At 42.3% G+C, this 246,613-nt stretch overlaps 3 protein-coding genes across 32 annotated transcripts; 2 read left to right on the plus strand and 1 right to left on the minus strand.

The window, feature by feature from the left end:
- Positions 1–10,049: 10,049 nt before the first annotated feature.
- On the minus strand, positions 10,050–19,095 carry LOC106612792 (E3 SUMO-protein ligase ZNF451). 2 transcript variants are annotated; one of them, XM_014214305.2, is made up of 14 exons: positions 19,006–19,091; positions 18,405–18,464; positions 18,038–18,121; positions 17,781–17,894; positions 17,536–17,644; positions 17,186–17,336; positions 16,966–17,092; positions 14,158–14,314; positions 13,630–13,777; positions 11,204–12,750; positions 11,024–11,101; positions 10,780–10,857; positions 10,564–10,591; positions 10,050–10,343 (listed from the first exon to the last, which is right to left on the minus strand). In XM_014214305.2, exons 2-13 carry the CDS (start codon positions 18,453–18,455, stop codon positions 10,578–10,580), a joined length of 2,658 nt encoding a protein of 885 aa, XP_014069780.2. In that variant the 5' UTR covers positions 18,456–18,464; positions 19,006–19,091; the 3' UTR covers positions 10,050–10,343; positions 10,564–10,577. The 2 variants fall into 2 exon arrangements, with proteins under 2 accessions (XP_014069780.2, XP_014069773.2); XM_014214298.2 differs by lacking the exon at positions 10,564–10,591 and having other exon boundaries at positions 19,006–19,095.
- Positions 19,096–19,568: 473 nt separating this feature from the next.
- Positions 19,569–209,557, plus strand: LOC106612695 (dystonin). 29 transcript variants are annotated; one of them, XM_014214117.2, is made up of 103 exons: positions 19,570–19,960; positions 20,406–20,437; positions 22,428–22,616; positions 26,685–26,898; positions 67,826–67,887; positions 71,196–71,285; positions 72,827–72,862; positions 75,787–75,864; positions 77,262–77,354; positions 88,257–88,423; positions 92,555–92,667; positions 93,284–93,390; positions 96,038–96,157; positions 96,689–96,784; positions 96,898–97,025; positions 100,316–100,409; positions 100,667–100,821; positions 100,965–101,418; positions 101,529–101,657; positions 101,827–101,904; positions 102,020–102,181; positions 103,170–103,274; positions 103,569–103,664; positions 103,753–103,878; positions 104,117–104,269; positions 104,757–105,038; positions 105,306–105,489; positions 107,947–108,104; positions 109,627–109,805; positions 111,633–111,771; positions 111,960–112,153; positions 112,326–112,572; positions 112,666–112,773; positions 112,859–112,957; positions 126,983–127,111; positions 128,166–128,254; positions 128,423–128,531; positions 129,264–135,617; positions 135,739–135,885; positions 136,068–136,283; positions 136,391–136,540; positions 136,773–137,006; positions 137,662–137,814; positions 138,076–138,309; positions 138,567–138,863; positions 142,755–143,303; positions 143,802–143,978; positions 144,845–144,968; positions 146,254–146,462; positions 146,688–147,005; positions 147,106–147,272; positions 147,463–147,619; positions 149,433–149,559; positions 149,850–149,900; positions 150,330–150,565; positions 150,827–150,956; positions 151,208–151,407; positions 151,669–152,170; positions 152,385–153,853; positions 162,764–162,925; positions 163,157–163,327; positions 163,662–163,831; positions 165,706–165,865; positions 166,103–166,429; positions 166,644–166,728; positions 166,823–167,064; positions 167,378–167,584; positions 168,274–168,393; positions 168,566–168,673; positions 168,921–169,139; positions 169,356–169,559; positions 170,218–170,449; positions 171,051–171,277; positions 171,608–171,730; positions 171,983–172,084; positions 173,040–173,141; positions 174,761–174,934; positions 175,674–175,829; positions 176,602–176,799; positions 178,129–178,257; positions 179,053–179,223; positions 181,904–182,059; positions 182,413–182,619; positions 183,210–183,329; positions 188,209–188,378; positions 188,665–188,824; positions 192,007–192,201; positions 192,533–192,661; positions 193,365–193,508; positions 193,943–194,131; positions 194,417–194,552; positions 194,769–194,932; positions 195,071–195,233; positions 197,552–197,706; positions 199,629–199,703; positions 199,812–199,829; positions 200,990–201,094; positions 202,578–202,695; positions 203,110–203,226; positions 204,365–204,558; positions 204,958–205,068; positions 208,240–208,372; positions 208,506–209,557. In XM_014214117.2, exons 1-103 carry the CDS (start codon positions 19,780–19,782, stop codon positions 208,757–208,759), a joined length of 24,378 nt encoding a protein of 8,125 aa, XP_014069592.2. In that variant the 5' UTR covers positions 19,570–19,779; the 3' UTR covers positions 208,760–209,557. The 29 variants fall into 29 exon arrangements, with proteins under 29 accessions (XP_014069697.2, XP_014069592.2, XP_014069608.2 ...); XM_014214133.2 differs by having other exon boundaries at positions 203,110–203,175; XM_014214222.2 differs by lacking the exon at positions 166,103–166,429 and having other exon boundaries at positions 19,569–19,960.
- A 983-nt stretch (positions 209,558–210,540) lies between these two features.
- On the plus strand, positions 210,541–237,192 carry LOC106612678 (collagen alpha-1(IX) chain). The gene is made up of 24 exons (XM_045722930.1): positions 210,541–211,012; positions 211,991–212,103; positions 212,953–213,074; positions 214,694–215,087; positions 215,234–215,311; positions 215,541–215,636; positions 215,849–215,902; positions 220,547–220,600; positions 220,697–220,750; positions 220,834–220,887; positions 221,148–221,201; positions 221,288–221,341; positions 221,432–221,485; positions 223,876–223,929; positions 224,130–224,174; positions 224,268–224,321; positions 224,505–224,558; positions 224,652–224,705; positions 227,610–227,681; positions 227,768–227,803; positions 231,069–231,113; positions 231,243–231,265; positions 236,149–236,295; positions 237,071–237,192. Exons 3-24 carry the CDS (start codon positions 213,070–213,072, stop codon positions 237,096–237,098), a joined length of 1,563 nt encoding a protein of 520 aa, XP_045578886.1. The 5' UTR covers positions 210,541–211,012; positions 211,991–212,103; positions 212,953–213,069; the 3' UTR covers positions 237,099–237,192.
- The last annotated feature ends 9,421 nt before the right edge of the window (positions 237,193–246,613 follow it).

Raw genomic sequence — 246,613 nt, forward strand, 5'->3', positions numbered from 1 at the left:
GTCTTAATGACCGTTCCACAGGTGTATGTTCATTAATTGTTTGAGGTTCATTGAACAAGCATGGGGAAACAGTGTTTAAACCCTTTACAATGAAGATCTGTGAAGTTATTTGATTTTTTACGAAATATCTTTGAAAGACAGGATCCTGAAAAGGGGATGTTTATTTTTTGCTGAGTTTAGTTAGCTAGGTAGTCTTGTTAGCCAGTTAGCTAGCTTGTTATCTATGGTGGTTGTTAGCTTGCATAACTGATATACATACACAGTTGAAGTCTGAAGTTTACATACACTTAGGTTGGAGTCATTAAAACTCGTTTCTACTCCACAAATTTCTTGTTAACAAACTATTGTTTTGGCAAGTCGGTTAGGACATCTACTTTGTGTATGACACAAGTAATGTTTCCCACAGTTGTTTGCATAAAAATGATTTCACTTATAAATCACTGTATCACAATTCTAGTGGGTCTGAAGTTTACATACACCAAGTTGACTGTGCCTTTAAACAGCTTGTAAAATTCCAGAAAATGATTTCATGGCATTAGAAGCTTCTGATAGGCTAATTGACATCATTTGAGTCAATTGGAGGTGTACCTGTGGATGTATTTCAAGGCCTACCTTGCATTTCAAGGCCTATCCCAAACGTGAAGCACGGGGGTGGGAGCATCATGTTGTGGGGGTGCTTTGCTGCAGGAGGGACTGGTGCATTTCACAAAATAGATGACATCATGAGGCAGGAAAATTATGTTATTCTGGTTATTCTTTAAAAGTGCCTTCCTCACCATCTTAAATAAGCATGCTCCATTCCAAAAATTTAGAACCAGGAATAGATATAGCCCTTGGTTCACTCCAGACCTGTCTGACCTTGACCAGCACACAAACATCCTGTGGCGTTCTGCATTAGCATTGAATAGCCTCCGTGATATGCAACTTTTGAGGGAAGTTAGGAACCAATATACACAGCAGTTAGGAATGCTAAGGCTAGCTTTTTCAAACTGAAATTTGCATCCTGTAGTACAAACTCAAAAAAGTTCTGGGACACTGTAAAGTCCATGGAGAATAAGAGCACCTCCTCCCAGCTGCCCACTGCACTGAGGCTAGGAAACACTGTCACTGCCGATAAATCCACTATAATTGAGAATTTCAATAAGCATTTCTCTACGTCTGGCCATGCTTTCCACCTGGCTACCCCTACCCCGGTCAACTGCCCAGCACCCTCCACAGCAACCCGCCCAAGCCCCCACCATTTCTCCTTCACCCAAATCCAGATAGCTGGTGTTCTGAAAGAGCTGCAAATTCTGGACCCCTACAAATCAGCCGGACTAGACAATCTGAACCCTCTCTTTCTAAAATGATCTGCCGAAATTGTTGCAACCCCTATTACTAGCCTGTTCAACCTCTTTTTCGTATCGTCTGAGATTCCCAAAGATTGGAAAGCTGCTGCGGTCATCCCCCTCTTCAAAGGGGGAGACACTCTAGACCCAAACTGCTACAGACCTATATCTATCCTACCCTGCCTTTCTAAGGTCTTCAAAAGCCAAGTTAACAAACAGATTACCGACCATTTCGAATCCCACCGTACCTTCTCCGCTATGCAATCTGATTTCAGTGCTGGTCATGGGTGCACCTCAGCCATGTTAAAGGTCCTAAACGATATAATAACTGCCATCGATAAGAGACATTACTGTGCAGCCGTATTCATCGACCTGGCCAAGGCTTTCGACTCTGTCAATCACCACATTCTTATCAGCAGACTAAACAGCCTTGGTTTCTCAAATGACTGCCTCGCCTGGTTCACCAACTACTTCTCTGACAGAGTTCAGTGTGTCAAATCGGAGGGCCTGTTGTCCGGACCTCTGGCAGTCTCTATGGGGGTGCCACAGGGTTCAATTCTCGGGCCGACTCTCTTCTCTGTATACATCAATGATGTCGCTCTTGCTGCTGGTGATTGTCTGATCTACCTCTACGCAGACGACACCATTCTGTATACTTCTGGCCCTTTATTGGACACTGTGTTAACTAACCTCCAGATGAGCTTCAATGCCATACAACTCTCCTTCTGTAGCCTCCAACTGCTCTTAAATGCAAGTAAAACTAAATGCATGCTCTTCAACCGATCGCTGCCCACACCTGCCCGCCCGCCCAGCATCACTACTCTGGCTGGTTCTGACTTAGAATATGTGGACAACTACGAATACCTAGGTGTCTGGTTAGACTGTAAACTCTCCTTCCAGACTCACATTAAGCATCTCTAATCCAAAATTAAATCTTGAATCGGCTTCCTATTTCGCAACAAAGCATCCTTCACTCATGCTGCCAAACATACCCTCGTAAAACTGACCATCCTACCGATCCTCGACTTCGGCAATGTCATTTACAAAACAGCCCCCAACACTCTACTCAACAAATTGAATGCAGTCTATCACAGTGCCATCCGTTTTGTCACCAAAGCCCCATATACTACCCACCACTGCGACCTGTACGCTCTCATTGGCTGGCCCTCGCTTCATACTCATCGCCAAACCCACTGGCTTCAGGTCATCTACAAGTCTCTGATAGGTAAGGCCCCGCCTTATCTCAGCTTACTGGTCACCATAGCAGCACCCACCCATAGCACATGCTCCAGCAGGTATATCTCTCTAGTCACCCCCAAAGCCAATTCCTCCTTTGGCCGCCTTTCCTTCCAGTTCTCTGCTGCCAATGACTGGAATGAATTGCAAAAATCACTGAAGCTGGAGACTCTTACCTCCCTCACAAGCTTTAAGCACCAGCTGTCTGAGCAGCTCACAGATCACTGCACCTGTACATAGCCCATCCAACTACCTCATCCCCATACTGTATTTATTGTATCTATTTATTTATCTTGCTCCTTTGCACCCCTGTATCTCTACTTGCACATTCATCTTCAGCACATCAATCACTCTAGTGTCTAATTGGTATATTGTAATTACTTCGCCACCATGGCCTATTTATTGCCTTACCTCCCTTTCTTACCTCATTTGCACACACTGTATATAGATTTTCTTCAACTGTATTATTGACTGTATGTTTTGTTTATTCCATGTGTAACTCTGTGTTGTTGTATGTGTCGAACTGTTTTGCTTTATTCTTGGCCAGGTCGCAGTTTTAAATGAGAACTTGTTCTCTACTTGCCTACCTGACTAAATAAAGGTGAAATAAATAAAATGTGGATATATTGAAGCAACATCTCAAGACATCAGTCAGGAAGTTAAAGCTTGGTCGCAAATGGGTCTTCCAAATGGACAATGACCCCAAGTATACTTCCAAAGTTGTGGCAAAATGGCCTAAGGGCAACAAAGTCAAGGTATTGGAGTGGCCATCACAAAGCCCTGACCTCAATCTTATAGAAAAGTTGTGGGCAGAACTGAAAAAGCGTGTGCGAGCAAGGAGGCCTACAAACCTGACTCAGTTACACCAGCTCTGTCAGGAGGAATCGGCCAAAATTTGCCCAACTTCTTGTGGGAAGCTTGTGTAAGGCTACCCAAAACGTTTGACCCAAGTTAAACAATTTAAAGGCAATGCTACCAAATACTAATTGAGTGTATGTAAACTTCTGACCCACTGGGAATGTGATGAAAGAAATAAAAGCTGAAATAAATCATTCTCTCTGCTATTATTCTGACATTTCACATTCTTAAAATAAAGTGGTGATCCTAACTGACCTGAGACAGGGAATTTTTACAAGGATTAAATGTCAGGAATTGTGAAAAACTGAGTTTAAATGTATTTTCCATGGCATTAATCGTAAGAGTAGGGGTGTTAACCCCGGTTATCTGTATCAATTTCCAATCTGGCCCTCATACCATCATGGCCACCTTGTCATCCCCAGCTTCCAATTGGCTCATTCATCCCCCCTCCTCTCCCCTGTAACTATTCCTCAGGTCATTGTTGTAAATGAGAATGTGTTCTCAGTCAACTTACCTGGTAAAATAAGGCATCGTTCAGGGCTTAAATGCCCCGCATTTTGAACAACACAGTTGCAGGGCTCCTTGATGAACTGGTTGTTGTGCATCTGAGCAAATGTATGGATGATCTGTGGTACTTTTGATTATCTCATGATCTCGACAATAAAAATATTGTTATGTAGTGTTCATGAGATAAATAAGTTATGATCTCGACATAAGGAACAATTTTCTTATTTATATGTCCTCTCTAGACTTCCATACAAAATAGAGGAGGGTTGTCTTACTTTTGTTTTGCTTTGGGGAGGGTTGGAGATGGAGGTCTTCACAGGTCCAACAGATCCAAAATTTTGAAGAGGGTCCAGGTACTATATTCAGACATTTGTCTCGGATCTGGGTGGGTCTGATATAATTGCCATAGTCTCGGGTATGTGCAATTAAAATTAATTTACTGACTGGACACGATTGGACCCGTCATTTGTTTTATCATTATTATTAATATTATCATATATCATTATTATAGGCCTATTTAAGAATCTAAACGTGTTCTTTAAATATGTATAAATATTTTTCTTTCATTTTGTTGAGACATTTTCAGTGGCAAAATTAAGTTCGTACTGTCTTTTTAATTTTGTGCTCCGTATTTAGTCTAGTTTAAGATATGTCTATAGGGACCTCCCGAGTGGCGCAGCGGTCTGGGGTTCGACACGGGTTCTATCCCAGGCTGTGTCGTAGCCGGCCGTGACTGGGAGACCGGTGAAGTGGCGCACAATTGTCCCAGCGTTGTCCGGTTTAGGGGAGGGTTTGGCCAGCCGGGATGTCCATGTCCCATCACACTCTAGCGACTCCATGTGGCGGGCAGTGCGGCTTGGCAGGGCCGTGTTTCTGAGGATGCATGGCTCTTGACCTTCAGCTCTGCCGAGTCCAGAGTTGCAGCGATGGAACAAGACTGTAACTACCAATTGGAAATCACGAAAAAGGGATTAAAAAAACAACTAAGATAGGTCTATAGGCGTCTTCCTTTATATTTATTTTTAAGGCCTACAGTGCCTTCGGAAAGTATTCAGACCACTTCACTTTTTCCACATTGTTACGTTACAGCATTATACTAAAATTGATTAAATTGTTTCCCCCCCCCCCCCCCCCATCAATCTACACATCAATGACAAGGCAAAAACAGATGTTGAAGTTTTTGCTAATAAAAAACGGAAATATCACATTTACATAAGTATTCAGACCCTTTACTCAGTACTTTGTTGAAGCACCTTTGGCAGTAATTACAGCATTGGGTCTTCTTGGGTATGACGCTTGGCACACCTGCATTTAGGGAGTTTCTCCCCTTATTTTCTGCAGATCCTCTCAAGCTCTGTCAGGTTGGATGGGGAGCGTTGCTGCACAGCTATTTTCAGGTCTCTTCAGAGATGTTCGATCGGGTTCAAGTACGGGCTCTGGCTGGGCCACTCAAGGATATTCAGAGACTTGTGCCGAAGCCACTCCTGCTTTGTCTTGGCTGTGTGCTTAAGGTCGTTGTCCTGTTGGAAGGTAAACCTTCGCCCCAGTCTGAGGTCCTGAGCGCTCTTGAGCAGGTTTTCATCAAGGATCTCTCTGTACTCAGTAGTGTAATGTACTTAAGTAAAAATACTTTAAAGTACTATTTAAGTAGTTTTATGGGGTATCTGCACTTTACTACTTATATTGTTGGTTACCTTTACTTCACTACATTCCTAAAGAAAATAAAGTACTTTTTACTCCATACATTTTCCCTGACACCCAAAAGTACTCATTACACTTTGACAGGAAAATGGTCCAATTCACACATTTATCAAGAGAACATCCCTGGTCATCCCTACTGCCTCTGATCTGGCGGACTCACTAAACATAAATGCTTAGTTTGTAAATGATGTCTAAGTGTTGGAGTGTGCCCCTGGCTCACCGTCAATAAAAATAAACAAGAAAATTGTGCTGTCTGGTTTGCTTAATATAAGGAATTTGAAATGATTTATACTTTCACAATTGATACGTCAGTACATTTTAACAATTCCATTTATTTTTGATACTTAAGTATATTTAAAACCAAATACTTTTAGACTTTTATTCAAGTAGTATTTTACTGGGTGACTTTCACTTTGAGTAATTTTCTATTAAGGTATCTTTACTCAAGTATGATAATTGAGTTCTTTTCCCTCCACTGTCTGTACTTTGCTCCGTTCATCTTTCCCTCGATCCTGACTAGTCTCCCTGCCGCTGAAAAACATCCCCACAGTATGCTGCCACCACCATGCTTCACCCTAGGGATGGTACCAGGTTTTCTCCAGACGTGACGCTTGGCATTCAGGCCAAAGAGATCAATCTTGGTTTCATCAGACCAGAGAATCTTATTTCTCATGGTCTGAGCCTTTAGGTGCCTTTTGGCAAACTCCAAGCGGGCTGTCGTGCCTTTTACTGAGGAGTTGCTTCCATCTGGCCACTCTACCATAAATGCCTGATTGGCGGAGTGCTGCAGAGATGGTCATCTTTCTGTAAGTTTCCCCAGTTTCCACAGAGGAACTCTAGAGCTCTGCCAGAGTGACCATTGGGTTCTTGGTCACCTCCCTGACCAAGGCCCTTCTCCCCCGATTGCTCAGTTTGGAAGAACGGCCAGCTCTAGGAAGAGTCTTGGTGGTTCCAAACTTCTTCCATTTAAGAATGATGGAGGACACAGTGTTCTTGGGGACCTTTAATGCTGCAGAGATTTTTTGGTACCCTTCCCCAGATCTGTGCCTTGACACAATCATGTCTTGGAGCTTATACAGACAATTATTTTGACCTCATAGCTTGGTTTTTGCTCTGACATGTACCGTCAACTGTGGGACCTTATATAGACAGGTGTGTGCCTTTCCAAATCATGTCCAATCAATTGAATTGACCACAGGTTGACTCCAATCAAATTGTTGAAAAATCTCAAAGATGATCAATGGAAACAGGATGCACCTGAGCTCAATTTCGAGTCTCGTAGCAAAGGGTCTGAATACTTATTTATATAAAGTATTTGTTTTTATTTGAATAAATTTGCACAAAAAAAAATGTTTTGCTTTGTCATTATGGGGTATTGTGTGTAGATTGTAAAAATGTGGAAAAGTCAAAGGGTCTGAATACTTTCTGAAGGCACACTATATGCATGCAGTGCCCTGATGCATTTTGTGCTCAAATCAATGACAGCTGAACTTTTAGGTGGACATTTCTTGTTTTAGGAAAGTAAAAACCAATAAAACAATAGGCTAGTGTTGTCATGATACCAACATTTTACTAACGATACGAGACCAGGCCAAGTATCACTATACAGAGAGAAGAAAAAAAATAAAATCAGGTTGGCGGTTCGCCCAGTCCCCCGACACTTGTTCCCGTTTTCTAAATGTTATGCACTTAAAAAATGGTATAAATAAATGTTATGCGCTTCACATAAAACATGTCACTGATACACTTCCACTCAATACAACACATATTGTATAATATATATCACTGTATAATATACTGCTCAAAAAAATAAAGGGAACACTTAAACAACACATCCTAGATCTGAATGAAAGAAATAATCTTATTAAATACTTTTTTCTTTACATAGTTGAATGTGCTGACAACAAAATCACAAAAATAATCAATGGAAATCCAATTTATCAACCCATGGAGGTCTGGATTTGGAGTCACACTCAAAATTAAAGTGGAAAACCACACTACAGGCTGATCCAACTTTGATGTAATGTCCTTAAAACAAGTCAAAATGAGGCTCAGTAGTGTGTGTGGCCTCCACGTGCCTGTATGACCTCCCTACAACGCCTGGGCATGCTCCTGATGAGGTGGCGGATGGTCTCCTGAGGGATCTCCTCCCAGACCTGGACTAAAGCATCCGCCAACTCCTGGACAGTCTGTGGTGGAACGTGGCGTTGGTGGATGGAGCGAGACATGATGTCCCAGATGTGCTCAATTGGATTCAGGTCTGGGGAACGGGCAGGCCAGTCCATAGCATCAATGCCTTCCTCTTGCAGGAACTGCTGACACACTCCAGCCACATGAGGTCTAGCATTGTCTTGCATTAGGAGGAACCCAGGGCCAACCGCACCAGCATATGGTCTCACAAGGGGTCTGAGGATCTCATCTCGGTACCTAATGGCAGTCAGGCTACCTCTGGCGAGCACATGGAGGGCTGTGCGGCCCCCCAAAGAAATGCCACCCCACACCATGACTGACCCACCGCCAAACCGGTCATGCTGGAGGATGTTACAGGCAGCAGAACGTTCTCCACAGCATCTCCAGACTCTGTCACGTCTGTCACGTGCTCAGTGTGAACCTGCTTTCATCTGTGAAGAGCACAGGGCGCCAGTGGCGAATTTGCCAATCTTGGTGTTCTCTGGCAAATGCCAAACGTCCTGCACGGTGTTGGACTGTAAGCACAACCCCCACCTGTGGACGTCGGGCCCTCATACCACCCTCATGGAGTCTGTTTCTGACCGTTTGAGCAGACACATGCACATTTGTGGCCTGCTGGAGGTCATTTTGCAGGGCTCTGGCAGTGCTTCTCCTGCTCCTCCTTGCACAAAGGCGGAGGTAGCGGTCCTGCTGCTGGGTTGTTGCCCTCCTACGGCCTCCTCCACGTCTCCTGATGTACTGGCCTGTCTCCTGGTAGCGCCTCCATGCTCTGGACACTACGCTGACAGACACAGCAAACCTTCTTGCCACAGCTCGCATTGATGTGCCATCCTGGATGAGCTGCACTACCTGAGCCACTTGTGTGGGTTGTAGACTCCGTCTCATGCTACCACTAGAGTGAAAGCACCGCCAGCATTCAAAAGTGACCAAAACATCAGCCAGGAAGCATAGGAACTGAGAAGTGGTCTGTGGTCCCCACCTGCAGAACCACTCCTTTATTGGGGGTGTCTTGCTAATTGCCTATAATTTCCACCTGTTGTCTATTCCATTTGCACAACAGCATGTGAAATTAATTGTCAATCAGTGTTGCTTCCTAAGTGGACAGTTTGATTTCACAGAAGTGTGATTAACTTGGAGTTACATTGTGTTGTTTAAGTGTTCCCTTTATTTTTTTGAGCAGTGTATAATCCTGCATAGAATGGCTGATTTGCTCATATTTGCCAAGGTTTACCTGTGATTTGGCTGGAGGAGTGGGAGGAAAGAATATATAATGAACAAAAATATAAACGCAACATGTAAAGTGTTGGTTACATGAGCTGAAATAAAAGATTCCAGAAATGTTCCATACGCACAAAAAAGCTTATTTCTCTAAAAGGTTGTGCACAAATTTGTTTACATTCCTGTTAAGTAGAATTTCGCCTTTGACAAGAATAATCGCAGTTTTCTTTCAAGTGAATACACAATTCTACTCAGAACAATAGCCCTGTGATTTAAATGTTTCATTCCATTTGGGTCAGTTGTGGGTCTACTTTCCAGTTTATAAGGTCTAGAAAGCCACAGTAGCAGGCATGCTTTATGTGTGGCATAAATACAACCAGTCACAATGTTTGGCTCTGATTAGGCTACTTCCAGTCTCCAGTAAGCTATCTACGCACGTTTGTCCAAAATATAATTTCAGCATCCGAACTGTGCAGAGGCTATTTGATCGAGAAACATCTGTTACAAAATACAGAAAAGTGTGATGACATTCAGAGATTGTCAAGCCAAGCCTTCGATGCTGAGTTGACCTACAAGGTAAGGAGGATTGTTGGCCCATTTTCTGTTTGTTGAGATTGACAGTCTATTTTATTGTGGTGTTGAAAATGCAAACCCTGATATTAAAGCGACAAAGTCAGATTGCTTCGCCTTTTGGTTGTGTGGTGCATTGGCACAGAAACCTATCAGTGGAAAATTTGTTGCATATATTGTATTTCGAAAAATACCATCAAAATGTTGAACATCTGATTTCTACCTAGCTGATCATTGTCTATAGACGGCTTTGATCTGTAATGTAATAGCCAGGGAGAGTTAGCTCGTCCGTGGTGGTCAGCGAACCCTCAACCTTCTGGCCTGTAGCCATGCGCGGCATCGACTGTGCCACAAAAGTATGCTACATTTTTTGGAGGGAACCATCGCTAATTTATTTGACAATATCCAGACATCCAATGATTGAAACTTTAACATCAAAGAGAAAGAAAATAATTAAACATCTTTATTAAATAAAATAAAAAGCTCTGAACATGTGATAAAGATGCCTACATGGTATGCCTCAATCTTTATAGTTCGCAAATAATGTTGTTACTACAGTTATTACTGTGTAATCACATCGGTACAACCCTGTCTTGAAGTGTTGAAAGTAACTGATATGTTACACATAAAACAAAAATCATAAAATGCCATAAGCCAAATTAATGACAGGTTCCCAGAAAATAACATTCGCTGATCAGTATTCCAGAAGGCTTCTTTTGAGCGCTTCCTCCATCTCTGTGAAGATACGTTGGGGAGGAAGGGGAAACGATAACAATAATGTCAACTTCAATAAGACATGCTGCAGCACATAACTTGGTCAGTGTCTAGTGTTGTGACAATCTCAAAACCATCCAAAAAGTGTTCACACAGTTCTCTACAGCAACTACAAACCGCCCACTATCTGAATGTCCCAGTGTGCATTTAATGTTACTATGATTTGATTAGGCATACTCACACTGAGGTTATTCTTCAAGCATGTAATGCTGGTAAAAAAGAGAAGTATCATCTTGTTTTTATTTTGCTACACCTACGTGGCCTGGGCAACAGCTTCAAAGCTGACAGACAGAACCTTTCTGGCCATTCAAACAAGGCATCGTGCAAACGGTTAAAGCAAATGTAACTAATGAAAAGGTCCTCAAATAAACAAAGGTAAATAAAAGGTGTTACACACCAATATCAAGGTCAGTTGGCTCTCTTGCTTCTTCCACACTTAAAGCCAAGGCCCGCTTCATCTCCTCATCAGATTCATCTGAAACAAGGAAAATTGACAAAAAACAAGATTCTCTGTTTAAATTTTTTTTAAAAACTAAACAAAAAAAAAAGTCCAAGAAACCTTCTATAGCTATATAATGGCTACGACAGATGTCATTCACCAAATCACTGAACAGATGGGAAGACAAGAAAATAATCATCACCTCCATGAGCTTCAGCGCCATCTCTGACCTCATCCAAGTTCATAGCAATGGCATGTTTCACATCTTCAAACTCCTCCTCTATAAAATAAAAATACAGTAATAAATCAAATCAGTTTTCTAAGAGCAGAAAGGTCAGTGCAGTGGAAATTAATCATGGAAGATAGTCCAAAGCAGACTTGCCATTCACTTCTGGTTTGATCTCCACAGCAACCAGAGTCTTGACAGCGGAAGAAGCTGCTGCCTTCCCCGTATGACTCTCACCCCCATCCCTGGAGCTCAAGCAAGGCTCCAGAGGGCAGTGCTGGGAGTGGTAGTGGTTATGGAAACTGGGAACGTCCTTATGACTCTCCTGACAGGATCCACACACCACGTCAAAGGTATTCTCTAGCCCCAAGGCTTTGTGTTGAGAGTGGACATGAGTCTTTATCTGGGCAAAGGAGGACACCTGGACGTCGCATGGTGCACACACGTAGCTGCATTCGTCTTCACTGGATAGCCGCTTCATGCATCGTGTGAAGGTAGCCTTCCTTTCATCTTTGTCCTTTTCTGATGACATGCATGGACACAGACATTCATGCCTTTCACCGGCTGTTGCCAATGGACTGGAGTTTTCGGCCTCAGTGGGTCTATCAACCTCAGGCTCATCCATGCGGTAGTAGTCCTTACTGTGAAGGCCCCTATAGTGCTCTTGGAACTCCCCCTCAGTGTCATACTCCATGCTGTCACAGAGCCCGCAGAAGTACCGCGTCACTATTTGGTTGCTGTGCTCGTTCACACAGTGCCTGCGTACTGTGGCCTCCTTGAAGTACTTCTGTGGGCAGTGGCCACAGGCAAACCTCTGGAAACTGTGGTTGCTCACGTCTCTGCAGTGCTTGTGCACAGCTTGCTCCGAGTTAAAGATGTCCTCACACATCCTGCAAATCCACCTCTCGTCCTGTTTGGGAAGAGGTGTGGGAGTTGTAGTTCTAGTCCTGATATCAGTGAGGGCGCTGGGTCTGCCACTGGTGGAGGGTTTGGCATAGGGAATGGGAGCAGGCTCCTCGTCCGATACCTCTCTCTCCCTGAAGTAAGTGTGTCCACTGTGGGCCTCTGACACATGCAACAGGATGTCCTCGTGACGCGGCATGTCAACCTTGCACAGCCGGCAGTGGAAGAGGAAGTTTGAGAGGTGGGCACCGCCGTGAAAACGGCTCATGTGCAGGCGAGTGATGGATGACTCGCCCATATGCTTTCCACACACGCCACATTGATGGAAGATCCGATTGGCAGCAAAAAGGTGCTTGCTGGCCATGGCCTCCTCTGAAAAGCGCTGACCACACTCACAAAACCACGCCACTATCAAGCAACTCCTTGAGGTCCCAGCGCTGCCATTCAAAGCTCCCTCGCGTCTCTGGCGCTTGGCTGGGGATCCAACAGAATCACCTCTCTCCTTGTCCCTTTTCCAAGAGGGGGTTACAGGACCTTTTGACTGTTTGGGCCGTGACGTCGCTGCAGCCCTCTTGGCGTGTTGGATTTCATAGAAATTGCTGTAGTGCAGAATTGCCTTTTCCATGGTGCAGTTGACCTCAGTATTGTGCTGACTCAATTCTTTATGCCTTTCAACATCACCTTGGTTGAGGAACAGTTTGCAACACACAGCGCACTGGCCCAGCACTTGTAGTTGTTTCATGACCTGCACCACTGTTTTCTCTGCCTCAGCCCTGGCAGCGCCCTGTCTGCATTGCACACTGAGGCAGAAGGGAACAAACAACAAGCAGAGATAGCATTAACGAAATTACAAATGAGATCATCGATCCATTAGGGCCGGAACGATACCAATATTGCGATACTCGTTAGTATCGTGGCAAGGAAACAAAACTTCTTTAGGAAAACAGCCTGAATGTTGGAAACAAGACATTATGTTGTGATCCAGTCACATTTATTTATTTTCCAAGCTACAGCACACAATATATTACATATTACATAGAATATTGCAATACTGGTATCGTCAAAGCCCTATTATCCATATGATGGAAGTGAGGGTTACAATCAAGGCCGAGGCTGCGGTGCCAAAGGATCTTGCAGACATTGATTCAGCTTTGATCGAACTTTATTAAACGAGCACCATTCATCACTGAAATTCACCAGAGTAGCCTGTTCTCTGGGCAGCCGAACAAATAGAGCAGAGACTGTGTAAAGTAGGGAATCCCGTACATGCACAGAAGCTTCGGATCTTTAGCTATTGGAAAGAGGGTGCCACTCTGTAAAATCAATGATGTGTTAAATATGTATGTCCATGGTTCTTTTTGTTTGTCTGTGTATAAGACGATAAATGTAATTACACTTTACCTGCCTATTTAACAACCATGTAATTGCATGTACACTAACACCATACTGACTTTAAAAGTATACTAATGCCTTCCCCGTAGCTCAGTTGGTAGAGCATGGTGTTTGCAACGCCAGGGTTGTGGGTTCGATTCCCACGGGGGGCCAAGTACGAAGAAGAAAAAAAATTGTATGAAATGAAATGTATGCATTCACTACTGTAAGTCGCTCTGGATAAGAGCGTCTGCTAAATGACTAAAATGTAAAAATGTCTAATAACACATACCGGTATATAAACTTACTTGAAGTGGGCCTGTGCTTCCATGTGTGAGTTAAGCCCCTTCTGGCATGTCGTACATCTCACGCTGAATGAAACTTCCTTACACAAAGCAATGAGACGATTCTTTGCATATCGTGGGAAGGGAACTGGCAATGCTGTCCCTTTAGTTTCTTTTATCCAGAAAGAGAACAAAATATCTGGTTACACGTTTTAATGGATGATACAAAGAAATAACTATTTCTTGAGCTGCATTGTTGGTTAAGTAAGCATTTCACGGTAAGGTCTACACCTGTTGTAATTGGTGCATGTGACAAATAAAATGGTATTTTATTTATTTAATAGCAGTGTATTGGCCGTTATCCTGTCCAAGCACTATTCATTCACACAAAATATTTGCTCTATAGAAATGCCACAAACTGCATAATTTATTTTTAAAAAGAGTCCATATGCCCCAAATATTTGCTCTCCCTGTCTAAATACAATTACCCGGGGCGTAATATCTAGCTTTGACGCTGATATATATATATATATATATATATATGAGGCTTACCACTCATGATGATGGACTGAGAGAAGTGGTTTTTGGCCGACATATGCTGGAGGCACTCGTCCCTGATGTAAAAGAGGAGATAGCAGGCAGGGCAGGCGAAGCACACGATCGGCTGGCAGGTCTGAGTGTGGTCATGGTCTTCATCAGGGGAGGACAACTTAAGAAAATTAGAATAGAGAATTGTTACACACAGTGCAAGTTTAAGACTTTGTCCGGATTGAAATCTGTATCCAATATCTGTGGTTGAAAATAAATTAATACTTTAATATCGTTATTTTAGTTTAAGAGACAAAATAGTATGGCAATCACTGAAGAACAAACTAGTTCGAGACTATCCCATCACAGTACCTGAAACTGTAATATCTTGTTTCTTATAGTCGTGGCTGAACGAGGTCATGGATATACATCTTGCTGGTTTTTCTATGCATCGTCAAGATCGGAAGGCAGACTCGGGTAAGACAAAGGGAGGAGGGGTGTGTCTCCCTGGTGCGCGATCAGTTGGTGCGCAATCTCTAATGTTAAGGAAGTCTGGAGTTTTTACTCGCCTGAGTTAGAATACCTCATGATAAACTGCAGACCATACTATTTACCAAGAGAGTTTATCAATATTTTTCATAGCTGTCTTTTTAGCACCATAAACCGATGCTGGCACTAAGACCTCACTCAATGACGAAGCGGACGGGAAGCTACCACATATGTTCGGGGATTCATCCGATAACATTGAGGAGTTTACCACATCAGTCACCAGCTTCATTAATAAGTGCATCGATGACGACGTCCTCACAGTGACATACATACACTGAATAAAAATATAAAACGCAACATGTAAAGTGTTGGTCCCATGTTTCATGAGCTGAAATAAAAAAATCCCAGAAATGTTCCATACACAAAAACATCTCTCAAATTGTGCACGAATTTGTTTACAACCCCGTTAGTGAGCATTTCTGCTTTGCCAAGATAATCCATCCACCTGTATGGTGTGGCATATCAAGAAGCTAATTAAATAGTATAATCAAAACACAGGGCACCTAGTGCAGGGGACAATAAAAAGCCACTTTAAAATGTGCAATTGTGTCACACAACACCACAAGTATGTATCAAGTTGAGGGAGCGTGAAATTGGCATGCTGACTGAAGGAATGTCCACCAGAGCTGTTGCCAGAGAATTGAATGTTCATCTCTCTACCATAAGCTGCCTCCAATGTCGTTTTAAAGAATTTGGCAGTACGTCCAACGAGCCTCACCACCGCAGACCATGTGAACCACGCCAGCCCAGAACCTCAACATCCAGCTTCTTCATCTGCGGGATTGTCTGAGACCAGCCACCCAGACAGCTGATGAAACTGAGGAGTATTTCTGTCTGTAATAAAGCCCTTTTGTGGGGAAAAACTCATTCTGACTGGCTTGGCCTGGCTGCCAAGTGGGTTGGCCTGGCTGCCAAGTGGGTTGGCCTGGCTGCCAAGTGGGTTGGCCTGGCTGCCAAGTGGGTTGGCCTGGCTGCCAAGTGGGTTGGCCTATGCCCTCCAAGGCCCACCCATGGCTGCACCCCTGCCCAGTCATGTGAAATCCATAGAATAGGGCATAATTTCATTATTTCAAATGACTGATTTCCTTATATGAACTGTAACACAGTTAAATCTTTGAAATTGTTGCTTTTATATTTTTGTCACAATGTATGAAATCAACATTTGAAGCATAGTTATTGGACAATTGCTCTTTTGGATGGCAATTCATGAAAATTCAGTGTGGGAAAAATGACTGTTTTTCAGTTCCTCGCTGTAAAACAGTACATCGGCAGATATATCAGTAAGTTGTCCACCCCAAAAATCGGATTCAGAACCCCCCCAAAGGAAGTCCCAAAAAATTTACAATGGACTGTTCTCTCTGCTACCGCATGGCAAGCAAGACCAGTGCACAGAGTCTGGAACCAACAAAACCCTGAACAGCTTCTACCCCCAAGCCATAAGACTGCTAAACAAGGCTGCTAAATAGCTAATCAAATGGCTACCCGGACTACCTTTTTTGCACCAACTCTCTTGTACTGACTATATGCACACACACTGTACTCTACCCACACACATACATACACCAACACTACATACACACACACACAAAATCTACACTGTCGCCACACACTCACTACATACACTGCTGCTACAGCAAAGTCTATTATCTATCCTGTTGCCTAGTCAGTTTACCCCTTCCAATGTGTACATGGCTACCCCAAATCGACTTGTTACTGGTACTCCCTGTATATAGCCATGTTTGTTATTTGTAATTGTTATTCACGGTGTATTTATTCCTCGTCACCATTTATATTTGATATTTTTCTCTCCATTGCTGGAAAAGGACCCGTAAGTAAGTATTTTCACTGTTAGTCTACACCCGTTTACAAAGCATGTGACAAATAAAATAAGATTCCATTTTTTATTTGGGTAACAGCTAAATGCTGCTCTCTACTGCTTTGGTAGTGATAGATGTCAACACTATTTTCTTAGTGATCATTTTGATGTCCTCCATCCAATAACAAAATATGTTGCAGGAATGTGAAGTATTGTTATACTGTTTATGTTTTCAACCTCCTACTGAGAACCAAACAGGAAGGCACTACTGTGTGAAGGTGGTTGACCGGACTGCCAAAACGGCATTCAAAAATTCCATTTTTCCCTAATGGTATTTGATTCCTTTACTTTAGGGCTATTGGTAGGTATAATTATTGCATAGAGCACATTTGAATGACAGCGGTAACTGAACACAATTGAATGTGCAGCCATTTCTAACAGTACTTGATTTTACAGGCATAACCAACCTTTGACTGCTGATGCACCTTCCAAGCTTCTTTGGTTTCAAAATGAAGACCACAAGCAACGCAAGCAAACAGCTCGGTTGGGCTTCCTTTCAGGTAGATGGTCGGGTCACAAGGAGAGTGGTCAAACCTGCAGACAGAAAAAAAGGTTTTCAGGGCTAAATTAAAAGTAGGTTGTTTATTATGTATAATGGTTATAGAAATATAAATCTCATCATTTAACCTTTTCAAGTGACCTTCTAGGAGAGGTACGTTGTCATAAACCCGACCACAGTTGATCACTGGACAGGTATGTGTGGATGAGCTGCTGGTGGGAAAGGGGACCTGTCTGCGTCTCCAGCTAGCTCCAGTATTGATGACCCCAGGTTTCACACCTAAGAACAGACAATGGTAAGACTGAGATCCTGCTTTTCTACCAAATTAAATGACATTTCATGTGTGCCTGTAGCGCTGACTCCTGGGCCGTGTTCAAAGCATCACATTGTAAGAGTGCTGATCTAGGATCAGTTTTGAACATGGGCCCAGATCTGAAGTTAAAAAAAAAGCCTTCCGAGGCTAACTAGACTACATTACCTGGCATCTTTAACCACATATCCACACAGCGCTTGGAGTCATATGCGTTACCATTGGGACTAAATGCCAGCTCCTGCCGTCCATGAGCCTTTTGTGAGATTTGCTTCTCCTGAAATAAGGCAAGCATTGGCATGACCAATATGAAGAACTGTGAAAAGAGACAATAGCACCCACAAAAGACAAATACACAACAAGCTGCAATGGCTAATATGATGATCATACCAGTTTGAACTTTTCGTCCTTACCTTGAAGGCTTTACACTTCTCTGCTCTTTCCTTTTTCGCCACAGCCACTTGGCGAGCTAGTCTGTCCAAAGTTGAGGTGACCTGAGCTTTCTGTCGGTCAATCTCATCTTCAATCTTAACAATAATACAAAAAAGGTACACAAAACATATTACATACATAACAATAACATGTAACTTTTTTGAACTGGTCTTCCAAACACCTTTCCATGTCATTACAGTTTGTATTAAATGTATTATCTTTCACTTGACACACTCACTGTCTCGGCTGTGGGTAAACTTCCATCGTCTTCCCCATCACTCAGTAAATCAATACATTCCAGTACAGGTCTAAGTGGAGCCTCCTAAAACGACATAGTTAAATGGATGAGACACTGTCTGATACTGTGTCATTCAAACACTTGACTCTTTTGGACACTGTCTTAAAAGGTCTGTTTTTTCTTGACAGTTGTATAAAAATATACTGACTCACACTAACCAAGTTATGGTCAATTTCATTTAAACTAATGCATTGGATGAAAATGTTTAATGTTAATGATTACCCCTAACTTTCCTGGAAAGGTGAATGGCAACATAGGTAGTAGAGAAACCTTTGAACCTTGTTCCTACAAATGACAAATCACTTACTGACACAAACTCCACCTCATCTTCATAATTTGCTCCAATTGGGGAGGACATTGATTTTATCTGGAGGAAATAATTACATAAAAAAAACAGACAACTCAACCAAATCGCACAGATAATCAACAACGTTGTCAAAATTATTATCAATCAACGTCTTCAGTATTATGTCTGGCTGGGCGGGCGGATGACAAATGGCTACATTGTTACAATGTTAACTTTCGCTATCTAGCTACAATTTAACAATTGTTTGTTTTCATGCAAGCCTACTCCAATCTGCCATCACGTGTGGGTTCAAGACTAGTTAGCTATAATCCCTTCTAGTACTAGTGTGAATGACTGCTCCAACACTTATGCTGACTAGCTAGTTAGCTAGCTAGTTGAAACTTAGAAGAAAACACGTTAGACAGCTTGCTTACTGTACTTAGCTAGTTAGCTAACGATAGTTGGCGGGTTAGTGCACAACAAGCAGTTCGGTAGCTATATCTCTAAATTAATCCAAATATTCGGTAAACAATGTAACTAGCAAACTAGTTTGAGAGATAACTAGCTAGTTAATTATCGTTAAGGTAAATTATGAAAATAATAAGCACGAGCAGACACTCACAAAATTGCGTTTTCGCGCAAAAGGGACTGTTGATCTTCTGCGGGTGTTCCTGGGATGTGGAGTTCCAATGAAAGGCTCACGGCGGGGCTGCAGCCGTGTGGGGAAAAGAGAAACAATTATTCGTCCTCGTCATTAATTCATTAATTATGAAGGCAATTATTTTTCTTGGAAAAAAATTACACGTTTGATCTTTTAGTAAAAATAAAATATAAATTATTGAACATAATTTTAAATTCATGTCAAATACTCAATGTCAAAAACGTCCTCTGTGCTTTTTCTTAGCCAGCTGGCCTACTAGCAATTTTCTATTTAGCAGAGTAATTTCATGACAAATGGGCCTATACTAGGCCTATGTGTTATTACAGCCTAGCCTTATAGCCTAAATGGCCTTTTTTTCATCCTACAGTAATCTAATCATGTATCAGAGACTATACATTTAAGCAGGTTAATGATAGAGACTGATCATGATTCCCGGGCTGACACCTTCCATCTGCAACATCTTTGCTGTGCTGAGCTCAGAGATGCATGATGCTTACTCCCCCTGCTTGAGTTGTAAAAAAGCTCTTCGGCTGAGTCATGGATTGATGCTTTAAAATACGTTATTGAAATCAATAGAACTGTAGAATAGTCTGTAGCCTAGCCCATGTTTCAGGCTGCGATGAGACATTCACTATATCCTGTGTCAATATATTGGTTCGCTTTCAGCATTTAGGGCAGCATACGTGGAGCCGGATATCTGTGTGGAGGAGGCGCTGCCCTACATCACGTTTTATAATGATTGCTGCGGCGTTTTTGGTTTTATTGAGACCGTATAGTATTCAAGTTGTTTTGTTATTATTGCTGCTATTGGTGGGAACTATTGCAACAATTCTCTTTTTCTGTTGCTGGCATCGGAGGCTTCGTAACGGGAAACATCCGATTAAATCCGTGCTTTCAGGGCGCTCAAGGAGTCGCGGTGAGTAGAGGCTTCAGCATCTCCAAGCAGTGCGGCTAGTCCACCAAACCAAATGCGTGGCATGTCTGTAATATGTTCAAGCATTTTCACACGATAACCTGTTAAATAGCTTATAACCTAAACTGTACCATGTGCTATTTTTAGCGACTTGACACACTTGAATTGCCATTATTTTCATCAGATAAACATAGCAGTCTAAACTGTAGCCTATAAGCTATGTGCATAGCCTTGAGGATGAAATCATCTATTAGGCTACTGTCAGCGTCCAAATATATCTTGTCCACCTTATTCACAGGTGTACTGTAACATACACAGTATTAATTTGTCTAATGGTATCCTATGATATCATTATGATATCCTAAATGTAGCCATAGACAACAGGCCTCATATGTGGTGTGTTTGAAGGTATCCGAGTGTTAGAACATATTTTCATTTGTCCTAGAAGCTGGTCTCCGGACGCATCATTTTCGATCTGAGGTAATCAATCATTGGTTAGGCTATTACTTCTGTCAAGGTCAGTAAGTAGCCATTTTTTATTTATCCAAATACAAGATTGTGAAGGAAGTATAATGGTGCTCTGTGTTACTTTTATTATACTTTACCGGTATACTTTTTGGAGTTGTTGGTGTGCTATTAGTGTTATGCGCATTGCGCATGTGTGATCAATAAATAAAGTGACTGATTCTGCACTTTCTGCAGTTTGACTGTAATTATGAAAAAAATATTCCACGTTGTAATGAAAAATTACAAAATATGCCTATATAGGCTAAAATAAATTGTACATTAAAAACCAACTACACTGAACAAAAATATAAACACAACATGCAACAATTTCAAAGATTTTACTGAGTTGCAGTTAATATAAGGAAATCAGTCAATTGAAATAAATGCATTAGGCCCTAATTTATGGATTTCACATGACTGGGAATACAGATATGCATCTGTTGGTCACAGATACTGTACCTTAAAAAAGGTAGGGGCATGGATCAGAATACCAGTCAGTGTCTGGTGTGACTGCTATTTGCCTCATGCAGCATGACACATCTCCTTCTCATAGAGTTGATCAGGCTGTTAATTATGGCCTGTGGAATGTTGTCCCACTCCTCTTCAATGGCTGTTCGATGTTGCTAGATATTGGCGGGAACTGGAACATGCTGTCATACACATTGATCCAGAGCATCCCAAACATGGTCAATGGGTGACATGTCTGGTCAGTATGCAGGCAATGGAAGAACTGTGAAATGTGCAGCTTACAGGAGTTGTATACAGATCCTTGCGACATGGAGCAGTGCATTATCATGCAGAAACATGACAAAATGGCACCGAATGAATGGCACGACAATGGGCCTCGGGATCTCGTTACAGTATCTCTGGGCATTGAAATTGCGATTGATAAATTGCAATTGTGTTCATTGTCCGTAGCTTATGCCTGCCCATACCATAACCCCACCGCCACTATGGGGCACTCTGTTCACAATGTTGACATCAGTAAACCACTCACCCACACAACGCCATACACTCTGTCTGCCATCTGCCCGGTACAGTTGAAACTGGGATTCATCCGTGGTTTCAACATCGAAGGTGAGCATTTGCCCACTGAAGTCGGTTACGGCGCCGGACTGCAGTCAGGTCAAGAACCTGGTGATGATGACAAGCACACAGATGAGCTTCCCTGAGACTGTTTCTGACAGTTTGTGCAGAAATTCTTCAGTTGTGCAAACCCACAGTTTCATCAGCTGTCTGGGTGGCTGGTCTCAGACGATCCCGCAGGTGAAGAAGCCGGATGTGGAGGTCCTGGGCTGGCTTGGTTACACATGGTCTGCGGTTGTGAGGCCGGTTGGATGTACTGCCAAATTCTCTAAAACAATGTTTCTGGTAGAGAAATTAACATTAAATGCTCTGGCAACCGTTCTGGTGGACATTCCTGCAGTCAGCATGCCAATTGCACACTCCCTCAACTTGAGACATCTGTGGCATTGTGTTGTGTGACAAAACTGCACATTTTAGGGTGGCCTTTTATTGTCCCCAGCACAAGGTGCACCTGTGTAATGATTATGCAGCTTAATCAGCTTCTTGATATGCCACACCTGTCAGGTGGATGTATTGTCTTGGCAAAGGATAAATTATCACAAACAGAGATGTAAACAAATGTGTGCACAAAATTTAAGAGAAATAAGCATTTTGTACAAATGGAACATTTCTGGAATATTTTATTTCAGCTCACGAAACATGGGACCAACACTTTACATGTTGCATTTATATTTTTGTTTAGTGTACTTAATTACACGACTATACTATTAGATCCTGTAGCTATACAAAACCCCAGTTTCATCCATTAATTGCAATATGTGTCAATGTGATTCATAATAATATATTGATCATCCAAATAGTTATGTCTCAAGCATATTAAACGATTTCAACATATTTTTCTCTCTCCTTTTGGACATGATGTGCCATGTTTTTACAGGGCTTCAGGCACAGCCCGCGCCATGCCAGGAGGGCGCGCGCTCGAGTTGCAGAGGAAAAGGCTCTGGTCGAAATTCCCGAGAGTGAGCATCAAAGTGACTCATCCACAACTGTGAGAAAACGAAAAGTGAAGAAGAGAGTCCTTCCAGACTTCTATCACTCAGTACAAGTCACCCCAACACGCAAACCCGTAGGTATATTATTGGGTAATATAGCCTAAATCCAGCAGCCATAGTCATTTATGCTATCTATTCTAAATTAAATCTGCATGGTCAATTAACACTAGGCCGATTTATTTTATATTTTTCAATTGACAAGTATAGGCTACATCGATGATATGTTTCCTTAAACGAATTACCAATTAAGTAACCAATTTAAAATGCGCGCGTAATCCCCATTGACATCGATGCAATGGATGGTTTTTAAGCGCCAGTTTTCCTTCAATAGTTTGGCCTTCTGTACCACATCATGCCTTGGTACGCTGTTATTCGAAAAGCTATTGCAGCTTGACATTTTATGAACACTGACAAATGTTAAAGTTGAAGCCTTAAAATGTATTCAATTTCTTGATGTTGCCCATGTTGTCATTTTGCATGTTGACACACGCACCAAACAAACATTTGACATATACCATGGCATAATGTTGCTGCAACTGGATTATTCTCGATTGTTTATATTAACAATCATCTCAGTTGTAGGCTACAACCCTTAAACCTCACCATATGCCAAACTCATTAGGCTACTGGGGGGGGGACAGGATGTAGTGCTAGAAAATGAAGGTTGGTGCATATGTGCTTTTGGGTGTCTACATTGTCTTAGTTTACTCTGGATAAATCTAGCTCAGTATGGACTTTCAAGTTACAACTGAGTATCATGAAGTTACTGAAACAATGTATAGACCTCTTTGTGTTATGATTACATTGTTTCAAATGGCCAATATTACAATTACCTCTAGAATAAATAAAACAATTGTGTAGGCCTATTTGCAATAGATCATCAATGTCAATTTGAATGTTTCTTTTCCCAAATGTATAATGTTTGGTTTTTGTAAACATAGACATTTACTGATGGATCATTTTCCCTTGTATCCTCAAGTTCTCAAGAAATATATTGATTCTTCATTTATTATTCAATGTATGGTAATAGCAATAGACTACCATTGAATTTAAAAAAAATTATTATTCCAAATTGCTATGGGACTTCTTCAATTCACACATAAGAAAGTATGAAAGCAAACCTATCACATCAATGCAATTTTTATTGTCTTGTTCCTGACATAATTCTGGGTGTTGTAGTCTTGTAGGAAGGTATATGGAAAACGTTATTACCAATATTCAACGCTACTGACTTGTATCCGAGAAAAAAGTAAGTTGAGTAAGAGTGGTGACTCACCAAGTATGTGGCGGGCGGGCTTGGCAATCTCCTAAAACAAGTGTTTAGTTATGCTTTGTTTGAGGTGGTGTGTTTCTCCTAACACTATGGTCAAAATAAAGATAATATGGGCCGAAGCGTTGTAGCGACCTTTAAGTAACTGTCCAGTCTTTCCAGATTTCTATGAAATATGGCCTATTATTAATTAAAATATGAGTGAAATAGTTTCCCTTCCAATAAATGCTAATTAAGTATGTTAAAAAGCAGCTTTTCTGTGTTGGAATGGTGTGGGCGTATCCCAACAATAGTGGTGTGGCCTTATAGTGGTCATTAAAAATATATGGAGTGGCTGCTGATCCCACTTTTCCCGGACCTTTTTTCCCTGACCTTTTTTCCCGGACTAAAGGCCCGAAGCTACTGCGCATGTGCGGATCACGTTCTACGCATCTGTTTCTTTACCTCTACTTAACACACATGGTTGTGGTCTTCCCTTCACATTTCCCGCTGTCAATCTTGAATGATAATTCTTCAAGTTTTACCAGTAAAACTTTCCTGCAGCATCTGCATACCAACCATTTGATCTCAATCAGTTTCATGGGGATATGCATTTTGATCTTCTTGTTATAGAGTGTTGTTTCGAAGTAGCCTACAGTGTTGTTTTGAATGATGTACACTGAGCGAATTTTAGAGCAGATGATGTTAACCAATTGTAGCATAGTCAAGTATTTTGCCTTGTATTTCGCTGTTGTGTATTGGCCCCATGAGAGAAAAATGCAGTGGTGTTTTTGTCTTACAGTAATGTTATACTATGCTATTATATTCGGTTCAGTTATGTAGAATACTATCATTATGTGATCATGCAGTCATAGATTCAGCTTTGATCTAACTTTATTAAATTGGTAAGTCTACCATTTGTAAGAGTTGCCTTTTCTCTATAGCTAGATCAGTGACTCTGTGTAAAGTAGAGAACGAGATTTGCACATGCACATAAGCTTTAGTCTGGGAAAAGTCGGGATCTGCAGCCACAGCCTTAAAAATATTAATGTCAGTAGACTGCTGATTGGCCAGCTCATCCTCCTCAGGATGATGACATCATCCTCCATGAGGAAATAGCAAGTATTTTTTATAAACAATCTGTTTGAGATGTCAGGTTTTTGAAGTGTTTTTTTCTCCAAATTATGCTTTGGCCACATATGAATATAGGATGAGTCAACTACATTGTTTGGGTATGAGTTAACGGAATATGATATTTTAAAAGTGAGATTTTCACTGGACAGTTACTTTAACCTAACACCTAGAACCCATTAATGGTTAAGGTGTTGGCTTGAAAGTCGCTGGACCTGGGTTCAAATCCTGGTCAGGGCAACCCCCTGATTTCATTACAATATGATATGACTATGACTCAGTAGTCTAAAACCATGAAGTGATTTTGGTCCTGAGATTATTTTACTATTGATATTTGGAGGGTATAACAAAGATTGATGATCACTCAAATGCAATAAATGCACAGCCAAAGTTCATGGATCATTATATTTAAGTCATATAATGCATTGTTTGCATCATTTCAAGCGCGTTTGTGCTCACCATTGAGCAAGAGAATGCTTTGTTGATAGACCCTCAGGACACAGTAAATGGTCACAATCCATGGTTGGAACAGGTTGGTGATTGTGAAATCACCCAAAGGTAATTGTCAATGTCCTACTCTTGTTCAGATTGCAAACCGCAATGCTGTTCTATAATTTTTCAATCGAAGTCCACATGTGACTGGTATGCCCTATTGCTTTTTGACCAGCCACACCCTGTCTGGATGTGTCAACACATGCTGTGGCTAAGTATTTGTTATGCATCTGCCCCCTTACTCTATCACAGGGCCCAGGCAGACAGACAGAGCCAGGCAGACACAGACACAGGCCGATAGAGAAAGGTTGTAATGAATAAGCCTGCAGAACCCAGCTATTTTTTTCATTTATATTGATGATAAGGATAGTGCTCTAAAATTGCACATTCATTGTCAACTAGCAACAATTCTAGTCAATGGCACACTGTGCAGGCACATGCGCATCAGGCAGCAAAACAACAACGCGGCTGTGCATGGCTGATGGACCAGGTTAATGACAAAGGGATGTTCATGGACCAGTCTGGATTTCTGATTGGTTTTCGACTGTAAACGTGGAGGCTACGCAGTCACCACTAGACATGCACGTACCCACCCAGGATGGCGCTGTAAGACAGCGACATTGGCAACAGTTTCCCGATTGAATAATCAGAACTATAGCGCTGGGATGCTCTCTGGTCTCCATCAGTCTTCTTCTGTATCCTAGGATGGTGACGCGTTGACATGCTACAGCTCTACCATCGCATTCTACTCGCCCTGGCCCAATCTATTCGCACTCTCTGCTCTGGGGACTTGACATAATTTCATCTCAAAGGAGAGACTTCACTAATTTAATGGGCAGAGTGCATCGCTAGAAGGGTGTGGTTCTGATAAAAAATGACATAGCCTGCCGCTGTATGAGCTTGCAGCAAATTGATAAAGGATTTCGATATTATTCAACCGACACCATGTATACAGCGGTAAGTCTTATTTCTGGCCTGGCGGGGGAGCCAGATACAATCGATTTTCTTTCTTGATGCCTGCTTGTGCCTTTTCTTTTTATTGTTGAATCAGAGATCATTGCTAGGCGAGCTGGTGGCTCACGCTACGGTGCCTCCCTTGAGCTATCAATGTGCATTTACATTAGGTTACGCGCATCAATTTAGGCAAACGTAGGAGCAGCGATGGTGAGAAATTTTTCATTGTGTCTGTCTGTGCTGTATGTGTGTTGTCATATGTGTGTTGCGAGGGAGCGAGCAACACATTGATCATTTATTTCTATTGTTTTAACAGAGCTCCGGTTCGGGCAACGCTTCCCTTCACTGTTCCATGTCTTCATCGGCCGATTTCTCGGACGAAGATGATTATAGTTTTAAATCTGGATCGGTCTCACCAGCACCAGGGGACACGTTACCCTGGAACCTACCCAGGCACGAGCGACATAAGCGAAAAATTCAGGGAGGATCCGTTTTGGATCCAGCAGAGAGAGCCGTGCTCAGGATTGCAGGTGAGTGTCAATATTTCATTGTTTGTGCTGCTGCTGATAATATAACATAAAATAGACCTATTGATTCTGCAAATCTATCAGATATGGCAAATTTAGCCACTGTGCTGTGATGCATTGTAGATTTTTTTTACAAGTATAAGTAGGCTACAGGCTTTTTATTTATTCTGCATAATTACAGTAGACTGACGCTGCTGATGGACAGTGGACACTCCCATATGTCAGCCGCTGTCACTTCTGATGCATGTCCAATTTAGACAAAGACACATGTTTGTACTATAGGCTTCTGTAGCCAATAATTAGGCCCAACTAATCTTTTGTCTCATAAGTTAATAAAGAAATGAGATAATTAGGCTACTGTAAAAACCTGTATAGCTGAGGTGTGTTATTTGCTGTCTGGGAATGCTCACATTACATCCTCTATTCTATTGTCCATCCAATAAAAGTTTATTGGTCACCTACACAGATTTGCAGATGTTATCGCAGATGCACTGAAATGCTTATGGTTCTAGCTCCAACAGTGCAGTAATATCTAACAATACAATAAGAATACACAAATAATCCAAAAAGTAAAAAAATATCAGAAATATCACAATGAGCAAGGTCAGAGTCCGGAACACACTGAGTATACAAAACATTAGGAACACCTGCTCTTTCATAGACTGACCAGGTGAATCCAGGTGAATCCAGGTGAAAGCTATGATCCCTTAGTGATTGTCAGTTGTAAAATCCACTTCAATCAGTGAAGGGGATAAGACAGATGAAATGATTTTTAAGCCTTGAGACAATTGAGACATAGATTGTGTATGTGTGCCATTCAAAGGGTGAATGGGCAAGACAAAATATTTTAAGTGCCTTTGAACTGGGTATGGTAGTAGGTGCCAAGCTCACCAGTTTGAGTGTATCAATAACTTCAATGCTGCTGGGTTTTTCATGCTCAACAGTTTCCCGTGTGTATCAAGAATGCTCCACCCTCCTAGGACATCCAGCCAACTTGACACAACTATGGGAAGTATTGGAGTCAACATGGACCAGCATCCCTGTGGAATGCTTGACACTTTGTAGAGTCCATGCCCTGACAAATTGAGGCAGATCTGAGGGCAAAAAGGGGGTGCAACGCAATATTAACAAGGTGTTCCTAAAGTTTTGTACACTCAGTGTATTGTCGTGGAAATTCACCACTAAGGACTCAAATTCAATGTAAATCATATCAATCTTTATTATCACGGCCGGAGAGGTTCACAAACTCAGTGCAAGCTTGATGAAAACTCAGAGGGCGTTCCCTTTCAGTCCTTATATGCGGCTACACAAACAAGTCATATAAGCATAATTTACATTATTCTTTATTAACGTTGGCTCCTGCATGTGACTGACAAGAATTCTTCTCTCAAAGCTGGGACCTTGAAACTGAGATACTTTTTTTGGATCCCAGAGCAATGTTCTGGGTGTACTGCCTATTGTTCTGAGGAGGAGTTCACAGTCACCTGCACAAACCAAGATGGAGTGAGAGGAGATGCTGTGTACAATTCAAGGCTTATCTCTTGAGACAATAACATTTTCTTTCGCAGTATATATAAATGGTGTGTATAGACAGTATGGACACTATGAATAGAAATGGTGTGCAGCAGTTATATAGGTTGAGCCACGACTAGAATACAGTATCTACATATAAAGTGGGTAAAACAGGATGTAAACATTGCTAAAGTGACCAGTGTTCAATGACTCTATATACATGGGGCAGCAGTCTCTAAGGTGAAGGGCAGAGCACTGGGCGGTAGCCGGCTAGTGACAGTGTCTAAGGTGCTAGGCAGAGTACTGGGTGGTGGCCAGCAGGTGATGGGTGATGGCTGTTCAACAGTCTGATGCACCTGTACTGACCTCGTCTTCTGGATGATAGCGGGGTGAACAGGCAGTGGCTCGGGTGGTTGTTGTCCTTGATGATTTTTTTGGCCTCACAGGAAGGCCAAAAAGATCATCAAAGACAACAACCACCCGAGCCACTGCCTGTTCACCCCGCTATCATCCAGAAGGCAGGTCAGTACAGGTGCATCAAAGCTAAGACCGAGAGACTGAAAAACAGCTTTTATCTCAAGGCCATCAGACTGTTAAACTGCCATCACTAACATTGAGTGGCTGCTGCCAACATACTGACTCATCTCTAGCCACTTTAATAATGGAAAAATTGATGTAATAAATGTATCACTAGCCACTTTAAACAATGCCACTTTATATAATGTTTACATACCCTACATTACTCATCTCATATGTGTGTATATACTGTACTCCATACCATCTACTGCAGCTTGCCTATGCCGTTCGGCCATCATTCATTCATATATTTGTATGTACATATTCTTATTCATTCCTTTACACTTGTGTGTATAAGGTAGTTGTTGTGAAATTGTTAGGTTAGATTACTTGTTAGATATTACTGCATGGTCGGAACTAGAAGCACAAGCATTTCGCAACACTCGCATTAACATCTGCTAACCATGTGTATGTGACAAATAACATTTGATTTGATGGTCTGGAGATAGAAGCTGTTTTTCATTCTCTCGGTCCTGGCTTTGATACACCTGTACTGTACCATCTACCTGATGGTAGCAGGGTGAACAGGCCGTGGCTCGAGTGGCTGAGGTCCTTGATGATCTTCTTGGCCTTCCTATGACACTGGGTGCTGTAGATGTCCTGAAGGGCAGGCAGTGTGCCCCTGGTGATGTGTTGGGCTGACCGCACCACCCTCTGGAGAGCCATGCAGTGCAGTTGCCAGGCGGTGATGCAGCCCAACAGAATGCTCTCGATGGTGCATCTGTAGAAGTTTGTGAGGGTCTTAGGGGCCATGTCAAATTTATTCAGCCTCCTGAGGTTGAAGATGCACTGCTGCGCCTTCTTCACCACGGTGTCGGTGTGGTGGGACCATTTCAGGTCCTTGGTGATGTGCACACCATGGTACTTGAAGCTTTTGACCCTCTCTACAGCGACCCCGTAGATGTGGATGGGGGCGTGCTCTCTCTGCTATCTCCTGTAGTCCACGATCAGCTCCACTCTGCCAGGGCACTAACCTCCTCCCTGTAGGCTGTCTCATCATTGTTGGTGATCAGGCCTACCACTGTCGTCAGCAAACTTGTTTATAGAGTTGGAGTTCATGGGTTAACATGGAGTACAGAACAGGGCTGAACACACACCCCTGGGGGGCCCCCGTGTTGAGGATCAGCATGGCGGAGGTATTGTTGCCTACCCTCACCACCTGGGGGCAATCCAAGATTGGCTGTTGAGATTGAGTTCTTTAGGTGAAAGTGCAACGAGCGGTCATCATGGCCTGTGCATATGCTGTGCATTAGGCTACTAGAATCGGAATTTGATCATTCATTGTAATCCTCTAATACATGGGTTTATTAATCATGTATTACATGGGCTGACAGCAGCTGCAGGGCCTTTGTGATTGCAACTTTTATGTTGGTCTGATGCTGTTTATTTGATTACAGAATGTTTTTAATAATTTAAATGCGATTGGAATTATTTGACAAACTTCTGTGCCATAAACTAAGAATTTCACAGGAGAGCAAGCTATTGTAGTAGTTGAACTGTGTGATTTACTGTAAATGTAGTCTGTGAAACAAATGAGAGTAGTAATGATACATTCTAGGGGCGACCTTGCTAAATGCATTTTATTTTCTTTATTTTTTGCAAAAAGAATGTTCTTGGACCATAGTTTCAGTTCAGTAGCATAGACAGGGCTATAATTGGCCCATGCACTTTTCAATTCAGGAATTAATCCTTAGTCATATGCTCAGGACCATAAAAGGTGAATATTTGGTTGGGAATGGTATGGACTCACTTGGCACATCTGCAGGGTGTGCTGTCTCGCTCACCTCTCAGAATCTTGCTGTTGACATATATCAACAGAATATTTTGGCTTTGATTAAAAAAATGGAAACAGTAAACTATCATATTGTAATCCAATGTGATATAATCGTAGAACAAACATTGTGTTATTACACGTAATAGGCTACATGCTATTACCTATCACATGTACAACCTTTAGCGTGTTGCTTGGTTTGAAAATGCTATTTTGATGTTTCTAACAGGGGTCCTATTGTTTTGCTCACGATGTGAGTAGGCCTAAAATCCATATTTTCTGTTAGCTGAATCTCAGGATCCATAGATTACTAGCTAGTTTGAAAAAATTATCTCTTCAATTCGCAAGTCCTGAATCTGCCTGATGGCAGGATGTGATCATTGTTCAGGTGGATGCATCTGTCCCTTTCCAAGTGATGCCGGATATTGTAGAATATTTGCCCTCTGATTTCACCCATTTTGTTAATTTTATTCATATCTCTGTGACAGTCGTCCCAGGGCTGGGCGATGTATTGAATTTATTTGATTAATTCAAATGTATGTTTTTGCGTGATATTCCAAATGCCTGTATCACAAGAATCTAGTTTTATTTTCATTTGTTACGTGCGTTTATGTTCGCTTGTTCTCATGTTTATTTTTTTGATTGCAGTTAGAGTACAGTATAACTGCAGTATGCTGCAAATACTGCGTCCAAAGTAACACCATTTTTTTTTATTGCAGTGTTTTTGCAGTGTAACTGCAGTTACTGCACCTTTACTGCAGTTTCAAAATGGCAATCTTTTATTATAAGGGTTGCTCCTTCTGCTGTGACTGTGCGCCTTCCCATTTACACACACACAAACACAAACACAAACACACCAAGCCCCTGCCACTCACAACAACAAAGATGAGAGATCACTTCTTCCTCTCTGACACTATTTGCATTTGAGGTTTGGTCCAATAGAATGGGTCATATGGACACCAAAACACATTGAGACATTTCTTTACTGTAATAGAGGACAAGTTAACCTTTCTAACCATATCATTTTTATGTCTTAACTCCTCAAATTGTGTGCAGGGCAGATACTACTAAAATGAGAGTATAAATTAACATTGATTCTGGAAAATTAATGCTCAGGTTGTCACGCACAGCTTTGCAGTACCACGTACCGCAAGCAGCATTTTAGCCAAAGACTGTTATACTAGCTGTCTAGTCTGAGTTTTATAAATGTGCAATAAGGATAAAGCACACTTATATAAGGAATTGGCAACTCATTCTCATTCTGAGAAATAAGGTAGGTTCAGGGCCGGTCCTGGCAAGACCAAAAAATTGTTCCCCTACAAGAATAGTCCTAGTAAGCAAAATGACGTTGAAAAGACATCTAAAATCCATATTCTTTCTGACGTTAGGTTCAATTTAGGTTCTGAATGAAAGGTGAAAATACGTATTTTACGGGCGTTGAAATCAGGTACATTTTTGGTTCTGAATGAAAGTTGAAAATATGTCATTTATAAATGTCTATGTTTTGGCCAAATCAAGGCTGGTCCAGACCGGACAAAATCTGAACCAAACATAGACGTCTAGTCCGGACAGCACCAAAAAAAGATGTCCAAAAGGCTTCAGCGTCGGCCCTTTCTTACTGAGGTATAGTCTACAGTAGGGTTCGGCAACTCCAGCCCTTGGGGCCGGAGTGGTGTGACACTTTTTCCCCATCCCTAGTCAACACAGCTGATGAAACTAATTTCATTCTAAACTGAAGATCATGATTAGTTGATTGTTGGTGTCAGATGTGTTAGCTGGGACTGGGTCAAAAGTAGGACACCAACAGGCCACAGAGGACTGGAGTTGTCCATCCCTGGCTTACAGTGTCACATGAAATTACATCTTAGGAAAGCCCATCTATGTGCTAGGCTTACCGTTTGTATAACACCAAAAAAAGACGACCAAAAGGTGCCGGTATCAGTCCATGCTTACTAGGGTGTAGCCAACCATGTCTACCCACAATGGAATTTTATGAATGCCCATCGATGTGGTAGGCCCGCCGTTTGTAAAACAGTCCATTGCATTGGCTTTATTAGTCCTGATTCATATGACTAATCAATTTGGCTATTTAATTAAGCTCTGAATATCAGCTACCCAACTTTATCAGGAGGAGTTATCCTAAGCCTATTTGCAATGTGTTTACACAGCAGGAAATGCAGAAGTATTTTCTTTTTCACTATAATCAGCTCATAAAAAAATGGATGGATACAAACTTGAAACCACTGCTCATGAAACTTTTTCCCACGGAATGAAACTCCTGGACAGCCTGATTGTCCATTCCATATTGTCCATTTTAGTTTGAACTGTCCTGTTTTTAGGATATGTTGTTTGTTAACATGTCATTTTTTATTTGATTGGAAGACATTTAGGTTAGGCTATTTGATCGGAGAAACGTGCATGATGTAAAAAGTGTCCATCTCATTACATTGTCATACATTTTATCTTCAGCCTGTAGGAAAGGCAACATACTCTTTCTACCATATGCTATATCTGCTACATGATTTATGTTAGATAATTGTTTTGACGGAATGTTGGTGGAGCACCGCAGCGATGCGTCTCTCCAACAGAACCCTGGAGAGGCACGCTGGGAATGGACAAGATACATATTTTGGGTCCCTGCCTTTGACAAAGTGGGATCTGCTTATCAAAGGGTGGCATCAGTTCTCACCTAAAAAGCCAATATGCCATTGGTTGAGAGAAATTGTTATTGTTTTTGGGCAAAATGATGTATTGTTTTATGGGTTATTGGAGGTGCGTCTAGGTCAGTTTAGTTCAGAAAATGCCGCCCTTGTCAATCTGCCACCATAGGCGGCCGCATAATCCTGCCTAATGAGTGGGCCGGCCCTGAGTAGATTACTTGATTTCAACATCTGAACAAAGTGGACAGGCTAGCATGCTGTTCAAGCATTTGGAGACAGATAAAAGAGTGTGTTAGAAACAATTCAACTGTTCTTCCTTGTTAGCTAGAAAATTGATCCAAGTTGGCTAAACTTTAAATATAAGATGGCTAATCTACTCTACATGGGCTTGTGCTTGAGAAATTGTTCATGAGACCTGTGTTAATAATTTTCTATAATGCCTGCTACAATAAGTTAGTCATAATTAGTGAATGTGCATTATGCATGGTTCTGGTTAAATGTGCAACAAAATGAGCATTTTCATAGACAGAATTGAAAGCCATATCAGTGATTATTTCAAAAAAGCAGGTTAAACTACTTTGATAATATAATACAGTTATTAGTGAGTCCTATGGTTGTGGAAGGCTTATATCTTAGGTATAATTTATATCTTAGGTATAATTTCACAAGCCCTGAATTCATTAGATTATTGCTGACTGTTTGAAATGCAGTGTACTTGACCTTTAATTGTACAACAAAGCTTATTTTGAGAAAACATTTAGAAAATGTAGATATATCGTGAATCACCCAGAAATTAGAACAAATTGAGGTATGATCTTTAGGCCACATCGCCCAGCCCTAAATTGTCCATACCAGTCTTGATCACTTCTCCTTAGAAAGTAAGCTATTTTCCTATTGATTCTCTATATTTTATGGAAATAATCTGGTTGAATGGAACCTAGACTGTGTTGAAATGCATCAGCACCATCTGTTTATTCTAGACTGCATTTCTTCTGGAATTAAACCCTTTTAGTATTAGGACCTGTGAGGTCATCTCCTCTGCCTGCTGTAGCACCGGGACTTCAGCAGACTCAATGCAACAGACAGACAAATATACAATCTTCCAGCTCAGTGTGTCATATGTATAACGCAAATAATAGTTTTATTTTTTTATCAGTGTGACATTATTTTGAAGCATCTCTATGTTATAACGAATGCACAATGTAGGCCGTGATTTATGAATTATGCCAGTTGTCATCCTTTTCATGCCTCTATTGAGTGAGGTATGTTGGATTGGAAATAGACCTACCTAATAAGGCAAGGCCAACCAAGTGAAACAATTGGATAGCGAGTATCCTATTCCTATGCTTAAATTATCTAGCTATAGGCAAATTTTCATGGAACGGAAACGTTGTGGACTGTCTTTAAATCACTGGCATCAGTGCTTATTAAGGATTATTTTGCACAGCAGTTGATGCTGAGTGATTCTGTTATCGTCGCGTTAGTGTGCTGGTATTACTGGAATTGGAGTCATGGTGGACTCCGCAGAGAGAGAGAGAGCAGGGAGGGGAGACGCGTGCATTAGTATTGCTCAGGCGCGCCCGCTTGATATGGGATGGCATTTATTATGTCCAGCAGCCCTCTCTCCCCTCAATTCCTCCCAGACTGTCACAGAACACACCCGAGATCTTCTCATGAAACCGGAGAAGAAGTCTCGCCTAGTGGTGGTTTGACCTACCGGGAAGGGGTATAGGGGCGTTTCCCTCCATGTAACAACGGCGCTGGTCACTCCTCTGTCCGGATCCCTGTCCCGCAACTAGAACTAGGTTACACACTCGCCACAGCGGCTGGTGAATGTCCAGCCTATAGAGAGCCCTATGGTGGAGTTCGGGTAATGGCTCACTACAACGCGACGCCGGCAGGTTATATGCTCGCCGACGAAAAGGAATACCTTCAAGCGTATGAGGATGTCCTCGAAAAATACAAAGGTATGCTAATTACTTTGGCCGCCTATACCGATTGGTAGGTCTACAATGATTCGACATGAAACAATGAGGGAATAGCCCTGTATGGGACAATTGCACCGTGGTAGGCTAAAGCCCTAAACAAGTGTGTCAGCAAGCCACTGAGCTTTGATTACTGGAGGACAGCGGGTCGGAATGAATGGAAACATGACAGTCTAGGCTATTTGATTGTAGTCTACAGTCTTGTCAGTTTATATTAGAATTCGAAAGTTTGTGTTTAGCACTTGTAAAAAGCCAAATTGACTTGGATTTGTGCGACATTATACTAGAATGATGTAGAATTTGCATTGATGCATCGATTGGAGGAGGGGTGTTCCTCAATGTAAAGAAAGAATGCTGTCTCAACGTTTTACTGTCACTTTTGTCACATGAGAAATGCAATCTCAAAATGACTATAGGCTATATTTTGGTAGGAGATGATTATGGAGATGATTATTTATTTCAATGAAATATTAGGCTATGCAGGAGATGTTATTTAAATGAACATTTCTATGACGAATTGAATATCTTTGGGTTGATGAGCCCTCTTTTGTTGTAACTGTTGTCTGACCAATTGACCAAGCTGTTATTAATGTAGGCTGACACAAAGAGAGGACCACGGTCCATCAGCCAAAGATGCAGCAGGCCTATTATCTTGCATTAGTCCATCAAGCATTACATTCAGGCTGACAGGGCTTGAGGCCAAGTCAATTATTACTGGAAACCTGCAGAAGACATTACATTTTCAATATCCTGTCTACAGCAAAGCATTCTCTGCTAGCTGGATGACATCACCCCCCTACACATACAGATGTTGGATCTTAATTTGATCACCCTGTTGTTGCATGCAAGTTTTAAAAAGGCTTCTAAAATTTGTGATTTCCACTTTAATATTTCAGATTTGATTTACCCTAACTAAAAATGTATCAACCCCTACACAAATGTCCATTAATTATAATCCACACAATAATTAACATTTCCTATTTCCCTTCTGTGAGAAACTGGTCAAATTAAACATCTGTAGTCCCTTGCCAGGCCTATAGTGTGAAACTCAAATAGACTCCGTCTCCTACAGTGATTGATTTCCCCCTTTTATATTTTCGATCTCTCCAATGTTATCTGCAGCATTTGAATGAGCAGTGAATGAGAAAAGGTAATCCGTGTGAATGGGTTATTTGTGTTTGATACTGTGATTCCTTGTTAACCAGTGGTCAGACACTAACAATGGATATTTACGTGGTCAGTCACTAACAATGGATATTTACGTGGTCTCTCTCTCAGCTGTTGCGTATCACAGCAACAGACAGTCAACTGTGGCCTGCTTAACGGCCCTTGACTAGAGCATAATGGAATCATATGATGTAGCATCATTTGGAATCTGTGTCTGACTTTTGTCTCCAGTCACTAGGTCAGACAATGAGGTGTTTTATCATTGGTGCTCCGTACGGCTACATACAGTTGAAGTCGGAAGTTTACATACACTTACGTTGGAGTCATTAAAACTCGTTTTTCAATCACTCCACAATTTTCTTGTTAACAAACTATAGTTTTGGCGAGTCGGTTAGGACATCTACTTTGTCCATGACAAAAGTAATTTTTCCAATTGTTTACAGACAGATTATTTCACTTATAATTCACTGTATCACAATTCCAGTGGGTCAGAAGTTTACATACACTAAGCTGACTGTGCCTTTAAACATCTTGGAAAATTCCAGAAAATTATGTCATGGCTTTAGAAGCTTCTGATAGGCTAATTGACATCCTTTGAGTCAATTGGAGGTGTACCTGTGGATGTACCTTCAAATTCAGTGCCTCTTTGCTTGACATCATGGGAAAATCAAAAGAAATCAGCCAAAACCTCAGCCAAATGAGACTTATATCGACATAACCTGAAAGGATGCTCAGAAAGGAAGAAGCCCCTGCTCCAAAACCGGCATAAAAAATCCAGACTACGGTTTGCAATTGCACATGGGGACAAAGATTGTACTTTTTGGAGAAATGTCCTCTGGTCTGATGAAACAAAAATAGAACTGTTTGGCAATAATGACCATCGTTATGTTTGGAGGAAAAATGGGGAGGCTTGCAAGCCGAAGAACACCATCCCAACCATGAAGCACGGGGGTGGCAGCATCATGTTGTGGGGGTGCTTTGCTGCAGGAGAGACTGGTGAACTTCACAAAATAGATGGCATCATGTGGGAGGAAAATTATGTGGATATATTGATGCAACATCTCAATTGGGTCTTCCAAATGGACAATGACCCCAAGCATGCTTCCAAAGTTGTGGCAAATGGCTTAAGGACAACAAAGTCAAGGTATTGGAGTGGCCATCACAAAGCCCTGACCTCAATCCCATAGAAAATTTGTGGGCAGAACTGAAAAAGCGTGTTCGAGCAAGAAGGCCTACAAACCTGACTCAGTTACACCAGCTCTGTCAGGAGGAATGGGCCAAAATTCACCCAACTTATTGTGGGACGCTTGTGGAAGGCTACCCAAAACGTTTGACCCAAGTTAAACAGTTTAAAGGCAAAGCTACCAAATACTAATTGAGTGTATGTAAACTTCTGACCCACTGGGAATGTGATGAAAGAAATAAAAACTGAAATCAATCATTCTCTCTACTATTATTCTGACATTTCAAATTCTTCAAATAAAGTGGTGATCCTAACTGGCCTAAGACAGGGAATTTTTAAAGTTTAAATGTATTTGGCTAAGGTATATGTAAACGTCCAACTTCAACTGTACATGCATCTACTTCAAATGTTACAAAAAAACATTTTTTTCTTTCTAAAAATGTCTTTGGTCCACACTTATTATGTTTATCATAATGTTATGAATCGCAACCAAGCTAAACCGATATCATATCAATGTTGTTTCTTTACTTTGATAGATTGAGTAGGTAGCCTACTGATATCCCAATCTTCATCCAATTATGTTTTATGCCAGCTCTTACACTGGTTAGACAGGTTTCAGTACTGAACTAACAGTTCACCTGCGGAAGTGCAATGTTACATGCATTTGTTGGTGATAATAATTATAAATGCTTATACAGTAAATACTTCTCAAAACGTATAAATCATTATAAATGTTTGTAATGTTTATTGATACAGGAATACTAATTTAGTATGTACACTTCTTATCAATAGTTTATTAAATTAAGTTATTGTTAAGTGTTTCCAGTGATTTGAGCCCAACATTGATTTTACCCCAGACTTTGAATACTAGGATATGCCTTGTGATAATTTCAAACAGGGATTTCCCTTAAGTTGCTGGCTATGTATTGCAAGGCCATTGGTCTCATTTAAAACTCCAGCACAGCTCCATGGCTGCATGTGACAATGACATTCGTCACATAAAAATCTGAGTTATGTTTGATGTGACACATAGCTGGAAATCACCTTCTTTGAGGACTCAGTACAAAGTTATAATGGGACTAAGGAGGAAGTTCAATACTGAATCATACACTATTAGCAAAAAGGGTTCCAAAAGGGTTCTTCTGCTGTCCCCATAGGAGAACCCTTCTTGGTTCCAGGTATAACCCTTTTGGGTTCCATGTATAAAGGGTTCTACATGGAATCCAAAAGGTTTTTACCAGCAACCCAAAAGGGTTCTTCAAAGGGTTCTCTTATGGGGACAGCCGAATGATCTATAAAGGTTCTAGATAGCACCTTTTTTCTAAGAGTGTAATGAATGTTTTGGTAATAAGAAGTTCAGAAAGTCACCAAAACCCCTGCTTTAATTCAATTTAAATGTCATAACCCATTATGCTTATATGTGTACCCTTCACCACGCTTAGCATGTCATTTTTTTATTGTTATTTCGGATTACTTTTGTACTACAAAATGAATGAAAAAAAAAAGAATGCTGACCCCTTCTAAAATATATTTTTCCCCTCCAGAAATGAGCCTAACAACATATTGGTGTATATTATCAGACTGGTTTGTTATGTAGCAATAAGCATTATCACCTGAAGCTCAAGTGATACAGCATAGTGGCTATAAATAAATAGGCTGAGTCATGAGCTTGCCAATATTTATTTGTGCATATTTCTGCTTATCATTAGCTAGATCAGTGCCCTTTCATCATGGGGGAACATCCAGTTAAGAACAAATTCTTATTTACAATGACGGCATACCCAGGCCAAACCCAGACGACACTGGGCCAATTGTGCGCAGCCCTATGGGACTCCCAATCACGGCCGGATGTGATACAGCCTGGATTCGAACCAGGAACTCTAGTGATTCCTCTTGCACTGAGATGCAGTGCCTTAGACCTCTGCGCCATTCGGGAGCCCTATCAATGACGACTAGGGTGGCCCTGTTTCTATTGTACATTGTCAAATTGAAAGAAAAAATACAATTGGTTCATAAACATGATTTAGAGTTTGGGAGACAGGCAGGCTGCCTCTGACTGGGGAGAGAAACAGGCTTGCTTGAGCCTACTGCCTGAGGATCATAGAAACAGCCCTTCTCTAATGCTGTAGCCTACTAGAAACGAGATATGTTAAGGTTTCTAATACTACCAATGTTTTATATATAGATATATAACCGTTACCAATTGTCACTAGTTTTGAGAAATAGCACTCACACACGAGATGTGCATTTTCATCATTTCGCAATCGAAAATGGTTTTCTTTCATTCTTATTCGTGCTTATGAATTTACCATGGTATGGTATGGTTTTCCCCTCTCACAAACCACAGTGTCTAAGGAACGGGCTAAACCAAAAGCATAATTGGTGGCGGGGGGATCCAATAATAAAATTAGGAATTGAGTAGCACTGTGTTGTGTAATGAAAAAGAATGCCAGTAATTGCCTGGTGCTTTACGATGGGAAAATAATTTCCTATCAATCAAATTCATCATGGTATATTTTTGATGGGTCAAATTGACCTGTCTCTGTTGGCGGGGTTCATGACCTCCCCCGGTCTGAAAAGTACAACCCCTCAAATATACAGCCTTTGTCTGTTGTACATCTATCTATAAAGCACAGAGAGACTCATGTCTCCCCAAAGCTTCTCTTTGTGTAAGATTGGTGTTGTGCACCAGTTAAACACTTATTTACAGTACCTTCAGAAAGTATTCACACCCCTTGAATTTTTCCACGTTTTGTTGTGTTACTGCCTGAACCTTAAATGGATTAAATAGAGATTTTTAGTCACTGGTGGAATTATGTTTTTCATTTTTTTTTAATCAAATATGAAAAGCTTAAATGTCTTGAATCAATAACTATTCAACCCCTTTGTTATGGCAAGCCTAAATAAGTTCAGGAGTAAAAATGTGCCTAACATGTCACATAAGTTGCATGGACTCACACTGTGTGCAATAAAAGTGTTTAACATGATTTTTGAATGACTGCCTCATCTCTGTAGCCCACACATACACTTATCTGTAAGGTCCCTCAGTCGAGCAGTACATTTCAAACACTGATTCAACCACAAACACGAGGGAGGTTTTCCAATGCCTCACAAAGAAGGACACCTATTGGTAAATGGGTAAAAAATAATTAAGCAGACATTTAATATCCCTTTGAGTATGGTGGAGTTATTAATTACACTTTGGATGGTGTATCAATACACCCAGTCGCTACAAAGATACAGGCGTCCTTCCTAACTCAGTTGCCGGAGATGAACGAAACTGCTCAGGGATTTCACCATGAGGCCAATGGTGACTTTAAAACAATTACAGAGTTAGTACAATGTATTGACTCAGGAGTATGAATACTTATGTAAATTATATATTTCTGCATTTCATTTTCAGTACATTTGTAAACATTTCTAGAAACATGTTTTCACTTTGTGGGGTATTGTGTTTAGATGTGTGAGAAAATCAATTTAATTAATTTTGAATTCAGGCTGTAACACAAAAAAATATGGAATCAAGGGGTATGAATACTTTGTGAGGGCACTATAGGTATATCTTATTCAATCTTATTCAAACAAAACAAAACAAACATTGAGTAAGCAAAACAAACTAGCAACATGTCCTCATTCATATCCTTGTCCATAGGAAATAAACTTTGTGCCAGCATTGAAGTAGTTTTCCCCATAAAAGAAAAGTACTGATCATTAGGATGGTTTATACTAAGGTGTGGCTTATATGTTTCCTCTCCCGACTAATAGTGAAATATGGAAATATGAAGTTAAAGTAGAAATTATACAATGGAACAGTCAACAGCCAAGTTGGGAGGATGTATTTTCACAAGTTCACATCCTGCATGTGTCACCTTCATCTGTCCCTGTCATTAGTATGAATAGAAACACCAGGTGTGGTCAAACCTGCGTAGCATGCTAAATATGTAGATCTTCTCAGGGTGCACTTGGTCCCCTTGTCATTCATTGTTTAGATTTTGGCAAACAATCAAACATTAAAGTAAAATATTTTTCTATGTTGGTTGCTGAAATTCATGCAATACTTGTCTGCATGTACTGTAGCTGTGTAATGGACAAAGTCAGCAAATTATTTAATATTGTGCGGCTGAAACATTCCTGAAGTTGATTGGCAGCTCGTTGGAAATGGATATTACTGTTTCCGACCAAAACCATGGAGAAAAATAACCATAGCTTATTGCAGATACTGTGACTGCTTGTCCATTGTGCAGACAGTTAGGCTACACCTCAATGCACTGTTAGGTTTTCACAATGCACCTGTTACAGTATGCCAGTTATATGCATCTCACCTAAATATTGAAGTGTGGTGTCATCCATCTGCTGTGCGGATGTTGACATTGCTAGTGATATCAGATACTGTACATTGTATTTCTCAATTCCCTTAGATATCACATGCTGAGCATGCTTTGGTGACAGCCTCTGTGTGGAGGGATACATGCTTTGGTGACAGCCTCTGTGTGGAGGGATACATGCTTTGGTGACAGCCTCTGTGTGGAGGGATACATGCTTTGGTGACAGCCTCTGTGTGGAGGGATACATGCTTTGGTGACAGCCTCTGTGTGGAGGGATACATGCTGTGGTTTTAATGAGGCCGGTGTTACGGCCTTTGGTGCAGTGGCACTGTGACCTGCCATTGGAAAGTCAGCTGTCCATAGCAACCCTTAATGGGAAACTCAATTACTCACTAACCTTAAACAATGATTCTATGAATGTGTTTGAAAGGAAATAATTTGGATGTTTGCACGTTGGTTATGCACCTCAGATGTGCAGTCTAATAGGCACCACTCATTATTTACTATTCAAGCCTTGTAAGAATGTCTGTCCACATACCTCAGTAATTTGATTTAATAACACACTAGAAACTGGTTTCTTTGGATTGATCACTAATCCACCGCTGTTTTATCAAAGATGTAAGGATTAGACCTTGTTCTTTTAAAATGTAGTAATCCCATAGTTTTCACCTGGAATCAAATACAGCCCCCAACAAAAGATCTGTACATTTGAGAACAGTTTAGAGTTCAACCCACGGTTTCTTGGATATATACAATGGCTGTTGCTTAAGACGGTGAGTGGATGAATGGGAGCACAGTGTTCTAGTAAAGCCTCTAGATGGGAGGTGGGGATGAATTTTGGGAGCCATTGTGGTCTTTTCAAACAGTTGATCGCCTACCGTAGTTAAGAATACGGAAGATTTATTGGGAGTGGGCCTAATTTTTTTTCTGTTGTGGATTGACTGTCTCTCCTAACATGTCACTGGGTTCTTTCATTCAATTCAAAGATGTGGCAAAACATCAAGCCAGTGTCCATTGAATGGCTGTGTTAGAGTTTGGACTGGGGGCTTGTAGGGATTGAATGTGTGTGTGTGTGGACAGGAATGCACTTTTTCAGTTTAGGTACATCATGCACAGGGATGTCTTTACTCATTTACTGGTCTTGCTTTTTGAAATGTTGAATGAAATCACATAGCAAATCGCATTACAATGAAAAAGATACCTTCAAAGAAAAATAAGTTAGTTGAGTTAGTATATTGAGGAATGGCATTAGTGTAGTGTTGTTTTATGCGCCTGCAGTTAGTTATCCGTTACAGTAACAAACTGCTAAGGCAAATTGATAAAAATGCTACCAGCACAGATATCTAGTGGAGTAGGCCTACTTTTCACTTGGTTTACCGGCTGATTGACATGGCTATGTAACAAGTTAGCAACACAAATATGTAGCATCACAACCACAGGAGGAGAACCTTGTCTTCTCCCCTCCCCTCCCAGGTTTTCTCTCTGACACCATGTACAGTAGCTACGCAGGAAGTGCTGTAAAGCCTTTCAGTGACTCAGCAATAACCTCATGTGCTCTATTACAGATACTGTCTTGGAGACAGGTTTCTGAAAGCGCAACATGGTGTAGTATGATGCAATTTTATTAGCACAGGAACTGTACTGTGTAACAAGGTCTTATAAACAAAGTGATTTCTATTCTTAACAAGAAATCTGTAAAGATGGCACCTCATCCTCACCCAAGCTTTTCCTACCCTCAAGAAAAGCCTCACAAGGTCAGCTCTGCATTATATAATATGTTCGTCTGTTCAACTCCAGATGTTGTTGATGTATGTCTTTGACTCTGAATATATAAAAAAAACTGTTTACATACAGTAGTTTGGAATGTGGCAGCATTGTCAGATTGATCCTGGATCATTGTAATATATCAATCAGCAAGCAATGAAGCTAAATTAAAGCTTCAAGATGAATATAGTCCCCTACCCCAACACATTAATGTAGGCTACAGTATATGGTATCCTGTGTGGAGAGCCTGAAGACCCCTCCCATTTATAGAACACCTCTGTAAATGTCTTACTGTTCCTCATGACACAGAGATGCAGAGGCATAACAAGTACACTAGACTGCAATATCTGATCCTGCTACTCTAAAGTCTGCACTTTTCTAGCTTTTCATACTGCCAAGTAAAAGGTGCACATCACACATACTATACAATATTTCTTCAAACTATATGCATTATTGCTATGTAATTATAACTGTTATACAGAGGGCATTCACAATTTCAAGGATTTGCAAATAGAAAATTAGCTATGCAATCTAATGCAAGAATTATCAGGGGAGGGGTGGTTTGAGTTTGTTTATATATATATATATATGCCTATAGAAAGTTAGGTAATAGGCCAGATGAATCCACAGATATTTTGGACTACCCTAACACTCCTGCAGTGAATATTATGTTTCTACATTATGTAAAAGCACTATTTTCCTACTAAGATGCATTACATAAAAAATTGTACAATGTCTCTTTAATAAAAACGTCAGGTTTGTGATGATGACAAGCAGGAGATCTTTCATTCATTGCTACCATCATCGATCTCCTGAAGAAGCTATCCCTTTTCCTTTCTTTCTGTGCCCCCAAATATTTGGATATAGTGGTAAAATTACCAGGTTGTTAGCTAGCTAGCCAATGAGGTAAAAGGACTGAACAAAGTGTAGTTTTAAAACGGCCCATGACATGGTTTATGAATAAATGTAATACATGTATAATACGGTCCCGGCGATCCGCTATAGGAAGATAAAAATGTTGTGCTTGGTCAGATCTTTTCACCTGGTTTGGCTAAAAGCAAGCCGTTATCACTTGTTGCTCTAGGGCACTCGGAAACAACAGTACCGCGAAGCCTTACCATTACAACAATTATTATCTGGGAGATTGTTTTCATAGTCGTACAGTGCTCCCAAAATTAAACTCATGGCCGCACAGCAACATATTTTGTTGCATATGCAACCAAATTGGTTGCACTTTCTGCTTAGGTTCCGTGCTGATCTTTGTAATGAGTCATGTTCAAGGCGGAAACACCAATGACATAAAACTAAGAGACACATTATATTTGTAATAAAATAGGTATACACATCACTTCTGGGACAAGCCAATTTGCTTAACCTACGTACTTTAAACAATGCACCGCTTTTTTTTTACAACGACCACTGTTGTTTGTAAGATATCTGCAATTTAGCGTGGCGAGAGCTGTTTATGGGACAGAAAGTATCACCCGTGACATACAGTGGCAAGAAAAAGTATGTGAACCCTTTGAAAATACCTGGATTTCTGCATAAATTGGTCATAAACTTTGATCTGATCTTCATCTAGGTCACAACAATAGACAAACACAGTCTGCATAAACTAATAACACACAAACAATTATACATTTTCATGTCTTTATTGAACACACCGTGTAAACATTCACAGTGCAGGGTGGGAAAAGTATGTGAACCCTTGGATTTAATAACTGGTTGACCCTCCTTTGGGGGGTAACCTCAACCAAACGTTTTCTTTATTTGCTGATCAGACCTATGCAACGGTCAGGAGGAATTTTGGACCATCCCTCTTTACAAAACTGTTTCAGTTCAGAAATATTCTTGGGATGTCTGGTGTGAACTGCTCTCTTGAGGTCATGCTACAGCATCTCAATCGGAGTGAGGTCAGGATTCTGACTGGGCCACTCCAGAAAGCACATTTTCTTCTGTTGAAGCCATTCTGTTGTTTATTTACTTCTGTGTTTTGGGTCGTTGTCCTGTTGCATCACCCAACTTCTGTTGAGCTTCAATTGGCGGATAGATAGCCTAACATTCTCCTGCAAAATGTCTTGATAAACTTGGGCCTGGATAGCAAGTTGTCCAGGCCCCGAGGCAGCAAAGCAGCCCCAAACAATGATGCTCCCTCCACCATACTTTACAGTTGGGATGAGGTTTTGATGTTGCTGTGCTGTTCCGTTTTTTTCTCCACACATAGTGTTGTGTGTTCCTTCCAAACAACTCAACTGTAGTTTCATCTGTCCACAGAATATTTTGCCAGTAGCGTTGTGGAACATCCAGGTGCACTTTTGCAAACTTCAGACGTGCAGCAATGTTTTTTTTGGACAGCAGTGGCTTCTTCCATGGTGTCCTCCCATGAACACATTTCTTGTTTAGTGTTTTACGTATCGTAGACTCGTCAACAGAGATGTTAGCACGTTCCAGAGATTTCTGTACGTTTTTAGCTGATTCTTCTTAACCTCATTGAGCATTCTGCGCTGTGCTCTTGCAGTCATCTTTGCAGGACGGCCACTCCTAGGGAGAGTAGCAACAGTGCTGAACTTTCTCCATTTATAGACAATTTGTCTTACTGTGGACTGATGAACATCAAGGCTTTTAGAGATACTTTTGTAACCCTTTCCAGCTTTATGCAAGTCAACAATTCTTAATCTTAGGTCTTCTGAGATCTCTTTTGTTCGAGGCATGGTTCACATCAGGCGACGCTTCTTGTGAATAGCAAACTCAAATTTTGTGAGTGTTTTTTATAGGGTTAGGCAGCTCTAACCAACATCTCATCTCATCGATTGGACTCCAGGTTAGCTGACTTCTGACTCCAATTAGCTTTTGGAGAAGTCATTAGCCTACGGTTTCACATACTTTTTCCAACCTACACTGTGAATGTTTAAATGATGTATTCAATATAGACAAGAAAAATACAATAATTTGTGTGTTGTTAGTTTAAGCACACTATGTTTGTCTATTGTTGGGACTTAGATGAAGATCAGATCAAATTTGATGACCAATTTATGCAGAAATCCAGGTAATTCCAAAGGGTTCACATACTTTTTGTCACGCTGAATATCGTTGCCTCTAATTGGGGATCATACTTAGTGTGTCCCTTTTCCCACCTGCGTTGTGGGATATTGTTTAGAGTTAGTGTCTATGTGCGCTACGTATTGGCACGTTCGTTAAATCTTTTGTTGTTTTGTAAGTTTCACTTTAATAAATATGTGGAACTCTACTCACGCTGTGCCTTGGTCTAGTTATTTAAACGACGGTCGTGACACTTTTTCTTGCCGCTGTACGTGATTATGGACAACCATTATCAATACCTTGTTAAACTGCATGATACCGGCTCTATCTATCTAAGTAGAAACTGATAATGCCACTGTTTTATCTTTACTATCTCATAGTTTACAAAAGTGCAGGATACTGTCAAAGAAAAAAGCTTGGTATCTTTACTGTCTTAGAAATTGGTAGTGGTGACATTCCTTAGCACCTCTGTTTATTTTTTCATCACAGACGAACATGCGTATCTTTATTCGCAATCTGCATTTTACAGTTCTCCTCACCCTCTTCAAAACCCATGCATTTTACAGTTCTCACCCTCTTCAAAACCCATGCATTTTACAGTTCTCCTCACCCTCTTCAAAACCCATGCATTTTACAGTTCTCTTCACCCTCTTCAAAACCCATGCATTTTACAGTTCTCCTCACCCTCTTCAAAACCCATGCATTTTACAGTTCTCCTCACCCTCTTAAAAACCCAAGCAACATTTCCATGCTATTTCTAACCCCTGCCCTTATTATCAGCTTGAGCCATGTCTATGAGCTTGAGCCATGTCTGAGCTTGAGCCATGTCTATGAGCTTGAGCCATGTCTATGAGCTTGAGCCATGTGATGGCAAGTTTCCAATGTTTCTTTCATTTGCCAACAGATCTGCATCTGCCTTTGGTATTTACAGCCTCATCCCTGATGTTTTATCTGTGTTCTTCAGTGGGATTGTGATATTGTTACAACCTTAGCCTATGTAAGCCCATTATACAGTCTCCTCCAATAGGGATATCCCATTTGGCTAGGGCTAGGGTTGTTACAATATGATAGGAAATTCAGTTTTCATGCCTGACTGCTCTCAGAGCACATATTCCTCCCCAGCCTGAATGACATTCGGATAATGACATTTAAGTCTCAATACCACACTTCTTCTCTGTCTGATGTTGGGCCTTTGTTTTCTCCTTTTTGTTCTAGGGTGTGGTCTGGCTATTGCAGATCACCATTCCCTTATGGTTCTCAGATTAATGCACTTAATAATGTTTTCCTGCAAGTGTGCTGCAGGATCTCAAACCACAATCTTTATAGGTAGCTCTTCCACTGGTACAAATACTGACTGACTGAAAAAAGTCAATGAGGAGTTAAAACACAGCTGTTTTCTGCACAGTCACTGTCTTTGTTCCTGGTCCCCTGTGCCGAGCCTAACCTCCCACTCTCCTCCGAGTCTGACAGCCCACTCATCACATTCAAATATCCAGGCCAATCCCACACATACAACGGAGCAGGCTCCCTCTATGGAGAATGTCTGTTACTGTACAAAAGACACATTGTGTCCAGACAGAATCCAAATCCTAGTCAGAGACTTGTCTGTGCGCCATGCTCCCGATGTGATTGTGGTTAGGATCCTTTGTCTGGGCCGTACTGTGATGGTGTGAGATGTGGGACTACTGAAGTGTGCTGGAGGCTGGAATAGGCTCCGGGGTTAACATTGCAGTGCAGTCCCAGAGGAAACCCAAGCCAGGTGCATACTCAGCACTAGGCCATAACATTCCTAATCATGTCAGACCCGCGAGGACGCCCCAACCCTCCGCTCCACTCACTCGCTCCCCAACCATGTGACTGTGGCGCTGAGACAAATGAAAACAGTGCATGCGTACTCTAGACGAGGCACGGCTAGGCTAACTCTGACAGATTAGGTTGAGTGTGTCTGGCTGTTGAAAACCTCTCTTAACCCAACTCTCCAAAGGTCAATTTCATAGGACTGTTGAAATGATGTCATGACATCAGTTTAGGGGCGCTTCATGTGGTTTTAAAAGAATTGAAAAGGCATTATAGATTGTTTAATAGCACCAATAAGGCTAAGATAATATGTTGGTGCTAGATACTCTTTAGCCTCCTGAAGTAAGCCATTATCGTTCTAGGACTTGTTCCTTTGAAGGTAACGTATTTGCTTGACAGGAGTATTTGCTATTTTAGTGCTTAGTCACAAGTGAGCCACCCTCAGCGGGTCAGACACAACCAGATGCATCCTGTTCTCAAGCGAACACTGGTCAGCTGACTGGGCAGGCAGTGTTCTGTTCTCATTTATGTATAATGTATGGTGCGTTCAGTTGTCAGTAAGTATAGTATAATGTAAAGGTACTGTAAGTATTACCCAAGGTTGTGCAATGAAAAGCATTTGGATTCATGTTGAATGTACGTTAGCTGTTATTCAAGGGTCATTTGAGAACTGCTTCAGTTGAAAGTCTTGAGTGGTAACAGCTATTTCAGTCCATCAAATTCCTGGATTGGTTCCCACCAATAATGTGTCAGCTTGGTGCCCCATGGTCTGCAGTGAAATCTAGGCTAACAGAGCCGCCTCTTTGAATCTGTTAACATGTCTTTCCTCATGTGTACAGTCAGTGACACGAGTATTCAGTAGGCTAATGGATGGTAGTTTTCTATTAAATGTTTTGTTTATTCTTTTTAAAACATGCTTGGGCTTGACACCATCATGGTTGTACCAAATAGTGAACAACTTTCACATTATAGGCCTTCTAACCAAGGTGACTTGGTAATTCAGACTTGAGACTTCTCTCTCTGCCCAAACATATTAGGTTTGGGCAGAGAGAGGACGTTCAAGTCTGCATTACCAAGCCATTGAAGCCACGTTGGTTAGTACACAATGATAGAACAGAACACTTCGTCCTGATCACGTTTCTCTGTTTATCTTATAAATACAGTAGGTCTATAATGTGAAAGTTGTTCACTATTTGGCGGATGTTTGCTTTGACATTTGTGTCAGTGCACAACCCTGTTCCATTAGACCTACTTTCCAGCCCTGTATTGATCTGGAGGAACCTATTACAACAACTAAATCTAGTGTGGTAGGAATGAGTCAGACTCTGAGCTCTTAGTTAGGATATCTTACAGTATACTGCTTTAGACATCAATAGCTTCCAAGAAGAAAGATGAGTAAAGCAATTATTGTTTTGGTTCTATCAATGATAACTGACATTATCGCTAAGGGCAACCTGTGGTTGTTTATCTATCTTGTCTTGATATAATTGCTCAGGGCTTAAATAATTTACCATTTGAATAATATGTTTGTCATTCACAGTGAACACATGGAGCTGATCTCGTTATGAATGTCTCTGAAAGTGAAGAGTTATGGCATTGTATGGCTGTCCCCGGCTACAAAAAATCTTGGTCGACCGAGAGTCGTCCTTTTCTTTCGACCAATCGATAGGTTGAAATGTTTAAACTGATCCCCCCCCCCCATATATAGACAGACACACCCCAAGTGTTTTGAATAAAATCAACTACATATGCACTGAGCTTGTCTGGTGCTTTAAGCACACTGCTTGATTAAATAATTAAGAAACACAAATGACTCAAGAAAGTGCCCTATGGTCACACTGTGTTAAAAACAAATGACAGCGAGTGCTTGTGTGTGTGACGCACGTGGTCTCGCTCACCTCCCTACAGCAGCAAAAAGGCACCACAGCACAGCTGCAAGCTGCAATCATTTCCATTTAGTTTATTACTTGTTTCTGGCTAAAAAGTTCAGTTACCGAAATCCCTAATTTGTTTAGGAAAAACATTCCCTATTCCCTCAACCCTTGCTCTCTTTATGTGAAACATGTAAGCATCACATGCATGTGACCAATAGGGTCTGACCTAAAGCCTATCATAATCACATCAATAAATATAACAAACTCCGAACACAGTAACATGTGACAGCAAAATGGATGCTGAGAACGTGAAAAAGAAACCCGAAACGGGCTAATGTTTACTGGTTGCTCAGGAGAGAAAGGGGGAGTCAAATCTATAGAAGACATTTGACCTAGTTGTGGAAACTACTGGAGAGCAAGAAAAAGAGGGTATAGGAGCAAGCGTTGCATGAGTATTATGTCTATTATGTGTGCCAAACAGTTGCTACAAATAAGCTAGGCTAGACAATCTGGACCCTCTCTTTCTAAAATTATCTGCCGAAATTGTTGCAACCCCTATTACTAGCCTCTCTTTCGTATCGTCTGAGATCCCCAAAGATTGGAAAGCTGCCGCGGTCATCCCCCTCTTCAAAGGGGGAGACACTCTAGACCCAAATAGACCTATATCCATTCTGCCCTGCCTTTCTAAAATCTTCGAAAGCTAAGTTAACAAACAGATCACCGACCATTTAGAATCCCACCGTACCTTCTCCACTATGCAATCTGGTTTCGAACTGGTCATGGGTGCACCTCAGCCAAGCTCAAGGTCCTAAACGATATCATAACCGCCATCGATGATAAACAGTACTGTGCAGCCGTCTTCATCGACCTGGCCAAGGCTTTCGACTCTGTCAATCACCGTGTTCTTATCTGCAGACTCAATAGCCTTGGCTTCTCAAATGACTGCCTCGCCTGGTTCACCAACTACTTCTCTGATAGAGTTCAGTCTGTCAAATCGGAGGGCCTGTTGTCCGGACCTCTCTGGGGGTGCCACAGGGTTCAATTCTCAGGCCGACTCTTTTCTCTGTATATATCAATGATGTCGCTCTTGCTGCTGGTGATTCTCTGATCCACCTCTACGCAGACGACACCATTCTGTATACATCCGGCCCTTCTTTGGAGACTGTGCTAACAAACCTCCAAACGAGCTTCAATGCCATACAACCCTCCTTCCGAGGCCTCCAACTCCTTTTAAATGCAAGTAAAACTAAGTGCCAGCTCTTCAACCGATTGCTGACTGCACCCTCCCGCCTGACTAGCATCACTACTCTGGACGGTTCTGACTTGTGGACAACTACAAATACTTAGGTGTCTGGTTAGACTGTAAATTCTCCTTCCAGACTCATATTAAGCATCTCCAATCCAAATTGAAATCTACAATCAACTTCCTATTACGCAATAAAGCCTCCTTCACTCATGCTGCCAAACATACCCTCATAAAACTGACTATCCTACCGATCCTTGACTACGGCGATGTCATTTACAAAATAGCCTCCAACACTCTACTCAGCAAATTGGATGCAGTCTATCACAGTGCCATCCGTTTTGTCACCAAAGCCCCAAATACTACCCACCACTGCAACCTGTATGCTCTCGTTGGCTGGCCCCCACTACATATTCGTCGCCAAACCCACTGGCTCCAAATCATCTATAAGTCTATTCTAGGTAAAGCCCCGCCTTATCTCAGCTCACTGGTCACCATAGCAACACCCACCCGTAGCACGCGCTCCAGCAGGTATATCTCACTGGTCATCCCCAAAGCCAACACTTACTTTGGCCGCCTTTCCTTCCAATTCTCTGCTGCCAATGACTGGAACGAATTGCAAAAATCACTGAAGCTGGAGTCTTATATCTCCCTCTCTAACTTTAAGCATCAGCTGTCAGAGCAGCTTACCAATCACTGTACCTGTACACAGCCAATCTGTAAATAGCACACCCAACTACCTCATCCCCATATTGTTACTTATCCTCTTGCTCTTTTGCACTCCAGTATCTCTACTTGCACATCATCATCTGCACATCTATCACTCCAGTGTTAATGCTAAATTGTAATTATTTCGCCTCCATGGCCTATTTATTGCCTTACCTCCCTAATCTTCTACATTTGCACACACTGTACATGGATTTTTCTATTGTGTTATTCACTGTACGTTTGTTTATGTGTAACTCTGTGTTGTTGTTTTTTCGCACTGCTTTGCTTAATCTTGGCCAGGTCGCAGTTGTAAATGAGAACTTGTTCTCAACTGGCCTACCTGGTTAAATAAAGGTGAAATAAAAATAAATAAAAAGATAACAATATTATTACTTTTTATGACCATTTTTGAATAGTGTAGACAACAGTAAATAAATAAAGTGTACCAGAGAGTCTGTTCTAAGGAGGGAAAAAATATATAAAGCCTTTATTACAGCAGACTAAACAAATGCATGTGTTCGTGAATTGCGGTTTATTTATTGTTTAGGCTAATTATTCAAAGCTCTCTCTGTTTTTTAATTTTAAAACGAAAATGCTTGATTTGATTTCATAGCATGAATGTCTCGTATGCGATGTGATGGCATGAATGAATGAATGATTGAAACAGTAGCCTAAATATTCAAATATAGGCCTAAAGAAGTTACGGTATTAAGTCTAAACAGGACGATGGTGGTTATACAAGGCTACTATACAAAGCCTACTACTGATAACGACATTACTTATTAGTATAATGATCATAATACTAATAATTGTAATAATAACAATAAAAAGGAGATCAAGAAAAAGGAGGGTGTAGGAGCGAGAGCTGCGTGGATATTGTGTGTGACAAACAGGTGCTGTTAGATTGCAATATTATTTGTCTGCCTGTTTGGAACAGTGTAACAACACTAAATACATTTAAAGTAATACCAGAGAGGCTGGTCTAACGAAAACAGCCGAATCTGTGAAATTGCTTTATCCGATATTTTGCCATTGCATGAGGTTTGGTGCTCACGCAATAAGTAGGATATTAAACAAACACTCAAACAGGCAACAGAAGCAGGATCTGTCTTATTTCTGAAGATATATGTGGATGTTTTATAAAGCTAGGCACATTTAACAGTTAGACTATTGATTTTAGATCTAATTAAGTTGGGGTTTCCTCTCTCCTCAATTTTCTTAGACAATTAGGCTAAGGCAAGGGCTGTTTCCCTGTCTCTGCTGCTGCCTCCGCCGCATTTTTCTCAATTCTAATATGCTGGTTAACTTTTCTATTATGCACATAGCAACATAGGGAAGGCGCCAATTCTACGGTGCACTGAAGACTATTTTTCAGAACCGCGGACAGCGACCGTATCCAACGCGGGACAAAACGCATTTGTTATAAAATAATATTAGGTTTATTAGTGTTTCACCATTATTTTTACATAATATAACCATATACAATTTGAGTATCACATGTCTTACAGTGATGGACTGTGGCATCCCGTGGCCTCCACAATGGATTAGACCACTGAGACAGACGTGAATCAGACAGGTGTCTTATGAGCCATGAAAAAAAAAGATTTTTTTGCGACTGCTCGACTAAAGAAATCTCGGTCGACCAAACAATCAACCAGTCGACTAAATGGGGTCAGCCCTGTGGCATTGTAATGTATTGTGAGGTGATTACAATGTTTTGCTACAACCAAGCTCTCTTTAGTTGAATAGAAATCCATTCTATTGATTACATTCTGTTAATTGAGAAGATATTGTTGAAAGTGAATGCAGATTTCATTAATGAGAAGAGTGAAAATTCAGTAGATAGTCTGAAAGTAAGGGAAATCAGCTGTAGTTTTTCAGTTTAGTTTGGGTCACAGTGGTGAATGGACACACCACACTCTTAGAACAAAGGTGCTATCTAGAACTTAAAAGTGCGCTTTGGCTGTCCCCATAGGAGAACCCTTTGTAGAACCTTTTTTTTGTTCCAGGTAGAACCCTTTTGGGTACCAATGTAGAATCCTTTTCACAGAGCGTTCCACATGGAACTCAAAAGGGTTCACCTATGCTATGGGGACAGCCGAAGAACGCTTTTGCAGCCCTTTTTTCTAAGAGTGCACAGATAACATTTCAGTTTGTAGAATATAACCTTTAATTGTCTATTTGGACATGCAGTGAGAGGAGTGGGATTTGATTAGGCCAGTGTCTTTTTAGGTACATATTTGCTAATGTGGACAAATGCGTGTTTATGAGTTGTCATGGTAGCCTGACGGCACCTCCCTCTTTGGCCTTGGCTGGCTCACAGTGTCAGTTCTGTCTGTGTGAGGTCATATGGTGAGTCACTGTCCCTCCCCTCTGGGCTAATGCCTTACGCCCTGCTCTTCACACATCTGAGGATGCTGGGAAGGAAACACTCCCATCCCAGCTGTGGAAAATACATTTTCTACGTCCTCAGTTTCTGGTCTGTCTGGCACTTGGGAACAAATAATAATTGCTGGAAATGATTTAATCACCTTTGTTATTTTCTCTGTTTGGAAGAGGCAGTGAGTGAATACAGAACAATATTGGAGATGCTACTTCTTTTACTCGTTATAAAATGCTTGTAATTATTTTCTGTTTTGGTTATTTGGCCCGTAGTATCAGTGTGGTATCAGCAGTGATGTTTTTTTTGCTTTCATGAATAAGAAAATTCAGAATTGCATGAGATGCATGTTTAAAATGTAGTGCTTTAAAATGTGTTTCCGGCACTGTCATTTCACTGGTCTGAACAATTGCTTACATAAGAAAAAGGGAACCTGGGGATAGCAATTCAAGTCTACCCAGCTCCTACAAGACTCTGAAGCAATTATGTTTTCTTTAGTCAGGGACAGCAGTGACCACGTGCCATATGTATTTTCCTACCTAACGTTGTCTGTCAAAACAAACCACTACTGATGATAAGTTTAAGGGACCAGTGGAACAGATACAATTCACTGTCAAACCGTCCTTGCTCTGCAGGTGTCATTCCTGCACAAACAAGGGCAGGAACATTGTACATAGTCAGGGACTCTGTCAGTCTCCATAGATTTCTGTGAACATCTCTATTATACCACATTAGCATTGTAATAAGTCACCATGGATACACAAATAGCAACCAAACTCTGCCATGATTGTAGACAGGTGTATGTTTTGCTCTCCTTACAAGATCCTACTCCTATTGCCAGTCTGCACTGTAGTCTATGTGGTGGAAGGTTAGTAAATCTAGCACTCAGTCCTATAGCCTCTCAAATCGAATGAAGTTGTATTTGTCACATGCGCCAAATACAACAGGTGTGTAGACCTAACAGTGAAATGCTTACTTACAAGCTCTTTTACAACGATGCAGAGTTAAATAAGACATTTTTTTAAACACAAACATCACACACAAGAATGAAGCTATATACAAAGAGTACCAATACCATATCTCACAGATCTACAGTGGAATATAATATATGGGCCTAAATGGCTGCTCTAATGGCTGGAGTTTAAAATCAATACACATTACTATACTCTGGCTCCAAACTGTCTTCCACGTTGTACATGAAGCACTGAGTTTATCACACAATTATCTCCTAATTCACATTTCAAAAAGGAAGTTGGCTTTCAGTCTCTATATGGGTGACCTGACAAGGACTGTGTGTTCCGAAGCAGCTGAGTTAGTTATCACATGCTGACACAGACACACACATAGACATATATACACACACACACACACACACACACACACACACACACACACACACACACACACACACACACACACACACACACACACACACACACACACACACACACACACACACATACACTAATACACACACAGGCGCTCATTCCGGATTGATTCACCTCTCCTTGACGTTGTTGAATGGCTCATGTGGTGATAACTCATAGCTCATGTCTAAGGGCACTTTGCCAGCCTCACCTTCAGTCGATGATGGTTGCAGCTTGTCACCCAGGCTCTCTACTGCCATATTGGTGAAGCACTTTCTTTCAAGCAGATTTAGAAAGAGAGGAGATTATCTAAGGATAGCCGAACACCTTATTTCAAATTCACAATAATATTAAATGTAATATTAAAGTTGCTGTTTTATAGTTATTCATTGTGTAAAACCTTGTATCATCGGGCAGGATTTTCCTCCTCTTGTCAGTTGCCCCTAATAGCCATTATGTAATGCTTTGATCTGACTTTCTTGTGTTATTAGCAGAATCATAACAGGACGCCTAATGACATCTCAGTGTAGTAGCTGAGGAAAAGACTATTGGCAGGAGGAGGATGTGGCTCATATCTCCTCTACACACAACCTCCTCTCTAATCAGTTAGCCGGCTCTGACCGGGGAGATGTATGACAGGACCTGCTGGCTGGATCTCTGTGGGGACTCTGAGAGAGAAAGGGAGGCGGGGAGGGAGGGGGAGAGAGAATGATATAGAGGGAGGGAGAGAGGGAGAGAGAGAGAGAGAGAGAGAGAGAGAGAGAGAGAGAGAGGGAGGGAGGGAGAGGGAGGGAGAGAGGGAGAGAGAGGGAGAGAGAGGGAGGGAGAGAGAGAGGGAGAGGGAGAAGAAGCACACTTCTCTTGTAGTTTGATTTCCTGTTTAGCTCTTCGGGGCCTGGACAGGCCTTCAGGCTAGAGCAATGCCTGTTGTAGCCTGGAAGTGTGCCTTTGAAGGCAGTCTGGGCCAGGCGGCGTGCTGTGAAGAACATGGCTGTCTGTTCTTCTGTTCTAGATAACACATACTTCAGATGCTGCCCTGCCCTGAGGAGAGACTGTGATTTTCTCACCGAGAAGGAAGGAGAGGAATGCACCCTTCTTCTCCGACGTCTCTCTCATTCTCTCACCCTCTGTCCCCTGTCCCTTTGTCTTCCTCTCATCTGGATTCCTCACACTGTTGACAACATGTCCGTTAGCGCATCAGCTTGTAATTATGACTATGTAATACAGACAGGGCAGGCTGAGATGCATTGCTGGAAACTAGAGTGGAGAGAGCTGTCTAACAAGACGGTTCAGTAAGGCATCTGTGACGCTGTTGTTTTGTCTACACTGTAAGGAAATGATAGGGTTGTTGTGTTATTGTAAGGCCCTGTTTCTTGCACTCCTTTTGATTTACCTCAGATGACAGGCTGAGCATCTTGACTCTGGCACGGGGGGAGGGGGGGCTTTACTCTACTGGGCTGTTCTGTGAATGAGAGGATGTGCCTGTTTCTGCACTGAGCTGTACTTTATTTTAGGCGTCCTGACTGAAATGGCTGCCAAAAGGTGGCAGTGGTCGGCTGTGCCAAGCAGTCATACACTTGGTGGCCAATTTATTAGGTACACCCACCGAGTACCAGGTTAGACCCCCCTTTGTCTCCAGAACAGTCTGACTGCTTCAGGGCATGGATTCTACATGGTGTGGCGTTGCTCAGTTGGCATAAAGGGACCTAACATGTGCCAGGAAAACATTCCCCACACCATTACCCCACCAGCCTGTACTGTTGACACCAGGCAGGATGGGTCCATGGACTCAAGCTGTTTATGCCAAATCCTGACTCTGCCATCACATGACGCAACAGGAACCAAGATTCGTTGGACCAGGCAATGTTTTTCTGCTCCTCAATTATCCAGTATTGGTGATAGTGTGCCCACTGGAGACGCTTCTTCTTGTTTTTAGCTGATAGGTGTGGTTGTCTGCTGCAATAGCCTATCCATGACAAGGATCGAAGAGTTGTGCATTCCGAGATGCCGTTCTGTTAACTGGCACAATTCGTGCACGATTCTTGACATTCTCCTTCGACCTCTCTTATCAACGAACTGTTTTCGCCCACAGGACTGCCACTGACTGGATTTATTTTGGGTTTTTTTCACACCATTCTCGGTAAACCCTAGACAATGTTAAAAATACAATGTTAAAAGACAATGTTAAAAAGACAATGTTAAAAAAACCAGGAGGGTGCCCGTTTCTGAGATACTGGATCCGGCATGCCTGTCACCAACGATCAAACCACGCTCAAAGTTGTTTAGGTCTCTCGTTTTTCCCTTCTAACGTTCAACCGAACAGTAACTGAATGCCTCAATGCCTGTCTGCTTGCTTTATATAGCAAGCCACGGCCACGTGACTCACTGTCTGCAGGAGCGATCAATTTTCGTGAGCAGGTGTACCTAATAAACTGGCCGGTGAGTGTATACAGTGGCTTGTAAGGCAAAGGTCCCTGTGACATTGATCCATTTCTTTACTTCAACCTTTGTGTGAATGGGAGGCCAGAGAAGTGAGAGAAAGGCCATTGTTTAGTGCCATGGTAGTGTCTCCTTGACTTTGCTTGTTCTTTCCCACCACTGTCTTTGGAAGCTCCTGTCATTGAAAACAGTGCTGCTGCTATTTCCACTCCCTCAGAATTATCTGTCTGGACTGTGGGACTTTTTAGGTGTTTATAAGTACTGCTCTGGGCACACATCATGTGATTTTATGATGGCTTCTCCTTCTATGTACTCAGAAGTCAGAATGAGAGACAGAAGAGAGGAACCTTGGAATAGACAAAACTAAACACTAAACTAAAACGTATTAATTAATTACATAATTTACAAGGCCAACACTCAAATCAAATCAAATGTTATTTGTCACATGCTTCGTAAACAATGGGTGTAAACTAACAGTGAAATGCTTACATATGAGCCCTTCCCAACAATGAATAGAGAAAAAAAGATAAATAATTTACAAATAATAACATGAGGAATACTGTATACACGGGGTATCAGTACCGAGTCGATGTGCAGGGGTATGAGGTACTTGAGGTAGATATGTACATATAGGTAGGGGTAAAGTGACTAGGCAACAGTATATATAATAAATAGTAACAGCAGCGTATGTGATGAGTCAAAAGAGTTTGTGCAAAAAGTGTCATTGCAGATAGTTTGGGTAGCTATATTGTGTAGACAACACCAGACATAGCTCCTAGAATTAGCTCTCTCTCCCAGTGGTTTCTATTTTAAAGACTTACCACAGTATATGACTGATTATAAGCTATAAAATATACTAATTACCCAGACCTTGATTAAATAAACTAAATCTACTTGTAGAATCGCAATGCTTGTCAGTTGTCGAGAACTTGACTTTGAGCCAGTCAGAGAGCACAAACCGTCACGTGGGGGAGATGATAAAAGTGACCAAGAAATGTATCATCCCCTTTTCATCAAAATTGTTTTAACTAAAACAATAAAGCTGCATAAGACATATTTCTTTTCTAGAGCAAGTTTTTACATCTTTTGCATCTAGCTAAGGAGTTTTGTGCTTGAAGAAGGATGTTTTTGTTAGGTTCAGTTTGATAATGTCCCCCTGCGCATTAGTTAGCTTGCTAGCTAATGTTAGCTTGCTAACTGAGCAAGGCAGTCACACACACTTCATATGAAATGAATGGGGTGGTAAGTGCAATACATTGCACACAACACTAAATGCTTTACCAAGCTAGCTATTTAGCTAGTAATTCACTCTCCATTATCACATACTGCCTGTGCTAGATTGCTTGCTAGCTAATGTGAGCTAAACAGTTTGCATTGCCATTTAGCACAATATAGCTAGCTAGCTAACTTACTCCGCTGACTCTCGACAGCTAACAGGTAGCTGCTTCATTCAAAAACAAATCCATTGTGATTTAATTTAATAATGTTGCTAGCTACAGTAGTTATCTAGTTGTGGCCATCTGGTTAGTATCGACAAGGGCTTACTACAAATTTTAGCTAGCTAGCAACAACATTAGCACAACTTGCTAGTTAGCTTACATTAGCTACAGCAGCCACAAGCCAAACACACTACTGCCACGTTGTGGCCTGGAGTGTTTAAACGAAGCAAAACAGAGGTAAAACTGTTCTCAGTGAACAACAAAAAGTGAACTGGCAACAGATTTCTCGGGTCAGATTTCTCGGTGTGTCTGACCCTTAACCGTAGTGGCTATTGATAGCCATGTCGATACACTTCTTTGAAGTCCAAAATGAACACCAACTGTCCCACTGGATCAATGGCTGTCCAGGTTTGACCACGCTGCTGGATGCCTGACCAGGGTCAAATTCAGTAGGGCACACATGCCAGAGCGAAAAACATTATGCATCAGAAAATGAAAGTCTCTATTCTTATTGGACCAATTCAGGTAGTACATCCTCGTTTTTAAATTTCAAAATGTTTCAAAGCATTTTGTGGCGGCAGGTTAGAGCGTTGGGCCAGTAACCGAAAGGTTGCTGGATCAAATCCCTGAGTTGACTAGGTAAAAATCTGTCGTTCTGCTCCTGAACAAGGCAGTTAACCCACTGCTCCCGGGAGGCCGTCATTGTAAATAAGAATTTGTTCTTAACTGACTTGCCTAGTTAAAGAAAGGTTAAATGTAAAAAAAGTATAATATTCTCCGTACTGAAAATAAACATGATTTGAATGGAGGACTGATGTGACATTACTTGAGAGAGTGGAAGTACAGTAAACATGATAAGTTAAAATATATTATGTCATGACTCTAGTTGTAAGTGAAACCAGTTGCACTGTTAAAAGTCACAGCCCTTTTGTTATTGTCAGTCATTATGACTCTCTTCCCTGAAATGGACACCTCTTATCAGTACTTTATCCCTACATGATGCAATGCTGGACAAGCTGGGATTTGTCTGAGTCATATCAGTGCCTTCTGAAAGTATTCACACCCGTTGACTTTTTCCCACATTTTGTTGTGTTACAGCCTGAATTTAAAATGGATTCAATTGAGATGTTGTGCCACTGATCTACATACAATACACCACAATGTCAAAGTGGAAGTTCGTTTTTTGAAATATTAACAAATGAATAAACAAAATAAAGCTGAAATGTCTTGAGTCATTAAGTATTCACACCCTTTGTTATGGCAAGCCTAAATACGTTCAGAAGTACAATTTGCTTAACAAGTCACATAGTAAGTTGCATGAACTCTGTGTGCAATAATAGTGTTTAACAAGATTTTGGAATGATTACTCCATCTCTGTATCCCACACATACAATTATCTGTAAGGTCCCTCAGTCGCGTAGTGGATTTTAAGCACAGATTCAACCACAAAGACCAGGTAGGATTTCCAATGCCTCACAAAGAAGGGCACCTATTGGTAGATGGGTAAAAAAAAGCAGACACTGAATAATCCCTTTGAACATGGTGAAGTTATTAATTATGCTTTGGATGGTGTATTATAACACCCAGTCACTACAAAGATACAGGCATCCTTCCTAAATCAGTTGCCTGAGATTAATGAAATCGCACAGGGATTTCACCATGAGGCCAATGGGGATTTAATTGGCTGTGAGACAAGAAAACTGAGGATCAAAAACATTGTATTTGCTTGTCATCGGCAAGTGAGTTTTTTGGGGATAAAAATAAACAGAATATTGCTAAGCACACATGGAAACCACATGTTTTATGTATTTGATGCCATTCTACTGATTCCGCTCCAGCCATAACCACGAGCCCATCCTCCCCATTTAAGGTGGCACCAACCTCCTGTGCTGGATTTGCTTACCAAGACGACATTGAATGTTCCTGAGTGGCCTAGGTACAGTTTTGACATAATCGGCTTGAAAATATATGGCAAGACTTGATAGTAGCTGTTTAGCAATGATCAACAACAAACTTGACAGAGCTAGAAGAGTTTAAATAAGAATAATGGGCAAATATTGTACAATCTTAGAGACTTACCCAAAAAGACTGTAATCGCCACCAAATGTGATTCTAACGTATTGATTCAGGGGGTTGAATACTTATCAAATCAAGGTGTTTTATTTTTCATTAATCTAAAATATATATATATATATATAATTTTGACATGACAAAGTATTTTGTGTAGATTGTTGGGGAAAAAAAGACAATTCAATCCATTTTAATCCCAATTTGTAAATTTGTTGGGGTGAAAAGTCAAACGGGTGTGAATACTTTCTGTAGGCGCTATATGTGATCACATTAAAACATCTATAAATCAATTAAATAATTATATATGGCCGATGACGTGTAGTTATTACAATGTTATTCAACATATTCCCCTCTGGCATTTTGCCATCTCACACGATGTTCCAATGTTTAACCGGTTAAAAAGTCATTTTCAAAAGTATTCCGCTCCTTTGGTTTTCGACTCCAAAGGGTAACCTTCCAAGTGGAACCTGGCAACAGTGAAAGTGAAACAGACGAATGAAGTCAGAGGTCAAGAGCTGTTAGGTAACACATTTAACACGCTCCTATGGCCCTGGGTGGACTGTTGCACTTCCACACATCAACAGTTAGCATAACCTTAAGTTGTTAATGAGAAACCAAGAGAGGGCCTGGATTCCACACACTCTGTTCGTCTAGCAGTGACCAGATCCTTGTTTTGTTGATGATCCAGACCATGTGTCACGGCCGTCGTAAGGATTGGACCAAAATGTAGCGGGTACATGAATGCTCATATTTACTTTATTGAGAACTTGACACAAAACAAGAAAACGAAAAAACGAACAACAGCTAAACAGTTCTGCAGGCTAACCACAGCAGTGCAAAAACAACTTCCCACAAAAGACAGGTGGAAAAAGGGCTACCTAAGTATGGCTCCCAATCAGCAACAATGATGTACAGCTGTCCCTGATTGAGAGCCATACAGGCCAACACAAAGAAATACACAACATAGAAAAAACATAGAACAATACCCAAAAACCCCGACAACACAAAACAAACACACCCCTGCCACGTCCTGACCAAACTACAATAACAAATAACCCCTTATACTGGTCAGGACGTGACACCATGTGTGCTAATGAGGAGTATATTTACATTTGCCTGTCCTGCAGTGTGTGCATTTGTGTGTAACTTGCAGATTACCAGCTGGATCAACTTCAATGTTGTGGAGAAGGGCTCAAGTAAGGGTCATTAGTTTTGCCAGGCAATGGAGAATATATGATGGGGAATTGCCAGGGCTCACTTGTCAATTTCAATGGGACTTTCCTGGTTGAATAAAATATTAAATAAAAGTCCAAGTCCAACATCACAAGGTTTATTGGATATAAACGTTATAATAATGTGTTGGTGAGTGCGAGTGATGACTATGTTCCAGTATGTTGTGATAAGGTACTGTAGTCATCAGCTGATGGTCATAATGTTTAATCTGACATCATGTTATTTGTTACAGTAGGAAGCTGGGCAGGTCTGAGTAGATCAGATGGGACTGGAACTATTCTCCCTGACTTTAATGGAGTGTTGAGCTGCTAAACCAGCACTGGTATTTATGAGCTCCAGTCCTGACCTATACTACCAATTAGGTGTAATAATGTGGTTGTAAAAGCAGCCTCTGATTACTCTGTATATAATATACCTCATCACACACATTGGTAAGTAATATTGGGTTTTTATGAAGTGATTCTTCACTATTTTAGAAGATTTAAGAAAGATTTATAATATTTCAAAGTGAAATAAGTGTAGGCCCATGTTCACTCAACCTGTCCCTCAAGAGGGCACCATTCTCTAAAGATTACCCCTCTTACACACATTCCACAAACTCAGTGGTACTGTATCCAACCAGCTACTACTGGATTTATTTCAAACTTAAACTGTCATCCTTAGTTGCACCATAATAATGAGCCTTGGTGGTCAATGATACAGCAAATTCATCCTGTCTCTGGGCCTTGAGCAGGGAAGGGTGTTGCCTTGGACACTCCCTGAAGATCCCATTTGTATTAATGAGTCTCTGGCTATCCTCATGTATTATGTAGTAAGCAGCCTCAGGCCACTAGGATCACACATTGTAACGTCCTGAAGGCCTAGCTCAGCTCAGCTCTACCCAGTCGCAGTTGTGATTTACCTAACGGTTATGGAGATAGAGAGCGAGGGAACAGGAGATATATGTTCAGGGAGAGCGGGAGAGAGAAGGAGTGATATAGCAGCAGGTGTCTGGTACACTACTATGGCAGTGGTGGATTTAAAACACTGTACTTTTTTATTAACAAGGGTATAGGCAGGATGGATCATTTTTCCTTTCTCTTCTGTTCACTAACATTTGGCGCAATCCCTAGTCCCAGACTCCCAGCCCAGTAGTGAATTCTCTGTAGCTTTACACACACACTATTTATCTATTAACCAAATGAAAGAGGCAGCTAATAACCACTGACAGTGACAGCACCTTTGAGACACATCTGGAATAGGGATAGGCCTAAATTACCAATCACCCATCAGTATTCAGCGTCAAAACTGACCAATGTATGACCTCATGTTATTGCCTGTTTTTTGCATGGTAATTTTAGGGGAAATATTTTATGTTGTATAGCACTAAGTAAAGTGTATTTGTCTTAATTTCAGTTGGTGTTGTAGTTATTGCCCAACGAGCGCAATTGAGTGTGCTCGGTGTGTTAGATGTGTTTGATGAACCAGGGATTGACATTGTTGTGGGTGATGCACTGTAGGATGTGACAAATGTGTAGTACAAATAAAGCACATACAGTAAAAATGCAGACAGATATTTTTGGATCCAGAATTCATTAAAATACGTTTGCCTTTGAAATTCAAGGACATCAGCCTCACAAACGTGTCACATCTGACATAGAACACACAGTCTGATCTTTTTATAACTGTCTCAGCATGGGCTCACTCCGCTGGGATGTACCACTCATTGCAGAGAAAATTAGATTTGTCAAGGATCTGACAAATTATACTGATTGTCTGGTTAATTTACTGACCTCAGAGTAAGACGGAAAATAGTTAATAACCCATGATGTTCTCTTCAGTAAAGAGCTAATATTATGACAACGTGACTAATTGCCATTTTGATATGCTGTTTTTGGGAGGTTGATTGTTTTGATGAATGGAGTTTTTGTCCAGATTTTGTACGTTTTGCGAGTCTGAGGGGGAAAAAGTGTTTGTATTTTTTGAAATTGAGTCTGTTGGTTGTTGGACGTTATTGCATAAGATTAATCAATTTGTTGATTACATTGCTAGTTAACTTCTCTCTGCCTAAAGACACTACATAAACTTGAATTGCCTTAGTAGTAATCTAATTTATCCATCAGTTAAATACCTATAAGAAATGTAATTGTTAGATCTATTCCTAGGTTCTACTCAACATTCGATTAGACAAACAAGCTTTAACATACTGTAGCTGCATACAGGCTACTGCAGTAGTATTCTCCAAACTGATGCCCCCTCCTGTTTTAGATTTAAAGTGTCATTCTAAAAAATAGGTTAATAATCATAAAAATACCCTTTCTCCTTTTCTTAAGGAGCCTTATTAGTCCCTTAATGGCATTGAGCCGCATTGTGCTGTGACCTTAAGTAAACACTAAACATGGTAGAAAACCTCTGAGTTGCTGTGGAAAATCTGACAGGACTCATTCTGGATGCTTGACGAGAAGGGGAGCAGCGGCAAGCTGTGCTAGAGGTTGGCAGGCAGGGAGGAGGAGTCTGTTGCTGCTCCTTCAGTAACGTCGGTATCGCACACACATGCCGTCCCTCTGCCGGGACCATGATGCACTCTCTCCAGAGCCCCCGGGAGCTAACTATGGCTAGGGAGATGTGGCACCTGCTGGGGCGTGACGGGGAACTCAGCGCTCACCTGGTGACGTTGATGTGCTGCATGGGTCAGTATCTCTTCCTGCTTCACTTTACTCCATTCACCATCCAGAATCCAAGGATTGGGAATTTCAGTTGCTGACTGAGCGTGGAAGTTTGCCGCTAGTTTCTCATTTAGAAGGGGACTTTAAACCTCCCAAGGCTAAAATCTGTTGTGTTATGCTGTGTTGTAAAAGGAGGAGGTTATCTATGTTATTTGCATTTTGGTTCCAAAGTCAAAGAAGATGCAGATTGCATGATTTACTGGGCTTGTGATTGGTATCAATGTCTTCCTCTGAGGGCTTATATCAGATGGACCTTTAGGCCGAAATATAAAGTAGGACAGACAGGTATCTGGCCTGAATCCTGAATCCCACTTGGCAGCTTTCTCTCTTAATCTTCCTGTGTGAGACAGGTAATGCAGAGAGAAGTAAGGAGGGTCTCTCCCCCCAAGCTGTGTGTCTCAGAACCATTAGCCTACTGCCATGTGCAGTGTTGTACAGTAATGGATTTTGTTAGGCTAATGATACAGAAATATAGTATGGGGATTTTGTCTGTGTTAGATTCTCTGAGCAAACGTTTTTGTCTGTGTAGCATACCTGGCGAAAGTTTGCCTTGACAGCTCACAATTGAGCCTTTATGTTTCCATTTCTATCCCAGAGAGACTCAGGTCTGTGAGAGCCTGCATGTGGAAGCAGCCAGTCTGGTTGTCATGGGTACAGGAAACACAAAATAATGTGGTAGACCGTGGACAATACTGAAGCATGAGTAATGGAAGCTATGCCTCATGCATTGAAGTTCATTCTTTTTCATTACGCTTCCAAAAATATCAATGTCTCTGGAGACTACTGTATTCACTAGAAATTAACCCACATGTGTAAGAGTATTAGGATAGTCTTGTATCTAATCATTATGTATGCAGTAGTTCAGAAAGGAAATGTGTACATGTAACCATTTATTCGAAAATATAACAATGCATAGTCTTTTGCGTTAGGGCTCGGCTCCTTCAGGGAAGCTCACTGCCAGAGCGAAGCATCATTTGAAGATGATAATATAAGTACAGGCAGTGAGCACGATATTAGGGCAGTCCCCGAATAAAACAAATGTTGGTCGACCGAGGTCGTCTGTTCTTTCGACCAATCGGGTTGGTCGAAATGTTCAAACGTGTATTTTTCCATATATAGACACACCCTATGTTTGAATAAAATCAACTATATGTAGGCTACTGAGCTTGTCTGCTGCTTTAAGCACTGTGATAAAAAAAAAAATCTCCAACGACCAACAGCCTATCGACCAGGGTGGTGGTGGGATTTAAGAAACAGCAAGCATAGAGAGTAACAGCTAGATACAGCAGCGCGGCAGCAAGAGACACCAGCGACATCCAGCTTCGAGGAAGCATGTGTAGAAGTGGTCAACTTAAATAGACCGCATGTAAGTAGAGTGCAAATCCAATTGGTGCAATATCCGCTGATGCCACCACACTCGGATTCCCTTCTGAACTGACTCCGCCGAGTGAAACATATACAGTACATTGATAAGAGGAATGAACGGCTGGCTCATTGTAGTAGTAAATCACAATTCCACTTGTCATGCAAATGACCATCCCCTCTGTGTGTGTGTGTGTGTGTGTGTGTGTGTGTGTGTGTGTGTGTGTGTGTGTGTGTGTTTGTGTCTGCATGTGTGTCTTAAAGTTACACCATGCTTACTGTATGTATGTAAAGTACTTTGCTAAATGTCTTTTTTGTGTATTTTTCTCAGATGAAAGAGACAGAGTGCAGAAAAAGACTTTTACAAAATGGATAAACCAACATCTCCTGAAGGTAAGAATTGATTGTCCGCAGAGCTTCTTTTAGAAACATGCTGTACCATTCATTTTATTTCCCAATTCATTGTTCCTTTTTTTGGATTGGGGAGACTTTCTTTGGCCTTCCAGTTCAATGATCTACGTAGAGACTGTAATATGAGAGAGAGAGTTAGGACTACAGTATGTGTTAATATTGTTGACTTGTATCACAGTTACGGTGGTAGCTACTAGCTACGTTCAGTCTAGAGATGCACATTAATCATGAACATCTCTTGATTTTTCCATGTCACTAAGACTCTTGGAAATTAGGAATCCGGTCCCATGGGTAGATTATTTCTCACATACCTCAATGCCTAATTAGTGTATTGTACCTCCACCTCTCTGTCCTCACCTTTAGGCCGTACTGGGTTGAAATGGTTACTGTTTTTACAACAGTGATGGTATAATGGTCATGATAATGGAAAGACAGTGGGGCTGGGAATTGCCAGGGACCTCAAGATAGGATATTTATTGCGGGACTTAGGTGCCAATACAATATGCATTGCAATTCTCATGATTCTATATGTGTATTGCAATTCGATTTGCAATGTGATGCTCCAAACGTATTACTCACTAAATGTCTGCTGCTGAGAGACAAGAGGGACCATGAGAAAACAAGTTTTGATCAGTCAAGGAAATAAAATTGCTTAAAACATTTTCGCTCACTATTTAAAAAGAAGCTATAAAATGAAAAATACATGCGTTTTGGCGCAGGTACAGCTGACTAGCTCTAGCTAACGCTACCTACAGTAGCAAAAAACATCACTGAAAGACAGGCTGTTTCATGTTTTAGTCCTGTCAGTTTCCATGAAGATTAACTATACTGTGTCATTACCTGATGAGGTGAATAACCCATTGAAGAGTGATCAGCAAAGCACCACAGCCTTTCATCCTGGGCTACATAACTGATGATAGATGTTTAGCAGAGGTGCTAATGGGAGATGGCATTTGCTAGCTTGCCAGAGTTTGTACTAACTGCATATCTTCTTCCACCCATTCCGTGATGCGGTATACATGTACCCAGTCATTTTCATTGACTCCGAAAGAATCTAAATTGCTTTGGTTCATCTGCCATGGAATTAGGGATCCCCTTGGCAGAGGCAGAGTAACTGATTCAATGATTAATTTCCCACTTTCCCATATTGTAAAACAGTATATGAGCAAGCATAAACTATATCAAGACAAGGTGTTTATTATGCATGCAAATCCATGCCAGTTTATTGTGTAATGTGCTTAGGGAGCGAGTTGTAATCCCGTTTTTGTCACCTATTCAAGTGATTTAGCCTGATTTATTTGGTCGAAGGCAAAAGTGTTGTAAACCCCCTAAGCTAACACATGGCACAGCTGTGTGTCAATGTGATCCTGTTTGGAGTGACATTTTATGTTGCTAGGGCAGTGGAGCAGGATTATTGGAGTAATGTTGCAACGATGGCATGAGTTACAAGGCTCAACTTTTTTTATACTACAGATGGAGGTCGAATATTTTGGCTATTTGAGCTCAATTATGCCATATTTCATTATTTTCCCCATCATCTTAGATGTTGTTGCCGGTACTACAAACTGTAATACAATATCTGAATTTGAGAGTGAACTGTACCCATGGAAAGAAAGGCATTTTAACTACTGTACTCTCTAGTGCCAGGGTCAACATGCCTTATCCCCTGTGACATTGTCCGGGGGAGTTTAAAAGTGCTGAGTAATAGTGGGAGGAAATATTTGGCTGACCAACTTGTAACAGGGGATCCAGGGAGCGGGTCTATTTTGGCCCCACAGCTGTGCCTGCTTGCTGGGGTTATGTGGGAGAGAGGAGAGGGGCCTGCCGCCTAGCCTGGGTAAAAGCAGGCCACCGGGCAGCTGGGGGATTTCACAGGCCTGGTGATATTCAGGACAGGAAGAAGGGGAGATGGGCCTACTGGGAGGAGAAAGCCTGGGACTGGAGTTGTTAAGTGTGGGGTCAGGGTGAAGTTATTTGAGGGCCATGGATATGTGTCAAAGCCATGTGCTCCCTCTGTTATACAGAGGTAGGGCACTAGTGTCTGAAGGTAGGTAGGGAACCTGATGGGGAATTATGCTAATAAGGCCTTTTTATTTGTATTTATTAAGGATCCCCATTAGCGGCTACTCTTTTTAGGTTTCAGCAACATTAAGTCAGTCATAAAAAATATTACATGACATTACATATCACAACACTTTTCACAACACATTAAGTGTGCGCTCAGGCCACTACTCCACTACCACATATCTACAACACAAAATCCATGTGTACGTGTGTGTAGAGTACGTGTTTTAGCATGTATGTGAGTGTTTGCTGTTGCATCTTTGAGAGAAATGTTGGGACCAAATAACCCTGATTCCCAGCCTCTTTACAGCATGTCAGTTACAGTCAGTGGAGATTTTTGGCTTCATGTTTAAATGGACATGCTAATCTATATCATACATTGCCTTTGGCAGATCTTCTTTGCATTTAACTATATGATGAACTCAGCACTGTGCTTACATTGTCATTACAAGCCGTTTGGGAAGAAAGACAGACAAACCCTGTCAGTAAGGTTTTCTCTGACATACAAAGATATTTTATAGCAAAGATTCACCCTCTTAGTCTACATGACAAACAGCAGATGTGTGGAATGGGTGAAAAGGTTCGATTTTGTATGAAATAAATGAATAATTCACAGCAGACAGTATCTGCTGTGAAGACTGTTCTCATTGTATGGAAACCAGAGGTTGGCCCCCAAGACAATGTTCTTCTTATCAGCTACTCATAACAGATCTCATCCCTGGTACCTTACAGACACCAATTGAGTCTATGAAATGCAGGCTCAGTCAGACCGGAGACATCTCCCTCACATACACCACTAATCACAGAATGGAATGTGGCTGTTGGTTTCCATCACTTCATCAGTTGCCAGCCCAAGCTTTAGAGGCTCCTCTCAGTTCACACAGACACAGATGAGAGAGTTCTAAGAACCCTATTCTATTGCACAAAACAACCTTTCGATGCATAAACAGTATTAAACATAATCTTGTAATCTATCACAGATTCTAATCACACCTGGGTCAAATACATTGTGTCAAGTACTGGAGCTGCACTTGATTTAGTTTTCCCACTTCAATGCAATAGGCTCAAAAGTGCAAACTCCAAGCTAAATTGACGTACTATTTGACACAAGACTGATTTCAATATTCCAATAGATATGCACCCTCATCATGTTTAATACTGCCCTCCCTAGTGCCTTAATGATTTCAACAGGAAGAGATAATGACATTCCTTTCCTCTGGCCTTAGGTCCGGAAGCATGTAAATGACCTGTATGAAGACCTACGAGATGGACATAACCTGATCTCACTGCTGGAGGTCCTGTCTGGCCAGTCATTGGTGAGTAGTGTGTTGTCATGGTAATGTAGCTCTAGCCTGTTATCACCCCTCATGTATATGTTATGAGTCAGAGGGTATGTCTAAAATGGAACCTTATTCCATAGGATACTTTTGACCAGAGCTCATATATTGTAGGGAATAAGGTGCCATTTTTCAAGACATTTCCTTTTTGGAAATGTGCTTGTATACTTGAAAGAAAGGTTTGAATAGAGAGTGACATTATAAGTGATGGTTTGCCTGGCTTCTAAACCCCTAGATAACACAATTAATTCCATTGTTTGATTCTGATTAAAGTAAAGGGAGTTTTCATATATGATTTCTGTTCCCTGGTGCAGTATCACGTTGCATGAGAATTCCAGGAAAGTACAATTTCCTTCACACAAGAAATGTAAATAAGAGTTCAGGGTCCACTTTTTCAGACACATACACTCTTAGAAGAAAAGGGTTCCTGAAGGGGTTCTTCATCTGTCCCCATAGGAGAACCCTTTTTGGATCCAGGTAGAACTCTTTGGGGTTCCACGTAGAACCCTCTGTGGAAAGGGTTCTTCATCCCACTGGGCACAGACGTCATCTCAACGTCTAGTTTTGATTTACATTTGGTTGAGAGGTCAACTATCGTGAAATCAACCAAAAAATATAACATGTCATTGGATTTAGGTTAAAAGTTGGGTTAAAAAAATACAAAATTCCCTTACGTTGTTGACTTTTTGAAAATCCAATTCAGTTGCAACCAGTTTTTGCCCAGTGGGATGGAACCCAAAAAGGTTCTAACTGGAACCAAAAAGTGTTCTTTAAAGGGTTTTCCTATGGGGACAGCCGAAAACCCTTTTATGTTCTAGATAGCACCTTTTTTTCTATGAATGTATTATATCACTTTGTTTATCAATCGGGTCCTAGATCCTGAAGCAACCTCTTAAGCAAGGACCAGAATTTACTTTGTTTTTATATACACTTAAAGCCCACATATAGAGTATATTCTACAGCTATAGTGTCGATCAGATGCATCAATCAGATATGTGAAAACGCCCCAAGACCATTTATGCTACAAGGCTTGGGAGAAACTAACTGCATTACAATGTTTTCAATGTTTGTAATGTCATTGCATTCCAAAAAAAACACGACTTGAAAGAAATTATGGCTGGATTGGAGACGTAGGAATTTTGATTTAAGGCTGTTTGTTATTACTCAAATGTCATACTCAAATGTCATCACATTAGAGAATATGAAAATGAATCATAATCATAGCTGTCTTTGATGTCAGTTGTTTGGTGGGTTGCAGCAGCATGCGTTCTCTGTAACTCGTGAGGAGAAATTAGGTTCCCTCTAAAATAGGTGTAGCTAATATTTCTCCTTGAAGTCGCCCACACGTTCTTTTGTTTACATCCTGTTTCCTCTCTACCCTCTTCCTCCTCCTTTTCTTCTATTTTGGAATTGTTCTGTTCATTTTACGTCCTCCTTTTCATTTGTCCAACTTGTGTCCTTGTCTATTTGTCTCCCCCTTGTGTTTCTTTCCTGCGCTCACGTTTACTCGGCCTGGTAAGCCAAGGGAGCGTGATTTCCTCAAGACATTGCGGTTGGTGAGTTCGGCAGAAGCATGTGCGGTTGAGCAGCATGGAGATGAGCAGGTTAATGATAAGGGGGTTGGTGTGGTTCGCCGTCCTCCCCCTTGTAACACAACTAATGCAGCGCGTTCCGTGGACATTAACGAGTGGAACAACAATCCCACCACAAGCTTTTTACTTTAGTGGCCCGTAGAAAGCACTTTAGCAATCTGTTTATATGGTTAGGTCAAGTTGCATTCTCTTTGATTTTATGATAGAAGTTTGTGTGCAACACTGTGTAGAACAGGGAGTGGCCCACTGTATGGCTTTAGAATTGCTAGCTGAGAAACTGAGATGGATTACATGATGGAAATGTGCTTGGCTTATGAACTAAAGGCCCAAGATCATGTTCAAATCATTGTTTTTTCTCAACAACAAAAAAACATACACTACCCTTTCAAAAGTTTGGGGTCACTTAGAAATGTTGTTTTTGAAAGAAAAGCAAATTTTTTGTCCATTAAAATAACATCAAATTGATAAGAAATACAGTGTAGACATTGTTAACGTTGTAAATGACTATTGTAGCTGGTGACGGCTGATTTTTAATGGAATATCTACTTAGGCGTACAGAGACCCATTATCAGCAACCATCACTCCTGTGTTCCAATGGCACGTTGTGTTACCTAATCCAAGTTTAGCATTTTAAAAGGCTAATTGATCTTTAGAAAACCCTTTTTGCAATTATGTTAGCACAGCTGAAAACTGTCGTTCTGATTAAAGAAGCAATAAAACTGGCCTTCTAGAAGGCCAGCATCCCGGAGTCGCCTCTTTACTGTTGACGTTGAGACTGGTGTTTTAAGGTTACTATTTAATGAAGCTGCCAGTTGAGGACTTGTGAGGCATCTGTTTCTCAAACTAGACACTCTAATATTCTTGTCCTCTTGCTCAGTTGTGCACCGGGGCCTCCCACTCCTCTTTCTGTTCTGGTTAGAGCCAGTTGGCGCTGTTCTGTGAAGGGAGTAGTACACACGAGATCTTCAGTTTCTTGGCAATTTCTCGCATGGAATTGCCTTCATTTCTCAGAACAAGAATAGACTGATGAGTTTCAGAAGAAAGTTCTCTGTTTCTGGCCATTTCGAGCCTGTAATCGAACCCACAAATGCTGATGGTCCAGATACTCAACTAATCTAAAGAAGGCCTGTTTTATTGCTTCTTTAATCAGAACGACAGTTTTCAGCTGTGCTATCATAATTGCAAAATGGTTTTCTAATGATCAATTAGCCTTTTAAAATGATAAACTTGGATTAGCTAACACAACGTGCCACTGGAACACAGGAGTGATGGTTGCTGATAATGGGCCTCTGTACGCCTATGTAGATATTGCATCAAAAATCAGCTGTTTCCAGCTACAATAGTCATTTACCACATTAACAATGTCTACACTGTATTTCTGATTAATTTGATGTTATTTTAATGAACAAAAAATGTGCTTTTCTTTCAAAAAATAAGGACATTTCTAAGTGACCCCAAACTTTTGAACGGTAGTGTATATTGTGCATGCCATAGTAAAGTAAAAGAACAGCACCATGCACTTCTGTCTTGGATTGCAAGCGCATGTACAAATGAATCACATTACTGTGTGATTCACAACATCTCTGCCTGGGCCTTTAAGTCCATCCTCAGTAGCTTTGTGCATCATTGAGCCATACAATCAAACTGAACATCAACCTTTATGAACCATTGAACGTTTTTCATCAGATAGTGGCTTTCTATTGTATTCAATGAATACACACAGAAGGCCACTTGACTGATTGTACCAAGTTAATTAGGTGAGCTATTGAGGAAAAGTCTTCTGTGAATGTTGTCACTCTGCTATTGAAGTGAAAGGGATTCCTCCGCCTCTTCTCTTGGCCAGCCAGGAGAGTAGTTACTGAATCCAGAGTGCTGTACTGCAGCTCATCCCTGGGTCGTATTCTGCCGCTGTGGATCGGCATGGGGACTGGCCGGCTTGTGACGCAGTTTCCATCTCATTATCTCATGCTGTGTCCCTCCATTGTGCTCCTGTGTCCGTCACAGGAGTTTGTCTGTCTTCTCACATCATGACACTTAGTCCTCACAGCTATATGAATCCTAGATGCTTTTTGGAACTGGGAAAGGTCTTTATTGTTTGTGTGATTAGTCCTCATTGGAATGAGTTTATCACTCATTTCCGGTAAACTCCTGCCCAATTCAGCACTGATTCTATCAGATTATGTGTTCTGTCAGTTCACAGTTTGAGAGTACATAGATACATGTATTTTCTATCTCGTAAATGCAGTGTGTACCAGTTGCATAATTTCAGATAAATCTAGGGTATGGCAAAGTAATACAAATGCTAAGACATTTGATGAAAATTCTTCTCAAATGAATTTTAATCAAATTGAAGCTAATTTACTGCATTTCTACACTCTAGTTTATTTTAATGTCAAGTCAAGCAGCAGTTACCTAGCCAAAGCCATCTACTACAGCCATCTTTATCTCTGCACAGTTTTGAGAAAAAGTTGCGCTGTTCCCTACAGCTGCATAGATGCGCTGTCCATAAAGCTAGCTAGCCATACAAACAGCCTTTCCTCCCACTCCCAGGCATCCACATGGTCCTAAAGTCAGCCCACTGATACCACTAAACTGCATTTGCCTTTTAATCAGGGTTGGAATTGTTTCCGTAACCTATTTTAAATTGTTCGTATAGAGCTAGGGTATGGCGACTGGTGTGTAGTAATTGCAGTGTTTTGTAGACCACCCTGGCTCCGGATTTGTTTGTTACCTCCCTTTTGGGTTTTCTCTCTTTCCCTCAGCAGATGAGTGGGTAAGACCCTGGCAGCGGCATGTCCGGTGGTGAGTCTCTGGTCCTTGGAAAGGGAGAGACCACATGGCAGTCACTAACGTGTCCCCCTCTTCCCGTTCCTCCTCTATGCCCACAGCCTCGGGAGAAAGGGAGGATGCGTTTCCACAGACTCCAGAATGTACAGATAGCACTGGACTACTTAAAGAGGCGGCAGGTAAGGACCAATCACATTTGCCGAAATGCTAGAACATATGTGTAGAGGAATTTCTGATAACCATTTCACCATGTGAAGATATTGAAAAGCACACTGAATGTCCACATCAAAACAGAAACCCTGCTCATACCATGACAGGGCTAACCAATATCATTACCTCATAAAGGGTTCAATACCTCCCTCATCATGACTCACAATAGAGGACATGCTGAATCCATCTCCCAAGGGTGGTTACATCTCTGATTGCCCCTCCCCCACATCCACCACAGTCAGGAAGTGATAGAGATGGAGAACAGTGCTCACTGCTCAGCTGCAGCCTGCCAGACATGACGTCAGTGAAAGCAACCCAAGGCCTGAGACAAAGGATTCATAGATCATTAAATTATGCCATTGTTTTAATGACATACCAGGCCCATTCACACCTCATTCATATTCATAAACAGACAAATTAAAGATTCACATGCTTTTTTTCTATCCTGCTGTTGATTTTAAGACTGTACTGTATCACAATAAGGGTAGCAGTAGCATCAATGTTGCAATGAACTGTGGGAAGGATAGATAAGATATTATATTATTACAAATAGCTATGCCCAGACTTGAAGAAGCACAATTTAGAGGGTGAAAGAAAATTGCCTCTGCTTTCGGTTTCACTGCTTGCTCTCTCATAATAAAATAAAATGGCATTTATTTGCACAACAGGGATTGTCATGCATATCAATGAAAGGCCATGATTTAAACATCATGGCAAATTATTTTCAATCAAATTAGGTAGAGTACCAAGCATGACAATTTTAGCCATTGGACCACAATAAAGTATTTGCATATGGAATGATGGATATTTGTTTGGAACAATATCAAACTGCATTGGTTTATTAGAATGAGGACATGATATTTCAGCACATGACATTTCAACACATTACTATAAGCTACCACACTATAGTGCCGCCTTGTGGTATAGAGGTTTGGACTCAAGGCCACATAATAATAGTAAACTGTGATTTACTAGCACAACTTCGTTACCAGCATCTGTTTTGGGGATTTTCACTTGTTCTAAAAAGAGTATAGACATTACTCATTTTTATGCATCATTTTAAAGGGGATTTATAAATGATCTATTACGGTGAGTATGACACTAATACTGATGAACATATTCAAATTCTCACTAATGTGTATGTACACTGTTTATTACAAGTTTATTAAAGACATATTAATAGGTTTTGGAAATAGAGACATCTACAGCTGTCCTTCAGGGATGTTAACCTACCCTACTAAGAATAAAGGTGCTTTGCGGATCAATATAAAACATTTCTTAAGCTGTTTAAGTTGATGTAGATTTGGAATGCATCACTTCTGTGTATCATGCTTATTAGCCAACTGTTTATAACTCTTTTCTTCAGGTCAAGCTAGTCAACATCAGAAATGATGACATCACAGACGGGAATCCCAAATTGACGCTGGGATTGATATGGACCATAATTCTGCACTTTCAGGTAAGAGTTCATCTCAAATCACACATTTTGTTCATACTGTGTTTTTCATTTTCCGGCTGTGTGAATCAGTGTGCTAGTATCCTATCTCCATTGCTGTATTTTTTTCTTAGCAAATGATAATCAGTGTGCATATGCTAGTGTTATTATTGTTAATTTGGTTGAGGATTAGGATGACCATATCCAGCTATATTATGCCACGCATGGAGCTGGGAGATGAGGTCTCTTGTTTTGACCAAATTAAGATATCTGTAATTTAAAAGGTTCTGGATTGAGGTATTACGTTTCTCTTACATTTTACAGAAAATGCTAGTATATTGAAGCCAGTGTGATTGAAAAGCTAACGTGTTGCTTAAACTCGCTACAGTTCTGTATGTTTTAGGATTTGCTTGCATAAGACTGACATTTGGTTCTGTTTGAACCATCTAAACCAGTGATCACCAACTGGTCGATCGTGATCGACTGGTTGATCTTCAAGGCATTCCTAGTCGATCCCCAAACATTTCTGTTGAAAAGCCAACGATATAGGCTTGTGCTACTTTTTGGATTTTTTTTTGTGTTGCTAGCCTGCGTGAGATTTCAAAACTTTTAAAACCATAACCAGAGAGAGACTGTCAAAGAATACAGCAAAGGGCTGATGTTTTTATGAGTGAGTTCATGTTAAACATTTTATTCAGCACTGTCAACACTGTTTTTATTCAACACTAAAACACACTTTTCCATACTTTCACTCACACAGCAGCTGCAATGAATGAGTAGCCAAGTGTATTAGCAGCTCGTCGTGTTTATTTTAATATTAAGGAATATTTCACTTTCTGTGGTCATAGGAACAACATGAATTTGTGCATGTGGCAGATGCAGTGTGACTCGAGTTTCGCCATCAGGTGGAAGACAGTGTCCCCTCTCTGGTAGGGCTGTTGCGGAGACCATATTACTGTCACACTTAATGAGAGCTCATGAGCATAAGAAACAATGCCTTTTTCCCCAAACTTTTTCGAATTATAGTCGCACACCTCATGTAGCCTTGCCCATAGGCCTATATGTTTTGATAAGGTTTAAGGTAAGCACATTAATCTGCTTTACAAGGGATGTAGAGCCTAACTAGCATACATAAGCAGCGTGTGAGTTTCAAGTTTGGGGAAGATAGTTTTCACCATAAAAATGCACCTTTATAATAAAAGCATTACATGCATAATTGCATTTGCGATCACTTTTGATAAAGGTGTTTTCCGCTAATGGAACATTTGTGCTTATAGTCTACTACCATGTGCGCATTGCTGCGCTTATAATGTGAAGAAATAGCGTAATAGTTTATCAGCATTTTAATCTACACGTTCTGATCTGTTGCGTCAGGCACATTGTGTAATTTGGGATCTATCGCATCCCACAACTGTCCCAGATTGTGTTTGGAATATTTATTTCTCGCACAAAATAGAAAAGGTCAATGTTTGTACTGTGGGTGAAAGTAGATTGACATAGGCTAGTGCTTTTGCTGTTTGTTAGGCCATCTTGTTCCTAAGTGGCGAGTGGCACAGCGGTCTAAGGCACTGCATCTCAATGCTAGAGGCATCACTACAGACACCCTGGTTCGAATCCAGGCTGTATCACAACCGGCTGTGATTGGCCCAACGTCATCTGGGTTTGGCCGGTGTAGGCCGTCATTGTAAATAAGAATTTGTTCTTAACTGACTATTTGGTTAAATAAATAAATAAAATAAATAAATAATCTTCAGTATACACCTAGGAATTGGATAAGGACACGCGCAGTTGCGTCTCCAATGTGTCTGTCTTCACCTGTAGCCTGTGAGAAAGACCCGATCACGTGATGGAGAGCCATGTGAGTGAGGTGTGATGCTCAGCACTCAGGGAGAAGGGCACAACGGTCACTGGCCTCAAATTACATAGATTTTTTTAGGGTGCATTACGGCTACACAAAGGAGATGCCGCCGTGAAATTCTAGGCATGTCAAATTGTGAATGAGTGACTGATGTAGTGTGTACAGCCTGCGCAAAAAAACTAAGCAGAGCTCATCCCTTTCAAGTGACTTTTTTCAAATCGTCATTAGTCGCATCATGCAGCCTTACAATGTATTAAAAATCAAAACATATAGCACAACTTTTGTAGAACAACTAAACTTACATTAACTCTAAATTAAGCATATACTGTAGGAATACCTATTTATTTGTTAGCCACTCAACACAGAATAGCCGTATGTGTGCACTCCCTCAAATCATTTGGAGAAAATATCCTTTCTATTTTGATCAACTTCGTTCAATTGTATTCTTCAAACTATAAAATAATGGCACAGAATTCTAAGCAAATCTTGTCTGCTAAATGAACTAGTGTAACCCACAGCCATTTGGCATAGCCACATTAGGACCTAACATAAGGACAACTCAGAGTAGGCTATTCTGTTCTTCTGAAATAGACTACATTTTCTTCATATCATGCTTCTTTAGACCTGTCAAAAAAAGAACATTGATTTATTGTGAAGGTGTAGGCTATATTACATGGATTTATTATACTTTTTAAAATGTAGATGTTCCAAAGGTCTGTATCAGTGGCTTGTGTGGAAGCCAGGAGATGCTAAATGTATTTATGTTAATTAACAGTCAATTTCCATGAGACCGACAGTTATTTGCTTGACAATTACCGGCTGACGAAAGTTTGTGACCGCCACAGCCCTACTCTCTGGTCAGTCTCACTGGAGGAAAGGAAGGAGAGAGCAGTGACCCCGAGAGGCGGACCGGACCCTCTGCTGCTCTCACCCTCCCTCGGTTGAGACTAATGCAGTGTTAATAAAAACTTGGAACTCGGAAATCTCAGACTTCCAACTTCAGTGTGTTCAAGCCAACGGGAAACTCTGAAAAAAAAACAAGATCCGACTGGGAAAAATAGTTTTGACGTAATCCAACTCAGAATTCCAAGTTGGAAATTCTGGCATCTTTCTAGAGCCTCGACTGTCTGACCTGAAGATCACTGACGTCATAATTTGACCTCGTTTTTTCCCCTGTTGTCTTGAAAGCACCATGACAGGTTAGTCCAGTAATATAAAAAGCGAATTATTTGCAAATTATTTCAATTTATACCCAGCTATGCCTTGCAAGTGCTACACAAACTGATTTATTTTGTTGTCAAAGCTCGAGTTTTGAAATATATTTTGGTCTGAGAAGAACAATATTGGTAGGCCAGGTATATAGCCAGTATGCTGTGATAATGTATTAGGCCTACTGCACAAACCTCATTCTTGCAGAACTGTTTTTATTAGGTTAATGGTTAACTTATGTTTAAAAAAATCTGAGCGGCAGATCTCAGCTTGCTTTTTGACTGCGAAAGTGATCTTGACTTGAAAGTTTGGTGACCACTCATCTAAACTGTCAGTTTCTCTTTTTATAGCTGTTGTTCCCTCGTTGGCCACAAGATGTCAAGCCAGTCTAACAAAGTGTCATGCCTATGGTTATGTTAACATAGGCCTACGCCTGTGGCAGTTTGCCTGCTGGTATATACAGGTAACTGCCAAAATAAAGGAAACACCAACATAAAGGGTCTTAATCGGGTATTGGGCGACCAGGAGCCGCCAGAAGCGCTTCAGTGCGCCTTGGCATAGATTCCCAAAGTGTCTGGAACTCTATTGGAGGGATGCGAAACCTTTCTTCCATGAGAAATTCCATCATTTGGTGTTTTGTTGATGGTTGTGGAAAAAAAGGCACCGCTCCTGAATCTCCCGTAAGGGTTCAATTGGTTTGAGATCAGGTGACTGAGACACACACACACACACACACACACACACACACACACACACACACACACACACACACACACACACACACACACACACACACACACACACACACACATAGAGGACAACACTGAACCACTCACCTCACAGCTCAATGAGAGGAACTGCATTGTCCGCAAGTGTGTGTGTGTCTCAGAGCTAATAGCTATCTGAGCTGAAATGGTGAAATGGTCATTACGTGTTTGTACTGTTTGTGCTTCAGTGTTGAATTAAAAGGAGGGAAGAGGTTGGACATGTCCCTCCCTCCAGTGTTACGTGTTGTGTGATGATGAGTGCAGGAAATAGTTTGTTTGTATAGAGTAAGTGTCCCTTCCTTCGTCTCGCCTGCAGTACTAATGTTCATCTGTTTTCGGTGTCCCTCCTTCCATTGTTTTCACAGGCTACAGTCAACAACAGGCCCCACACCCTGAGAACATTTGTGCCCATGTCTGTGTAGTACTACACACCGTCTTTACTGTGTTGCTGCAACTACATTCACCAACATGCATATGGAAGCTATAGGCTTGTATTAGGGGTCAAGGCGTAAACCCCCACACACACGTCTGCACACTGGGGGATGTATGGCACATCAGTAGCAGCACTAAGATGATCTAGTGTTGCATTTCTGAGGCCTAGTGAAGCACAACTCGCTAGTGCCCCTCTCTCTCTCTCTCTCTCTCTCTCTCTCTCTCTCTCTCTCTCCTCTCTCTCTTCTCTCTCCCCCTCTCTCATCTTTCTCCCCCTCTCTCATCTCTCTCCCCTTCTCTCCCCCTCTCTCTCTCACACTCCCCCTCCCCCCTCTCTCTCTCTACCCGTCCCCTCTCCCATCTCTCCCCTCCCCTCTCTCCCCTCCCCTCTCTCCCATCTCTCCCCTCTCTTTCTCTTGCTCTTGCTCTCTCTCCTCTCTCTTTCTTTCTTTTGCTCTCTCTCTCTCCCCCTCTCTCTCTTTCTCTCTCTCATTCTCTCTCTTTCTCTTTCTCTCTCGTACTCTCTCCCCCTCTCTCTCTCTTCCCCTCTCTCTCTCTCCCCCTCTCTCTCTCTGTCTCTCTCTCACTCTCTCATCCTCTCTCTCTCCCCCTCCCCTCTCTCTCATCTCTCTCCCCTCTCTTTCTCTCGCTCTTGCTCTCTCTCCTCTCTCTTTCTTTCTTTTGCTCTCTCTCTCTCTCCTCTCTCATCTCTCTCTCTCTCTCTCTCTCTCTCTCTCTCTCTCTCTCTCTCTCTCTCTCTCTCTCTCTCTCTCTCTCTCTCTCTCTCTCTCGTACTCTCTCCCCTCTCTCTCTCTTCCACTCTCTCTCTCCCCCTCTCTCTCTCTCTCTCACTCTCTCATCCTCTCTCTCTCCCCCTCCCCTCTCTCTCATCTCTCTCCCCTCTCTTTCTCTCGCTCTTGCTCTCTCTCCTCTCGCTTTCTCTCTCTTTCTCTCTCTCTCTCTCTCTCAGGCCCCTGCTATGGATTATTAATATATCTGGCACAGTCAGTCTGCAGGCTTGACTACTGGGTTACAGTATGGGAGAGGAATGTTAGCAGTAGCTAGCGTTATGACACCCTGACCTAGAACCAGACCATGGTAGAAGGACATGGACAAATAAGCACTGATAGTTAGCGTTATGACACCCTGACCTAGAACCAGACCATGGTAGAAGGACATGGACAAATAAGCACTGATAGTTAGCCACAGTTCATCTACAACAGAAAACTCCTTGACAATCCAACAGACAGAGAGCAGTGATGTCTCGTTGCATGCTTCAACATCTACCCTCTCTCCTCTGTTGCCTGCACATCCCAGACTCATCGAGGTCTGGTAAAAACACAAGAAAAGATTGAATATTTTGAAAGTGAATCATTTGAAGTGCTTGTTGAAGAATAATTAACGTTTTTTCTTATGGCTTGGAATCATAAAACATCCTGACAGGTAGCTTGGGTGAGGTGTGCCTACACCTGCCCCTGTCACTCATGCAAGCCTTTGGGCATTTGTACTAGCTAGTAGCTATGGACCTGTAGATTCTTGATTTTTCAGGGTTGCAGGGCACAGAGGGAGAAAATGTTGATCAGTTATGTGTGGGGTTTAAGTCCAGCTGGCAGAAACACAATGTGACATAGCGATGAACCCAACCCTGTTTGGATGCTACGTGACTCTATCGAAAAGGTTTTGGAAGGACTAAGTTGACATGACCTTTTGTATGATGATCCAGCCATTCGGTCATGCTCATCCAATGACATTGTATTACTTCTCTGATATTTTTTCTTTTAAGAATGTCTTCTGAGAATGTGTCATTCATCCGTCACTTGCTATGGTTTGATAGGAACTGAAGCTCTAAACTGTAGAGATTGAAGTTATACAGAAATGTTTCAGACTATTACCTCTGGTTGACAATCGGTTTACAAAGCCGTCTCCCAGGTGCGTTTACATACTGAATACATTGAAGTCCCTCTGGTATTCCCTACAATGGGACACATATTGCATATCCCCCCTTGGGACAAGGCATTGAGAAGACTGGTGCATTGTCTTCCTTTCATGTGAATAACTGCAGTGAAACCTGAATACACTGCCATGACGATGCTCCATACTGTAGCTCTTTGGTCTCTGCAGTGTCGTCTGACTGACAGTCAAGGTCTCCAAGGGTTACGGTCAAGGTCCTGTTAGATGTCTCAATAAACTGAGGTTCGGAGAGGCACACGAAAACAAATGTGTAGGCTTTGACTTGTTTCACCAGGGTAGATAATAGGGGTGAATGTGGCAGGATAGAGTCTTCCATCTCAATATAATGTACACGTCTCTCTCTTTTCCCTCCTTCCATCCTTCCACCCCTCTCTGGCCTTTGTTATTGGCGGATCAAACAAAAGATTGAAGACAGAGCTATTTGCAGGGAGCACTAACATCCTGTTAGACAGGTGGATAAAAAGGAAGAAAGGATAAAGTATGATGAATTTGCAAAAAAAGGCTAAGATGAGTCAGCAAAATATAGGCCTATATTTTAAGACTTTATTCGATGCTGAAAGACTGTAATTACATTTTCCACATTGGTTTGCAATGAATGACCAATTACAGTTTTTCAAAACTCTGATATTATTGAAACACCACATGAATGAATATGAATATTTACATAGTAAGTAGATTTCTATGAAAGTAAAAATAGGCTGCTCATGTGTTGTGGTTGATCAAGTAGTTTTGCTTTAGTGCTAAGTATACTGTGTATTGTGTATGTAGTGCAGCCAGCCAGGTATACATTATGTAAACTGCAGGGCCTAGCAGACTGTAACCTTCAGGGGAAATGTCACTGCCATCAGAATAGAGCCAGAGCCTGGTGGGACAGTTATTTTTAGTTGGGCTGTGCAAAGAAATGATTTATACTATTTCAATCAACACTCATCCTGAGGCCTTGCCAATTTCACTCAATTTGTCAACTCACTTGTGGTTGTTCGGAACATTTTGTTGAATATTTAAAAAAAAACACAAGCTTTATATGCCTTTCATGGACCGTACTTGCTACATATGTCACATATATAATGACATATAATCAAATCATTATGTTTGTTCCATAGGTCATATACATGAGTCACTTCCTGTGCAAAGTGTATACTGTATTTGCCCCCATTTGAAATGGGATTGCAATGGTCCGATTGGATAATAGTGTTTGTTTAAACCATTGGACTCAAGCCCCACCTCTGGCTTTGCGATTGTATACAGTCTGATTAATAGGCAAAGTGAAAGTGCTTTGTTAGCCTAGCAGGATTTGCATCGGCTGCTTTTGTTGACACATGCTGCCCTGTTATTTTTAAAGCCCCTATGATAGGCCGTACCAAGCAGAGAGAATCCCTGCCTATCAGGTTAGGCCAACTTTCTGAGCAAAGTTTTCCCATACGGTGTAATCAGTGGTCATCAGCCGGCAGAGCAGAAAACCGACAGCCATCTGATCCTGTCCCGCTGCCGCACCTCGCTCCCTCCGCTCTCCTCAAACAGGCAGCCTCGTTACAGACAGGCACATTTGGGGAAACTTAACACCCGAAGGGGGTCTGGAGGTGCCCGTGTTTACACTTCAGATGAGGAGGACATCACAGGAGGACAGATGTAGGACGTGGCTGTGCGTCTGCCTCTCCTGCAGTGCATTTATGGTGTTGTTGAATTAGCCGGGCCAAGGAAACGTTTCAAAGGTCAGAGACTGAGAGACGATTCCTGAGAGCAGAGCAGAGTTGAGAGGAGAGGAGAGCAGTCACAGAAGAAAGGAGTGACAGAAGGAAGTGCCTGGGACATTTTAGCTTCTTCTGGGAGACAGACAGACTTTCTCTCTCCAGCTAACCCAGCGCTGTGTGGAGGGGAGGGGTGTTTGTGTCTGCTGCCGGGCTGCCGGGCTGCCTGCCGTAGATTTTTCTCCGCCCCCTTGGAGGAAAACTATGGCTGCCTCTTTGTGGAATAACAGAGCTCTGGATCAAGTTAAGTTCACTCACGGAATCCCAACGTGAAATTAGAAGGAACGTAACGCTGTTTATAGAAAGGGAACTTAGGACTGACAGTCATGGGCAATGTGTGTGGCTGTGTACGGGGCCCCAAGGAGGAATGCTATGTGGACCCCACCAAAGCTCCGCTCAGCCTCGAGTCCAAAGAGCTCCGCGGCCGGCGCTACTTCCAGAGGAAGAAGAAGAGGAAATCGGGGGAGTTTCAGCGGCCGGAATCCCTCCGGAGCCGAGGAGGAGAGAGTGTCCAGAGTGAGGAGGATATACCCAGAAGGGTAGAGCACCAGCATGGAGTAGACAGGAGCATCAGGGAGAGCCAGGCTGGGGCACCGGAAGGGGAGACACCCAGACCTAGGCTGGGAAGTATCAGCAAAGGGGTGTATGTTGGGGAGGTCCCCAAAGTTCCTCTTGGGAAGAAGTTAGCATTACGATCTGGACGGATTCCTGGACACCAGACAGACAGAGAGGAAAAGCTCCATGGCATCACCAAGACCTCCAGGAGTATCACTCCTAAGCATGGTCTGCTGGAAAAGAAGCTGCTACATAAGCAGCTGAGGCGGGCGGTGACATTCGGAGCTGTGGAGCATATGCTCCGGACCCTGAGAGGAGGTGGAGATCACAACCTAGAAGGGCTCCCCAAAATCATATGGAGCACTCAACTGCACAGGAAGAGGAGGAGGAGGTTTCACAGCTGCTCTGATGGAGGGTCCCGCTCTCCAGATTATCTGGAGCCTCTCCAAGCATCTGCCAAGTGTACATCCGCCCAACAAGAGGTAAACCAAGTGCAGGCTATTTATAGCCAGCCAACATGTGTGGACCAAAATGTAATGTGCCACTGTATCAGTAGCTTGCTACTGTAACTCTGTAATACTGTACAACTGGTGGCTTGGTTTGGTTCCTCTTACATGATACAGATGCACTGTTTTCTGAAATAGCAAACATGATCTTTGCTTTCGTATGTTTTCATTCTTCTATGAAGTGTTGTTCTATTGCAGTGGTGTTGCATAGAGACAGTGTTTGTGTTGATGTGTGATTGAACCTCACGGCACAATCTTTCCGTATGCTGTACTGGCAGACTGCTAACCGCCATTTGCTCTCTAAAACCAATCAGAAGACAACTATTATTATACTATGACATAGTCTAAGATTCCCTTTGAGTCAAACAACAACATAACTGGCATCATCACATGCTGTGATGTGGAGCTGTAATTTACAGCCTACAAAGCCACAACACATGGACACAGAGATAATTACAAAGCACTGAGTAGTTAATTAACTTGTTTCACTGGTATGATTCTCCTCACAAGATATTTCACTCAGCAGTGTTTCTTGTGAGCCTCACCTCTGCTCGAGCTTGGCTACTAAGATTCTACCCATTATGTCAAACCAGATTCTAAACTGTTTTTTGATCTTTAAAATGTTGTATACCTCAGTGATAAACAGCTGGCATTTGGAAAGGTTATTTGTTCTCTTTGATTCTCCTTGAAATGTTGATGTTTTGATTGCCCAGGTCCATATAACCCACCCCCTCCTTACTTCTAAGACACAGGTTATATCAGTGTCTGTGTTTTGCTTCTAGATTTCCCAGCTTTCGGATTCTAAAGGTAAAATACCAAAGGAAGCAGCTTATCATGACAGGACCACTATTTTCCATGACGTAATTCCAAGTATAGGAAAGTGCAACAACCTTGGGGTCATTTGAGCAATTTTTACACAATTTAGTGGTCAATCTGGCAGCACATAGCATCATCTTTTTAGTATGCCCCCAAATCAACTGAACACAACTGCTACAATATGTCGTGTTACTCACATTCAACCCCAATTTCAATGTCCATTTTTGCTTGCTCACCGGTTTGGGACAGATTTAGGGCTAAGGTTAATGGATAGTTGGAATTTTGTTGACAGTTAGTTAGTTAGTTAGTATGCTGAACATCTACAAACCATATATTTGGGACTTTCCAAATAAAGTCCTACCATCATTTTGCTTACTCAACGATTGTTAAAGTGTAGCTAGGTCAGCATTGCCTAGCGAAACATGAAGCATGACAACACAGCAGGAAGAGGTTCAAAGGTCACTTCCTGTTGTCAAGGTCAGAGGTGATCATGTTTTTCCTCCAGCTATAGATACATGGAATTGCTTCCTGATGTCGACTGTGTTGAAACGTCAAGGGAATGTGTTTGGTTTAAGATCATCGTACCGTCACTCTTTAACCTGTGCCAACAAATGGATTATTTATTATCCAGCTGCCAATTTGAGATGTCCAATAGGGACACTGTGGTTCAGTATGAACCAAATAAGGAATTATATGAATTTGGTGCAGACATTTATCATGTGTGTATTCATTCAACACAATATAATGAATTTAGCACATTTATGTTGTTATTAGTTATTCTGTCTGTGACTCTAGAAAGGCTCCCAATTCAAACATATGTTCCTAACATCTGAAGTATTTCCATCAGGTATGATATACATTATTGTCCCCGATATAGTCTGTCTCACCCATATGCTTGATGGTAATTTAGGTGTCTGATGGTAATGTAGGTGTCTGATGGTAATGTAGGTGTCTGATGGTAATGTAGGTGTCTGATGGTAATGTAGGTGTCTGATGGTAATGTAGGTGTAATGACTAGTTTGTGTTGTTCCTAATAATAACTTGTTTGTGTTGTTCCTCTCCAGATCTCTGAGATCCATGTTTGCGGGGAGTCTGAGGACATGACAGCCAAGGAGCGGCTGCTGATGTGGTCCCAGCAGATGACAGAGGGCTATGTGGGCGTACGCTGTAACAACTTCACCACCTCCTGGAGGGACGGGAGGCTGTTCAATGCCATCATTCATAAATACAGGTAACACTATTTACAAATACAAGCAATGCCATCATTCACAAATACATGTAACACCATTTACAAATACAGGCAATGCCATCATTCACAAATACAGGTACAACACCATTCATAAATACAGGTAACACCATTTACAAATACAGATAACACCATCATTCATAAATACAGGTAACACCATTTACAAATACAGATAACACCATCATTCATAAATACAGGTAACACTTGATATACGGAACCTGTATCTGAAAAAGAGACCCCTGTATCACCAATCCCTATATTTAATTTAAATTCCAGCACAGTGGCCTTATTGTTTGCTTTACAATCCTTTTTTAGGGATTTTATATATATATATATTAAAAAAAAATGTAATTAGTCTTTCATCAGGGTTTAACTGGAATATCACCTCATGAGTATATTTCCAGTGTATAACAACAACAATTTACAGTTCATAAGAACATAACTATTTTCCTCCTTTGTTTACTTTTCTGTCTTTTGCTGAGTCACATCTGTGATTCACCATCACATTTTGAGTCTTGGACTTCTCTCTTTCCCATCAACCCAATAAGGCAGCACTTAGTGGTTGGATTTTCAGTTAGACAGTATCGGATTTCAGACCCTGTATATTCTACCTTGTTGGACTGACCTAAAATGACATGAACTAGACTGAAGTAGATGGAAAGGTATTTCTACTTTCTCCCGCCTCCCTTTTGTTTGTTATGGTCAATGTCACATCACTATTTGCAGTCCAAGCCTTCTCAAGTTCAATGGACACATAACTCAACACAAGTTATTGACGTATGTGTGGGTCATGTGGAATTGTTTAACTTAAACATTGACCTCTTTTTGGCTGGCCTGACTGTCTTTGGCTCTTGAGCAAACACGTGTTTATTTCTCTGGAAAGTCAGGGACTGCACTGCGTCCCTAGGCATTTCCTCTGTAGTTAGCTTACTATTTACAGGATTATATTACATTATATTACAGGCTCATTTTACATTGCTAGCTATTTTTTCCTCACACTAAAACTTTTCTACAAACAAATATGTTTTCTTCAATGAGAAGTTCCTTACTAATACCAACATATTTCAAGAAGTATAGTATGTGATGAAATAGCTGAAATAACCTAAAACATAACAATGCAAACCAGTCAAAATGATTATTTGCGAAAATACTACATTTGTGCTCTTCCACTTCCAAAAGTATTACATATTGTAAGGATCTATGTGTAGCTGGTGCAGAGGAGTCAGGCTCAGGACAGCAGAGATGAGTAAATAAAAATAACTTTACTTAAAATAATCAAAATACAAGAGAATTACCAAGCCCACAATACGGACCACAATACAACAATCACTCACAACCAAACATGGGAAACAGAGGGTTAAATAATAAACAGGTAATTGGGTGAGTGAAACCAGGTGTGTAAGACATAGACAAAACAAATGGAAAATGAAAAGTGGATTGGCGGTGGCGTCGACCGCCGGACGCCGCCCGAACAAGGAGAGGGACTGACTTCGGCGGAAGTCGTGACAGTACCCCCCCCTTGACGCGTGGCTCCAGCAGCGTGCCGACACCGACCTCGGGGACGACCCGGAGGATGAGGCGCAGGGCGATCCGGATGGAGACGGTGGAACTCCCGCAGAAATGAAGGGTCCAAAACGTCCTCCACCGGCACCCAGCATCTCTCCTCCGGACCGTACCCCTCCCACTCCACACGGTACTGAAGGCCCCTCGCCCGACGCCTCGAGTCCAGAATGGCTCGAACAGCATACGCCGGGGCCCCCTCGATCTCCAGAGGGGGCGGAGGAACCTCCCGCACCTCAGAATCCTGGAGTGGACCAGCCACCACCGGCCTGAGGAGAGACACATGGAACGAGATTAATACGGTAATCTGGGGGAAGCTGTAACCTGTAGCATACCTCGTTCAGTCTCCTCAGGACTTTGAATGGCCCCACAAAACGCGGGCCCAGCTTCCGGCAGGGCAGGCGGAGGGGCAGGTTTCGGGTCGAGAGCCAGACCCGGTCCCCTGGTGCGAACACTGGGGCCTCACTGCGGTGGCGGTCGGCGCTCGCCTTTTGCCGCCTCACGTCCCATTGTAGGTGCACATGGGCGGCGTCCCAGGTCTCCGAGCGCTTAAACCATTCGTCCACCGCAGGAGCTTCGATCTGGCTCTGATGCCACGGTGCCAGAACCGGCTGATACCCCAGTATGCACTGGAAAGGAGAGAGGTTGGTGGAGGAGTGGCGGAGTGAGTTTTGGGCCATCTCTGCCCACGGGATGAACACCGCCCACTCCCCCGGCCAGTCCTGGCAAAATGACCGCAGAAACCTACCCACATCCTGGTTTACTCTCTCCACCTGCCCGTTGCTTTCGGGGTGAAAGCCTGAGGTGAGGCTGACCAAGACCCCCAGACGTTCCATGAACTCTCTCCAGACCCTGGACGTGAACTGGGGACCCCGATCAGAAACTATGTCCTCAGGCACCCCGTAGCGCCGGAAGACGTGTGTAAACAGGGCCTCCGCAGTCTGTAGGGCCGTAGGGAGACCGGGCAAAGGGAGGAGACGGCAGGACTTAGAAAACCGATCCACAATGACCAGGATTGTGGTGTTGCCCTGTGAGGGAGGAAGATTCATCAGGAAGTCCACTGACAGGTGCGACCACGGCCGTTGTGGAACGGGTAGGAGTTGTAACTTCCCTCTGGGCAGGTGCCTGGGAGCCTTGCACTGGGCGCACACCGAGCAGGAGGAAACATAAACCCTCACGTCCTTGGCCAAGGTGGACCACCAGTACTTCCCACTAAGGCAACGCACTGTCCGACTGATGCCAGGGGAGGGTGACGTGTGGGCCCAATAGATCAACCGGTCGCGGACAGCAGACAGAACGTACAGCTGGACACTAGTTTCGCTCCGCCGGGCTGAACTTCTTCGAAAAGAAAGCACAGGGGCGGAGCTATGGTGGTGTGCCCGAGCGCTGAGAGAGCACGGCTCCTATCCCAGCCTCGGACGCGTCCACCTCCACTTTGAACGCCAAAGAGGGATCCGGATGAGCCAGCACGGGAGCCGAGGTTAACAGAGCCTTCAGGTGACCAAAAGCCCTGTCCGCCTCAGCCGACCACTGCAGCCGCACCGGTCCCCCCTTCAGCAGTGAGGTAATGGGAGATGCTACCTGACCAAAACCCCGGATAAACCTCCGGTAGTAGTTGGCAAACCCTAGAAACCACTGCACTTCCTTTACCGTGGTGGGAGTCGGCCAATTACGCACGGCTGAAATGCGGTCACTCTCCCTCTCCACCCCTGAAGTGGAAATGCGGTACCCTAGGAAGGAGACGGACTGTTGGAAGAACAGACATTTCTCAGCCTTGACGTACAGGTCATGCTCCAACAGTCAACCAAGCACCCTGCGCACCAGGGACACATGTTCGGCGAGTGTAGCGGAATATATCAGAATGTCGTCGATATACACCACTACACCCTGCCCGTGCAGGTCCCGGAAAATCTCGTCAACAAAGGCCTGGAAGACTGATGGAGCATTCATCAACTCGTACGGCATGACGAGGTACTCATAGTGCCCAGAGGTGGTACTAAATGCCGTCTTTCCACTCGTCCCACTCCCGGATACGCAACAGGTTGTAAGCACTCCTGAGATCCAATTTTGTGAAGAAGCGCGTCCCGTGCATTGACTCGATCGCACTGGCGATGAGAGGCAGTGGGTAGCTATACCTCACTGTGATCTGATTGATCCCTCGATAGTCAATACACGGGCACAGACTCCCATCCTTCTTCTTCACAAAAAATAAACTTGAGGAGGCAGGTGAAGTGGAGGGCCGAATGTATCCCTGCTCCAGGGATTCGGAGACCCATGTTTCCATAGCCGCCGTCTCCTCCTGTGACAGAGGACACACGTGACTCCTGGGAAGTGCTGCGTCTACCAGTAGATTTATCGCACAATCCCCCCGTCGATGAAGTGGTAATTTAGTCGCCCTCTTCTTACAGAAGGCGAGAGCCAAATTGGCATATTCTGAGGGGATGCGCACGGTGGAGACCAGACTTTCCACCGTAGTCGCACCGATGGAAGTCGTGACACATATTAACATTTCATAAAACAGATGAGCTCCTATTAGTATGTTCTCTTCCTTTGCAGACCTGATCTGGTGGATATGGGCAGAGTGTCGGCTCAGACTAGCCGGTCAAACTTAGAACAGGCCTTTGGTGTGGCTGAACGGCTTGGGGTGGCCAGACTACTGGACCCCGAGGGTGAGTTGTTCTGTTTATCCACATGCTCGTCCGTAACAGTTTGTTTGACACAACAGGTAAACATTTGCCATTAACACTTCTTTGCTAGAGTAAATCAGCTTGAAGAAATGCAATGCATTATTACCCGAGTGGGGAGATGACTTCTAAACACAGCTTTACTTACAGATGCAGGATCTTCACTTGATCACCGTGCTGCAGGAGAACTTTCCTGCAGTGCAGGAAATGTATAACTTGTTGTGTATTTAAGCTTTAAAAAGGCTTCTAAACTGTGTAATTTCCAATTTCAGAGTTTATTTTCCCTTATGAAAAATGTAATAACCTCTAAAAATATTCCCATTAATTGTAATTCACATATTATTTGACATTTCAGGTTGCTGCAGGATTATTTTCCTGCTATAGCAAACAGCCTCAAATTAAGATCCTACAGTTATACTGGCTGCTATTTGTTTTATTAGATGCTTTACAAAATGAAAACGACACAACAAGCATATGGGATAAATAGGATTCAAATAGCCCAGAGTACTGCTGTCTGATTTGAAATAATTTCTGGTATCATGTACAGTACCTTATGATGACCGTGTTGTGTATTTGATTTAATTTCACCTTTTCACACCAGACGTGGATGTGCAGTCTCCTGATGAGAAGTCGGTCATCACATACGTCTCCACACTGTATGATGTCTTCCCTAAAGTACCTGATGGTGTTGACGGTATCAATGCAAATGTACGTACATGATGAACAGATTCTTGTACAGCACACTTAAATCTCCTATGCAATTATAGTTAAGAAAATAGTTTTGTATTTAAAAAAAACAATATAATGAAAGCAAAATTCACCTCAATACAAAGCAGCATATTCCTATTAACAGCATGGGTTGACTTATACCTTTTAAGCCATTGACTGCTGTGTACTTTCCTCTTGAAATCGAACACAGTAAAATGTGTTTATATGAATGTGATTATCACCATTTTAAATCAATCACTGCATGTACAGTTGAAGTCGGAAGTTTACATACACTTAGGTTGGAGTCATTAAAACTTGTTTTTCAACCACTCCACAAATTTCTTGTTAACAAACTATAGTTTTGGCAAGTTGGTTAGGATATCTACTTTGTGCATGACACAAGGAATTTTTCCAACAATTGTTTACAGACAGATTATTTCACTTATAATTCACTGTATCACAATTTCAGTCGGTCAGACGTTTACATACACTAAGTTGACTGGGCCTTTAAACAGCTCCAGAAAATGATGTCATGGCTTTAGAAGCTTCTGATAGGCTAATTGACATCATTTGAGTCAATTGGCGGTGTACCTGTGGATGTATTTCAAGGCTTACCTTCAAACTCAGTGCCTCTTTGCTTGACATCATGAGAAAATCTAAAGAAATCAGCCAAGACCTCAGAAAAAGATTTGTAGACCTCCATAAGTCTGGTTCATCCTTGGGAGCAATTTCCAAATACCTGAAGGTACCACGTTCATCTGTACAAACAATAGTACGCAAGTATAAACACCATGGGACCACGCAGCCGTCATACCGTTCAGGAAGGAGACACGTTCTGTCTCCTAGAGATGAATGTACTTTGGTGCGAAAAGTGCAAATCAACCCCAGAACAACAGCAAAGGACCTTGTGAAGATGCTGGAGGAAACAGGTACAAAAGTATCTATATCCACAGTAAAACGAGTCCCACATCGACATAACCTGAAAGGCTGCTCAGCAAGGAAGAAGCCACTGCTCCAAAACTGGCATAAAAATCCAGACTACGGTTTGCAACTGCACATGGGGACAAAGATCGTACTTTTTGGAGAAATGTCCTCTGGTCTGATGAAGCAAAAATAGAACTGTTTGGCCATAATGACCATCGTTATGTTTGGAGGAAAAAGGGGGAGGCTTGCAAGCCGAGAACACCATCCCAACCGTGAAGCACGGGGTGGCAGCATCATGTTGTGGGGGTGCTTTGCTGCAGGAGGGACTGGTGCACTTCACAAAATAGATAGCATCATGATGATGGAAAATTATGTGGATATATTGAAGCAACATCTCAAGACATCAGTCAGGAAGTTAAAGCTTGGTCGCAAATTTTTTTGACCTTTATTTAACTAGGCAAGTCAGATAAAAACAAATTCTTGTTTTCAATGACGGCCTAGGAACAGTGGGTTAATTGCCTTGTTCAGGAGCAGAACGACTGATTTTTATCTTGTCAGCTCGGGGATTCAAACTAGCAACCTTTTGGTTACTAGTCCAACACTCTAGCCACTAGGCTACCTGCCGCCCCAAATGGGTCTTCCAAATGGACAATGACCCCAAGCATACTTCCAAAGTTGTGGCAAAATGGCTTAAGGACAACAAAGTCAAGGTATTGGTGTGGCCATCACAAAGCCCTGACCTCAATCCTATAGAGAATTTGTGGGCATAACTGAAAAAGTGTGTGCGAGCAAGGAGGCCTACAAACCTGACTCAGTTACACCAGCTCTGTCAGGAGGAATGGGGCAAAATTCACCCAAATTATTGTGGGAAGCTTGTGGAAGGCTACCCAAAACGTTTGACCCAAGTTAAACAATTTAAATGCAATACTACCAAATACTAATTGAGTGTATGTAAACTTCTGACCCACTGGGAATGTGATGAAAGAAATAAAAGCTGAAATAAATCATTCTCTCTACTATTATTCTGACATTTCAAATTCTTAAAATAAAGTGGTGATCCTAACTGACCTAAGACAGGGAATTTTTACTTGGATTAAATGTCAGGAATTGTGAGTTTAAATGTATTTGGCTAAGGTGTATGTAAACTTCCGACTTCAACTGTATATTTCACACAGATCCTTTGAATTCACATCAGTGACAAGTATTTTTTCCTTACCTTTGGCATACTTACTGTATTTTTCACTTGGATCTCGACTTTGATTCGAAACTTGATTCTTGGCTGGGATTGGGCACAGAGGTTATATGCAAATATGCATTCCTTTGCATCACTCATATGTCTAAAGGAAGGCATTTTTTTCAATCTGGCTTTGTTGAGGCAAATACTGTAAGTCTGAGCAGGATGCTAAAAGGGAGTATTTAGCTGCTGAAAGCCCTCTGAGAAAATTGTGGAAATGTTGTTTTAAAGGCTATGGAAGAATGCTGAGATGTGTGTACACTAATAACCACAGCAAAGAGTCTTAACTACTTATTTTTGTAGTTTAGTTTGTATAGCACCAACTGTTCAAATAAATATTATGACAAGTTGCCCTATAGATGTATTGCTTGAACGACTTGAAATACGCTCAAAATACGCTCTACCCCAAGAACTTGGTCCATTTGGAAAATGCACACATCCCTACATGAGCCAATGTATTGATTAAAACTGATCTTTTTTTCTTAACAGGATGTTGATATCAAATGGGTAGAGTACCAGAACATGGTGAATTACCTGATCCAGTGGATCAAACACAACGTGGGATTGATGTCAGACAGAGCGTTCCCTAACAACCCAGTGGAACTAAAGGTAAAGCACAAAGGAAACGTGATTACAGATCAAATGCAGATTGAATGAACACATTTTCTGCCATATTGAATGGTAGAAAGATCCCTAATTTGATCAATAATTAACCTCCAATAAGCCTCCAATATCTGGAGTGTTTGTCTAGTTGGTTTTCAGTAAGCTGGATATCAGTTTATAGAGCTTGGCCCTGAAAGCCTGAGGCTAAGAGCCCAAGCTCTCTGAGGCTTCAAATGGCCCCATAAGTAGCGTCATGTTAATGAAATGGAATATTAAAGAGAGCTATATTGACAGGTGTCAGAGAGCAGCTCTGTTGACTTCAAATAGTCTATAGCTGCTAATACAACATACAATACAACTGTGTGGTACAGTCATTTCAAAGCAGACTAGTGTGAGTATACACAGATACTAGATGCATGTATAATAGCATAGACAAAATGTATTGATTCTACTGATTCAGTATTTCTGTGATATGTGGCTATGTTTGCACTGAACTAATGTTTTTATGTATTTATATATATATATCTGTTTTTACAGGCACTTTATACACAGTACTTGCAGTTTAAAGAGAATGAAATCCCGCTGAAAGAAACCGAGAAGAGCAAAATCAAGTATCTTTACAAAATGCTGGAGGTATGCTACCGCGACGTACACTCACTTGTTCTTTAGAGCCTGTCAGCTCTTTCCAAACCAGCAAACTACAATGAACTTCACTAAGATGTTGATGTGTATGTGTTGGGGGACAGGTGTGGATGGAGTTTGGTCGTATCCAGCTGCCTCAGGGGTTTCACCCCAATGATGTGGAGAAGGAATGGGGCAAGCTGATCGTGGCCATGCTGGAGAGGGAGAAGAGCCTGAGACCTGAAGTGGACAGGTATGAAGGGTCATCCTTCTGATGCTGCTGGTGCACCACACACTACTATGATTTGTAATTCTAATCCTGTATTTACCTGACAGCCATGTAAATCATGTAAAATACATGAGCTAACTAAGATTGAAGATTTTACCCAATTGCCTGATTAGAATGACTATGAAAAACTGTATTTAGTGATTGGTTTCAGGGTCAATGGTGAGTGCTCTGGTGAACTGCTTATTTGGGTTACATGAAGTCCCCCTCTTTTATAATTAGATGTTTGTGTCTAAACTTCTGTTTAAGGATGTGCAGTAATTTGATTATTCTGTGGTTCATGAAATGACATGGTCTTTACCTTTGTACATGCTGTGGTCTGTGGTTCTTCAAACTGAGGTATCTATTTTTTTCCTAAAAGATACTTTCTATGTCTCTTGTCAGGTTTGTAGGCATTAATTGTGCTGTGATTCCATGCCTAGTTTATCGGCTCAAGCCATTCAGTGATATTTGTCAGGTACTTTAGAGCGCTGATGGTGGGTGTTCCCATCATTTCTTGTCAACATCAGATTGTTTAGAAGCTCACATTCTGGCACAGTCACAGGCACATTGTACTCTTATCATGTCATCTCGCATTAATGGTTTTTGGACTGCAGGTACTATTTATGTTGGAAATCACCTGGCTTGTTGATATCTGGTAATGTTGTGTGATATAGCATACTGTACTAGCATACCACCCTGCATCCCACTGCTGGCTTGCCACTCAAACTAAGCAGTGTTGGTCCTGGTCGTGCCCTGGATGGGAGACCAGATGCTGCTGGAAGTGGTGTTGGAAGGCCAGTAAGAGGCACTCTTTCCTCTGGTCTAAAAAAATATCCCAATGCCCCAGGGTAGTGATTGGGGACATTGCCCTGTGTAGGGTGCCGTCTTTCGGATGGGACGTTAAACGGGTGTCCTGACTCTCTGTGATCACTAAAAGATCCCATGGCACTTAATGTAAGAGTAGGGGTGTTAACCCCGGTGTCCTGGCTAAATTCCCAATCTGGCCCTCATACCATCATGGCCACCTAATCTTCCCCATCTTCCAATTGGCTCATTCATCCCCCCTCCTCTCCCCTGTAACTATTCCCCAGGTCGTTGCTGTAAATGAGAATGTGTTCTCAGTCAATTTACCAGGTAAAATAAGGGTTAAAAATGTAATAAATATAACTGATTGCAAATAAACCTGTAACTGTAATCTATTAAATGACCAGCAAAAATATTGTAATCGGATTACAGATTTGAAAAACTAAATTAATATTTATAGGATTACTTTTAATTCAGAAAGGATTATTATGCCACTTTTCTGTTTTCTCAATGACATTCACTGATACTGATTGAGGCTGACCACAAGTCAGAGACCACGATGAGGAATCACCAAATGTGTTTGATGGATAACGGGAAAAGATGAGGAATTGGCTTTTGTAGGCCAAAGTCTTCTAATGGTGCGACTGCTGTCGGCATCCAAAGATTATCCAACTTTAATAAATGTTTAGAGCTAAGGACAACAGCAGTGGTGGTACGGATATCACTTATTATTGATATCTATATAGCGCATTGATGTGAATCACACTGCTGCCCTCTCATTTAGCTACTTGTGCGTTATGGATTGTGGTTGTTATGGATGGCTGTTCACAAATCTAAATGTGTATTTTAACCCAATAATGGTTGAATTGAAGAAGTTTAAGCTGCTTATCAATCATTGTTTTTGTGACCAGTGGACAGACAGTGAAAATGCACTCTTGCAACAGCTGCATAGTGTGGATCCCAGCCAATGGAAGAAAAGTTTGAGGGAGTTCCTCCCTTCTAAACTCCTCCGTGGCATTGTGCTCCATACTGTCAAAAATGAGTTTCATTTAAGAAGACCATGAGTGGAGCTATTATTGCTCAATTTAATTTGTGTTGATAATTTTTTTTTGCATAGGCCTCACGGACACATGCTCAAATTGGCATACTTTTGATAGACTTAAACAGCTGCAAATTATCGAGATACCAGTGTCACCAACAAAAACGTAAACAATAGGCCTATAGCAAATGCAGAACATGGCATACATTTTTCACATGCAAATAGCACTTTTCGGTAGTGCTCAAAGCATGCCATTCCAGGAGAGCAACATTTATTTTTCGACTCGAAGCAATGAGTACAATCACTCCTCCATGACAACAACATCATAAACAACAGAGTTGGCTAATAAGTCCTTCGTTTTTGGGTTATGCTCAGGTTAAACAATTTGGCTAATCTATGTTACCAAGACCTATTACTGAAGATCAAGGGGTATTAAATTAATTGGAATGACTGGAAATCTGACTAACTTTGTTTTTAATGTAAAGATATAGGCTAATCAAATGATAATCAGTAGTAGAAATCAGTGGGTTAGAAGAAGCCTACATAACCAACCCATAAAGCAAAATGCAACATTCATTTATGGCCAGCTATGTAAACATTGATTTATCCTGCAATAGATGTCTATCAATTTGTAATATACATTTTTGTCTTCTTCTAATGCCTCTTAAGGGGAAGGTAATCTAAAAGTAACTGAAACTAATCAGATTACGTTACTCAGTTTGAGTTATTCAAAAGTTACGTCACTGATTACAATTTTGGAAAGTTACCTAGTAACTGTAATGGATTACATTTAGAAAGTAACCTACCCAACCCTGACTGTTACTGTCTGAACATGTAATGAATTGTACAAATATTGCCATGAGCTTCTATGGCCGAGGGCAACATGTTCTTTAAGGGGTGGGTTCTATTTTATTGTCTCTTCACCTCGTTGCATGAGGACAAGGATGGGCCTATAAAAGGGGGAGAAGAAAACACTTTGTGTCAGTTGGACCTGTGAGTGTGTGTATGTCTGTGCTGGAGTTCCTATTTTAGATGGAAGCGAGATTAGCTAGCTAGTGTGATTCTTTGAGTGGCTCAATATAGTCCTATAGTCTTCTAGCATGCACAACAACATGGCATACAACATGGGATACAGCACTGTCTCGTCTGTGAGCAACAGCACTCTCTCAGGACCAGCCATAGAGCCGCTGCTCACCAGCACCACAGTCTTTCCAATGTTTCTCAATAACAACTCTGTGTATGGACCAAGGTGATGTTATCTATTAGAAGTCAGGGCTGTCCAAGCTTTTCTTGTTTGTTTGTTTGTAGATGTATTTTCTGCAGATGGGATTTTCAAATGGAACTGATGCCATTGCAGTGCCACACCTTTGTTGTTTATTCTGTAAAATTACATCTTTAATATGAATGTCAATTATTGTATTTTTTCTTTTAGGCTTGAAATGTTGCAGCAGATTGCAACCAGAGTCCAGCGGGACTGTGTCACTGGAGAGGACAAACTAGCGTTAGCACGAACTGCCCTGCAGTCTGTAAGTAAATAAGAATGTGTTCTTAACTGACTGGCCTAGTTAAATAAAGGTTAAATGTCAAAAATAAAATAAAAAAATAAAATAAAATTGCAACAGCATATTCACGACAAAAGCTCAGAATACTCCAGGTCCTGCTTTTACTGATGTTTATTTGATGATGCAAATTTTGTGTCTATTTTTTTACATCATTATTGTTATTGAATTTTGTAATAGAAAAGTACATCACCGACTGTTTGGACATTTAATTTTTTTCTCAGGATGCTAAGAGACTAGAGTCTGGGGTCCAGTTCCAGAACGAAGCAGAGGTCTCTGGGTACCTTCTGGAATGTGAGAACCACTTGAGACAGCAGGTGGTTGACATCCAGATTCTACTGGACGGGAAGTTCTACTGCTCCGATCGGCTTGTTCAAAGGTGCAAACTCACTGCTTTCTCTAAATGCCATGCAACACATATAAATAAACATAACATTTGTTGTGAAATGTTCATTAAACTGATAAAAAAATCATTAAACTATATTTCTAAACATATCATTGTGTGTTGTGTGTATGATCCAGGGTATCCAAGCTCCGTGACGACCTGCTGGGGCTGAGGGCAGAGTGTTCCTCTGTGTACAGTGAAGGACGCACCCTGACCACCCAACAGACCAGGATGATGATCTCAGGCATCACTCAGAGTCTCAACTCAGGCTTCTCTTCATCGAACCACAACTCCAGCCTCACCCCTGGAGGCCTGGGAACTCCCGGTTCCACCTTCACCTCCAGCTTTACCCCGGGCCTCACCCCTGCCCTGAGCCCCGCAATGACACCCAGCGGCATGCAGCCCGGGTCAATCCAGGCCTATATGGGGGGCGGAGGAGGGGGCATGGATCCGGGATCCCTCCAGCACCACAAACACATGCAGATCCGCAAGCCCCTGGGCAAGTCCTCGCTAGTGGACCCCAACATGACCAAGGAGGAGGTCAACATGAACTTTGTGCAGGACCTGATCAACTGGGTGGAGGAGATGCAGGTGAGGATCTACATGTATTCACTGTACTGTTAGTATAATCCTATACACTTTGATATTTGTGATTTAGACATTTTGAGACCAATTCTTAATTGTTTTCTCTTCCTTTGAAGGTGCAATTGGATCACGGAGATTGGGGAGCCGATTTGCCAAGTGTGGAAACACATTTAGAGAACCACAGAAGTGTTCACAGAGCCATCGAAGAATTTCAAATGAGCCTTAAAGAAGCCAAACTTAGTGAGGTATGTACAAGCAACAGTCCGCCTATTCTGCAAAGTTTTTGTCTGGACAAACTTATAAATATCTCTGTGCATCACATTCAGTTGTTTTGTTTTGAGTGCAAACCCCTCAATGCTGCAAAGTTTTTAAATGTCAACTAATAAAAACATATGGTATGTCTATTTATCTCAGATTCAGATGACCCAAGCGCAAAAACTAAGTTATTCTGACAAGCTGGGCAACTTAGAATATCAGTATGGGAAGTTACTGGTAAGTTTCCTGTTAAAATATTTGGTAGTTCTAACTAACAAAATAATTACTTCTCTACTATTTTTAATACCACATGGATAACCTGACTATTTCCTGTGGTTCTGGGCTTCTGTAGAAATGTTCGCGGGAGCGTCAGAAGAACCTGGAGAGCCTGCATGACTTTGTGTCGCGGGCCACCATGGAACTAATCTGGCTCAACGAGAAAGAGGAAGAAGAGGTTGCTTTCGACTGGAGCGATCGCAACGGCAACATCTCCAAGAAGAGAGAGTACCACGCTGTGAGTCCCGACACTGTTCAGAACATTGTATTTCCATATTTTGCTCACAGAATATAATATCATTATTCAGTTCTTATTCATTCTTGTAGACAATTACTTTAACATTATAGGTGTGTTTATTAGCCAGTTGTTGGTGACTTTGAGGCTAAACATCTGAGCTATGCATTTCTGGCATGGATCCACCGCTGGCATGTACAGCCTTCCCACCAGGAAGTGGGTTTGACTTAGTTGACCTAAAGGGATTAACACATTTCCTTCTGGGGAAACAATATCTTGTGGAAATCTTATTTCTGAGGGTGGTATGTTTACGCTGAAAACAAAGTAGGCTACATAACGTATGGGTGGAAATTAGTCATGGGGCTTGTTTGGGGCTTACATCATACCATTTAAACACATGGATATGGCTATATTACCAATGTCCTATTCATCTTAGAATAACTTAGATGAATCGGTTCAATGTGTCTCCAATGGGATTTGGTTCAAGCTGGTATTTAGAGATACGTGCCATACAAGCCTCTTCCAAGTCATAGTGTAGGTATCCTGAGTGGGAAGGGATTGGTCTCAGGCAATGGTTGGATGCCAAGGACGTGGTGTGACATCTCGGGTGTCTCTCTCTCTCTGTCTCACTCTGTCTCACTCTGTCTCACTCTGTCTGTGTCTCTGTCTGTGTCTCTGTCTGTGTCTCTGTCTGTCTGTCTGTCTGTCTGTCTGTCTGTCTGTCTGTCTGTCTGTCTGTCTGTCTGTCTGTCTGTCTGTCTGTCTGTCTGTCTGTCTGTCTGTCTGTCTGTCTGTCTGTCTGTCTGTCTGTCTGTCTGTCTGTCTGTCTGTCTGTCACTGTCTCTCTCTCTCTCTCTGTCACGGTCTCTCTCTCTCTCTGTCTCTCTCTCTGTCTCTGTCTCTCTCTCTGTCTCTCTCTCTGTCTCTCTCTGTCTCTGTCTCTCTCTGTCTCTGTCTCTGTCTCTCTCTGTCTCTGTCTCTCTCTCTGTAGGATCTGATGAGAGAGTTGGACGACAAGGAGAAGGTGATCAAGTCTGTGCAGGATAATGCAGAGAACCTTCTGCAGGAGAACCACCCTGCCAGGCTAACTATCGAAGTAAGCCCTGTCTGTGTTTACAGATGTCACATAACCACTCCATAACCATCTGATATAAACTGCTTTAGTGTAAATCCAATATTTTTTATATGATAAATCAGTTAGATTGTATGTCTCAGATAATGAGGTAATTTGTCCATTCAAATATAAATATGATTACTCATTTTCAGCTAAACCTGCGTTGGTGCTCAATAGTGTCATACACAACATTTCAATTTCTTCACTAACTTGTTCCTAGAAGAACAATCATAAGGTATTTTTAATTGTAACATGTTTCTGTGTGGAATCCTCTAGGCATATAGAGCAGCCATGCAGACCCAGTGGAGCTGGATTCTACAGCTCTGCTCTTGTGTAGAGCAGCACCTGAAAGACAACACAGTCTATTTCGAGGTAAGTTATCTGTTTTCCTCAAACAAATGAATGAAGGCCTGCTAGTTGCAAAAAGCTAATCTGATCTCCTTTCCTCACTCCCATACAGTTTTTCAATGATGCCAAAGAGTCCATGGACTACCTGAAGAGCCTACAAGGTGACATCCAAAGAAAGTATGGCTGTGATCGGACAAGCAGCGTACACAAGCTGGAGGATCACATCCAGGAGTCCATGGTAAGCTGGCATTCCCAAACTATGTTATTAAATGAGACACATAGACCAATCCCAAAGACTCACATGGTCATAAATCCAATTATGAATTCCTAGAGGTTCCGAATGAATACCCCCACCATTAAACATTAACTAAAAATCCCTGTGAGTGAATTCTGCTTATGCTGAGCTGGTGAAGTATCATAATCCACCTGTGTGTTTGACTGATGCTGGAACATGGGTGTGGTCTGTCTGTCCCCAGGATGAGAAGGAGCAGCTCCTCCAGTACCGCAGCACAGTGGCTGGGTTGGTGGGCAAGGCCAAGGCCATCGTCCAGCTCAAGCCCAGAACCCCAGACACCCCTATCAGGTCTTCCATACCCGTCAAAGCCATCTGTGACTACCGACAAATAGAGGTGCTATTTGAGTCTCTTGTTAGAGATACATGTATGTGCTACCAGGGGCGCAACTTTCACTGGGTACGGGGGGACAGGGCAGTGATACAAAACGAGGCAACGGTGTGCTTTAGGACCATGCGGATGCATCCGAGCGGTGGGCTGTTTAGAGTGTTTATCCTACTGGATAATAAAAATATATACATAAAAATAAATTATGTATTCCCCACTTCTAAAACCAAAGTTGCGCCCCTGTGTGCTACTGTCTGTTTTCTATTTATTCAAGTAGTTCATCACAAGTCGCATACTTTACATTGAGTTGTCAAATTTATCTTCTGTAGTAACAAGATGTACATTGAGGTCTCTAAGGAACATGTTTAGCCATGTTAACTCCAGGGATGTTTATTTAGATAGCGGATCAAAAGTTTGATACTTTGAGTTGATTTGGATTTCAGAGTCAAATTGTAGTCGTTTTGATTTGTCATGTCTCACTTCGTCTCGCTCCTAGATCACCATCTATAAGGATGATGAGTGTGTCCTGGCCAGCAACTCTCACCGGGCCAAGTGGAAGGTGATCAGTCCGTCTGGCAATGAGGCCATGGTGCCCTCTGTCTGCTTCACTGTGCCTCCACCCAACAAGGAGGCTGTGGACCAGGCCAGCAGAATTGAGCAGCTGTACCAGAATGTTCTGACTCTGTGGCACCACTCACACATCAACATGAAGAGCGTGGTCTCCTGGCACTACCTGATGGCGGACGTCAGAGCCATCCGCAACTGGAACGTGTCCTCAGTACGTTTACACTTATCTACTTAATCAACTTCTAGACCCCATTAGCAACACTTAAAGTGATAAAGGTATAATTATGCATCTTCTATTGATTTTGGTCTTCATAAGAAAGAGGGTGATTACTGCTATTAAGCCTAGTGTTTCCTATACTCACCGACTTTACCTGTCATTTCATCATTATAGTTGGTGCTGACTGTACCTTTTCAGAGAACATTCTAGAAGGTTTCCAGGTATGGGTCTGTGTCATGTGTTTTCCCCTGTTCTCCCCAGATTAAGACCATGTTGCCAGGCGAGCACCAGCAGGTCCTTAGCAACCTGCAGTCCCACTTTGAGGACTTCCTGGAGGACAGCGAGGAGTCGGAGGTGTTCACAATAGCAGACTGTTCCCAGCTAGAGAGGGAGGTGTTGACCTGCAAGGAGTACTACGAGGAGCTGCTCAAGTCTGCAGAGAGAGGCAAGGCTGAACTAAGATAGTCTGCAGAGAGAGGCTAAGCTAAACTAGTCTGCAGAGAGAGGCTAAGCTAAACTAGTCTGCAGAGAGAGGCTAAGCTAAACTAGTCTGCAGAGAGAGGCTAAGCTAAACTAGTCTACAGAGAGAGGCTAAGCTAAACTAGTCTACAGAGAGAGGCTAAGCTAAACTAGTCTGCAGAGAGAGGCTAAGCTAAACTAGTCTGCAGAGAGAGGCTAAGCTAAACTAGTCTACAGAGAGAGGCTAAGCTAAACTAGTCTGCAGAGAGAGGCTAAGCTAAACTAGTCTGCAGAGAGAGGCTAAGCTAAACTAGTCTGCAGAGAGAGGCTAAGCTAAACTAGTCTGCAGAGAGAGGCTAAGCTAAACTAGTCTGCAGAGAGAGGCTAAGCTAAACTAGTCTGCAGAGAGAGGCTAAGCTAAACTAGTCTGCAGAGAGAGGTAAAGCTAAGCTAAACTAGTCTGCAGAGAGAGGTAAAGTTAAGCTAAACTAGTCTGCAGAGAGAGGTAAAGTTAAGCTAAACTAGTCTGCAGAGAGAGGTAAAGTTAAGCTTGTCTGCAGAGAGAGGTAAAGTTAAGCTTGTCTGCAGAGAGAGGTAGAGTTAAGCTTGTCTACAGAGAGAGGTAAAGTTAAGCTTGTCTGCAGAGAGAGGCTAAGTTAAACTAGTTTGCAGTTTGAGAGATGTGTTTTGAATTATATACATTATTCAGACCCCTTGACCTTTTCCAAATTTTACAGCCTTATTCTAAAATGGATTAAGTCGTTTTTCCCCCTCATAAATCTATGCACAATACCCCATAATGACAAAGTAAAACCAGGATGTTTTACATTTCTGCAAATGTATTACAAATAAAAAACTGAAATATGACATTTACATAAGTATTCAGACCCTTTACCCAGTCCTTTTTGAAGAACATTTGGCAGCGATTACAGCCTCGCGTCTTCTTGGGTATGACGCTACAAGCTTGGCACCCCTGTATTTGGGGAGTTTCTCCCATTCTTCTATGCAGATCCTCTCAAGTTCTGTCAGGTTGGATGGGGAGCGTTGCTGCACAGGTATTTTCATGTCTCTCCAACGATGTTTCATTGGGTTCAAGTCCGGTCTCTGGCTGGGCCACTCAAGGACATTCCGAGACTTGTCCCGAAGCAACTCCTGCGTTGTCTTGGCTGTGTGCTTAGGGTCGTTGTCCTGTTGGAAGGTGAACCTTCACCCCAGTCTGAGGTCCTGAGCGCTCTGGAGCAGGTTTTCATCAAGAATATCCTGTACTTTGCTCTGTTCATCTTTCCCTCGATCCTGACTAGTTTCCCAGTCTCTGCCGCTGAAAAACATGATGCTGCCACCACCATGCTTCACCATAGGGATGGTGCCAGGTTTCCTCCAGACGTGACGCTTGGCATTCAAGCCAAAGAGTTCAATCTTGGTTTCATCAGAACAGAGAATCTTGTTTCTCATGGTCTTCGAGTCTTTATGTGCCTTTTGGCAAACTCCAAGCAGGAGTGGCTTCTGTCTGGCCACTCTACCAAGGCCTACCAAGGCCTGATTGGTGGAGTGCTGCAGAGATGGTTGTCCTTCTGGAAGGTTCTCCCATCTCCACAGAGGTACTCTGGAGCTCTTTCAGAGTGACCGTCAGGTTCTTGGTCACTTCCCTGACCAAGGCTCTTCTCCCCCGATTGCTCAGTTTGGCCGGGCGGCCAGCTCTAGGAAGAGGGTTGGTGGTTCCAAACTACTTCCATTTAAGAATGATGGAGACCACTGTGTTCTTGGGGACCTTCAATGCAGCAGAAATGTTTTGGTATCCTTCCCCAGATCTGTGCCTCGACACAATCCTGTCTCGGAGCTCTACGGACAATTCCTTCAACCTCATGGCTTAGTTTCTGCTCTGACATACACTGTCAACTGTGGGACCTTATTTAGACAGGTGTGTGCCTTTCCAAATCATGTCCAATCAATTGAATTTACCACAGGTGGACCTCAATCAAGTTGTAGAAACATTTTAAGGATGATCAATGAAAACAGAATGCACCTGAGCTCAATTTCGAGTCTCATAGCGAAGGGCCTGAATACTTATGTAAATAAGGTATTTCAGTTTTTTTTAATAAATTTGCTAAAATTTATAATACCTGTTTTTGCTTTGTCATTGTGAGATATTGTGTGTAGATTGATAAGGATTTTGGGGTATTTTATCAATTTTAGAATAAGGCTGTAATGTAACAAAATGTGGAAAAAGTTAAGGTGTCTGAATACTTTCTGAATACAGTACATATTCATTTAGATTGTTTACTAATATTACTGTTACACAGCTTGTAGTAGACCGGTGACTGAGAAAAATCCCAAGTGTTTGGACTCTTAGACTTGGTGTCCTCTCGCCGTTTGGTTGTTACTCATTCTATGGTCTTGTGTTGAACAGAGGTTGTTACTCATTCTATGGTCTTGTGTTGAACAGAGGAACATGAGGAGTCTGTGTACAACCTGTATATCTCTGAGGTGCGTAACTTCCGCATGCGTCTGGAGGCTCAGGAGGAGCACCTGATCCGACAGATCCGAACCCCACTGGACAGAGACGACCTGGAGCAGAGTGTCCTGCGCATCACAGAGCAAGAGGTAAGGCAACAACTCACTATTCAGACTGTATCATTACTCTGTCATATTACAACTCACTATCCAGACTGTATCATCACTGTCATATTACAACTCACTATTCAGAATGTATCATCACTGTCATATTACAACTTACTATTTAGACTGTATCATCACTCTGTCATATTACAACTCACTATTTAGACTGTATCATCACTCTGTCATATTACAACTCACTATTTAGACTGTATCATCACTCTGTCATATTACAACTTACTATTCAGACTGTATCATCACTGTCATATTACAAGTCACTATCCAGACTGTATCATCACTGTCATATTACAAGTCACTATTCAGACTGTATCATCACTGTCATATTACAACTTACTATTCAGACTGTATCATCACTGTTATATTACAACTCACTATTCAGACTGTATCATCACTGTCATATTACAAGTCACTATTCAGAATGTATCATCACTGTCATATTACAACTTACTATTCAGACTGTATCATCACTGTCATATTACAACTCACTATTCAGACTGTATCATTATTCTGTCATATTACAACTCACTATTCAGACTGTATCATCACTGTCATATTACAAGTCACTATTCAGACTGTATCATCACTGTCATATTACAAGTCACTATTCAGAATGTATCATCACTGTCATATTATATTCAGACTGTATCATCTGTCATATTACAACTCACTATTCAGACTGTATCATCACTGTCATATTACAAGTCACTATTCAGACTGTATCATCACTGTCATATTACAAGTCACTATTCAGAATGTATCATCACTGTCATATTACAACTCACTATTCAGACTGTATCATCACTGTTATATTACAACTCACTATTCAGACTGTATCATCACTGTCATATTACAACTATTCAGACTATCATTTACATTTACATTTTTACATTTTAGTCATTTAGCAGACGCTCTTATCCAGAGCGACTTACAGTAGTGAATGCATACATTTCATTTCATGCAAAAAAAATATGTTTTGTACTGTCATATTACAACTCACTATTCAGACTGTATCATCACTGTCATATTACAACTCACTATTCAGAATGTATCATCACTGTTATATTACAACTCACTATTCAGAATGTATCATCACTGTTATATTACAACTTACTATTCAGAATGTATCATCACTGTTATATTACAACTCACTATTCAGAATGTATCATCACTGTTATATTACAACTTACTATTCAGAATGTATCATCACTGTTATATTACAACTTACTATTCAGAATGTATCTCTCTGTCTTACACATCTATTCATCATATCTTTTCCAGACATGGGTCAAATACATTATGTCAAATACATCTGTGCTTGATTTACTTTTCCAGGTGCAATGAGACCAACAGAATAATATCATGAATGTGAACTTCAAGACAAACCAAGTACACCTAAATTGTGAAGTGTTTAATGTACTGTTCTGTATGTATTTGACCCATGTGTGATCTGTCCATATTGACTTAACTCCTCCAAATTCGTCCCTTGCAGAAGAAGAAGGCAGAGCTGGATCAGCTAATGGAGGATCTGGAGACCATGAAGGAGAAGTGTGAGACATTCCTCAGACAGGCAACGGCCTCTCCCTCTGTCCCCGCCCTCTCCTCTGACCTCAACGTCCTCATCCAGAGCATGAGCCAGGTTTACTCCATGTCCTCCATCTACCTGGAGAAGTAAGTGGGCACAGACACTGTAATGGTCCTCCTCAGTGGAGGGCTAGAATATGCTCAGCACATTCAAAATCAACAATGCATTTGCAATTTGTTTTTATGGTCCCACTTTAAATGCAACTTTAAAGTCTTCATGAAGGCTTCATAAACCCTTTATAAGGACTTCATAGATGCACTGCAAAATGTTGATATAGATAACGTTACATGGTCTCTACAGTGAGGGAAAAAAGTATTTGATCACCTGCTGATTTTGTACGTTTGCCCACTGATAAAGAAATTATCAGTCTATAATTTTAATGGTAGGAGTATTTGAACAGTGAGAGACAGAATAACAACAAAAATATCCAGAAAAACGTATGTCAAAAATGTTATAAAGTGATTTGCATTTTAATGAGGGAAATAAGTATTTGACCCCCTCTCAATCAGAAAGATTTCTGGCTCCGAGGTGTCTTTTATACATGTAACGAGCTGAGATTAGGAGCACACTCTTAAAGGGAGTGCTCCTAATCTCAGTTTGTTATCTGTATAAAAGACACCTGTCCACAGACGCAATCAATCAGATTCCAAACTCTCCACCATGTTCAAGACCAAAGAGCTCTCCGAGGATGTCAGGGACAAGATTGTAGACCTACACAAGGCTGGAATGGGCTAAAAGATCATCGCCAAGCAGCTTGGTGAGAAGGTGACAACAGTTGGTGCGATAATTCGCAAATGGAAGAAACACAAAAGAACTGTCAATCTCCCTCGGCCTGGGGCTCCATGCAAGATCTCACCTCGTGGAGTTGTAATGATCATGAGAACGGTGAGGAATCAGCCCAGAACTACACGGGAGAATCTTGTCAATGATCTCAAGGCAGCTGGGACCATAGTCACCAAGAAAACAATTGCTAACACACTACGCCGTGAAGGACTGAAATCCTGCAGCGCCCGCAAGGTCCCCCTGCTCAAGAAAGCACATATACATGCCCGTCTGAAGTCTGCCAATGAACATCTGAATGATTCAGAGGACAACTGGGTGAAAGTGTTGTGGTCAGATGAGACCAACATGGAGCTCTTTGGCATCAACTCAACTCGCCATGTTTGGAGGAGGAGGAATGCTGCCTATGACCCCAAGAGCACCATCCCCACCGTCAAACATGGAGGTGGAAACATTATGCTTTGGGGGTGTTTTTCTGCTAAGGGGACAGGACAACTTCACCGCATCAAAGGGACGATGGACGGGGCCATGTACCGTCAAATCTTGCGTGAGAACCTCCTTCCCTCAGCCAGGGCATTGAAAATGGGTCGTGGATGGGTATTCCAGCATGACAATGACCCAAAACACACGGCCAAGGCAACAAAGGAGTGGCTCAAGAAGAAGCAAATTAAGGTCCTGGAGTGGCCTAGCCAGTCTCCAGACCTTAATCCCATAGAAAATCTGTGGAGGGAACTGAAGGTTCGAGTTGCCAAACGTTAGCCCCGAAACCTTAATGACTTGGAGAAGATCTGCAAAGAGGAGTGAGACAAAATCCCTCCTGAGATGTGTGCAAACCTGGTGGCCAACTACAAGAAACGTCTGACCTCTGTGATTGCCAACAAGGGTTTTGCCACCAAGTACTAAGTCATGTTTTGCAGAGGGGTCAAATACTTATTTCCCTCATTAAAATGCAAATCATTTTATAACATTTTTGACATGCATTTTTCTGGATTTTTGTTGTTGTTATTCTGTCTCACTGTTCAAATACTCCTACCATTAAAATTATAGACTGATCATTTCTTTGTCAGTGGGCAAACGTACAAAATCAGCAGGGGATCAAATACTTTTCCCCTCACTGTATGGTGTCTCTGCAGGCTGAAGACGGTGAGCTTGGTGGTGAGGCACAGCCAGAATGCGGAGGCTCTAGTGAAGCTCTTTGAGGCCAAACTTTCTGAGGAAGACGCTGTGAACTCTGACCTGAAGTCCATTGACACAGTCGTCAGCACACTCAAGGTAAGCTCCCTCTGTAGTAGTTTAACATTTAAAATGGCAATATATCCTATTCAATCTTTTGGTTTTCTCTGTATGGTTGGTAAAATGATTGCTGGAGATTAATTCTTATTTTGTGGAACCCAGTCCTCGAGAGCCACTATCATGCTATGATTGATGTTGAGCCATGTTTTTCCTCTACTCTATTTTAGCAATGGCGCTCAGAGATTGACGAACAGCGGGAGGTCTTCCATGACCTGGAGGATGGGCTGCAAAAGGCCCGTGGCATCAGTGACCACATGTTCAAGGCTCATAACGAGCGGGACTTTGACCTGGACTGGCACAAGGAGAAGGCTGACCAGCTGGGAGAGAGGTGGCACAATGTCCACACCCAAATTGACAGCAGGTTAGTGTTTTCAGGTCAACTCAAATGTTTAGGGACAGATTTGATTCCATACACCAGTAAAAAGTAGTGAGAAACACTTATTGTTCACTGTATGTGAATAAGCGGAATGTAAAATATTACCTTTTACGGATGCTAAGGCAAGATACTGGACTCTTTATGATATCTGCTTCAGACTTCGGGACCTGGAAGGCATCAGTAAATCTCTGAAGTACTACAAAGACTCCTACAGCAGTCTAAATGACTGGGTCAGAGAGATGGAGGCTGCTCAGCTCAAGACCCAGGAGAACCAGCCAGAAGACAGCAAGGCGCTCGCTGAGCTGCTCAACCAACAGAAGGTCCTTGTTGCAGAAATGGAACATAAGCAGAGCAGAATTGATGAATGCCAAAAGTACTCAGAGCAGTACTCATCTGGCGCTAAAGTAAGTTATCTCTGTAACAGTTTTGACCTGATATGATATGTCTGCATGAAGAGCACTTGAACACCAGCGTAATATTCCATAATCTGTTGTCAGGATTATGAGCTACAGCTGATGACCTACAGAGCAATGGTTGACTCACAGCACAAGTCCCCGCTCAAGAGACGGAGGATGCAGAACTCAGCTGATGCCATCGTTCAGGAGGTTAGAATGGAACAGTAGTAAACTAGGTGCTGAGTGTGTTGTGTGTGCTAAAGAAAGTGACCCTTGTTTTCCACCCTCACCTCAGTTCATGGACCTCCGAACTCGCTACACGGCCGTAGTCACCTCCATGACGCAGTATGTAAAGTTTGCCAGTGAGACGTTGAAGAGAACAGAAGGCGAAGAGGTAGGGGATTGGTGAAATATCAGATTTACAATGCGCAAATCGCTGTGCATACTTTGAACTGCCTTTTTTCCCCCCTCACATTATTGTGTTAAGAGGGTTTGCTCCCAGCCATATTGAATTAACAGGAACCTCACCTTTAAAGCCATAAATATGATGCTTCAACTCAAAGGGTTTATTTCTCTTCACTGCTGTGTGTCATTCATTCAGCGCTGATGAATGTAGATGTTTTGCTTTGTTCAAGACAAATCATGTGATATGGTGTCGTATGCAGCTGTAATTTTGATACAAAGAGCCATTATTTTGTATCATTGCTGGTGATGGTGACTTCTCTTTGGAGGAAGAAGCTGTCTCCTCTCTCTCATTGAATCTGAAACATTCTCTCATGGTGGCATTTCTTTGGGACAATTAACAACACTGCAACAATCCTTACTTTGGTAAGCATGTTAAAATAACCATACCATAAACACAACTTTCACTTTATTTCAATGTTAAAGGAAAACTACACCCAAAGACCCATCTTTTGGTATTTGTTTCATTAGTCCATTGTTGATTGTTTTTCATGTCAGCGATCAAGTTTCCAAGATATGTAACTTACAAAATACAAAAATGTTACACACTGCAACATGCATCATACAGGCCATATTTCAGTATTTTGAAAGTTACATATCTTGAAAACTTGATTGCTGACATGCAAAACATTTTGGGACTATATCAACAATGGACTAATGAAACAAATACCAAAATAGTGTTTTTGGGTGGAGTTTTCCTTTTAAGTATGAGGTAGTGCATGACTTTTTATTTTTTGCATTGTAGAATAGGAAAGAATCAGAAAAGACAGAGTACCTCACCTGGACAGAGAGCTGGGAGCTCCAAAAGGTAGCAGGGGAGGAGGTGATTGGACAGCTTCAGCAGCAGGTACAAGAACTGGAGACCTCATTGGCTGACAGAACAACCCAGTTGACCGGTCTACAGAGAGAGGTAAAGACGCAAAAAAGTACCATAGAGGACCTTACCCTCCAGAAGTCTAAGGCCGAGAATGAGGCTCAGCAGTACTGTGCAGAACTAGACATGGTTGTGAAGAGCAAAGCAGCCATTGAGCAAGAGTTAAGTAACGCACGACAGCTGGTCCAGCAGTCAGAGGCCAAACGGTCTACTCTTGAGGAGAGTCTTCGTATGCTGAAGATGAACATCGAGGAGAGCACCCTGGCCCGGAAGAAACTGGAGGACCACTTGAAGAGGAAGAACAGCGACGTTCAGGATCTTGAGGAGCGCAATCGCACACTGCAGAGGATGCAACATTCCTCTTCCACCAACAGCATCCAGACGATCCATGCAGAGGTGGAGGCAGAAGTCCTGCAACAGAAACAGGAGCTGGCCATGGCGAGGAAAACAGCCGAGACCGAAATCAAGACGCTTAAGTCAGAGCTGAACTCTGTGCTGGTGCATAAAAAGATAGCAGAGGAAAACGCACAACAATTCAAAGAGCTTTTGGACGATGCCAATACCAGGTTGAAGAAACTTCAGCTGGACATGGAATCGGATAGAAGCAGCATGAGACAAAAGTCAGAGGAGCTCAGACAGGAATCTTCGGAGCTGAGAAAATCAATCCATGTCTTTCAAGAGCAAATTAAATCTCTCCAGAAGGATAAGTCTTTACTGGAGCAGAAAGTTATTTTCCACATGACAGAGGTTGAAGGCCTGAAAAAACAGTTAAAGCTCAACCAAGGAAAACTGCTCCAGAGGAACTCCAGGGAACAGGAGAGTAGTCACAGGATGCAATGTTTAGAGGAAGAGCTGGCCTCCAAACAGGCTGAGACAGACCAGTTGATGTTCAAGATCAATGAACTGACGAGAATGAATGTGTCATTAGACAATGAGGTCATAAATCTTAAGGTCAGTGTGGAGTCATTACAACGAGAAAAATCATTCTCTGAACAAAAGGTAAAATCATTGAAAAGTGAGAGTGAGAACTGGAAACAACAGCTTCAAAAAACCAAGGAAGAATCCAACATAAAGACAAGATCTGAACAGGATGTACAACTCAAATCTAAAAACCTGGAAGCAGAACTTCAGAAAGGTGGAATGGTGGTTGTGCAACTGCAGAAAAAAGTAGATGAACTTAAGAAGGTCAACATGGAGATGGAAGTCAACATGCAGAAGATGAGAGCTCAACTCGAGAAGATCACCATGGAAACTGAAATCAAAGACCAGCAAATCAACATATTAAAGTCTCAGGTGGATGGCACCAAATCTCAGGTGAAAGTCATTGAGGAGGAGCTTTTAAAGAAATCTCAGATGTCGCACGAGCTTCAGATCAAACTGAGGGACTACAATGAGGAGGTGAAAAGAACAGCTGAACTCCAGCAGAAAAACAAAGCTATCAGCTTGAACCTCAACAACTATGAGAAGGAAATCATGAATCTGAAGTCTGAGCTTAGCTCTGTTGGCACTGAGAGGAATTTGGCCAATAACAAAGTCCAAGAGCAAAAGGGTGAAGTGAATGATCTGAACATCAAACTGAAGAAGGCAATGGCAGAGCTGCAGAATGAGTCAAATGAGGGCCAGAGGTATCTGGCTAAAGTAAAGGCATTGGAGGGGGAGCTTTTGCAATGCAAGCAGAGTATGAAAGGAATCACTGGCAGTTCTGAAATAATGACAGCAAGTATGAAACAGGAAATCATTGCCCTTCAAAGAGACAAGACAATGGCTGACCATAAACTGGTTACCTTGAAAGCAGAACTCGAGGAAATGAGGTCTGCCCTGAGAAGCACAAAAGATGAATTAATTAAAGTAAACCAGGAAGGGACAATCAGCCAGTCTAAAGTCAAAGAGTTTGAGGAAGCTCTTCAGAAGAGTAGGTTGACAATAAAAGAAATGACTGCCAGCTCTGACAAATCCTCATCAAGTTTCAAACAGGAAATCACTGTTCTTCAGAGGGAGAGAAGCGCAGCCCAAGAGAAAACCATTTTGTTGGCATCTGATCTCACCATGCTCAAGGGAAAGCTGGAAGAAGCCCAAAAGGAGGTCAAACAAAAGCAAACAGAAAGTTCAGCCCTGCAGCTGAGGTCACAGATGCTGAAAGACCAACTTGAGAACTGTCAGCGGATGGTGGAGGAAATGACAGTGAATATGAAGCAGGAAACTAGTGCCCTTCAAAAGGACAAGACAATGGCTCACCAAAAACTGGTTACCTTGGAAGCAGAACTTGAAGATATGAGTTCTGCCCTGAGAAGAACAAAAGATGAATTAATTCAAGTGACCCAGGAAGTGAAAATCAGCCAGTCTAAAGTCAAAGAGTTCGAGGCAGATCTTCAGAAGAGTAGGTTGACAATGAAAGAAATGACTGCCAGCTCTGACAAATCCTCATCAAGCTTCAAACAGGAAATCACTGTTCTTCAGAGGGACAGAAGCGCAGCCCAAGAGAAAATCAGTTCATTGGAATTTGACCTCACCATGCTCAAGGCAAAGTTTGAACAATCCCAAGAGGAGGTCAAGCGAAAGCAAACGGAAGGTTCAGCCCTGCTGCTGAAGTCTCAGAAGCTGGAAGACCAACTTAAGAACGGTCAGCGGATGCTGGAGGAAATTACAATGAATATGAAGCAGGAAACTAGTGCCCTTCAAAAGGACAAGACAATAGCTGACCAGAAAATGGTTACCTTGGAAGGAGAACTTGAGGAGTTGAATTCTGCCCTGAGAAAAACAAACTATGAATTAATTAATGTGACCCAGGAAGGGAAAATCAGCCAGTCTAAAGTCAAAGAGTTCGAGGCAGATCTTCAGAAGAGTAGGTTGAAAATGAAAGAAATCATTGCCGACTCAAACAAATCCTCATCAAGTTTCAAACAGGAAATCACTGTCCTTCAGCGGGAGAGAAGTGCAGCCCAAGAGAAAATCCTTTCATTGGCATCTGACCTCACCGTGCTCAAGGGAAAGCTGGAAGAAGCCGAAAAGGAGGTCAAGCGAAAGCAAACGGAAAGTTCAGCACTCCAGCTGAGGTCCCAGAAGCTGGAAGATCAACTTGAGAACTGTCAGCGGATGCTGGAGGAAAAGACAGTGAATATGAAGCAGGAAAATAGTGCCCGTCAAAAGGACAAGGCAATGGCTGACCAAAAACGGGTTACCTTGGAAGCAGAACTCGAGGAGAGGAATTCTGCCCTGAGAAGAACGAAAGATGAATTAATTAAAGTGACCCAGGAAGGGAAAATCAGCCAGTCTAAAGTCAAAAAGTTTGAGGCAGATCTTCAGAAGAGTAGGCTGAAAATAAAAGAAATCATTGCCGGCTCAGACAAATCCTCATCAAGTTTCAAACAGGAAATCAATGTCCTTCAGAGGGAGAGAAGCGCAGCCCAAGAGAAAATCCTTTCATTGGCATCTGACCTCACCGTGCTCAAGGGAAAGCTGGAAGAAGCCCAAAAGGAGGTCAAGCGAAAGCAAACGGAATGTTCAGCCCTCCAGCTGAGGTCCCAGAAGCTGGAAGATCAACTTGAGAACTGTCAGCGGATGTTGGAGGAAAAGACAGTGAATATGAAGCAGGAAACGAGTGCCCTTCAACAGGACAAGGCAATGGCTGACCAAAAATGGGTTACCTTGGAAGCAGAACTCGAGGAGAGGAATTCTGCCCTGAGAAGAACGAAAGATGAATTAATTAAAGTGACCCAGGAAGGGAAAATCAGCCAGTCTAAAGTCAAAAAGTTTGAGGCAGATCTTCAGAAGAGTATGCTGACAATAAAAGAAATCACCGCCAGCTCTGACAAATCCTCATCAACTTTCAAACAGGAAATCAATGTTCTTCAGAGGGAGAGAAACGCAGCCCAAGAGAAAACCCTTTCGTTGGCATCTGACCTTACCATGCTCAAGGGAAAGCTGGAAGAAGCCCAAAAGGAGGTAAAGCGCAAGCAAACGGAAAGTTCAGCACTCCAGCTGAGGTCCCAGAAGCTAGAGGACGAACTTGAAAACTGTAAGCAGATGCTGGAGGAAAAGACAGTGAATATGAAGCAGGAAAATAGTGCCCTTCAAAAGGACAAGGCAATGGCTGACCAAAAACTGGTTACCTTGGTAGCAGAACTTGAGGAGAGGAATTCTGCCCTGAGAAGAACAAAAGATGAATTAATTAAAGTGACCCAGGAAGGGAAAATCAGCCAGTCTAAAATCAAAATGTTTGAAGCAGACCTTCAGAAGAGTATGTTGAAAATGAAAGAAATCACTGCCAGTTCTGACAAATCCTCATCAACTTTCAAACAGGAAATCAATGTCCTTCAGAGGGAGAGAAGCGCAGCCCAAGAGAAAACCCTTTCGTTGGTGTCTGATCTCACCATGCTCCAGGGAAAGCTGGAACAAGCCCAACAGGAGGTCAAGCGAAAGCAAACGGAAAGTTCAGCACTCCAACTGAGGTCCCGGAAGCTAGAGGACGAACTTGAGAAATGTAAGCAGATGCTGGAGGAAAAGACAGTGAATATGAAGCAGGAAAATAGTGCCCTTCAAAAGGACAAGGCAATGGCTGACCAAAAACTGGTTACCTTGGAAGCAGAACTTGAGGAGAGGAATTCTGCCCTGAGAAGAACAAAAGATGGATTAATTAAAGTGACCCAGGAAGGGAAAATCAGCCAGTCTAAAATCAAAATGTTTGAAGCAGACCTTCAGAAGAGTATGTTGAAAATGAAAGAAATCACTGCCAGTTCTGACAAATCCTCATCAACTTTCAAACAGGAAATCAATGTCCTTCAGAGGGAGAGAAGCGCAGCCCAAGAGAAAACCCTTTCGTTGTTGTCTGATCTCACCATGCTCCAGGGAAAGCTGGAACAAGCCCAAAAAGAGGTCAAGCGAAAGCAAACGGAAAGTTCAGCACTCCAACTGAGGTCCCAGAAGCTAGAGGACGAACTTGAGAACTGTAAGCAGATGCTGGAGGAAAAGACAGTGAGTATGAAGCAGGAAAATAATGCCCTTCAAAAGGACAAGGCAATGGCTGACCAAAAACTGGTTACCTTGGAAGCAGAACTTGAGGAGAGGAATTCTGCCCTGAGAAGAACAAAAGATGAATTAATTAAAGTGACCCAGGAAGGGAAAATCAGCCAGTCTAAAATCAAAATGTTTGAAGCAGACCTTCAGAAGAGTATGTTGAAAATGAAAGAAATCACTGCCAGTTCTGACAAATCCTCATCAACTTTCAAACAGGAAATCAATGTCCTTCAGAGGGAGAGAAGCGCAGCCCAAGAGAAAACCCTTTCGTTGTTGTCTGATCTCACCATGCTCCAGGGAAAGCTGGAACAAGCCCAAAAAGAGGTCAAGCGAAAGCAAACGGAAAGTTCAGCACTCCAGGTGAGATCCCGGAAGCTAGAGGACGAACTTGAGAAATGTAAGCAGATGCTGGAGGAAAAGACAGTGAATATGAAGCAGGAAAATAGTGCCCTTCAAAAGGACAAGGCAATGGCTGACCAAAAACTGGTTACCTTGGAAGCAGAACTTGAGGAGAGGAATTCTGCCCTGAGAAGAACAAAAGATGAATTAATTAAAGTGACCCAGGAAGGGAAAATCAGCCAGTCTAAAATCAAAATGTTTGAAGCAGACCTTCAGAAGAGTATGTTGAAAATGAAAGAAATCACTGCCAGTTCTGACAAATCCTCATCAACTTTCAAACAGGAAATCAATGTCCTTCAGAGGGAGAGAAGCGCAGCCCAAGAGAAAACCCTTTCGTTGGTGTCTGATCTCACCATGCTCCAGGGAAAGCTGGAACAAGCCCAAAAGGAGGTCAAGCGAAAGCAAACGGAAAGTTCAGCACTCCAGGTGAGGTCCCGGAAGCTAGAGGACGAACTTGAGAAATGTAAGCAGATGCTGGAGGAAAAGACAGTGAGTATGAAGCAGGAAAATAATGCCCTTCAAAAGGACAAGGCAATGGCTGACCAAAAACTGGTTACCTTGGAAGCAGAACTTGAGGAGAGGAATTCTGCCCTGAGAAGAACAAAAGATGAATTAATTAAAGTGACCCAGGAAGGGAAAATCAGCCAGTCTAAAATCAAAATGTTTGAAGCAGACCTTCAGAAGAGTATGTTGAAAATGAAAGAAATCACTGCCAGTTCTGACAAATCCTCATCAACTTTCAAACAGGAAATCAATGTCCTTCAGAGGGAGAGAAGCGCAGCCCAAGAGAAAACCCTTTCGTTGGTGTCTGATCTCACCATGCTCCAGGGAAAGCTGGAACAAGCCCAACAGGAGGTCAAGCGAAAGCAAACGGAAAGTTCAGCACTCCAGGTGAGATCCCGGAAGCTAGAGGACGAACTTGAGAAATGTAAGCAGATGCTGGAGGAAAAGACAGTGAATATGAAGCAGGAAAATAGTGCCCTTCAAAAGGACAAGGCAATGGCTGACCAAAAACTGGTTACCTTGGAAGCAGAACTTGAGGAGAGGAATTCTGCCCTGAGAAGAACAAAAGATGAATTAATTAAAGTGACCCAGGAAGGGAAAATCAGCCAGTCTAAAATCAAAATGTTTGAAGCAGACCTTCAGAAGAGTATGTTGAAAATGAAAGAAATCACTGCCAGTTCTGACAAATCCTCATCAACTTTCAAACAGGAAATCACTGTCCTTCAGAGGGAGAGAAGCACAGCCCAAGAGAAAACCCTTTCGTTGGCGTCTGACCTCACCATGCTGAAAGGAAAGCTGGAAGAAGCCGAAGAGGAGGTCAAGCGAAAGCAAATGGAATGTTCAGCCCTGCAGCTGAAGTCCCAGAAACTGGAAGACCAACTTGAGAACTGTCAGCGGATGCTGGAGGAAAAGACATTGAATATGAAGCTAGAAACCAGTGCCATTCATAAGGACAAGACAATGGCTGACCAAAAACTGGTTACTTTGGTGGCAGAACTCAAGGAGATGAGTTCTGCCCTGAGAAGAACAAAAGATGAATTAATTAAAGTGACCCAGGAAGGGAAAATCAGCCAGTCTAAAGTCAAAGGGTTTGAGGCAGATCTTCAGAAGAGTAAGTTGAAAATGAAAGAAATCACTGCCAGCTCTGACAAATCCTCATCAAGTTTCAAACAGGAAATCACTGTTCTTCAGAGGGAGAGAAGCGCAGCCCAAGAGAAAACCCTTTCATTGGCATCTGACCTCACCCTGCTCAAGGGAAAGCTGGAAGAAGCCGAAGAGGAGGTAAAGCGAAAGCAAACGGAAAGTACAGCACTCCAGCTGAGGTCCCAGAAGCTGGAAGATCAACTTGAGAACTGTCAGCGGATGCTGGAGGAAAAGACAGTGAATGTGAAGCAGGAAACTAGTGCCCTTCAAAAGGACAAGACAATGGCTCAACAAAAACTGGTTACTTTGGGAGCAGAACTCAAGGAGATGAGTTCTGCCCTGAGAAGAACAAAAGATGAATTAATTAAAGTGACCCAGCAAGGGAAAATCAGCCAGTCTAAAGTCAAAGAGCTTGAGGCAGATCTTCAGAAGAGTAAGTTGAAAATGAAAGAAATCACTGCCAGCTCTGACAAATCCTCATCAAGTTTCAAACAGGAAATCACTGTTCTTCAGAGGGAGAGAAGCACAGCCCAAGAGAAAATCCTTTCGTTGGCATCTGATCTCACCATGCTCAAGGGAAAGCTGGAACAAGCCCAAAAGGAGGTCAAGCGAAAGCAAACGGAAAGTTTAGCGCTGGAGCTGAAGTCCCAGAAGCTGGAAGACCAACTTGAGAACTGTCAGCGGATGCTGGAGGATAATACTCTGAATGTGAAGCAGGAAACTAGTGCCCTTCAAAAGCACCAGACAGTAGCTGACCAAAAACTGGTTACTTTGGAAGCAGAACTCGAAGAAAGGAATTCTGCCCTGAGAAGAACAAAAGATGAATTAATTAAAGTGACCCATGAAGGGAAGATCAGCCAGTCTAAAGTCAAAGAGTTCGAGGCAGATCTTCAGAAGAGTAGGTTGAAAATGAAAGAAATCACCACCAGCTTTGACAAATCCTCATCAACTTTCAAACAGGAAATCAATGTCCTTCAGAGGGAGAGATGTATAGCCCAAGAGAAAACCCTTTCGTTGGCATCGGACCTCACCATGCTCAAGGGAAAGCTGGAAGAAGCCGAAGAAGAGGTCAAGCGAAAGCAAACCGAAAGTTCTGCCCTGCAGCTGAAGTCCCAGAAGCTGGAAGACCAACTTGAGAACTGTCAGCGGATGCTGGAGGAAAAGACATTGAATATGAAGCAGGAATCTAGTGCCCTTCAAAAGGACAAGACAATGGCTCACCAAAAATGGGTTACTTTGGAAGCAGAACTCGTGGAGATGAGTTCTGCCCTGAGAAGAACAAAAGATGAGTTAATTAAAGTGACCCAACAAGGGAAAATCAGCCAGTCTAAAGTCAAAGAGTTTGAAGCAGATCTTCAGAAGAGTAGGTTGAAAATGAAAGAAATCACTGCCAGCTCTGACAAATCCTCATCAACTTTCAAACAGGAAATTACTGTCCTTCAGAGGGAGAGAAGCGCAGCCCAAGAGAGAACCCTTTCGTTGGCATCTGACCTCACCATGCTCAAAGCAAGGCTGGAAGAAGCCGAAGAGGAGGTCAAGCGAAAGCAAACGGAATGTTCAGCCCTGCTGCTGAAGTCCCAGAAGCTCGAAATCCAGCTTGAGAACTGTCAGCGGATGCTGGAGGAAAATACAGTTAATATGAAGCAGGATACTAGTGCCCTTCAAAAGGACAAGATCATTTCTCACCAAAAATGGGTTACTTTGGAAGCAGAACTCGTGGAGATGAGTTCTGCCCTGAGAAGAACAAAAGATGAATTAATTAAAGTGACCCAGGAAGGGAAAATCAGCCAGTCTAAAGTCAAAGAGTTTGAGGCAGATCTTCAGAAGAGTATGCTAACAATAAAAGAAATCACCGCCAGCTCTGACAAATCTTCATCAAGTTTCAAACAGGAAATCAATGTCCTTCAGAGGGAGAGAAGTGTAGCCAAAGAGAAAACCCTTTCGTTGGCATCTGATCTCACCATTCTCAAGGGACAGCTGGAACAAGCCCAAAAGGAGGTCAAGCGAAAGCAAACGGAAAGTTCAGCCCTGCTGCTGAAGTCCCAGAAGCTGGAAGACCAACTTGAGAACTGTAAGGGGATGCTGGAGGACTTGAAAAGCAAACTTGAACTGCAAAAGCAGGGATATGAGAGACAGCTGCAGTTAGTGCAGATGGAAACGAGTCAAATGCATGCATTGCAGGAGTCTCATATCAAACTGGAATTGGAGCAGAAATCCAGAGAACATTCACACAGTACAGAATTAGCAGAGAATAACACCAAGTTTTTCCAGCAAGAAATGACACAGTTGAAAACATTAAATGAGAGCACTTTAAAGTTAAAGCAGGATGATCTACAACAAATAAATGAGCTACGTATTAAAATGGATCAAGCGAAAAATGAGAGAACTACTATTAGCCATGACCTGATGAAAGCAAAATCTCAAATTGCTCAATTAGAAACAGAGAAAATACAACTTAACTCTAGCATTACTCAGCTGAAAAACATTCATAAGGAAAACTCAAAAGAGGTCACAAAGCTCAAACACATGTTGACAGACAGTGAGCAGAAACTAAGAGTAAAGGAAAAGGAAGCAAGATCCCTCAACGAGCAGGTTGTTTCCTATGGCAAGGAGGTCAGAGGTCTTCAAGAAAAAGTCTTGAAGCTGGAGGTCACGATTAAGACTGAACATAGGACTGTAAAGGAAGTGGAGACTGCAAGTCAAACCAAAACATTCAATGAGAGCACTTTGAAATTAAAGCAGGAAGCTCAACAACAATTAGACAAGGTTTGTATTAAAATGGAGCAAGTACAAAATGAGAGAACCACTATTAGCCATGACCTGCTGAAAGCAAAATCTCAAATTGCTCAATTAGATAGAGAGAAAATGCAACTTAACTCTAGCATTACTCAGCTGCAAAACGTTCAGAAGGAAAATTCAAAAGAGATCACAAAGCTCAAACAAATGTTGACAGACAGTGAGCAGAAACTAGGAATAAAGGAAAAGGAAGCAAGATCCCTCAACGAGCAGGTTGTTTCCTATGCTAAGGAGGTCAGAGGTCTTCAGGAAAAGGTCTTGAAGCTGGAGGTCACGATTAAGACTGAACGTAGGACTCTAAAGGAAGTGGAGACTACAAGTCATAACAATCATAAGTGTGACAAAGACAATGAAGTTACCAAACTGAAGACTGAGCTTTTGTTAACACAGAAAATGGTGTCATCATATGAAGAGGCAAACCGCAATCTGGAGGAGGAGCTTATCAAAATAAAACTGTCCTCAGAGGTATATATCCATGACTATAATATATATTTTTTTACATTCATCAAAAACTTGCATAGTATTTGTAAAAAATAAACAAGACACAATTGAAATGCGTATTTGTATGACAAATTAATAATAATAGTAATGATAAATGATCTCAAGGTATTTTCTATATCTAATGATTATTCACATCTTATGCCAACAGATTGCAACAGCGGAGAAAGACAAAGTACTGGAAAAACTGCAAAGAGTGAAGAGAGGCAAAATGGAAATTGTCAGCAATCAAAGCACTTTACAGAATCAAACAAATTATTCTACTGTGCAGGCTACAACAGTCCAGCAAAAACAGTCTCAGAATTTGATTGCTAAGAACCAAAGTCAAAAAACGGAAGCGATGGCAATAACAAAAAAGTTAGTGTCTCTGGATGGTCAGGCAGGGGAAAGTCCAAATGTTACAAGCACCACTAACACAAGCTCATATAATGTCAAAGACATGTCATCCAAAGCATCTCATTCTGCCTCTATGTCAAAAGAAAGTAGTTTGAAGCAGAGTGAGACAACAACCCATCCTTTTTCCCCAAAGCTCCAAGGACCCAGAGGCAGTATCAGTATCAGGAAGTTGATCAAAACCAAGTTTTTGGATAGAGAAACCTTGCAGAAATTAGAAACTGGCCTTGTCACATTAGAAGAGGTCCAAGCATCACTCGTTCAGTTCATCGGCAAACCCACTGCTATTGCCGGAATCTACTTGGAGTCGAGCAAGAAAAAGATATCCTTCTTGGAGGCTGCAGAGAAAGGCCTTTTAGCTAAGACATATGCTATTGAGTATATGGAGGCACAGGCTGCAACTGGCTGTGTTATAGATCCTTTAACTGGACAAACTCTCTCGGTTCAAGCTGCTCTGGAGAACGGCGTTGTTGGGTTAGATCTGAAAGACAAACTGATGGATGCTGAAAAAGCAGCCACTGGTTATGTCCATGGCAGTAAAACACTGTCTGTATTTCAGGCCATGGAGGAAAGGATTGTTGACAGGCTCAAAGGAAAGAAGATCATTGAGGCCCAGATAGCTACTGGAGGATTAGTTCACCCAGTGATTGGTGTTAGGGTGCCCCTTAACATGGCTCTTGATCAGGGTCTTTTGAACAAAGCTACCCTACAGAGTCTGTACGACCCAGTCAGCAACCCCAAAGGCTTCCACAAACCTGATTCAGGACAGAAGGCCTACTACTGTGAACTGCTGAAAACTTGTTTGTATGACACAGATGGTGGTGTCTATCTCCTGCCTTTTGGTGAGAAGAATCTCTCCAGTTTCTCCTTCTCCAGTTGTCACAGAGTATCAGTCATCAACAGTGCTTCTGGTATGGAAATGTCCACATACCAAGCCTTTAAGGGCAACCACATCGATAAGTTGACCTACCTGTTTCTGTCTCAGCAGGACAGTGAATGGCAGGAAAAGTCCACTGTCGATGTCAACGAAAGCCCTTTACACGTCATCACAGATCTCAAAAGTGGACGGCAGCTTTGCATCGAAACTGCCTTAGATCGGAAGTTCCTTGAAATGACAGAACTGGTAAGTTATCGGAGTGGGCTCATTAGCGTCTACGAGCTGGCAGACCTTATCCTTTCGAGAATGGTAGTTGTTCCGGACGCTAACAGCCCGTTGGCTGGTCTGTGGGATGTCACTCAGAAGAGAAGGGTGACCATTCTCCAGGGACATCAGCAGAGCCTTATCGATAGACTCACTGCACTGAGGCTGCTGGAGGCCCAGGCTTGCACCGGGGGCATCTGTGACCCTGCTTCTGGGGAGAAAGCCACAGTCACCGAGGCTCTGCGAAGAGGTCTCCTAGACGAGACGTTTGCCCGCCAGCTCCAACAGTGTGAGCAAGCCTACTATGGCATCATCCATCCCCAGACAGCAAAGACCTTGAGTGTAGCTCAGGCCATTCAGGAGAACCTGTTCCCCAAAGACGTGGGTCTTCGATGCCTGGAATTCCAGCTCCTGACTGGAGGACTGATCAACCCAGAGACTCATGATAGAATCTCACTGGATGAGGCTGTTCAGAGTTTCCTGGTTGACAAAGCCACTGCCTTATTCCTGAAAGATGAGAAGTCTTACCCCAGAACCCTCACCTGCCCAAAGACGAAGAGGAAAATCTCATTCATGGATGCCCTGGAAAAGGGTGTCTATGACGGCCACACCGGGCTCAGGCTACTGGAGACGACAAAGGTTCTTAGTGTTGGGGCTAAGTCGTCTTTCCAATATTTATGGACCTATCGTCACATTTGAGTGAACAGTATTTGGTTCTCCATGGCTTGTAAATAGGGAAAACAGAATATTTGATTGACACAGCAAAGCCTGACTTAATCAAGTTCTTGGAATGAAATGTTCTACACTTAAAATAAGAAATAATTAATTACGTGTGAATTTTATTTGACTTGGAATTATATGAATGTTAATTAAATTATGAATATGGAGTTCATTAAATCAGGGTTGAATTATGCTTTTAGCATGATGTGTAAAGTCAATGATAAACAATTACAGTTTTCTATCGCCAACTGTCATAACACGTAAACATCATGATCCACATGGCAATAAACTTCATAAATCAAACACTGATTTGTATGTTGTAAGCTTAAACTGTTCATTGTCCAAATAGAGGTCAGAAATATGGCTGGGGGTCTCCTTAGAGGTTTATCTGTTGTTGAATGTCTGCATAACCTCATTTCCTGATTTAAAAACTCTGATCCTAACCACCTTTTTGAAATTCTTTCCTCAAATCCTAGAGATCTGTTGATGAGGAGAAGAAAGAGCATGGTGATAAAGTTAGCAAGCTGTTAGGTTGGATGACCAGTGTGAAACCTGGCCAGAGCAAAGATGGTAAAGCCAGCACAGAGGCCTCTAGTAAGCCCCAGGTAAATACTGTGTGCAAACATGCATTTACTGTTACTTTACGGTTTAATTTCCTGTATATTTCTTGTTTGCCTATTGTCATTGTATACAGTATATCATTATGCCCACAATTATGTGTGTATAACCTGTCATGCAAAAATTGCATTTTATATACTGATGGTTGTGCTCAATTTCAAGAATATGCAATAAAATCAAAAAGTCGCACAACCTTTCACTGTTACTGTATGTGCCTAGTTCTAATAAAGACAATGCTTTTGATACTCTCTAATTATTTCTTTACCCTATTACAAATATGTGATATAAGTATGGGTCAATCCCTTACATCTGAATATGAGCAGAAAGTTATTTTCCCCAAGTTTGAATCATTAGCCCACGGTCTCTGTCGTCCTTGTGACTCCTCAGGGCCTTTGTAATTATACCCATAACTCACGATATAAACAAAGATGACACAGTTACATAAGCATTCTAGTATTTCAATATAACATGATTATAAATACCCCCTACTCCTTGAACATGTTATTATATTTAATATGCAAGGACTGAACATTTTGCACCATTAACACTTTTTATATGGATTTAAATGAAAAGCCATTTTTCTGCATACAATTATTAAATGGTCTTTAAATTGAAAAGCATTACAATGTGGATGCACAGTTCTTCTTAGAAAATGATCTTATGATCAGGGTGAGTTTTTCATGAACATTTGACCTGCGAGGAAAAAGTCTGCGCCCCAGTCGGACTTGCTTTGACCTGGTTTCTCCTGGTCAGGTTCATGTAGTCAGGAAAAACTCTAGGCACTAGTTATTTTAAGTGATAACTATATGATAAGAAAATAAAAACAAATCAAATAAATATTTCTGTGCAAATCAAATGAATGAAAATCAGGAACTGGATATCTGAGTTTAATATATAGCACAAACCCAACTCAGATACTTTTTGTGAAAAGTCAGTGTATATTATTGTGACAAATATGATGCTACAAAGTGGCATATCGAGTGATCAGAATAAACAGTAAGATGTATATACATGTATAAGGTATACCCATTGTTATTTCAGGTTTCAATGGAAGAAATGGTAACAAAGAAGGAGCAAATTGCAGAAGCACTGAGAACTACACAGCTGATGCTAACTAAACACAGTGACAAGTGAGTTGAATTATCATAACATATGATAGTGAGGTTTTTAAGGCTGACATTTTCATTCATGTCCCTCTGCACTGTAAATTATTTCAATTATATTTTGTATGCCTTAAATTATTTAATGATATGATTATGATAAGAGAACTAAAATGCCTCTGATGTCCTGAGTTGCAGAATGACTGAGGATGAGAAGCAGGAAGCCAAGGAGCAGCTGAAATCCCTCCACCAGGCCTACAGTGATCTCTCCCAGCAGTGTTCTGATCAGACGCCATCTACCGAGCAGGTTAGATAGATACTGGACTTTATCTCTGAACCACTGGATGGGAGTTTACAGTGTGGTGTGAGAAATTATGCACAAGTGCCACCTACTGTTCAACTGCATGACTAACCCTTTTTCCCATAATGGACTCTGGCATGGTGTGATAGGTTTCCTCTTGTGCCATATTCATTGTCATCTTAAACACACTATGTTGACTTGTAAGGGAAAGTAGGTTTCTCAAGAGAAGGGAAAGTAGGTTTTTCTTCAAAACCCAATGAAACTGAGTATGCTGTAAACATGCTTCTATTTCTAGGAGCATGAGTGTTTCATGTCACCCAGCCTCATTCTGACTTTTCACAGCCATCATTGAAACCAAGCTTTGGTGATCTCCTTTTCATTCTTACAGGTGGTCACCAACAACCAAATATAACAGCCTTGTTGTGTTGTGTCTAACTTGCTCTCTTGTTTTGCAAGATACTGAGTATTCTGTTCCCAGATGCATGCCAGCCTTTAGTGTGTCTACTTCTTCTTGCTGTTGAATCACACTGACACAGCCTTGCACTTTTGCATATGAACTGTTAACATTCACATGCTTGTCTGAGGGGTGAGTAAATGTTTCACCTTTCTTTGGAATACAGTATAAATTATGACAATTTGTCAATAATAAATCAACTATATGATTTGTATCATAACATTTTGGATTTTACAATTTTGTTGTTGAATATGTCTGCTCATGCTTAATTTATTTTTCCACAGGCGTTTCAGACCATTGAGGGGGTACTCGAAGTTGGAAGTGTAGAGGTCTACTCTGTGTTTAGCTCTGTTCAGAGCGGCCTGATCGACCATAACACTGGGCTCTGTCTCCTGGAGGCTCAGCTCATCACCTCTGGCCTCGTTCTGCCTCAGTTAAGGATGTGTCTGGAGCTGGACGATGCTTTACATCACAACCTCATTGACGAGCCCACCTGGAAGCAGCTCAGAGAGCTCAACGAAGCCAACCAGTGTATCCTGAGCCCGGCGTTCTCCTCAGAACCTCTCCCTGTGATAGCAGCGGTTAGAGAGGGGGCCATCTCTGAGCCCCTGGCCATGAAGGTTATAGAGATCCAGCTGGCTACAGGTGGGTTGAGGGTGTCCTACACGGGCGATATACTGACCCTGGAGAGGGCCTTTCAGTTTGGCCTGATCCCTGCCCCTCTGTACGTCAAGCTCTTGGAAAGACAGGACACATGGAAGGACCTGATCAACCCCAGCACGGCAGAGAAGGTCTCGCTCACCCAGCTGGTGCAGAGGAGCGTGGCTGATGTGGAGACTGGACTGCGACTGCTGCCGGTGAAGAAAAGCCACAATGGAAACATGGAGTTGACATCTGGGAGGGAGATTAGTGTATTTAGTGCGGTTCATGAGGGCTTGATTGACAGACAGACCACGATGAGGCTGCTGGGGGCTCAGCTGTTTGCAGGTGGTATCTTCAACCCCAAAACAGGCCGTAAGCTCACCGTAGAGGAAGCCCTGTCAGAAGGCTTGATCGATCAAGGCACTGCCACTGGGATACTGAGCCAGCAGGCCCAAAATGGAGGCATAGTGAACCCTCAGAATGGCAAAAGGCTATCGGTGGATGAGGCTGTTCAGTGTGATTTGATGAGCTCTAGCAGTGCACTCTTGGTGCTGGAGAAACAGAAGGGGTTCATGGGACTTTTATGGCCTCACTCTGGTGAAATCTTGACCGTGTCTACCTCTCTGCAGCATGAAATCATCACCAATCAGCTGGCATTCAAACTGCTCAGCAATAGACAGAAGATAGCTGCCCTTTACATAGCAGAAGACTCAGAGGTAATGGATATTAACTATGCTACTCAAAATGGTTTCATTGACACACATACAGCAGAGGTGTTGAAAACCATTGAAATACCAGATGTTTTTCCTGATGTTGATGACCTTAATGATAGATTTTCTAGCTGGCTGATGTTGAGGGAGCTTCAGATTGGAGGATCCCGTCGCCCTACAGATGATATTGAGATTGATGATGAGACCATAAATGCCCCATCTCCCATCGAGGCAAAACAGTTATTTATCTCATACCTCATGATGAATAGTTACATGGATCCAAAATCCGGACAAAGGCTTTTAATATTCGATGGACAGTTGACTAAAATGGCTGAACTTTTAGTTAACATTTCAGTAGAGACATCTGAAAACCAGCTACAAAACACTGCACTTGGTGAGGCCACTTTTGTGGATATTTCTTTGAAAGAAGATATTTCTGAAGATTCAGAGATCTCGTTTGAAAGCAATACTGAGGATTTTGGATATTTGCACATTAACGAGGAAACAGATGGAACAATGAAAGACCATCATGCTTCCAGTTTCTTCAGGGAGGATAAGTCAAATTATAATCAATCTGACAATAAAGCCTTTTCTAATAATGTGTTTATGGTGCTAGCCCAAGATGGAACAGAGGAGTCTGCTTCAGCTATTGACTGTGTAAACAACACCACACAGCCGGATTCTGAAATAAGCATCTATCAAAATAACACAATGGGTATAAATCCCATTGGAATTGATGTAGAAACCTCAGATAATCAACCAAAAGAGACTTTCAATGGAATTTCAGCCACACAAACCTCTCCTAAATCGTGCTCGGTAAATGTCACAGACATTAGCTTGCTCTCAGGTGCACAGGTTGGAAAAAGGATGCTAGCGCAAGATTTCACAGAAGAGTTATCTGGCTCTGATAAGAATACCAGACAGCATGATTCTGATACAAGTGTTTTGTCTGATGGAATTTATCAAAAGAACGCAAGCCCATCATCCGTTGAAATTGGTTTAGAAACCTCAGATATAGCTTTATATAATCAACCAAAAGGAGAATCAGCCTCAGAAGCCATGTCAGAAAGCTCATCCCCTACTAAATCATGCTTAGTGAGTGGCAAAGACATGAGCTTGCTAGCACAACGTGTCACAGAGGAAGCATCTGTAGCTGTTCATTCTGAAATGAATGCCGGACAATATGATTCTAAAGCCAATGTTTTGTCTAATAGCATTTATCAAAAGAACAGACAGGGCACAAGCCCATTGTCATTTGAAATTGATGTAGAAACTTCAGAAATAGCTTCAGATCATCAAACAAAAGAGACTGTCAATGCCGTTTCAGCCACACAAACTGTATTGGAAAACTCAGCTCCTCCTAGATTGTGCTTAGTGAATGACACAGACATGAGCCTGTCATCAGGTGCCAAGGATTCCAGAAGGACAGTGGCACAAGGCCTCACAGTGGAAGCATCTGTAGAGGTTAGTTCTACCAGTACAAGCCTAGCACTAATTGAAATGAATTTAGAAACCTCTGAAATAGCTTCAGATAATCAACCAAAAGAGACAGCCAATGGAGGATCACCCACACAAACCATTTTGGCAAGCTCAACTCCTAGATCCTGCTCAGTGGATTCTGAAGCAAGTGTTTTTAAGAAGAAGAAAAAAAAGAAGAGAACAAACAACACAAGTCTAGTACCCTTTGACATTGATGTAGAAACCTCACATAAAGCTTCAGATATACCAACAGAGACTTTTAATGGAGGTTCAGCCACACAAACCATTTTGAAAAGCAGAACTCCTAGATCATGCTCTGTAAATGACACAGATATTAGCTTGCCCTCATGTGTACAGGACTCCAAGATGGCGCTAGTACAAGGTTTTACAGATAAATCGTCTAGCTCTGAAAATTATACCAGACAGCCTGATTCTGAAAGAAGTGTTTTGTGTGATAGCATCTATCTAAAGAACACTAACAACACAAGCCCAGAACCATTGGCGTTTGATTTAAAAACCTCCTCTTCAGATAATCAACCAAAAGAGACGTTCACTTTCAATGAAGGGTCAGCCACCCAAATCATTTTGGAAAGGTCAATCCACCAAAGATTGTGCACGGTGAATGACACAGACACAAGTTTCCCCTCAGCTGCGCAGAATTCCAAAAGCATGCCAGCAGAAAAGGAATATTCTAGCTCTGAAAATAATGTAGAACATTCCAAAAGGGAGATAGTGCACAGTTTCACAGACGAATCATCCATATCTATTGACTCTGAAAAGAATACCAGGCAGCATGCGTCTGAAATGTGTGTTTTGCCTGACAGAATCGATCAGAAAAACACAATGCGCACAGTCCCAACATCAATGAAAATTGACACCGGCCTGAACATGCCACCGGGTGCACAAGATTCCCCACAACGTCCCACAAATCCAATGACACCTGGCTGTGAGACAGACAAGAAAACAAAATCTGAATCATCTCCATTGTCCACTTTATTGGCAGACACCCTTGACACATCCACAGAGGTTCCATGCACTGAGGAAGAAGCATGGGACAATGAAGATGAGAGAGGCTTTGCGATCCACCTTCTCAGAGCCCAACTAGAGGAGGGTGGTATTTTGGACATCATCTCTGGGAAACGCTATGACCTTGATGCAGCTCTTGATAAGGGCCTTGTGGATGAGGAGACTGTGTTAGAAGTGCTGGCATTGCAGCTCCACAAGGGAGAGGTTTTAGGGGATGAGAGAAGCACAGTGGCAACCCTGAAAGAAGCTGTGTCTAGAGGCTCCATATCCTCCCAGATAGCCCTGCAGATCATGGAACAGCAGAGCCTGTTGGGTGGTGTATATGACTCCAAGTCTGGATGCACTATTCGTGTAAATGAAGCGCTGGATTCAGGGTTGATTGATGATGATTTGGCTGAAAAGATCCTTCACTCAGACCCAGTACACAACGCAATCATCGACCCTGATAGAAACTGCGTGCACAGGATTTCTTATTCCCAGAGTCTGTGCCTCATAGACAACAACGAGGCCGAGAATATACGTCAACATCAAACAGACAAAAAGGTGGCGGTTTTGGTTCTTGACGCCCCTGATGAGGATGTCAATGGGGAAGAAGGTAAAGAGAATAGGAATAGACATGCAGGGGAAGATGTGGATGCAGAAGGAAACAGAGAACAGAACTGCGATTCCCAGAAGTCCTTACTACCTTCGTTCACCATCAGTCATGGGGTATGTAGACAGATCCTATCACCTATCCTGTCAGATCAGGTAACAGGGGAATGTGTCATCCATCAACCTGACACATCATATTCATTAAGGGAAGATGGTTCCTCACAGGCCCCTACCAGTCCACTGTCAGACATGGTCCCTGGGTCTAGAAATTCCATCCACAATGACACGTTGTCAAACAGATCAAACTCTCTCAGTTTGAGCGATAGTGGAGATAGCGGAGCTCCTCAGGCCCAGGCTAAAGAGGTGAGACAGACAGAGGAAGATGGTAACAGTTCTCTGAGGAGAGACACGGATCTGTCCTGTGAGGCAATCGGCTTCACTCCGGGTGATGGGCAGCTGGGAGCAGGATACCGTGAGATAGTGGGGAACCAGACTGCCAGTCCTGTTCAGAGTGACTCGGGCGTGTCCTGCTCATCACATAGCGATCTGTTGTCTGATGAAAGGAAAATGGAGAATGTGTTGAACGCAGTTCAGCCGCCAGCTAGCCAGCTAGTCAATGAGTCAGATCAGAGAATAGATAGCTCATCACTGAGAGATTTGTCTAGCGATGTAACAAGCACAGCGTCCACAGTCGTGGGTGTCAATGTGGATAAAATGGTAATGAACAGTGATGGACTTCCATCGTTTAGCACTGTGCCACCTCAGCAACCGCTAGGGAAGTCAGATGGAGATATCAAGCCTACATCCTCTCAGAGCGGGTACAGTCAAAGTGAGCCCACAGGTCAAAAAAAGACTCCAGTGCAGTTGACTAACTCCTCTGATTTAGCTATTGTATCCAGTGTACTGATAATAGAAACACGCTGTGACAATAATGACAGCTACGATATCGGTGATCAAGAGCAGTTAGAAACTGCTCCCACTAAAGTAATATCTAGCAGAATTACCCCTGATCTGACACTGACTGATAAACATCTGTCAAATTCAAACGCTAATGTTAACGCTAAAGCTAATGACAGGGTTGAATCAAGCAGGGGTGATGACAGCAAACCATCCTCAGGGAGACAAGAAGATTCATCTGATGGTAGTGTCTCACAGATTACTGATCAAGCTGATTCACCCACTGTGTCCAAGTCATCACAGACAGGACAGACAGGTACTGACAAATGTAACTCAGTTGTGTCTGAGAAGTTGCCAGATACAAGTTTGTCATCAGCATCAGAAATGTTCCCAGGGTATCCATTAAAGGCAACAGAGCCAGGTATGAGATCAGTTGTTAAACAAGATAAATGTGGTGCAGTTGAGAATCATCCCCAGCCGATGGCTGCTATTGTTCAACCAGACTCTTCCTCCAATACCCCCTCAACATCAGAAATTACCTCACAGCATCTGGTAAAGGGTAAAGAGCCTGGCCTGGGGTCAGATCTTACACAGGATGGAAATAGGCAAAATCTATGCATTGGTGATGAGAATCATACCCATCTGATGACTGTTGATGTTCAACCAGACTTCATGACACCTGATAGTGTCCCACCACCTGTGTCGGCCATCTATAGTGCTCTAAGGTCCGGTTTAGGTGAGCTGGTGAGAATGAGAGTGGAGGGGGCAGATGTCGATGAATTACAAAAGGCTGAGACCCAAGCATTGGAGGGCATCATCAATCTGATACAGGACAATCCACAGTCCCATGGAAGAGTTTCTGGTGATTTTGGTGGTGAGACAGATGCAGCTCCTAGGCTTGTGAAAAGTAGTAGTCCAGATCTCCTCAGGGATCTGTTGACGCATGAGGCTCTCCGTTCAGGTAAAACTAGTCTGGATGGAGGGAAACCACCCCATGAAGAAACACCATCTGATATGACCCAGATTCAGTTTCAGCAGGTTCTTCAAAGTGTATCCTCAAGCCAAGACCCTGCCATGCTCAGAGATGTGATTGGAGCTTTGAGCAGTATTCTGGGGGGTGCTCCTGATGAGGACAGGCCACGCAACCTGGAGATCATCCAGGAGGAGGGCTCGTCCGATGAGGCTGAAGGTGCCGTGGCAGATCCCATGGAAGGTCTTGACCTATATCAATCTACTGAGGTTGAAACCATTTCAGACACAGGCAATGCTGAAGCAGTTCAACCTACGGTCAGGGTAAGTTTTATGTTCGAAACTCATATAAATGCATATAAAATAACTACTACCCATGTATTTGACATGTATTTATTTAAAATGATTCATATATATTATGTATTTTATGTATTTTCTGCAACAGTACTCCACCCAGGATTATCTGGAGTGTGTTGGTAGACTTCAGGATCATGCAGATGTTCTAGTGGAGATCAGGAACGACTTGTCATCCAAGCAGGGCTCTCTGAGTAACAACATGGAGGAGTTACACAGTCAGCTGGAGGAATCTCAGGTTTGTATCACATACACTTAAATGCACCATAGAAAGGTTTGAATACATTATAATAACAATGCATCCCTGAAAGAATGTGGCACCTTCAGTACTTTCTAGCCACTTACATTTTTCTCTCTGTTTCTGAGTGTCCCCTCCTTGCATGAGCATCTGTTTCAACATTCACCCACTTCTGTTTTTAGTTGTTGGAAGCACATCTGTCTACACTGGCTAGCTTTCTAACCAGAGATCTGGACATAGCCAAGCAGCTGTTAAAGTCTGCTAATGAACTCATTCCCACGCATATCCACCAAGATCTGGCTTCAGCCTTTCGAGAATTGCAGCCAGCATTTGCAGACGTTTGCCAAATGTCTGCAGAAAGGAATTATGTTCTAACGCAGGCTATTGATAAAGGAAAGGTCAGTGTTTGTTTCTCATTGTTGTGATCGAGGAAATTATGTTACTGAACTGCAGTAAATACAAAGTAAATTAAATGAATCCTCAGTGTATGAACTGTGTTTTTCAGGCCAATTTGGAGTCAACATACCAGGAGCTCCTCAGTACCCTTGATCAACTATCAGGCTGTATTCATGACAACTCTGAGAGGGCCTGCAACCTCGACATCCTGAACACATATGACGTGGACACAGTGAAAGAAATGATCCAGAATAATAAGGTATCTTTTCATACCTAATTCTCCTTATGTTCCTTATTCACCTACAGTAGTGTATTTTAAGTATATATGAATAAAATACACAGCATTTAAGGTTATATGAAACGAAATTAAAAGTTTGTAGTTTTTCCCTAGAATTAACCAATGACACAATATATTATGGTTTACATTTATACATCCAATGAGTTGTGTTGATTGGTTCAGCCCCCTTCATGACCCCTGTCTGTGTTTCTAGGACATGGTGACTAATGTGTCAGGGACCCAGAGGCATCTGGAGGACACTGCGTTTGACATCCAGTACTTTATCTCAGAGCATGCCCAGTTCCTGAGCCCGGCCCAGAGCAGGCACCTCCTCAAGTCTCTCAGCGCCACCCAGAGGGCAATTAAGGATCTGATGGAGAGGGTGGCCAATCAGAGACACACCCTTCAACTTCAGCTGGAGATCAGCGAGAATGAGAGTCAGCAGAAGGTTTGGACCCAAATGACTGGGCTTAGGGCCATTGCACCTTGGAAAGAGTCGATTTCAGTTTGTTGAGCAAACTATGAAAATGTATTGGTTGAAGTGAAGTGTGGCTGTGTGTGTATTTTATAGCTACATAAACTAATTATCGTCATGATATATATTTTAGAATATATATAAAATAATAATGTCACTAGAATTCATTAAGTCAGATTTATAAGGATGTGTTTTGAATGTGTTTTAATGAGAAGTTAGTCTCTTGCATGTTTCATTTAACACCAAAAAGACCATTGCTTGGCCACAGCCAAACGCTAACCTTTCTCCTGGTCGTGTTTACGTTTCACAGGCTTCAACACACCTTTAAACTCTAAACTCCAGAGGACAAACTCCAAAGGCATCTTCAGTGTGGGAACGTTTTTCTCAACCAACCTCAGCACTAACACACTTGTGAACAAATGTCCTATTGCTCTCTACTGAACCCGTCCTCTTTCTTTACCATGTCAGACTGCTGGCCTGTTGAGTGGCTAGCATGTTTACAGCATACTCAGACCATTGTCATCAGGGGTTGACTATCTACGAACGTCCAGTATGATTAATGCGTACTATGTAGTGTATGCTGTTGGGAGGAGAGTAACATTGTAACATTGCTCTCTGGTGTGTGCAGTGCTTGGTGGAGAAACAGAAGGAGTTCTCAGACAAGTTGCAGGAGCTGTGTGACAACCTGACCAATACAGAGAACTGTCTGATAGGCCAGCAGCAGCAGGCCAAGAGTGTAGAGAGTGTGGAAGACCTGCAGCAGGTCCAGAAAGAGCATCAGGTACAGTACAGTAGCTTGTTGACGAAATCTTGGTTATCTAATAAATGAACTATAGAATGTATGGCTACATTATTTTATTTTAAGTATGATGTCATTGCTACACATTTATTGTATACACAATTATGCACATTGTGTTACACATGTATTGCTATTATACTGAATCTTGTTTGATGGGTTCACTAATTTATCACCTAACATTTCTGTTATCATGCTTTCTGTGTCTGCATCTGTGTCTCTGTGTGTTAAATATGAAATGTCCAGGCCTTGCAGAAAGACATCCTGACCAACGGCAGTGCCTTGAATGAGGTCATCAGCAGCACCAAGACGTTCCTGGATGAGAACCGGTCTAAGCTGAACCCAGATCAGATCGCTGCCATCGAGAGCAAGCTGGAGGACGCCAAGAGCAAGGTCAAACTCATCAACCAACGGGCCGAGGAGTCAAGGAAAGACGTGGAGAAGTCTGTGACTACTGCTATCAAACAGGAGACTGAGAAGGTTGGAAAACATATTACATTTTTCATGCATCAATATTATCCATATACCATGACTCGGTGCAAATCTGAATCATGACAGTTAAACTTTCTATTGTAGGAAAAGATAGATCCGCTTAAAGACACATAAAATGATTTATGTTATTCAGCTTGATGATTGCTTACTTATTAAAATAAAATATATGTACAAAATGTATAGTTATCTAATTAATCATATAATTTAGCCAACATCATGTAACTCGCTATTTTCTACCTGTTTAGGAGGCTGTTGTTGAGCAGCTTGAGGAGAGCAAGAACAAGATCGAGGGTCTGCTGGACTGGATCAACAACATAGGGAATGAGAAAGGGATGGGGGTCGATCAGACAGACCATATGGGCAAACAGAACGGGAACATGCCTTTGCCATCGGAGACCTCAGCCAAGAACATTCTGGGAGAGGATGATGACCCCAATGGAAACAATGGAAACGCTCTCCAGACTACAGATAATGACACTGGCAGACAGGCTACAGAGAAGACCCCAAAACTGGACCTGGACAAGCAGTATGATAGGGTCAAGGTAAATTAACCTATTCTCTCTGGTGGTGCTTGATTCATAGTGGCTTGTTGTTCAATTCATTGAATTCACAAGGCTCAGGTCCCTTTTTCTAATAGCTGCATTGACCTTTTCCTTATAATTTTATTTTGTATATATAATACGGCTCAAAAAAATAAAGGGAACACTTAAACAACACATCCTAGACCTGAATGAAAGAAATAATCTTATTAAATACTTTTTTCTTTACATAGTTGAATGTGCTGACAACAAAATCACACAAAAATAATCAATGGAAATCCAATTTATCAACCCATGGAGGTCTGGATTTGGAGTCACACTCAAAATTAAAGTGGAAAACCACACTACGGGCTGATCCAACTTTGATGTAATGTCCTTAAAACAAGTCAAAATGAGGCTCAGTAGTGTGTGTTGCCTCCACGTGCCTGTATGACCTCCCTACAACGCCTGGGCATGCTCCTGATGAGGTGGCGGATGGTCTCCTGAGGGATCTCCTCCCAGACCTGGACTAAAGCATCCGCCAACTCCTGGACAGTCTGTGGTGCAACGTGGCGTTGGTGGATGGAGCGAGACATGATGTCCCAGATGTGCTCAATTGGATTCAGGTCTGGGGAACGGGCGGGCCAGTCCATAGCATCAATGCCTTCCTCTTGCAGGAACTGCTGACACACTCCAGCCACATGAGGTCTAGCATTGTCTTGCATTAGGAGGAACCCAGGGCCAACCGCACCAGCATATGGTCTCACAAGGGGTCTGAGGATCTCATCTCGGTACCTAATGGCAGTCAGGCTACCTCTGGCGAGCACATGGAGGGCTGTGCGGCCCCCCAAAGAAATGCCACCCCACACCATGACCGACCCACCGCCAAACCGGTCATGCTGGAGGATGTTGCAGGCAGCAGAACGTTCTCCACGGCGTCTCCAGACTCTGTCACGTCTGTCACGTGCTCAGTGTGAACCTGCTTTCATCTGTGAAGAGCACAGGGCACCAGTGGCGAATTTGCCAATCTTGGTGTTCTCTGGCAAATGCCAAACGTCCTGCACGGTGTTGGGCTGTAAGCACAACCCCCACCTGTGGACGTTGGGCCCTCATACCACCCTCATGGAGTCTGTTTCTGACCGTTTGAGCAGACACATGCACATTTGTGGCCTGCTGGAGGTCATTTTGCAGGGCTCTGGCAGTGCTTCTCCTGCTCCTCCTTGCACAAAGGCTGAGGTAGCGGTCCTGCTGCTGGGTTGTTGCCCTCCTACGGCCTCCTCCACGTCTCCTGATGTACTGGCCTGTCTCCTGGTAGCGCCTCCATGCTCTGGACACTACGCTGACAGACACAGCAAACCTTCTTGCCACAGCTCACATTGATGTGCCATCCTGGATGAGCTGCACTACCTGAGCCACTTGTGTGGGTTGTAGACTCTGTCTCATGCTACCACTAGAGTGAAAGCACCGCCAGCATTCAAAAGTGACCAAAACATCAGCCAGGAAGCATAGGAACTGAGAAGTGGTCTGTGGTCCCCACCTGCAGAACCACTCCTTTATTGGGGGTGTCTTGCTAATTGCCTATAATTTCCACCTGTTGTCTATTCCATTTGCACAACAGCATGTGCAATTTATTGTCAATTAGTGCTGCTTCCTAAGTGGACAGTTTGATTTCACAGAAGTGTGATTGACTTGGAGTTACATTCTGTTGTTTAAGTGTTCCCTTTATTTTTTTGAGCAGTGTATATATATATCTATATATACAGTTGAAGTCGGAAGTTTACATACACTTAAGTTGGAGTCATTAAAACTTGTTTTTCAACCACTCCACAAATTTCTTGTTAACTATAGTTTTGGCAAGTTGGTTAGGACATCTACTTTGTGCATGACACAAGTCATTTTTCCAACAATTGTTTACAGACAGATTATTTAGCTTATAATTCACTGTATCACAATTCCAGTGGGTCAGAAGTTTACATACACTAAGTTGACTGTGCCTTTAAACAGCTTGGAACATTTCAGAAAATGATGTCATGGCTTTAGAAGCTTCTGATAGGCTAATTAACATAATTTGAGTCAATTGGAGGTGTACCTGTGGATGTATTTCAAGGCCTACCTTCAAACTCAGTGCCTCTTTGCTTGACATCATGGGAAAACCAAAAGACATCAGCCAAGACCTCAGAAAAAAAAATGTCCACAAGTCTGGTTCATCCTTGGGAGCAATTTCCAAATGCCTGAAGGTACCATGTTCATCTGTACAAACAATAGTACGCAAGTATAAACACCATGGGAGCACGCAGCCGTCATACCGCTCAGGAAGGAGACACGTTCTGTCTCCTAGAGATGAACGTACTTTGGTGCAAAAAGTGCAAATCAATCCCAGAACAACAGCAAAGGACCTTGTGCTGGAGGAAACAGAAAGTATCAAAAGTATCTATATCCACAGTAAAACTACTCCTACATCGACATAACCTGAAAGGCCGCTCAGCAAGGAAGAAGCCACTGCTCCAAAACCACCATAAAAAAAGCCAGACTAAGGTTTGCAACTGCCCATGGGGACAAAGATTGTGCTTTCTGGAGAAATGTCCTCTGGTGTGATGAAACAAAAATAGAACTGTTTGGTCATAATGACCATCGTTATGCTGCAGGAGGGACTGGTGCACTTCACAAAATAGATGGCATCATGAGAAAGGAAAATGATGTGGATATATTGAAGCAACATTTCAAGACATCAGTCAGGAAGTTAAAGCTTGGTCGCAAATGGGTCTTCCAAATGGACAATGACCCCAAGCATACTTCCAAAGTTGTGGCAAAATGGCTTAAGGACAACAAAGTCAAGGTAGTGGAGTGGCCATCACAAAGCCCTGACCTCAATCCTATAGAAAATTTGTGGGCAGAACTGAAAAGCGTGTGCGAGCAAGGAGGCCTACAAACCTGACTCAGTTACACCAGCTCTATTAGGAGGAATGGGCCAAAATTCACCCAACTTATTGTGGGAAGCTTGTGGAAGGCTACCCAAAACGTTTGACCCAAGTTAAACAATTTAAAGGCAATGCTACCAAATACTAATTGAGTGTATGTAAACTTCTGACCCACTGGGAATGTGATGAAAGAAATAAAAGCTGAAATAAATCATTCTCTCTACTATTATTCTAACATTTCACATTCTTAAAATAAAGTGGTGATCCTAACTGACCTAAAATAGGGAATCTTTACTTGGATTAAATGTCAGGAATTGTGAAAAACTGAGATTAAATGTATTTGGCTAAGGTGTATGTAAACTTCCGACTTCAACTGTATATATATATATATATATACATAAACATAGTCATGGGAAGCACAAATAAAACATCACATTTCACCCAGAAAAACAGTTACATTCCTCAACAAATACGTCCCCAATCAATACTTCAAAGTGCTTGAATGACACTAGAACATCATTGTGGCGCAGTGGTCTAAGGCACTGCATCTCAGTGTTAGAGGTGTCACTACAGTCACCCTGGTTTGAATCCAGTCTGTATCTCAACCGGCCATGATTGAGAGGCCCATAGGGCAGCGCACAATTGGCCAGCGTTGTCCGGGTTTGGCCGGTGTAGACCGTCATTTTAAATAAGCATTTGTTGCCTAGTTAAATAAAGGTTAAATTAAAAATACATATAAAACATTTATTTTGAAATCCATTCCAGCAATAGAGTCCATTAAAACTAAAAGCAGATTTACCTAGCTCGGTGGAGACCCTAGGAACCTCAAGAGTTAACCAATTCTTAAATGCAATATTTGCACTTTATTTTATTTTTGAATTTCATATCTTGTCCTGTGTGTTAAATGTCAGTGTTGTAGGTTTTTCATGTGGCAATTATACTATATCAATTTGACAATAAAGCTTTTGGAATTTGAATGGACTCTTTCCTCTTCCAGGCTCGTCACCAGGAGATCCTGTCCCAGCAGCAGGACATGATCATGGCCACCCAGTCAGCCCAGGCTCTGCTGGACCACCAGGCCCATGCCCTGTCCTCCACGGAGAAAGACAAGCTGCAGATGGACATCCAGGAGTTGAAGAGCCGGTACGATGCTTCCCTTACCCAGGCAGAACAGCAGATGAAGCACGTGGTCCAGGTTCAGGAGGAGCTGAAGAAGTTCCAGGGAGACTGTGAAGAGTTTGAGGGCTGGCTGCAGCAGGCCGAGGGGGAGGTGGGGGAGCTGGGAGCCCCCGCTGGAGCTCTGAACATCCTCACAGAGAAGCTCCAGAGACAGAAGAGCTTCTCTGAGGACGTCATCTCCCACAAGGGGGACCTGCGGTTCATCACCATCTCAGGGCAGAAGGTGCTGGATGTGGCGAAAGCCTGTGGACACATGGACCCTGAGGGGAAAGATGCCCAGCTGGAGGTGGATACCACTGGAACCTGTGCTGCTGTAAAGCAGAAGCTGGACTCGGCTGCTAGCCGCTACAAAGCCCTGCACTCTCAGGTAAACTTTATATACCAGTACCACAAGACTGTTTTAGCCCGCTGGACTAAAGCCTAGTCTCGAAGTCTTCAGCAAGGTTACTGATCACGTGCATGTTGTTCACTGAGCCACCTTGGTAACACCAGGAGGCCTACCTATTTAAATCAGTAGGGTGAACACTGAATGAGACATACATCTCAGGCTGATTGAATGTTCTTTTTTAATGGATGTAATATCCTACTCTCACCACACGATGGAAGCATTTCTGTTTAATCAAAATGAAAGCAAATGAGTCATTGTTCTGTATCACAACACTGGTTCACTCTCATACTGAGAGGCAAAGGTTGACTTTGTGTAATTGTTCATCTTAAAAACAATTCAGGTGAAATGCTCTTTTATTATATATTGCTGGCCATCTTTTCTATAGGTTGAGATACAGAAGAGGGTAGGCAGTAATACTGCATGCGTTCCAAGTTAATAACTACCACAGCGATCAACATCACAACTCATTTCTTTCAGTGCAATGAGCTCGGCAACAACCTCAAAGATGTGGTGGACAAGTACAAGAAGTACGAGGACTCGACCGCTGGTCTCGTGAAGTGGCTCAACAACTCAGTGGAGGAAGCCAGAAGGCAACAGTCTGAGGCCATTGCTGCCGACCCTCAAACCCTACAGAAACAGCTGGAGGACACCAAGGTATGACAAAAACAAAAAAGAATCTCACCAAATCAGTGTGAGTTTTATCAAGACAAAGCACATTACCACAGTGTAACAGACTCTGGGCTAGAGGAGGGCAAGTGGAGGAATAGCTGTTTACAGAACAGCCTTTTTTCAGAGTTTACTCACTGACGGCTCTGAGAACTGAATGGGTTTAGCGGTCATTACACGGCTTCAGACTTCCCTCTCCATATACAGTGTTTCCACTCACTTTAAAACAACACTGCTATTTATAGGTCCAAATTCAAACCTCAAAGCAGTCCCCAAGACATGAATATCCTAACCATGGGTACATTTTCTTGCGTATGCCTTTGAGGGGGGAGAGGGTGGGGGTTACGATTGGAGTTGGACTGGACAGAGGTGTAGAGAATGCCTAGTATCCTTTAATAGATTATGTCCCTGCAGTACTCTCTGATTGAGTCAAGCTGGCTTGCAACTGAAAGTATGTAGTGTAGAGAGAGAGAGAGTGGGAGTAAAGTCATGTTCCATTACATCTCTCTATGGAGTTGCATTGCAGTGGCTCAGAGATATAGAAGATTAGAGGCGCCTAAAACTCAAGAATGTAGTTTATGTCAGGGAAATGCTACGTTTCCCCCTGAGTGCACCCAGTCAGGTATATGTAAAGTTACAGTAGTGGAGTTCTAGTATTTGAGTGTTTGAATAACACTATTTGTTTTTAGATGCTTTTACAAAATAGTTGTCTCCAGCTTTAAATCTGTATAATTACAGGATTGTAATAAAGATATATCTGGAGTTTATTGATATATCTATATGGAGCGGTGTGGTTTGTCTGTTAGACATGTTGACTGTCTAATCTTCAGTCTGCCTGTGTTTGTCATGGTTAGGCTCTGCAAAATCAGATCACTGGTCGTCAGACTGCTGTGGAGACACTCCGCAAAACATCTGACTCTCTGGTCACTGCTGAGGGGGACCTGTTGACCAATCAGGACGAGATCCAGGAGACAGTAGGTGAGTAATCAGTCTTAAGTATAGATTCTCATCCAATGCTATTTCTAAAAATAATGAAATACTTGACAATATAGTGCCACTGCCAATGTGTGGTTACTATCATTGACACACAGTACAATAGTGATTCATGACTGTTGGAGTGAAATAGTAGTAGGGGAGAGTGTGGTAAGTTGAGCCATCCCTTGTTTCTAGGAAACCATACACAAATGTAATAATTTGACCAAATATTTAGGAGGTCATCATATCATAGTCTGTGAAGGAAGAAACCACATGGGAAAAGTGGTAAGCAAGTTAGGTCCCACATTTTTTTTCTTCACCAAGTCAAATTAATTTATTGTTCTAGAGGTTTCATGATGCTTGTATCTTAACCGAAGTCAATTTTGAGATTGTTCTATACATCAGTTGGGGTCTCTATAAGTTTCAATATGAGGTCCTAAACCTAGCATGAAAGTTCATCCTTGTAGCTATGTGGGCTAATAAAAATTGTTTGCCTTGGGGTAAGTTGAGCCAATGGCCATGGGGTAAGTTGAGCCAATGGCCTGGGGTAAGTTGAGCCACAGTTTGAGCAAATGGAAGTGTTTTCTTCCCAGGTGTAATGCCAGGCATTATCGCGGATATATGAGGTAATACCAGGTCCTGTTCTATGTTAAAAGTGTTTTTAAAAAGTACATTGTGTTTGTAAGGTGTTAAGCCAGTGTTCAAACATGCTTAAAATGATTAAAAGACAAAACAGTTATTGTGTTTGTGTTGAATTGGGTTTGAGAAATTAAGATGGGAAAAGGTTTTTGAAGGGAGTGGTAATATTTCATTCAGTACAGAAATTTGTAGGTGGCGCAACTTACCCTGTCCAGCAGCTCAACTTACCCCATATCCGGGGTAAGTGGTGCCAAGAGACCAATTATTTTGGACAACCTATGTTTCCAAAACTGTAATGTTTACATGAATTCTGATTATTTTAATAAGAGATGCACAACATCCTGAAATATAAGTAGATGTCTTTGTTAGAAAGAATACTATATTTCCCTTGACGGAGTGATGCTGAATGTAAAAATGTTTTACCTTGTCCCTAATGATATTGCGCTTGGCCGACTCAAAATAATTTTTTGTATGTGCTGTATATTTATGATACAGTAATCTTTTCCATATGTTTGACCTTAGCAGAAAGGTCAAACATAAAGAACAGTGAAAACCTTGACTTGATTTGCTCATAATTTCCAAGTGGTATGAACTTTTACCAGTGCTAAGCATTGACCCTAAAACCATTGCATTGTGTCTTTGCTTTCAGATGATATTGTGGAAAGGTATGACAACCTGTCCAAGTCAGTGAGTGATCGTAATGAGAAGCTTCAGATCACCTTGACCCGCTCCCTGAGTGTTCAGGATGGCCTGGATGAGATGATAAGCTGGATGGAGGGAGTAGAGAAGAGTGTGAAGGAGAAAGGACAAGTCCCTCTGGATTCGGCAGCCATTGGAGATGTGCTGAGCAAAGGGGCAGTATGTACTTTAAACATGAACTTTGTGTAACTGTTTTTACCAGTCAAATAGCCATTTCACCAAATATTGACCTTACTGTAACTGGTTATTTTGGCTCAACAGTTACTTTGGAATTTGTCTCTGCATGATCTTCAACAGATGATGAAACCTAAACTATAGAATCATTGAAAAACATTCAAATGTCTCTAGAATATATATTTGTCATCCATTGTGTTTTTCTTCAAGGCTCTGGAGCAGGATATTTCGAGTCGCCAGAGTAGCATCTCAGCCATGAAGGCCAAGGTGAAGAAATTTGTGGAGACAGCTGACCCCTCCGCCGCGGCTCTGCTGCAGTCCAAAATGGACGCCCTGTCACAGCGCTTCTCTGACACCTGTGACAAGCACAAGCAGAAAATGGACCAGCTGGAGCAGCTGAAGGACAAGGTGGAGGAGTTCGAGAAGACCTCGGACAAGGTGCAGCAGTTTGTGCTCAAGCGCTCACAGGCCCTCTCCGAAACAGACGGGCCAGGGAAAAATGTCAACGAGCTCTCGCAGCTCATGCAGGTAGATAGTCATCAAATATGTTAATTTAATGCTCATTTTCAACCACGCATTGCTCAATAGTGATCTTCCAATTGTTCTAACTGTTCTAATGTTTCTGTAGGACACTAACACTGAGTTGGCTGAACATGCCAAGGATGTGGAAATACTGCAAAAGCTGTCAAAGGAGCTGTCCAATATGGGTCCAGAGGGAAGCATGGCCCAGATTCAGGGAAAGATTGACATCCTCTCCAACAACTTCAATGCCTTCAAAGACACTGTGAAAGAGAAGTACGTGAAGATGGCAGTTGCAGAGCTACCTGCTGATCCTCATGTGTTAATCTACTTGTGGGGATACTTGTTCTCATTTGACACAGAAGAAACATCATTATTTTATCTCGCCAGTTGACAGTCATGTTTTGGCATATTTGATATGTCTCTGTGATGTGACTGTGGTTGTCTTCTCCCTTTTACAACACAGAGAGGAGGAGGTGTCTTCCTGCCAGGACCAGCTGGGAGACTTCAGGGATGCAGCTGGAGCTCTCAGGACGTGGCTGGAGGAGACAACAGAGAAAGTCCCTGTGGTTCAGCCAACCAGCAGTGAACAGAGTCTATTGAATGACCTGCAGAGAGTCAATGTGAGTGAGCAGACAGACTGGTCTGGTACTAGATAGCCCCCCTTACTTATTTGCATTATGGAAATGGTATGTTCTACCTCTGTTCTTAGTGCAAAGAAGGACAACTGCATAGCTATGTTACAAAGGTGCAGGTGAATGTGGAGCTTGTTCTTCAAATGGCCTTGAATGGCCTTATGTTACATTTTTTTATTTGAGTAATTTAGCAGACGCTCTTATCCAGAGCAACGTACAGGAGTAATTATGATTAAGTGCCTTTCTCAAGGGCACATTGGCTTATTTTTCACCTAGTTGGCTCAGGGATTTCAACCAGCAATCTCTCGGTTACTGGCCCAATGCTCTCACATTTGTTTTTCAATTTTATTTATTTATAAAGCCATTTTTACATCAGCAGATATCACAAAGTGCTATACAGTAACCCAGCCTTAAACCCCAAACAGCAAGCAATGCAGATGTAGAAACACAGTGGCTAGGAAAAACTCCCTAGAAAGTCAGGAACCTAAGAAGAAACCTAGAGAGGAACCAGGCTCCGAGGGGTGGCCAGTCATCTTCTGGCTGTGCCGGGTGGAGATTATAAGTGTATATGGCCATTAAGGCCAAATTGTTCTTCAAGTTGTTCAAACGTTCATAGATGACCAGCAGGGTCAAATAATGATCACAGTGGTTGTAGAGGGTGCAACAGGTCAGTACCTCAGGAGTAAATGTCAGTTGGCATTCAGAGGTTGAGACAGCAGGTGCGGTAGTGAGAGAGAGAGAGTTGAAAACAGCAGGTCCGGGACAAGGTAGCACGTCCGGTGAACAGGTCAGGGTTCCATAGCCACAGGCAGAACAGTTGAAACTGGAGCAGCAGCACGACCAGGTGTACTGGGGACAGCCAGGAGTCATCAGGCCAGGTAGTCTAAAGGCATGGTACAGGTCCTCCGGGAGGGGAGAGATAGGAATTAGAGGGAGCATACTTAAATTCACACAGGACACCAGATAAGACAGGGAGGGGGTGTCGGGGGACACTATGGCCTCATCCGATGATACCCCCGGACAGGGCCAACCAGGCAGGATATAACCCCACCCACTTTGCCAAAGCACAGCCCCCACACCACAAGAGGGATATCAACAGACCACCAACTTACTATCCTGAGACAAGGCTGAGTATAGCCCACGAAGATCTCCTCCACCGCCGAACATCTAGGCTACCTGCTGCTCATGTTTTCATGTCATATTACCCACGTCACAGGTTTGGCACTAAATGTGTTTTTGTAATGGAGTAAGAGGAGTGCGGTGCGATATATCACTATTTTGTCCTCCCTGATTTCACAGTAGTTTCCATGCCAAAGTAATAAAAGGATGGGAAGTGTTTTACATAGGACTCGTTAGGGAGTCAAACACTAAATAACTGTGACTCCCTGCCAAAAAACTTCCAATCAGAGATGAACTGGTACAGTGTGTCACAGAATAAAAGATAAAAGACAAGAAGAGAGTAACGAACCATAAGTAAATAGGTCAAACATCAAAGATAAAAACCCAAATCCCTCCGTACTTAATAACACATTTTCATATTGAATAATTTGTTTGTACCATGCGAAAAATCACAGTTTAAAATGAAATGAATCAGGACTTGACATTGGAAAGGGTTTCTTTTGAGGAGATATTAGTCTCGATGCTGCATTGCTCCAAATATATTTAGCTTGGCCCTGCTTCTTACAATAAACAGTCGAGACAGAGTCATTCAGTGTTCTCTCAATGTAGCCATGCAAATTACAGCCCTATTTGGGACAGTGTTGTGTAAACTATGTTACTGGTTTGATTGATCTCTTTTCAGGCTCTAATGGAGGAATGGACAACCAAAGGCTCTGCTGTCCAAGATATAAATAGCAAAGGATCTGCGCTATGTAGCTTCATAAGTGTTCTCACATCTCCAGCCAAGACCAAGATGTCACACAAGTCAGGTACTGTATGCTTTCAGAAGTTTTGATTATCTCAAAGCAGTTTGTTAGAGATATTTTTTAAGCAAATGGTTGTGTTCAGGAATGAGAAAACAATGAAACGGGAGATACCTGTTATCTGTTGCAACACGTTTTGCTATGCTGTACTGTACAGAACATGACCCTGATCTCAATGTATCCACAGTGATCATACAATGATCTTTTTCATGTATGACAACCCAATAGAGTATAGTTTGCTTTTGACATTTGTACTTAATTCATATATCTTATGAATGTTTTTGTTTTGCGATCAGCTGTTGCTAACGGTGGTGGCCCCGGAAACCATGCCTACCTAACCAATAAAGGTACTTTTTCTTTACGTGTGTCATGTTAGGAATGTATCAACACAGTGTTCCAGACCTGTACATTATCATAACAACTTATCATTTAATTGCTTGTTAGGTAGAAATTGTCTGTTTTAGGCCTCGTCTTGTACTTATCCTTGATTCTCTCTACTGGAAATGTCCCATTCTTTTTACATTCCAATGTATTAAGATAATGATTTCAATCTATTTTCAATATACCTTCAATAGCATGAAAACCCATTTCAAACCAGCTGTGTTTAGACCACACTGCAAAACAATATCACAAAATAAATTCACAAACTCATTTTTGCTGTGACCATTTCCAGTAGTGCTGTAACTGCTTACAGCAGTGCCTTGTCCAAGTTATTGTTGTTATAAAAGGTAAACTGGCTGGTGTCTAACACTCCTCTAACCTCTAACCACCCACAGAGCTGATGGTGGTACAGCAGAACATGTCGTATATCAACGAGGGCCACAAGAGCCTGGGAGAACTACTGAACGACCGGGCTGCAGAGCTCTCTGGCCTGGTGCAGCAGGTGGCAGAGGCCCAGAAGGAGACAGATGCCATGATAACATGGCTGAAGGACATGAAGAAGACAACAGCATCCTGGAACTCCGCTTCCACAGAGAAAGACGCCATGAAAACACAACTGGAGCAACAGAAGGTAGATTCAGCCAAGGCCTGGTCTGCATAGACTGTTTCTACATTGTAATAGTTGTTGTCCCTATGGCTTATTATAGTAGTGGTTTAGTACATCCAGTGGTATCATATGAAATATCTCACATCATTATTGGTATGCAAAATGCTCTGTGGGAAGCCAATGTTTTAGGCAGGTGCCTCTTGTCTCTACTCTGTGCATTTCAGAGAGCCAATGAATCAAAGATATGATGGTTTTAGTCAAGCACTATATCTGTATTTTTCACAGGCCTTTGAGGAGGACATGAAACAAAAGCGTGAGCAGCTCCAGAAGCTGAGAGAGAAGCTCCTCCACTTGATTGAGAAACACCCAGACTCTCCTGAAGCAGTCAAATGGAAGCAGATGCTGGCACAGATAGGTATGCATGCAGCATCCCATCTGTCTGTCTCCAAATGTTTTAATATCTACAGCATCAATGCAGAGAGCTTTACCCAGCGTCAGTCCAGTCCGGTCAACCGCTCCCCCTTTTCCAAGGCTTCATGACAGAATACCTGGCCTCCCCCACACCAACAGACTTGGCAGACTCATACAGCTAAGCCCTAATCAGTAGGGGCTGTGCAAAGTTCAAGTTGCCAGGGTGTTTTGTGCTGACTGATGTTTGTTCCTCAGATGCTGCCTGGGCGGATGTAAGCGGGTCGGTGGAGGACAGGAAGCAGCACCTGGAGGAGTCCAACAGGAACCTGGACGTGTTCCAGACCACTGAGCCACAGCTCCGCCAGTGGCTCTCAGAGAAGGAGATGATGCTCAGTGTCCTGGGGCCCCTCTCCATGGACCCCAACATGCTCAACACACAGAGGCAGCAAGTCCAGGTACTTCACTATGGGACATATTAGTTAGTGTTGAAATTATTACCACCACGTACAGTTCAATGTCAATGTCACCTACTTCACATGTAAGCTAATGTTAAAGACAGTCATTGTTTTGTCTGCTGGCCAAATGTTGAGGCTTGCCAGAATTAATCAAAATCAAGATGATTAAGATTGAAAAGGTTGAACCATTTTGCACATTATGTGCATTATTAAACACCAGCATTGCTATTTATTAAGGTCATATTGACTTGTCCCTCCTAGATCCTCCTGAACGAGTTTGACAGCCATAAGCCACAGTATGACCAGCTTAATGAGGCTGCTGCTGCTATCCTGAGCACATCAGGCAAGCAGGACCCATCCTCTGGTGTGAAGGTGGTGAAGGACCAACTGGCCGCCGTCACCCAGAAATGGCAGGGCCTGACTGGGCAGCTGAGACAGCGAGCTGGCCTCATTGACCAGGCCGTGGGGAAGACGGGCCAGTTCCAAGATCTGCTGAGGAGCCTGAGCCAGAGCGCCGCCTCACTGGAGACCCGGCTCAACAGCCAGCAGGCCCTTAGCAGTCAGCCTGACGTGGTGAAGAAGCAGCTGGAGGAGGCTAACACCATCTCTGGCCAGCTGAGGGAGGAGAGGAAGAGACTGAAAGAGGCTGAGACCCTCTGCTCAGAGCTCTCTGCCCTGGTCACAGAGGACTACCTGAAAACAGACCTAGCCAGGCAGCTGGAGGTGGTCACCAAGCCCTTCAAACAGTTGGAGGACAAAGCAGGTTTGGCTTTGATTTCATTTGCTTTCATTATTTTTATATGATATGTTTTTTTCTCTTTAATGAGAAGCTTCAGGCTGTACTGTGGTTTAATGTCTGAAACTTTGACAGCATTTGAAGGAGTTTCATGATGAGGTAGACATTGTCATTCTGAATGATAAATGTATGCTTTGTTCCTCTGCCTCTAAATCACATTAATGTACATGCTCTTCTTTAGTGAAGCGGATCCAGCAGCTGAACTCGGCCTTCGCAAGCTCCCAGCAGTTCCACCAGACCTCCAAAGACTTCCAGGGGTGGATGAATGAGACGCTCCAGGAGCAGTGTAAATCCCAGGCAGTTTCAGCCCAGGTGGAGACCCTTCGGCAGAGCCTGAAAGAGCACAGTGCCCTGCAGAAGGCCCTCAGTGAACATGAGGAACCATACAGCACCATCGTCAGGGAGGGGGAGACCCTCCTCCAGAACACAGATGGGGCAGAGAAGGTGGCGCTGCAGGGCCAGCTGGCCACATTGCGTTCCAACTGGGACGACGTGAAGAAGAGCTCATCCGAGCGCCAGGATCAGCTCCAGGGGGCGCTGCAGAGGGCCCAGAAGTACCACGAGCATGCTGAGAAGCTCCAGTCCTGGGTCCAGGAGAGTGAGGTCAGGGAGGGTAGCGTCAGGCTCAGCGTGGACCCAGTGGAGGTGGAGAGCTCAATCTCCCAGCTGAAGGCCATCCAGAAGGATGTGGACAAACACAGAGGCATGGTGGCGCAGCTGAACACTGCAGCCGAAAGCCTCCTGGAGGTGGCCAATGCAGACACAGAGGCCGTCAGGGAGGAGAAGGCGGCCATTGGGCAGAGTGTGGACCGGGTCACAGAGAGGGTCCAGAACAAGAGGGAGTCTCTGGACAAGATCTCACAGAGGCTGAAGGAGTTCAACGACACCCACAAAGAGGCCAAGGGCCAGCTGGAAGGGGCTAAGAAGCAGCTTGTTGCCTACTCATCACTGGGGGTCCAGGCCTACAGCAACAAGAACCTGACCAGCATGAAGGCCCAGCAGAAGAGCCTGGATGGGGTCAACACCCAGCTGGAGCACCTGAAGAGCCTTGCCCAGGGTCTGGTGGCCGACGTCCCCGAAGCTGACGGGGTGACAGACCTACTCCTTCAGGCCGACAGCCTGGAGAAAGAGTACTGCTCCCTCAGCAAGGATGTAGGGAAGACTTGCTCCACCTTGGAGGGCAAGCTGCAGGGTATCGGGCAGTTCCAGACCAACATCCGCGAGATGTTCACCCGCTTCGCAGACTTAGATGATGAGCTTGACAGCATGGCTCCTGTTGGCCGCGAACTGGCCACTCTGAATGAGCAGCAGGGCGGCATCAAGGGCTTTGTGGAGAAACTGCAGGAGCTGATGGCAGACACGGCTCAAGGAGAGGACAGATGTAAGAAGATGCTGGAAACTGAGGCCTCCCCAGACCTTCTGGGGCTGAAGAGAGATCTGGATGTTCTGAGTAAGCAGTGTGGCAAGCTGATGGACAGAGCCAAAGGGAGAGAGGAAGAGGTGGGGAGCACACTCACCCGTCTGAATGAGCTTTACTCCAAGCTACAGCAGTTCACTAACAAACTGGGCGGGGCCGAGGTCAAGGAGGAGGGTCAAGGGTCAGTTGGCATGGAGACAGATGTCATCAACCAACAGTTGGAAGCTTTCAAGGTAAGATTAGATTTTGTTAACATTTTACAGTAAAGTAAATGTAATGCAAAGGCTGATACTGTATTATCAAACTTGGTTGCCACCACTAATGGTGATTAATTGTGGTTTTGATGATGGAAAAGAATGCCCATGAACTTTCCATGGCATGTCTTACGCATTGTCTACATTATGGTATCGTATTATTTCAGCTCATGCTTTACTATTGTACTCTAGCGCTATCACTTTCACCAGCCACATCACTCAACTGGATGACATAATCCTGCCAGAAAGATATCATCCTTACATACAGCACTACCCTAAAATAACCATTAATAAGACTTATAACACCTGGAGTAAAATAGGATCTTGAGTGTCTGTTTGAGCTACACCTACACCAAAATATTATTTTGATTTACTGAACTCGCTACAACAAAACGTTCCAATTTGGTTGCAACAGTTTAAAAACATACAGCAAGTACAAGTACCATATTAAATCAAAGTACTTTAAAACCAGATAAACAGTAAAGAAACAAAGCATCATTAAACAAAGTGCAAAGTGCAGTAGAAAACCGTTAGACCATTTCAGTTTCACCCACAATCTACTGATCTACTGTTCTAGTTTCCACGGAAATCTCTGAAAATAAATCCACATCACTATCTTAATGCAATAAGTTCCAATGGGGATGCTTTTTTGCCTGATGCTTTTTGCTGCATTAACCCCAGTGGTATTGTAAGTTAAACAACAGGGCTCTCTAATTCTCTATTGGGCCTGGTGGCCACATGCGTGACCCTCCTCTGGGGAATACTGCTTCAGTATGTTGCTGAGCATCTGGTCCAGACAAAAGACCTCTGACTGGCCCAGATGCCATTGTGGTGGGTGGGTGACGGGCGACCCAGGAACCAGCTAAGAACCAGTGGGGTGACCTATGTTGCATTGGCCCGGGGTAACGAGCATTACCCAGCCTGACTCCTGCTTCCCTCTCCCTCTCCCTCTCCTCCACTTTAAGAATGAGTGTGGGGCCTCCCGAGTGGTGCAGCGGTCTAAGGCACTGCATCACAGTGCTAGAGACGTCACTACAGATGCGGGTTCAATCCTGGGCTGTGTAGTAGCCAACCGCGACCAGGAGACCCATGAGCCGGTGCACAATTGGCCCAGCGTCGTCTGGGTTAAGAGAGGGTTTGGCCGGCTGGGATGTCCTTGTCCCATCGCGCTCTAGCGATTCCTTGTGGCAGCCGGGCGCATGCACGCTGACTTCGGTCGCCAGCTGTACGGTGTTTCCTCTGAAACATTGGTGTGGCTGACTTCTGGGTTAGGCGGGCAGTGTGTCAAGAAGCAGTGCGGCTTGGCGGGGTCGTGTTTCACCTCTCCCGAGTCCGTACGGGAGTTGCAGCGATGGGACAAGTCTGTAACTGGCAATTGGATATCACGAAATTGAGGAGAAAAAGGGGTAAAAAGTACAAAAAATATATATAATAATAAACAGAAATGAGCGTGGCCTTACCTGGTCAGTGGTGACTCACTCGTTGGCATGAAAGAGTAAAATAGTGCTTTGTCTCATTATTCAGCCCTACCAGCTAATTCACTGGTGTTTGAGCATCTACTCTTCCTGTTTAAAAAGAGCTGACTAAAAGTCTTAAAGTTTGTGTTAGCCTGTCTGTGGATGGGTTTAGATGCTCATCATTGGTGTGCATGACTTTGCTGTATCTGCCTACCTGAACTTGAACTTTCCCCTGTAGAATTTAAGAGTATACAGGGCATTGCTTTTCTAGCTGTGGAACATCTTGATGTGGTGGTTACTATATGTCATACCGTTGCTGTTAACAATAAAGGCATCTAGTAGTGCATGCTTACGCTGTATTAGGAATATCTGGATTCTACAGAAATGGAAAGGGAGCCAGAATAGTAACCACTAGCCAGAAACCATATTCCTGCAATGCTAAATATTCACTCTCCTTCTCCAACCAACACATTTACCACTACTGGGAGTTTTTAATCATTCAACATTATTGTTTTTTTATTTGCAGAGTTTTTCTCTCATCACTCAAGTTTCCTTTGATGTTAGTGTGAATGTGTAACAAGTATTTATTCTCTCTATGAAACAAAACAAAAATTATTCTATAAAACACTATCTTAATACGAAAGATATGAGCGAATATAAATAAAACACTAACAACAGCATAGTTGTGCCATAATATTATCAAGGCTTTTGTTGGTATATGAGTGGTGGATGAAACAGGGATACCCATTACCAAGGCTTAAAGTGGGATAAAAAGCATTCTAAAAGCCTGTAAATGCTGTTAGAGTTGATGGAAGGGGAGTAACTATTCAGATTTGGGAAAAGAAAATAGTTATTTATTGGCTGAAAGCATCATATCAAAACATTGTATTACTTTTAATCAAATGTTTCATACTACAGCATTACACACATCTATTTGCAAATATAGGCCAAAGGAATTTGTTTAATTTTGTTTTGATGTTTTTTTTATTTAATCACAAGTACATTCACAAACATCAGCCTTTAGATAAATACCTTAAAATGTTATATCATAATATAGGTCTAGTAGAACTCCAGTCAATGGTCTGAATGGTAGCTGGAATTATAATAATATATAATGTAATTTTGTGCCAGTTAACCCATTTTAAACATTGTGTTTTTGAGCTACAGACTTCTGGGTTGTTCCATTGGATTTGTCTATTTCATCTGTAGATACCAACCATGAGTCTGCTTGGTTAACGGGGACTGAGCTAGTGCAGGGTTTGTGAGACAAGGGTGCCCGGGCCAGGTCTGTAGAATCTGAATGGTTTGAGCTACACGCTATTAAAATATATCTTTGAGAATTTGAGACTCTCACGAAAACACACGTGTAACATGTTTTGCTCTATGACGCTCACAAGCTACACAAATGACATAGTGTCTATAATATTGTAATACATTCACATAGTTTCTGTCACAAACTCCACACAGTTGTCACTGACTAGTTGGATATTCATTTCCTGGTGAGTAAACGATTTCTGTACTCACAGCATTCATATAAATAAAACAAAGTAATTTTGTGATATGAAATTGTGATCTTGTCTCATCGCTACAACTCCCCAACACACTCGGGAGAGGCGAAGGTCGAGTCATGTATCCTCCGAAACATTACCTGCCAAACCGCGCTTCTTAACACCCGCCCACTTAACCCAGAAGACAGCTGCACAAATGTGTCAGAGGAAACACTGTTCAACTGACGACTGAAGTCAGCCTGCAGGCCAAGTAAATCCCCTCTGGCCAAACCCTCCCCTAACGACGCTGGGCCAGTCACGTCTGGTTGTGACACAGCCTGGGATCGAACCTGGGTCTGTAGTGATGCCTCAAGCACGGCGATGCAGGGCCTTAGACCACTGCGCCACTCGGGAGGCCTGGTATAAATACATTTTTATCAGGTTTTTGCTTTGGCAAACCATATTTTTTGTTGTTGACATTTATCAATAAAACTCATTAATGCAACTGTTAATGTCAAATTGTTTGTGTTCTAGTTGTAGCCTTGGTTCTCCTGAAAAGAAAATGGCAAAACACTTAATTGTGAGGCTAAATATAAGGGCTGGACATGCAGATAAATGAAAAGCCAATTTTAGCTGGGGTCTCAGGACTGCTAGAGTTTTTTAAGAGGGTTTGATTGGTAACCATGAACCATCCTATAATATTGACTTCTACCAGCTGTTGCTGAGCAACGTGTTCCCTGCTGGTTGTGCTCACCCTATCACCCTCTCATTGTCCCATCTGTAAGTCTCGTTGAGTAGGCCTGCACACAGACACATAGCTGCTAGCAGTACTCATTCAGGCCACTAGCTGCTCTCTCTGACAAAAGTTCCCTGAAAATAAGGAATCACAAAAAGAACCCTACTTAATTCCATTACAGCACAAGGTATTTCCTAATTGGTGTCTAAAAACCTGTTTTGATGCTCGGAAACCTGTGGACACAGACCGAGACCGAACGTAATGGGATGTCTGCAGTGTGAATAGGGGTTTCATGTGGTGTATAATAATCCTGCTTGGTTTATTCGTAGATCTGGTACTTGGTGTATTTTGGGGTTTCATTGGCAGCTGTTGTGAAAGAAATAAACATAAAAAGGCAGCAATAAGTGAACTCATTTTGTTGCGTTACCATTTTAGGTCACGGTTTGTAAGAGCCTCCCCTCCCACGTCCAGTGTTTCACTCTTATTGTTGTTGTAGTTAGGGGATCTGGAAGGTTTGCTGGGAAGGATGTGGCGTATGTAGTCCTTCGTGATAGTTAGTGTGAGCTCAGCTCAGTGACAAAACCTGCTGGGGGTTGGGGAGGTGGGATGTGTCGGGGCGTATTTCTTAAGTTTCTACTCAGACGTTACATCAGTGTCTCCTATGAGCCTAAAAGGAATTTCTCTCTCCTGAATCATAGCTATTCCTCTCACTGAAGTTGATGAGGGGAAAAGGGCCGTTGGGAGACCCCATCGTGTAACCCAGCTTGCTCACTTACCCCAATGATGATACACTCAAATCAAATCACTCTCCCCAAGGTGGAACATGACACCAGAAATGTACCAGAAGGATCTGAGTTGGTAACACATTGTTTTTCTAGGATTGGCAGATCACTTTTCATGGTGACACATTGCATTTTTCCTTTGTGTTTTGGGATTGTGATTCACCTAAGACACCTAAGAGATTCATTTGTTCCTGTATTTTGCAGTTGCCCTCATAGTAGGAGTGCACTTATACACAATCAAGAGAAGCTTTTGAATTTGTCTCATTGAATTCTTTGTCTAGTCCTTTATAATGGTTTTCGTTTCATTCACACCCATTGTTGGGAGTGACTGATGAGTAGTTCTGTTGAAAGGGATTTTTCTGCAGATGATGTCACAAAGAAATCTGGCCCTTCTGCAACCTTTGGTCTGAATAGCCTGTCTTTGTGAATAACTTTAGTCACATGCAATGTAATAAGAGTTATGTGTAAGTGCTCTATAGGTTTCGAGGGAGATATTTGAGTCATTTTGATTGGTTAAGGTGTATCCTATGTTGGTTGGAATGGGCATTAGTGAAGTTGCTCTCTTTCAAAAAATCTCATTATGACACATTTTTCTCATTCGGAGATCAATACCCCCAGTTTACTAAAATCACATTCTTAATGCCAAACCAGTTAGTGTGGGCCAGGATAACGGAAACAGCCTTGGTGCAGGAAAAGGAGGACGAAAAGAGGAAAACTTGGCCCTCCCTTAATTCAACGCCTGGATTTTGTCAAAATGATGTGGGATTCAGCTGCTTAATATCCTTTCTCTAAACCCAACAGATCTATTTAACCTCTTATTTATCTCTGCCAGACTTGTTCTCCTCTCACTGTGGAAAGGGGTTGTGGTGGTGGAAGGAGTTGGGATGGTTCAACTCCTTTCTGTTATCAGCCTTCTGTGCTGCACACAAAATTAATTCCTCTCATTATCTCTCTCTCTCATTCCTCCTTTCTTCTCTCACACAACCCGGGTCACTCGCCATAAAAAGACACACCATGCCATGGATTTGGCAGAGCTGTGGGTGTTAAATTACCTGGGACCTGTGCCTCCCTCAGCATTCCAGAGTAATTAAGAATATCTGCAGGGTCCACAGCAACCATCCACAGGAAAACAACAGAGAGGGAACAGAAAAAAAAGGGAAAACATAGAGATCTATTTCAGCCCAGCGTGATGTCACCAAAGTGGGAGCTGCCGCTGCCTGCTGGTCTGGTGTGGTGATTAAATGTTTTCTTCCTTCAGAGGAAAGCTAGTGCGTGTTGTGTGTTCCCCCCATCCTCTCCCATCCCCTCAGTCAGAGAGAGAGAGAGAGAGAGTGAGAGAGAGTGATGGTGCCAGGACGCAGAAGATGACTAAGAAGTTAAGTCATATGGACTGTGGAGATAGAAGGGGAGAATTAGAGAAAAAAAGGGTCAAGCGTCCGACCAATCAACATGTGCCGGAGCAGCCTTCTGTGGCAGATGTTGCCTGAATAATGAGCTAGCGGGGGCGGGGCCTGCAGCCTCTCTGCCAGGAGGGTGTCTGTCTGTCATTGCAGGGCGAACCACCAGAGAGGCAGGGCAGGCATTTTTGTTTATCCAGGAGCACCGGCTCTTCTCGCCCTTTGTTTTCATAGAGCCCTGTGGATTTGTATCAGGATATGCCACTTTGCACTGAAGCTCTCCCACAGCCTACTTGGATACCAGCGGGATTTAAGGGATAAAATAAGCACTTTTAAGGGAGAAAAATTATAATGACGTTTTGACAATGGGGAGGACAGCACCAAGTAGGGAATTCTTTGAGGATAGGTGACTCAATGACCGGATTGGACGGGTCCAGATACTGATTGCACAGCCAGTGCACTTTCTGAGTGAGGGTGATATGTTGCTTTAGTGTTATTGAGGTCCATTATTTTTACTGTTTGGATTATGACGATTATTAGGTCTGTTTTATATATTCTGAATTTGTTTAAGTAATTGCACCAATTATTGTGAATTGTTCATTTTATTTTTTTATAAGAAATTGGTTTTGATATAGAAAATTAAGTAAATTAAAAAAGTGAATATTGAACATGCACTTTTAGTAGTATTTTTTGGCTTGTTGCTTTAGCAGCAAATATTTGCACTGAAACAACATATACTGTACCTCAGACCACATTAGCATTATTTTATTATCTCTGAGTCAGTGCAGTTAGATTTAAGATGGGGAAACCTCTTAGCAGACCAGACTGCCTCCGCCAGAACCCCTCCTGTGTGGGAAAAGGGGAGGAGGAGGACCTAAACATTGATGACTGCTACGTTCCCCAGAGATCCATCTATGACACTGTCCGTCTCAATGAGCAGATTGACTGTGGCTCAAAGGGCAGCCTGGCTTCCAGGCACTTCACTGGCACGCTACCCTACACACACCACACCCTGGACATGAGCAGCCTGTGTAGCAACGGAGTCCTCACCTCCTCCAGCGCCTTTGAGCTCCGCACCCGCGAGGCAGCTAAACTGGAGTGTGCTGTCTTTGATGGCCTGAAACTGAACGGTGACATCATCAGGGGAGCGGGAACGGTGCTCCCTAAGACTCGTCTGGGGCAGGGAGGGGAGAAGAAGGAGCGCCCGCACCACCGGCGATCCTGGAGGACATTCGCTCCCACTAACATAGGGGAGTACGCCAGTCGCAGTGGCACCCTCTGTTCAGATGGAGTGGATAGGTCGAGCCATGGTTTGGCCCGTGGCAGGAGGGGACGGAGTGTCACCAACTCCCTAACATCAGAGGAGGACTCAGGCCTGTGCAGCCCCACCGCAGAGAGGGAGCGCCGCTCCCACCGGGCCTCCAGGAAACCACGCCCAGGCACCAGGAGCCTCTCCTCCTCCGAGGCCATGCACGTGTCTGGGGAGATAAAACCAAGCTGCTCCCACAGCTCAGGGCAGGAGGAGTTCCCCTTCTCCCCGGTCAGGGACAACATACCCAGGGAACTGTACAACCCAGGACAGAGCAACAACCCTGTACAGGAGTCCCAAGAGGGGAATGACACCTGTGTGACAGACTTGAGTGAAACAGAGTTGACCATCACTAATGGGGAATACAGGGACTCCACAGGCAGGCGCTCCTCAAGATCAAACAGTAGGGATTCGACTGGCAGGAGGTCCTCGAGATCAGCCAATAGGGTCCAAAATGGTGTCTCTAGGACGCTAGCGAGCTACGATGAGCTCCCCACCGCCGAGCTGCTAGAGGACATGTCCTCCCAGTCAGACTGTGAGTTGGTCAGCGTGGTTGTCACACAGCCGGAGCCCTATGTGAATTCTGGGCCGCGACCAGAGTGTAGACAAAATATGGCTGTTAAACCGTTTGACTTGCAACACCACAGAGCTATAGAACCACGGAAATACAGCATGGAGGACCTGGAGGACTTCCTGCTGTCAGTGGAAAGGGAGGCCTGCTTGGCCAATGGCAGTGAGCCACGGTCGTACCAAGAAATAGGGGACGACGAAATCGAGAGCCTGTTAACTGCTATAGCCGCATGCTCCGAAATGGACCTCATGGGCTTCTCCTCCCCCCAGGTACCTCGAAATAGTCTCATCCAACTCCAGCATTGCAGGGTGATTCTACTTTCAACTGGGCCAAATAAATACTGCACTTTTGATTAGTGTTTCCTGGGATGCTAGTCTTGTTTATCAGATTACATTAGGTCTGAATTGGGTTTAGTACGCCAGCCTGGCCTGTGAGTCTGTCTGGTGTGATGCTGCACAGCTGTGCTCCAACTATTTGCCGTGCTTTCCTTTCTTGAAGCTGTAGTGCTGACCAGTCAGAAAGAGGTTGTTGTTATGCCAGCTCTGTGGCCTAGGCCAGCAGCCTGTCTATACAATCACTCTTCAGGGACTGGCGAAACATGTTGTAATGCTCAGATGCATTTTTGAAACATTATTGTTAATTGTAGACAGTCAAAGTGCATAGCTGATAATCCATTTTGACTCTCTTTGTTTTGTTTTATGGGTAATGCATGGCTCACAAATAACCAATACATGTCAATGAACTGACTCATGTTTATCAGGAGGGCAAACAGAGATATCTGACATTTTTTAAATATCTTGCCAATGGCTGGATTTGTGTAAACAATCGGAATGTCTTGTCTTTCTTAATACACATTTGAAAATGTAAAAGTATGGCATGAATCAAGGACTTTATTCAGTCCAATTTGGATAACACCCGTGGACAACACACTGAAAGCAACGTCTCATTCCCGAGAGCTCTCTTAAAACGTAGGGGAGGCATATTTCTTTAAAAGCAAAATCAAACATCTCTTGTTTTGTCTTTATTGAAGTCTTGCCCTTATGAACCTCTGACATCATCTGTCTTATTGAGAGAAAGAATTATCTCTCATCCGCTCTAAGTTGTTCTGCGTCTGATAATACACAATGTATTTTATTATCTCTGGCCACAGGTATTCCAGAAAGAGGAGGTTGATCCACTACAGACCCAGTTGCAAGACATCAACTGGCTGGGCCAGGGCCTGATCCAGAATGCCGCCAAAGGTACCAGCACCAAGGGCCTTGAACATGACCTGGAGGATGGCAACACTCGATGGAACACACTCAACAAAAAGGTTAGCCTGTCTCTGGGTTATTAATCTACTTCACACTCTAGCCTTATTGCTTTTTACATAGGTGAAAGAGGTCAAACTTTAGACACGTTTGATGAATAATACTCCCATGTGGTTCTTGCTTAATGTTTTTATAGCTATAATTAGTTACTGAGACTGAGTTTTACTTGGCCATAATACTTACCGCCTATATCGTAATACATGTGATGCCTATATTTAAATGGTCTTGCATAGATTGCTGAGCGGTCAGCGCAGCTGCACGAGGCCCTATTGCATTGTGGGAGGTTCCAGGATGCTCTGGAGTCCCTGCTCAGCTGGCTGACGGACACGGAGGAGCTGGTGTCCAATCAGAAACCTCCCTCTGCTGAGTTCAAAGTCGTCAAGGCACAGATCCAGGAGCAGATAGTAAGCCAAAAGAGAACTGATTACACACTTACAACATCAGTAGCTGCTAATTTACACATACATTAAAACCTATTCACAGAGTCCATGTAGGCTTTACTGATTCAGCCATTTATCATTTTTATTGGCGTCCATTGTGGAGCATTATTTAGGGCTATCCTGAAGCTTCTGTTGAATTAACCTTTATAATACCATGGCATTGTTGAATACTCCTTTCTGATTGACTTGAAGGTCATTCTAGAGCGTGGATCATTTACCTATAATCCACTGTAAGCAATAATTGTGCTCGGAGCATGTTGAACCTCGTAACTTCTTCACCTTTATTTGTCCTGGACAGCTCCTCCAGAGGCTGCTCGATGATCGTAGGCCTACGGTGGAGCTGATTAAGAAGGAAGGAGGGAAGGTTGTGGACCTGGGAGCAGAGTTTGTGGAAAAGGAGAAGGTGGGGAAGGAGATTGAGTGCCTGGGGCAGAGGTGGGACGCTTTGCTGAAGAAGGCTGAGAACAGGTCTGTCTGCACAACCAACACTTCCCTGAGAGATGTATTTAAGCAAAGAAATTCTGCTGATTGGATTTTTGCTACGGAAATGCCATCCCTTTCCTCAGTCGTAGCCCTTTACACTCGTACCTGTATACAGGTTGAAAATGGCAGATTTGGGCACTGATAAGCACCTAAATTGGAACGCAGTGGCTGTACAGAAACATGCTATAATCAGGGTTTCCCAAACTTGGTCCTGGCCCTCCTAGCACCACACAGCTGATTCAAATAACCAACTCGTCATCAAGCTTTCATTGTTTGAAGCAGCTGTGTAGTGCTCGGGCAAAAACCAAAATGTGTACCCAGGGAGGGGCCCCAGGACCAAGTTTGGGAAACCTTGCTATTAATGACGTCAGAGCTCAGGCTCTGTGCTTCACAGCGCAGCGCTGTATGGGTTTTGGCTGACAGACGTTTTGAACTTAAGCACAGCACACGACAAGAAGTTGCTCCCATCCCTCCCGCTAATTGGGCAACTTCTGCACATTGTTTGTTTTCTGAGTGAGGGAAATGTAAGTTAAGAGGACTCTGTGTGTTTTGAAAGATGAGACGTTGACGATTATCATAAATACTGCGTTGATATCAAACAAGCCAAAAACCGGTGAGTCCAAATGTGCACTTCACATTTCCAAATCATTAAACTCATGTCATATACAGTACAGTGTCACTGTTTAGGAGTACTATGTTTGATGTCCAGTTACAGGACATGACGTCATACCCTGGGTAGTTCTGAATATTTTTTGCCTATGTTTGCCTACTCTGAAGAAAGTTTGCAGTGGAATCACAAACCTGAATGCACGCATGCGTCCTTTCTATGCGCATCGAAATAAGAATTTGTTTCTCTGAATTGCCCCGTGAAAGCCGAACGCTGTAAGGTCATATTTTATAGCTTAGCTAGTCATGTTTTCAATAGAACAAGCTTTCAAATCATGCCCACCTGACCCAGATTGCGATTTATAATGGGCTGTTTTTGGATTGCGTAAACAACAACAGTAATTGTGTGATGGGGGGTGCAGGGTTGTGTTCCAAACAAAACAACTACAAGTGTGCTTGTTCTAGTTCCTCAATGGCACAGCTAGAAGACCTACAAAAAAGTACCGTATAGGTGAAGACTCTTCTTTGAGTCATAAAAGTTAATTGGAATTACTTAGGAACTGTGCACACTTTGGAGAGGTGCATGTCCACTTGGAGACCTGTTAGACCTCTCACTCAAACCCAAGTAATTTTTTGTTTTATGTTGCACCTACCCCACATTTTCCAGGAATATTCCTATCATATTACTAAATGTATCCAGGGTATTTTCTGATTTCGTTATCAACAAATGCTGCGAAAGGTACAGTAAATGTAAAATGCACATAAAATCAACAGTGTAATGTTTGGATTCAGTATTGTGTCAGATGAACTGTTGTGTTCTCACCTTTAGTCTAATCATTCCCCCATCATCTCCAAACTGTTCCCTTTCAATCGCTACCATGCTTATGCATATGCCTTTCATATTTCTTCTGGAAGGAACATTTTAATTTAACCCTATCAATATAGTCCAATTCCACCACGTTTAAGGGTTCATGTAAAGGGTTGGACGATGCAGCCAAATGAGGTGTTGCGTTCTGGATAAGTTCCCTAAAGACAGAATTAATTGACCCTCCCCCGCCATCCGTAAGTGACAGTTGTTAGGTATAATTATTCAATTGTGTAACTGGAGACTGGGCGCCAGAGGTCTTTGAGGAGACAATTATCTTGGCACCCAGTATCTTGGCATCCAGGCCAGACTTTAGTTGAGGGAGTAAACCTGTCTCATTATTCATCTGTTCCTCTTCTGTTCTCTCTTGGCATGCTGGGTAATGTAGGCACAAACAGCTGAAGAGCATTCTAGTTGTGGCTCAGCAGTTCCATGAGACACTGGAGCCTCTGTCTGAGTGGCTCTCTGCCACAGAGAAACGCTTGGCCAAATCTGAACCCATCGGCACACAGACTACCAAGCTGGAAGTGCAGATCTCCCAGCACAAGGTAAGATAATTCATGTTTCAGTCATTGATGTGAATTCAGTCGGCCAATCCTTTGTTTTCAGATTCTCATGATTTGTTGTGTTGCCCTGTTTTATCATCATTTGCATTCAGTTGATGTTTGTAATTTTAAGTTTCTTATTGGTTCAGTATTCATCCCCCCACCCCCCACTGTGTTTGTGTGTGTGTGTTTTGTTTATCCCCCTGGTGTGTGTTCCATGTGTGGTGGTGATGTGGTCAGGCCTTAGAGGAGGAGATAATGGGTCACAGTAAAGACCTGGTTCAGGCCGTCAGCCTGGGTCAGATGCTCAAGCCAGTTAGCTCAGTGGACGATAAGGAGCTGGTGCAGTCTAAGCTGGACTCCACCCAAGCCAGTTACATAGAGCTGCAGGAGCACTGTAGGAGGAAGGCTGAGATGCTGCAGCAGGCTCTGGCCAATGCCCAGCTCTTTGGAGAGGACGAGGTGGCCCTCATGAACTGGCTCAACGAAGTGCACACTAGGCTGAGCGAAGTGTCCGTCAAAGACTACAAGACGGACGTTCTTGAAAAGCAGTGTGCAGAACAACTGGTACTACTACCATCACACTCCTCCTCAGGCCTAACATTAATTCATCCTTTATCTCTTTACATCGTTTTTAAGTCATTTTAAGTTACATCTAACTACTTTGTTACTTTCAGTTCCGTGTTAAGTTTAGTTTGTGTGAAAAAAATCAAAGTATTTCTTGGTTCCTAATGCTGTTTAAGTCAGATGAGTTGTTGCTAATGTTTTGTGTCTTGTCCAGGCCCTACATGAAGACATTGAGTTGAGGAAGCAGAATGTTGATCAAGCCATTTCCAATGGATTGGAGCTGCTGAAACAAACAACAGGTGAGATGATATGTTGAATACTTTACCTATAATTTGAATGAAACACTTCAGAATGATTCATCTGAATGAATGTATCTTCTTTTACCTTTTGTAGGTGATGAGGTGGTTGTCATCCAAGGCAAGTTGGACGGGATAAAGACGAGATACGCTGAGATCAACTCCATGAGTGGTAACGTGTCTAAGACCCTGGACGAGGCCCTGACCCTGGCCTCTAAGCTTCAGCACACCCATGAAGACCTCAGCTCCTGGCTGAAGAATGTCGAAGCTGAGCTCACCGCCTTTGCTGCTCAGCTGCCTGTAGGAGAGCAGCTCATCCAGGCACAAGACAGGCAGAAGGTAATGATAGGCCTGTTTTGTTTGACACTTTGTTGGGGGAAGCAGTTAACACTAGTTATTAAGTTTCTGTATTTGTATTGCTTGGGTTTGTTTTTTTGGTGGTGATGACAGATATGTGGGCTTGCCATGTGACCTCGGTTAGTTTTAATCTGTCATTTGGTATTACGGTATTCCAAGCAAAAGGGTATTACTTGGAATATTCTGTAACATCAGGATAGATTTACGACAGCCATATTACATCACTTTTAAACACAGTGCATGGAGAGATAGATTGGTGCTCACTGCTCACTGTATGGCCCTTTGTGTTACCCAGGCATTGCTGAAAGAAGCCATGGATCACAAGCCCCAGGTGGACAAACTGAACGAGGTGAGCAGCTCTCTGCTGGAGCTGGTCCCATGGAGGGCCCGGGAGGGCCTGGACAAGCTGGTGACAGAGGACAACGACCGATACAAGGCCGCAAGTGACACCATCACACAGCATGTGGAGCAGATCAACGCCGCCATACTGAAATCACAGCAGGTATAGTAAAACAACCACTCATTACAGTAGGCCACTGTAAACAGAGGAACAGACATAACATACTAAATGGGAACACAGCCATTCAAATTAGTTCAACAACAAAGGGAACCGCTGACCAGAATGCTCATTTCTGTTCTGGGTGATTGAGGCTATTATAGTCTTAATTCCATCTGCTTTCAGCACTAAATCCTCCTTGTTTAGCCTCTTTTTGGCCTCTAGGGAGCTTTGTTTTCTGTCATTATTGTTCATTAAACACTGGGAACTGTTATAGAGGATGATTACATTTGCATCTTATTATTTGCTCATTAAAAATTGCATTGTAGTGCTGACACCTAAGAAAGTAGGGTATAATGTTGCATGGTCGTCAATGAACTGTCAAACTCATGACTGGATTTTATGTCCCAAAAACAGATATTCTTTTACTTCTTTCTATATATTTTAAGATAAAATAAAGCATTATTTCATGATTATATTCAGCAGGGGGACTTCCTGCTTACAGGCATGAACAACAATAGAATTGAAATCTACCAGGACTGCCCGTATTAGTTCTTCCCAATTTATGCTCCCCCTTGAGGCATACCCACATTGGGAACAGGAAGTTGCCCCGCTGTGTATAATGACATGATATTGCTCAATCTACCTTTAATTAGGCCTATTGTACCATTCATGATAGGATGTTTTCTGTGCAGTTTGAACAAGCAGCTGACAATTTGCTGGCCTGGCTTACTGAAGCAGAGAGGAAGATGTTGTCATTGGGGGAGATCAGGCTGGAACAGGACCAGACCACAGCACAGCTCCAGGCCCAGAAGGTCAGTCTGTCTGTCATGTACCTGTACTGTGTATCTGTATATATGCCTGTAGAGACATTAGCCACCACCACCACCGTGCAAACAAACAAGTCCAGGAAACAATGATGTGTGCTGCAGCTGTGTGTTCACTGTGTGTAAGTTACCATTCAAACATCCTCCTCTGATTGACCAGGGCTTCTCCATGGACATCATGAGACACAAGGATGCTGTGGATGACATTGTGAAAACAGGCGAGGCCATCATGAACAGCAAGGATGAGGATGAAAAGCAAGCCTTGAAGGTAAAAAAGTCCTATAATGGAATGAACTCCTAACATCCATCTGTTGTTGGTAGAATACCTCCAGAGTAACCTTGTGCATCCATGAACGTAGCATATGGGCCTTTGATAGAGATTTCTGTCAGAAACCCTGAGGAAGGCAGCTTGCTGTCTAAATGATAAATGAATTGCACCAGCATGTGCAGCTGCCTTGCTTTTTTTTCTAAGAAGCATACATCAACTTAGTTTTTTTATGTTCTGTTTTTTGCAGGTCAAGATCCAAGCCCTCCTGGAGAAGTACGGCGTGGTAAGTCAGCTGAACTCGGAGCGCTGCCTGCAGCTGGAGCGAGCCCAGTCTCTGGCCAGCCAGTTCTGGGAGACTTACGAGGAGCTGTGGCCCTGGCTCCAGGAGACCCGCACCAGCTTCAGCCAGCTCCCACTGCTGGCCATTGAGTACGAAGCTCTCCGACAGCAACAGGAGGAGCTCAGGGTGAGCCCAACTTAAAGTCTATTAGCTAGTTGTCTCTGCGCCAATGGTTTTTATAATATTGTTTGTGAAATCAGGGGTGAGTTTCACACTAAGATCATCTTAACACCACTGAAGGAAATAGACAAAGGATCATTAGAGTGTTACAAAGCTTTAGGGAAAATCCTATCACAGTATCTTTGTGTTTCTCTAACTGACAATGTCATATATCCACCACAGCAAATGCGAGAGCTGATTGCAGAGCACAAGCCCCACATCGACAAGATGAACAAGACGGGTCCCCAGCTTCTAGAGCTGAGTCCTGTGGAGGGGATCCCCATCAGGGAGAAGTACACAGCCACCGACCTGCTGTACGCCCAGCTCAAGGCTGATGTCAAACAGAGGGCTGCCACGTTGGATGAGGCCATATCCAAATCCACACAGGTAACATACATTCACTTATTTTATTTAGTTTTTATATATCCTTTGTTTATACAGGTACAAATCTCTATGGACACACAAGTATGTGAGTTTGACTTTGGTCTTAAGATGGCTTATGTTGGGGATAAAAGGATGTTTTTAAAAGTTTTTGGGATGGGATTGTTTGATGACCTGCCAAAATAATGACATCGCTCTAATGAAATCTGAAGTTGCAACGGAATTATAAAAGTCCTTAGAGAGAAAGGAAACATTATTCATATCCTTCCTTTGAAAACAGGACAAAAATACCAATGGTAGCAGCAGAGCACGTCTGGTTCAGAGAGAGTGGATTTCACCTGCAGAGTCAGTTGGGTTCAACAGGGTTGAAGCCTACTATATCTACTATATTAAAGTAGACAATGGCCCTGTTGTTCTAGGTTGATTGATTTTGACTTTGAAAATAAATGAGGGTTAGTTGTTTGGAAGTTCTCCCAGGAGCATGTAATGAGCATTGATGTAGTAGATTGCTTGTTCTAGTGGCTAATTGATTGAGTCTCTTGACCCTTAGTATTTCACTAAATAAAAGTGCTTTGGATAAATACTTAAGTACTTCATTTGATAATTATATGTAGATTGTTTAGACCCACGCAGCCAGTTTGACCATGTTCCCCTCTCCCCCTAGTTCCATGACAAGATCGAGCCCATGCTGGAGTCCCTGGAGCGGATCGCTGAGCGTCTGCGCCAGCCTCCCTCCATTTCCGTGGAGGTGGAGAAGATCAGGGAGCAGATCACAGAGAACAAGGCTGTGTCCGTGGACCTGGAGAAACTGCAGCCTTCCTACGACACGCTCAAGCAGCGCGGAGAGGAGATGATCGCTCGCTCAGCGGGAGCTGACAAGGACATATCTGCTAAAGGTAACGTCTATTGTTTCCCCTGTACCTATCATTGTGGGAAATGCTTGTTAGCACTACTAGTTTTGGAGATGTTTGGGAAGACTGTACAGCACATGACTGTAGCCACACACTACTACAGGTCAACCCATTGTTTACTCTCTTCAGCTGTTATTGAAGTGTATGGTTTGGATGGCTATCTCGGCCGCTACATCAGCTGCCAATCAAAAGCAGCTGAAGTTCTCACTCTAGCCAAATAAATGAGTTGGCTGAAGACCTAGTCTCAAACTGCCAGACACCACACCATATTACAGAACCAGGAGCGCAACTTTCACTGGGGATGTGGACATGTCCCCCCCACATCCTGAAATTGCATTTTTGTCCCCCCGCCCCCCAGTTTTATCATTGGAATGTGATACAAAACAAGGCAACGGTGTGCTTTAGGACCATGCGGACGCCTCCGAGCGGTCGGGTAGGCTGTTTGGAGTGTTTATCCGAGTGGATAATAAAACAAAATAATAATAATAATTATGTCCCCCCCACTCCTAAAACCAAAGTTGCGCCCCTGTACAGAACGGTTAGAAGACCTAAATAAATAAGACTATTACTTCTCTGTGTTTCCAAGCTGTGCAAGACAAGCTGGACCAGATGGTGTTCACCTGGAATGAGATCCATGCCCTGATGGAGGAGAGGGAGGCCAAGCTGCTGGATGTAATGGACCTGGCAGACAAGTTCTGGTGTGACCACTGTGCCCTCATCGTTACCATCAAGGACACCCAGGACCTGCTGAGGGAGCTGGAGGAGCCTGGAGTCGACCCCTCTGTGGTGAAACAGCAGCAGGAATCTCTGGAGGTAAAAGAGCATCAAAATATGTTCACTTTAAGGTGCTTCTTCACCTGCATTGCTTGCTGTTTGGGGGTTTAGGCTGGGTTTCTGTACAGCACTTTGTGACATCAGCTGATGTAAGAAGGGCTTTATAAATACATTTGATTTGATTTAGGAGCATTACAGTGTACCATTTATTTTTGTCTTGCTATGTTAAATAAAGTTCCTTACATTTATGTAACATGTAACCATTGGAGCAGCTTAAACAAGATACCATTGCCAATGTAATCTACATACAGTTTGATGTGATAGTAGGTTAATGTACTTTTCGGGACTGATAGTTGGTTTTTCTCCCAGAGCTTCAAGGAGGAGATTGACGGGCTTCAGGAGGAGCTTGATGTGGTGCGGAACTTGGGGGCGGAGCTTATGGCTGCCTGTGGCGAACCAGATAAGCCAGTCATAAAGAAGAGTATTGATGAGGTAATCAATGACATCAGAACATCACCTTTAAATAAGAAGAAACAAATCACTTTGCTCATGCAAACTAAATGACAGATACCTTAGTACTTGTAGATATCTTATTGACTTACATAAGGATATATGTAATGCTGGGAAATCATATATCTAATTTGATCATGATGTATTTATTTGTATTTGTATATAGAGTAGTATTTGTATCCAACAGCTGTGCATGGATCCTATTCCCTGACCTGTTGTTGTTGTTTTCCCCAGGTGAACTCGGCATGGGAGACTCTGAACAAGGCATTGAAGGAGAGAGTGGACAGACTGGATGAGGCCATGCAGGCTGCTATGCAGTTCCAGGATGGCCTGCAGGTACATTACTGTTCGTTATGATTTAGCTGCTATGCTTTGTCATACACCAGGACCTGTTCAGTAGGTCACACAATGGGAAAATGTTTTGCAACAGAAATTGAAAATCTTATTGCTCAAGATCAGATAAAACGTTATCTCCCATTCCTTGCCTACTGAACACTGCCTTGCTGTCATTGAATACACTGACTAACACTAAGCAGCTAGTGGTTTGGACTCTTAGGAGATGAATACCATTGTTAGTATGTAATGCGAAGCTTGTGAGTAGTTTGAGGTTTCATTACTCAATGAATTCAGAAGTTTCACTGTGCCTCCTCTGTATTTACTCATAGGAAAGAGAAAGTCACCCCCATTACTCAAGACATATTCACGTCTTAATTAATGTTGATTGAAGTGTCAGTGGTTTTGTGTTATTCAAAGGCCCTATCAATGGACCTATTAATCAGGCAACGTTATTGTATTATTGTTAATCAGTGTTTGCCATCTAATGTTACCACTTAGCATCGTCGTTCACACCTCTCAGACAGAATCAAGGGACAGAGTTTACAATGACTGAGCAATTTACTAGGCACAGATAGATCAAAGTAAATTGTCATGTAACAGGCAGTGTTGCTATATTTGGATATCCTTCATTTATGTGTTTTCTTTATATTGGTTGTGATTGTTTGTAGTGGAGTATGTGTCTAATTTAATGAAGTTGTTTAAAAAGGCTTAGATGTAGTCTGTTGGCTATAAATGTACTACCCATTTACAACCATCCTAGACTTGAGTGATTAAGTTAAGGTCCGTCTCTATTTCACCATGTGCTAATAACTCTTTTTCGTTGACAGTGTTGGTTTTCCATGACAATTGGTGGATTAAGTGATATATTAATGATAATGAATGTGAAATCTGAGCTGTTTTAAAGCTAGCATTGTATTCTTCCAGTGACAATGGTGCCCACTCCCTCTATCTACAGGGTATGTTTGACTGGGTGGACATCGTGGAGCACAAACTGGATTCTATGTCACCTGTGGGTACAGACCTGGACACTGTCAAGCAGCAGATTGAAGAACTCAAGGTATTGTGTTCCTGTATTATATAGAATGCATTAGCTAGATGTATGAGCAATCTTAGACCAAACCATTGATCTATTTCCACATGTATCTGATCGAAACATCATGAAGAACTTTGAATTGCTCTCCCCCAAGTTATTGTGTTGATTTATTTCATGTCAACATTACAGAGAAAACAACATCTGTTTTTATGCTGTGAATGTTCAGTTCATGCCCTACCCTTGTTGGACGACAGTGTAAGAACACTGCAGCAGTGTCATTAATACTCCAGAGAGCAATGCAATAGACTTCTGTCCTTTGATCTACAACAAGACAAAGCTATCGTGTCTCTCAAAAGGAATAGTTAATGGAGGTGGTTTTAGGCACATCCACATTTGCACAGGAGCTGAACAAATAGAAAAAAGTAATGTCGCTCAATGTTTGCTATTCCCATCAGTGGAGGCTGTTGAGGGGACTAAGGCTCATAATAATGGCTGGAAAGGCACAAATGGAATTAAACACATGGAAACCATGTGTTTGAAGTGTTTGATACCATTCCACCTACTCCGCACTAGCTATTACTACGAGCCCATCCTCCCCAATTAAGGTGCCACCAACCTCCTGTGATTCCCATGCTCCCAGTAAGTGATCTTTTGATAAAGCTTTTGACCTGTATCAATGGTAGTTATAATGAACAAAAATATAAACGCAACATGCAGCAATTTAAAAGATTTTACTGAGCTACAGTTCATACTGTATAAGGAAATCAGTCAATTGAAATGAATAAATTAGGCCCTGATCAATGGATTTCACATAACTGGGCAGGGGTGGGCCTTGGAGGGCACGGGCCCACCCACTGGGGAGCCAGGCCCAGCCAATTGTAATGAGCTTTTCCCCACAAAATGGCTTTATTACAGACAGAAATGATCCTCAGCATCCCCCTCAGACGATCAGGCAGGTGAAGAAGCCGGATGTGGAGGTCCTGGGATGGCGTGGTTACACGTGGTCTGTGGTTGTGATTCCAGATGGACGTACTGCCAAATTCTCTAAAACAATGTTGGAGGTAGCTTATGGTAGAGAAATTAACATAAAATTATCTGGCAACAGCTCTGGTGTACATTCCTGCAGTCAGAATGCCAATTGCACGCTCCCTCAAAACTTGAGTCATCTGTGGCATTGTGTTGTGGGACAAAACTGCACATTTTAAAGTGGCCTTTTATTGTCCCCAGCACAAGGTGCAGCTGTGTAATGATCATGCTGTTTAATCAGCTTCTTGATATGCCACACCTGTCAGGTGTATGGATTATCTTGGCAAAGGAGAAATGCTCAGTAACAGGGATGTAAACAAATTTGTGCAAACATTTTTGCGAAATAAGCTTTTTTGTGCGTATGGAACATTTCTGGTATTTTTCAGCTCAGGAAACATGGGACCAACACTTTACATGTTGCGTTTATATTTTTGTTCAGTGTATATTAAAATATAACTTATTGGGAGCAGAACACGGTGGGGAGCGTACATTATCAATGAGCACTACCTCACTGTGAGAGGCTGGAAGGGTCAGATGTTTTGTTTTTCCCAGATCATAGCCCTGTAGTTATATTGACAGGTTCCCTTGATAATCCCTTGTGTGGCGTGGTGTTTCAGGAGTTCAAAGGTGAGGCGTATCAGCTCCAGATCGAGATGGAGCGTCTGAACCACCAGGCGGGCCTACTGCTGAAGAAGGTGACGGAGGAGTACGACCGCTGTGCCATCCAAGAGCCCATGACCGAGCTCAAAATGCTCTGGGACAACCTGGATGAAAATATCATCAACAGACAGGTGGGTCAGACAGGTGGGTCAGACAGGTGGGTCAGACAGGTGGGTCAGACAGGTGGGTCAGACAGGTGGGTCAGACGGTGGGTCAGACAGGTGGGTCAGACAGGTGGGTCAGACTGGTGGGTCAGACTGGTGGGTCAGACAGGGGCTGGAGGTTTACTATAGTAGGGTGAGGGAAGGGGGGTGATTGAAAATAGCAGAACCTTATAAGTATAATTCAATACTATTTCTAGAGTGTGTGCTATACTTGTTGAAGATGAGACATTTGTCTTATTTTGTATAGACACCGGCTGGAATGCGGTTTTAACCAATTAGCGTCCAGGATTAGACCCACCCGTTGTATAAACGCAGTTGTAAATTGGGTGGTTAGAGCCCTGAATGCTGATTGGCTGACAGCCGTGGTATATCAGACCGTATACCATGGGTATGACAAAACATTTATTTTTACTGCTCTAATTACTTTGGTAACCAGTTTATAATAGCAATAAGGCACCTCGGGGGTTGTGTCGTGCCTAAGAACAGCCCTTAGCCGTGGTATATTGGCCATATACCACACTCCCTCTGGCTTTATTGCTTAATCAGAACCTTTTAAAGACAATGAACAGTGTACTGTTTCTCTAACTGGAAAAGGCCCCTTTCCCTCTCATTCCCATGATAGAAAGACTGATTATGGGTCAGTTCACATGAGGAGTATTTTCATGTGACTCTTGTATGAACTTGTGTTGGTCCTGATTGTGTGCAGCACAAACTAGAGGGAGCGCTGTTGGCTCTGGGGCAGTTCCAGCATGCGCTGGATGAGCTTCTGGCCTGGATGAGCAACACGGAAGAGTTGCTTAATGAGCAGAGGAAGGCTGCAGGAGACCCCAAAGCCATTGAGATCGAGCTCGCCAAGCACCACGTAAGACATATCTCCCCTTGTTCGTATAAAGTGTTATTTCAGTATTTTTTTCATGCAACTACAGTAACTGCAGAGCAGCTTGACGTGACCCTTTCATGACCTCCTGACCCTCATAACCCTTTGGATTAACCACAACAACAAACATCAAAGTTCAACCCTACACAGTCTGCGTACAAATCTGCCCAGACCACAGTCTTTTAAATGCATTTGATCAATTTCACTTCCCTCTCCAAAAGCCCCTATAATTTATAATCTATCTGACACCTTAATGCTATGTGTATTTTGAGCCATCATCCACAGACAGTGGAAAATGTAAGTTATGTGGGTCTGACCAGTCTGGTTGAGGACCACCATGCAGGGATTTAATCCACCATGCAGCAGATTTATCTAGTCTTCTCCTTTCCATTACTAAACGTATGTCCCATAAGAGTTTAGCAGATTATACCATATTTGAATTTAACCATTAGAATAAATAGGCAGTCAGAGATACTTATGTCGTGTTCACGTCATGTCCGAAACTCGGGACCTCAGAATTAAAATGCTTCCTATTGGTTGATTCTGATACTTCCCAAGTGGGAAACTCAGGTATCATCCATCTACAAGTAGTAAGCAAGTCGGATATAGTTTCCGACATGACGTGAACACGGCATTAGTACTCTTTTTTTATCATTTTTTTTCTTCCAGTTTAGTGCTATCTGATCTTTGGGCCTTGTTTATTTATTTGATCCCACTGGCCTAGTGTTTAACCATCCCTGTACTGTGATGTTTCCAGGTCCTCCAGAACGATGTGATGGCCCATAAGACCACGGTGGAGGTGGTCAATAAGGCTGGTACTGACCTGGTGGAGTCCACCTCTGGAGAGGAAGCCTCTGGACTGCAGAGCAAACTGGAGAACCTCACCCAGCGCTGGAAGAACATCCTGGAGAAGACAGAGCAGAGGAGACACCAGCTGGACGGTGCTCTGCTTCAGGTATACAGTATCAGTCAAAAGTTTGGACACCTACTCATTCAAGGGTTTTTCTTTATTTGAACTATTTTCTACATTGTACAAAAATAGTGAAGACGTCAAAACTATGAAATAACGCGCTGTATGTAGGATCCTAATTTGATTACTCTTTTGTTGCTGAGAATTTTCAGATGAGCTTTGTGGTTTACATAAATTCACTGAAAACCCACACTAACACACGCTTATATTAACAGTATTGCACTTTTCATGTAGACTACTTTTGGCCAGCTAATAATATAACCACAGATCAAGCAACATTTTGGACTAAACGTTCAAATCATGTTGCTGCAGGATTATTTTGCTGTGGCAATATAGGTCAAATTAAGATCCTTCATCTGTACCTCACCCTGATTCATATTCAGTCTGCCTCACCCCTTCACCATACCCAGCTGCCATATGGAATCTGGCACCATAATGACTCATATCTGAAACTGAAGCTATGATTGATGTTCTCTGCTGGATTGTATTAATGTTGTTTTTCAAAAATTCATAAAGAAGGTTTTAGAGTAGTGGGAGTACGAGGTACAGAGAAATAATGTAAGCCCTCCACCTCCTGCCTCCCCTTTCCTAACCCAGCTATAGGTGCTCTTATTCATAACTTTGACATTTCGAGGAATGCTTTGATGTAAGGTGTCAAAGGAGTGATATAAGGAATGTGAATGACCAGTGAATATGTAATTTTATTTGAATAATTTTTAAAGGCTTGTTATTAAGTATATTTCTACTATTACTAACAGTTTTATGGCCAGGAATAAGGAATGTTTTAAGAGTATGAAATAAACTTTCCGAAACGTAAGCCCTCTTGATTTTTAGAGAGGGTTGCGAAAGGGTTGCCAAAAATGAAATCAATGTATTTTCCAATAATGTTTCACTTTAGTACGCAGTAAACCTAAAAAGCTCTGTCAGAAGCATTTTACGGACAAAAGTGGATTTCCAAAACAAACATACAGTACAATGAATATGTAAAACATGGTGCGTAGACAACATTGTAACATTGAGTGTAAACATTGTTACATTATCTGGTTCAAATGGGGAATTAAATTAATGAAAACAATTAGAAGGAAAAAAGCCATGCTGGTTTCAGGCAATTAAACATTGAATATGTTCATTGATTAAACTGTTCACAGACACCATCGTTCACTCTGTCAAATAACCTCAGACCAAACCATGTTTGGTCATTAATGTATCTGAGGAATTAATAACTTCTCATAACATTCCCTTTTCCCACCCTTGAATTCCACACAATACGTCTATGAGGTCCATTGTTCTGACTCAGGCTGTATTGTGTTGCAGGCCCAAGGTTTCCATGGCGAGATCGAAGACATGCAGCAATGGCTGAAAGACACAGAGCGTCAGCTGTTAGCATCAAAGGCTGTGGGAGGCTTACCAGACACGGCCCGCGAGCAGCTTAACGCCCATCTGGTATGTATTTAACCATATAAAAGGCCTCATACAGATGGCAGGCTTGTAAGGGCGCAACTCAGGCCTTGTCTGCATTTCTTTCTGAAGTGTGAAGTGTGAAAATTAAATGATGTTGCGAAATGTACGATAATGTGTCCTACTCATTAAAGCCCCCAAAGAAAGTGTACAAATGGATTAAACCCTGACTGTGCTCAGAGAATGTTGGGAGGGGACATGTTCTTCTGTTTTGTTCTTGTTTGCTTTTCCTCTGATAGTGAGAGTGTCTGGGTTATCGTATGAATGCTCCATTCTGGGACTTCCATTTAGCATTATGGGAACCAAAACAGGATATTGTTTAGAAAAAAATTATATTATAATACTCTGAACTTACTTGGGATTTGAAGGTTTGAATTTGCGTGTGGAAAAGCTTGGCTATGTTTGCCCTTAGTATTCTCATTCTGTCATCATGTTTGGACTTGATTTGGAATATATTAGCTTACAAAATAAACGGGTAAAGAAGCAGTAACCAAGCAGACATGGACACTGACAGAATAACAACAATAAAAGCATACTGGACTTATTGTCTAAATTCCATTAATTTGAAATGTAAAACAGTAGTTTCAGTGCTATTATTTAAGCAATAGGGCACAAGAGGCCGTGCTATGTGCTGAATACAGTCACAGGTAAATGGCATGACTTTAGGTGTGTCTTTGACAGCCAATCAGCATCCAGGATCCAAACAACTAATTTATAATGGACACTATTACTAACAGCAGACATATTTTCTAAGCCCCTCATGTTTTTGGTCTCCTGCAGGAGTTATGTTCTGCATTAGAGGCCAAGGAGGAGCTCTACCAGCAGCTGATGAACAAAGGTCAGCAGCTGCTCACCATGACCCCCTCCGGCCAGGACAGCAACACAGAGCAGGACCTCAGGAACCTGCAGGACAAGAGGGAGTCGGTACAGGTCAAGGTGGCTGAGAGAAAGGTAGGGAGTGTAAAGCGACATGGAGCAGCGTTGTTGGGCTGAGATGGGATGAATCAAGTGTTCCCTTTCAGAATGGGCCACCATTCCTAGCTCTCCCCAGACTTCCTGCGTAAAAAAAAAACCCGGCTTAAATTGGTTTCAATTGGAAATGTTAATTTGAGAAGCCCTGGATGTTTGGGATTATTTGGGGTCCTATTGTGCTCCGTCTGACAAATTATCTAGGGAAACCCTGGCTAGAATGGGTCACACCCGACCAAGTGTTCTGAACTTGTCTGATGATTCAAAATGTTGAGATTTATTATATCCCCTGTGGGACATTACTGCTCAGCATTTGTTCACTCCCCTTCCATACCCTGTACTCTACTGTACATTTTAAACCTATAATCCATGAGGTGGTAATAAATGCTGTACAGCAGATAAGGTTGGCAAGCACATAGGATGTGGTCACCCAGCAGATCAGATGTCTACTGGGAAGTGCCTGACTCATTAGTCATCATGGAACAGTCCTCTTATCTTCAGAGACATTCTAATGAACAGCTGAAGCGTTGGATGGGATGTAAAGGGAATGCTGGGGTTGGATGTGGGTTTGTTCCTAACTCAGTCAAGTCTCTTAATCAAATAGTCTCGGGCTGTTGGTGGTAGGTGCAGCCAATTCAGCTTCCCTGCGCGCCGTTAGGCAAACTGTTGCCATTTCGTGTGTCTGAAGGTACAAACTCTGGCTTCCCGGTGGGCCTAGAGAGGAAATCAAGTGCACTAAAGGTCTACCGCTGGCCAATCAGATTGCTCAGATGACAGAGTCTGCAATAACTTAGCAGGCATAAAAGAAAGCTATGGAAAAATTGATACTGTGAGATTTCAAAACATTTAAAACCATGAATAGAGAGAGACACTGTCAACGTATACAGCAAATAGCTGCTGTTTTTATGAGTGAGTTTAAGTTCTTACTCAGCACTGTCAACACTTTGTATTCAACACTTTTATAGTCCATAAAATGCACGTTCTTCCTATTTCCACACAGCGCTACAACAAGCAGTGCAGCATTAATGAATGAGTAGGAAAGTGTATCTATAGGCTTGCATTGCTGTTATTATTAGCAGCTTGGGTCTTTTTTAATGTCGAGGAATATTTCACTTTCTCTGTTTATAGGAGTAACAACATGAATTTGTGCACGAGGCAGAAATAATGTGGTGCGACTCGAGTTTCGCCATCAGCTGGAAGACGGTGTCTCTTTTTGGTCAGTGTCAGTGGAGGAAAGGGAGAGCGGAGGGATGTTGAGAGATGGACGCTCAGTCTGCTGCTCTCTCCCCTTCGCTGAGACTGACCATCAGATGCAGGCACCATCAGCCCAGTAAAATAAAAAGCAAATTATTTAAATGTACGCTCACTCAACAGTGCCTCACAAGTAATACACCAATGGATCTATTACCGTTGTGATCATATAGCCTACCTCAAATTTTGAAATATAATTTAAAAAAATGTCTGAACAACAATGCATTGGCAGGTAAATTCAAGCAAAGCCAGTATGCGGTGATAATGTATTTGACCTATAGCTTACTGCACAAACCTCATTGTTACGATACTGTTTTTAATTGGTTTATGTTGCATAGGCTTATGTTTTTTAAGTCATGTTAATAAAAAATCAGAGCGGTAGATTTCGGCATTCATTTTGACTCAGAAAGGGATCTTGACTCAGGAAAGTTTGGTGACCACTGAACTATGGTGTACTGTACTGTATGCCATGCATACTCTACGACTTAACTCACTGCATTTTCTAAGCATTTTGCTAGCTTGTCAAGATAGCACACTTCATTCAGAATTAAAGCTAAATTAACCAACATGGAGAAAGAGACATCACTGTATACCGGAGACAGTACTTACTTGCCATTAGGCTTGTAATGACTGTAATGTTATTACCCCATTGTTTATCGTGATGAGGATATAGCATTAGCTGTACTCTTTTGCTTGCCTGGCAAAGGCAAAACTCATCCTCCCTGTTGGACCGACCACACTGAATACATCTGTTTGATTCAATCAAAGGCTAATTGATGCTATTTTTATAACTGTAGAGGATGCATCGTTTTGATAGCTCATCCTCTTCCCTTGAGCTAGTCCAGAGATGCTGACTTCCTCTGCCTAAACAGAGGTCAGTCATGTTTGGACCAATTACAATCATTACCTAATGCTGTGGCAACAAATGAACAAACAACCTGTGTGTGTGTGTGTGTGTGTGTGTGTATGGACGTGTTTAACTATTCTTGTGGGGACCAGAACAAACATTTGACCAACTGGGGACATTTTGTTAGTCCCCACGAGGTCAAATGCTATTTCAAGGGGGTTTAGGGTTAAGGTTAGAATTAGTGTTAGGGTTAGAATTACATTAAAGGTTAGGGTTAGGAGCTAGGGTTAGTTTTAGCATTAGGGGTTAGGGTTAAGGTTAGGTTTTTTAGGTTAAGGTTAGAGTAAGAGTACGGGTTAGGGAAAATAGGATTTTGAATGGGACTGAATTGTGTGTCCCCACAAGGTTAGTTGTACAAGACTTTGTGTGTGTGTCTGTGTGTGTGTATTTGCTAGGCAAACTTGTCTGTCAGTTTGTGTGTGTGTGCACATCCGTGTGTGAATGTTTGTGTCAGTAGGAAGAATGCTATGTTTCTCAGGTGGCTTTGTTGTCTCTGTGCTTCAGGTGAAACTGGAGGAGGCCTTGACTCTGGCCACAGAATTCCATAACTCTCTCCAGGACTTCATCAACTGGCTGACCCAAGCTGAACAGACTCTCACTATGTCCTCTCCTGCCTCCCTCATCCTGGAAAACATCATGTTCCAGATAGATGAGCACAAGGTATGTGTCGTTGTGAAGACAATTAACATAACACATCGATTTATATGTTGATAGGTTTTGATGATTTGTCATTTCAGTGTTCAGTATTATCTAATAATTAACCTAAACAGCCTCCTATCCTGATTTAATTTGTATTAATGATATCAATAGCGCAAACAATTGATGGGCTTAGGTCCCATAGCCGAGACAGCTTGCAGTGCAAGCAGGCCAACCTCGGCTCAACAAGGCCATTTGACTCTCATCCAGAACTCTGCTCATTCTACTTACAAAAATTGTATCAAAAAAAGATCAACTCCGCTGTGTAACACTATTGTAACATTTGTCATGATCCTCTGATGTGTGTGTATTGGCAGGTGTTTGTGACGGAGGTGAACTCCCACAGGGAGCAGATCGTTGAGCTGGATAAGACAGGAACCCACCTGAAGTACTTCAGCCAGAAGCAGGATGTGGTGCTGATCAAGAACCTGCTGATCAGTGTGCAGGGCCGCTGGGAGAAGGTGGTGCAGAGGTCTGTGGAGAGGGGCCGTCTGCTGGATGATGCCAGGAAGAGGGCCAAACAGGTACAGCACCTTGGCACACTTGATGTACTACACAGTTGGTACAGTATTACACAGTAGTACACAGTGCCTAAACTGATATGCTAGGAGTCAGCAGTCTAGCCACACTGAAGTGGGATATGAAATTGATGTAAGTCGAAAAAAATAAGTGAGAGAGAGAGAGTCATAGTGGAAGGAGAGATGGAGAGAGGGGGTGAGCGAGAGGGTGACAGAGGAAGTTAGACAGGTGGTCTGTAGTTGACGTCACCATCTTTCCACATAACTGGGCAATAGGCATTTTTTGAGAAACAGAGAAGTGAGGTCACGAGGTGTGAGGTCAAATACCGTACAGTACATTAATGCTTTGCAGACAAAAGTCGACTAGACGATGTGTCACAACTACATTATGGTGCTTATTATCGCAGGAAAGCTGTATCAGTATTACAGGGAGTCTGGTGTTACAAACTGGCCTCAGAGCTCTTTCATTAGTACGAACCCATCACTTTTCTTGGCTCTGAAATTAGACTCATCCAAACATAGAACAATAAATCAAAGGAAGTCATATATCACAGTGCGGTTTACGCAAGCCTCATTTGCTACATCTCTCCCCTCAGTTCCACGAAACCTGGAACAAGCTGACGGAATGGTTGGACGAGTCGGAGAAGGCCTTGGACTCCGAGCTGGAAATCGCCAACGACCCTGACAAGATCAAGATGCAGCTGGCCCAGCACAAGGTGACTGAACTAACTGAACCTCATTGAATCCTTTTCCTTGGGGGGGTTGTTAATGAAAGAGTTGGCGAGACCCCTCCGATAGTCAGACTTTTATGAAGGAGAGTCATTTAGCACAGTAAACATCTGCAGCAGCACCATAGTCATTTATCAAAACTGTGAATTTCAAACGCAGCTGTCTTTAAAACCACAGTTTTGTGGGGTTTTTTTTATAGTGAAACATACAAAGAGAAATCTAACACTATTTTACTGTAAAAGCCATTTTAGGGTATGGGATTTATACATTATTGCCCCCAAAATAGTATGACATTGTTTTTTAAACTCAATGTTAAATTTAAACCTCCCTACCATCATATCTAAGGCAATATGACGCCAATCTCTATAAATATCGGCAAATCTGCTTGATTGGAGGTACACAACACACTCCCCGCCTCTCGTCATGAGCCGTTACCAAGAACCACATACCTTATTTTTTAACAGGGTCGTTACCAATTGAGTTTTCAGAGTATTTTCTGTGCCTACCTATTTTAAATTCTAGATGATGGATTAAATTGAGGCTATAGCGTCCATAAGGTGACCATTGGACTTAATATATTTTGGATTGACTAAGTTTGTAGGTGCAACAGTTTTTATTACATTTATAATTTATTGCTCTCACATGCTCATTTCTGTAAGAACCAATGATGTGCTACCTTTTTGTAAAATTCTGACAATGCTAACATCTTTTTAGCCGAATCTCAGAGTTCTATCTAACTGGGTCAAGCAACAATACTTTTTGTACATAGTCCTCCCATTTTAGTATTGGGACAAATTCACTTATGTCTATTAAGGAAGTAAAAAATTAAGTATTTGGTCCCATATTCATAGCACGCAATGACTATATCAAGCTTGTGACACTACAAATTTCAGATTATTTTGTGGCCGATAGAAATTCATGGTAAATAATGTATTGTGTCATTTTGGAGTCACTTTTATTGTAAATAAGAATATAACATGTTTATAAACACTTCTACATTAATGTGGATGCTACCATGATTATGGATAATCCTGAATGAATCGTGAATAATGATGAGTGAGAAAGTTACAGATACACAATATCATACCCCTCCAAAAATGCTAACCTCCCATGTTATTGTAATGGTGAGAGGTTAGCATGTCTTGGAAGTATGATATTTGTGTGTCTGTAACTTTCTCACTCATCGTTATTCATGATTCATTCAGGATTATCTGTAATGATGGTAGCATCCACGTTAAAATGTTGTACAAAAAGGGCTGTAATTTCTAAACGGTTCACCTGATATAGATAAAAATACCCTAAAGCTGACAGTCTGCACTTTAACCTCATAGTCATTGTATCATATAAAATCCGAAGTGCTAAAGTACGGAGCCAAAACAACAAAAAATGTGTCACTCTCCCAATACTTTGGAGCTCACTGTTAATGGTGGTACAGTATACAGGCTGTGGTTAATCAATAAATGCAAACAGATATTTTGATTAGCTAACGTTAGCGTGCTTGTCCAAATTCCAGTAGCTAGTCTCTCTAGCTAGCTAGCTAACACCAGAAAGCTAGCTAGCTATATTTGTTTATGGAAGGTTTGTTACACAAATAACTTCAGCCATTAGCTAGATAGCTAGAGCCAGACAACAACAGCTGACCTTGACACAGAAGCTAGCTAACGATAACAAGCTCACGTCCAAATGCCAGTCCTACATTTTTCCACAAAACATAGTTAGCACAGCGCTAGGGGTGGGGAAGAGAGCTAATGCCCCCCAAAACCCGGATTATATAAATGTACAGTATAGGATTTATTACTCTGCAATGCTTTAGGCTAGAAACAAGTTGCAAAAGGCACAAGAAAGACGTGGCTCTAGTGTACATGCCATTTTAATCCAAATTTGCGCTGACTGATCAACAGTGTCAAGTTACTTTTCAGTGTCTTCCCACAAATCTGAACCCAGTAAGCAAAATTACGTTTAAAAGACGTCTTTTTCAGACATTGAAAATACGTATATTCCCCGATGTTGAAATCAGGTTCCTTTTTGGTTTTAAATGAATTTTGAAAATACTTTCTCTACTTTTTTTTGCTGTACTGCAATTTACTGCACTCTACTGTGCTCTGCTGCAGTGGTTCTCAAACCTCTCCTCGGGGACCCACAGACGTTTCACATTTTGCTGAAGCTCTGAACTAGCTATTCAAGAGCTTGAGGATTAGTTGAGTCAGGTGTGCTAGCTCTGGAATATATCAATGACATGGAACGGCCTGGGGTCCCCATGGAGAAGTTTGAGAACCTCTACTGTACTGTGCTGTCCAAACTTTTGAAACATAGAGGTCTATGATTGGTTCAGATTTGGTCCAGTCTGGAATGGACCAAATCTAAACCAAACATAGACATCTACACTACCGGTCAAAAGTTTTAGAACACTTAGTCATTCAAAGGTTTTTCTTTATTTTTACTGTTTTCTACATTGTAGTATAATAGTGAAGACAATCAACAGTATGAAATAATTCACATGGGATCATGTAGTAACCAAAAAAGTGTTAAACAAATCAACATATATTTTATATTTGAGATTCTTCAAAGTTGCCACCCTTTGCCTTGATGACAGCTTTGCACACTCTTGACATTCTCTCAACCAGCTTCACCTGGAATGCTTTTTTTTGTTGGCTGCTTTTCCTTCACTCTGCAGTCCGACTCATCCCAAACCATCTCAATTGGGTTGAGGTCGTTGGATTGTAGAGGCCAGGTTATCTGATGCAGCACTCCATCACTCTCCTTCTTGGTCAAATAGCCCTTACACAGCCTGGAGGTGTGTTGGGTCATTGTCCTGTTGAAAAACAATTGATAGCCCCACTAAGCGCAAACCAGATGGGATGGCGTATCGCTGCAGAATGCTGTGGTAGCCATTCTGGTTAAGTGTGCCTTGATTTCTAAATAAATCACACAGTGTCGCCAGCAAAACACCCCCACACCATAACACCTCCTCCTTCATGCTTTACGGTGGGATATACACATGCAGAGATCATCCGTTCACCCACACCGCGTCTCACAAAACACGGTGTTTGGAACCAAAAATCTCCAATTTCCACCGCTCTAATGTCCCAGAGGGATTATATGTGACAGGTGTTCTAAAACGTTTGACCTGTAGTATGTGTGTATATATATATGTGTATTTGTATTTATTTTTGCAATAAAGATAGTGACGCTATAATAATGCACACATACAATAGGCCTATACCTACAGTCTAATGTATGTATGTATGTATGTATGTATGTATACACGTGTGTGTGTGTGTGTGTGTGTGTGTGTGTATACACGTGTATATACATACACACATACATACATACATACATACATTAGGCTGTAGCTATGTTTAGATATAGGCCTTATTGTATACATTGTTAGGCTGTAGGTATTTTTAGATATAGGCCTATTGTATAAGTGCATTATTATAGCGTCACTATCTTTATTGCAAAAATAAATACAAATACACACAACTTTAAGCTACATATTCATTTGAGAGAGGTAATGAATGCCCATTGATCAGCACAGCAATTGATAAAACAGGACCATGTTCGCAAAACAAGTGTTTTTGAGCTTATGTTAATATTATACAGGTAAACTAATGGTTCCAGAAATCAGGAATGGAGACAGGCTCGGTAGACCTTTATATATGAGGGACTGTGTCCAACACACCACCTACCTGTTGTTATGTTGGGCACCTACTGAACCAAAAAATATTATGATTTATTTTTTCTAAATGACATGCATTGCTAAAAATAAAGGTTTAAGGAAATACAGGCAGGCACCACATTACTACGAGACAAAATAGCTTGCCCAATCAAACATGATTGTCTTGTAAGTATAAAAGCAAAGCTTGCTTTCATATAATAAAAAAAAGCTTGGAAAGGTAGTGGAATGGGATTAGTGTGGTGTGTGTGTGTGAAGAATCCAAAAGTGTAACTTGTATGCGGTACAAATCACATTATTGTGGGAACACTTCCTCTTAGAGTATGAATTAGGCTGTTTGAGAAGGTTTGAATCTTAAGCAACCTGCATACACATTGTTTGAACTACGATAGACCAGCATGGCTAATGAAGTAGGTCAAAGCTGTGTGCTGGAAAGCCTTGGTACTGTAGAGCATGGGTGGAGTAAGCATTGTGCTGCTCGTGAATTTCCTTTAGTTTTTGTCTTCAGACCAATGCCTACTTCTCACTTAAAACATATTTTTTGGTTTTTAATTATAGTATACAGTATTCATTAGTGATTTTAGGTGTCAGGGACTAGGCTATTCAGTTGTTGTCCTTGAGCTGTTGTGTGTGAGGCGCTTTTGCTAATCCTTTCATAATCCCTGGATGTACAGAATGTATTAGGGACGGCCCTGATTTCGGATACTTTTAATCCCTGTGGATGAAAGACGCTTGAATTGTGACCCCTTGTTTTGGTTTCAGCCACTACATAGTGTCCTTTATGAGCAAATAGGTCACACACGCCACTCACAAATTTCAATCCATGACAGAATGTAGATTGTAGTTTAGGGGGACAATCCTCTGTGAAGGAATCTACCTGTTAAATCATATGTAGTGCCTCAGAAATAACTCAGCTGTGGTTTCTCAATTGTGCTGCTGATGATCTGTCAATTCATAACAAAACAGAAAGTGAGACCATGGTCAAATTGCTTATGCTACTGTTAAATTTCGGACATTTCATTATTGGCTGTGCAGCTGTCTAGTCTAAAATCGACTAGTTTCTCTTTGCCAGACACACCGTATAAACGTTGAACGGCTGGAGATGAGGCTAAAAACCAGCCACAGGCTGACTTAGATAGGATAAACTAGCCTATATAATGACCATGTCTCTCCACCATTGGTTCACACAGGAGTTCCAGAAGGCGCTGGGGAGCAAGCACTCGGTGTATGACACAACCAGTCGTACGGGACGCGCCCTGAAGGACAAGACGTCACTGCAGGACGACAACCAGAAGCTGGATGACATGCTGAGTGAACTGAGGGACAAGTGGGACACTGTCTGTGGCAAGTCAGTTGAGAGGTAAGAGGACATGACCTGCACATTGCTGTGTATCGGACACATAATATGCATATTATTATATATTTTACTGTCATCTAATCTTGATGATGATGTGAAACTGTGGTCTTTGTGAACACTTTCGATATACTGTGATTCAACTATAATTCCTCTCAAATGCATATTGCCGCAGTCGAGTTTTTGCTGTCAAATCGTAATGATATTGCATATATAATAGAAAACAATGATAGTTTCTGCTATCAGGGGTCATTACGAATTTTCACAAACAATGATCTGTGTTTCCTCTCAGGCAAAACAAGCTTGAGGAGGCACTGCTGTTCTCTGGTCAGTTTACTGATGCCCTTCAGGCCCTGATTGACTGGCTGTACAGAGTGGAGCCTCAGCTGGCCGAGGACCAGCCAGTACATGGAGATATAGACCTGGTCCTCAATCTCATTGACAGTCACAAGGTAAAAAAAAAATAAACATTCGTAGAATACATCTTTATTGTGCAGCCACAGGAGTTGTAGCCTTGGAGCAGTTTGGGGGTTAAGTGCCTTGTTCAAGGGAACAATGGCAGTAGGTGCCTACTGGGCCTAAGCAAATGTATCTGACTTGATTCTAAAGCTCAAACATATCCTACCTATTTGTGTACCACGTAATAGGAGTCAAAATTCAGAAGCTATACTGTGTGTGGATTTGCTGTTCTCATTGTTCAGTGTATTTTATTCTCCTTCCTGTGGCTCACAGGCTAAATATATGAAATAGGATTATGGCCCCGAGAGCGGTAATTTTTTCCCCCCCATAAATGTTTGTCGGAAATGGAACTTGTGTTATGTGACAAAATGCTGGTTTGAATTGGCAGAGACAAGAGATTGCTGAGGCACAGAGAAATAAAGGGTGCATGGCCTGGCAGGATATCTGAGTCACTGCGCTGAAGTAGATCAACAGTCAGAGCTTGGTTTAGTCACCCTCCATATATGGCCTTCAAATTCATCCAGATGACTTCATGGGGGTGCAGAAGCAAGGTTGGGGAGTAACATGTACAGTGCCTTGCAAAAGTATTCATCCCCCTTGGCATTTTTCCTATTTTGTTGCATTACAACCTGTAATTTAAATTGATTTTTATTTGGATTTCATGTAATGGGCATACACAAAATAGTCCAAATTGGTGAAGTGAAATGAAAAAAATTACTTGTGTCAAAGAATTATATATTTTTTTAAAATAGAAAAGTGGTGCGTGCATATGTATTCACCCCCTTTGCTATGAAGCCCCTAAATAACATCTAGTGCAACCAATTACCTTCAGAACTCACATAATTAGTTAAATGAAGTCCACCTGTGTGAAATCTTAAGTGTCACATGATCTGTCACATGATCTCAGTATACTGTATTTAAACTAAACTAAATAAAAACACTAAGCAAAAAAGCCAAATGAAAAAAATAAAACAGCCTTCATTCCAAACATTTTACATATAAAAATAGCATTTTTTTTTCTGTTTCTAGAAGGACCATAAAGGCCTAGTGTGGGTTGTCTTGGACACTGTGATGAGTGTTGAGTAATTTAGTCAAACGCAGGCCCCAGAGTCTGCAACACCACTAAGCAAGGGGCACCACCAAGCAAGCGGCGCCATAAAGACCAAGGAGCTCTCCAAACAGGTCAGGGACAAAGTTGTGGAGAAGTACAGATCAGGGTTGTGTTATAAAAAAATATCAGAAACTGTGAACATCCCATGGAGCACCATTAAATCCATTATTAAAAAATGGAAAGAATATGGCACCACAACAAACCTGCCAAGAGAGGGCCGCCCACCAAAACTCAAGGACCAGGCAAGGAGGGCATTAATCAGAGAGGTAACAAAGAGACCAAAGATGACCCTGAAGGAGCTGCAAAGCTCCACAGCGGAGATTGGAGTATCTGTCCATAGGACCACTTTAAGCTGTACACTCCACAAAGCTTGGCTTTACGGAAGAATGGCCAGAAAAAAGCCATTGCTAAAGAAAAAAATAAGCTAGCATGTTTGGTGTTTGTCAAAAGGCATGTGGGAGACTCCCCAAACATATGGAAGAAGGTACTCTGGTCAGATGAGACAAAAATTGATATTTTTGGTCATCAAGGAAAACGCTATGTCTGGCACAAACCCAACACCTCCCATCACCCCGAGAACACCATCCCCACAGTGAAGCATGGTGGGGGATGTTTTTCATCGGCAGGGACTGGGAAACTGTTCAGAATTGAGGGAATCATGGATGACGCTAAATACTGGGAAATTCTTGAGGGAAACCTGTTTCACTCTTCCAGAGATTTGAGACTGGGACGGAGGTTCACCTTCCAGCAGGACAATGACCCTACGCATACTGCTAAAGCAACACTTTAGTGGTTTAAGGGGAAACATTTAAATGTCTTGGAATGGCCTAGTCAAAGTCCAGATCTCAATCCAATTGAGAATCTGTGGTATGACTTAAAGATTGCTGTACACCAGCAGAACCCATCCATTTTGAAGGAGCTGGAGCAGTTTTGCCTTGAAGAATGGGCAAAAATCCCAGTGGCTAGATGTGCCAAGCTTATAGAGACATACCCCAAGAGACTTGCAGCTGTAATTGCTGCAAAAGATGGCTCTACAAAGTATTGACTTTGGGGGGTGAATAGTTATGCATGCTCAAGTTTTCAGTTTTTTGGTCTTATTTCTTGTTTGTTTCACAATAAAAAATATTTGCATCTTCAAAGTGGTAGGCATGTTGTGTAAATCAAATGATACAACCCCCCAAACATCTATTTTAATTCCAGGTTGTAAGGCAACAATATAGGAAAAATGCCAAGGGGGTGAATACTTTCGCAAGCCACTGTAATTGGATTACATGTAATCGGTTACATGTAATCAGATTACAGATACTTTAAAAAAACTAGATGATTACTTCTTGGATATTTGCAAAACAGTACATGATGACACATTTTTGTTTTCTCCATCACATTCAAATCAGCATTGAAAAAAGGCACAAATTTAAGTTTGTTCCACCGGAGCGAGTCTGACCACAAATCAGAGACCACTATGATGACACACCAAATACGTTTGATGGATGTAACTGAAAGTAAACCAATTACATTACTGAGTTTGGGTAATCCAAAGTTACATTACTGATTACAATTTTGGACAGGTAACAAGTAACTGTAACAGATTACATTTAGAGAATAACCTTCCCAACACTATTCAAATTGGAAGTGCTTTTAGCACAATGTTAGTGTGTTAGCTGGATAGGTTTCAGCCCTGTTGAACTGTATTAATCTTTTTTTTCCACAATCAGTGTTGATTTAGGTTATTTTGTTTAGGACCACAGCTTAGCCCTAAGGGAAATGGTGCTAGATGACTGTTTGTATAACCTGGTGTAATTTATATTGGCACAAGGGATATTCTAGCAATAATTACTTGTGATGTGGCAAAGAGCTGTATATTCAGTAATGGATAGATGGAGTTTGTGGTTATTGGGAAACATGATCAGTGTGTGTATGTATGTGTGTCTGTGTGTTTGTTTACATGTATCTCTGTGTCTGTGTGTTTGTTTACATGTATCTCTGCGTCTGTGTGTTTGTTTACATGTATCTCTGCGTCTGTGTGTCGTGTCTCATTAGTTCTCTCTCTGACGTATCTTCCAGGTGTTCCAGAAGGAGCTGGGTAAGAGGACGGGGAGCGTTGCGGCCCTGAAGCGTTCGGCTAAGGACCTGATTGAGAGCAGCCATGAAGACTCATCCTGGGTCAAAGCTCAGATGCAGGAGCTGAGCGCTCGCTGGGAGACTGTGTGCGCCCGCTCAGTGTCTAAACAGACCCGGCTGGAACAGGCATTGTGTCAGGTAGGACTCTCACTATGCCAAACCTCTCTATATCACCTATTCAAATTACATTTGTGGCGTTGCAGGTCATCTTTTTATTCAGTTTCACAGATGATCAGATCTAACAAATCTTTGGGGAGTGGTGGATGGGTTAATATAAAAAAAGAGATCTGTTAAACGTCTTAGGAACATCATTCATATGATCATAGCAATCTACTGAGTAGTGCAGTGTGTCTGCTAAAAAAAACAATCCTGGAACGCAACCATTAGGACTTGGCTGAGTGCTTAGAGGAATGCTTTTTGGAGACCTGTGTGTTGGTGAACCTCTCTGTCCCCTGTCCTCTGGCTGCAGGCTGAGGAGTTCCACTCTACGGTCCATATCCTGCTGGAGTGGCTGGCCGAGGCTGAGCAGAGCCTCCGTTTCCATGGCACCCTGCCCGACGACGAGGATGCCCTCAGGGCTCTTATCGAGCAGCATAAGGCAAGTGACATTTAACCTGGAACATCGTCATCCTATAGAACAACACAGTGTTTCCCTACAGATTATCTTCCAGGTGGGGCACAAAGGTCCCTAAAGCAAAATCCAGCAATATCCATAATATGGAATAAAGCTTTTAGATAAAAGCTGACCAAATGTGAAATGCAATATCGGGCCATAGATTAAGAGTTTTTCTGGGCTATTAAAGGCTTGTATATGCTTTAGGGATCTGGCTTGCATGGAACTATTTTCATTCTGAGCAAAATAGTACCTAGCTCAAACATATGGCAGTTAAGGCAGCTATTTGCAGAGAATGTGGGTATGTTTCTCCACTCGACTATCATTATTTTCTGATGAGGTACTCTCATAATGTAGTGTCGACATTTAAAACACACTTCACTTTGACAGTCTTTACACGTCCGTCACACTTGCCAGTAAAAGTAGAAATGCCATACATGGATTTTACATGGTGGTTTGATATTCCATTCCAACTGCTTCACAATATTGACTTTTCCTCAAGCATGATCTCACTGGATCTAAAATAGTTTCCCCTGACTTCACATACCATTACTTTCTTCATCTCCATTTGATCAGGTATTGAAAGAGGAACAGAGAAACAGAGTTACTGGCTGCTAGGTTTTTATTTTATTTATATTTTGACACAAACATTGTCGATTGCTAATGGAAACCAACCGTTCTCTTTCAGGAGTTCATGAAGAAGCAGGAGGAGAAGAGAGTAGGCCTGAACAAAGCCACCAGTATGGGGGAGGCTATCTTGACCATCTGCCATCCAGATTCTATCACCACCATCAAACACTGGAACACCATCATTAAAGCCCGGTTCGAGGAGGTCAGTGAACACTTACATGCTTGTTTGCTGTGCGTCATACTGGAGGGTGAGAGACCATAGGCCTATATCATGGCAAAGCTGTCTGCCATCTCCTTAAATATCACTTGCATAACCTCAATGCTTGCCAGGATGTTTCTTCGCGTTACTCAGTCATAGCGATACAGTACTTTCTCACTTGGCTGTACCTAATCCTAGTTTAAGTGGAAAGCCATGAATGTAAATCTTGTTGTTGGGGGTTCAAATGACTCACTGGGTTGTTCCATTGTCTCAGTGGGTTTGAGCATGGTGCACTAACACCAGAGTTGTGGGTTTGAATCCGAATGGACCACATGTTACTGAATATATATCACTTTCAATTGTGGTTTGCTTTGGATAAAAGCGTCTGCTAAATTACCAGCTGTATTAAATTGATTATTCATGTTTCTCCATATTAGGTCCAGGCGTGGGCACGGCAGCACCAGCAGCGCCTGGCCATGGCCCTCAGTGATCTGCTTGCCACTCAGGAGCTGCTGGAGGGTCTGCTGTGCTGGCTGCAGTGGGCTGAGGCAACACTCAACGAGAAGGACAAGGAGGTCCTGCCTCAGGAGATAGACGAGGTCAAAGCTCTCATTGCTGAACACCAGGTGCAGTGTGACCAGGAGCTTGACAGTGTTATCCTCCTTTACTATATGATGTAAAGGAAGCAAATTGTAGAAGGTGGAGTTTGGTGTATTACTTGGTGCCTGGTTGATCAAACATTTCCCACTACAATGCTGTTCAATGCCAGTCTAGTAGTACTAGAATTGTAGCTCCCTCTTTCTAGTAACACGAGTTACTGTATGTGTACTGTGCATGCAGTACATTGCCTTTGAAGTGAATATGGTATACAGTACAAACTGAAAACATGTCGTTTTTGTGTGGCCCTGCAGACATTCATGGAGGAAATGACCAGGAAACAACCAGACGTTGACACGATCACCAAGACACACAAAAGAAAGGCTGCGGGTGGTAGCGAGCCTGCCATCCAGTCCCAAATCCCTGTCCTGGAGAGAGGAAGAGGTGGAAGTATGTACCCCTACCAGGGGCCCCCTAAACGCCCTGACCTCAGCCATCTGGCCCTGCTCTGATGCACTGCCTGCACCATGACACAACATCCTCATAGCTTACCTCACTCTCTCTGTCCCCGAAACGATATCATTCCTATGTTTTTTCTGGTATGGAACAAAAGTTATACAATGGGAAAGCGGTATCACTAAACAGGAGGATGTTTTTCACCTACAGGAAAGCGTTCTCCCACACAAGCCATGTACCCATCAGCGTCACAGCCTCCCATAGAGACCAAGAACCCCAGGGTCAACCTGTTGGTCAGCAAGTGGCAGCAGGTGTGGCTACTGGCCCTGGACAGGAGGAGGAAACTCAACGATTCCATGGACAGACTTGAGGAGGTACATCTGATCATTTAACCCTATGTTAGCCAAATGTTCATTACTTTATGTGCTTTATGGAGACATTCAGAAATTATCACTATGTGCAATACAATGTATGTCATAGTGTACAATGTATTGTGGTTTATTTTTTTTCAGCTGAAGGAATTTGCCAACTTTGACTTTGATGTTTGGCGGAAGCGCTACATGCGATGGATGAACCATAAGAAGTCACGTGTCATGGACTTCTTCAGACGCATTGACAAGGACCAGGATGGAAAGGTCACCAGACAGGAGTTCATTGAAGGCATCCTCTCCTCCAGTAAGTCTTGCGAGAGGATCCAATCTGGCTTGCAGGTGGTTTGAGTAAAACAATTATATATTATATTATATATATATATAATAAACTGGAAAATACAATTGTGGGGGGGTTGAGGGGAACGAACTCAATATACTTGAAAATGACTAAAACCAAATTGAACCTGTGTAGAAATAATAATGGACCTACATTCATACAGTTTATTGACTAACCAGCTCTCTAATCGCCACCGAAATGAATGCTAGACAGTCAGGGAGCGTTGAAAAACTGTGGATATAGGAAAATGTTTTGCTAATTTTGACAGCGAGGAAATATAACCAATTTGGCCCCTGGTCAAAATTACATTTAGCATCTTATCCAGAGCGACTTGCAGAATCAATTAGGTTTAAGTGCCTTGCTCAAGAGCACATCAGCAGATTTTTCATCTAGTCAGCTCGGGGATTCAAACCAGCAACCTTTCAATTACTGGCCCAAAGCTCTTAAATGCTAGGCTACCTGACACCCTGACCTATACCCTCACACCCCAGACGTACAGTGGGGGAAAAAAGTATTTGATCCCCTGCTGATTTTGTACGTTTGCACACTGACAAAGAAATGATCAGTCTATAATTTAAATGGTAGGTTTATTTGAACAGTGAGAGACAGAATAACAACAAAAATATCCAGAAAAACGCATGTCAAAAATGTTATAAATTGATTTGCATTTTAATGAGGGAAATAAGTATTTGACCCCCTCTCAATCAGAAAGATTTCTGGCTCCCAGGTGTCTTTTATACAGGTAACGAGCTGAGATTAGGAGCACACTCTTAAAGGGAGTGCTCCTAACCGCAGCTTGTTACCTGTAAAAAAGACACCTGTCCACAGAAGCAATCAATCAATCAGATTCCAAACGCTCCACCATGGCCAAGACCAAAGAGCTTTCCATGGATGTCAGGGACAAGAGTGTAGACCTACACAAGGCTGGAATGGGCTACAAGACCATCGCCAAGCAGCTTGGTGAGAAGGTGACAACAGTTGGTGCGATTATTCGCAAATGGAAGAAACACAAAAGAACTGTCAATATCCCTCGGCCTGGGGCTCCATGCAAGATCTCACCTCGTGGAGTTGCAATGATCATGAGAACGGTGAGGAATCAGGCCAGAACTACACGGGAAGATCTTGTCAATGATCTCAAGGCAGCTGGGACCATAGTCACCAACACACTACGCCGTGAAGGACTGAAATCCTGCAGCGCCCGCAAGGTCCCCCTGCTCAAGAATACATATACAGGCCTGTCTGAAGTCTGCCAATGAACATCTGAATGACTCAGAGGACAACTGGTGAAAGTGTTGTGGTCAGATGAGACCAAAATGGTGCTCTTTGACATCAACTCAACTCGCCGTGTTTGGAGGAGGAATGCTGCCTATGACCCCAAGAACACCATCTCCACCGTCAAACATCGAGGTGGAAACATTATGCTTTGGGGGTGTTTTTCTGCTAAGGGGACAGGACAACTTCACCGCATCAAAGGGACGATGGACGGGGCCATGTACCATCAAACCTTGGGTGAAAACCTCCTTCCCTTAGCCAGGGCATTGAAAATGGGTCGTGGATGGGTATTCCTGCATGACAATGACCCAAAACACACGACCAAGGCAACAAAGGAGTGGCTCAAGAAGAAGCACATTAAGGTCCTGGAGTGGCCTAGCCAGTCTCCAGACTTTAATCCCATAGAAAATCTGTGGAGGGAGTTGAAGGTTCGAGTTGCCAAACGTCAGCCTCGAAACCTTAATGACTTGGAGAAGATCTGCAAAGAGGAGTGGGACAAAATCCCTCCTGAGGTGTGTGCAAACCTGGTGGCCAACTACAAGAAACGGTTTTTGCCACCAAGTACTAAGTCATGTTTTGCAGAGGGGTCAAATACGTATTTCCCTCATTAAAATGCAAATCATTTTACAACATTTTTGACATGTGTTTATCTGGATTTTTTTGTTGTTATTCTGTCTCTGACTGTTCAAATAAACCTACTATTAAAATTATAGACTGATCATTTCTTTGTCAGTGGGCAAACGTACAAAATCAGCAGGGGATCAAATACTTTTTTCCCCCACTGTATACCCTCTTCACATTACAGAGCCAAGCCAAGCTGAGCTGCTCTGCGCTGGCCTAGTTACACATTCACCATAGATGTAACTATGCTGGAAAGAACAATGCGAAAATAAAATATCTGAGCCAGCACAGTACGATTCAGTTCAGTATGCTAGTGTGAAAATGCATTAAGAGTGTCAAGTTTCCCATAAATTAAAGAATTCTTACCCCTGTTTTTTTATTTTACATTCCAGAATTCCCTACCAGTCGGCTGGAGATGAGTGCGGTCGCAGACATATTTGACCGGGATGGTGACGGCTACATCGACTACTACGAGTTTGTGGCTGCCCTTCATCCCAACAAAGAGGCATACAAACCCCTCACAGATGCAGACAAAATTGAAGATGAGGTACTACTGTATATGTGTTGTCAGACCGTAAATCAGGGGTCCCCCAACTGGCGGCCTGCAGGTGGTTTTATTTGGCCCCCCAAGTTTTCTGAGCAAAAACATTGTATCGTTGTTGGACATAAAAGACTGTAAAAACACCAGTTCCCAAGTATTCCCACGCATAATAGAGAGACGTGATTGTATACAAATGCAAGCATGGTTTGAAATGATTATGTTTTAGTCAAATATTATAAACTCAGCAAAAAAAGAAATGTCCCTTTTTCAGGACCCTGTCATTTCACTGTTTCCCACGCTTGTTCAATGAACCATAAACAATTATTGAACATGCACCTGTGGAACGGTCGTTAAGACACTAACAGCTTACAGACGGTAGGCAATTAAGGTCACAGTTATGAAAACTTAGGACCCTAAAGAGGCCTTTCTACTGACTCTGAAAAACACCAAAAGAAGATGCCCAGGGTCCCTGCTCATCTGCGTGAACGTGCCTTAGGCATGCTGCAAGGAGGCATGAGGGCTGCAGATGTGGCCAGGGCAATAAATTGCAATGTCCGTACTGTGAGACGCCTAAGGCAGCGCTACAGGGAGACAGGACGGACAGCTGATCGTCCTCGCAGTGGCAGACCACGTGTAACAAAACCTGCACAGGATCGGTATATCCGAACATCACACCTGTGGGACAGGTACAGGATGGCAACAACAACAGCCCGAGTTACACCAGGAATGCACAATCCCTCCATCAGTGCACAGACTGTCTGCAATAGGCTGAGAGAGGCTGGACTGAGGGCTTGTAGGCCTGTTGTTAGGTAGGTTCTCACCAGACATCACCGGCAACAACGTCGCCTATGGGCACAAACCCACCGTCGCTGGACCAGACAGGACTGGCAAAAGTGCTCTTCACTGACAAGTCGCGGTTTTGTCTCACCAGGGGTGATGGTCGGATTTGCGCTTATCGTCAAAGGAATGAGCGTTACATCGAGGCCTGTACTTTGGAGCGGGATCGATTTGGAGATGGATGGTCGGTCATGGTCTGGGGCGGACTGAGCTTATCATTGCAGGCAATCTCAACGCTGTGCGTTACAGGGAAGACATCCTCTTCCCTCATGTGGTACCTTTTTTGCAGGCTCATCCTGACAGGATGACAATGCCACCAGCCGTACTACTTGTTCTGTGCGTGATTTCCTGCAAGACAGGAATGTCAGTGTTCTGCCATGGCCAGCGACGAGCCCGGATCTCAATCCCATTGAGCACGTCTGGAACTTGTTTGATCGGAGGGTGAGGGCTAGGGCCATTCCCCCCCAGAAATGTCCAGGAACTTGCAGGTGCCTTGGTGGGAGAGTGGGGTAACATCTCATAGCAAGAACTGGCAAATCTGGTGCAGCCCATGAGGAGGAGATGCACTGCAGTACTTAATTCTTATGGGTATGTGGGACGCTACCGTCCCACCTGGCCAACATCCGGTGAAAATGCAGAGCGCCAAATTCAAAAACAGAAATACTCATAATAAAAATTCATAAAACATACAGGTGTTATACATCGGCTTAATGCAGCTGGTGGCCACACCAGATACTGACTGTTACTTTTGATTTTGACCCCCCCCCTTTGTTCAGGGACACATTATTCAAATTCTGTTAGTCACATGTCTGTGGAACTTGTTCAGTTTATGTCTCAGTTGTTGAATCTTATGTTCATACAATTATTTATACATGTTAAGTTTGCTGAAAATCAACGCAGTTGACAGTGAGAGGACGTTTCTTTATATTGTTGCAGTCAATTTGCAGTCTAGAAATTAGTTCCGGCCTCCCGACCATCCACTCAAGAAAGAATCAGTCCACAGTTGAATCTAGTTGATGATCCCTGCCGTAAATCATTGGAACTAATGTATTACCTTCCCGCAATATAAATAATGTTTTTTTCTTTTGTAGGTTACACGCCAAGTGGCAAAATGCAAGTGTCCTAAACGATTCCAAGTTGAGCAAATTGGTGCCAACAAATACAGGGTAAGAGGATTTTGTGTATACCCTATACGTTACCTCAAGTGTTCAGTGAAACATGTGCTTTATGAAAAACTAATTTGTAACTTTTTTCATTGTCCCTTCCACGACCAGTTCTACCTTGGAAACCAGGTACATATGACAGGCTCAGGCCGCTCTTTGTTGTTATCTATGATGTGGTGCTGTGCCTAATCAACCCCTCCTCTCCTTTTTGTTGACCCTGTTTCTTTTCCAATTAACATTAACATTTTGCCAAGAGTCTTCCAAGACATAATCACGATGGAACTCAGAAGTAGATACACTAGACAGCAATCATTTTTTAAGACATTTCCATTCACTTGAAAAGGCTCACTTTTAATTTGTTTATTAGTCTATGATAATAATAATATCTATGTGGGTAGTTCCACCAGCATAAGTAGTTGGGATATGGGATTGGGTCTGGCTGGCTGGTGTGGGAAAGCAGCTGGTGCCTATAACTGGTGCAGGTGGAGGACCATTGATGTAGTAGCCTGCTAGGAATGACTGTGCGAAAAGTCTCAGCTTATGCCAAGAATGAAATGGCCACAGTGTCATAAAATGCATCTTTGTGTATATATAACCTGTACTGGTTGATTGTGCAGATAAAAATAGTGGCAGTAATGCTCTTATTTAGATAGGTAGGAAATAACCTTGAGCTTGTGATCATTTCTAAAACTAAAAATCAGCATGAAAGGCAGTCAAGGGTTATAATGCTTTGAAGTCCAATGCTCATTCAATTATTCCCTCTTATTTGTAGTTGCTTTTGAGTTTCCAATAAGAAATAATAGGTTTTCCAAGTTTTTACCCCTTCATGTGCTTTAATTTAACCGTTGGGCAGTTTGGGATTTAGAATGCTTTTAATGTGTGGTTGTCTGTTGCTTCTCTTTTATTTCCTGGGATTGATTTGTCTCAATAATGGCTGACATGACTTTGTATAACAGCTTTTTTTTTGTTCAACAAACATTAACTGCTTTCCCTTTAAAGATGTGCGAACACCTTTTCCATTGTTAGGAAATTATCTTGCTTGATTTTATTTTATTGAGTTCAAATGGGCAAAGAAATGCATGTTGCCGTACAGGATACATAACTGATATAAAATGAATGGTCCATTCACTGTCTGAAGGTTGACGGCTGTAAAACGGTTTGTTGAGGAGAATGAATAGCGGTATCTATGGGAAACATATATAGCATGTATTTGTAAGATTATGTGTGTCTTCTTCACCAGTTTGTATTCGTTTATTACTCAACATCAACTTAAACAATTCTTTTGACAGTTTGGTCTGGTTCACTGCTTACATGATGATGAGATAATAGCAAACAGGGACAGTCCAAATCTAACCCCCCAGCTACACGTTACAGTTTTGGAAAGCTGTATTCTGGTAAATGGGCATTCTTAAGCCATTTGTTGTGACTCTTTTTATTCTCCAGATCATTTTCCAATTCAATTCATCACTTTTACTGTACTTGATCACAAAATTCACCCGTGTCATTCAATCATTATGGGAATCACATAGTGCAAAGTTTGAATTTAAATGAGATTGTTACAATAGGCACCTAACTGGAGGCTCATCAATGTGTGGTCACGTTTGATTGTTTACACCCTGGTTGACTAGAGAGATGATAAGATGCCATCCCCCATGTTGTTCCTCATTGGAGCTTAGCTGCATTGGTTCCTCCATCAATGTCAATGCATCCTCTATGAATATGGTGGTTTGTACTGTAGTGATAGAAAGTGCAACTGTTCACGTTGTTGGTTTGCAGGAGATTTTGTCAGTTTTGTCTGTTTGTGCTATGATGTGACAATGTTTGATGGAAAGCATGAGGCCGTGATTGTTGTGTTGTCAAATCTGCTAACCCCATGGCCATATCCAACTGGCTGGCTTCTCCTGCAAATCCTCATCTTATGACGCTTGGCTGTTTGTTCACCCTCCATATCAGGCTTGTTTGAAGGCTTTGCAAGATACATGCAAACATCTCATAGTAAAGTTGAAAATAACCAAAATATCCCAAAAGAAGGTAAGGATAGACTGCAACACTATAGTGCTCCCTAGTGGTTGAGGATCAGCTCTTCAGTCTAATTCTCTTTATATTATACAGCCTGTTATAGGAGTTTCCAGTTGAAAATATGAGAAAATAAGTAAACATTCCAATATTAAATTATAATGACAAATTATTAACTTACTAATTCCATTTACTTGAAACCTTAATCATAAGGGATATATAACATTGTCATAACATTGATATTGACAACAGATGCCCTAACCAGTCAAAATACCAGTTGTTATATCATGATTATGACAGATGTATGTAGGCTACGATAAGCCTGTTGACAGGGGGTATCAAGTAAAGTGTTACCCATTTCACCTCAATTACAAATCAATGTATCCCAATTTCACAAGTCACACACCAATCCCACATTGTTGACAATGATGAATGCACTAATACATTCTGAGAAGGTTAAACCAGTTGGATTGACCCTTCATTTGTGTCTATGAGAATGAAACCTTGATGTTGTTGCTTTGTGTCTCAATCAATGGGCTCAGCTGAGCAACAAAAGAAAGAAACCAGACAGCAAAACCATCTTCTTTCGTCTAGTGATTATGTGAAATCCATTTTAGTTAAGTCATATTTCATATGTATAACTAGTCGTTATACTCTACAAGTCAGAAGATGCAATGTAATCAGGCAATCAGGCACCAACTCACAGTAGGATAAACTTCCTCCTAACAATCTCCAAATTGTAGCATCTGCTGGTTTCTGGTGTTGCACAGCTTCAAGTCTTGTCCAGTGTTGTTGATGCAGAGTAGTGCTGAGTGACTCCCGGCCTCATCTTCCTCTCTGTCCTCCCTCCTCCCTCTGCAGTTCGGAGACTCCCAGCAGCTGCGTCTGGTGCGGATCCTGCGGAGCACTGTGATGGTGCGCGTTGGTGGAGGCTGGATGGCTCTGGATGAGTTCCTGGTAAAGAACGACCCGTGTCGAGGTAAGGCACCAGACAGGACAGGGTAAACTTTATAAAATGTCATTCATTTTAAGAAAGGTAAATCTCTGGATTCGGTTTCACTCGTGTGTCACTTATGTTTTAATTGTCTATTTTTAGATAGCGGTGCTACAGCTGATTCAGTATTTATTACCATATGATTTGATGTTGTGTAATGGTTTTCACTCTGATTAAATGATATAGCTGGATAAGGCTGAATGTGGCATGTAGAGTCTAAGTCTGAGTGTGTGTCTGAGTGTATGTTGCTACTCTAGTGCTTACAATATCAGATCCTACTGCCATGCTTTCTGGATGGCTGGTTTTGAAAGCTTGTTGTCCTCTACCTGTCAAGTTCCTCTATTTATATGTATTTCAATTTTCCTGCTAAAAACTGCCTTCCTACGCCTTCCTCTCCAGTTCATCACCACGGGAGTAAAATGTTGCGCTCGGAATCAAACTCTTCAATTACTCAGTCTCCTATAGGTTGGCAACAAATCTCACACTTTCTCACCTTGCTCCATGAACCCCCCAGTGGTATGTGTGTCTGCATCACCGTATGTGTGCGGGTGTTAATGTGTGGGTGTGTGTACAAAATGGGTGTGTTGGAGTGCTCATTGTGAATGGCGTTCCCATAAAGCGACTCCACTCACACTCTCCTGTTATCCAGCAGTCTGTGGGTCTTCATGCATGCCGTTATTTTCTCTGAGTCACATCACCTGTTTCTGAATCTCTCTTTACTTACTGACCTCCAGGCTAACACCAGTTCTCTCTCTCTCTATCGCTCTCTCTATCTCTCTCTCTATCGCTGTCTCTCTCTCTATCGCTGTCTCTCTCTCTATCACTGTCTCTCTCTCTATCGCTGTCTCTCTCTCTCTCTATCGCTGTCTCTCTCTCTCTCTATCGCTGTCTCTCTCTATCGCTGTCCCTCTCTATCGCTGTCTCTCTCTCTCTCTCTCTATTGCTGTCTCTCTCTATTGTTGTCTCTCTCTATCTATCGCTGTCTCTCTCTCTCCCTCCATCTCTCTCTATCTATCTAAAAAGCAGCCAGTGGCTTTGTGCATCTTTTCTTTTTGCAGTGACGCTGACAATCACTGGGTTTCCCAGCAATTTACTATTCCCACCTAAAGGCTATGCTGGAGAGAAATAGTTACTTATATGGCTGATGTTCTAAGCCACTGGAATTCATTATTCATTTTTTGGGGTGACCATAGATTCTTCTACTCTGGTAGAGATTCATTGGAGAGAATAGTCAGCTAATATATATCTTTATTTTTGTTTTGTTTTGCGAGGTTGGGGTGATGGAGGCGTTTATTGATTTGTATGTGCAGAGTGAGTCTGTTGTACTGTACATTAAGCACTCTGTCCATATGAATCCTTTTCACAGCACTTTCTATTGGGACTGTTTGTTTTCAGTGAGTTTGCCAGTGTGGCTAAGTGATGTGAAACTGCATGTCCTTCATTCACACACGTTTATTTTCACAATAGTCCAATCACAAATAGTATAAACAACAACCTGTATTCATTTCAAATGGTCTGCTGTTTCTAAAAGCAGGTACTCATCATTCATTTACTCACTCCACTGAAATGAATTAGCTTCACCTTACTTATAATCAATCATACACCAACAACCATGCATATGTCTTACTGTATGTTGTCATATTTTACCCCCCAGCCAAAGGCAGGACAAACATGGAGCTGCGAGAAAAGTTCATTCTCCCAGAGGGCACCACTCAGATGATGGCAAGCTTCCGGTATAGAGGTCGTAGGTCGCGACCGTCGTCACGGGCTGCCTCTCCCAACAGGTCAAACTCTAGCCATAGCTGTCCGGCCCAACATAATAATCCAGCCTTGCCCAGCACACCCAAGGTAAGAGACGCCCTCAATCTGGGTAGCAGCTTTTGACTACATACTCCTTCTTCCACAGCAAATACATTTATTAACTTCACTGACAACAGAAAAAATTGGCTAATGACTTGTATTTAATGACCATAGGAAGCTAGTTGTATTTTAACAATTTTTACAGAAACGGTGTGTGTTGGTTTGTCTGCCATTCCCCACATGTTCCCAACCATATCTATTGTTTTTCATTTGTCTATTTTATCATTTGTTTATATATGTTGTTTTTTGTTGTCTGATAGATTTTGATCATTCCTTTCTTTTGTTATATCATAGCTCTTCATTTAGTCTACCTGTACTCCTTTTAGTTATTGATTTCTCCATCTGAATCCCTGTGTTTGTGTGTTTGACTTGCCATTATTCCCCCAGACTCCCCAACACATAACTCGCAATTATGATAAACCCTGGCTGACAAACAGCAAACCCTCCAGTCCTCTTAAATCATCAGACTCCTTTGAGAGCCAAGGTTCATCCTCTGAGGTATAGTGAATCAACAGGGTCTGGAACGCTCCAGAGCTCTGAACCTAACAACTGCTGCCTCCTACTATACCATCTAACTGAAATGTATAGTGTCTGAGTAAAAGGAAAAATGAAATAAAGTCGATTTTTTACACTAATAACTACTTAGCTAGCCCTACCCCTCCCCTTTGGCCCTAACTTCACAATAATTGAATATCTAAAGCCTGGCCAACCAAATATTGTTAACGGCAGATAAAGAAGACATTTTCTAAAGATCGACAACATTTTCATCCGTTCGACAGGAGTGGATTTTTTTCTTCTTTATCTTTCTTTGTTGCTATAAATGATGATGGGAATTGTGTTTTTCGAATAAATTATGATTGCCGAATACTTTTGAAGGTATGTGGGGCACGTGATGTCATCACATAGCTATAAGTTCCACTCCACATTTAAAGATGCACTATGAAGAAATCGCTCCGCCATTTCCTGGTTGCTAAAATTCTAATAGTCCGCCTAATTTCAGTTTATGTCACAAAACAAGCAAGTATAGTGGAGAGAATCATTTTACCATCTAAACTGCTGTGAAATATATTTTCCATAACAAAAAATATTATATTTTCAGTTGTTTGAAGCTGGTGAACAAAACCGAAAGTAAAAAACTCAAAAACTAAACTTAAGATCGGGAAGCATAGAAATAGCGCACACAGAACAGATCTTAAAAGACATTATTTCAATGATAACGACAGCTCTATAAAAAAAATGGCACATTGCAGCTTTAATTCTAAATGCCTAGCCTACTGCTTGCAAAATAAAAAATCTTTAACTATAAAAATAATGTTTTTCCTGAGTTTCAAGAATACCTGAATTGCTTCACCTTGCTTTTCTGATTGGCTGACAAGTTTTACCATCCAATTATTTCAGATCTACAGGAGTGCAAGTTTCACCATGGCACGGACTAGCCTAGGCAGCCGTGGCGATACGTTAGGCACATGAGAATTATTAGAATGTGGCAAATATAACTCATTTATTGCATTCTATCAGGAAACAGATAGGTTGAAAGGCATACAGTTGTCGCCAATTTATTAATGCACAATTTGCCTAAATGGGTAATGGAAACACTTCAACCACTACATTTTTATTCGACACTGTAGGTTCTTGCGATTTAAATATATTTTTTTTTAGGTGTGACGCCATTACAATCAGCAGTTTTTATCAACACAAGATAGTTAAATGGAAATGCACCCTAGCAGGCAATTGTTGCATCTATTTTCTATGCAAACTTTCTAACATCGAAAAAAAATCACTGGACAAGTTAACGGAAACATAGCTATTGACGGTCAATCAATTATCCCATGTCAGCTAACATTTTATAGTTTGCTAGGTAAGTTAGTCTAGTCAGCTATCTTAACCTTGTAGTAATCATGGTCAAATTACTGACCAGGCACCCAAGGCACGTGCCCAGGGGCCCTGACCTCCAGGGGGCCCTCGTTGATTTTGTTAGTCACTCTCACTCCGATATCATATCAACATGACATAAGTACTTTACACCACTAGCCATGACTTAAGTAGTAATTTAAAGTATTTTTACATAAGTCGTTTTTGTGTGTATCTGTACTTACTATTGATATTTTTGACAACTTTTACTTTTACTTCACTACATTCCTAAACAAAATAATGTACTTTCTACTCCATATGTTATTCCTGACACCCAACAGTACTCATTACATTTTGAATTCTTAGCAGGACAGGAAAATGGTCCAATTCACACACTTATCAAGAGAATATCCCTGGTCATCCCTACTGTCTCTGATCTGGGAGACTCACTAAACACAAATGCTTCATTTGGAAATGGAGTGTGCCCCTGGCTATTCATTAATAAATAAAAACAAGCAAATTGTGCCATCTGGTTTGCTTAATATAAGCAATTTGAAATGATTATACTTTTACTTTTGATACTTAAGTATATTTTTGCAATTACATTTCATTTTGATACTTAAGTATATTTAAAACCAAATACTTTTGCTCAGGTAGTATTTTACTGGGTGACTTTTACTTTAGTCATTTTCTATTAAGGTATTTTTACTTTTACTCAAGTATGACAATTGGGTACTTTTTCCACCGCTGGTCATAGCAAAATGTGTAGAACTGCAGGAAACAGGCATTAAAACTGCAAAATGTTCTCTCCGCCCCATGGCAAAATGAGTAGAATAGCAAGGAATTAGTTTCAAGACTGCTACATTTTCCCGCTGCCCCTTGTGTAGAATGTGTAGAATTGCAGAAAATGTGCTTTAAAACTGCAACATTTTCCCAAAACGTTATTAGCCTGATGAACATAGAAACTCGGCCTCAGTTTCTATGCTACAATGGTGAAATATTTTATACATCTTTAATAATGGTAATCAGAATGTGTTGTTATATGGCTGCGATCTGATTAATGTTTTTGAATTGTAATTTTATGATTACTTTCAAAAAAGCTTTTGTTTCAAGACCCTAAAAAGATATTGTTTACATTTCTAAATAAATAACCAAGCCCAGAAGTTTGACCACCCCTGATCTAAAGAGTCTGGATAGGTGTAAAATGTGTAGTGGTGGAGCTTCCACCACTACACAATCTCCCAGAATTGAGAAGGCTTACGCCTTACAGATCTGCTAGCATCAAAGTGTTAAGGCCAAAGGGGAGGTGTAGGGAGAAAATTGTGATTGAAGGGAGTACATAAGCTGTATATATGTTGTCTATTAGAGGCCCGATTTCAGTTGTGTTTTTTATTTAATGCTTTAAAGCACTAACTGGCGATCGTTGTGGAACATTCTCTCTGTTGTCAAAAACCTTCTCTAACTAACTCAAACTAAGAACTGACCCGCTGTTCTGTGTTGCATGTTGAACTGTTTATCTGTTAATCCACTGTACAAGTTTAGGTTGTTACTGAAATATCATACAGTACATCAACTTTTCATTCAACACAATAACCCCTTACATTGGATGTCTGTGGGATTTGATCAGATTTCATCAGAATGCCACATTGCATAACATGCTAATTAGAGAAGAATTACCAGTGTTTGAAGAGTCGATGTACTAGACTAGAGAATCAACTCAAACACAGTATCGTCTTCTTCTGTGATTTACCATTATGTACCTAGATATTTTTTTGTAAACATAGAGAAAAATGCTAACAAATGGTCTGTCTTTTGCAGAGCACTCCGATACAGGGAAGTAAACTGCGGCTCCCTGGATACTTGTCAGGAAAAGGTTTCCAGTCGGGAGAAGAGCAGGGAACCCTGATCAATGCTGCTGTGATGAAGGCACGGGGACAGGCGATAGGGTTTGGTGAGTAGAGCATCCTTTTGAAAAGCAGTGACTGCTTTCTTTCTGCTAAAGGGCTCTGCTGTTCGGCTCTGCTATTAAAGTTGCCAGTCGCTGTAACCAGACAATAACCGTACCGGAATCTTTTGTCCCCCAGAATCGAGAAGATCCGGCAGCCGACCTGGAAGTAAAGCAGGCAGCCGAGGGAGCAGCCGGAGGGGAAGCGATGCTTCAGACTTCGACATCTCGGATATCGCATCGGTGTGCTCCGACACATCGGAGACGGTGGGTGACACCAGTCGGGCTACACCCCGCTCGTCGTCACGTCAACACGGAGGCAAGCCCTCCAAAATCCCAACTCCTCAAAGAAGGTCGACCCCCAGCAAACTGGCCCAGACCTCCAAGAGATAGTCAGGGGCCTTGAGACAACCACAGGAGTCACGTTGCCCCAAAGTGACAAGAGAGACTGGTGTATGTGTTGATTATTTAAAGTCTTGTGAAGATGTAAAATATTCTGTTGAGATAGAAAAATGGTTTATTATTAAGTGAGAATGGAATGCCAATGGCCTTGTGTTTGTCTTAATGTATTTAATTTTCTGTGAATAATGTCAAATTATTATGATTATTTTATTGACGCTAAACCTGAAGAGTTTAAAGAAACTGAAAAGAAAAAAAACATGGAAGACCACACTGTATGGTCAACTAACAATTCTACACACTAATGAATGGTAAAACACGGCATTGTACTCGTGAGAGAGTTACTGAATGTTCTGTATGCTGACATGCGTGTGACAGACGGTGCATCACGCTACCCTGTGGGACACCTCAATTATCTATTATCTATTTAAAGTGCAATGATGTACTGCCAAAATGCATTTAAAGGGCAATACAATATACATGCAGCCTACCACATAGTAAACACTGCAAATAATGATGTTCTGACTGAGATGACTGTTGAAGGCAAGTTCACGCAGAAATCCCTCAATATCCAGGCTTTAAAGTACTCCACCTTACCTTAGGTAGTACTGTTTTGTTTGGTCAACTTACAGTGACGTGTGCCATTTTACCTTGGACATTGGCCTCCCCGGACCCTGAGTAGACATTCTTTAGTGCATTCGTCAGTGTATGGTTCATTTTGCTAGAGTGGAAAGGATCGCTGTTAACGTTTTGTAATAAATCTGCTAGCTGAAAGCTACCATGGGATACTGACATGGGTCACATACTTGTCTGTTTTTTTTATATGATGTTATACATTATTGTTACAGTATAATGTATCATTAACCCAATAGGATGCAGCGGAGAGACAACAGGAGACAAAAGAAATCTAGCATCATATAGCAATGGGAAGTATTTCATCAAGTCCAGTGATGACTCATTGTGTTATTATATAATATACAGGGAAAGGCAAAGGGGGATATCTAGTCAATTGTACAACTGAATGCATTCAACTGAAATGTGTCTTCTGCATTTAACCCACTCGAGATCTTTGAATAGGACAACTATAGTTGAGCAGGTGATAGTTTCACCCCAGAAAATGTGGAAACTTGATCTGTATTGTTGCATTTCAACATGGTCTACCTGTGAGTTTCTTACAGATCATTTCTTCCAAATCTCTTAGATCATATAAACTTTTACCTCTTTCGAATTTAAGAGCTGTGTAAAAGCTGTGATAATGGTGCTCATCCCATAAATGTCAAGTTAGAGACAAGTTGGTCTCAATTATGGGCCTATAGCGTACAGGCAGCCCATACCATCTGTGGGTCAACATAAATGTAAACAAAGGAGCAGCTCAATTGGTTATATTTAATTTGTTGAAATGAATAACAAAACATGTACAGACTGTGCCTTTAATGCCAAGGTGTGTGCCTAAAAAAAAACATACATTTAGATTTTTCATTCAGAGCCATGTCATCAGTGAAGGTCCACAAGCAGGGTGTATTTGACTAATCCAACTCTCGTTTATTTTAGGCCACATGCCCAGGTTCAGTGCAGGGTTTTACGGGTTTTGGGTTAATGGTATTCCCAGCACCACCATTCTCTGTGCGGGGAACGTTTGCGGAGCGCTCCTCGCGCATGAATGCGACATACTACACGTTTCTAACAGTGGAAATCGGGACAGCAACTGACTGTCCTGGGAAGGCGGTCACATAACCAAAAATGTTTCACCTTTTAGTTGATAAAAGTAGCCTAAAATAATGAAAATACATATATGAACTGTGGCAAGTTAATATGCAAAGAAAAATGTACATATTTATTGCTGAATAATGATTAGGGAGGCTTCAGAGGAGATGACAGGTGTAGGAAAGGACAGGCGACCATGCTCCTTGCAAATTCATTTCAGTCTATTTTATGCCATCCCAATCAATAATGCGTTGAAAGATATAGATTTTGCTTGTGCTCCTAACGTCCTGAGCGTTCTCAGGACAACCAGTGTGTTTCAGCAGAGGAGACAGGCCTGTGGGAGAGATCAGATCCCCTGGGGACCGAAGGTAGAGTGGAGTGCAAAGAAGGGTCAGGTCTTCCTGAGACCAGCCACTATCTTTCTGAATGGTTTAAGGCATGGTTTGGCCTAGGGATGCCACTTTAAAATTGGTTATATCCTCACTGCGGGAACTGTAAAGGAACCGAAAGCAGTCCACATCGGGGCCTCTTTTTCAGGAATATGTGAGTGATCTTTACAATATTGTCTACATTCATATATAGGTATGTTTCGATTTTATTATTATTTAATTGAAATATGATGGTGTCTGTTGTGTGTGCTGGAAACAATTGGCCATCGATTTATTGTGGACAAATATTACTGGCATCTAATTAAAATTGGATATCACAAAATTGGGGATAAAAATAAATAATAAATATATATATATATATATATATATATATATACGGAAAAAGTACGAAAAAAAGTGTAATTTGTCTGATTTAAGAGTAGACTAAGATAATAGCTCCATCAATTCAGTAAAGTAGATTCTACTGTAGCGGTTTTGGATCTGGATAATGAATAGTGTTTTATGGGAACAAAATGTCAAAGAATCAAATTAACTTCTGCCTACTTTTTTGACTAAATGAAATATCTCAATTCTATTCAATGGTTGAGATTTGAGCATATGTGAACATTATTTGATATTGTGTGCTTTGATTTGTTGGGATAATCTTCTTTTCACATAGTGAAGTTGATATATTTTTTCACGGTTCATGAAAGATTATGTGACTCCTTCGGTATGGTTAGCTGTGACCAAGTTATTATTGGCACTTTTCTGACCAATTGCCTGATTGGACTTGATTTAATATTATTATCGGACATAATTTAATTCCAGAAGGAAAAGTACATAATTTTTATAGATTATTTGATGCTGATTTATAGACTTACATAAACCTGTAAAATATATGTCTGACATTATATTTTTGTGTTCATGTGTAATCAACATTTCTTCTAGAATGCTGTTATTTCTATTATTAATGTAGTAGGGTAATGTTATTTTCTTGTTGAGTATTTATTATTTGCATTTGATTACAATAGACCTAATCCTACCAATTTAGTAAAACAGTACACTGTTCCTCACTATAGATAATCAGGGGAAATGGCTAACATTTAAGTGAGATTTCCCTGATCTTAGAGCTTTGCTTATTTTACTTTTGCAGGTGTTTATAATCCCTGGCACATCACATTTAGAAAATGCAAGCCTTCAAAGAAATGCTGGTTTTCCCAGTACTTCTAGCTTTCTTTGGAATGACCAAATGCCAGGAATTACCAAGTAAGTACCATAAAATGACATTTTTTTCTTCCTTTTGCTGTTTATTGAGGGTATAATAATACTGCTTGATTGATTTTCAGCTTTTCTCAAGACTGTCTGTATTCTTTCTTTCCAATATTAGCAAAGTTGGTTGGCGTGGAAATTTATGAACAGTGTTCCGTGCAATGCAATATAATTTGATCCTCTATTTCTGTATGACCAGCAAGTGGCAGCACTGGTACATAAAACCATAATCCTCTCAGAAGAGCACACATCCTTCCCCTCTTGAGTAGTTCCTGCAGTCAGTATGGGATTTTGGCTTAACAGAATGTATCACTACTAACCCCAACTGACGTCACTGTGAGGTCGAAAACATCCGGACTTCCCATTTTCTGAATGAAATGACACCCATAGAATTAGGAAATATGACACCCTTCAACTGTGGGAATGAGAGTCATGAGAGTCAACTGAATTAATGTTGTGCCAAGTGTAATGACATTTTGTAGTGTGTAATCAAGTGTACTGTTCTTTAAGTTACTGCAAATCAACACGGATTGAACAAATAACTATTTCACAAAACATTACATTGAAAAAGTTTGATGCTGTTGAATACCAGTAACATGAATACCAATAATCATTGTTTCATTGATCATATTTTGCGATAAATCACTTTTTGATTTATTCACCTGTCCAGTCCTTCCACATGCCCTCTGCCACTTCACTGTTCAATCTACTTTGTGACTTTTTCAAATGATGTGTTTTATGTCTAAAAATGCATCCAGATCCTCGTCATTCACTGCCTTACTTTAACCCTTCAACACTATGAACATGACCTTGGTGAAAAACTGAGCTGCATGTTTTTACTCTGAGGTTATGACATGCTAGAGGAGTTCCGTGTATCTAAGTCCAGAGGGGTGAGGAAAGTAGACGGATCTGAACCTGATTCAGTGGCCTACCGTGAACCCTGCCATCCACCTACGCAAAACAATGAGGTACTGTCTGCATGCACATTTGAGGCCAAACTGATTAGAATAGATTGGAATTTGATTGTGAGGTTTCAAATAAATAAATGTCAAGATGTACAGTTGATTCTCAGAGGATAACACAGGAAAACACTTATTTCCAAAGTGGTCCCGAGTAGAATTTTCCTGATATACAAACTTAACACACATAGTTAAAATAATTACATAATTGAAAAGGCACAAAAGTACAGATAAAAGTAATCAACCAAAGTGTAAGGGTAGGGCACAACATTGTTCCAACTTTAGAAACATGTTATAGAATCGACATGCCTTACTGACATGTAGAAAAAGTCATCATATTAGCTTTATTTGTAGTATTTCCAGTATGTTGCATCCTCCTGAACGAGACCCAGCGCCCAAACGTTGTCATTCCTCCTCACTGACGGTGAATAATTATGTTTATCTTAAGGTTTCCTACTTTCCTCCCATGTGAGCTAGTCAACATGTGCTAGGACCATGCACCAAAATGAAAGATTAATGCGACGTGTATTGTATGAGCTATGTTTATTCTCTGCTCCTTTGCCAATGGGGTTTCCACGGTTTTTCCACTCAGTGTAATTATCACTTCCAAACAACAGATTTGATTTCCTCTCCTGCACGGAAACCTACAAATGTGCCTTTGCTTCATCACTTGATGTTCGCCAATGGACAGTTGGTGGAACACCACTGGAATTTCATTCCAGTAATTTACTCGTTTGTTGATTAGCATAATGATGTGTTGTTGGTCAAAATGCATTATGAGTAGTTATAGTGTATCAGCCTATCATCCAGGGTTTCCTTTGGAAATGAAGACATCATTGTTAAATTGGAATAGGGGAGGGTTTTCCCCAGCCATCCTCAGATAGGCTACACACAGATTCATGCTGTCTGTCGACTCATTGATGGGAGGCATTGAACATCAGTAGTTAATCTTTTTGTTGGGTCTTTTCCCTCTGTATGTTGTGGCCAGCAAAGCTGTCCTCAATGAACGTTCAATGCTTGTATGTATGTGTATGCCTGTAGATGTATATTTTCCCCCCAAAATATATGGGGGATTGGAAGTGATACAGACAATTACATTGATGGAAGCCACAATCTATCTGCAATATTAAATCTGATGTACTCCCTTACATTTTCTTTTATAAAAATTTAAAATCTTCAATGCCTGACAACTAAGATATGTTTATATTGAGTAGCAGAAGTGTGTTACTATAAATTAAATACAAATCATGGAAACAAAGAATGATGTAAAATGTCAAAGTACGGCATCAAAAGGCAACAGGAGTGATTTGTCTTGACAGGAAGCCACAGAGGGAGAGAAGAGAGTGTATACAATTAGGTTGTGCAACAGGCCTGCTGTGATTGAAAACATTAATGGTAGATTAAGTTTCAGTTTCAGAGTTTCCAACTAGTTTCCAACGAGGGTGGTTTTGAAACCAAAAGCAGGGGTTTAAAAGCAGTGGGAAAAGCTATCAAATGTTAAAAGTCCGTGCAACACCGATTGTGTTGTTTCAAAGGTATTTGATCATTTTATTCTAAATACAATTGTACTACAAATGCAAGTGCTTGTTCTACATGTCTCCTAATACCCCATGATTGTCGTGCCACAGTGATGTGTACCCCGACGGCCTGCCCTCCGACTACTCCATCATTGCCACATTTAAGGTGACGAAGGACGCCGCCAAGAGGTCCTGGAACTTGTGGCAGGTCAGCGACACTGATGGACGTGAACAGGTGGGCCTCCGTTTTCAGGGCGACACACGATCTCTGGACTTCTTCTACACCAGCCCCCGTGGCACCCAGATGCTGCGCACATTCCACCGGGTGGAAAAGCTGTTCGACGGCGAGTGGCACAAGCTGGCGCTGCAGGTCAAGGGCGATAAGGTCAAGTTGCTGGTGGATTGCGAGGAGGTGAGCGTGGAGCCCATCGACAATCCCAGACCCATCATCCACCAAGGTTACACCTCCATTGTAAAGAGGGCTGTGAGAGACCGCTCCGCCTCAGTAAGTTCTGTGCTGTTCAGACCAAATCATGCTGGGTTGCCTACAGTATTTTGCAATTGTAGTCAACATTGATGAAGGCAGCACAGTCAATTAAGTGTTCATATGAAAGCACACTGAACATAATATCTCGTGTCCTGGTACTGTAGGTAGACCTCCAGCAGATGGATGTGTCCTGTGATCCAGAGAAGGCCTACTCAGAGGACTGCTGTGAGCTCTCCAGTGTGGTGAGTTGGATGCGACTGTCAGCGGGTTCATGTTCCTCACTGAGAGATACGTACAGGACAGTATGTCTTTTAATCTAGCCTGTACTCTCATTGTCTCCCATAGAAGTGACTACGTGCTCCTCCCAAATGTGTGCTGTGTGTTTGTGTGGTGTCTCTAGGGAGTAGGGAACCAATCATAAGAATTAGTTCTGTCCCTACAGATTGACTAATCAAGTTCTATTCTATTCAGTGTGGAGGGTATGGTGAAATTGGACTGACAGCAGGAAGGGCCACCTGTACGTGTATGCCCGGACAGCCTGGCAACCAGGGGCCCCCAGGAACAAAGGTGACTACTAGGCTCATTACAGTTCCCATTACAGCACCACTGCTTTGAATCATGAGCTGAGAGCCATCAGCCTGGCGGGCCAGTCTCTGTGTTCGTTCATTGGCAATGATAGGTAAAAGAGTTGCTTACAGCACATACAGGATGAGACCAACTTGGCTTGCTCGTGGTCCAGGCTAATGGTAACTACTACCACTGTATTTCTCCATCTGCAGGGTCACAGAGGTCGCCCAGGCAACACAGGAGAGCCAGGAAGACTAGGCAACTGGGTAAGGACATTTTCTCATTATAGTTCTCACTACGGTGTTGAGTTGAGCTGTTTTGGTGAGGGTCAATAACTTAGAATAATGAGTGGTAATTGTCACTAAGAATGTATGCTCTCTGTTGGTCTTTGTAGATTTTACAGTATGCAGACATTAGATGTTGGGCTGTAGGCCCCGGATTGACTGAGGAGGTTTCTACAGTTAATTAAATAGAACATCCCCTGCTTGCTCGACAGCAGTGAAGTTGTGGAAAAGGGCAATGGAAGCATAACTGAGAAATGGTATGATGGAGCAGAAGCAGGGACGCCTAGAAATGGTAAACACTGGGCCCCCACTCACGTTGGGACTACTGAAGGCCGTATGCATCTGTCCCTGGGGAGCACCGCATGAGAATGGATGTGAAGTGATAATAGAAGGGCAGAGTGCTGGAAGATCCATATTTCAATACCAGGCTTATCTGCATTGGAAGGGAAATGGTTTAGATCAACATGGCAAAGGATCGTAAACTGTCTGGTTTCATTTTAACATTAGGAGATGCTTAATAATAGAACACTTAATAGATTGAATCTGATTGTGTTGAATTCCACGCACAGCAAAAGCAGACAGTTGCATAACATTGTTGCAAATGCCTAATAATGAATGTCGTTTTACTTGCTACGGTAGGTTGCTATGTTTCATACATATTAATCATTGTATCATAATTGTTTTAATCGTAGTCATCGTAGTCATCAACATCATACGACTGCCCTTCATTTACTTAGCACTCAGGAAGAATGCTTTGTCATTGTCAGAGGACTGGAGAGAGTTGAGAACAGAACCTCTTAAAGTACAATAGAGAGCCATCCAGCGCAGAGCAGAGGACAAAATGTTTATTAAGCAGTTTAATTAAAGGACATGGCATACTCATTGCATCAGGATTCAATTACATGTTTGACTATGCAAACATAATCCTGCTTGTATGCTTTAGGCAGTAGACATGATTATTTCCATTGAGACTGAGTTATGACTAATTTATCTCTTTACCTCTTTGATGAAGCTCCAGTACTCAGTGGTATGCTGGAGTTAAAATGCTTAATGTCTTTTAAACCCAACCCAGAGAACCGAGAACATGTGCCCAATAGTGTGCAAGGCTGGCAGTGGGTCTTCAAAGACAGAGGACAAGTTGTTGGCTTGGCATTTAACATGCCCTTTAGTCTGGAGAGACTCTGGGCGAAAATGGCCCATATATTCCACATATTACACACACACACACACACACACACACACACACACACACACACGCACGCACACACGCACGCACGCACGCACGCACGCACGCACGCACGCACGCACGCACGCACGCACGCACGCACGCACGCACGCACGCACGCACACAGACACACACACAACCACAGACAGACAGACACAACTACGCTGGGTACTCACTCAAAGACAGGCGGATGAGGGGGACATACTGTTTCTGGAGCTCAGTTGGGGGCCAACATCTGTCTTCTGTGACTCAGTGGAACCCTCATGCCCTGCCAATATGTAAGTCACAGAGCATGACGATGTTTATAGCCACCCCCGCTGACATCTAAGGAGGGCATTCCCTGGCTCCAATATATGAACTGACCATCCCGGTGGGTGGGTGGTCCTTCCATTAGTAAAGTTGTAAAGTTCACGGTCATGCTTCTGGATAAAGCGTTTAGCGTCTCCAAGGTTAGCCTCTTAGCAGCTGACTGTACATGGCGTGGTCTGAAGTGAGATGGTTAATAAACTGGTGCCATGGAATAGAGGACTGTTGGTCTTGATCAAAGGTGTTGGTTGACCAAGTAGAATAACCCCAATTCAAAGGCCAAACAGTGTCTTATATGAGTGAGGATATGGGCATCTGTGTGGAAACACTTACAGAATAAGTTGTTCAATTTTCCCTTAGCTATGACACATCTTTCCTCGGGTCATAAATTGTGGTCTACACTGTGTTAACTCTAACTCCATGTTTCAGGGGTCAGCATGTCTTGCACTACTTAGATCTTTGGTCTAAAGGAAATATTTAACACATCATTATAGTCATCATGTACTACTAGGAACCCCTAATAGCCCGAGTTCAGATTTCATCCTTCTGTAAACATCTAACTCCTCCAAGGAAATGTTATGGTTATTATGATAGCTTCAAGTGTTTGGATTGATATTGTATATTCCATTCAAAGGCCACAATGAAATGCATATAACTTACTGTCATGCCCACACGCTTGACAGATTGGGAAACTCCAGTGTGTTGCTCCGATGTCTGGTCTGTCTTATACAATCAGTCAGAGCCACATTCCACTGGCCAAGACTACTGTATAACAGTCACCATGGATGGCTGTGATACACTGCTCTACAGTAGTTCACTCATGACATCATTTATTATTTCACATTTAATTACTGTAAGTTCAGTCATACGATTTTGCATGCCTAAGCGGGGTTCTGCATGAACACTGTGCAAAACAGAAAAATAGGAAAGTCCCTGAGGTGAGCTTGTGTGTTCTGCATGACGCAAGTGCAAATTTCACTAGAATTACAGTTGAAGTCGGAAGTTTACATACACCTTAGCCAAATACATTTAAACTCAGCTTTTCACAATTCCTTACATGTAATCCTAGTAAAAATGTCCTGTCTTAGGTCAGTTAGGATCACCACTTTATTTTAAGAATGTGAAATGTCAGAATAATAGTAGAGAGAATTATTTATTTCTGCTTTTATTTCTTTCATCACATTCTCAGTGGGTCAGAAGTTTACATACACTCAATTGGTATTTGTTAGCCTTCCACAAGCTTCCCACAATAAGTTGGGTAAATTTTGGCCCATTCCTCCTGACAGAGCTGGTGTAACTGAATTAGGTTTGTAGGCCTCCTTGCTCGCACACGCTTTTTCAGTTCAAATTTTCTGTAGGATTGAGGTCAGGGCATTGTGATGGCCACTCCAATACCTTGACTTTGTTGTCCTTAAGCCATTTTGCTACAACTTTGGAAGTATGCTTGGGGTCATTGTCCATTTGGAAGACCCATTTGCAACCAAGCTTTAACTTCCTGACTGATGTCTTGAGATGTTGCTTCAATATATCCACATAATTTTCCTTTCTCATGATGTCATCTATTTTGTGAAGTGCACCAGTCCCTCCTGCAGCAAAGCACCCCCACAACATGATACTGCCACCCCCATGCTTCACGGTTGGGATGGTGTTCTTAGGCTTGCAAGCCTCCCCCTTTTTCCTCCAAACATAATGGTCATTATGGCCAAACAGTTCTATTTTTGTTTCATCAGACCAGAGGACATTTCTCCAAAAAGTACAATCTTTGTCCCCATGTGCAGTTGCAAACCGTGGCTTCTTCCTTGCTGAGCGGCCTTTCAGGTTATGTCGATATAGGACTCGTTTTACTGTGGATATAGATACTTTTGTACCTGTTTCCTCCATCATCTTCACAAGGTCCTTTGCTGTTGTTCTAGGATTGATTTGCACTTTCCGCACCAAAGTACGTTCATCTCTAAGACAGAAGGCGTCTCCTTCCTGAGCGGTATGACGGCTGCGTGGTCCCATGGTGTTTATACTTGTGTACTATTGTTTGTACAGATAAGCGTGGTACCTTCATGTGTCTGGAAATTGCTCCCAAGAATCAACCAGACTTGTGGAGGTCTACAATTTTTTGTCTGAGGTACAGTAGGCCACACAAACTCACAGATTGGGACCGCCGAGTGCTGAAAAATCAACTGTCCTCGGTTGCAACACTCACTACAGAGTTCCAAACTGCCTCAGGCAGCAAAGTCAGCACAAGAACTGTTCGTTGGGAGCTTCATGAAATGGGTTTCCATGGTCGAGCAGCCGCACACAAGCCTAAGATCACCATGCGCAATGCCAAACGTCGGCTAGAGTGGTGTAATGCGCGCCGCCATTGGACTCTGGAACAGTGGTAACTCGTTCTCTGGAGTGATGAATCACGCTTCATCAATCTGGGTTTGGCGGATGCCAGGACAATGCTACCTGCCTCAATGCATAGTGCCAACTATAAAGTTTGGTGGAGGAGGAATAATGGACTGGAGCTGTTTTTCATCGTTCGGGCTAGGCCCCTTAGTTCCAGTGAAGGGGAATCTTATAAGCTACAGCATACAATCCCATTCTAAATGATTCTGTGCTTCCAACTTTGTGGCAACAGTTTGGGGAAGGCCCTTTCCTGTTTCTGCATGACAATGTCCCCGTACACAAAGTGAGTTCCATACAGAAATAGTTTGTTGAGATCGGTGTGGAAGAACTTGACTGGCCTGCACAGAGCCCTGACCTCAACCCCATCAAACACCTTTGGGATGAATTGGAACACCGACTGCGAGCCAGGCCTTATCGCTCAACATCAGTGCCCGACCTCACTAATGCTCTTGTGGCTGAATGGAAGCAAGTCCCTGCAGCCATGTTACAACATATAGTGGAGGCTTTTATAGCAACAAAGGTTAGACCAACTCCATATTAATGCCTATAATTTTGGAATGAGATGTTCGACAAGTCGGTGTCCACATACTTTTGGTCTGGTAGTGTATATCTAGCATAATCTGGTTTTCCACCAGCTTGCTATACAGCTCACATTGTCTTTCTTCCCCTAGTCTGCTTTGTAACTAATTAAAAAAATAATTCTGCTGCAGGGAGGTATGGGACAGACAGGTGACTATTGCCATGTTGGGGAGCCAGGCCCTAAGGTAAGACACCCTCAGAGGTCAACACCTTTGTTTCAATGTTTGTTTGTGTTTAAACAAATTCATAAAATGTGTATAACAACAACCTGTCTCCCTCAGGGCATTGAAGGAATCAAAGGAAATAAGGGGATGAGAGGACTTCATGGCCTTTATGTAATCCACCATCAAACACATTTCCATAATCTCTTCAGCTGGTTAGTGGTGTCACAGTACAGATTAGAGCTGCTGTGTTTCAGGGTGAAAGAGGTCCCAAAGGTCTGAAGGGATTACAAGGCACCGGGAGCTTCAAGGTAGGTTGTGTTGTGGTTCGTCATGGAGCATGGGGTCTCTTCAAATCCCCTAGGCTTCCATTTGGCCTGCCAACTCAGCATATGCAGATTGCAGAGTCATATATACAGTATATAATAATTATGGCTCCGAGCATATGTAGTCATTTTGAAAAGTAACAAAGTTGCTACTTTTAATGAGTGTGTTGTTTTCCTGAGTGTCGTGCTTGTACTATGTAATAGAAGATTAAGAGGGTCTCATATGGGTGTTTTGATGATTACAGGGAACTCGGGGGTCACTTGGAGAGCTGGGTGAGACCGGAGAACAAGGAGGAACTGTACGTTTTTCTAAAGATGAGAGACACATATTGCAGTATTGTCATTGGTTTTATCATCATTGACTAACTTGTTTGTCTTCTTGAAGGGAGATCCAGGTCCACTTGGATATGAAGGAATTCCAGGATATACTGGAGTGAAAGTGAATATCATTTACTCTTATTTCTCCATGTTCTCTCCTACGAATTATTTAATTTTCAATAACATTGTATGCTTGTATGCTTGTTTGTAGGGAGAAGAAGGGCCCTCCGGTGTTGAAGGACCGGTTGGGGCACAGGGAGCGCAGGTATGTTGGGGGCCACACAGTCAACCCCACTTGTTATGATAATCATAGCTGCGGGAAGTAGGGGTGCTGCAGCACCCCCTGAAAAATCAGATAATAATACTTTTTTATTTAAAATTTCGAATAATAATAATGATGGAAAATATTTTTCTACACAAAAGTAGGGGCCTTTACTAGTCAATGATATATTTGTATGTAGCGCAGGCAAAAAAGAAATTCAGCACAAACAATATTAGAACCTCTAGCCAGGTTTGGGAATAGTCTTGACTCAACAAATTGAGTTAGTAATGGTAGGACTTTTAGCCCTAGTGATTTCCTAGTGGGAGGACTATCTGTAGGTTAGTTAACAAGGCAGTGAGGATGTTTACTGGAAATACTGTCCATCAAATTCCACTGTAGATGAAGAAGTCCTTAGTGACATTAAAACAACTCCAGTCACAACAAACAGGAACAAATTGTGTAAATGTCCATACAGTACATTCAGAAAGTATTTAGACCCCTTGACTTTTTCCACATTTTGTTATGTTACAGCCCTATTGTAAAATGTATGACATTGTTTTTTCTATCTCATCAATCTACATATAATTCCCCTTAATAACAATGCGAAAACAGGTTTTTAGACATTTTTGCAAATGTATAAAAAATAAAGAAAGGAAACATCACATTTAAACAAGTATTCAGACCCTTTACTCAGTACATTGTTGAAGCACCTTTGGCAGTGATTACAGCCTCAAGTCTTCTTGGGTATGACGCTACAAGCTTGGCACACCTGTGTTTGGGGAGTTTCTCCCACTCTTCCCTGCAGATCCTCTCAAGCTCTGTCAGGTTGGATGGGGAGCATCCCGGCACAGTTATTTTCAGGTCTCTCCAGAGATGTTCGATTGGGTTCATGTCCGGGCTCTGGCTGGGCCACTCAAGGACATTCAGAAACTTGTCCCCGAAGCCACTCCTGCATTGTCTTGGCTGTGTGCTTAGGGTTGTTGTCCTGTTGGAAGGTGAACCTTTGCTTCAGTCTGAGGTCCTGAGCGCTCTGGAGCAAGTTCTTTGCTCCGTTAATTTTTCCCTCAATCCTGACTAGTCTCCCAGTCCCTGCCGCTGAAAAACATCCCCACAGCATGATGCTGCCACCACCATGCTTCACTGTAGGATGGTACCATGTTTCCTCCAGACTTGACACTTGGCATTCAGGCCAAAGAGTTCAATCTTGGTTTCATCAGACCAGAGAATCTTGTTTCTCATGGTCTGAGAGTCCTTTACGTGTCTTTTTGGCAAACTCCAAGCAGGCTGTCATGTGCCGTTTACTGAGGAGTGGCTTCTGGCTGGCCACTCTACCATAAAGGTCTGATTGATGGAGTGCTGCAGAGATGGTTGTCCTTCTGGAAGGTTCTCCCATCTCCACAGAGGAACTCTGGAGCTCTATCAGAGTGACCATTGGGTTCTTGGTTGACTCCCTGACCAAGGCCCTTCTCCCCCGATTCCTCAGTTTGGCCGGGCAGCCAGCTCTAGGAAGAGTCTTAGTGGTTCCAAACTTCTTCAATATAAGAATGATGGAGGCCACTGTGTTCTTGGGGATCTTTAATGCTGCAGACATTTTTTGGTACCCTTCTCCAGACCTGTGCCTCGACACTCGGAGCTCTACGGACAATTCCATCGATCTCATGGCTTGTGGGATCAGCTGTGGGATCTTAAATAGAGAGATGTGTGCCTTTCCAAATCATGTCCAATCAATTGAATTTACCACAGGTGGACTCCAATCAAGTTGTAGAAACATTTCAAGGATGATCAATGGAAACAGGATTCACCAGAGCTCAATTTTGAGTATCAAAGCAAAGGGTCTGAATAGTTATGTAAATAAGGTATTTATGTTTTGAATTTTTTATAAACATGCTAAAATTTCGTCAAACCTGTTTTTGCTTTGTCATTATGGGGTATTGTGTGTAGATTGATGAGGACATGTTTTATTTAATCCATTTTAGATTAAGGCTGTAACTTAACAAAATGTGGAAAAGGGAAAGGGTCTGAATATTTTCCCGAATGCACTGTACATATCTCAAATACCTTGTACCCCTGCACAATGATCTGGTGCTGGTCCTCCCTGTATATAGCTTTATTATTGTGTATTTTATTCCACTTATGTTACTTTTTCATTGTTTCCCCCTCATCACTGGGAAGGGCTCGTAAGTAAGCATTTCTTGGTAAAGTCTACTCTCGTTGGAGTTCGGCGCATGTGACAAATAACATTTTATTTGAATTGAAAGTAAAGTTTGTCTCATTTCAGTGAAACAGAATAAATAAACAGAATAAATGAAGCCACAGAGGCTTTACATTGGTCCATTTTTTGTTTTTTCATCCCACATGTGGTTTGTCTTGACGTTGACGTTCTGTCTTGACAGGGTGTTGTAGGTGATCCTGGAGAGACCGGAGCTGCTGGGGAAAAGAGCCAACCTGTACGTATGTCACATCATCACGTCTCTCATTTCTAGACATGCAAACAGTTCTTCCGCTTTACATTATTCACCAACAACAATAGTATATATTTACAAGCATATGCAGTAGAACTAGAAATGGACATATTGCTATATCAAATAAAATGACATATATCAGTGATACCAACAGTCTCATTATTCAACTTGTTTGTCAACACCAGGGTACCCAAGGAGCAGAAGGAAGATATGGCACCATTGGACAAAAGGTGAGTTATTCCGACTAAAATGTACGTTTAATCTCAGAGATGAGCAAGCTTTGGCAAACCTTTAGTAACACCAATAACAACATATCTCTACAGGGCATTATTGGAGACCCCGGTTTGCCTGGGAGAGATGGTGACATAGGAGTAGAGGTAGGTTCACAGTCTTGTATCATCCATGTTGCTGTTTACAGGAATGCTTTGACCTTGTGTACCATGTATTTTTAGGACATCAGCAACATGTCGAATACCCCTCATGAGACATGATGAGCCGGGGAATGTGCACCATATCTATTGTCTGTATCTGATCTGTTCTATTATCTATCCGTTCTCAAGGCTTATCAAGGACCACAGGGCCCGGAGGGCAGAAACGGCCAATTCGGAATAATGGTAACAGAACTAGCCAATAAAACAAAAACAATTTATTTTTCATTAGTTAGATTCATATATGTTAATTAAGGTGTGTGGTTTTACCCTAAACAGGGGGAGAAAGGAGTGCTGAGGCCAGCAGGGGAGATGGGGCCTCAAGGCCAAACTGTAAGTACAGTCGTCTTTCACATCTTTCACACCAAAGTTCCAAAGGCTGGGCCTAATATAGTGTATAAGAGGTCATACAAGAAGTTTTGTAGTGATTCTTATGTTGATGATTTAAAGAATATTCCCTGGTCTGTGGTGTGTAATGAGGAGCAACCAGATGCTGCACCTGACACATTTATGGAATTGCTTATTCCAGCTACTAATAAGCCCATTAAGAAAATGACGGTAAAAATGGTTAAATCCCCGTGGATTGAGGAGGAATTAAAAAATTGTATGGTTGAGAGGGATGGGCAAAAGGGATGGCAAATAAGTCTGGCAGCACAACCAATTGGCAAACATACTGCAAATTGAGAAATCATGTGACTTAACTGAATAAAAATAAGAAGAAACTATACTATGAAACAAAGATAAATTATATAAAGAATGACAGTAAAAAACTTTGGAGCACCTTAAATGAAATTTTGGCTAAAAAGGCATACTCAGCTCCATCATTCATTGAATCAGATGGCTCATTCATCACAAAACCCACTGATATTGCCAACTACTTTAATGATTTTTTCATTGGCAAGATCAGCAAACTTAGGCATGACATGCCACCAACAAACGCTGACACTACACATCCAAGTATATCTGACCAAATTATGAAAGACAAGCATGTCATTTTGAATTCCGTAAAGTGAAAGTGGAAGAGGTGTAAAAATTATTGTTGTCTATCAACAAAGACAAACCACCGGGGTCTGACAGCTTGGATGGAAAATTACTGAGGCTAATAGCAGACGATATTGCCACTCTTATTTTCCATATCCTCAATTCAAGCCTACTAGAAGGTGTGTGCCCTCAGGCCTGGAAGGAAGCAAAAGTCAATCCACTATCTAAGCCCCCTTTACTGGCTCAAATAGCTGATCAATCAGCCTGTTACCAACCCTTAGTAAACTTTTGGAAAAAACAGTCTTTGACCAGATAGAATGCTATTTTAGAGTAAACAAATTGACTTTCAGCACGCTTATAGGGAAGGACATTCAACAAGCACAGCACTTACATAAATGACTGATTATTGGCTGAGAGAAATTGATGATAAAAAGATTGTGGGGTCTGGCTTTTGACATTATCGATCATAGTCTGCTGCTGGAAAAACACATGTGTTTGGCCTTTATACCCCCTGCTATATTGTGGATAAAGAGTTACCTGTCTAACAGAACACAGAGGGTGTTCTTCATTTATTTTATTTAACCTTTATTTAACTAGGCAAGTCAGTTAAGAACAAATTCTTATTTACAATGACGGCTTACCCTGGCCAAACCCTAACCGAGACGACGCTGGGCCAATTGTGCTCCGCCCTATGGGACTCCCAATCACAACCGGTTGTGGTACAGCCTGGAATCAAACCAGGGTCTGTAGTGGTGCCTCTAGCACTGAAATGCAGTGCCTTAGACCACTGTGCCACTCGGGAACCCTGTTAATGGAAGCCTCTCCAACATAATCCAGGTAGAATCAGGAATTCCCCACGGCAGCTTTGAGTAAAGCCAGTATGTTATTGTATGCGGATTTCTCAACACTATACACGTCAGCTACTACAGCGACTTAAATGACTGGAACACTTAACAAAGAGCTGCAGTTAATTTCAGAATGGGTTGCAAGGAATAAGTTAGTCCTAAATATTTTAAAAAAACTAAAAGCTTGGTATTTGGGACAATGCCTCAAAAACCTAAACTAAATCTTTTAATGAATAATGTGCAAATTGAGCAAGTGACTAAACTGCTTGGAGTAACCCTGGATTGTAAACTGTCATGGTCAAAACAACAGTAGCGGAGATGGGGAGAAGTCTGTTCATAATAAAGACTGCTCTGCCTTCTTAACAGCACTATCAACAAGGCAGGTCCTACAGGCCCTAGTTTTGTCGCACATGGACTACTGTTCAGTCGATTGGTCAGGTGCCACAAAGAGGGACTTAGGAAAATTGCAATTGTCTCAGAACAGGGCAGCACGGCTGGCCCTTGCATGTACACAGAGAGCTAACATTAGTAATATGCATGTCAATTTCTTCTGGCTCAAAGTGGAGGAGAGATTGACTTCATCACTACTTGTATTTGTGAGATGTATTGAATGCACAGAGCTGTCTGTTTGAACTACTGACACACAGCTCTACATAGAGCCATGACTACATGGAACTCTATTCCACATCAGGTAACTGATGCAAGCAGTAGAATCAGATAAAAAAAACAGATAAAAATACACCTTATGCAACAGTAGGGACTGTGAAGAGACACAAACACAGGCACAGACACATGCATACACACAGGATAACATATGCGCCATACACACATGTACAGCCTTCCCTGTGGCTCAGTTGGTAGAGCATGGTGTTTGCAACGCCAGCATGGTGTGTGCAACGTAGGGTTGTGGGTTTGATTCCCACGGGGGGCCAGTCCAAAAAAAATAATAATAATAAATGCATGAAATGAAAAGTATGCATTCACTACTGTAAGTCGCTCTGGATAAGAGCGTCTGCTAAATGACTAAAATGTACTTAAAAAAAATGTACATATGGATTTTGTGTTGTAGATATGTGGTAGTAGAGTAGTGGCCTGAGGGCACACACTTAATGTGTTGTGAATGTATTGAAATGCTTTTAAAATTGTGTAACTGCCTTAATTTTGCTGGACCCCATTGGCAGCAGCTAATGGGGATCCATAATAAATACAAATACAAATACAAATCTTCACACGTCTCACTTTAAGGACCCATTGCATTCAAGGAGGAGTATTGAGGAGCAGCACTATTAAATGTATCCTTCTCAACAGATGTCTGTGTCCAGTCATTTGCCGTCCTACTGTACAGGATCATTTTTTACTGTGAAAGTTAAGTGATCCCTCTGCTAAATTTGAGAAATGCTTCTCTCTCCAGGGCCCCAGAGGTTATAAGGGATCAGCAGCAAAGCCAGGAAGACCCGGATTTATTGGACCCCCAGGACCTGTCGTGAGTGTTCCGGATGACTCTTTGTAAACTATTTGAAATACAAGTTAATCTCTCCAAACCACTAAAACATGTAATTTCTCCAACAGGGGCATGTGGGAGTAGCTGGACGGCCAGGCCCCAAGGTAATCAACGTTATTCACCTACTGTACTGCTAGAAGAGAAACATGTAGGGAGTTCTATAATGAAGTGTGATAGCACTCAAATTATGAAGTCAAGTGTCAAGACATTCATTAGTCTACACCTAGATCACATAACATTATCATCACATGTCTCTGTGTTCTCAACGCTAAGGTAAAACTGGTGACCAATACCTATATACTGTACTGTAAGTGTTAGTGAGTTTAGATGACGTTCTTCAGAATGTTACATAAAAGCGCAGCTTTGCAATTAACTGATTTGATCATGAGACTTGCTACTGTATTCAATACAGTACCAACATTTCACGACTAAGTTACAACACTAGACGAAACACTAGACCTACTCTAAATCAATATCCAAAGATGTGCACAGACAAAATGTATTACCTGTCCTGTCTTTGCATTTTTGGTCATTTTATAGAGCAGCCGGATACAATTGTCATGTTACTGCTGACGGTTCTTGAGGATTCATGTGTCACCACAAACAGAGCTTCTGTAGCTCACTACCCCCCATTAACCTGTCAACCACCCCACATCAATCCCCATGACCAGGGTGGAACAACAAAAAACTAGTGTATGATTCACTTCGTTCTCCCCGCCTGACTGGCTCTCCTCTTCTCCTTAATTCTCAAATGGCTGCTCTGCTCTTAAGGCATGTTCACTAGTGGTGACAAACTGGCTTTCACGGCAGAGCCATAGCTCTTGTTTCACAGAAAACCCAATTCTCTCCCCATCTGAACCTGAGGTAACGTAGGTACTAAACTCCCCTGGGGGCCTGTTCAGGGCCTGTTCTACCTGTTTATGTGCCTGCTGATACCAAACTCAAAGCTTGCTTTGCACCATGTGGTCTGGACAGGGCCTGTTACAGGTATTTACAGGATGGGTTTCTTACAATCCTCTCAATCATATGTGCGTTATACAATCAATGTGTCTGTTTATGTATTATGAAACATGTAAATTCTCTCACGGCGTGAAACCACATGCTCTGATGTAGAGTGAGAACTATGCAGATTCCATAGAACCCCGGAAGTAGTTAGATCAAATATTTGACTCTCAACAGGATCAATAAATGCAGCTGTTCATGCATTTCAAAACATGTAAAAAACGACATTCACTCATGCAGACTGCAGAGCTGTATATATAAAACCCCGGATGTGTAGATCAAATATAGGACTTTCAACATGTTTTTGAAGTTTCATTCTGTCTGATGAGAGACAACTCCCACTGCACTGCAGTGCATAGCACACTCCATGTTGGCTCCCACTGCAGTGCATAGCACACTCCATGTTGGCTCCCACTGCAGTGCATAGCACACTCCATGTTGGCTCCCACTGCACATAGCACACTCCATGTTGGCTCCCACTGCACATAGTACACTCCATATTGGCTCCCACTGCACATAGCACACTCCATGTTGGCTCCCACTGCACATAGTACACTCCATGTTGGCTCCCACTGCACATAGTACACTCCATGTTGGCTCCCACTGCACATAGTACACTCCATGTTGGCTCCCACTGCCTTTAGTACACTCCATATTGGCTCCCACTGCACATAGTACACTCCATATTGGCTCCCACTGCACATAGCACACTCCATGTTGGCTCCCACTGCACATAGTACACTCCATGTTGGCTCCCACTGCACATAGTACACTCCATATTGGCTCCCACTGCACATAGTACACTCCATATTGGCTCCCACTGCACATAGCACACTCCATGTTGGCTCCCACTGCACATAGTACACTCCATATTGGCTCCCACTGCACATAGCACACTCCATGTTGGCTCCCACTACACATAGTACACTCCATGTTGGCTCCCACTGCACATAGTACACTCCATGTTGGCTCCCACTACACATAGTACACTCCATGTTGGCTCCCACTGCACATAGTACACTCCATGTTGGCTCCCACTGCACATAGTACACTCCATGTTGGCTCCCACTGCACATAGTACACTCCATATTGGCTCCCACTGCACATAGCACACTCCATGTTGGCTCCCACTGCACATAGTACACTCCATGTTGGCTCCCACTGCACATAGTACACTCCATGTTGGCTCCCACTGCACATAGTACACTCCATGTTGGCTCCCACTGCACATAGTACACTCCATATTGGCTCCCACTGCACATAGCACACTCCATGTTGGCTCCCACTGCACATAGTACACTCCATGTTGGCTCCCACTGCACATAGTACACTCCATGTTGGCTCCCACTGCACATAGTACACTCCATGTTGGCTCCCACTACACATAGTACACTCCATGTTGGCTCCCACTGCACATAGTACACTCCATGTTGGCTCCCACTGCACATAGTACACTCCATGTTGGCTCCCACTGCACATAGTACACTCCATGTTGGCTCCCACTGCACATAGCACACTCCATGTTGGCTGCGTCATGTCATTAGTTGGCTCGTAGTGGCTTCAGACTACAAAGTGTGTGTGAGTAAAACCATGGGCTTCTCTGTTGTCTTTCCAGTGTCAGCTCTCAAATCAGAATAGAACCTATTTTAAGAGCCTTTCGTGCTGGCTTTAAAAGCCCTCAAAAGGCTAAATGGATTAAGAAATGTAAATCAGTATCTGTACAAGCCTTAATCTATTTGTTAAGTAACTCTTATTTGTTTTTCTCAAAAGTCTGAATCATGTCATGGACCTTTGTTTTACACACAACATTAGTAATGCTTCATTAAAATGTTATTAAACACTCTCCCAGGAATACTAAATAGAATTGCTGTGAATTAGGCATTTGGCACTTTGCATCTCCTTTTCTTGTCATTCTTTGTATACTTGTAATTGTTATGAAGACATCAGACTGATACAGAGTCTAAAGGGAGACATGGATTGGCCTACTGTTGTTGGAACATGATGTCACCTACAAAACAAAGTCGTTTTTGCATTAGTTCTGAAGTACATGTTCATTTGACATTTGCCATCAGGACAGAGGCGAAGGACTCTGGGGACACGTTGGCTACACACACACACACATCCTGATTGTACGCACATGCACGCACACACACGCACACGCACGCACACACACACACATACACACATCCATCCATCCATCCATCCATCCGATGGTCAGATGAATTAGAGTCAAAGAAGGTAGCAAGGACATGCTGTCTTGTATTTCAGCCCATGAGAACAACATGTTCAAACAGTCAGTCTGTGAAAAATAAGTAGAATGTCCAATGGCATTTTAATCATCTGTTATGTTTCAATTGTATCTTACAGGGAGATACAGGCATTGAAGGGATCCAAGGAGTCAACGGTGCAAAGGTACTTATACTATTGCTTTGTTTTTCATATATAAAATGTCATTGTGTTCAATTGTTTCTACTTCATCTTGAACAGTATTCATGAAGCCCATGTTACTGTACTCACTCTGGGTTTACTTCCTTTCCATAGGGAGAAAAGGGAGAAAAGGCAAGGTAAATATACTTTACTTGCATTGTATTGCCATAGTCACATACAGTGAAAGAAAATGGGGACGACAGAGTCATTGCAGAAGATATTTGTAAGAAGAATTGTTGTTAAGTCTCCCGAGTGGTGCAGCAGTCTGCATCTCAGTGCTTGAGGCGTCACTACAGACACCCTGGTTCAAATCCAGGCTGTATCACAACCGGCTGTGATTGGGAGTCCCATAGGGCGGCGCACAATTGGCCCAGCGTCGTCCAGGTTTGGCCGGTGTAGGTCGTCATTGTAAATAAGAATTTGTTCTTAACTGACATGCCCAGTTAAATAAAGGTTCAATTAAAAAAAAGTCATGGGTATTCTACATAACCATATATACAGTGCCTTCAGAAAGTATTCATATTTTTGACTTATTCCACATTTTGTTGTGTTACAGTCTGAGTTCAAAATGTATTCATTTGTTTGTTTTTCTCTCTCACCTATCTACACACAATACCCCATGATGACAAAGTGAAAATATGTTTTCAGAACATTTTGCAAATGTATTGAAAATGAAATACACATAGTGCCTTCGGAAAAGTATTCAGGACCATTGACTTTTTCCAAATTTTGTTACGTCACAGCCTTATTCTAAAATGGATAAACATTTGTATAAATCCTCAGCAATCACAAAATACCACATAATGACAAAGCGAAAACAGGTTTTTAGAAATGTTTGCAAATGAAAAAAAAAAAAATCTGAGCTCAAATTATGACATTTACATAAGTATTCAGACCCTTTGCTATAAGACTCGAAATTGAGCTCAGGTGCATCTTGTTTCCATTGATCATCCTTGAGATGTTTCTAGTTTACAGTACGTCAGAGCAAAAACCAAGCCATGAGGTCGAAGGAATTGTCCGTACAGCACCAAGACAAGATTGTGTCGAGGCACAGATCTGGGGAAGGGTACCTAAAATGTTCTACAGCATTGAAGGTCCCCAAGAACACAGTGGACTCCATCATTCTTAAATGGAAGAAATTTGGAATCACCAAGACTCTTCCTAGAGCTGGCTACCTGGCCAAACTGAGCAATCGGGGGAGAAGGGCCTTGGTCATGGAGGTGACCAAGAACCCGATGGTCATTCTGACAGAGCTCTAGAGTTCCTCTGTGGAGATAGGAGAACCTTCCAGAAGTATAACCATCTCTGCAGCACTCCACCAATCAGGCCTTTATGGTAGAGTGACCAGATGGAAGCTACTCCTCAGTAAACGGCACATGACAGCCTGCTTGGAGTTTGCCAAACGGCACCTAAAGACTATCAGCCCATGAGAAACAAGATTCTTTGGTCTGATTCAACTGATTCAACTTTTTGGCCTGAATGCCAATCATCACGTCTGGAGGAAACCTGGCATCATCCCTACGGTGAAGCATGGTGGTGGCAGCATCATGCTGTGGGGATGTTTTTCAGCGGAAGTGACTGAGAGACGAGTCGGGATCGAGGGAAAAAAGAAAGGAGCAAAGTACAGAGAGATCCTTGATGAAAACCATTTCCATAGTGCTCAGGATCTCAGACATTTGGCAAAGGTTCACCTTCCAACAGGACGACAACCCTAAGCACACAGCCAAGACAATGTGGCTTCAGGACAAGTCTTTGAATGTCCTTGAGTATCCCAGCCAGAGCCCGGACTTGAACCCGATCAAACATCTCTGGAGAGACCTGAAAATAACTACAGCAACGCTCCCCATCCAACCTGACAGAGCTTGAGAGAATATTTATTAAATATTTTTATTTAACCTTTCTTTAACTAGGCAAGTCAGTTAAGAACAAATTATTTTTTACAATGACGGCCAACCAAAAGGCAAAAGGCCTCCTGCGGGGACAGGGGCTGGGATAAAAAAAATATATATATACACTGCCGTTCAAAAGTTTGGGGTCACTTAGAAATGTCCTTGTTTTTGAAAGAAAATCCAATTTTTTGTCCATTAAAATAACATCAAATTGATCAGAAATACAGTGTTGACATTGTTAATGTTGTAAATGACTATTGTAGCTGGAAACGGTCGATTTTGAATGGAATATCTACATTGGCGTACAGAGGCATATTATCAGCAACCATCACTCCTGTGTTCCAATGGCACGTTGCTAATCCAAGTTGATCATTTTAAAAGGCTAATTGATCATTAGAAAACCCTTTTGCAATTATGTTAGCCCAGCTGAAAACTGTTGTTCTGATGAAACTGGCCTTCTTTAGACTAGTTGAGTATCAGGAGCATCAGCATTTGTGGGTTCGATTACATGCTCAAAATGGCCAGAAACAAAGTACTTTGATCTAGCAACCTTTCGGCTACTGGCCCAACGCTCTAACCACTAGGCTACCTGCCGCCCCTAGGCTACCTGCCGCCCCTCCGACTCTTATGCTGTCAGAGTCTTTCACTTGCCTTTTTGCAAACTCCAGGCGTGCTGTCATGTGCCTTTTTCTCAGGCTCAGGCCGCTCAGGCCACTATCCCCACCTGCCTCAAGATGTCCGCTATCATCCCTGTGCCCATGAAAGGGAAAGTAACTGAACTGAATGACTACCAACCGTAGTACTCACTTCTGTCACTTCCGTCACCACGACAGACTCGACCCTCTCCAATTCACCTACCACACTGACAGATCCACGGATGACAAAATCGCCATTGCACTGCACACTGCACTCACCCACCTGGACAAAAGGAATGCATATGTGAGGATGCTGTTCATCAACTACAGCTCAGCCTTCAACACCATCGTACCCTCTAAAGCTCACCACAAAGCTCATGGCCCTGGGACTGAACTTCACCCTATGCAACTGGGTCCTGGACATCCTGATGGGCCGCCCCCAGGTGGTGAAGGTAGGCAATATTACCTCCTCCACACTTATTCTCAACACGGGGGTCCCACAAAGGTGCGTCCTCAGTCCTATCCTATCCTTTATTTAACCAGGTAGGCCAGTTGAGAACAAGTTCTAATTTACAACTGCAACCTGGCCGAGATAAAGCGAAGCAGTGCGACAAAAACAACACAGAGTTACACATAAACAAACGTACAGTCAATAACACAAAAGAAAATAACAATTTAAAAATCTATGTACAGTGTGTGCAAATGTAGAATAGTAGGGAGGTAAGGCAATAAATAGGCCATAGAGGCAAAATAATTACAATTTAGCATTAACACTGGAGTGATAGATGTGCAGATGATGATGTGCAAGTAGAGATATTGGGGTGCAAAAGAGCAAGAGGGTAAGCAATAATATGGGGATGAGGTAGTTAGTTGTGCTATTTACAGATTGGCTGTGTACAGGTACAGTGATCGGTAAGCTGCTCTGACAGCTGATGCTTAAAGTTAGAGAGGGATATATACGACTCCAGCTTCAGTGATTTTTGCAATTCGTTCCAGTAATTGGCAGCAGAGAACTGGAAGGAGAAGGGGCAAAAGGAAGTGTTGGCTTTGGGAATGACCAGTGAAATATACCTGCTGGAGCGCTTGCTATGGGTGGGTGTTGCTATGGTGACCAGTGAGCTGAGATAAGGTGGGGCTTTACCTAGCAAAGACTTACAGATGACCTGGAGCCAGTGGGTTTGGTGACGAATATGTAGTGAGGGCCAGCCAACAAGAGCATACAGATCGCAGTGGTGGGTAGTATATGGGAATTTGGTGACAAAACGGATGGCACTGTGATAGACTGTATCCAGTTTGCTGAGTAGACTGTTGGAGGCTATTTTGTAAATGACATCGCTGAAGTCAAGGATTGGTAGGATAGTCAGTTTTACGAGGGTATGTTTGGCAGCATGAGTGAAGGAGGCTTTGTTGCGAAATAGGATGCCGATTCTAGATTTCATTTTGGATAGGAGATGCTTAATGTGAGTCTGGAAGGAGAGTTTACAGTCCAGCCAGACACCTAGGTATTTGTATTTGTCCACATATTCTAAGTCAGAACTGTCCAGAGTAGTGATGCTAGTCGGGCGGGAGGGTGCGGGCAGCAATCGGTTGAAGAGCTGGCACTTAGTTTTACTAGAATTTAAAAGCAGTTAGAAGCCACGGAAGGAGTGTTGTATGGTGTTGAAGCTCGTTTGGGGGTTTGTTAGCACAGTGTCCAAAGACTGCGTGGCCTCACACTGTTCCAACTCCGTCATCAAGTTTGCTGATGACACGACAGTAGTAGGCCTGATTACCAACAATGATGAGACAGCCTACAGGGAGGAGGTAGGCACTCTGATGGTGTGGTGCCAGGTAAACAACTTCCCTCTCAAAGTCAGAAAAGCAAAGGAGCTGATTGTGGACTTCCGGGGGAACTAGGCTGTGCACGCCCACATGGAAACCGTGGTGAAGAAGGCACGACAGCGACTTGTCAACCTCAGGATTTGGAAGAAATTGGGCCTGTCCCTGAGGACCCTCACAGGAGCACCATCAAGAGCATACTGTCAGCCTGCATCACAGCCTGGTACAGCAACTCCACCGCCGCGGACCGCAAGGTGATACAGAGTGTGGTACGCTCAGCTGAACGTACTGTACCATTGGTTGCACACTGTCTGCTTTCCAGGACACCTACAACACCAGGTGTCACAGGAAGGCCAAGAAGATCATCAGGTACCCCTTTGGTTACCATGATGACAATCCTGTGGGTGAAATTTCAACCGTAAAACATCCGTTTACGTTGATGACTTTTTTCAAATCTAATGTATTTTCAATGTAGATTCCACGTCACAATATTTAGACAACTTTTGTTGAAACAACATTGATTCAACCAGTTTGTGCCCAGTGGGTTATGTCTGTGTGCTCTATCAAATGGGGACCACGTTAGAGGAATTGTAGTTTAGTAATGGGCATTTAACAACCTATCAGTATGTTGTGGGTGTATTACAGAACATTTCTGTTGATGTTCTGTCTGTGCTTTAGTTTGGAGACGTGGGTGCACAGGGTCTCCACGGTGGTCGGGGGAAGCGTGGGCCAGGGGGCGAGCCTGGACGCACTGGCCCAGTTGGAATTAAGGGTGTCCGGGGTGATGGAGGACCAGTCGGGTTTCAGGGTCCTCCAGGGCCACCGGTAAGTACAGAAAGTGCCATGTTCAGCAGGATCTGAAAAGGTCAAGTAACTTAATTTGTTTTGGGCAGGTGCGACACAAGCGTTGGATATCAAAGTAGGCCTATTTACTGACTGTCTGGGTAAAAAAAAAAAATAAGACGAAGCCAGTACCACTTTTACCTATACTGTATATGTCTCACATAGTAAAACTCACAAAAGTCACACATGCAATGGATGACTCACCAACAACCCCTAGTGATAAGAGAGCCTGGAACCTGCTTTCAATTGTGTTGTGTAAACAGTGACATCATTGACTGCCATAATTTTGTACTGACTGATCCACTGACTGATCCATTCAAAACAAGCCACCATATTTCCAACCTGCATTGTGCCAATATGCCAACTATCTTCTGTTTTCCTTGATAAAAGATATATAACAGCTACCCTACACTAACATCATCAGAGCTGTTCTGACAGACTTAGTCATTATAGCGATTGGCATAGACCATGTGTGGTAACAGTGTCGAGAAGGCTTGTAAATGGTTTATCATTAATGTTTTGTTTTTTTGTGACTCACAGCAAGAGTTGGCTGTAAATCTATAATGTGCCTAACAAAAAAATGGTTGTTTGTGTTTCTCTCCGTTCATTACATACACTCACCGATTTCCTCACAGAGCGTTGCATGCCATTGGTTGGGCCTGCCCTGTTCTGTGATGTTATATTCCATATCGCATGTCATTGGGCCACCGTTGAGTAATCTCCAAGTAATGGATGCAGTCATGATTTGTTTTCACAGGGCCCAACCCTCCCCGCTCAACACGTGATTGAGGTCTGCAAGAGAGTGGTGCTGGAACAGATGTCCACCTTTGCCAACTCTGTGAAAAGGACATGTGCTGCCATGTGCCCACTCTACGGGGACGTCCCTTTGGGTGCCCCCGGTCCCACAGGACAGAAGGGAACACCGGGACCTCCAGTGAGTGTCACGTGTTAGAGTTACTATGCTGTGTGTGTGTGTGTGTGTGTGTGTGTGTGTGTGTGTGTGTGTGTGTGTGTGTGTGTGTGTGTGTGTGTGTGTGTGTGTGTGTGTGTGCGCATGTGTGTGCGCATGTGTGTGTGTGTGTGTGTGTTATTATTATCTTAGAAATCCTCTAACAACTGAACATGGACACTGTCTGGAGGATGCCAAGAATATTCCTTTAAGCCTCATTACACAAATAGGTTGTTTTGCTCAGGAACACTGTTGAAGTGCACACTCCATACATTATTGTGTTTCTGTGTTTCCCAGGCCAAGTAAAATGCTTACATATTGCAAGCGCCAGGAGTAAGAGAGCTAAAGTATTTGGCAGTATAGATTGGAATGAAAACATTCAGACTTTCCACGTCCCTGTGAAGACAAAATAAGAAGTCACAGACGAAGCACTTGCTCTGGGTTGAATGGTTCTTGGAGGGATTCACCAGCATCCCTGGAGTGGAAAGCCTTTTCCACATGTATTACGCAAGACAGACCCTGTTCAGGTTCCCCAAACTAACGTTTTCTACACTCTTAGAAAAAAAGGGTTCCAAAAGTGTTCTTCTACTGTCCCCATAGGACAACCCTTTTTGGTTCCAGGTAGAACCTTTTTGGGTTCCCGGTGGAACCCTCTGTAGAAAGGGTTCTAAATGCAATCCAAAAGGGTTCTACCTCCAACCACAGAATCTCTCAGGCTAATAGAACTTCATGAAACCACAAATGCATACAAATGCTTCTGTCAAGCATCCTGTTGTGACCTTCGATAACCAGCCAGCGATCAGGAACCACAAATCTTATTGTGTAAATGTCTAATATTTTATCTCTGTCGAAGCTCTGCACCTTACTCAAGGCTATAGATTGTTGTGGTTTTAGGGCGGTAATGGTATTGACGGTATGAATGGAGAGATTGGACAACCAGGATTCTATGGGGAGGCTGGAGATGCAGGCAAACAAGGACAGCCAGGTGAGAAATACTGTGCAAATGAATGACTGACAGAACTAAATTGATCTCTGCATTTTTTTTAATATTTATTTTTATTTAACCTTTATTTAACCAGGTAAGCTAGTTGAGAACCAGTTCTCATTTACAACTGCAACCTGGTCAAGATAAAGCAAAGCAGTGCGACACAAACAGCACAGCGTTACACATGGAATAAACAAGCGTACGTCAATAACACAATAAAAGAAAAATAAATAAAGTCTATATACAGTGTGTGCAAATGGCATGAGGAGGTAAGGCAATAAATAGGCCATAGTAGCAAAGTAATTACAATTTAGCAGATTAACACTGGAGTGATAGATGAGCAGATGATGATGAGCAGATGATGGTGTGTAAGTAGTGATACTGGTGTGCAAAAGAGCAGCAAACTAAATAAAAACAATATGGGGATGAGGTAGGTAGATTGGGTGGGCTATTTACAGATGGACTATGTACGGGAAAAAAAAATGTATGAAATGTATGCATTCACTACTGTAAGTCGCTCTGGATAAGAGCGTCTGCTAAATGACTAAAATGTAAAAATGTAAATGTACAGCTGCAGCAATCGGTTAGCTGCTCAGATAGCTGATGTTTAAAGTTAGAAAGGGAAATGCAAGTCTCCAGCTTCAGCGATTTTTTGCAATTCGTTCCAGTCACTGGCAGCAGAGAACTGGAAGGAAAGGCGGCCAAATGAGGTGTTGGCTTTGGGGATGACCAGTGAGATATACCTGCTGGAGCGCGTGCTACGGGTGGGTATTGTTATCGTGACCAGTGAGCTGAGATAAGGCGGAGCTTTACCTAGCATAGACTTATAGATGACCTGGAGCCAGTGGGTCTGGCGACGAATATGTAGCGAGGGCCAGCCGACTAGAGCATACAGGTCGCAGTGGTGGGTGGTGTAAGGCACTTTGGTAACAAAACGGATGGCACTGTGATAGACTACATCCAATTTGCTGAGTAGAGTATTGGAAGCTATTTTGTAGATGACATCGCCAAAGTCGAGGATCGGTAGAATAGTCAGTTTTACTAGGGTAAGTTTGGCGGCGTGAGTGAAGGAGGCTTTGTTGCGAAATAGAAAGCCGATTCTAGATTTGATTGATCTTTGATGCAGAAAATGTATGTGTCTATATGTTAGCCATTGCTGTTCACCATGGGGTCCGATTCCGACTTTGGAATGAATGCCTTTCCTACACACACCTTTCCTACGCATTTTACAGTATTTGGTATTCTTACCTTATTCAGTCATGTAATGCGCTCTGCATGTGTGACTACCTTGCGCGCTCTGAATACATTTAATTCAACCACTGAAAACCCTCCCACTTGCTGGCCAAAAGATTTTCATTCAATAAGGTTTTCAGTACATTTATCTTAAGCCATCCCTTTAAATACGGTGTACCTTTTAGTTCGACAGACTTGAGAGAACAGGTTCAGATATTAGGGATCAATGAAAGAAAGCCATTTAAATGCACTATATGCATATTCGTCTCTGTTTCAGCACCAACTGATACTCTGATCTTATACATTATTTAGGTTTAGGAAAGTATTTATGAATCATAAAAAACAGATTTGGAGAGCCTTTACGCATGAATGAAAGAAAACAGTGCTTTGATTCATTCTGAAAATTGCCACATTCAGTTCTTCAACCCATGGTAATGTTGGAAGATTAGTACACATATAATTATAATAGGGATAACAGTGTACAATAGTAGGCTATACCCTCGTCTATTGCCATGGAACTGTGCGATGACACGGCCAAGTATTGTGCCATGCGTCGGGTTCAAACTGTTATGAGTTGGTCTGCGCTCAGCTCCATAACGATTTAATTAGCCTAAATGTATTTTTTTAATATGATCAACTGTTACTAATGATCCTCAGCAACAACCACATGGCTGTGATGGCATTTATAGAGGAAGAAAATGAAGGTAAATCAAATCAAATGTATTTATATAGCCCTTCTTACATCAGCTGATATCTCAAAGTGCTGTACAGAAACCCAGCCTAAAACCCCAAACAGCAAGCAATGCAGGTGTAGAAGCACGGTGGCTAGGAAAAACTCCCTAGAAAGGCCAAAACCTAGGAAGAAACCTAGAGAGGAACCAGGCTATGACGGGTGGCCAGTCCTCTTCTGGCTGTGCCGGGTGGAGATTATAACAGCACATGGCCTAGATGTTCAAATGTTCATAAATGATCAGCATGGTCAAATAATAATAATCATAGTAGTTGTCGAGGGTGCAACAAGTCAGTAACACAAGAGTAAGTGTCAGTTGGCTTTTTCATAGCCGATCTTTGAGAGTATCTCTACTGCTCCTGCTGTCTCTAGAGAGTTGAAAACAGCAGGTCTGGGACAGGTCGCACGTCCGGTGAATAGGTCAGGGTTCCAGCAGGTCTGGGACAGCAGGTCTGGGACAGGTAGCACGTCCGGTGAACAGGTCAGGGTTCCAGCAGGTCTGGGACAGCAGGTCTGGGACAGGTAGCACGTCCGGTGAACAGGTCAGGGTTCCATAGCTGGAACTAAGCAATGTAATTAAATGGAATGATAATGTAAGCTTTACCAACTGAATATGAATATGTGTTGTTATTTGGCCTACTGGCGGTCGATACTGATAGTGGCTAGTCTTTAACATGATTACTAATTTACCAAGCTCTTATCAAGTTGTAAATTACAGTGCATGGAGAATGGTGTTATTTCTTTCGGAAAAAATAAAGTCGATGCTTTCTCCACTTGGAACCGTTTGGTTTGCTAGACCTTATTCATGCTTTCTTGGTGGAATTATTATGGAATTAAGTCAAGGTCAGAATACTGGAAATCTGTAGACACACCTCCGCCACACCTTCATTTATTCAATCTCCACCCCAAACGAATACCTGGTGAATAAAACGTTATTCTCATGCTTAAATTCAAGGTCAGAATAGGCATAGAGAGAAAAGTGCATAAAAGCAAAATTATGTTCCATTTACACACGTTTAACTAGGGTTGGAATCGGGCCCATGACAGTATGTTTAGATCAGTCATGACGTGCATCAATATGTATTTGTTTAAAAGTAAACAATAAAACTGGTTCTTACTTTGCCTACAAATATGAAAACAAATACCATGTCAACCAAAATTTGAATGAAGCAGATGTATAGCCATAACTAATTATGGCGTTGTGTGTGTTCTTGTGGTGAATTCTAATGTATTGTTTTAGGGCCTAACAATGACGTCACACTTATGGTACATTTCCCCAGCCAAGCTAATGAAATTGAAGAATATTTACTAGGCGTTTTATAAATGTATCCAGCAATGATCTCAGTAACACATGGTTGTTAATCAACATGAACAATGTGTTCCTGTGTACCAGCTCAGTCCCGGGGGCATGTAGATTTTGGGGTGGTAAATTCATGGGTTTTCCTGATGTCCTTCATGTTTTGAGAACGTTGTGTCTTGTTCCCAGGTGATCAAGGAGACCAAGCAGACGAAGGAGCGAAGGGACATGGCCTACCTGGCTATATCGGAGAACAGGGACCAAAGGGTAACATCACATTTCACGTTGCATCGTTTTTATCATCTGAATAATCATTTACAGCTTATCAAAGGAAATCCAACAATAGCTTTGACAGGCCCAGTTCTATTGTAATTATTATATACTGTAACAACAGATGCTGGTTTCTTGGTAAGCAGAAGGGTGCATGTTGAATAATTTCCTTTTTCCAATCTAAATGGACATGGGAAGTCAACATAAAGTCTACTGCAAACTCTCAAAGCTGTGTAGTAGTTGGTAGTTACAGTCATTATTTACCCACTATTAGCTAACATCCATTTCCCCTCCTTTACCCACCAGGCCAACGTGGAAGACCTGGCAGAGCCTTCAATGGCACACCATGACGAGAGGGCGAGAGAGGCCATGTAGGCCGGCCTGGACCAAGAGGTCACCCAGGACTCCGAGGTGTCCCGGGTGTGTGTCAGACCACTGGTTGCGCTCTGCTAAACAACAACACAACCAAAGGATCACATCAGAATGCACCCCAGAGGTTGAGAAGACACCCATAGAGGCAAAGAGGAAACTTTTGACCAAGCTGCGTGGATGTATCATGAAAGGGGGAGAGGGGGAGGGGGTGGTTTGGGAGAGAGAGGATAGTTTTTGTTAATAAATGTATTAAAATCAAAGTCAAAATGCTTCAATGTAAATATGCATCCAATCTCCACTGCGAAAGACTGAGATTCACCCATTTTACTTTCTTGAACAAATCTGCTCTAGAAACTTGTAGGCCTTAAAACAACATCCCATTCTCATGGTTCATTTGAAAAATACACCAATATCTATATATTATGTAAAAATGCTTTGATTTGAAAGTTTATTTGACACATTTTATTTAAACTGGTCCTAGTTGTCTTCAAATGTCACTGATGTTTATAATTGTCACGTCCTGACCAGCAGATGGAGCTGTTGTTGTAGTTTTGGGGTCAGGACGTGGCAGTCTTGTGTGTGTGATTGTTCTGTGTTGGTCTTGTGACTCCTGATCAGGAACAGCTGGGGATCGTTGTTCCTGATTGGGAGTCATATATGTAGGAGTATGTTTGTCACTTGGTTTTGTGGGTAGTTGTTTTTGCACTGCGTGTTGTGTGCCTGCAAAACTGTTCCTGTCTTATATATTGTTTGAATTGTTAAGTGGATGCTCTACTCCTTTATTTTTATTAAAGATGAGTATTCACATACCTGCTGCGCCTTGGTCCATTTTTACAGAAGACAGCCGTTACAATAATAAAAGCACAACAAATTATTACTAACTTATTTTACTATAACAATTCCTCCACTGTTTTCTTTTTTATTATGATATATTATTGAGAATATTATATTATTATAGAATACAAAATCAAGTGTACAATTCTTAATTGTAATTCACAAATTGTTCAGCAAAGTGTTTATCACAATTCTGTTGAAGCATGCTAGCTACTTAAATCAGTTACTGTTAGCCAATGGTTACTGTTATGGCTAGCAGCCAATGATTACTCATCTTGCATGCAGCTACCGTTAGCCTATGGTTACTGTTATGGCTAGCAGCATACTGTTATAGTCGAATGTCTTTTCAAAATAACAGTTTGTGTCAGTCTGTGCCTAATGTCAGTTGTGAAGTCATTGTGCGTTATTTGATGACGTTTTTGTATGCCTTATTACTAGCAGGTTTAAGTGTCATCCAGAAGGCATAATGTTGGTTCATTATGAAGTAACTAACAAAACGACCTCTTGTAGTGGAAAGATCTGGAACATAAATGTGAATAAAAAAGAACAGTACACATTGTGTGCCTGTTTTTGTTTGTGTTTCAGGCCTAGACAGTTATCACATGACATGCATTATTCTATATCTGGTAGATTGAGGCATGTTAAATTCATGAGTCCCATGTGTTTTATTTATAATTCTGTAATGAAACAATGTCTTAATGCCTGTACATTTCACAAGATGTTTGCTTGCATATCTTTAAGTGAAAACATATGGTTATGATTGTAGACAAACACGAAAACTAAACGTAACTCCCACAACATCAACAGGTCTGTTCTCATGTTTGAGAATGAATTAACAGCTGTGTTGGATGTGCTTCTGTTTTGAAATCTGTCTTTCGCTCACATGCAAAATACAATCAAAACATATACACTGCTCAAAAAAATAAAGGGAACACTTAAACAACACATCCTAGATCTGAATGAAAGAAATAATCTTATTAAATACTTTTTTCTTTACATAGTTGAATGTGCTGACAACAAAATCACACAAAAATAATCAATGGAAATCCAATTTATCAACCCATGGAGGTCTGGATTTGGAGTCACACTAAAGCATCCGCCAACTCCTGGACAGTCTGTGGTGCAACGTGGTGTTGGTGGATGGAGCGAGACATGATGTCCCAGATGTGCTCAATTGGATTCAGGTCTGGGGAACGGGCGGGCCAGTCCATAGCATCAATGCCTTCCTCTTGTAGGAACTGCTGACACACTCCAGCCACATGAGGTCTAGCATTGTCTTGCATTAGGAGGAACCCAGGGCCAACCGCACCAGCATATGGTCTCACAAGGGGTCTGAGGATCTCATCTCGGTACCTAATGGCAGTCAGGCTACCTCTGGCGAGCACATGGAGGGCTGTGCGGCCCCCCAAAGAAATGCCACCCACACCATGACTGACCCACCGCCAAACCGGTCATGCTGGAGGATGTTGCAGGCAGCAGAACGTTCTCCACGGCGTCTCCAGACTCTGTCACGTCTGTCACGTGCTCAGTGTGAACCTGCTTTCATCTGTGAAGAGCACAGGGCGCCAGTGGCGAATTTGCCAATCTTGGTGTTCTCTGGCAAATGCCAAATGTCCTGCACGGTGTTGGGCTGTAAGCACAACCCCCACCTGTGGTCGTCGGGCCCTCATACCACCCTCATGGAGTCTGTTTCTGACAGTTTGAGCAGACACATGCACATTTGTGGCCTGCTGGAGGTCATTTTGCAGGGCTCTGGCAGTGCTCCTCCTGCTCCTCCTTGCACAAAGGCGGAGGTAGCGGTCCTGCTGCTGGGTTGTTGCCCTCCTACGGCCTCCTCCACGTCTCCTGATGTACTGGCCTGTCTCCTGGTAGCGCCTCCATGCTCTGGACACTATGCTGACAGACACAGCAAACCTTCTTGCCACAGCTCACATTGATGTGCCATCCTGGATGAGCTGCACTACCTGAGCCACTTGTGTGGGTTGTAGACTCCGTCTCATGCTACCACTAGAGTGAAAGCACTGCCAGCATTCAAAAGTGACCAAAACATCAGCCAGGAAGCATAGGAACTGAGAAGTGGTCTGTGGTCCCCACCTGCACAACCACTCCTTTATTGGGGGTGTCTTGCTTATTGCCTATAATTTCCACCTGTTGTCTATTCCATTTGCACAACAGCATGTGAAATTTATTGTCAATCAGTGTTGCTTCCTAAGTGGACAGTTTGATTTCACAGAAGTGTGATTGACTTGGAGTTACATTGTGTTTAAGTGTTCCCTTTATTTTTTTGAGCAGTATATTTATAATTTAATGCCTCTTCTTCTTCTTCTTCTCAGATCTCTTTCCTGAGTGTAGGTTAAGGGCTGGATTCAATCTGTATTGCAGAAATATTGCAGAAGTTCGTCGCTATACTGTAGCGATTGAAATTTAAAGGCAATGTTCCTGTGTTCGTGGAGACTGCGTTCACGGTAACTGCTGCATTACCTATACATTTTAACACAGATCTTCTGCAAAACGGATTGAATCCAGACCTAACATACAAATGGGTTACTATGTAGTGTACATGGGTTGCCCTGTTCCACATACCAGGTGCAGTGGAGTGGAGACAGAAACAGGTCCTGTGGGGGAGCACATGAGGGTCTCTCCTGTCTTCATGTACTGTACCTCTTTACAGATTGTTTATTAGCTCTCACTGTGAGAGACCCACATAGGTGGCCATCCTTTTCTCCCATCTTCTTGATGACACCTCAGCTGTAGCTGCAGATCTGCAGCATCCTGGGCTGCAGCAGCGGAGCTCTCCTCTGCTCTGTGGGGTTCCTTCATTTCAGAGGATGTTCTGTTCTGTCCTGGCCAATTCTCTCCATGAAAAATCTTGTTATTATTCCACTCAGGAGTTTCTCAGTCAGCCTGATCACTCGCCTCAGCAACGCATCATACTAATCTATGTGGCTAACCGCACAAGTGATCATGTTAATTGCCGTTTATTGCATGGAATTATAAACCATTACCACTCCACAGATGCATCGTGCCAATAGCAAGAAGCTGGTTTGTTATTGTGAGGTTCAAATTGAGGGTAGTGATATAAAGGTTTAAAGAGAGGGACATGCTTTATTTCATCTTCAGTTAACCGTGAAGAACTGTCGGAATGGGTTTACATTACTAACAAGCCAACAAAACAAAATCTACCTGTGTTATTGTACAATGACTCCAACATGTCTGAGCCTGGATTATGTGGGCAAAAGAGGAAAATAATATTATCTTATTGGTGTCATTAATTATATTAAGATGGAAAAGTGGTCATCACAAGAGGGAGAGGGTATTCTCTACAGTTGGAGTACCAGCCCTTCCATCCAAAGTATACTACAGGCTATGTAAGAAGAGTAGGGGAGATTCTCAATTGAGCTAAAATCCTATCCTCTCCTCAACTCCTCTGTCCTCCTCCCCTCCGTGACCCGGAAACGGAAAAGTGGGAGAGAGTGTCAGTTTGGCCCGCGCTGAAATCAGTGACATCATCACGTTTTATTAAATAGAACCACGTGTTTATGCCAGAGACTTCCTGTTTTTTGCATGGGCTGTGTCTCAATCCACTGAGCCAGTATCGGCCATTTGCCTATGCGGTACACAGTCGCTTCA

Source organism: Salmo salar, chromosome ssa01 (genome assembly GCF_905237065.1).
Source record: "Salmo salar chromosome ssa01, Ssal_v3.1, whole genome shotgun sequence".
NCBI lineage: Eukaryota > Metazoa > Chordata > Actinopteri > Salmoniformes > Salmonidae > Salmo > Salmo salar.

What these genes read in the sequence shown, in the direction of transcription:
- LOC106612792 (XM_014214298.2), bottom strand. Translation starts at nt 18,455, where the DNA reads ATGTCCTCCCCAATTGGAGCAAATTATGAAGATGAGGTGGAGTTTGTG. An exon ending in CTAGAAGGTCACTTGAAAAG is followed by an intron (nt 17,093 to 17,185) that starts GTTAAATGATGA and finishes TTCTGTCTGCAG; the next exon opens with GTTTGACCACTCTCCTTGTG. An exon ending in GAAGCACAGGCCCACTTCAA is followed by an intron (nt 12,751 to 13,629) that starts GTAAGTTTATAT and finishes CTTCTGCCTCAG; the next exon opens with TGTGCAATGCAGACAGGGCG.
- LOC106612695 (XM_014214117.2), top strand. Translation starts at nt 19,780, where the DNA reads ATGATTGCTGCGGCGTTTTTGGTTTTATTGAGACCGTATAGTATTCAA. An exon ending in CTCTCATTGCTGAACACCAG is followed by an intron (nt 194,132 to 194,416) that starts GTGCAGTGTGAC and finishes GTGGCCCTGCAG; the next exon opens with ACATTCATGGAGGAAATGAC. An exon ending in GCCAAGGTTCATCCTCTGAG is followed by an intron (nt 205,069 to 208,239) that starts GTATAGTGAATC and finishes TGTCTTTTGCAG; the next exon opens with AGCACTCCGATACAGGGAAG.
- LOC106612678 (XM_045722930.1), top strand. An exon ending in CAGGATATACTGGAGTGAAA is followed by an intron (nt 221,342 to 221,431) that starts GTGAATATCATT and finishes GCTTGTTTGTAG; the next exon opens with GGAGAAGAAGGGCCCTCCGG. An exon ending in CTGGACGGCCAGGCCCCAAG is followed by an intron (nt 227,804 to 231,068) that starts GTAATCAACGTT and finishes TGTATCTTACAG; the next exon opens with GGAGATACAGGCATTGAAGG.